This window comes from Ambystoma mexicanum, chromosome 8 (genome assembly GCF_040938575.1).
Source record: "Ambystoma mexicanum isolate Mex_15411 chromosome 8, UKY_AmexF1_1, whole genome shotgun sequence".
Taxonomy (NCBI): Eukaryota; Metazoa; Chordata; class Amphibia; order Caudata; family Ambystomatidae; genus Ambystoma; species Ambystoma mexicanum.
In genome coordinates this window covers 469,445,255-469,733,612 of record NC_090929.1, presented here as the reverse complement: position 1 = coordinate 469,733,612, position 288,358 = coordinate 469,445,255, and the positions used below count along the sequence as shown (strand labels likewise).

Below are 288,358 nucleotides of genomic sequence, written 5' to 3'. Positions count from 1 at the left end.
GTCCCTGGAAGCCGGGTGTGTGGCCCTCGTGTGCTTGCGGGCCTACCCCATGCCCAGAAATGGCTCTGCCTCTAAGCCCTCCCCTTCCATCACCTCCTCTAAGCTGGAGAAGATGTAAATCAAGCACTTTACCAGTGCCAGAGTAAGGGATACGTGGGCAGTGGTTTTCAATCTATGCCGTTGGTCGGATACTATGAGACCTGTCAGGGAGTTAATGAAGGGAGTGAAAGTAACAAGTCTCTCCTTCAATACCTTGGGGCAATGCATCCCCAGATGTTGCAGCAATTCCAGTTCCTCACCTCACAGTCTGCAGAGTCTGAGCTCCAGTGGAATCCCCAATTTAGGGCCTACCACATCGAGGGTCGGTAGACAATCTTGTCTAAATTTGAAGTACCACTCTTGAAGCTTGGCTGAGGGAAATGTTTGTATGTACAGTCTGAGCACTCTTGGGGGCAAATACCAGGCTACCTCCCGAGCATATCTTTTTACATGGCCCAGGTCTTGAAGATCTGTTATCCTGTCCCATTTCTTTACCCTAGATTTTAGTAGGTCATCAGAGACCGGTCCCTTTAGGTCCAGATGTTCCATGAAAGCCCATTAATCCTACATTTGCGTAGAAATGGATTGAGTCCCTTACCCATAGGGCTGTTCAAATAGTGGTCGATGTGTGGATGTTCCTGCTCTCGCCAATTTAAAGTACAACGAGAGATAGCTCTTCATCACTTGTGCCCACCATGACAACAGCCGCAGTTCCAGTCTGATTAGGCTCACTGGGGCATAGGTTGGTAGCCCCAAAATTCTCTTTAGGGTTCTCCCTTCCTGTATATCCAGGAACTTCCTGTTCATGCTCTGAGTCAACTCGGCTCCATACAAGATGATCGCTGAGATCTTGGCCTTATAGCACTCATTTAAGGGCACAGTCTGCTTTTCACTGCTTTCGCGAGGGACATGCTGGCTCCCACCTTTTCTTCCATTATGGCTTCTACCACAAATCGTCTATGTTTAAAAGAGACCTGGAAGCCAAGATATTGGAAGCACTCCACTTTCTTAATCAACAACTCATTGATTTTCGACCTGTATTTTGATTTGCTTCTTCCTCTTACTGTACATCATAATAACAGATTTTGCTGGGTTTACAGTGAGATGGTTCTTAAAAAGATACTTCTTCAGGCCAGTCAGGCAATGCTGTAGGCCTGCCAGCTTGTAGTCAATCAGGACTGCATCATCCGCACAGGCGATACATCCCACCACTTTGGGGCTAATCCACCCCAGGTCTTGGCTTCCTCCTAGAGATCTGATACGTACATATTGAAGAGTGTTGGTGCAATCACGCACCCTTGTTGCACTCCCTTTGTCACAGAGACGGCTCTGGCAAGATCTCCGCTGCTCTTTAACCTTACTTTGCACCTGTTGTGGGAGTATAACATCTGTATCATGGCCAAGAGGCCCGGCTCAATACCCAGACTAGCCAGCTTCTTCCACAAAGTAACATTTTATGCGTTTATATCCGTATAGACCTCAGGAGGGATCATTATCGCTTGGGATGATGACCCTCCCCAACATATGGCCCTAGGCAAACAGAGCTGTGTGTGGGTCTCTTCAATGAAATAGCAGGTGATGCTCTAGGCCTCAATTCAGCTACACTGACCGAGCTCTGTATGTGCCTCTGTAATCCAACAGGAGGGGATGCAGCCCAACCTCTTGAAAGGTGTCTACCTCCCCTCTGGCCTCTCTGCCATCACTGATGGGTGTGACATATTCCTGTACCCCCCTTTGGAATACCTTCAAAAGTGGCAACCAGCTCCACTTGGCTACCCTCAACTTGGCCTGCCATCAAACACTCCTCTGACATCTGCCACCTCCATGAAGATCTCGACCTCGGCATCCATGCTCTCACGGAGACGTGGTTCACTGCCAGCTCTGTCACTTCTTTTGACACACTCCTCCCAGAGGGCTACAAGATCCTCTCTAAGCCCAGGCATAACCGGTCTGGCGGCAGAGTAGCCCTCACCTTCCCTGAATGGGTCCCTGCTACTATCATACCACTCAGTCCTACTCCTCCTTAGAATGCCTCGTCTGCAGGCTTGGTGTCTCCCCTATCCTCTCGCTGACTCTGGCCACCATCTACAGGCCATCTTTCCCATTATCCCTCTTCCCCTCATTGTTCTGACCTCACCTCTTGTCTCCTGACCTCCACCTCCAAGCTTCTCCTCCTCAGAGATTCAATATTCACCTTGACGTCCCTGATGCGGCCTCTGGACTCTTCCGCAACCTCTGTGATACACTTTCCCTCTCCATTCTTCCCTCCAGTCCGTTGCACTCAGCCGGACACACCATAGATGCTCTCTTTTCTGCTGACATCCCCATATCCAACCCTCTCACCACTCCTATCCCGTAGTCTGATCATACTCTCCTGTCCTCTCACCTGGACCTTCTGGGTTCCCGGCTAAGCCCCTTCCTGCACTGCCAGTCTCCTTCTCCCCTGTTTGACCTAAGAAGCGAGTCTCAGTTGCTGCTTTTGCTGCCACCTTCACCCCAGACTCCTTCCTCTGACCCTCACTCTGTCACAGCCCTTACTAACCTTCAACTCTCCATCTCCAACACTCTCGACATCCTTGCCCCTGTCATGAGGATCTGCATGAAGCCTGCCTCCAAGTGCAACACCTGGTATGACTCTGACCTGGCCTCTCTGAAACACAAGTGCAGAGCGGCTGAGCGGAAGTGGCAGGATTTGAGCACATCCTCATGACAGGGGCCAACTAGCCTGCTGCCTGCTCCAAAGGCAATATAGACTCTGCATCTGCTCGAAGAAGAGGGCCTACATCCAAGCCTGCATCTATGGGGCCACTATCAACATGGCTGAACTTTTCAAAATCTACAAGGAACTCACCAATTCTACTGCAGTCGCCATTTATCCTCTGCCTTCCCTGGCCCTCTGCACTGCACTGACTTCACACTTCATCACTAAAATGACCTGCAACTCTCCTTCAAACTTCACTCCTCTGCCTCCTCCTCTTCCTCTCTCATTCCTGACTGCCTGCCTGTTATCCAGTCATGGTGCACTGCTAACGATCTCTGCCTTAATGCCAGTAAAACAGAGATCCTTCTCATACGAACCCCTGCTCTTTCCTTCCCTCCCACACTCTGTCTGCCCTCCAGCGGCCCCCTGCCCCACCCTCCTGTGAGGCAAAAAACTGTGGTGTCATCTTCGACTCCTCTCTCTCCTTCTCTCCTTACATCACATACCTTGCCAAGAAGGCCCACTATCAGCTGCACCTCCTCAGAGGCATTCTCCCTTTCCTCTCATTCCCCCAGAAACTCAATGTCTCCAAAGCTCTGGTCCTCTCCAGGATAGACTACTGCAACAGCCTCTCAATCTTCCTAACTCCTCCCTTCGCCTCCTTCAATTAATCAAGAATAGGACTGCAAGATGCATCCTTGGCCTCAAGACCAGGGACCACATCTCTCAGAACTAAAAACACTCCACTGGTTCCCGGTTGTTGCGAGGATCAAGTTCAAGACCCTCTGCATCATCCACAAGGCTTTTTGGGGCCTGGGACATCGCTTCATCCAACTCTCTCTCCCTAATGATCTTCCTGCTAGAGCCCTTCAGTCGTCTAGCTTCAACTGTCTGCAGATCAGAAGCATTTCAAAGCAGAGAATGGGGTTAGATCTCTCTCCTCCACGGGTGCCACCCTCTGAAAATGGCCTCCCTGCCCCTCTCAGGCTTGAGCCGGATCTCCTTAAATTCTGGAAGCTTCTCAAGACCTTCCTTTTCTCTTCCCCTCATCCCCTGCTAATGTCTCCATCTGCTGCTTTACTGGCTGCCTGGCTCCTTCAGATTCTTACAGGGCACCAGGCCCTCCTCATCCAGTCTACCCTTGCACTTGGTCTCCCCTGCCCCCCATCAACTTGCACTTGCCCTTCTGAACCCCCACCCCCTGAACTTGACTGGTTGTTCCTGCACCCCTTGATCCCTTCTAGCCCCCTACCTCGCACTTAGCACTTGGACCTTCCCTCCCCTGCACTCTCTGCATTCCCCTGGCTCTGTCCACCTGGCCTCCCCTGGCACCCCCTCACCCCCTGGGCCCTTCCACCCTGACCTGCACTTCCCCCCTCACCACTCTCCCGCACGTCTTGCTACTGCACTTGCACAATCTGAATGCCACTGGTAGGCCGGTAAGATAGCTCAGCGGGTTGAGCGCTCGCTGCTGCGATCTGAGCATGATCTGCAGGTTGCAGGTTTGAATCCCGGCAAGGACAACTCAGCCTTCATCCTTCCGAGGTCGATAAATGAGTACCAATTTCAGTTGGATGATATTGTATGTAAATATGTGCTCTGTAAAGCGCTTTGGATTAAGGCGCTATATAAATAACACATCATTATCACAAGGCCTAGTAGGACCATTTTTGTTTTTGTCATCCCTGTGCCCCCCCTTGTCTTGTTGTGCCTCAAAACACATTGTGTATAGGCACATTATCAATACCTAATAAATACATTCATTGAGAGTAGTAAGGAGTGCTATGGATCAGCAGTGCTGTGCCTTACCAGAGCTATATTCATCTGTCTCGCTATTGTCTCAGCAAAATATTTATTATTTCAGGATTGAGTTGTTTTGACAGATCTGCGTGTTGCTTCAAGCACAGGAAATCAGGATAGCTACAGTACTGGATTTGGAGCTGTGTGTGAACCACAATATTGAAAAAGCAAAGAGTGTGGTAGGTCGGGCTGAGGTGCTTTGATAGAGTGTTGCTGGTCATGCTTTATCAGTTTTCAAGTTTTATTGATTGAACCAGATTTAAATTATCTGTTTAAAGATCTTTTTTTAGGGTAAGAGACATTGAGCAAGCCCAATGTTTTGTACAGTAGAACAGGACAGTGGTTAATGCGGATTCTATTTTTGTATTTGTATTTTTATTGAACTTTTTATAGAGCCTTACGCCTAGGCACTTTATAAGAAAACATTTGCGGTACAATAAAAGGCACAATGGAACAAAATCAATCACGTTTATAGGAGAAGATGTTTCAAGCGAGATTTACAGAGAGACAGGGATGATATGGAACGTAGAGAAAGAGGGAGAATATTCCAGTGCTTAGGAGCCAGTAGAGAGAGAGAGAGAACGAAATTGAGAAGGAGCACATGGAGGATGAGGTACTGATAAGAGAAATAAAGATTCAGAATGGAGGACCTGAGGTGGAGGATAGAAGGAAATCAAAGAAGAAAGATAAGGGGGAGCTAAACCATGGAGGCACTTGAATACCAAACAAATAAAGTTAAAGAGCAAATGAGATTCAGAAGAAAACCAATGCAAAAAATGTAAGTGGCAGAAATGGAATCACATGTGGTTAGGTTACAGAGAGTACGAACCGAAGAATGATAAGTGAAACTGAGGGGAGCAGGTTCATAAGCACAGAGGCCAAGTAGAAAGGATGAACAATAAAAGAGAAGAGAGAACACTAAAGAGGAAAAAATAAGTCGGGCAGCCTCGAAGGTAAGAAAACAACGAGACTTACGAATATTAACAAGATGAAAATGACAGGAATGAGAAGTAGCCGAGATGTGAGAGGAAAAAGAAAGAGCCTAATAAAAGATTATAGCCAGGTTACGAGCTGAGTAGGAGATAGACATGGCAGAGGGCAAAAGAAATAGATAAGGGAGGAAGTGGAGGGGGATAGTAGAAGCTGGAAAGAAGAGACCTTCAGTCTTGGAGGGATTAAGGCGTAAGTAGTGATTCAACATCCAAGATTGAATGGAATGCAGAGACGCAGAAAGAGAAGAGTGAATAGAGTCGGAAAAAGAAGAAAATGAAAGAATTCAGGAATCATTGGCATATAGATGATAAGAAATACCAAAGAAAGAAATAATGGCAAAGAGAGGGGTAGTGTAGAGAGAGAGAGACGAGAGGAGGGCCCAAGACATAGCCTTGTGGGACACCATAAGAAAGAGGAGAGAGAGAACAATGACCAGCCTGTAGTGAATCCAGTCAAGAACTGAGTCGCAAAAGCTGAAATGATGTAAGGTAGATAGAAGAATCTCAGGGTCCACTGTATCAAATGCGGCTGACAAGTACAGAAGAACAAGAAGAGAGTTTAGAGTAAAGGCAGAAAGAAGAGAGACAGACAGCCAAAGAGGAGCTTCAGTGGAGTGATGTAAATGGAAACCAGATTGGAAAGGAGGAAGACATTAATTGATATTAACAAAAATACATTTGCCAATAGAAAATACGTTCCAATAGTTTAGAAAGCAAAAAAAGAAGAGAACTAGGTCAAAGGTTAGATGGCAAAGAAGGATCAAGGAAAGACTTTTTCAGAATGGAAAGTATGGAGGCATGTTTAAAGGAAAAAGACGAGTTGCAGAAGATAACAAGGAATTAAAAAGAACAGTAAGAAAGGGAAGGAGGGCAGGATAAACAGAGCAGATAAGAGGAGATTGAAGGGGTTCAGAAGGAGAAGCAGAAGGATGTGCCTTTGTAAAGAAGGATAAAACATCAGTCTCTGAAAGAGGATGAAAGGTAGACATTATAGATGCAGGTGAAACAGTCATAGCATGGGAAAATTGTGCATCGGAGGAAGCAATTAAGGAAAGAAGAAGTAAGATTTTAGAAGAAAAATAATCAGCAAAGTAAGAGTCTGAAAGGACAGAGAGTGAAGTAAAATCAGGAGAAGGGGATAGAGAATATGGTTTAGATTCTAGAATAGCCAACGTGGATGAGAGGAGAGGGAATCAAACAGAGTTAAAAAATAATGCTGTTTCGAAGAAAGGAGCAAGGAATCATACTCCAAGTGTAGAGAGGATAACCAGTCAAGATTAATGGTATATATACCAGTTAAAGCAGTACTCCTGAACATCTGTGCATTAGTATGCCATGCTACTGAGATAGCTGATTTCATTACTGAATCATAGGCAGACTTGATTGCCCTAACTGAAACCCGGTTACAGGATGCACATTTACATGCTGCCCAAATAGCCATTCTCTCCGTCATTTTCGGGCCTCAATGTGCAACAGGAAATCCCGATCATGGCGCAAACTCCTCCTTCTATAGCTGTGAGAAGGTCTATAACATGTTTTGGAGTGCCATTAACAGTACTGCTCAGAGCTCTCCTTTTAACGCATTGAAGCCATTCATGGTAGAGTTTATCGTCTGCATCAGCTCCCATGTGGTTATCTGCAACCATTTTGCATTTGTCTGGACAGCTGGAACTACTGATGCAAAAAACGAATTGGGGTTGTTTTACCTCGGTCGAAATGTCTGTGATGGAAATGACCGTATGAGAAATGTACGTTATACATACATATTTTGTACATTTCTTATTCGAACATCTGTGGTAAAACAACCCTAAATCCATACATTCACTAACCCCTGCCCACACCCCCACCCCCGCCCCCACCCCAACACACTCCTACCCCCCTACTTACCTTTCAATGTGATGCGCTGTGGACCTGCAACGCTGGTTCCCTTTCACTTCCGTGATCCGGAACCGGCGACGCAGGGTCGTATTTTTTTCTTTTTTTTTTTCTTCTTCTTTTGATCGGGTCAGCTGCGGGTGTGTCCCCTGCAACCCCCGCTCACTATACTGTATAGTATAGTGAGAGGGGTGTTGCAGGGAACACCCTGCAGCCTTTTTTTTGGTCAGGTCAGCTGCGGGGGTGTCCTTTGTTTTTCTTTTTTTTTACCTACCCCACCAAAAGACCTAATATACATACCACAGTCAAACTTTTGGTAATTCAAACCTTTTGTGGTATGTATATTAGGTCTTTTGGTGGGGTAGGTAAATTGGATTCGGTCATTTTGGCCAAATCCCAAAAAACATTGTACTGCTAAATAACCAATGTTCAGGTGGTACATCATCTAGTGATGCTTCTAATATTGATGAGCAATAGTTATCTCTCTTTGCTCTACTCACTTCCACAAACCGTTTCTTTCTTCCCTTTTCTTCTACTTCCATGAACCTATTCTTTCTTTTGTTATTATCCATCTTAGGAAAATCATCTATCTTCACGTCCTTCTGTGGCAATACCAGTGCTGGCATATTGATGTGTACCAATGAGCAAACCTTCTCCCCAGTTGGGTGGCAGCTTCTCCTATGCCTTGGATCCACACACCCAATAGTAGTCCCTTAACACTGCTGTGCCAACCTTCATTGCTGGATGCTTCTCTGTGTACCTACACTCTGTGTTATCTCCAACCTTTACTGCACCTTCATTCTGGTAACATAATGCTGGGTTCTTCAGTGGTATTATGGGCATTGGTCCAGCTTCATTGTCTACCCAGGTGAGCAACTTAGTTCTTACGTCACATTCCTTCAGGCACTTGTTGTTTTCTCCTTGCACTGTATTCACTGGTGCTTGTACTAGGGTGTGTGCTTTGCTTCCTACTACTCCCTCTTTCCATCCTTCTACTGTGTATACCTTGTCATACACAAGCATCTGTGGTGTTTCCCCAACATCCTGGTTCTCCTCTTATTTCCTTAACCCCCCTCTTAGGGCATGGTAATTTCTTCAGTGTTATTGTTTTCATCTCTCCTTTGTTTGGGACATCAGTTTTGACTGTATTGCTTGGTCTAACTGCCAGTAATTGTTCTTCATGCCAAGAGTCTTTATATAACTATCTTCATACAGGAATGTTGTCTGAGACATCCATCTCAGTGTTGCTGTTTTCCCTTAGAATCTTCCTCGGGTTGTAACCATGGATAGGTACATGTGGCATTGTGCTCTTGCCACTGATATTACAGTTACTATAAACGTTTTGGGGGCACTCATGGCATAGGGGATTAGTGAGCAGACATAGCAGCTCTCCCCAGTGGTTTCATTGCCTACTTTGGTAATGTGTTTGTACCACATATTGTTAGATGCTCGAGCAGTGTTCGTCCGATATATGTCCACCAGTCCCATGTCTGTGTCAGCATTGCACTTACCTCTCCTTACCGTGCTCCCCTGTCCACCTGACATGTTTGTTCCCCGTGCTGGAGTTGGGGTAATGTTAGTAGAGGATACAGTGGTTTCACTAGATACAAGAGATATTTGCCAAAAGAGAAATTCAAAAACACCACTTGGAAATAAGACACAAGATGAGCATGTTTTTAATAATCCCCTCCATTACCTGTGCTGCTTGGATCCTTGTGCAGCTTGAAGATATCTCTTGCCTGCCCAAAATGCGCAAAATTGAGCGTTAGTGTGTTGGTGTTGTAGTAGTTCAAGCCCTGTTGATCATATAATCTGTCATGGCAAAAATGAATAGTTGTTCCCACACAGTCCTAATTCTAGGATCTCTGAGGACTGTTAGGACAGATGGGTTTTCTTGTTCGAGTTGTGGGTAAGCTTGGTTCAAATATGCTAGGAAAACGTGATAATACACATTAGAAGGATGGGTTTGGAATCTGTTAAACCAATGAATTGGACAAATTGGCTTTGGAAGGTATCAGGGTGTGAATCAGTGGTCATGATAGAAGAAATGCAATAAAACAGTTGCCCTTTCATGATGAATATGTGCGGAAAGAAAAATAACAAACGGCCAGTGGACCATCACTCTGGATGTGTAGGAAGTCCTTGCCATAACTTTGCTGCCCGTGAGCGAGTAACCATTGGGTGTCCTCTGCTTACCAGTGCTCATTCTAAATTGTCTCTTTTCTCTCCTTGTTGGGATCACTGACCCTGTCAATATCATTGCCAGGTGAGGCCACAGCTTTGTAGGGCTTGATGTCGGCTATGTGATTCCAAAAATGTTTCCTGATTAGTTTTACTGCTCTCTCAGTCACCGTTTCCACAGTATGTGGACTTGTGAACCTGGGTGAGTCCCACCCTCTAGAGAACCTGGAGAGGAGAACTTGGTCTCTTGGGGATACAGGTGGCTGTTTAAGTAAGTCCTATCGCTTTCATTGCCGACTTCAGTTCCCTCCTGGTGTCGTTGTATCTGGCGAGAGATAAAAGAGGCACTAGCAATCAAGGAAGTCACATATTCATGCTTGTTCTGACCCAATACATTTACTGAACTTTCTGCGTCTTTTAATGCCCTAGTGGGTGGAGACAGGGGAAGTTCCACCTCGTGTGGGGTTAAATGGTGGTCAGACCCAGGCTTGTCGCGCAATGCGAACAGGGCTAAGGGTAGGCAATGCATCCAATATTTATTGAGACTCTTTTTAGTCTTGGCTATGGTATTTTTAAGCAGGCCATTGAGATGTTCACACATCCGTTCGCTTGCGGGTGATAAGCACAGGAGAATTTGTGTTGGATAGCCAGCAAGGTTGTAATGTGCTGGAACATCTCATTGGTGAAGTGAGGGTCATTGTCAGACTGCAGGACCTCACACATGCCCCATTGTGGGAGTACTTCCCGGACCAGGAATTTTGCTGCTCTAAGGGCATCAGGATGAGAATAAGGACCAGCCTCGATCCAACGGGTGAATGGACACAGAACCACTATCATGTAGCGGTAGTTCCCTTTCCTCCCTGGGTGCAGCTCACTGCAGCTCCATAATTTGTGTTGCTGGTAATATGTTGTATCCCTCTTTGAGTATCATAGTTCTTGCATAAGCTTCATTTCCCCTTGACATAGGATCATCCCCTTTTATGTACACCTGGCATTTCACAATTGCTAGTTGCTCTGGGAGATCTATGAACTCTACCAATTTGCCCAATCGCAGTGTGTGGTGCACCGGTGTCCCATCAGCACATCTGAAACCCCTCCTCATCCAACGTGACAGCCCAGAATGCATTGTGGATGTCACGCAAGCTGAATCTGAATAAATCATCACTTCTTTTCCCCTGCTGTGCTCCAATGCCATTATTAAAGCCACTAATTCTGATGCTTGTGCTGAGTAATGTGATGGCAGTTGTGCTCTTGTCACTACCTCACTTGTCCTGTCCTCCCTCAGTCTCACAACTGCTGTCCCAGTATGTCTTTCCCCACACGTCTGATCAATTGATGAAGACCCGTCAATGTAAAGCATGTCTCCCCTTCAAGTGCATCCTCCTGTACTTTGCGAGTGTCACTGGATTCTTCTAGGTTTGCTGTGCAGTCATGTGCGTAGTCACCCTCCTCTAAAACATCAGCGATAAATGTTAACCTGGTTGACAAGTCTGCATCTAACTATTTTGAGAGCTGGGTTGGATAGTAAGACCTCATACCCCGAGGCCCTCTGTGTTGTTAATGTGCTATTTGGTCTCTCCAGTATTGCCAAGAGAGCATGCTTCACGTAAAGAGTGGTGCTGCCTCCTATACACTGATTTCTCCACTGCAAATGCAGCTGCAGCCAGTGATCATTCACATGGATAGTGTCCTCTCATTACTGGGTCTAGGTTCCTGCTGTAATATGCTAGTGGCTTGTGCCCCAGACTAGTCTTCTGTGTCAGTACTGCAGTCATCACTACTCCATCAGAGTGTGAGAACAGGAAGAACTCCTTTTGTTAGTCTGGTATCCCTAACACTGGTGCTATGAATATTGCTTCCTTCAGCTCGTTGAATGCTTCAGTCATTTCTGTTGTCCATTGTATTATCTTATCCCCTTTCTGGGATTTCTTCAGTGCACTTAATAAGGGCCTATTGTATGTGCTGTAGTCAAATACCCATGCCCCGCAGTAATTACATAGTCCCAAGAACTGCTGCATCTCTCTAGCTGTTGTGGGCTTTGCTGTTTTGTGTATTGTCTCCACCCTTTCAGGTGTCACTCGTCAGCCATTTTGGCAGATCATCTGTCCAATGTATCACATTTCCGTCTGGCAATATTGTAGTTTGGCCTTGTGCACCTTGTATCCTGTGTCTGCTAACACTGTCAACACGTGCACTGAATCATTTCTGCACTGTACTTCTGTCTTGCTACAAATCAATATTTTGTCTATGTACTGTTTGACCATGCTCTCCATCTGCACGTTGCCTAGGTCCATCTGAAGGACCCCATTGAATATGGAAGGTCATTCACAATAGCCTTGAGGAAGTCTTGTATGTTTCCACTTCTTATTTATATATAGAAATGAAATCAAGTGTTGTGAGTCTGGGTGTAATGGTGTAGAGAGCCAAAGGTATTCTTCATATCTATGCCCGTGAAGTAAGCAGCTTCCGTAAGAATGATGCACAAAATTGTTGCTTGATTCAGAACTAAAGGATATTCTGCTTCGACAATATGATTAAGAGGGTGCAAGTCCTGTATAAACCACCACAACCACTCTGTCACCTTTTTGACAGGGTACACAGCCGTGTTGCATGGTGAATCTGATGGCACTAGGATGCCTTGCCTTGCTAGTGCTGCAATGGTTTCATAGATACCTTTGTCGGTCTCCCTTGAGAGTGGGTATTCTATAACTCATGGAAAAATTGCTCCTGGCTTCAGCTTTATCCTCACTGCTCCTATCCCCTTCAGAAGCCCCACATCATAGGGACTTGTAGTCCATAAAATGCTGGGTACCTTTGCCAAATCCTCCTTGAGAAATGTCGGCGCCGTTTTGAGCACCATCACCATTTTCTGCGGTACCTCTCTGTAATGTAGCTTCCCCTAGTATGTGATGCTCATTTCGAACACCATCTCATGATCTGATCTGTTGTCTTTGAATAATTCTTCATCTGGAATTGTATGAGGGTCAGACTCGGGTGTATACTGAACAGCTTTTGGGCGGTTTCAACCTTGAAGCAGAGGAAGAACAGATACAAATTCTTCATCTACCTGTATCCTTCAGCTATGGCTGTCACTGCTCGCCATGGTCGCCCTGTGTCATCTGTCCCATGCACTGCTATCCAATAATCTCCCATGATTACTGCCTCTAATACTAGTGGCACTATCATCCCTTCCTCTTCATCCTATGGTACTTCTTGTCTGAATAAGTACTCATTTGGAAGACACCACATCTTCCCCTGAATCTCTGGAAGCCATGCTATTACAATCTCAGTCCTATATTGGAACAGCTCCTCGTCCACTGGCAACCCCCCTATGTACCCTTTGTCCACAATAGGCTTGAATGATTTCCTTCACATTGCGAAGGTGTATCCCTGGTGTGGTGCACTCTATCCCCTTATCAGTGAATGAAATGGTCATGTTGAGTCTGCTCATAATGTCGCTCCAGACTATATTTACATGCATCTGTCGAGAGTAAAGTAGGGGCAAGGATAGGTCATGCTTCCCCATAGAAAGTGCAATATCGTCTGTAAAAGGAACCACTTCCGTCGCCCCAGAGAATCCTTTAGCATTCATGATATTGCCTGACAAACTATATTTCCCCTCCCAGATGAAAGATTGAGTCACCCCTGTGTCTACAAGAAAGGAAAAGGTTTTGTCACCTATCGTCACCCCTACACCCCTATGCATTTATCCTCTGCAGGGTTGGGTGTAATCGATAGGATGGAGCACATCAAGTCAGCCTGTGGGCTGTCCTATTACGGGTATAAGGACATCCCGTTCCCCAAGAATGGGCTGTTTCCCACCACAGTGACCCCCAGTTTCGTAATGGGAATCATCATGGAGTGCGTGCGTGCCATTGTCCCATTGTTTGGTGGTGTGCTGTACTGCATCTGTTGTATTTGCTCTGCTGTGTATGCGTGCTGTGTGTTACCGAGCATCTGTGGCATCTGTAGTGCCTGCGAATACTGCTGCATAAGTGCTTGCATTTGTGGTGCCTGTGCCAAGGGCTTGTGTGTCTGCGGGTATGCATTCGGTGTCTGTCTGACTGTGGTGTCTGGTCCTTTGTGTAATACTTGTCCTGTTCCCCTTGGTATGCTGGCTGGTGTTGCATTCCCTTGCTTCTGAACACTCTTGAGAAGTGTCCTATCTGTCAACACACCCAGTTTTGGGGAGGCTCTCTCCCCTGCCCTTGGAACCCCCCAGGAAATCCCCTGTGCCCTGCTGCATCTGTTGCCCATATCCTTGAAACTCCCTCAGAAATCCCCCTTAATTCTGCTGCATCTGTTGCCCATACCTGCATCCTCTAGGTGGGCCCCCCTCTTCCTTGGAACCCGTGCTGTGCATTCCCCCACCCCATGAATCCCCCTGCCATGGGCGCCGGTGAATAACGTAGACTATTGACTTAAGGGCACGGATGACAGAAGTTGTGTGAATATTGGATTGCATCTGTGGTTCCCCTTGTCCCCCCCATGCTTGTCAGTACTGCCCCTTCTATGGCATATTTATATAGCTTTCTCTGCACTAACTTTACCTCCTCTTGCTTTCTTTCCTCATTCTTTTTCCTCGCATTCTCTTGAATTAGCCTACAATAATGTACTATCATGAGCTGTATTTCTGACCAAGGCTTTGCCTCCATCCCCACCAGTTTCTTGAGTTGCTTCTGCACCTTCTCTGGCAACCCTTAGCATAATATGTGGTAGAATAATGCTACTGTTTTTGTCCCACGGTTCTCGCATTTCAAGGCACCAAAGCTCTTGAATCATCTATATGTAGTGTAAGGGGTCTTCGTCTTCCCCCATAATGCGTGCCATAATCTCACTAATGTCTGACATGTCTGGGTATTGTGTCCTTAGAGCTTGCCTTATGGCCACTCAGCAATTTGCGAACAGCGAACCATCATGTACCGTGCCCTGGGTGGTTACTCCTGGGTACCCCGCCCTTCTACATTTGTCATCAGTGTCTTCCCCGAGGATTCCCACTAGTAGCCCCTTTAAGTCCCCCACGGCTAATTTCTGACCCGCTGTCATCATTTACATTTCATATATCCAATACCCCGCACCGCAGTTAACGACGTTAGCCTACACCTCAAGTTTTCTTTGTCTATGTGTTTACATTGCATATATTGAGGTTGCCCCCCTCCCTTTTCTAGTAGGGGCAACTGTGTGAACCTGACCTCCCACCTCACTACTTGTGTCAGCCTGATCTGTCTGTCAGGTCTGAGGGCGTCTTTAATGTCAGTGCCTGCCTTTGCTGGCTCCCCCTTCTGTCACCCTGGAAGATCCCTAAGCGCTTGCATGTATGGAATCGGGTCGTCCAAACTGTGTAATGCGTCGCTGGACTGTTGTGACTGATCATCCTTGTCACCTCTATATCCCCCTGAGTCCTTTCCTACTTCCCATGTCACGCTCTTATCTGTGCTTTTCTCTGTCAACGCATGCTTGGGCCTGCCTCTACCCTCATCCTCACTCCTTTCTGCATCTCTGTCCGAGTCAGTGTCCATATCATGGCAAAATGCTGCCATGAAACTCAGCCTCCTAGAGGCTGTGTCTCCACTGGGCTTCTCTGCAAAGTCCATCAGGTCCTTGCTATCCCTCTCTTTGTCTGACCCATGTCTATCCTGTCCCATAAAGTGGCAGTCCTGTCCTGTGTGGTAGTGCTGTCTGGTTCCACTCGGCTACTTCCTTCCATTTTATCATCTCCCATGCCTATTCTCCATCTTGTCCTTATGTCTCTGATCGCATGCTCCTCCTCCTCCCTGCGTTTTTGCTCTCTTGCAAGTCGCTCTATTTCCCACTTTCTCTGCTCCCTCTTTACTAAAACTTGCTTTTACTTCTCATCTTCCCTTCATCTCTCTATCTCTGCGAGCTCCCCCCTCCTCCTCAATCCCTGCTCGAGCTGTTTCTCTTCATCTCTTCGCTTGTCCCTACGTACTATTTCATGTCTCTCCTCTTCTTCTTTCTCTCTACTTCTTCCATTATCTCCACCCGGTCTTGTGCTTTGCTGCTCCCCTTATAGTTCTCTATTTCCTTGATCATCCCGCTGCTTCTCCTTGTGTCTTCCCATCTAGCTTCAGAAGGATTTGCCCTCCTACCCATTCGATCGAGGGTATGCCCTCTAGCCCCTCCTTGGTGCTCGTCTGCACCCCACTGCGCCGCCCACTTTCCACTGTCCATCTGTCCATCTGTCCAACTCCTTTCTGCCCCTTTCTTTGGTATATGGCGGTGTATGAAATACTGGGTTTGTGTACCTCTCCGATGCCTTTAGCTCCCGTAGTAGGTAAATCCCTGCGTGTCTTCAGTATCCCCTTCTTTTTCGCTCGCAGGAGAAGGCGGGGGTGGAGGGAGGGGACGCTGGCCCCGGTGTCTCCTGTTGGCTCAGCGTCCATTGACGCCTCCCTACCCCCACTCATCCTCCTGGAACATCCCCCAGCGTTTAAATATCGCCATACAATTGGCTAACTTCCTCCCCTTAAACCTGTCCTGTAAGTCTGTCGGTAGTGGTTGCTGCACATTTTTGGAGAAACTTCTGCATTGTGGCCATGGCTTAGCCAATTTACCCTCTGTACTTTTCGTGCATTCTGTGCTATATTTACAAATCTTATCCTTATAGCGTGGAAGGGTCTTGCACAAGAGCTGTAGGGGCCGTCCCCCCTGCACTTTATGTGGTACATTGCTCTTATACTTACTTGACCTCAAGTCGAGGCTTTCGACACTATGCTATTACACAAGCACAATGAAATAGCCGTTTTTTACAATTATTCTCGAGTCTCTCTGGCCCCGAAACAACCTGCCAGGCGTGCTCCGTGAACACCCTTCTGCAATTCTCTGCCTCTTCAGGCACGGCCACCAACCTCGGGCATGCGCCTTCTGTGCATCGCCACTGGACAACCTCCTCAGTCAATTAAGTTTTTCAATACTGCTTCTACAACACCTCGTGCTCTCCAAGTCGTATGCACAGACCTAATGGGTGACTCACCAACTCACTAAACAAGGTAGTGCTAAAGATCACTTAAGTCACTTAAGTCACACATAATGCTAAAGTCTTTTATCAAAACCCAACATGAACCCACAGCTGTCTTCCTGCCTCGTAACAGGGGATACCAATATTCTTCATGTTCGAACTGTATCTACAGCGTCGTCTTGCAAACAAAACGTCTCCTCGAGACTTAACCAGATGAACACCTTCCGCAATCTAGGCCAGATCCCTTTGCTAAATCTTACATAGGGATACCATCATCTATGACCCGAGCTAAAATGCCCAACCCACAGGGAATCCAATATTCACACAACTCTGTCATCCGTGCCCTTAAGTCAATATTCTAGGTTATTCACCAGAACATTTTACCTCAAGACTGAATGTGCTCTAGCCACAAACATTACATCTACCTCCACTCCTTTCCCCACTATGCTGGACAATGCTCGACAGTACTAGACAATACTCAACACTACTTCACAGATACTTCACAATACTCAGTACCACCCTTGCACCCTGTTACTTTCCCACTCCCCTTAGTTGCCGTGTGGCTGAGTCAATACTTACACTCTGTGATCCACTGATGCTGCCGGGTCTCCCAAAGCTGCCACGTCACCCTTCTGGTCTGCTGGACTCCTCACGGATCATGGGCAAGATATTTCCAAGCTGGCTCCTGACGGTTGTTGCACAGGGTGCGCATTACCCGTCTTCTCGGGTCCCGCAAGGTGCCCTGCAGCAATCCAGGCACTGCGCCGGGAGAGGTGGATTTGTGCCGAACGGGCGTAGCGAGCCGTCCTCTGCTACCAACTTGTTGGAGGGGACACAGTATGTCAGAGGTCTGGGGGTTGCTACTCGCTCACCCGTTCAGCTCCCAAGTGCCCAACAACCCTTCCCCCAGAATAAACGGACGACTCAGTCAAGGGCAAGTGAGAACTGTCGTTTATTACAACACACGAAAGGGATCAGACAGGACAATGACAAATCTCCAGAATCTCCAGTTCCAAAACACATGTCTCCCCATTGGATGCAGAATTGCGTCAGCACCTGGGCCCTCCCAGTCTTGTTTGTTGGGTGCTTAGAGTGGTAGACCCTATGGATGGCCCATATACATCTTACTCTACAGGTCCTTCCATGTCAGGTGGTTGGCCTGCCCCATCCCAAGAAACTATCTGTTACATTGTCTCAGGGTCACAGGATTACCATTGGCCCTTGCCCGCGCCATCCACCCCTGGATTTTCTGTCCCCTAATTGGCTGGAACTAGTCTCCTCAGGCCTGGACCCAGTTTGGTTTTCAGCCCTCTGTGCACCTCTTCAAGGTTATGTGAAATAACTGTGTTCCCAATGTATTTGGTAGCAACATCACTTTTGCCTATGGGAGTGCTCTCCACGTTGCAAAATTGTTAACTTGTTCATGTTTCACTTCTCGTCTGGGTTGGTGAGAAATGTTTGTCTTCCCATCACAGATGAATACGCATTGGGCCTAATTACAAGTCCGGCGGTAGCCGTGCCGGTAAATTTAGTCAGGCTGCCGCTGGACTTGTGAATTTTGACAGTACCTAGTTTCATGGAAACATTGGGGGATTTCGACCCCGGTGTTACTGGAAGTCAGGCGCCGGAAAATCATTAATCCCCATTCCCATTGAGTCTGATAGGACTCAATGGGGATGACGGAAGCACCGGCAGCGTTTATAACTGTGCTAGATCTTCTGTGAAGTTCTGCGTGCGGGTTGCATCCCACAAACATGGAGTGGGCCAGTCCAGTTACCAGACCGGCACACTCGTAATGAGGCCAATTGTCTAGCTCGGCCGCATCACGTGGTTGTGGAGCACAAAATTGAGCTCTCTGGGTCTGCAATTATAAGGATTTGTGAAAAGAGAAAAATAATATGAGGCCGGGAAACCCAAAGGAAACACACTAAACACTGGTTAGAAAGGAACATACAAAGTACTTTATTTTAAGGTCAAGCAATGACAAAGTGAAATGACAGATCGGATAGCTATCGGCCCTCAGTACAACAGAACGAACTTCAACGGGGTTCGATGTATTCAGTGAGAGACTGTACATTGGGACATTCAGGCTTTTATACATTTCTCCAGCCTGTTGTCCAACCCCTTCCCGGGTTAACCATTCAATGAATGTATTACTGGTCTAGGGTCTCTGCCAAGTCAATCTTCTAATATATACATCAGTATGCGCATAGATCAGTTCCGTCGATACAGGTAATACATTTACACACAGGTCAACAGAAGGACAAGGTCTCAGTTCACGACCCTAACAAGTGGCCTGTAGGCAAGTTATACATTAGCTGTACGGAGGTCATGTCGACCAGATTCTGTTCGGAATGGCATCGTCCACCATTTTGATGTACAGGGTGACTTTTACACAGCAAGAGAACCTAAGATGGCGGTTTGATTCAAGATGGCGGTCTACATCAATTTCTAAGGTCAAGACCTTGCCGTAGAGAGTTATTCGCGTACAGTTTTAAGCAACTTGGCGTAGGCCAATATACATACAATCATTTACAATAGGAGGCATAATTTAATATCCAGTTTGACAAACCCTCCTTTTGGCCTATGCCAAGTGCTAAGACTACTTCTGATCTCCTTGCAAGTAACTCCATACGTCATCGTCCATACACCCTGAATCGCCGTCAGAGATATCTATGGCCATCAAGTCGTTCACTAAGATCTCTTTTAACACATACTCTTTGGAAGTTTTATCCGGGGCATATACTTTTTGTCCTATCGTACCTATCGCCTAAGCACAACATCCCCCTAGCATCGAGCATATACTAAGCAGACATTGGATACAACAACAAAGGAATAACAGAACTCCCAAAATGATCAACAAAACTGAAAGTACCTTCCAACCCCAAGATCGCAAGAAATCCCAAAACCAAGCACTAAGATTCCAGTTCCCCTCGGGAACATGCACTTCTGAGCTAAGGACGTGCAGATTCTGAATTGCTTTGAAAATGGTTGGGGAGGAGTCTGGTACGAAAACACAGCAATTTACATACTCCACCACATTCAGCCAGAATGACATCTAATGCCATCCGGTTCTGGAGTGCTACTAATCTTATCACTTTCTGTTCTAATGTCATATTATAGAGTATATCTGTGGTCCGGTTGATGGTTCTCTCCAGTACTCTCGCTAGTCTCCTGATGTCTTCGGAATTTGCTATCTGCCCCAAAATGGCACAACTGATTTTGCTATATCTGCCATAACTTGTGCGGGGGTATCACCATTCTCGTCCCGTCGTGGACGAGCCTTTGAAACTTCCAAAGTGCTTGCTATGAATACAAATAACAGGTTCCATGCCAATCCCTGGGCAACCATGGAAATGCTACATTACCGCAAACGAAATAGACAGCTTCGCCTAAATACAAAGGTCTGTTTTCCCCAGGCAAATTTGCAACGTTGGCACAGCCTTTAAAATCTCCCATTGGCCGGGTACCATTCCTCTGTATGCAGAAAGAAACTGAATCAGGGTTATGGTTAACAGAGTAAGAAGGAGGCACGGCATCCTTATTGCCTATCGGAGCCATTTTAAAGGAAACCAAAGATTGGAAAGGACGAGATAGTCTATCAGAAGGCCTAATTGAAGCAACGTTGAGTTTACTACTATTTGCGAAAAGCGAGCATCCCAGGGGAGTCAGAACACGTTTTTCAAAATTGTTCAAACTGGTTCCATCAAAATTCCCCGAGATGCTATCATTCCATCGGCCAAAGAACAGTACTCTAAGAGAGGCATAACAAGCAGTCGTCAAAGATAAGGGATGAATATACCAACGTAGCCCCTTATCCCTGTGTTGCGGTAAATGCGAGCAGACCCAACAATTGGTTTTGTTAAAAATGGCATGTGTTGAATTCATAATCAACATCATAGTATTATTGTGATACTTCTGTCTATGCTGAGAGTCCCTGGGTGACAGAGTATGCAAATGTACAAAAGGAGTAAAAACAGTAGGTACAATTTCAGTCGGCAAAAGAGGCTCTAGAGGATAAATCTCCTCGACGTACCAGAATCCTAAAGCAGTTACTATAAAAACCACAATTATTATCATCAAAACACAGCAATACGTTTTCGGGCCCAGGCACATTGTTCATTGTCCAAGTTGGTCACCCCCTTATTTACAAGTCCAATACGGGCAGTAGCGGTGGCAGGCATCGTACTCTTTGGATGGAATGTTCGTTGTTGGTGACCTAGCCAACAGAGCCCTCTTTCTCAAAATTTGGGCAAAAGCAAGCCCTTGATGATCCTTTCCTTCTTTTGAATGCACAGTCGAACCGTGCCGTAGGTTTATTTTCTCCGCTGGAGATTATATCTGGTGGTTCCCGGTACTGTTTGATCCGGAAATAAGGTAACGTCACTCCCTGAGGGAAGCAACGTATCAGAGGCAACAGAAGTTGCAGAATTCGGAGCAATGGTTTCCGGAAATGACTTTTCCAAAGAGTGTGGAGACAAAATGGACGGTGCCCCAAGCCCCACGGGCTCAGAGAGATTCTCTGACTCATTCACAGTGCTATTTGCTGCTTCAGGATCATTGATTGCAGTGGGGGTTCTGTTTCTTCTGTAGCGTGCAGCGTTGGGTGAGGAAGTTTCTTGACGTGCGTCGCATGTATCCAGTTCTTCTTTCCAGCCACCTGCACTGCCGTTTGGGTGACCAGCAAGACCTGGAATGGACCCCGCCAGCGAGGCGCGAGGCAAGAAGACCGCTTGTATGCTCTCACCAGGACCCAGCTTCCAGGCCGGATGTTGTGATCTGGGCCCTCATAGCATACAGGTAAAGCTGATCATACCTGATGATAAATGATTTTTAGTCAACTGGTTACAGTAGTCTGAAAGCAATACATTCTCAACACTTCTCAGTGCTTTAGGTTTCGGAAGACCCCAAATATTGGCAGGCCTCCCCATCACCACCTCAAATGGAGAGAGCCCAGTCTTAGTTTGAGGGGTAGTGCGCATGGCTAGTAACACGATCGGTAAGGAGTCCGGCCATTTTAGTTTGGTACCGGCACACATCTTAGCGAGTTTGTTCTTTAGGATACCGTTATATCTCTCTACTAACCCGGCACTTTGAGGATGTCTAGCCGAATGAAATCGCTTATCAATATGTAGTGCAGTACATATCTGTAAAATTACAGCAGCAACAAAATGTGGAGCATTGTCTGACCAAATGACTCTTGGCAACCCAAACCGCGGGAAGTACTCTTTTATCCTAATTTTCGCAGTGTTCATGGCTGTAGCATCTTTGACAGGGAAAGCCTCAACCCGTTTACTAAAGACACAAATGACCACAAGGACATATTTTAAGCTATTGCACCGCTCCATCTCAATAAAATCAAAATGAATCACTTCAAACGGGACAGAAGGAGGCCCAAAGCTACCCCTTGGAGGTACCGTCCCCTTCCCCACATTGTGCTGTAGGCAAATCATGCAATTTTGGACATAATGCTGAGCAATTTTCGAAATCTTATCATTTACCCCGACATTCTGTAACATTTTCGTAATCTGTTGAGCACACACATATGTGGGACTGTGTGCCATAGTGACCATCATGACTATGTAGGCATTAGGAAGTAACCATTTCCCTTCAACTGTGTCCACCCAACACCCGTCATCATCTAATTTCCCCAAGCCTTCAGCCCATTTCTTATATTCTTCCATTGTGGCATCAGCTTGGATATCCCGCAAAGACCCAATATCCTCGTCCATTACATAGACATCCCTAGTTTCTCTTAGAGCATACATTTCAGTGCGAAGATCTGTGGCAGTTTGTCTGGCTATCTGATCAGCGAAAGCATTCCCTTTTCCTACATCGTCTGTGATCTTTCGATGCGCTGTGCATTTCATGATCGCTAACTGACTAGGGAGCGCGAGCGCCGAGAGCAATTGTACTATCAGGGGGCCATGCTGAATCTTGGTCCCATGTGAAGTTAGAAACCCTCTCTCTGACCAAAGTCTCCCAAAGTTGCGAGCCACCCCAAAAGCATACTGACTGTCAGTATATATATTCACCGTTAGCCCTTCGGAAAGCTCACAAGCTCGGGTTAATGCTATAATCTCTGCGGCCTGCGCGGAGTTATGTGTAATTCGCTTGGTCTCTACAACCATGCTTAATGTAGTGACTGCATAAGCAGCTGTGGATGTACCATCCAGAAGTTTGAAACACGAGCCATCACAAAATAGCTCCCCTTGCGCATTATCCAAAGGAGTGTCCTTAAGATCAATTCTGCTCTTTGTTTCTTGTTCAGTAGTATACAGGCAGTCATGTGACTCATCATCACCGCAAACAGTATTTTACCGGAAAGGTAGGAGTTCAGCCGGATTAAGAACACAACACCTCCCAATTTGTATGTGGGGAGCAAACAAAATCAATTCATATCTCGTCAATCGTGCGGAAGTGAGGTGTTGCGTTTGAGTTTTGTTCAATAGAACATCTACAGAGTGAGGCACCAGCAGGGTTAGATCATGGCCTAGGACCATTCCCTCACTCTGTTTTACAGACGCGGCAGCAGCAGCGACAGCTCACAAATATCTTGGCAAAGCACATGCGACAGGATCAAGGGCGGAAGAGTAGTAACCGCACGGCCTATTCTTCCCTCCATGTTCCTGCGTTAATACAGCCAAAGCACATCCATCACATTCATGCACAAACAACACAAAGGCCTTGTTGTAATTTGGTGTACCCAAAACCGGTGCAGAGCATAATGCAGTCTTGAGAAGCTCAAATGATTGTTGATGTTCCAATTTCCATGGCAATGGCGAAGACATGCCCTTCTTTGTCAAAGCCAACTTCGGTTTTATCACTAGTGAAAAGTTCGGGATCCATAACCTACAGTAAGAAGCCATACCTATTAAGGCTCTGATTTCCTTCTGTGTATTTGGGACAGACATGCCAGAAATGTGTTTTATTCTTTCAGGTGTCAATCTTCTTCCCTCCTTTGACAGGAGGTATCCTAAATAGGCGACTTCCTGGCAACAATATTGAAACTTTTTAAGCGAAGCTTTGTGACCATGCTTAGCTAGATGGATGAGCAACAATACAGTGCCCTCTTTACAGGAGCTCTCAGAATCTGATGCTAAAAGCAAGTCGTCAACGTACTGAAGCAGCGTACAAGTAGGGGGTAATTCAACAGTATCAAGCTGTTCTTTCAAGGCCCTACTATAAATGCTAGGACTCTCGGTGTAACCTTGAGGTACACGAGTAAATGTGAACGAGCGCCCCCCTAAGGTGAACGCAAACAAATATCTACTGTCCTTGTGTATGGGAAGACTGAAGAAAGCATTCTTCTGGTCCACAACACTAAAGTAAGTAGCCCGAGCTGGAATCATACTTAATATCGTCATCACATCAAGCACGATTGGAAATTGTGGAGCGACAACTCTATTGATGGCACGCAAATCAATTATAAAACGAAACGGAATAGCATTAACGCCTTTTTGTACACGGGTAGGATCGGACTGTAGCACAAACTTCCTGTAATCTCCTCAATCACCCCACGATGCACAAAATCGGAAACAATGCTCTTCAAAGCTCGCTCACCTTCAACCGAGATCTTATACTGCGGAATACGTGGCAGCTTAATACCATGTTTCAAGACGATTCTAACAGGCTCAATCTGTAGAACACCGACATCATTGTCGTCAGCCGCCCACAAACACTCCGGGACATTACTGAATTCTGGTGGCAAAGGTCTAGTCAAAAATTGTGAAACAGAAAACTGCTGTGGTGAAATCGTCAAACGCACTCCATCAGATGAACAATGAATTACCGCATTTAATTCCTTCAACAGATTCAACCCCAACAAATTCTCTCCACAATTCGAAGTCAAAAGAAATGGACAATGGTCCATAAAGGGACCCAAAGAAATAGGTACCGGAGAAGAAACCGGACAAATGACTAGTGTGCCAGGAAACCCTACAGAGACATTGGTTTCCCCTGACAGTGGAATGTTTGGAACCCGAGAATGATCAATGGAGCACTTCTGTGCTCCAGTGTCTATCAAGAACTGATGTTTCCTATTTCCCACTACCATATCAATGTAGGGACCTTTCTGACTAACGGGAATAGGTATAGGTTCCAAAACCTGTTCCGGGCAATCCTAACAAAACAGAATATCATCAGAAGGAAGCTCCTCAGAGAGGTAAGCAGCAGAAGGGTGATCAAATATGTTTCTAGTATCCACACTCGAAGTCTGATTGTCCTGTGAAAAAGGTTGCTGAGGATCCTGCAAAAACTGACCTCTACAAGGGCCTCCCCACCCCGGGGCGACCTCTGGGTCGTCTACCCATACTCCCAAATGTGTTATTCGACCTCTGTCGAAGGACAGGGCATTGTGCACGCCAATGACCCTCCTGGCGACAATAGGCACACTGGTTAATGTTCACAGGACCCAAGGGCACATTCCCTTGTGGAACATACTGACCTCTAATCTGCGAACTACCCCCTCTGGGGCCTCTAACAATTTGTTGTAACAATACTTTAGTCTTTAAGTCTCATTTTCTCTTTTCTACTCTATCTTTTTCATTATTGACACGGTTCTCGTAGTACTGAGCCATGTGCAGTACTTCTGATTGGGATTTCGCCAGCCAAGCGCTCTCGGAAGACATAATCTATGACTGGATGTCAGGCAGCAATCCACGCACAAATTTCTCCACAAATAACCTTTTCCCAGATTCTGTGCCTAAATCCTGTCCACTGAAGTCCGAGAATACTTGTTCGAACCGATTAAAGAACTCGGTGGCACCCTCAGATTTTCCTTGGACACAGGCTGTAAGCTTGTCCCAGACAATCCTTTTTTCGGGAATTATAGTTTTTAATTTTGCAATGATTCTGTCAGGCAAAGTGAGTATCACCTGAGGCGGTCTCTCACCAGCTGTCCTTTCCCCGTCAAGCCTAGTTATATTAGCCCACGTATCTCCCAACCCAGGTGCATCATCTATTGTTCTAACCTGCTTCCACAAATCTACGGGCAGGAATACAGGGAATAACAAGTCAATATCGACTATGGCGAATACTGAGGACTGCAAGACGGACTCTATCTCTTTAAAGAATACTGTTGGATTTTTCCTAATGTTGGGAATAGATTGCCTAATAGTGTTCACTTCCTGTCGCGAAAACGGGACGTGAACAAACTGTGATACATAATGTGCAGGAATGTCCACAGCAGCTATACCTGCTGCAGCATTAGCGGCAATCTCAACTTTTGGGACAAATGTCGGAGGTACCTCTCTCATAGGCAACTGAGATATAGGCAACTCCGTACGCTTACTAAGCAACAGAGCTAAGTCGAGCGCTAAAGTAGTCGAAGAAGTGTCAAGTGAAAAAGCTCTCTTATAAATACCCAGTAACTCTGTGGGACAACTAACCTTCTTCCTCACACATTCATCCTGCAGGTACTCTACCATTACCTGAATCACCTTCCTCTGCATTTCTAGCGTATATTCACTATATGTGTCATATACCTCAACCGGAGTTATCGATAAATCCGAAATCCATCTAATCGCATCTCTTGTACAAATGTGTGCTTCCTCAGATGCCCATTTACGACACGGAAGAAATAGTTTCTGTACATACATACTCTCTTCTTCGTCATCCTCATTCCGTAACTTCTCCAAATCTCTTCTATACTCAAACAACCTCTCGACATGCTCATGTACTTTCTCCACAGTATCTCTTGATAGTGCTAAAGTATTCAGATCCCTCAGCCCTTGTGGGAGATCCACATTATTTAATGTACCCCACATTACGCATAAATGAATCCCTAAACCTTCAATAAAAACATTTTTCTCAGGAAAATTATCCATATTAGACAGTGTGGCAAAACCATCAGCTCGATAATCTCTCTCCATACATTGCTTAGCCCATGCAAACAAATCCTGCTTTTTATCTGTAGGGACAGTATTACGAGTAACAACCTTCGACCCCGCACCCCGATCAACTATAGTCAGTACAGAACCACTCGGGAGTGGAGGTGCAGGCAGATTCAATGGAGGTGTTATTACTGGTCCAATGGGAAGAGGTAGTTGTCACATCCCGGTTAAATTGGAGACTACCATGGCGTTTGTCCGAGCACTACCCGACACGCAGAACCCTTTGAGACTACAATTCCCACAACTCCCGCTACTTGTAGTCACGTGACACGTGCACTACGTTATTGTGTTTCCTTCATTGTGGACCGTATTTAAATGCCGGCTATTCGGAGATCGGGTGCTCCTAAACTGTTGTTAGTTACGAGCTTCTGTTCCCGGACTCCTGTTTAAATCCTTGACTACCCGGCGCTCGAATCAAGTTGTTGTCTCTGCCTTGTCCTTATCTGCCTCCCGACGCCTGCCTCCCTCGATTGTCCCCCTTGGATTATATGAACCCGGCTTACTCATTATTGACCTCCCATTTCTGAATCCTTACGTTTTGGTGACCTGATAACCCGAACATTTCCGTAAGGGAACTAGCATGAGGTGAACGCCCGCTTCCCTGGTCATTTAATTTCTTTTCCTTGTCCGCTTCTGTTATTTTGAACACTTTTGGAACACCTTGCTGCCTTAACACCGGATTGCTTTGAACACTTTTTGGGACGCTCTGCTGCTTTAACTCTGGATTGCTTTGAACACTTTTTGGGACGCTCTGCTGCTTTAACTCTGGATCGCTTTGAACACTTTTTGGAACGCTCTGCTGCTTTAATTCTGGATTGCTTTGAACACTTTTTGGGACGCTCCGCTGCTTTAACTCTGGATTGCTTTGAACACCTTTTGGACGCTTTGCTGCTTTCACCGTGGTGTTCCTAGGATACTGGCACACCTCCCCTTCACCAGACATCCTCCTTGGCTCTGCAATTCGATACTAGTAGGTTACTGGTATATTGTTCCTACGGAGCAGGTAAGAGTGGGTAATTGTGGGCGGTGTTGGCTGTTTGTTCTCCGGCACTACTTGGCTGCATTTCCTGAACAACTGTTTTGTTCTTTGTCCCTCTAGCTCTGACGATTCTGCTCCGGCCTTTTCACTCAAGCCCCCGGCCTGTCAGGTGTATTGATCCCTGTAGGCTGAGTTCTTGGGAGGGAAGTCTTTGGCACATCACCATAAAGATTTCATATTCCTTGAGTGAAGGTATTATCTGCAACAACCAGAAAACAATCCCTGAGTTGTGACAGTAGTAGAGCAGGCGGAGGAACAACAGCCAGAAGAATAGGAGCAACAGGTTGAGCAGGGAGAGCAGGAAGAGGCAAAGAAACAGGAAGAGGATCATACGGAGGTGGTGCAGAGGCACCAGGCCTTCGCTCGTTTAACAATTTTTCGAGAAACTCGTCAGAAACATGAAGGTCTTTAGAAGGATAGATTTTCTGAATACCGAGTGAGAAAGCCCTATCCACATTCCTAACTGACTCAGACTGTTTGTCCTGATCATATAACAAGGAAACACACCAAACACTGGTTACAAAGGAACATACAAAGTACTTTATTTTAAGGTCAAGCAATGACAAAGTCAAATGACAGATCGGATAGCTATCGGCCCTCAGTACAACACAACGAACTTACAACGGGGTTCGATGTATTCGGTGAGAAAATGTACATTGGGACATTCAGGCTTTTATACATTTCTCCAGCCTGTTGTCCAACCCCTTCGCGGGTTATCCCTTCCATGAATGTATTACTGGTCTAGGGTCTCTGCCAGGTCAATCTTCTAATATATACATCAGTATGTGCATAGATCAGTTCCGTCGATACAGGTAATACATTTACACACAGGTCAACAGAAGGACAAGGTCTCAGTTCACGACCCTAACAAGTGGCCTGTAGGCAAGTTATACATTAGCTGTACGGAGGTCATGTCGACCAGATTCTGTTCGGAATGGCATCGTCCACCATTTTGATGTACAGGGTGACTTTTACACAGCAAGAGAACCTAAGATGGCGGTTTGATTCAAGATGGCGGCCTACATCAATTTCTAAGGTCAAGACCTTGCCGTAGGGAGTTATTCGCGTACAGTTTTAAGCAACTTGGCGTAGGCCAATATACATACAATCGTTTACAATAGGAGCCATAATTTCATATCCAGTTTGACAGATTTATTCTGCTTTTCTGCAGCTGGCCCCTTGTTGTTTGAAGTTTGGAATGTGCTGTTTATCTCTGACCTTGACTGTGAGCACTCGCCTTCCCACTCTGTGCAGTCTGGCTCTGCTTCCCTCATCTTTTGTCCTATGGCTTGAGGCCTTCTGTGATTTTCATTAGACTTATACTACAATTTCTACAGACTTATATTGTGCTATATTGCGTAGAGGTTAGTCACACTTGGTCCTACCAGGCTCCTTATGTAATCCTGTAGTGCCATAGGGTTAGTTGCCATAAGTATCTGCAAGCTTGCTCTGCATCTCTTTGTTGCCTTGCGTTCAGCCTTTCTGCACTTGGCTAATGAGAAAATAATAAAAGCTTTGATGCTATTTATATGTATCTGTCCTCTATCCTTGTTAGCATGTTCTTCATGTATGCAAGTGTGTGTTTGTGTAAAGCAGTTTATGGTTGTGAGTGTACTGCATGAGTAACGTGACTGTGTCGTGGTGTCACTAATGCATCAGCACAGTGGTTTCTCTCCATTTAGTCAACGTTGTCCATCATGGCATTTGGATCCATGACCACTGTTGAAGCACCTGTATCCATAAAGACATTCACTTGATAAGGTTGGAATGGCTGCCTGAGAGAATATCTCTCTGCATACGTGTCAGTCACTGGTACTCCTGGGGGTTGTCCGAATAATGAGTGACTTTGTGCGTTCTTGACTCTTTTGGCCATCATGTTCATGGGGATGAAGGGGGGCATTCCTGGGATCCTCTCTTCAAAGTCACAAATTACAGCGGAACAGCAGGGGCAGAAATCACAATATGTTGTTAGTCAAGGACTGGAAAGATAGCTCAGGGGCAACACATTTGTCTTGGAAGCAAGGCAACACGGAGCAACCCCGGTTCGAATCCTGGTTTGCTGGGATTAAGCGCGTTATAATTGATTAATTAGTTAGGGTGGGGCACCAGGGGCAGAATTACTGCGAGACACCAGGTAGCCAACTGCCATGTGGTAAAGATTAAGGTGGGGCACCTGGGAGCAGAATCACTGTATAGAAAAAAGTACAAAGGGACACCAGGTACTGGATCACAGTAAAGTGCTAAGTATGGTGAGGATCCCTGGGCAGAATGACTGTGCAGCACCAAGGGAGCAAATCATCAGAATCACAGTAGGGCACAAATTACAGCGGGAAAGCAAGGGGTTAAAGTCAAACTATAGCACTGGGTATGGTGTGACACGAGGGGCAGGGGAAGAATTATTGTGAGACACCACAGAATAATGCACTGCATTGCACAGATTATGTTTTGGCAGGTTGGAGCACAATCCCAGTATAGGACATATTACAGAGGTAGACTTATGGTATATCGCAAATTACAGATGGACAAAAACATAATGTGTGCCACCTATTTTTTTTAGGGTAACATAAGTTTACTCAACTAAACATGCGATCAGTTTGCTATACACTTATTTAAGTTGCAATGAAGCAAACCGCGTAGTTGGCAATAATTCCCACTTCTATCCGAGTGAAGGGTGTAAGACATGTTTCGTTCCCCACGTGGGTATGGGACCTTCTTCAGGGGAAGAAGCTAGTGGTGGTCTGGGAAAAAAACAAATAGTATAACCACAAGAAGAGCGATCAGTAAAGAAAATGAAGGCCCCATATCTACCTCATCACGAGTGTTTGAAAACAAAAAGCACTCTTACCTCGGGAAAGAGAAATGTTGTTATTTCCGAGGTAAGTAGTTTCCTAATAAACCCAAATACATTGGAAAGAGGATCTGAGGAATAAATGCATCCTAATTACCACCTATGGATATCTCAAAATTAGTGAAAAACACAACACACCCGGTGGTGCCTCGCCTGCAGACCAGTATAAAGAAGTATGGATGGAAAGAGAAATGCTCTTCTTATTCACTCATGGACTGGTTGGTGGCCTACAGAAGGAATTCCATGTGCCTGCAGTTGCCACGTTAACAAGAACGCACGAAACGTGAGTGCAACCCCCTTAGAAGTCAAATGTGGGCTAAGGCAATTAGTAGATGGAAACTTTGAAAAGGGGCACTTGGTAAAATGTGTAAGAGAAGAGAACAGCCGAAATCCCATAAGCGAGAACAGACAAAACAAAATGGAACGCGGAAGGAGGCAGTTTCGTAGGTGAGTTATGCAATGCTGTGAAGGAAAATGAACCAAAAAGGTCTGATGCTTGAATAGTCAGTTGTATAAATGTGTGTTTGGTGAGTGCCTGGAGGGAACATTTGCGTAATAGCCTGATGCAGAGGTGGAAGTGTAATGTACATCACTAGCCCGTCTTACCGCTAGTTAATGTTTTAGTTTTGGTAATAGAGGGCACTAACAGTAATCTGAAACTATTGCATTGGAGCACAGGTAGGAGGGAGATGGTACTTGAGGAGGGGCACACAGTTTGCAGGTGTTGTTTGATTATTTACCCACCCATTGACGGCCCATGGCCATGCTAATCTCTATGCAGTTCCCAACCACTCCCTGCCCCTCCCCACCCAAAACCCCTTCTCCTGGGGTTTTGGATGGGGGCTATCTTTCTCAAGCAGTAACATCAAACTGTGTGCTGCCAGTGTCTGTCAGTGTTATTTTAAAGCAGTCTTCTGAGATGTAATGACTTAATTGGAGTTGTAAATGCGCTACTGGTAATTAAAAATGTCTTAACCAAGTGTGCCTTCAACCACTTGATTTATAAGCAGTATGCGTGCCCTTCACGGAAGTCTGTTATAAACCAGCATTGGCAAAGCCAACAGTTTTGCCTTGTGTGTAGGTATTTGTCAGCCACTGGTACTTGCACTTTTTTGTTACGACCATTAATGGGCAGTTAGCACTATTATGGCAGTGTCTTCCAAACACCCATCAAGCGACTCCATCTCTTGGACCTGCCCAGATCAGTTGCTGCGGGCTAGTAATCCTGCCTCCCCTTCCCGCCATTGGATGCTCCTCGCCACTTCCAGTACTTGACTCCTTGTCTTGGGGCGACAGCTAAGGGCCAACCTCCAGCCTCTTTGCCTATTTACCTTTGAGCTATTACTTTTGTGTCCTTCTACTTGCTTTTTCCTATTTCTTCTTCTCACATCTTCCCCCATCGCCTCTACTTCGCAGACTCAACATCAGTATGCTTCTACATCTGATCTCTTTATTTTACTCTTTGGAATGCACAATCTGTCTGTAACAAGACTTCCTTTTCCTCAGACTTCCTTCTTTTCCCATTCTCCCTCCCTGGAGCTTATTACTATCACAGAAACCTGGATTTCTCCTTCATACTCCACAACCCCTAACCCTGCCTTCTCCTCACTCACTTTCCCCACCCAACTGACATGGGTGGTGGTGTAGGACTATTTGCTTTTTCCATACTTCCTATGTCTCCTAATAGCCCCCTATCACCTGCTATTTCTCCTTTGAATACACTAGCTCCACAATCACCACTCCCTTTGGGCTTCACCTTATATCGCTCTATCAGCAACTTGCTCCCACTAGTCAATTTATATTATTAACCACCCCTCCCGACTGATTGACTCCCTTTCCCTCCACAATTACCACATTGTCACTGGTGACGTTAACCTCTCCTCTCTCGCCACTCCTCTATCCACTGACCTTAGCTATCTTCTACATAACGACTAGCTCTATTCTGTCAACTCTCTGCCCACCCAATCAAATCACAACTCCCTTGACCTATTTTCATCTCCGCTCAACTCACCGCCTCTAACATCTCCACTGCTCCTTCTCCCTCTGATCAATCCATCGTCTTTGCCTCAATCTCCACTCCTTCTTCCACCCCTCTCTCCATCTACAACTTCCATTACAAAGCACACGTTTTCCTCCTCCAAATTCCCTTTCTAGCTCTCTGACCTATACCACTGTGTCTCCTACAATGAAAAATGCACTGTTCCATCCACTGATAAAGCCTTCAATAACTTTAATACTGCTCTTAACACTCCCTTCTCCTCTCATTTCCACTACATTCACTCCTAAACACTCCCCTCCACGGCCTTAGATTAGACCTACCATCCGCACCCTGAAAACAACCATGAGGAAAAGCCTTTGGATTTGGCAAAGATCTAGACACTCCTTAGATCTCCAACTCTGCCTTACTGCTCTTCAAAACTACTCCTCTGCCTACGACTCTGCCAAACGTGACTTCTATCTTTCACTGATTTCTTCTCAACCAGGGTGCCTCCAAAAATCTATCAACTAAATTCTGTCACCTCCTAAACCCTCCTCCACCTCCTCTGCTGTTTCTGCTAATGATCTAGATCCTTACTTGGTTCAAACATTTCCAACATTCAAAATACCCTCGACAAGTACCTTATATCCCCCATCACCTGTTCACTTTTCCGCCCTTACCCTGCAATATTGTGCTTTGCCCCCACTAACCCTGATGAGATTCTTGAGCGTCACCTCAGGGCTAACCATCATGTGCCCCCATTGACACTCTATCCCCACACATGGTGTAACATATAGCTCCCAGTGTTGCTCCATATCTTACTTCCCTCTTCAACTCCTTTCTTGACAGTGCCACGTTTCCATCATCCTACAAGTTGGCTACGGTTATCCCTATCCTTAAGAAATCTAACCTAGACCCTAACTGTCCTACCAACTTTCATCCTGTCTCTCTCCTATCTCACTATTCCAAATCATAGAGCGTGTAGTTTTCAACTGACTCAGTGACTTCCTTGACACACAAAACCTCTGGGATCCGCTTCAATCTGGCTTCTGACCTCTGCACTTTACTGAGTCAGCACCCCCAATGTCAGCAACTACATCTCTTCTGCTTGTGATGCTAACCATTCATCTATTCTTATTCTTCTCAACCTCTCTGCTGCCTTTGATACCATCCCCCATTCTGGCCTTCTCTCAACACTATCTATCGTAGGCATCAGGTACAAGGCTCTCGCTTGGTTTGCTTCATATCTCAGCCCAGACCCTTCCAGGTGTCCTTGAACAGCCTTACCTCCCACTCACCCCCTTGCTGTTGGTGTTCCTCAAGGGTCAGTCCTGGGCTCACTTCTCTTCACTCTGTACCTCTGCTCTTGGCACCTTGATATCCTTCTATGGCTTCTCCAATCAACTCTTCGCTGATCACACTCAGGTCTTCTTCTCCTTTCCCTCTGTATCTGGCGAGCTACCGTCAAAGATTTCTAACTGTCTCTCTGCCATCAAATATTGGATGGCATCTCACTCGTTCATGCTCCACTTCACTAAAACGGAAGTTCTCTACTTCCCATCCAAACAGGTTATCTCTTCCTCTCTCTCTACTGTCCTTCTTTGCCTCCCTACTCATTTCTGCTTGCAATCTTGATGTCGTCTTGAACCCATCTCACAACTTCTCACTTTGCATCTGCAAATCTGCTACTCCGGCCAGACTTAATCTCCTCAATGTCAGAAAAATAAAACATCTTATTCCCTTCAACACTGCTAAGCACCTACTCTCTTCTTTAGTACTCTCATAGTCTTGCTACTGTGCCAGTCTACTCTATGGCCTTCCCAACTATGCTTTTTCACCCCTCAACAAAGCCTTAAACTTTGCTGCCTGTACAGTTTTCAACCATCCCTGCTTCACCTCCACCTCCCCAGCCTGTTGTTAGTTAGGCTAGTTATCTATGTGACAGAGGGCAAAGTATAAACTAGTTCTCATCATCTGCAAAACCTATACACGGACCTGCCCCACCATTTCCATTGGCCCGTCTCACTCCCTACTCTCCCCCTTGCTTCCTATGATCATCTTCGGCTCACCTCCTTGCCACCTCTCATGCCCCTTGTGCTCCCTCTCATTTCTACTCTCTTCCTCTCCTCGCTCCCTTAATCTGGAATGCTCTTCCTCTCCCTCTCCCTCTCTACACTATTCCCACTCTATCTCTATTTAAATTCAACCTCCAAGCTCTCCTCCTTTCTAAAGACTCACTTGCATAGTATTCTACGCCACCACATCTCCCAGTTCTCCTCTGCCCCATCTCTCTTTGACAATCCTGCAGCACTTATCCCTCAACCCTTCCTCCTAAAAGGTAGTACATCCTCCACTATCCCATTCCCATATTTTGCTCTGCTGTCCATGTCCCTGGTTTATGCTTCTTCGTCCCCTGCATCATCTGGCCTTATATCCACATCCTCTAACCCGATGTTAAGGACGCTGCTCCTCATCTCTGTAAATCAATGTTAAAGTGTTTTGCAAGCATTTTTGTGCCAAAATTGCATTGTTTTCTCTGTAATTTTCATTAAATACATAAATAAGTATGCATACACAAAAAAGTGCCTACATTGCCATTGCTTGCATTTTCAAGTGCATGCCTTTAGTTAAAAGGCTATGGGCCTCATTACACGGTATGCGGTAACCATGGCGCTATTGGGGCCATGGTTGCCGCCGGTATTTTACCGTGTCCGCCTTGGTGGATGGTGGAATTACCGCCCTACTCCAAGGTGAGCGGGGGCGGTAATTCCCCATTCACCAAGACACTTCCCCATTCCCATTTTTGCCCCCATAGGGCTCAATGGGAATGGGGAAGGAGCTAATTGCGGTACTGTAATTAGCACCAAGGTCCCTTTGCAGGCCCATTCCCTAACAGCTGGTAAAACCAGCCGTTGAGGTCGGGTCCCAAAAAAAGGGACCTCGTAGTAAGGCGGTAAGGGTTTACCGGTACCCTTACCGGTACCGGTAAACGCTTACCGCATTCCATGTAATGAGGCCCTAAGCATTTTATTTCTGCCAAACGAAGCTTAGAATCAGCTTGGATCATACCATCAAGCACTGCTTTCTCAAGTCACAGCCAAGCTGACACATTCCCTCTCTCTCTCTCCTCCATGATATCGACCAGCTTTACATGCATACAATAATAACACCAAGCCTTTTGCAAAGCTATCAAAACCAGGTTCTTTGTATGAATTGTCTCTCGCTTTACTATGAATCAGTATAAGTCATTTCTTACATCTGTGCTTGTTTCTGTGTAACCATGAGACCTCTGGTCACTTGTTTGTAAATCATAAATCCTTCATCTTCTGTAACAGCGCCTCGATGCCTTATGGGCTGCAAGCGCGCTATACAAATGCAAATAAATAAATAAATAAAGGTTTGCTAATAAAAAAGGTTTGCTTTTGTGACGATAGTGAAATATTCCTCTCTTGCATGTGAAAGAGCTGGACCTTTGTGACAAAGAAACTCCATGCTCGAGTTTAGTACACAACTTCTTTTACTGTGTTGTCTTAAAGTGCTGAAAACACAGTGGGTTAACAAGATTTTTCAGGCTTGCATTATTTTGCATTCTGAGAATTACAGTTTTCCATTCAGGGTGTGAATAATGGTGCTTACAATTTGTGTATAAATAATGTAATCTCACTCTGACCTAACTGCAAAAATGGGAGCATTTATAAGTGATTACATGATTGCTATTTAAAACAAAAAGACACTCTTACAATGGTGCAGGTTGAACGATTTTAGGGAAAACATAGTGTGCCCTCTCTCTCTTCTGTTAGTGGCCCGCCACAGTTGACACTTTGAATTGCATTATTGTGGCACTGGCCCCCCTCACTCCCCTATCACTTGATTTGACAGGCAGATATAGGGGGTCCTTACGAGTTTGGAGGCAGCCATGGTGCTATTAGCACCATGGCTGCCTCCAAACCCGTGTCCGGGTTCTCAGAATGGGGACTTACCGGGTCATTCCAACCTTGGAGGACCCGGTAAATCCCCATTCTGAAAACCATTCCCCATTCCCATTCGCGCCCCCATAGGGCTCAATGGGAATGGGTAAGGAGCTAATAACGGGCCCGCAAATAGCGGGCCCGTTATTAACTCCATGGTCCCTTAACGGCTCACAGCCGCCCTTAGAGGGATCCGCTAAGGGACCTCAGAATGCGGCGGGAGGGGGTTAATGGCACCGGCATCCTTACTTAGTTGGAGAGGGAAGGTGTGGAGGGTAGTTGAGGAGGGCATTTGGAGAGGAAATCATTTTACCACATACATTCCATGAAAACGTGAACAATGCCTGGACATTCCCTATTGTGTCGAAGTGTTTAATGTGACAAGTGACTATACACAGATATGCAAATGATCTCCTGTGAGCTGGTGTTCAGAAGAAGTTATCTATCACTTCCTGCCAACCCAGGAACCACTCACTGACCTTGTGCCCGCTCAGCCACTGTGTTGTCCTCCTATGGGGGTGGCATGTCATCATCTGTGTGCAGAGGAATGTTGCGCTGAACACTTACATTGTGCAACATGTAACATGCAAGGACTACCTGTCCCACCTTTTCCAGCCAGTACACCAGCGCACCTCCTGAGTGATGCAGGCAAACGAAGTGCGTCTCCAGGAGTCCAAAGGTGTGTTCCACACAAACCCTGCTGCGTACATGCGCCAGGTTATACACCACCTCCTGTGGCGTCTGGGGAATCCTGAGTGGTCTCATCAACCAGGGCAGTTGGGGTTATCCAGGGTCACTTGCAAGTGGAAATGACATAGGTGTGAACCACAGCGGCCAGCTGCTGTGTTGCAAGTAACAACAGCAAGTTAGTGAACAGTTTCAATGGGCACTTCATGTGTCAATTCACATGACATTAACTCATATTGAAGTCCTTGCGTGTATAGAGTATCATTCAGGTGGTGTGTACTGTTAGACTTGGTACTTTCTGATCACAGCTCACAGCCAAAACGAATGTCTTTTGGGGTCTGTGCCTGACAGGCCAAATAAGACATGGTGTTTGGTTAGGGCCTGTGCACTGCTCCCATGCATTGGCCTTGATGGGTGCCTGTAGTGTTACCGGTTGTCATGTGCAGGCCCCTATGTTTGGGCCAAGGGCCACAGTGGCTACCGAACATGCCATCTGTCAGTGTGCTGTCCCTTGGTAGCTTTTTGTCATCATGTCATGACATCCATGTCAGTGTTCTTTGGCGCTACACATTCCTGATGACCCAGGAGTCCCATCGGTATCAGGCAGGGGCTCTATACCCATTCTTTCGCCACCCCCCTCCTCATGCACCCGGGGCGTCTGGGGGTGAGCAGGCTTTTGAGAATTCCTGTGTGTTCATGGTGCTAATGGTCTCCTTTTTGCATTAATGTATGATGTGGTTCGATTTGGAATGGGCGTCAGCCTTGCTCATGTTGCCAACTGTCATCTTCGCTCTTTTTCCCTTGCACCTGGGGGCCCCTTAGACATGCTTTGGACACCACTGTGTGGCCTGCCTCCGTTTGCCCCTTTGCAGCCCATGCATGTTGTGGAATGTGTCGTGTTGCATTCTGGTACCTGTAGTTCAGTGTTTGAGGCCGGGTTGTTGGGGTTGCATAGCTTGGCCATTTCCTGCTGCTTCTCCATTTACCCCATCAGTGTGCTGTTTTGCAGGACCATGGCATTGTGTGTGGATCCTGGAAATCGGGCACAGTAGTGTGTGATGGTGAGGGTGGGAAAGGGAGAATACCATGTCTCACCCTTGAATATTCTCCAAATCCCTCAGGACCTGAGTGATCCTTCATTGCTTGTATACCTCCAGTTTCTGGATCCAACAGCGATTGCTGTACCCTGGCCACCTGAGCAGAGGATCCCTGGGGTGTAGGTGGGAAAATACTGTCAGGTTTCTCACAGGGTTCAAATTCTTCCTTCACTGCTTAACCAAAGTGTGTGATACTGGACCAATGAATTAATATCACTGTGATTATCTGCAAGAATTGCAGTCCCTAGAAGTGATTAGGTTCACACTTTTTAAAAACTCACTTAGTACGGGGGATAGATTTAATGATTCTAGGGACAGAATGGTGTCCTATTCTGTGCCTTTTGTCCTTATTAGTGCCCGCTGACACTGTCACCTGCAATAGTGATATTGTTGCACTGGATTTCCGCCCACCCCATAACACCTGATTTGACAGGAAGGGTTGTAGGTCAAAGGATAAAAAAAGGGTCGAATGACAAAAGGGTCGAGTCAATTAGACCGAAAAAAAGAATCGCATTCTTTTTTTTGGGGGGGGTCCCCCCATAAACCCCTGTTTTTGGGGTTAAAAAACCCTTTTAAAGCTACACTAGAGCAACAAAAAGAAATATATTTTGAAAAAAATTCGTTCCTTTGGTTTTCGGTCGAATGCACTCGACCCTTTTGCATTCTACCCTTTTGCTTTCGACCCTTTAACTGGACACCGACAGGAAGATATACAGACTCACTATCTAGTCATTGCATCAGCAATTTTTGTAAATCAGACTGACTTTTGCAGAACCTATGTTAATTTGCTCCCCTTTTGCTGCCAATCACAAAAGTGGATTGGGCCATCCGGAGTACTGCCCACGGGCAAATTAGTGAAACTCCTTGTAATTCCTATTATATTATGTTATTTTGTATTGTATCACACACCTTCTGCTCTTTTCACAGGTTCTTTGAACTTCATGATCTGGAAGAGTTGGTGAAGGGGACGATTGTAGAAGCGGGGGCAGGGCAAGTTTGTTTTGTTGCACTGTTGACATGTGCAGACCTGAAAAGATAGGGCTTTTTTGTGGTGTGTAAGTTTCAGATATTTTGCCAGTTGTGTGGAGCAGTGTTTAATCTATGCCTCAGGTTGCTAATGTAAATTGGTTGTGTATTTGTTAGTGGTGTTTGTCAGAGTGGTGTTTAAGAAGTGTGGAGAGTTGTGTTGGTCTATCTGTGGTGAGTGTGGTATATATGGAATTTTGGTCTAGACAACTGTCTTCGGGTGGTGTACTTTCCATCGTGCAGCCTGGTTTGTTTCAGTGCTGAAGTTGTGTGTCGAGGTCTGTTGCCTGTTAGGGTAGGAGATAGTGATTTTGACTTGGTTATTGTTACCATGTCTTTCCCAAGAAATCACCCAATAACTTGGGACAAACTTTTTCACTTTGGAAACATCCCTGTTGGTCACATTTATTTGTTTATATCCATGCAAAATATTCTTTCTCTAGCTTGTATACCTTATTATGCCATATGTTATGACGTTAGGCTAAGTGATGCTATGTCACATGACACTATACCAGAGGACTGCAACCTACAGCTCTCATGATGTTTTAGACTGTGATTCCCATGATCCTTCACCTTTAACTATACTGGCCAGGTATGATGGGAGTCGTAGTCTAAAACATCTGGATAACCAAAGGTTCTGGCCACCTGCACAATACCATTGAACAGAATTAGGGCCTGCGGTTTCTATTCAGTTGTCCGGGACCTCCCTTCTGACTGTCCACTGACACCTCAAAGACACTACAATTGTAGTTTCACTCAGTCTTACAATGGATTATGGTAAAATGCAAACGGACATGCACCAGGAACTAGCAATTAAACAAAGACACAATTTGAACTGCCAGTATATCCCCTTCCACCCGGACACTTGAATATTCGGTGTAGGAGACATTGCAAACAAAGCAGAGGTAGCCCTTTCCTCCCAAAACACAAAGCTCTCCTTAAGTGTTACAGATAACATTGATTTGCATATGGTGTGAACGTGATGCATACCTTTGCCATATCACGGTTTATTGTACAGAGCACACAAACCAAAGATCTCCTTCCCCTACAATGAATGTGGCGCACAATAAAAATGCTTTGTTTTTTATACTTTTGATTCTTTTTTAGAAGGCCTCCAACCCGTCTCGCACCCAACCTCCACAAACACCCTGTGTCACAATGGGCAAGGAACCAAGCCATTGTGTATCAATAAGATATTTATTAATGTATTATTTTATGTCAAATGAGAATAAACAGCTTAAATTAGGCAACAATGTTGTGGCAACACAAAAACAAAATATCCCTTTTGATGAAGCAGTACACTGCGATAACTCAAAATATACAGTGACAAGGATTTCATTGGACGTCTTTCACCACTACAATCAAAGAACAGTTCAAAACCCACTGAGAAAATGAATGCAAACAAACAGGAAAGTGCATGCGCACAAAATGACGCTTGAGTCCCAGCAACCCTCACCCCCCCAAACATCCATTAGGCTTGTCAGTTTTAGATGGAAGGCAGTGGCAAGGAGTGGGAACACAAGGGAAAAATCAGATTTGGGATATAGTTCACAGAAACAATATGGGTAGCAAGCAAAGATTGATAAAATTCATTTTTAGAGCACAATGGAAGAATGGGGATTTTAATTATTTATCACGACTGCTTACTGGAAAGAATAGAAAGACAGAAAATTTGTTGTATTATACATAGAACAGGCAGGGCTTTTAGAGAATACTAGTCAGCACACAAGGGGAAAATCGGTTTTAGGATATTCAATACCTGGGCAATGGGAAAGAAAAGGCAAATGGAAATTTGTTTTTACCTCACAATGGGGAAAGTGGAACAGAAGGGGAAATTAGGTTTTTGGGATGTTGAGCACAATTTCAATGGGAAAGAAAATGCAAAGGGAATTAGTTTTTACGGATGCTTAAAATGACAGGCAAGCTCTGTGTAAGGAGGTAGCTCACAAGAGGAAAATCGGTTTTTGGTTAGGATGACAGATGCAATGGGAAAATGCAGCTGCAGGTGGAAATTCGTTTAGCAGGGCAAACTTGAAACACAGGGACACATTTGTTTCTCAGATTAATTCTTTTGGGAAATACTTTATGACTATACCAGTTCACACTACACTGGGAAAAGATGGTTGGTTTTGAATTCCAACAATACAAATCCCGTGGAATGAATTGGGAAATTAATTGATTTGCTTAGAAAAGTACACTAAGGATTTACACAGGCAAATGGGGATTCTTCAACGGGGCAATGATTGAAATACAGGCAAATGTGGATTTTGAAAGGGGGGATTATCTAATGCAATGCTACAAAAATACTGGGCCTAGACTATGGTTTTTGGGGTTTAGTTCTACTTAGACGTCTGGACTGGACATCATGGAGCTTCTGAGTACTACTGCTGGGGCAGGCAATGGGGTCAGTCAAGGGTTTCCTCTTTCCTCCAAGGGGTCCCCAGTCCATTGCAAAATCTCCTTGCTCCTCTGCAAGATTAAGCCTCACTGCTAGTGCTGGGATGTTCCTCCAGACTTCGGCAGCAGCCCACCTCAGGGGTTAGTGGCAAGTCAAGTGTCCTGATCTGAGGCAGGGTTACTTAGTTATAGGGCAAATGACATCACTAATGGGTCATACTTCCCGCAGAAGGGATTGGTGGAGTGTAACTAGTCCGTACCCCATCTGTGTGCTGATAGGTCCAAAAAATGGGGAACTGCTTTGGGACACCAGGGGAGGAGACCACTCCATCATCTTAATTCGACAGACAGGCTTGGTGTGGTTCAGGGACATAAAAATCTCATTGCATGACAAGTGCCCTTAATATCCATGTTTTGACAAATATTAATGCATTTTTTAAACCTATATTTTGCTGTGACTCACATAAGCCTCGTCAGGTGTCTGTAGGTCACTCCTGTGTGTAGCTACAGTTTTTCCTCATTTACTCCAGAATTATATCAGTGAAAACCATAGTCCTTGGTGAGCAGCATATGAATCATATTTTGCATGTTTTAATCAACATTTCGTCTCTCTCACATTCACAAGGAGGGCCACATTACATTTTCCTAAATAACTTGTGTTGTGTAGGTCCCACAAAAAATAATTTTGGGATGGTGAGAAGCGGTTAACTTTCACCTTTTCAGAAATAATACCATGACTATTGTGCAACAAATATTACCAATTTTACACGATGAAAACCATTTCTCCTATTTTACACACTGGACAGTCAAACCCACTCTTTGACCCTGGAACCCACCTTCCTGGAGCACATGACATCGGCAGAGGTCTGTGTTTAGATTAGCCTGCACATTCCAAAGGCTAAGGACCAGCTAATGCATGTTTCATTGCGGCTTGTGAGATGTGGGTCATAAAGGCTGGGGAACAGACATCCCCTTATCTTGTCCACACCGTGAATTCAATCTCCAAGCCTCCTACTCTTTGTATATTTAAGTTACAGGCCTCTCTGGGTTTCCAGGACAACCAAGGAAGGAATTCATTTTCACATTTGAAGAAATCACAAGCTAGAAAAAACCCATGGCCTTCCCCCACTTAGCCAAAATTGCCTTTTAACTCACATTTCACTTTAAAATGAACTCTTGAAAAGCACACAATTTTAACATGTAGAAGTGTCACTGCAAAGTTGTTCCCTGCATAGAGGGGTTAAATGAGGGCATCATAATTACATTTTTAAAGGCTTTGGTACACATCTGGCTTTGCAGCTTGTCACTTTGGAGGCAAAATCGAAATGTCATTTTGGTTGAATTCAGCCGCGAAAGGCCTTCATATTACTACAGCAGTTTAAACCCAGTTCAGAATCCCAGTATGACAGAAACCAAGTTCATATTTTGAAAGTCTTGCAGACACTTTGATGAGCATTACTTTAGTTAAAGAGAAAACGAATATTTATACAATTGTTTCTATCAGAGTAAAAAGGCTTCATTTTGCTGTGAAGGCTTAAAACACAATCTCGACATTTTCATTTGATATTCCGGGCACTGCTGTTTCTGAGAATGTTACTTCAGCTCTCCAATAATTTGGCAAATCTTGCCACATGTCTTTCCCTTATGCCAGGAAGTTGGCATCTTTAAATATCTTTCCATTTTGAAGCCCAGTTTCACTCTTTTTCCCTTTGATTCCATAGCCTCATTTTCCACATTATTTCAGCACAGGCCTTTTACTTAGTGGCATGTCCCCCACTGACTCTGACCTTTTATTTATGGCATCCAGGGGCTATTTCACCCCACAGCCAAACAAGGACAACAAACCGAGGGTTTATAACAAAGGCTCTTCTGGGGTGCATGTCTCAAAATTATTAAGACATATTGGAAAGTTTAAGGAGAGCTCAAATTTCCCGGTGTCCGTTGTGAAATAATTACCCATTCCTGACTTTTAGGCTCACAACAAAGAAATAAAAGGTATGTTTAAAAATGTTTTGCATGAATGTATTTGTGTGGAAATGTGTGTTTGCTTATGTGTGGCAAAGGCGCAGTTTGTGGCAACTAAGAGTGACATGATGCAGTACAGGGGGCAGTGCAAGCACATGTTTAGACAGACTGCAGGATTTGATTTTGGCACTGGATGGATGAAAGGTGGGCAGTGCAGGCATATATTGTTGAGAGAAGCCTTTTTCGGCACTTACAGCATGAAGGTGTGTTTGCAGCCAGTGGCAATGCTGATGTGTATTGTTAAGACCAACCTTATTAATTTCTTTGGATACAAAAAGAATGACCGGGTGACAGACCTCATGATCCTCCCTTTTTGTCTTGAGCAGGACTTTCTTAAATTCCGGAAGATCCGCAAGACCTTCCTCTTTACCTCCTCCTTCCCTCCCTCTCTCCTCTGCTAATCTCACAGTTGCTTGTTTGGTGTCCAAGGCCCTTATGCATCCTTGGGGCCCTGACCTCGCACACCGAATCGCCCCCAGCTTCTGTCTATTCTCAGCACTTGCTTCGGCTCACCCTCCACCCCTGGAGTATCGCCCTTAACTTACATTGCACTTCACCTGCTGCTCACACCTGGGCACCCCAGCACCTATCCCATTCCCTCTCCCTTCTGCACTTGCATGTTCTGAATACTCACAAGGCATAGTAGGTTTCATCCTCCCACACTGTATTTAATATTTGGATGTATTTTAATAGTTTCTCTTCCCTTGTTCCCTCCATGTTTCCCTGTGGGTGCTTTGAAACAATATTTACTTCCTGTATAAGCGCCTAACAAGCAAACAATAAATAAATACATCTGGCTTCCACAGAACCTGCTTGAAAATGGGGCAATGCTGCATATATTTTTGAGTTGGCTCCTGTTTTTTTTCCTCGGGAACCGCCAGCATTAACACCTGTTGCAAAATGTTCCTATGTACTGTTGGTGACCCGGCATCTAATGGTGTGTTTAATGTGCTGCTCTGCAGAACGTAGGGTACATTCTAAATTGTTACCCACATTTTCTGAAATATCTGCTGTGAAATGTGCAATTCCAACCTCTATCACTTCAAATATTTTCTAAGAGGGTGCACTGGACAAAACCTTACTGCGTTAGTTTCGGTGCTCGCAATCAGGTCAGTTCAGGGAAATATTTTACACACTTCCATTTTACAAATTCACCAGCTGCAACTGCGCTCGTTCTCTTATCTGTGCGCAGCCTGCTGATGCAGGCTCAAATTTGCCAGTGCCAATTTCGCCTTTCATCCATCCAAGGTTGATAAATGGAGTACTATGATTAATATATGTCCTCTAGAAAACTATTAAAAACTTTTGATTGTAGTCCCCTGGCTACTTCTCCCTCTTGCATTCATGTATTAGAGCTGTGAAACCGGAAGCAGGTCGGTTTGCGCTTTATACATCTAAACTGCTATAGAAATTCATTCATGCATGCATTCAGCAGTACAAGAGAGAAATGAGAAAAGCATGCATACTGTCTGTATGTACTGTGTGATTCTGAACATGTCAGGAAACTAACGCAGATAGTAAGAGTATTTTCGATCTGGAGAGCTTGGGTAATGCATGCAGGGCCTTCTCCCTTTTTATTTGAAGGAGGCCACAAATCTCGGGGGGGGCGGGAGCAGCAACTGCCCCTATGTTGACAGTCAGCGGTCTTATGACACCACGGAAATATATTCCTTTCTAAATTACTTTAGTTCTGGGCAGTGCTGGAAATGGAAAATATTTACTGGGGGAACCCTCTCATCCTTGGAGGGGAAGGGTTCCGGGACGAGGCGGGCGGGGCTGATTGATGTGGCCCCAGGCTAGGTCACGCAATACAGTATCTCTTCCTAGAACCCAATGTCTAATCCCCCACACTAGCGTGAGATGGGGGTTTAGATTCTATAAAAGACAAGGAGGCGAGTATTATGCATTACAATCTTTACTCTGAACCACAGCAGCAAAGAATAAAAAACTTTGTAAACGAAATTTTTTCAATAAACATAACGTTATAACAATGCAATGGGAAACATCCCAGTCCAATATGGTGGGCAGGTCATGCCCTGGGGGTAGCCAATAGGGAGCGAGCCAGTCCCAATATAGGTCCATTCCTTTAGTAACTCCCCCTCTTTCTGACGCTGATCTGTCTCACACGACCACCGAACTTCTTCTCCACGTGGAACGAAGAACAAACTCCCATGGAGACGCCGGGGCTGAAACCTTCTGCAACCTGGAGCTCAATCTCCCACTTCCTCCTGCATCGAAGTCATCAACTGCCCTCTGAAACAACAACCGACACCAGTAAGGGTGGGTGGGTGGGATAATACTCGCCTCCTTGTCTTTTATAGAATCTAAAACCCCCATCTCACGCTAGTGTGGGGGATTAGACATTCTATGGCAAGACAGGAGGCTCATATTATGCAAGTTCAAAGCCCTTGCATTACATTCACCGCTACATGGGCAATGCGCTTATGGTAAAATGTCTTAAAAGTTGATTCCCTTGACCAGTCAGCTGCTTTTAGGATCTGTTCCAAACTACCCCCCAGAAAGGCTGCTTTAGAGGCCATAGCGCCTCGGACTGAGTGGGGACCAAAAGAGGAAGTGTCAACCCCCGCCTCCCGCATAACCCATTTGATCCATCTGGCCAAAGTAGAAGGGGAGACCGGCTTATGGGGTTTCCTGTAGGAAATCAGCAGCTGAGAGGTATTGGGAGGTCTAAAACCTTCAGTTATAATCTCAAAACATTTCAAACAGTTGACCACACATAGTTTACAATCTTCAGGAAAAGCTGGATAGGATATCGAAGAAGTCATGCATTTAGTCCTTCGTGAGATAAAGAAAGTAACCCCTTGAGGGGTGAACATCTTATTATCCACATCAAGAGCTCTGATATCAGAGACCCTTTTAATAGACACCAGACATAGTAACATAGCAAGTTTGGCAAATAACTGCTGCAGGGACAGTTCTTCATTAAGTGGCCAGAACCTGAAGAGCTGCAGCACCACATTAACATCCCAAAGAACCGAATATTTCGGTTGTGGCGGAACCTTAATACGGATAGATTTGAGGGCCCTTCGCACTAAAAAGTGTCTACCCACTGGTTCCCCTTTAACCAAAAGATGACCGGCTGAAATAGCCGAACGAAAACCATTAACAGTTCTGTAGGCTTTCCCTTCCTTAAACAATTCTACAAGAAAATTAACCACCTCTACAGGAGGGGCAGAAACGGGATTGAGGTGCCTAGCCACACACCAGCTAACCCATCTGTTCCATGCAGTGGAATACCCTGCCTTAGTAGAGGGCGCCCAGGAGTCCCTGATGACCGCCATAGAGTCTTGCGAAAGTCCTCTGAAGCACCAGGAAGAGCTGAAATCTTCCAAGCCATAAGGGCAAGGTGTCCCTGCAAGACCAACTCGTGAGGGAGACCCTCCGGATCCACTAGCAACTGGGGATCGCGAGGGAGAAGACGGGGAATATCTATTGCCAATTCTAGAAGGGCCGGGAACCAAACTTGAGAGGGCCAAAAGGGGGCAACTAGAACCAGAGACACCGCCTGAGTGCGAACCTGGACCAGAACCCGGGCTATCATAGCAAAGGGAGGAAAGGCATACCCCAACTGACCCGACCAATCCTGGAGGAAAGCGTCGGTGGCTAGAGCTAACGGATCTGGTCTCCAACTGTAAAACCTGGGAACTTGACAATTCAGTCTGGAGGCAAACAAGTCTATCATCAGAGGACCCCAGAGGGACTCTATGCGGGCGAAAAGAGACCTGTTCAGCATCCAATCGCTCCTGTCCTGCAGGTGCCTGGAGTTCCAATCTGCAACCTCATTGCTGACTCCTGGGAGGTATTCCGCTTTCAAGAGAATATCCCTGTCGAGGCAAAAATGCCAAAACTCTCTCGCCAAATCCGCCAAGACTTTGGACCTGGTACCCCCCAGGTGATTGATGTACCTCACCGCAGATATGTTGTCCATGCGGAGGAGAACACAACAATTCCCCTGATCCTTGAGGAGACTCCGAACAGCAAAAGACCCCGCTAACAACTCTAGGCAATTGATTTGGAGTAGTTTCTCTGACTCCGACCATTTCCCTCCTGTGGAGACCTGACCCATTCTGGCTCCCCAACCCGATCTGCTCGCATCTGACTCCAGAACGACATCCGGCGATGGGCCAAATATTGCCTTGCCATTCCAGGCCTCCATGTGCCTGAGCCACCACAGAAGTTCCAACCTGGCCTCTGGCGGCAATTCCACCATTTGGGAGTAAGAGAGACACTTGCGCAAATGCCTGGCCTTTAAGCGTTGCAGTGCTCTGTAATGTAGGGGAGCAGGGAAGATAGCCTGAATGGATGCCGACAACATCCCTACAACTCTGGCCAACTGCCTGAGGGAGATCCTCCCTCTCCTGAGGAGTAGACGAATTTCCTTCTTTATCTTGGACAGTCTGCTGTCTGGGAGAAGAAGGATGCAAAGCTTTGAATCTATATTGAAGCCCAGAAATTGGATACATTGCGTAGGCTTCAATATGGATTTTTTTACATTTATCACAAAACCTAGATCCTGTAAGAGGGTCACAGTAAATTTCAGATGAGAACACAGAGTTTGACAATTCTGGCCCAGGAGCAACATGTCGTCTAGATAAAGTATGATCCGAATCCCCCTGGACCTGAGAAGAGCCATCACAGGGCGCATGAGCTTGGTGAAAGACCATGGGGCCGAGGACAGGCCAAACGGAAGGGATGCAAACTGCCACACCCGACCCCCCCACTGAAACTGAAGATACTCCTGATGTGGGGGAAAGACGGGAACCACTAGGTAAGCGTCTTTGAGGTCCAATTTGACCATCCAGTCTGCAGGGAGAAGAGTATCCCTGAGTAAATGAATTCCCTCCATCTTGAAGTGGTGATAAACCACAAAAGAGTTGAGAGCTTTCAGGTTGATTACTGGACGAAACCCCTGGTCCGGTTTCGGAACTAGAAAAATGGTACTCTGGAACTGAGAGGCCCTGTAAGAGGCCGGGACTACCGCCCCTTTGGAGATGAGATCCCGTACCTCCCCATCTATAAGGGATTGTTTGACTTCGTCGAACACCAAAGGAAGGGGAATGGACAACTGGCAAGGAGGGGCATAGAACTCTATCTGATAACCCTGAATCGTTTGTAGCACCCAAGGATCCGAAGTGAGAGCCTCCCACTGTGGAAGGAACCTGGCTAGTCTGCCACCTAAACTTTTGAGGGAAAAAACTTTTAGCACCTCGGAAATTACCTGCTGGCCCTCTTGATCTTCCGGCTCCCCTGCCGGCACGTCCTCTCCAACTGGAGTTTTGTTGCGGATAGAACTGATTATGTGCTCCTCGAGCAGAGGAGGTATGGTATGCGCCACGGGGCGCAAACTGTCGGGGGCGGGAGGAGCCCTGGGAAAAACGGCCGGAGGAGCGGGCCCTACCTCGTCCAGCCTTGTTAAAAACCTTTGGGGCAAAAACCTTTTTTATATTAACCTGCGCTTTGTCCAGCGCTGTAAATGTGTGAACATAAGCTGACAAATCTTTCAGGAAAGAATCCCCAAACAAATTACCCTGAGCTGCAGGGCCACCTTCCCTCTCTGACATGTCTGCCAGTTTGGAATCCAACCTCATTAATAATGATTTCCTCCTCTCCCTACATATGGAGGCATTAGCATTGCCGAGCAGGCATACTGTACGTTGGATCCAACCCCTTAATGCGTCAACATCTATCGGGGTATTAGAGGACGCCGCCTCTTCTGCCATTTCAAAAATCTGCGTGACTGGACCCAGGGTGTCCAACAGTCTGTCTTGACAACTACGCCACGCTTTATCGACCCCCTTCTTGGGGTCCTTCCCTTTCTGGGAAAGAAAAGCCGCCATAGACTGGTCTATTTCTGGCGCTAGAGCTACCTTGTCGGCGAGCAACGGTCTAGGGCATTCCGCCCGTAACTTATTACGATCCTCTTTGGCCATAGGGCGCCGGATCCAGAACTGGAGGAAAGAGGAAACCTCCTCAGAGGGTTGCCACTCAGCAGACCTGGGGTGTTGTATCAGGGCAGGATCAAAGAAAGGAACACCACTACCATCCAGCAGGGGACCCCCTTGAGGGACTACCGAGGTCACCTTCCTTTTTTGCCTCTTAGGGGGCGAATCAGAATCATCTGCACTGTCAGAGGATGAGACATCAATAGGGGGCTCCACCGGCGCGAAAGGCGCGGGGGCCGGCCAGGGGGTGGAAGAGATAGGTCGAGATTCTTCCCACCCGCGCTTTAAATTACCCTTAGGGGAAGCAATAGGAGATATGGCCACTAGGGGACTGAGTTGTCCCTGGGTATGTTTAGTTTTAACCTTACATTTTCTGGGTGCCTGGGACTCCACAGATGGGACAGCGTCCTGGGAGGGATGAAAATCCGCAATGCGGGTAATTAATCTGTCAAAGGCTGACGCCAAAGTATTATTCAAATCAGATAAAGCGGAGTCCAAAGAGGACTGAATAGCTTGAACCACTAAAGGCTGGGAATGACAGGCTTGATCCCCAATGTTTTCAAGTACCTTCTCACTTTGTTTGGCAGTGCGCACTTGAGTGCTGGCATCTGCAGAGGAGGGAAGCACTCCTTTGTCCATGACAGCACCAATTTCTTTGGTAAAATAGATATATATTTAAACACAGCCGGGTCAAAGCTGCACTCACACAAGCCGAGCAGGCTGTAAGGACTCAAGTTAATAGTGTGCCACAAACCACAGGTAAGGGCCACCAAGGCAGAACATGGGCAGTGTCTGAATTCCCACAGACAAACACGCGAGCAGCGTGTGAGGGCAAAGAAGCAAAATTTTTAAACCTACAAACAACGGTAACACTATTACTAATTTATAAAAGAAAATGGAACATATTACGAAAAAATAAAAATATTTAAATTTTTCGTGGCGGAGAGCAGGAGAGCAGGCACGAACTGCTAAACCTGCCTTTCACAAGCAGCACGCTTACCGCGTGTGCCACAGAGCTCCCTAGGCTACAAAGCAACAACAATGCGAGCGAACTCCACGCTCGAATAAATCACCTCAGGCGAACGCGGGCGAGATAAACAAACGCTCCGCTTGCCTGAGGAAAGTCACAGCATATACAAAGTATCAAGTAAAAGAAACGCGTTCTCCCAAACGCTGCTCCCTGAAACCAAGTGATATAATTAACACTTCAAAGCACACAGTCTAAGAAAACCAGAGGTGTGACTTAGCTTGTGGGTCAGCAGCAAAGAAAGAGGGGGAGTTACTAAAGGAATGGACCTATATTGGGACTGGCTCGCTCCCTATTGGCTACCCCCAGGGCATGACCTGCCCACCATATTGGACTGGGATGTTTCCCATTGCATTGTTATAACGTTATGTTTATTGAAAAAATTTCGTTTACAAAGTTTTTTATTCTTTGCTGCTGTGGTTCAGAGTAAAGATTGTAATGCATAATATGAGCCTCCTGTCTTGCCATAGAATCCTGGCGATTTGCATAGAAACCCTTTTGAGCGAATAATGGAAATTGGGCACTGCAGTTTGGATTGGACACACTACTCGCCTTAAAAAATAAAGCCTGCACTTTGCAGGACATATATACCAGTCTGGACAGCTATCACAAGTATGTGAGGCTTTGGCTGTTTCTGTTTTCAGTTTCTATTTGTTGAAATGTGGGTTGATCCAGGTTCTCCTGTTCAGGCCCATTTCCTGCGCTGGTTCTGGGGCTTTAAATGTGTGCTTATCAGTTCTTTTGCTGGAGCTCTTCCTCCTGTCACTTCCTTTGGTGTACACAGAGGTGTTCTTATCATGGGCCTTTTTAACACATGCTTCTCCACACCAGCCCTTTGCTGACAAAGAAGGATGCATAGCTTTTCAGTGGGCATTTAGTGTTTGAGCTCCCTGCTGGCTGGGCTTCTGGCGGCTATTAACCCAGACTGTATTTCTTTGTCTCTATTATAATGTGTGCACCCCAAAGGGTCCTCAGACTATTGATTTCTGCTCTAAGCAAACAACCCCCTCCCCGCCCAGGCCCTCTCCGCCCCCCAACCCCACGCCAAACCGTGATGTTGAAATGGACACCCACCATCCGTGACACATCTTCAGCCGGGTATGAATGCATGTAGTAATTTGTTTTGTCCTAACTTATTCGTTTGGTGGGCTGAGTCATGCATATGGAGGAAAGGCGTGACACGTGGGCGTGGCCGCCACTTAAAGAGCGCTTCCTGCCTGAAAGTACCAAATCAGACTTCTGAAGCGCGCGCGCGAGACGTTGCAGCAGGTTACATCGGACGGATCCAGGAATGAGGGCACAGCGCGGATATTCCGGGGCTGCCCTTCTAGCCGTGACATGGCTGCAGGGCGCGTGGTACGCGGTGCTGGCTGTGCAGTGCTCCCCGAGCCAGTACCCGCTGCCCACCCCACAAGGCACGAAATGCTGCGAGCGGTGCCTCACAGGTGAGCGCGCCTTTCGCGTCCGGACCGTGGCATGCTATGCATAATACAGCGCTTGCTACAGGCGACACGTCGTTTCTAAGCGAGAATGGGACCGAGGCGTAGCGAGACACGGCTGTTTGCCAGGTCTTCTGGTCTGGACCTTCCCAAAGCTGGGAATAGGTAGCACCTTCCAAAGGCGGGGGTGGGCGGCGTTCGGAAAAAACAAACCTTGGAGCGCATCTCTAAAAACATATCTTTACAAACGAGCCCGTTTATGAATATTGCGAGAAAGTTTCTCATTAGTGTGTGCAGCCAGTGTGTATTCCCAGGATTGTATTTGGCTTCGAGGCGGAACAGTAGCCTCATTACTAGTGTCTGCAAAGGTGCATCGGCCTCAGGAATGCATGGAATCAGCACTATGCCGATTGCTTTAATAGCGCGCATGCAGTACGTACAGCACTTCAAAGCGCTGTGGTGCGATAGAAATGGGGAGGGGAGAATAGGAATCGGCTCAAGAATATAGGGAAAAGGCGACGAATTGTGCATGATGGTTATTGTGACCCCTTTTCTCAAAACCAAAAACCGGGACAATTTTGGAAAGTTAGTACAGTTGTCCTTTAACAAGAACATCAAGGTGTAAAAATATAACATTGCTAAGCCCACAGACTCAGAAGTTTATCAGAGTTATATATATTCAATGAAAAACCTTAGGTAAGGTGCAGTTAAGTGGCGCAGATTTAACTAAAAAAAAAGCCTTGAAATGAATCGGATTTGAGTCGTCATGAGCAGTTTAACTCGGCCCGCTCCGGTTGCTGTCCCCCATAATGCCATTTTGTATGTCTTTGTGCCTCCCTTCTTTATGTATGCCCTTATGGGCTTTGCAACAGGAACACGCTGAGATAATCGGGTCATGACTTCCCTATCCGTTGAATCTCAAGGGATGTGTTGCATTAAATCTGTGCAATTTAACTGCACCGTAACTAAGATTTTTTCAGTGAATTTCAAGGGTTTTGTTATACCATTGTTTTTTTTACGGCCCACTAGCCATGTCCCTCAGCTGTGGCAACTTTACATGTTGCCCCATTAGCTTTCTTCAGGTTCCACTAGCCATGGACGTCGGTCGTGGCCACTCTATGTGGGGCTCCAATAGGTTTCCTAAATGGGTCCACTAGCCATGGCCCTTGGCCTTCTGCCTTTGCCAGCCGTGGCCACGCCACTAGGTTTCTTTTGGGAACACTAGCCATTGCCTTCAGCCATGGCCCCTTGACATGTTAACCCAATAGGTTTCGTTAGGGCCCAATAGCCATGGCCACTTCCCATATTGCACCATTAGGTTCCATTAAGTAACGGACTAGCCATAGCCTTCGGCTATGACCATTATCCTGCACCTCACTGTAGCTGTAAAATTCCACCTGTTTTTGTATTCATCTCAATTTTGTAACTCTCTTTTTTTAAAAAAACGTTTCCCCATAACCGTGGTTAGTAATAGCAAACAGATAACCGCTCACAAAACCTGTGGTTTTCGGAAAAAAAAGCACAATTCAAAACTCTTCCCTACCCTCCCAGCCACTCAACAAGTGCTTCCCCACTCTTGCCATGTTCCCCACACCCCTCAGGTCCTTTTTCCCTCCCTAGCCCTCTCCCATTCCCCCCCAAACACACTCATCGATTCGTGAAACACACTTTCATTCCGATTGCGTCTTCTATTATAGCCGCAGCTATGCAAAAATGTTCGACCTTGTAACTTGGTCCCCAGCCCCCACCCAACAATCCAATTTCACATGGTGTCTTCTTTCTCCCTCCCCACCTCTAGCCTGATGCCATTTCATCCTTTTCCTTCTCCAAATGGATTTCTTTGCACTTTTTGTTTTAAGCTAACTGTGAAATAACTGCGGGTATCTCTCGCATCGACCAAAAATAAGTGTTTTATTTTCATTCCTGGAAAGCCTCTCTTATACATTGTGGGACACATATATAGCTATAATTTTAGGAGAAGGATGCACCCCCTTTCCCATCAAATATTTTAATAACCACTGGATGGAATAACCGTAGACCCCTTGCGGAAATCAAGTCAATGTTTCATGCCCAAGTTGTTATGTACAGGGTCCAATTCCGTCCAGCGGTGGTTGCTGTGCACTGCGCAGACATTTGGACTTCTCTACGGGAAAATGAACGGGAGTAGGCTAAAAACAGCGATTCTTTTGCTTTCTTAATAACTGTTTAATTTATTAACAAATATATGCCAAAATCTACAGGGCGAGGGAATTGAGGGGTGGCATGACAAACTTTGTATGCAAAATATCAGCCCCAACTGTCATGCGAGTAAAAAGTTATTAGCAATTCAATTTTCAGGTTTCCTATGGATCATGCACGCAACTTTACTATAATGCGGCCACCGCCGCACTATAATATATATATATATATACACACACACACATTGTTGGGCAGAATTGGTACTTTATCCAGGTGAAGTTCTCTGTGGGCCAACGGTCAATGTCCAATTCTTCTCTAGATTTTTGTGTGTATGTATGAGTTTGCCAATATATATATATACAATTTAGGGTTCTTTTAACTATTGCAGGAGCATTTTGAATGGTGTAATGCTTTTTGGGTGGGGGCATTAGTATTTTTTGTTTTGACTGTAAGTGCCACCGATAAGCCGAGACAAATGGATTGGGGTACAGCTAGGGAGAGATGGCATATGAGGCGGAACACAATGCTAGTAAGTGCTGTTTGGTTATTTATCCACCCATTGACTGCCCATGGCCATGCAAATTCCGATGGCCTTGCCCATCCACTGCCTGCCCCTGCCAGCCCCAAAACGCACCCACTTGGGATCTCTTTAGCTGGCTTTATCAAGCCTTAAAATAAAAACTGCACTCGAAATGTCTGCCAGTGTTTTTTTCAAAGCAGTCTTCTAAGAGTTAAAAGTTGAAATGGTACTGTAAAAGCGATACTGGTGTAATAAAAATGTCTTAAGCAGGTCTGTCTTCATCCACTAGATTTATAAGCAGTATGCATGTCCTTCAGTAAAGTCATGTTAAAAACAAGTATTGGCAAAGCCAACCGTTTTGGCTAGTGTATAGGTATTAGATAGGCATTTGCCAGGCAATGCTATCTTATGCCCACATACATGCACCACTTTCCAGCTGCTATCATGAATGGCCAGTTAGTACCATTACGGCAATGCCTGACAAATACCATTCCCATATCTACAGAAAAGCCAAAACTGTTGGCATTTCCAATGCTTGTTATTTTCTGCAGTGTACAGAGGCGCGCTGTTGTTAATGATGAGATATTCTGCTGGGAAGGGTCACTTTAGGGTTCTTTGAACTATGCCGGGAGCATTTTAAATGGTGTAATGCTTTTCTAGGGAGGGGGATATTAGTATTAGTATTTTCTGCAGAGTATTGAGGTGCACTGGTGCTAATGATGATACATTCTGATGGGAACATTGCTGCTAGGTTTTCCTCCCCTAGAGTCCATTATTTCATTGACCTGCTATTCCTCCCTTTCTCTATCAGATGCCGACTTGTTTGTTTAGTGGGCTTTTATAATGTGTGCCAATGCACTTAAGCTGTGTCATATAGTGATCCTCACTAATTCTCCACTGATTCACACCTCACAATGTCTTTCATCTTTTATTTCTCTAGAATGTTACTGCGATTTATTCCCGCCACCCTCTGCGCCAGATAAGATTTTTAAGTTGGAGTATTTTACTCCCTATTTTTTAAAGTTGTAAGCAAACACATTTTTTAGGGAGTAAAAAAGTTAATGCCATTCCTAATGGCAGTATTTTATAAGGGAGTAAAAAATGTTATATTTAAAACAAATGTTTTCATAACAAATACACAATGGGAGATACCAGAGTAAACAATTCGGATGGGTCACCCCGTGAACAATTTACACAAAAACACTGAACCCACTAGAAATTACCTTAGTCCAATAGTAAACATCATTGTATTTATACTCAGCCAGCATATCACTGCAAGGTTGCTTTCCATACAGACAAGTCTCTCTGCATCACCCAAGACAGTTTTTATTTCATGCACTCAACGTAAACAATAAATCAGAATTAAAAAAAATCGATAATACATTATAAAGTGCACTCTAGTCATCACAGTCACCCAACACAATCCTACCTAAAGTGCTTGAATCATCATTATACATAAAGTGTAACAGTGCTATACAATCAAAATATGTTTGTCAGAATTGAAATGTCACCCTCATATTATCACTGTTAACTGTAAAACAAATGTTTTCGGAATAAACACTTCCTTGCACCTAGTTATTCATGCACATTGAAAGATACATGTTTACCTCTTCAGATTAGGCAGTAAATATGGTAGTTGCCCCCTGTGGCACTACGCGACTACTTATCAAAACATATCCGTCGAGCTGTGTGGCTGAACGCAAGGGGGCAGGCACCTTATCTGCCTATATCCCATTTTTGTTGGGAGTAGTTTTTCTCCCTATTTTTATTTTTTGGGAGTAAAAGTAGCTGATACGCCTCTTATCTCTAGGGGTGCACCTGCCACTTCCATGGTCTCCAATGTAATTTTCGATTCTTTTTTGAGTCATCTCTTATATTGTCAGGTTTTCCCTGTAGCTGTTACCCGACCTGTTAAGACACCTTTATCCGAAAAGTGCTCAGATAACGATACAGCTGTACAGTCTTTTCTTAGAAGTGAGTAATTTTCAGTGTGTCTCAGCATAGATGGGCAAACCTTGAAAAACCGAGACGGACCGCCTACAATTAAGTCTAATGGTGATGTGTTATGTCGGTTGTTTGTGTGGCACCTACACCGCCCCTAAACAATTTCCAAGTGGTGCGGTGGGAAGAATATGGAAGGCGGACAGGGGCATGCGATGGAATTTCGGTGCAGGAAGGAGGGCATGTTATGCTAGATGCTTGCGATGAGGACTCTGCACATTCAGTTGTCTCTGAGCTCAACACGTCGACTTGGTGTGGATCCTAAAAGGAGTGTGCAGGTGGGCTTCGTGTAGACACCAAAAGGAGTTCAGGACGAGGGATACTGTAGGTATGCTAAAGTCAGAAAAAGGTGTGAAATTCGATTTTTATTGAATTATTTCACATGACTTCTTTCACGCTCCTCTCGCACCCTTATACACCAGACCCCACATTTTACTCCTGCTCTTCTGTACAAAAGTATTGAGTGATGCAGGCAGTGGCAATAGTGCTGATGTCTCCCAGGTATGTTTATCGAGGGCTTACTGAGATCTTTTGAAAGGGCTCAGCTGGATTTTTATCTAGATTAAAAGGAAATAGTGCACTATCTGCAAATCAGGCACTGGGTATTTCAGCCACCCAATAGGATGGCAGCGAGAAGGGAGCTGCCACTCTTTGAGAAATTTGTGACAACACGAGGGTCCTAAGAAACTAGGACCACCCTCGTGCAAGATCATTCAGAGGTCAGGAGCCGATATATGAGCAAATGGGAAACTTCTAGAGCAAGAGGTCTGAAACCTGTGGTTTTCCAGATGTTTTGGACTCTAACTCCCATGAACCCTCACAATTGACTATGCTGTTTAGAACTGATGGTGGTTGGTGTTAAAAACATCTCGAGTGCCAAAGGTTGTAGACCCCTGCTCTACAGTGACACTGAGGCGAGGGTGATTGGCAACGGCTTCGGAAAGACATCATTAAACCAAACTTCCCATACAGGCAAGCGAGGTGCGCTATAAAATATTTTATGATTGGAATCTAGTGGCCACTGAACTGCAAACAATGTTTACAGATACGTTAAACCTATGTTGGAGAGGGTGTAGGGAATTAGGGGATTCAAAAACAGACCACATGGTGGCCATGTCCTAAACTTGCTACTTGATTGAAAGAAAAATTAGCAGCGACAAAAGCAATTCAGGGCTGCCCTATAATGATTCAACCAGTAGCCACTTTCCTATTGGGAGTTAAATAAAAAAGATGGCAGATATTCTATCTAAAACCTAGCGGGTTTGTGATGATGACAGCCCCACAGCTGATTACAGCGTAAATGGGGAGAAAGAGGGAACCAATACTTATAGCATGTGGATTCAGAAGATAATGGGCACTTAAACCGTGGAACAGGTTAAGTTACCTGCCCTGTTCATTCAGTGGATTGAGAATTTCTTCAGGTGTTCAAGCTGATTTTGGACTTCCTGGCGAAAGACGATGTTGTTCTTGGTATCCAGTGATTTCAGCGAATAGAAAAAAGAATAAAATTACAACAAAACAAAAAACAACGGAAACATACTGAATTGTTTTAAAAATATATGTGGGGTGGGGTAAGGGGTTAAACCTGGTGGGGAGGGGGTTAGGGTGGGGTTTTAAACATGGGGAAACGGGGGGTTTGGGATAGCCCCACCAAAAAAGTGATATTTTTTCTGTTTAGTTTAAATGTAATTCTCTATTTTTTAATTTGTTATTATCACATAGATCTGTTGTTCTTAATTCTCATCAGAATGCGAGGCCAGGGTCAGATTGGAGCATAAAATGGTCTCAGGCACCAATGAAAATGTGGCCCATAATTGCAAATGGAAATTCATTCCTTTAGTGACAGACTGTTTGAATAGTACCCAAGGGGGAGTTTTTTGATAAAAAGTGATGAACATTTAGGAATTTAAAGAATATTTAATCAACATCACTGGTCAAAACCACTAGCCGCATAGTGAACTAACTCATCAAACTGGCCCACATTGGCCAAAAAAGTGGCCCACTTTGGCCAAAAGAACTGTCCCACACCAGCATTTTGCATTTTTGAGTCGGGCATTGCGCTGTAGGCCAGTCTGGGCCTGTGCGAGGCAATTGAACTTGCTTGGTTAGAGCATTGCACCGCTTTGGGGAACATTGTAAGGGGTATGTGGCAAGTGGGGTACCTCTTTTTCACTTCCCTCTGCGTTTATAAGGAATAAAAGGGAAAGGGCCAGGGATTTAGTTAATCCAGAATTAATTTGAATTGATTGCAGGTGCAGCTCATCAATGAACCAACAGGGAATGCATCTATGAGTAAAACACTTCTGGGTGCATTAGAAGTAGTAAAGGAGTGGAGTCAGAGGCGTTGCTAGGGGGGGCTAATGAGGCTCTAGCCCCTGATCTTTTGGTTGCAGCCCCGGATAGAATCTCAGGAGCTACAGCCAAAAGACTAGCTAGCCCCCAGTCCCAACAGTTCCGACATCAGCATAGCCCCGGCTCTTTTCCAGACCTAGCAACACCCCTGAGTGGAGTATTGCTGTTATGCCTCCGTTTAAGGCTCCAGCCCATGTTCAAGCCGTGACACGGCTGAGGAGTGGAGATCTCCGGCATGCATTCCTCCTCCATCTCCTTGGTGCCTGACATTGTACACCCTCATGCAGGCATGGAACTGACTCATTTCTATGGAAGCCTGCCTTGGTTTTACACCTGGACGTGCCCAGACAAATCCCACAGCAATACATTAGTAAACATCCGCGTGAAGCTTATTTGTCAGCGGCGTTGACTTTTTCGTGTGAGGAAAGGGAAAAGTTTCCACCTCCCCCCCCGCCTCGTCAATGTGTAACCTTCACGCATGCATGGGACCCCATAGCATGTACGTTCTAATGTAGGTGGTCCCCTGTGTGCAAACTCCACTTAGTATAAAATAAGCCTGTACATATCTTTGGCTTTACAGAGATTCCAGCGAGAGAGGGCTAAGGGTGGGGTTATTGTAGGGATTTCTTCTTCTTTTTCTCTACATCAATTTCTTGCACGGACGTGTAAATAGCAAAATTGAATCGAGTTACATAAAAACGGACGAATGGGAAGATAGGAGAACCCCAGAACCGCAAGGGTTGTCCACAGTGCACAGGGAACCAGTAATCCATCCTTCCTTTTACTCTCATCACTCACTGGCGCTAGGGTAGGGTGACCACATGCCCTGGTTTTGTGGGGGCTATTCCAGAACTCTGCCCTGCTGCCCCAGAGTTTTATTTACATTTTAACACCTAGTCCTGGTTTTGGGGGAAAGTGAGGGCGGCGGCTGCAGGAAACCTTCACAGCCCACACTTTCACCAATATAAACCAATGAACATTGCCGTAACCAGGCCACTTTACATTAGCAAGTAAGCCATTCAGGGCTGGGCTCAACCCCCTAACATTGCAGCCAAAGTTGCCAACTCCTCTGTAAGGAAAGTAGTTAAATTAAGTCATTGCCTAATTTGCATACTTGGCCATGTGCATGATGGTTGATTACCGAGGACATGGTTGTTATAGCCTCTCATTCCCTTTTTCGTGGAGCGATATCATGGAAGTGGTGACGGCGCCGCCATCACAGTAAAATATCACTATTATTCACTGTAATAGCATATGCACATGGACCAGTTCCTGACTCATCACTCTGTCCTTTTTTAGCTGGTTCTGCACCATTGCTTTACAGGGACGTCATTTCACCAAAATGCCAGGGGTAGCGGAAGTGACATCACATGACCCTTGACGCCCTGATGACATCACAGGAAGTGATGTCATTTGACCCCACCCCAAAGTGATATCGCGGGAAGCGATGGCACACAACCTTTCACCCATTGACAAAACAGGAAGTGACATCAGATAGCATTGTACACTACGGAAAAAATGGTTATGATATTACTATAATGTGATGTACATTTCATACAAGATTGGATCGCCATATGTATCGTTAAGATCAGTGTGTATAGGCCCATATTACCAAATTACTGTGAATGCAACCAGACATCCATGAGCAAATGATAATTGTGTTATTATATAGCACTTGTGCTTTATGTAGAAAAAATATACACCCATCATCACCCAACCTGTGTTGGTACTTGTTAAGATCAATTCTGAACTCTGACCTGGAGGGGCAGAGGTTCAGAAGGCCAGCCTAGTTTCTTGGAACAGGATAACCTCTGGACAAGCCAGACCAATCAGGGTAGCGATGGCGGCAGTCAAGACTAAGTCTCAAGAGGGGTGAGGGTGACGGAAAGACCTCAATGAGCACACAAAGCAAGGACACTTACAAATTACTCCAGACAGGTGTTATATTAAAAATATAGACACATTTATTACAAGGCCTTTGTAACATCGACCATAGCAAAGAATCACAATAATACGAAAGTAAACCAACACATCACAATCAATACAATATATATACAAGGTCTAAGGAGTTAGGAGCACGTAATATGTAGACCACCTAGATGGGAGGGAAACAGGCAGTGCAAGTAATCATTAGACCCAGTTTGACATTTGAAATACACCTAACTAGGAGGAAGTCCGCACTACGAAGAGAGGTGCCTTATGCTCAAAAGTACCTGCATGCGCTGGGGCCTATGGACAAAAGAGGGCCTCTTCAAGGATATCAGGCAGTTCAGGAAGGTGAATGAAGTGATGCAGAACAAGTCCCCCACTACTCAAGCAAGGCTTCCACTTGTGGGCATAGGCAGGGTGAGAGTGCTTGATAGAGATGCTATTTCGCAACAGCGGTAGAAAAGAAACGGGCTCCAGCGCGAGGGGCCACTGGTTGGGATATGGACTACTCATCGGTCCCTGACGCAGGCAGGCCCAGTCTTCTCCAGTTCAGTTCTCGTTGCTGGCAGGTTCAGCTGCGATCATCAGGATGTCTCGACACTGTGTAGATTCTGTGTAGTAGGATGCAGGGTCGAGGGTGTCCCAAATGCAGCGGACGTGCACAGGTTGTTACCGCAGCAGGGCAACACGGCAACCGCATTTACTCTGGTCCGGTTGCACTCGTCTCACTTCAGACCTGGGAATGCCAAGTGTACGAAATTCAGTGTGAGGGTGCCGTGGACACAGAGCAAGCAGTAGACCAAGTTTCGAGGGCTTCCCCGAAACGGCGGCGTTGACAGAGCAAAGCATCCTGCGTAAGCTGGTCAGCCCACTGGTTGGCCCAGGGACACTTCCGAAGAGGCTTAGTTGCAGGGTTTGATGAAGGTGCCGGGAATAGTTGATCCCACTATTCCAATGGGTCGAAGCGCCTTCGCAGACCTTCTAGGACGATCAGATGCAGAGGGGTCTCGCAGGACGACAGCGGCTCAGGGTGCCAAACCTTCAGCGGGTCACCAGCGGTTCCTCAACTCAGCAAATTGTTGCAGGATACTTGGCTCCTTATCCCTTGTTCGGTGTGAACTCAGGAGATCGACATGGTAGTGGTGTTTCAGCCTCCTCTTTTCCAAAGTTCCCTTCGCGCCAAAACGGAGAGGACCCAATGGGAGATCTGCTCACAAACACTCACACCATACGTGGACCTATCACGGACCATGGTGGTCCCAGGCATTCTGGACATTCTAGACTCTCTGGCACCCAGGATGTGTATTGGGAACAGACATCCCAGCCCACATCCTGGAGGCACACACAAGGCATGCAGAAGCCCGCAAAAGCTTTGGGGTTTCGCAGGAAAGTGCATGACCAAATGAGGACTGCCCTGGGTCGGCTCGACCTGGGGGAAGGTGAAGGGGCAAGATGGTCAGCGGACAGGACAAAGAACCTCGTGGCATGGCCATTTTGGGAGCCAGGCCACCTATTCGTGCCAAACGCGGTAAGCGCAGGTAACTTGGCAAAAAAGGGTCCAAAACACAAGAGAAACGATAACTGCCACCAGTCCTGTCCGTGACACATTTGCACAGTTCATAATAAGTCCAGCAAGAGTGGCTAGGGCCTTTGGAATGACTAGAGACCCAAGAGCACAGTAAAGTAAGTTACAGTGCACTCTTGTTTCATGTTGCACAAAAGCTGCAACATGAGGAAAGGACTAAGGGGAACAAAGTCTCCCAGTACTGACTGTCTTAAGGGCATGTCAGTTTCCCCATAAGAATTGAGTGAACGCCCAGAGGAGTGCGGCGGAAGGCTGCGATCCTCTGGCTAAGTCTAGATCAGGGTGTAAAACAACAGCAAAAAGTTTGGGGGTTGCCACATGGAGGGAAAATGACATTCAATTATGAAATCTTTCCTAACACTCGCCCCTCCCAGACTAAGGACAGGGGGAACTAATCCACCCCTGGATGAGTTTCTTGTTCAGGTTGGTTAAACATTCTGGACAACCCATCAGCATTGCTATGTTGGACACCTGGCCTATGCTCAATAGTGAAGTCAAAGCCTTGTAGACTTATGGACCACCTAAGCAACTTTGGATTCTCTCCCTTCATGTTCATTAGCCACTTTAAGGGCTTATGGTCAGTTTGCACAGTGAAGTGGGTCCCATAAAGGTAGGGCCTCAGCTTCCATAGGCCCCACACAACAGAGAAATATTCTTTCTCTACTGTGGACCATCTGAGCTCTCTGTCCTTAAACTGGCGACTAATGAAACCAATAGGGTGTTCCTTACCCTTCTCATCTACTTGTGATAGTACAGCTCCTATCCCAGTGTCAGAGGCATCTGTCTGCACAATAAAAGGTCTTTGGTAATCAGGGGCCCTGAGGACAGGGGCCTGGCACAAGGAGTCTTTTAAGCCATTGAAGGCCTTCTCACACTCTCCAGTCCAAGTTACCTTCTTGGGTTTCTTCGGAGTGGTGAGAACAGTCAGAGGGGTGGCTATGGTGTCTTAGTCTCCCATGAAATTTCTGTAATACCCTGTGAGTCCTAAGAAGGCTCTCACCTGGGTCTGTGTAGTGGGGGTAGGCCAGTCTTGTACTGCTTGTACTTTACTGGGTAGAGGCTGTATCCTCCCTCCACCTACTTCATGTCCAAGGTAAACCACTGAGCCTTGTCCAATCTGGCATTTACTGGCCTTTATGGTTAAGTGGGCTTTCTGAAGAGCCTGTAACACAATCCCAAGGTGTTTCACATGGTCTTCCCAGGTGGCACTGAAAACTGCTATATCATCCAGATATGCAAGACAGAATTCATCCAACCCATTCAACACATGATTCACAAGCCTCTGGAAAGTGGCAGGTGCATTCTTCAATCCAAAAAGGCATTACCCGGAACTGGTAAAGACCTTCCGGAGTTGAGAATGCTGTCTTCTCCTTGGCATGTTCTGCAAGGGCTATTTGCCAATAGCCTGCAGTGAGGTCAAACGTGCTGAGGTACTTGGAGGCACCCAAGGTATCCACCAGCTCATCTGTTCGAGGCAAGGGGTGGGCATCTGTCTTGGTGACAGCATTCAGAGCCCTGTAATCCACGCAGAACCTCAATTCAGAAGTACCTGCTTTTGGAACCAAAACCACAGGGCTGGCCTCCGTCTCATCCTGTATCCCCTACTTTTGGTAGGTACACTGTCTCCTGTGTCTATGTTATGTTTGTACCAAGGTGTCAAACCAGGGGACTGTGAAAACAGGGGGGAAAATTGCCTAAGCAAACTTTTTACCTCAGGCTGCTGATAAGAAGTCAGGTGAGAGGCCACTTGGACACCCTCAAAGGTTCTATCTGAAGGACTGCTTTGAAACAAATCAGGGAGAGATTCAGACTCCTCTTCCTCAACATCTGAAGCCAATAGCAGTGCTGCGATTTCAGCTCTTGGGATAAAAGCCTTCAGCCTATTTACATGGAACACTTTTGGTGCCTGTCCAGGCCTTCCAAGGTCCACTAAATAGTTGACCTCACCCAGGGGCTCCACCACTGTGTAAGGGCCTGACCACTTATCCTGTAAAGCTCTAGGCCTTATGGGATTCATGATCAGGACTTGCTGACCAGGTGTGAAGTTGATGAGGGAAGCTTTCTGGTCATACCAATGTTTCAGCAGGGCTTGTCCGGCCTTCAACTTATCACTAGCCAGACCCATCAGGAGTACCATCCTTTTTCTGAGTCCTAACACATAGGGCCTCATTACACGGTAGGCGGTGAGCCATGGCGCTATTAGCGCCATGGCTCATGCCGGTAAAATACCGGCACCGCCTTGGCGGAAAGGGGATTTACCGCCCCATCCCAAGGTTGGAGGGGCAGTAAATCCCCCTTCCGCCATTGCCCTTCCCCATTCCCATTTCTGCCCCATAGGGCTCAATGGGAATGGGGAAGGCGCTAATTACGGCACCGCAATTTAGCGGTGCCGTAATTAGCTCCGAGGTCCCTTAGCGGGTTGGTATTTAACGCCTGCAAAAAGCAGGCGTTAAAACTCCAACCCGCTAAGGGACCTCGTAGTAAGGCGGCAGGGATTTACCGGTACCGGTATTTTACCGGTACCGGTAAATCCCTACCGCCTACCGTGTAATGAGGCCCATAGTCTACCATGTTGGTAGTAATAGGGGGAGTGGGCATCTCCCATCCCTCCTTGACTATGGCTAAGGGACCCGCACAGGCTGACCAAACAGAATTTCGAAGGGGCTGAAGCCAACACCCTCCTGTGGTACCTCTCTGTAGGCAAACAGTAAGCATGGTAAAAGAAGATCCCATTTTCTATCTTTGAGTTTCTTCCAGAGCCCCAATCATACTTTTTAAGGTCCTGTTAAACCGTTCCACCAGACCATTGGTCTGGTGGTGGTATGCGGAAGAAAACTTGTAGGTGACCCCACATTCTTTCCACATAGCCTGCATATACTTCGACATAAAGTTGCTGCCTCTGTCAGACACAACTTCTTTAGGGAAGCCAACCTTAGTAAAGATGCCAATTAAAGCTTTTGCGACTGACTTGGCAGTCACAGTCTTCAATGGGATGGCCTCAGGATATCTGGTGGCATGGTCAACCAATACCAGGATAAACCTATTGCCTGAGGATGTTTGGGGGTCAAGGGGACCAACTATGTCGATCCCTACCCTCTCGAATTGTACTCCCACAACTGGTAGTGGTACCAATGGAGCTTGGATTGTTGAACCACTCTTACCAGATTATTGGCAGGAGCCACAACTCCTGCAGTGACTTTCTACTTGCACCCCCATCTTGGGCCAGTAGAAGTGCATGGATAACGTTTGCTTGGTCCCCTTAATGCCAAGGTGACCAGCAAGGGGCACTTCATGTGCCAGCTGCAGGAGGAAGGGTCTTACAGCAAGGGGAACGACCAACCTCCTATGGTCTCCTTCTGTAGATTCTGTGGGCTCACTATACAGGAGTCCACCTTCCCAATAAATCTGATGCTTCCCAGGAGGTTCACCCTCAAGCTGGGAGCAGGCCTGTCTCCTTAGGCCTTCCAGAGATGGGACTCACGTTGGCCTTTACTGAATTCTTCCCTGTCAGGACCACATTCTACTAACAAATCGTTTAGTTCAGGATGGTCATTGGGGTCAAATATTTCAGGCATCACCACCTCCTCGTCAGGTCCGGGTGATTGACCAACTACCTCCACCGCAGCGGTAGGCGAGTTAGGGGGAATATTCTCTTTCCCTCTTCTTGGCTTCTTGACTCCTTTAGCCTTGGGTTTCCCCTTTGGCTGGGGCAGAGCATTGGACTTGGCCAGTGCTGCCCTCATTTGAGACCTTGTGCAGGGTCTGTCAGCAGTATCTCCCACAAGCCCTAAAGCTCTGAGATCATTGCCCAACAAGACCTTTCCTGGGACACTCCTCTGAATGCTCACTGGAATCCTACCTGCTGTACCATTGATAGTAAGATTTACAGGTATTACTAGGAACATGAGAGGTGGGCCGTCAGCCAACTTAGTGGGCATCAGAGTAGCTCTGGCAACTTCCTCTGAGTCTACCAAGGTAGAATCCACTACAGTGTGACTGCACCCACTATCCCTAAGAGCTGGAGTATCTACTCCATTGATCAGCACACTGTCTTTAAAGTAGTGCTTGGTGTTATCTGGAATCCTTGCATAAGCCTCTGCGACTTTAGGCTCCCAGGAAACCAGGGAAACTAAAACTACCTCAGCTTCTATCCCACTGGGGAAGGAGTCTGAGGAGAAGGATGCTCCGGTAATCTCTTCTTCCTCGTAGGAGGAGAAGGCCAGATTAGCAGAGTGGACCCCCACGGTTTTGACCTTACATCTGGGATCCCCCTTCACGTGGTCAGTTGCTCCACAAGCAAAACAAGATCCATTTGGTCTGCTTACATAGGGAGGCTTATTATAACCAGAGTTCTGTTTTGGAGGCTGACCTCCACTACCCTGTGAGTTCTCTTGTGTCTTACCCTTATTTTTCTTTTTGTGACCCCTTTGGGAAGGAGATTTATCAGTTTCCCCACCCTCCTTATCTTTGGACTTTTTCCCTTCCTCCTGCTTACAAGGATGATTCTTGCCTTATGGGACACTCGATGGGACACCCATAAATCTGCTGCAATGGCAAGTTTCTTAGGATCTATCTCCTTTGAATCTGACAAATGCTGCTTAAGCTCAGGGGAAGAAGATGCAAAAATATGTTCCAGCATGACAAGACTTATCATACCTTCAAAGGTAGAAACCTTATAACCTTCGACCCAGCCAGTCAAGTTTTTTAAGGATTCAGTTACATAAGATACCCAAGTACCACATTCTTTTTTCTTATACTCTCTGAATCTTTTTAAGTATTGGGCAGGAATCTTTCCAAACTTTAAAATGAGAGTCTGCTTCAACATTGCAAAATCTGCTCTCTCAGCTTTCAACATTTCCATAATGGCACTGCAGCCAGAATGAGGCAGTCTGCTAAGTAACCAGGCAATTTTATCAGCACTGTCAACTTGTTGAACTTCACATGCAAACTCAAATGTATTCAGCCAGTCCATAATGTCAATCTTTTCCTCATATACACTGAGCAGATCTTTTGGACACCTTGGATGAGAGGAGGCCCCAGACCCATGTCCAGGATGCTTGGATCCATTGGCAACCTGAAGCTTGGCCAGTTCTAATTGGTGATCCCTGTCTTTCTCTTTTTTTGCCTGTTCGATTCTTAGTTTGGCCATATTGAAATCAAGCTCCTTCTGCCTAAACAGCAGTTCTTGCTTCTTGAATTCAAGTAGGGCCTCCCCATCAGCACTGGCAGAGGAAACATTGGACATTTCATCCTCCCCGTCCTCATGGTCGCTGTGGACCAGTGCAGCGGTAGACTGTCAGTCCTACCAGTGAGAGCAGCCCCACCTCCTTCCGCACTGTCCTCCGAAGCTATAGCGCTAAGCTGAGCTTCTTGCCACGCCATGTTTCGGATTTAGAAGCATTTAAAGTTAACAAGGTACTTGTTTCAATACTGTTTGATAGGACTATGGGCTTTAAAAAGTTATAATATGACAATTCACTATGTGTCCTGGTAGGAATAACTTGAAATGCCTTTGCTCGTGCGCAACACTGGATACCTTCAGTTGTATCCCACTGCTGCCACCAATTTGTTAAGATGGATTTCTGAACTCTGACCTAGAGGGGCAGAAGTTCAGAAGGCCAGTCTAGTTTCTTGGAGCAGGATAACCTCTGGACAAGCCAGACCAATCAGGGTAGCGATGGCGGCGGTCAAGACTAAGTCTCAAGAGGGGTGAGGGTGACGGAAAGACCTCAATGAGCACACAAAGCAAGGACACTTACAAATTACTCCAGACAGTTGTTATATTAAAAATATAGACACATTTATTACAAGGCCTTTGTAACATCGACCATAGCAAAGAATCACAATCAATACAATATATATACAAGACCGAGGGGTCTAAGGAGTTAGGAGCACGTAATATGTAGATCACCTAGATAGGGAGGGAAACAGGCAGTACAAGTAATCATTAGACGAAGTTTGACGTTTGAAATACACCTAACTAGGAGGAAGTCCGCCCTACGAAGAGAGGAGCCTTATGCTCAAAAGTACCTGCACACGCTGGGGCCTATGGACAAAAGAGGACCTCGTCAAGGATATCAGGCAGTTCAGGAAGGTGAATGAAGCGATGCAGAACAAGTCCCCCACTACTCAAGCAAGGCCTCCACTTGTGAGCAGAGGCAGGGTGAGAGGGCGGGATAGAGACACTATTTCGCAACAGCGGTAGAAAAGAAACTGGCTCCTGCGCGAGGGTCCACCGGTTGGGGTAAGGACTACTCACCGGTCCCCGATGCAGGCAGACCCAGACTTCTCCAGTTCACTTCTCGTTGCTGGCAGGTTCAGCTGCGATCATTAGGACATCTCGACACCGTGTAGATTCTGTGTAGTAGGATGCAGGGTCGAGGGTGTCCCAAATGAAGCGGATGTGCACAGGTTGTTACCGCAGCAGGGCAACATGGCAACCGCGTTCACTTTGGTCCAGGCGCACTCGTCTCACTTCAGACCTGGGAATGCCAAGTGTACGAAATTCGGTGTAAGGGTGCCATGGACGCAGAGCAAGCAGTAGACCAAGTTTCGAGGGCTTCCCCGAAACGGCGGCGGTGACAGAGCAAAGCGTCCTGTGTAAGATGGTCAGCCCACTGGTTGGCCCAGGGACACTTCCGAAAAGGCTTACTTGCAGGGTTTGATGAAAGTGCCGGGAACAGTTGATCCCACTATTCCAATGGGTCGAAGCGCCTTCGCAGACCTTCTAGGACTATCAGATGCAGAGGGGTCTCGCAGGACGACAGCGGCTCAGGGTGCCAAACCTTCAGCGGGTCACCAGCGGTGCAGGATACTTGGCTCCTTATCCCTTGTTTGGTGTGAACTCAGGAGATCGACATGGTAGTGGTTTTTTCAGCCTCCTCTTATCCAAAGTTCCCTTTGCGCCAAAACAGAGAGGACCCAATGGGAGATCTGCTCACAAACACTCACACCATACGTGGACCTATCACGGACCACGGTGGTCCCAGGCATTCCGGACATTCTAGACTCTCTGGCACCCAGGATGTGTATTGGGAACAGACATCCCAGCCCACATCCTGGAGGCACACACAAGGCTTGCAGAAGCCCTCGAAAGCTTTGGGGTTTTGCAGGAAAGTGCATGACCAAATGAGGACTGCCCCGGGTCGGCTCGACCTGGGGGAAGGTGAAGGGGCAAGACGGTCAGCGGACAGGACAAAGAACCTTGTGGCATGGCCATTTTGGGAGCCAGGCCACCTATTCGTGCCAAACGCATTAAGCGCGGATGACATGGCAAAAAAGGGTTCAAAACACAAGAGAAACGATAGCTGCCACCAGTCCTGTCCGTGAAACATTTGCACAGTTCATAATAAGTCCAGCGAGAGTGGCTAGGGCCTTTGGAATGACTAGAGACCCAAGAGCACGGTAAAGTAAGTTACAGTGCACTCTTGTTTCATGTTGCACAAAAGCTGCAACATGAGGAAAGGACTAAGGGAAACGAAGTCTCCCAGTACTGACTGACTTAAGGGCATGTCAGTTTCCCCATAAGAATTTAGCGAAAGCCCAGAGGAGTGCGGCGGAAGGCTGCGATCCTCTAGCAAAGTCTAGATGAGGGTGTAAAACAACAGCAAAAAGTTTGGGGGTTGCCACATGGAGGGAAAATTACATACAATTATGAAATCTTTCCTAACAGTACTCATTTATCGACCTCAGAAGGATGGAAGGCTGAGTTGAGGCGTTTAAGAACTGATTAAATCAGTGACTCACCCCCTGAAGTGTGCCTGAAATAAACCTTTAATGAGTTTAGTAATTATTGTATAGAATTCCAGAAAGACACAGTATTTGATATTCCTATTCTTTCTTATTTAGGGTCAGTGCCGAAAGTGTTAGACTTGTGGCACTCCTGTTCTTCTTTTTTTAAGGGGCCTGAACAAGCAAGCCCCCCCCCCCCTCCAGAAGTAAAGAGCCACATGGTGCTGGGAACAGCCCAGGAGCTTGCATTACAAAACAAATGTGAAAAAAGTATTCTTTTTTTTTTTTTAGAGGTCGCAAGGGAGACCTCGGAGGTCGCAGTTGCGACCTCTGGTGACCCCTAAATGATGTCCCTGTTGCTTTATGGGAACTCTCACAATCATACCCGCCCCAATATTACAGAATAAGCAACGCCCCTGAATGTGCATTAATAGTGAACTACAGCACAGTGTGTCAGTTTAGCATTTTGGCACACAGAGACCTCCACTATTGAACTTCATTGCTGGCCTGCAACACCCAGTGATAGCTCAATCCTGTGGGCCACAGAAGCAGCCATGCCAGTGCACATTAATCCTGACCGGAAGCTTTCTCTTCTGTTTCCATACTGGGACTCCCGTGCAGCTCTGCTAATGCACTTCGCCCCTGACACGAAGCAAAGCAAAAGTTCCAGTTGCACTGCTCTGCCAAAGCACCTCACTTAGCTACTTTCTGATCTGCAGAACCCTCTGCTACATCAGCGTCACGATTGGACTGGGGCAAAAGTGGACCACAGTTCCAAACGGCTCTTCATTCTTTTTGTGACAGACTTTTTGAATAGTACGCAAGCGGGAGTTTTTGATGAAATGTGATGCAAGTTGTGCAGTTTAGAGGATATTTATTCACAAACAATGGTCAAAACTGCTAGTCGCACGGCTAGCGAGAAATCCAGCCACTTTTTTCCAGTGGTTTGGCAACCAAGAGAAAAAAACTGTAAGTCTCCAAACCAATGGAAGAAAGTAGCTAGATTTTTCGCTAGTCGCTTTTGCAGTAGAACGTTGCTAAAGGGGCTTTGATTCCTCACTAAATATAGTGAGAAAGTCGCCAAGTTGGCCAAACCGGTTGCAGCTAACAGCCAGAAGCATTAACTGATTTAGCCACAGAGACTGCTTGGGGAGGGGCTTCTTAGCAATCAAAGCAGAAGTGCCTTTGTTTGAACATTCCTTGAGCCACAGCCAAATCCATAGTTTATATGCCTGTGAATGACCGAACCCACCCCTTGCCCACACCATTTACCCCTCTACAGTCGTGTTGTCATGGTAACCACTATCAAACTGAAGTCCTACTTTTATGTCTGTGACCTGTCCCATTTGTTTGTTTTATTTATCTGGTCACCCTACTGCAGTGGGCTCATTTTGCAGTTTTCCACTTTCACAAAAGAAAAGTGGCGAACAAAAGAGAAAAAACAGACGAAAATTCATCTCATCTTTCATTTTATTCTTTGTTCTATAAAAAAAATGTCAATACCACCTGCAAATAAACGCTTTGCAGACAGCATTTGCAGTGGATTCGTGTGGAATCAGTTTGCTTTTTGCCGGCGCTTAATGCAGACTGATTCAATAGGGATCTACGAGGGAGGCATTTTCTCTGAAGTGTAAAAAGGGATACATGCAAAATCGCCTTCACTCCTCACTTTTTACTCTCCGTCTTGTCAAAAAGTAAATACTGCCTGCAAATTATGCTTTACAGAATGCATTTACTAATGTATTCCTGCAAAGCCCGACTGCATTTAGCGATTGATAAGTGGAAGTCGATTTAAGATCAATCCATTTGTTTTGGGTATCCATGAAAATAACATGAAGGTGTAAAGTGAAGTTCACTTTCAAAACTGGTAATGCAGTTTTTGTGCCACCTCCTGTTGAAGCTACAGCAATTAACTCGGCGGAGGAGGCGTAAAACATGTGGCAAGAAACGGAAGCCAAACCTCTCTTAAACATGGGTAGCGTGGTCAGAGTGACAAGGCTTAACTCTCAGGTAGGGGAAGTAGGTAGACACAGGGGTGCAGTTAGTCCACACACATAAATCTAGGAAATACACCACATGACTATACTTAAAATGATCTACTTTATAAAGTCATACATATAAAACTAACTGTTCAAATAAGTATGTCAGTCAAAATACACAGCATTAAAAAGATATCAAGTATATTTAAAAACGGTAATGCCTCTACAAGGACTCTCCTAACCCCAAAAACAATATGTGGGTCATTTGCAAGGGCAGGTCCCAGCATACAATAACAGGGGTTGGGGGAGAACCAGGGTACCATACAACCCAACAAGTAGTTAAGTATCTAGTAGCCTGCACAACTAACTCCAGTACATGTGGAAGTCCCTAGACCCGATGGTCAGCACCTAACGCACATGGCAGGGCATAGATTCAAAAGTGAAACACAATTTTATCGTGAGAAAAAATAGATTTACAATCCCTAAGGCCTATGGGCTTAAAACAGTACTAGTGCTCAGTTGCCCCACATAATGTTTTAAAGCCACAAAGAAGATGCTCCCAAGAATCAGTAGATATTTCAGTAACAGTTACCTTCCTGGAACATTAAGTGGGAAAATATACACAGTGGCCCTCATTACGACCCTGGCGGAATTCGGAAAACGATCGCCGAAATGCAATACCGCCATCGAATAGCGCTCGGTGCGACTATGACCCGTCACCGCAAAGTACGAAGCCATTAGCGACACCGTAGTGAACGCCAACGCTAACTGCACCAAGCACGCGCGCGCGCGCCATGCCAAACCGTAAACACCACCATGGCGCAAGGGTACGCTAATTCCGACCCTAGCGGACATGTACCTAACGCCATCAAGCATGGCGGAATGAACCATTCCGCCATGGTGAGAAGTACGGCATCGCGAATCAACCGTAAACGGCCCCACTGAGTGCCTGTACACCGCTCCCTGCCCACAAAGTACAACTCCCCGTAGGTGCAATGAAGTCACAATGCAACCATTGAAATGCACAAGTCACCCATGCATGCCAACGAACAAATGAAACACAAGAGGGGCCAATGGGAGCTGCAGGGCACAGATGGCACGAATACAGAAGCCATCCCAATGGACATGACCACAGTCCCCCACCAAGAAACGCACGCAAACACAGGCACCTGTGACCAGCAATATTCCGAAAATCACATCATTCCACCAGTCCACCTGGCTGACCGGCATCTGTTACACAAAACCCAATCCCCCGCCCCTGAGCATGACAACATTCAAACAGTCATATTGGCAGCCCCCATCCCTGACCTCACGGGCTTCGTAGGCAAACGCGTCCAGTACAGTACCACGCAACTAAACTCCGAAGCTGGAACCCAATGCAGATCTCCTCACAATACATCGCTCCCCAAATAGGAATATGCCACATCACTTGCAAAGAAGAACGCTACACGGGCCAAATCAGAATAGAAATTTAATGCACAACAAAATCACCAAGCCCATACAGCCATCAGGCCATGAACTCCAAAACACATTTCACCATTGTGGGCTGCATCCGCAAGAAATGACCAGCCACTACTTGTGTGACGCCCTGTTCCATCATGGTACACAGAGCCACATTCACGTACGAAAAGGCAACATTGAAGCGCACAGAACCGCAGGGCCGTCCTAATGGGGAGGCACTAGTCCAGCTGAAAGGCCGAAATGTTGCTCCGAGCCACCAGTACTGCGTAAGGGCATGTGGCCCATTGGCGATCGTCCCATAAGATCGTAATGCTGCTCCACTGATTAACACGAAGCAGCAGGTGTCGGGAGTAAAACCCATCTGCAGGAGTGGCATACAGATGGCAGTGGCAAAAGGGGAGGAGATACCTGTCAACCAAAAGAAAAGAAAAAGAACAGAATGGCCATCAGAACTACATTCGAACAACTCACTTCAATGATCACACTAAATCCACAGCCATATGCATGCTAGCCCACTCCAAAGGTTCATCACCACCCAAAAACCACTTGCGACTCATAACTATCTATATCGAGGTGTAAACACCATCACAAACGAGTGTACCTGTGCATGCGTCTGTCAAAACAGAATCCATCAGATGGGATTGGTAACGTGCATGGACACAAGTGTCTGAGGGCGCGTCGAGACAGGGAGGGCTCAACAAGGCCAGATAGACGATGGTCCCACTATGGCAGCCCTGCATCACATAGCGCAGGGGAGGCGGATAGATTCCAAGAAGCCCTGTACATGGCAAACTCTGTATCAAATCACCTGCCCATGCATCCATTCATCATTCCCTCATCCCGGGATTAAAACGCCAGAATATTTACTCACATAACATTAGAAATATCCATTGAGTCTGTGCGTTATGCAGCCTGCAAAATCCACAGTGCCCCAGCCCGTAATGCCAGTGTTGTGAAGTAACATGTATTTGGGAACGTCCGGCCTCATCGCCCACGTCGCTATTGCGCATCCCAAACCATTCATATCAATCATTGCATCCTCGCCATGGCCCCTGTCCCAAGGACATTGAACAATAGTACGTTATATTTGCAGTCAGACCTGTGGGCATTTCCTCGCCGCTAGCTGATAACCGAAAGCGCCGCCCTTCGAATTCCTCATTTGCAACATCACGTCGAAGAAGCATCTGTGGCCGTTTGAAATCACTAATTAATCCATCTAGTGCGGCTTTGTGTGAAAATGGCAACTGCCTTCACCCACAAATGGGACGCCCCGCCCGTCGTTGCAACTCGGTACAGTGATGCATGAGGGCCCACCGTTACTCGAGTACTACGTACCACTGACCCTTCACAAGTCTGTTCGCGACTGCACAGATAGTATGTGAAACAATGGGACCATAGCAGAATGAACATATCAACCAATGTTACACGGCCATCGGGTACAAATACATGATTGCAATAGCAAGATGCCATTCCCCGAATTGCAGCGTTGTGTGCGGGACGTGCTCGGCCAAAGGGGAGAGCAGTTTGCACAGGTGGAATGAATCACCACAGGTGGAGGCCATACAGCCTGAAAACACATAAATTGCACAGCCAGTCTCCTCCCACAACCACACCGAAATGCTACCGGCAGGACTCGCGATGTTGGCCCTGGGGGACCTGATAGCACTGCAAGTACTCCAACTCCAGGAAGAAGACGAACACCAACTACAACCGGCCGCACGGAGGAGACGCAGGAGGAGGAGGAGGGCAAGGCAGGGCCAGCAAGGGCCGCCAGCACAGCCACTACCACCACGCAGGCAGCCCGCAATCCCACGCCTCCGAGCACATCCGTTCAACCTCACTGATGAGCAGATCCACACCCTCTACCGTCTGGACCGGGACACCATAGCCGCCATTGTGGACATGACACAGGCTGACCTTGTCAGCATGATAGATAGCCCAACCGCCATCCCACCCCTACTGAAGGTGGTGTCTGTACTCCACTTCCTGGCCACAGGCACCTACCAGCACACAGTCGGACAGTTGCATGGCATTTCTCAGCCACTGTTCTCACGGACACTATTGCAAGTGCTCGATGCCCTCCTGCAGCACGCAGACGACTACATCTCCCTACCACGCTCGGAGCAGGAAATTACCAACACAAAAGTGGGATTCCATGCACTTGCCGGCATACCGGGTTGCATTGGTGCCATCGACTGCACCCATGTGGAATTGGTCGTCCCACATGCCATGGAGGCCCAGTACCGCAACCGAAAACAATTTCATTCTCTGAATGTACAAATGGTGTGTGACTCCAACAGGATCATTACACATTGTTGTGCCAGATTCCCTGGATCAACCCATGATTCTATGGTCTTGAGGAACTCTACAATACCACGCTACATGGAGCGACACGCAGGGAACAGATCCTGGCTACTCGGTGAGTCTCATTACATGCATGATAATGTGGGGTATGTGATTCGGCAATGACCTGGCAGGAAGGGGGGGGTGTGTGCGTACGTAGCAATGGCATTCCACATCATACGTTTCTCGTCCACATACAGGTGATGCTGGATATCCACTGAAGAGATGGCTCCTCACACCAGTCCGGAACCCACGGGACCAGCATGAGGAGGACTACAACCATGCCCACTCACGTACCCGTGTAGTCATTGAACAGGCATTCGGCCTACTGAAGGGTCGTTTCCGCTGCCTCAGCAGGTCTGGCGGGGCACTCCTGTACCGCCATGAGAAGGTTGCAAAGATGGTGATGGCATGTGTCATGCTCCACAACATGTGCGTACGTAGAAATGTGCCCATGCCCCCTGACGCAGAACTGCAAGCACCTGATGATGGTCATGATGAGGGCGGGGATGTGGCAGCACCTCAAGGAGTCTGCGAGGCACCGGAGGGCCGTGACATTCGTCAGCATCTCATTGATGTATGCTTCTAGCACTCACGCCTGGTGGCTGATACATGGACACGGGACTCGTGGCACTGTGTGTGTCTGGGACATGCACAATATGGACTGTACGCCTATGATGGCCTAGTACACAAAGATCAATGTCCACACATCTCATTGGTTGATCGTGCACTGTTTATGGCATATGTGATATCATGTTGTACACCCTATCGACCCGCCACCCAAGTGAGCCCAACACACCCCCTCCACCCTCCTACCTCCCCCCCGAACACCAGTGTCCACAGATGCTCGTTGTCAGTGGGCAGTCGCTATTGCAAGCCCCCTCTGTGGGTATCAGGGGCACCCCTGCCTGTGGTGCGCAGGTTCCTCCCAGATCTACGTTGGGGGCTGCCCTGGACGGAACTTGCAACGGATGATGTCTCTGCCTGCTCACGTCCATGCATGTCCCTAAGGGTTTGCGAGAGCTCAGTGAGCACACGGCGCACTGCGGCAAGTTCGGCACATACGTCCTTGGACGTCGCATGCAGTTCCCCCCTCAGGCTCTCGGTGCTTCTCTCCATTTGGACTCTCAGGCTCTCGGTGCTACTCTCCATTTGTGCCCTTAGTGTCTCTGTACCTCTCTCCATTTCTGCCCTAAGTGTCTCAGTTGATGTTTCTATGTCTGCCTTAGTGCCCCCACATTCATCGGCATGGTCCTTGAGGAGCGTGGCCAGTTGCTGCTGTTGCACGATTAACTGGTCGAGGGACTGTTGCCTCTGCTGGGCCATGGCCATTTGCGGGGGTGTCACAGAGGGGCTGTTGACCTCATGTTGCCTTGCCACAGGGCTTGTGGGGGATGGCCAGTCGTCGTCTTGTGGGTGCCCCTGCGTGGTATCCTCATGTTGTACGGGATGGGACAGACAGGGGGATTGGGACAGGTCATGGATGGATCTGTCTTCGACATCCCCGTCTTCTGTGTCGGAGCATGCTGCCATCAATGGGGTGTCACCTATGGTGCTGCTGCCACCAGAGGCAGTGCCTTCTGTGGCATCCGTTGGGGGGACCTGTGGTGGTGGTGGTGTGGGCATGCTGGCTGCTGGGGTGCCTGTTGATGTTCCCTCCTCTGTGCTGCCACCTGATTTGTGCTGCTGCCGTGTCTTGATGCGTGCAGCTGAGGTGGAGGGTCTTTGGCCGTTGGTCTTGGCCCTCTTTGCAGGTGTGCTGGTAGGGGTGTCCTGAAGCTCGTCGTTTGGATCGGACCCTGTGGTGGAGTAAAGGAGGGCGAGGGTTATTGATGGGTCTGTGGGAATTGGAATGGCATTGTATCACATGCATTGGGGTGGTACCTGAGGGTGATTTGGGTCGGGGCCTTGGAGGTGCTTTCATTTGTGTGTGGAGTGAGGGTGCAGTTGTATGGCAGCCTGCAGTTAGGGTGTGCCTGCTGCACGTGTAGTGCGTGTTTTAGGGGTTTTTAATTATTTATGTATTTATTGTGGGTTTTAACGTGCGCTATCAGGCCGATGTGTGTGGACGTTCTCCTGGACATGTGTTTCTGTTGCACTATGTGGACACATGGTACTTCACATGGTTGGACTTTGTGGATTTGGCATTGTTTTATCTGGCCCACCTACCTGAATCTTCGGATGTCTGCACTCCTTTCTCCATCCCTCTGACTCCCTCTATGCTCTCCATTCCGATGGTGGAGGCACAGATTTCTTCCCAGGGGGTCAACTTGATGGGTGATTCAGGACCTCCCCCGGTGGCTGTGGCAATGTTGCGGTTGGCAGAGAGTATGCTGCGGACGCGTATCCGCAGGTCGTCCCATCGCTTTCGGCATTGCTGTGGGGTGCGGGGTGCGGTCCCCACCGCACTTACCCGCTGTGCCACCAGAGCCCATATGGCCTTCTTGTTTGCAAGTGCCGTCCTGGTCATTTGCGTGGAGAAGACGACGGCAGCATTCTCCTGGAGGGTCTCTGTTAGCACGGTGAGTTCCTCACGGGAGAAGTGGACCTGCCGCTTGCGGTCGCACGCTTTCTTCGCTACTTTTCCCATTTTTCTTGGTTTCGCTAGGGTGGATGACGGGTTGGGGTGTGTCTCAGGGTAGTGTTTTTAGTGGTTGTGTGGTTTTAGTGGTTTTATAGGTGTACGGCGGGATGTTTCCCGTTCCGGGCCCATGTTTTAACTTCCGTTTCCGTATATTTCCGGTCACCGTACTTTCCGGTAGGCGCACACTGCGGTGTCCGCTGTGATGGGTGGCGGTATTGCACCTAGGGCGCCGTACGGCGGCGGTGTGGGCCGTTTTGGGGTCATTTCCGCCATCGCGGACTTTGCACTTCCGCCATGCCGTGGTGCTCGTGCCCGATGGGTCGGAATGGGCCGCACTTTGCTCCTTCGTGCAATGGCGGAAACGCTATTTACGCTGTGGCGGTCCGGTCAGTCACTTTCCGCCAGGGTCGTAATGAGGGCCAGTGTTACCAGTTCGAGTATTTCAAGTACATTTACCATTGCAGAAATGAAAGTGACGGCTTTAAAAATTGATAGGAAATAGCAGCTAAGTACATAAATGGTGAATCCTAGTCCAGAGCTCACTGGGCCCTGAGGCGATTCAGGAAAAATGCCCAGAGGCAGGTAACTACCCAGAGTCACTTTAAAGAGAGTTCTGTTGTCAGTTCACAGTTCTAAAGAACATAATGGGAAGTGTTAAAGGCCCACCTACACTACTGGAGTTAAGTCTGGCCTACCCCACAGGTGCAGATGCTGAGACGATCAACCCCAGGGAAGGCCACAGGAGACCCCAGGGATTAGTTCCGGGGGCCAGAAGATGGACACCAGAAGATGTTAAGGAACTGGAGGATCACCAATGAAAGTTTAGGGGAACGTTTGATTATGACTCATCTCCCAGGAATCTCTACCAAAAACCAGGGGGACACCCAGGAGGGTATCATGAATTCTCACCATACCTGTGACCTCAAGATACATACATAAGTTGTTGGATTGGCAAAAACGGCTCCAATGACCCGAAACAACATGACACGTGAACAGCTCTTCTCCACAGGTACGGTTTGCTGGATTTGATTCCCAGGTCTTTGCACCCTCAACCAACGATGATCCCAGGCACACAGGAGAAAGACAAAGGCTCTTCCTAGGACATCTACCTCCAGTCCAGGGGTGAAAGATCCCGTGAAGAAGATTCCAGAAAGATGGGATAACCCAAACAGATGGCTTCCGGCAGAATGGTGAACAGAAGAAGGCTACCCATGGCTAAAAACGATCCCAGAATGGAGACAAAGTTTGATGGCACCCTTAAACATCCCAAACTGAATATCTGACAGCAGAGTGAAGAACTCTCAGCACCCACATGAAATCCTGCAGCAACCGATAGCCAACTAGAAGATACTGGCCCTCATTACGACCCTGGCGGAAAGGGGTTTACGCCAGCGTAAAGCATGGCGTACCTTTCCGCCAGATTACGAGTTCCCGTAGCGCCATGGTGATTTTTACGCCTGCTTTTTGCAGGCGGAAAAATCCATGGCGCTACGGGACTTGTTGTTAATTACGCCACCGTAATTTACTGTGGCGTAATTAACGCCTTCCCCACTCCCATTATACCCTATGGGGCAAAAATGGGAATGGGGAAGGGTAAATGGGGATTGGGGACTTACCGCCCCGCCAAGGTCGGAATGGGGCGGTAAGTCCGCCAACCCCCATGGCGGAGTTGGCAGCTTAGCGCCATGGACCATGGTGCAAATTGCACCATGGTCCTCCGCAAGGGTCGTAATGAGGGCCACTGTCAGTAAACAGCAAGGCACAGTGGAAAAATGGCCCAACATTTCCAAAGTGGAGGGCCCAACCTAGCAAATGTTGGGATTCACCTGCAGTATTCAATAAATCCAAAATGGACTTCGAGCAGTAAAATAAAATGTGCTAAATCCAAAACACTGTAGCTATCCAGTATACACAGGTGAATGGCAAAAAAGGCAAAATTAGCAAGAATGGCAGCAAAAATGTCCTTCAGCAGCTCAGTAGACCTGCCACCACCAAGTTACAGGAACCAGAAAGCAAGAGAGCGAGTTATGAAGCAGGGTAGCACCCAAATACCGCAGTGAAAGGGGCTTGGCCACGGTCCAACCAGCCAATCACAAAAAAGACACTGGGGTAGAGGGTCAGATGACCAACCATGTTGGTTGGTCATTAGGACAGCCACTCATCCAAAGCTACCCCCCCCACCCTCCAGGAATTGAGAGGGATAGTCCACTGACCTATACTAGCCTAAACAAGTTAGGTCCATTATGGAGGCTCCCATGATGGGCTCAGAAGGAGTCCACATGGTCGAACAGCCATTTTTTGCCTACCACGTGGTCACCTAGACAAAGGGTAGCCCTAGAACACGAAATGCCTGAGAGCAGGATTTTGAAAAAATGTTGGTACACCAATGGCTATCAAAAAGGTGCAGTGGGCTACCAATGAGTTCAAATGGCTTCCACCTTTGGTAAAGCCAAAATTACCAATTTATAGTGACACAATCACACTAGGGCAGAGATGGGATGCATGAAAGGGAGGCCTGGGATAGGGCATCTTAGTGGGTGACCCAATGCCCTATACTTTATATAAGGTATAAAGGGATGTAATGGCAGGGGGCCTTGAAGAGAATGCCCTATGGACACCAAAGCACAATCAAGTCACAAAAAAAGACAGAGGAGGAAAAGCAAAAAGACGAGCGACCCCAAAAAGTAGCCATAGACTCTCCAAATTAGTCATTCTTGCTCAACAAAGATGGAGGAGTAAAGCGCAGCAGAGCTCTCGGCCCTGCTTCGACCCTTGGATATGTACAGAGCAGGAACTGAAGGAGCCGCTCCTTCATTTCCTGCTCTGCACACTGGGTCTACATGATATCTCTACAGAACCAGGGTGATGTATCCGCTGATTGATACTAAGATCCGGAGAAATTAAGCAGTCGCTCCTTCATTTCACACTCCTCCTCATGCCAAATGATCATGAGAGAATTTGAGGTACTTGGGGTTTTTAGCTCAAAATACAAGAGTGGGTGCTTTGTCTGGACAGACCCATATCCATCAAGGCTGGTGAGGTGAGCTACATTTATTGAATAGAAAGTGACCGAGAAATTGTGTTAAGTGGCATAAAGTAACCGATAAACTGTTATCAATGCATCTCGCAGAAAAGTAAATTCATGTAACATGGTGGTTCACAAGGAATGTAATGGAGGAGATGGGGGTATGGGCAGTAGGTGAGGCGTGAAACAGAAAAGTGCCGAGAAGAAGACAGACTATGCCATATGCTCTTTTGCTGAGTACATCACGACAAAGGACTCTATCTAGTATACCTTGTGCTGTCTGCCTAGATTTTATTTTCAGTTGCTATGAGCTATCACCCAGAGTGAAAGAACATGCTTTAATCGTTTTGTTTTCTGATCAAAGAAAGTATTATTTAAGCTCTACAGGTTTCCCTGACATACTTGTATACCTGTTTTGGAAAAAGAATACAAATAAGACATGATTGTTTATGAAGTAATGCCCTTGGCAGGAATACTGTTGGCTACATACACTTTATTATATATCATTGAATATCGTGGTGTGGTCAATAGGTGGAATATGGGTACACCTTTAGGGCTGCCAGGGCTTTGGGTGGGCTAGAGTGGGGCCCTGCTGTCTCCAGGCACCCTTCTTGAGGCAGGGCTCCCTCAGTCTCTGCTGGGGGCACTGGATGTCATGGACGAAATGTATGCAGGAAAGCTGCCTCGTTGATAAAAGCAGGAGAGCCAGTACCTGACTCCCAGAGTACTATAGATTGCTGTCACTTGGTATAGTGTTATCATAACTCACATTGGCCTTTCTGCTTATTTCCGGTTTGTGCATAGAAGGGTGTCAGGCTTGAATCACTGGCACAGATATCTCATATATAAACACGTTGGCTCATTCTACTGTTCCCAAGTTCTCTTTGATTATATGCAAAGCAGCAAGTAGTTTGCTTGGTGTTGTTTTCCTTTTCCCCTTTCACATGGATGCTCCTCTGGGTGATTTCAGGGCCAGCTGTCGATGCCGGGCGTAAGTTAACACGCTGGCTGAGGTCGGTCTTTGGCCAGCAAAAGAACATTGAAAGTCCAATAGTTTGAGAAGACTGGCGCCTCCCTGGGAATGTGTGTATAGTATCAGCCCTTCCTTGCAGCGGGCCAATAGCTACGGAATATCCCCGGGCAGGCAGGCAGGCAGGCGGGCAGCAGGGCAGCTGAACCCCAAAGGAGCAGCACACTGGGCCTAGATGATACCTCTACAGAACGAGGGAGATGTATCCGCTGATTGACTTACTTAGATCCAGAAAAGCATATACTGACAGGCAGCAGTTTATTTGGCAACTGAACCAGAGGAGGTTTTATTTACAGTATGGAGACTGGCTCCAACCAAGATCACCTGACACCATGCTAGGTGGCCCAAGTACATGAGTGCAGGGCCTCATGAGGCATTGTTTGTTTGGGGCAGGTCGACCTTGCCTGTCACACAGCCCTCCTTGCGCAGCACAATTTGGACACGCCCCCTCGATTTCGTAGCCTACTTAAAGCACCAGGACTACCTGTTTTAAGTCAAGAGACACCCCCACCACAGGCAGGGAGTTTGATAAGGAGTGACAGGAGGGCGCTCTATTCACACCATCACTGGAACCCCAAAAGGAAACTGGAAGAATAGCAGTGCACTTGGCTGGCAACTGCCTAGCTGGAGGCTAACACCACTTGAATAACTTGCGGGGCTAACAGCTCCCCTGTCTATGGAGCTGGGTGTGATGGGGTGAATGAGGCCTGCAATTCCTCTCAGCGGTATAGGGCCCCAGCGCACTATCCACGACCCAGTGAGATGCACTCTCTGCACAGCAGCTGTGTGAAGCTCAGAGGCGTTGCTGGGGTGGGGGGGCTGAGGGGTCTATAGCCCCAGGTCTTTTGGTTGTAGCCCCGGATAGAAGCTCAGGGTTTACAACCATAAATCTATAGCTAGCCCCGAATCCCGCCAGTCCCGACATTAATGTGGCCCCAGATCTTTTGCAGACCTATGAACACGTGCTGCATACTGTAGTGCCAAAGCGCCCACAAGCAAGCAAAAGGCTGCATGTTAGCGCTGTATAAAACAACACAACAATCAAACGGGTCCATTTTTCGATTGGCTTTCACGAAAAAAATGATAACTGTGGAAACCTGGTTTGGGCTGCCATCCTAGTAGCGCACAGGATAGGGTTGACAGCATATCCTACCCGCCTGATCTTCTTCTAGGCCCAGCAGTAGCTTCAATGCACATAGTACATTGAATTATTTAATAAACCACAATGAATTGCTTGCGTAAGTCATGTGAACCTCTTTAATTACCTTCCCATTGAAAGGTGCTTATGTCTTTGCATTGCAAACTGGGCATCCTCTAACACTCAGACATCCTTGTACTGGGACCAGCTGACAAGCTACTCCTGTTCTAAAACTGTGTGAGGCTCCCAGTTTTGGGGAGGAAAAAATACTATCTACAGAAATGAAGTGATAGATGTTGTAGCCTTTTTATCCTCACAGAAAAGAACCATGAGGTTGTCCAAATGTGTATATATGGTTAATGGTTATAAGCAATTTAGTGTTAGGGTTGTGAAAAATGTAATGGGCACCAAGAATGATGTACTTGGGGAGTCAAGCATACAACCCTTTTATAATAGACATTTCTAAAACAAAGCTCTATTGTCATCTGTATGTTCCTGAAGTGGTCTTTTTTGTTATATGCAAAGTAACCCACAACCCTCATTGGTGCTGTTTGCTCCATTCCCTTATTCCATTTTTGTCATAGGAGTATTTCAAAAGAGTCCAAAAGAAGTGTTCCAGGCTGTCCATCTTGGAATTATTTCTTTTTATGCCAACTAAAAATGTATGTGGCTATTCTTGTTTTGGTTAATGTGCTTTGCTCAGTAAGAACATTTTAATAATCTTATTATAAATACTGGAAATGCCCTTTATAAATCAACACTGTGCAATTTTAAAACGATCCAGTTTAAAATGTTAATATCATTTAAAAAAACTTTTTAATTGCTTCTCATGAAGATAATATGCACCATTTCGTCTCACAAAATGCCGTTCCTTCTAGGAAAGTGTTGTGTTCAGATTAAACCAATGACTTCTTCATGATGTGAGCAGCAAGACGTTCAATCTTGCATACTGGTCACGGATTGTGTAGTTTTGCTGCTGAATCTTCGTACTGGTTATAGTATTCACCAATGTTAATAGTTAAAAAATAAAATAAAATAACGAACACAGTTGCAGCTTCTGCAGCCTGGTCCTCTGATCTGTTAGGACTGTCAGAACCTCAGCAAAGCCTAGCCACATGATCCTCGTGACCCCCAAACAGACAATGCGCCCTCGGTGTGATGGCGACATTCCTGAAGGCACACACACTTGTGTGTGACCAGATCTCAGGCCGGTCTCCGGCTAGGGGCGTGGCTCTGCTCCTGCTGCTCTCATTCTATAAACATTAAACAACACAACACCCCTTTATTTCACTTTCCTTCTGAGATGTCTGGTTTTTTTTCTTCCTGATAGCACTCACGATACTGTCAGAAACAGTTGGCGTGGATCCAACAAACACGTGCGTGATGCACCTGGTAACACGGCATGACATTTGCCGAGAGAGAGAGAAAATAAATATCTACTTTATTATTATTACAACAGACAGTTCTAGCACACTACAAAATACAACCCACCCTGTAAAGCAGGGCTGTTCAACTCCAGGCCTTGAGGGCTGGGAACATGTCGGATTTTCAGGATACCTCTCATTAATATTCATGAAATAAATTTGCATACAATGATACTAAATGTATGCACATTTATTCTCATTAATATTAATGAGGGATATCCTGAAAACCTGTAAGGATTCTGGCCCCCGAGGCCTGGAGTTGGACAACCCTGCTGTAAAGGAACTAAGAGGACAGATCTTTTTACGAAGGAAAGGCAATCCCTCTGGATACTGACCGGAGGGTAGTCGGTAAAGCAATCAGTCTTAACTGTTCACGGTTATTTGGTTTCAGCACCAAGGGAGCAAGGGGTTATAAATGTCACTAAAGGCCTTCAGAGAAGGACCACGGTGACAGAACCACAATGTACCTGGTGCTTGAAATGATATTGATGCTCGACAGCGTTGAATCGGTTCCACAACGCTTTGCAGCTCCTGCAACAGAGTTCAAGACAGGATACAGCTGCGGGTATCAGGCGGCAGGCAGTGCGGCAAGCGTGGCTGGAAGGAGGGCTGCAGGATGGCCTACACGCTGACTTGGGGTCAAGAATCGTTGTCTCTGTGCTGGCCGGCGGATCTGGAATGCTGGTCGAGGGATCTCGGACAGCTTTAGTGACTGCAGCGTGACAACAGACAGTGGTACAGCGGGTCGCGGTTCGAGAGCTCAACTGTCTCGAAAATGTCCTTAAAAGATGGACGCTGGTTGATGCTTGTTGTGGCACTTCTCCTAGTTTCTTCACAGAGCTTGTGTCATCGTTTAAAGTGGACTGCCGAAAGTTGAGGAGAGTTTTTGCAGGCCACAGCCTTGTCCTTTGTTCAGAGACTCTGGCACTTACCACCTAGGAAGCTCGCTGGCAAAACCTAGCAGGGCATGCTGTGTGCTGGCTGGGTACTGGTTCTGGAGCTGTTGAATGGGTCCTCTCAGTCTGGTATCTCCCTCTGTTCCCTGGGAGATGTTTAGGGGAGGGATCTTGCTTCCCTCTTGGAAATCCTGGCCTTCCTTCACTGGTGGAAGCTGTAAGGCAGACTGTACCTTCAGCCAGGGTCCAAATGAGTCCTTCTTATTCCTTTCAAAGTCGTCGGATGATCTACTAAGTGAGGGACTCAGCCGTCGTTTAAAGCCAAATGGGTCCCAGTGATTGGTGTAGGCAAGAAACCAATCCTGAGTCCAAACGAACAATCTTCTGTTATGCGTGAGGTCATAACCAGAGTGCTTTGCAACAGGAAAGGTAAGGGGTGACAACATGTACTAGTAAGTCCCACCTATCTTCCTGTCTGTTGTGGATCAAAGTGTCTCTGTGGTTAATTGAGCTCTCTGTGACTCTTGATCAAAGCACAGGTCTCCCTTGAAGTTGGTGGTGCGAACAGACTTCTGTCTCCATCAATTCACATGCTTCTTCCCTCTGAAAGGGGGTCTCCCTGCAGGGGTTGCCTACTGTAAACAGTTGTTGCAGACATGCCATTCACTGTCCTTCATACAGAGGGGTGGGAGCTATCTTTAAGTTGACACATTGCATATCAAAGAGGTGTTGGGTTTCCGGTCCCCTTTTGTCAGTTCTGCGAAGAAGCCTCTTCACAGGCCTGCTTCAATTGACTTTCATCAATATGCGCTGCCACCAGCAGAACTTAGACAATAGAGAGGGCAGACCCATGGAGCCTTTGATTTTTTAATTAGGCTGGCATTGGCTGGAGAAAGGCGTTGCCTTCCCCTTCCTGTGATGCTTTGATGTACCCTTGGCCGTCACAATCCAGATAAATGTGACAGGGTGGTCTGCACCTGTAGTTTGTCCCCCAGGGTACACATGACTATGTGTTTGTTGTGCAGTGAGCAGAGGAAAATGTGTGTGGGTTAGCCCCACAAATTTTTTTAGAGCTTGATCTCCCATCATTTTCATTTCAATACTTCAAAAAAGCCCAGGCGAGCACACACTCCCCGTGCAGAAGGTAGAATTCCTCACATGGGTGTACCTAGGCTAACATTTCATGGGGGCTAACCCTTCAAATGTTGGGAGAGGGGTTAACTTCAGAGACTGTGGGGGAGGGGCAAACTCACTTGCGTGGGGGCATCTAACTTATTTACTCATTCTAATGAGTCTATCATAATGTTACAAGCAGTTAACTTTCCTTCACATCTGAAACCACACACTTAAGGACTGCTGTGATAATGAGCCTGTGCCCCAGTCACTCCCCTGACATGCAAGTACTAACCTCACATCACGATTTCAATTGGCTAAAAATGTATGCATACGAATGCAGGGGCTTACAATGAAACGTTTTACAAGTAATTGCCCGGCATTTGTTTACTGTGCAGCCTTAGGGACTGATTATTGTTTGTCACCTTTCCAGCTAAGTCACAGTAGGTCAGCCAATTCAGGTCAACATAGCCCAAAATGCCTGGGAAAGGGAGGGGGCCTAAAGCCCGATCTGCCCAATGGTCATGGTGCCACTGTTAGAGGTCTGTGGACTTTTTCCAGCCTCGCTTTGAAGTGTTGGCTTGTGAGCGTATAGCGGATTTTTTTCCATGAACACGTGGGTGTTCGTAGAGCGGGCTTTGGTCGCACGAGTCATACCGGAAGGAGGGTTGGTGGCGGGGGGGCTGTCATGTGGGCTTCCTGCCGCATAGAAGTTATTTCCGTTGTCATGTTCGTCTCGTCGCTGCTCAGTCATATGGTAGCTCTGCCGCACCTCAACAGCACGTTTCAATCTGGTTTCAATTTACATCTACGCACGACAATGTACAATGTGCACTCCGCCCCGCTAGCCCACGTCCATGCTCTGTTCTCCTGGCCTATGACGTGTCGCCGTCTCCATGTTATTTACGCCATGCTATTGTATGTTACTTCATAAAGCACACTGGTACCAAAGTAAGTCTAAGGCTACGGAGTGCTGGACTGCGGGTATGGATGCGATGTTTATTGAATAGAAAGGCAGGGTTGATGTCTCTTACAGAAGGGAATGTGAAGTGTAGTGGTTTGGGTTGGAGTTAGAGAGGGAAGACTGCTCCATGTCCCATTCTGTTTTGTTTAAAGAATGGTATTACTACAGCATTGGTGGTCCTGCACATTGGGCTCCTATGAGGAATATTAGGAGCTAGATGTGAAAACTGCCGAGGGTCACACACACCGACAAGAATCTGATGCGCTTCTCCATTGGCAGCTGAAGTCGTGATCAGGGGTAGAGGAGATGTGACCCCCCAGCCTCCGCTCCCCCCGACCACCTGGTATCCTTGTAAACAGGCGGCCGCACCTTGTAGCCTCTAGCATTTACCAGAAAGTTCCCAGGTAATCTCAATTTGCATTCCAGAGAGAAGATGGCCAGGGCGATTACCACGTCGCCGCCTCCATGTGGGAATGCTGACTAAGGGAAAACGCCTCTTTAGCTCATGAAAGGAGAGCTGCTCATTCTTATGCCCTAGCTAACGTTATGCTCCATGGCTGAGACTGCGTCGAGGTAAATGCCCACATTTCCCCAAAAGGGCAGGCCCCCGAGCCCGGCTGAAAATTACGATGGCCATTTAACAAGGTCACGATTGTCAGCTTACTAAATGAATGTAGAAGTAATATAGCCCCCACCCCCTATAACACAATGGCAATTATCTCATAGGGAGTTAACATGCAAGCTTCTCAGTTCATTTGCATACCCATGGTGCAATGCTCTTATGTGAGGTGAACTTCCTGTGGTGTTTACTAGGTGGTGGTGTGCGTGTGTGTCTTGTTCAATGAAACGCCCTATTCTACTCTCACATTATAGGTAGAAGGATTTTTCCTTGCATGTTAGTACCCACCGTAATATTGATGCTGATTGGTTAACAGGATTTAATGACTGGGGTCTATGTTACCCATCTTTGCCATCTGAAGTGCAAACAGACTCGCAGATGGGTTTCATTCTGCACCAGTCGCCCTTGTGTGAGCTCTTGCTTCTGAAAGACTTATTCAGATTCGCTCTTGCCCTCCAGCTCCCTGGATTCCGTGGATCCAAAGAACTAGGCTTCTGTACTGAGCAATCAGTCAAGATGGCTAAACAATCCTACCATTGCAAGCCTAAAATACTGAGCTGTGTGAATACAAACAAATCATAGTGAAGAATAAAGCCATATTTTTCAAATCAAAGATCCAAGCTTCTACAAATCACTGTGTGAGCTTTGATCATTGGTTCACTAACCCAATTTTGCAGTACAAACTGACTTTGCACAGACTTTGCATCAGAAAAAATACACTTTGCACAGTTCCATGAATCAGGGTTTGTATTGGCAGCGCAAAGTCACTTTTCAGCAGTGCAAGGTCACTTTGAACCGTGCAAAATATTCCATGAATCGGGCCCTTCATGTTCCAGAATTAGTAATCAATGCACATGTGACCTTTAAACCTGCCCTTTGCCACTGCAGGTTTGATGCTGGGAGTGCCTGGAGGCTGGCTCAGCAAGGGCACATATGTGCACTCTCATTTTGGCACGGTGCATTTATGAAAGGGGGTTTGATTAGCAGACCTCCTTTTCAGAAACCGAGTTACCTGCATCCTTTTATTGAGTTAACATCTATAACGATAACATCGCAATAATGAATAGTACTGCTAGGGGTCTACAGAGGCAGCTGCAACTATTAAGCAAGTACGCTAATACGAATGGTTTTACAATCAACTATTCAGACCCAGCCGTACCAATAAGGAAAATAACTATTCTTGGTTTATAAATAAATAAAGAATTGAGTTTGTACAGGTTTACACATATCTTGGCATTATGTGGATCACAAGCTAAAAAGGCGCAGGCAGTTCTGTAGCACACAGATAAAAGCAGCCCAGTAAATCAGAGCAATTAATGCCTTTTCACATAGACACAGGGGCTACTCCATCAAAGCTATTCCTAACATGTAGCCAAGGCTAGCTATCTATCTATCTATCTATCTATCTATCTATCTATCTATCTATCTATCTATCTATCTATCTATCTATCTATCTATCTATCTATCTATCTATCTATCTATCTATCATTTATATAGCACTACACACCCGAAGGCCTCAGAGCACTATACGCTTGAACGCAAAACACTACCACTATATATCGAGTCTTACTTGGGAAATTGCTCTGTGTGGGATTACATTAGAACAAAATGTAACATCACTACTACATTAGAAGTCACCAGAGTACGAGAAAACATTCCCAAGTCTGATAGAGTGTGCAGACTCTGTGGAGACCAATGCGTAGAAAGTAATACACATCTTTCACTAGGATCTAGTTCCTTGAAGAATATTTGGAAAACCGACCCAATGGCTTTGGGCCTGGGGCAAGTGGACCCTATGGACTCAGAAGCACTGTGGCAGACCTTTATGTTGGTAATGACAATGGTCTCAGTTACCATGTCTCAAGGCTTTGGTTCTGCATTCAAACCATATGAAAGGACTTAAACACATAATTATGTGGTTGAGATGTGACCAAGAGATGTGACTTGTTAATTTACTTTACTATGACTGGATCGATGGGTAATGGTTTGTAATGTATTTACGTAAGGGAACTGACTGACATTTCTAAATACCTAATCTCATTTCCTTTAATCGATTCTGCTCTATTAATTCAATAATGACACCAGTGTTCACATTCTGTGGTGTACTTACCTGTGCCCCCTCTTTTGTGTTTGAACCCCTGTGTGCCTCCCTCCTGTTGGCTCCTACCGTGTGACCTGCCTCCATCACCCACCTATTTGGGTCCCCCCCACCCTTTACTCTCCACCCGCACCCGCTATGGTGCTCTCTGTGTCACCTATCTTCTGTAACTGCTATTCTATCGACTATCCTATCCCTCTCACCAAGTCTGGCAGGAAGAAGCTCAAAAGGGATATCCTGGTCTCCAACCCAGGCCCCCCTATCGCTGATACCTACACCAGTGCTTCCTCCAGACAGACCCTCACTGACATCCTCTTTGTCTCCAGGCCTATGGACCCCCATATGGACTTTGTTCGCTCTCCTTTTTCCTCCTCCTTCATTAATGGTGACGACCGCTACGAGGCCCGCCAGGTCCCCTTTCACTTCTGCAAGACCATTATTAAGGTCTGCTTAAATGGCACTGTCTTGGTCCAGGGCCCTCAGGCCAATCTCCTTCTTTTCGATAGATGCTTCACGCATCTTATCTACTTTATTCTTTCTGCTATTCCTACTTACCCATCTCTGGCTCCTCTGCCACCTCCTTCCTACGCCACCTCTCTGGCACCCTCCGCTGCTTCTTTGGCCGCTCTGTCTTCTCCTTCCTCTGCCACCTCTCCGCCACCCTCCTCTTCCTCTCTGACTACCCTGCCATCTCCTCCTTCCTCCTCTGCCCACTCTCGGGCACCTCTAACACTTCCGCAGGGCATATCTCATGCTTGTACCCCTCCATGGAAGTCTTGCAAAGGTGGAAATCTGCTCTACATCGCTACTCTTAACTCTCGCTCCGCTGTCAAACACTCCTCGGACATCTGCCATCTCGTTGAAGAGCTTGATTTGGATGTACTCGGTCTGACCGTGACTTGGTTCACGGCCAGCTCCATCACAAGTTTTGACACTCTCCTTCCTGATGGCTACATGATCCCCTCCGAACCCACAACCAACCGTCCTGGAGGGGGAGTAGCCTTGAACTTCCCAGAGTGGATCCCTGCTTCTGTCATTCCTATGCAGGCCTTCTCCTTCTTTGAATGCCTTGTTTGCAGGCTCTCTATGTCTTCTGGCCTCTCTCTCACTGTCACCCTCTTCCTCTCTGAGTGGGCTGACCTCTCCCCCACCCTCCTTGACTTTATCTCTCAACTTCTCTTCCTCTGAGACCTCAACATCCACTTGGAGGCTTCTAGCCCCTCTTCAGGGCTCTTTCGCAACCTCTGTGACTCTCTCTCTCTATTCTTCCCTCTTGCCCAACTCACTCTGCAGGGCACACCCTGGATGTTCTGATCTCATCAGACCTGCCCCTCTCCAACCCTCTCACCACTTCTCTCTCTTGTACTGACCACTTTCTCCTCTCCTCTCACCTGTCGCTCTCTGCCCCTCAGGTTAAGCCGACCCCAGCACTGCCACCCACCTTCTTCGTCATCAGGCACATGAAGCGTGTGTCAATGGAGACTTTTGCTGCTACTTTCTCTCCTCCTCCTACACCTCCGGCTGACTCACACTCTGATACAACCCTTTCCAACCTTCATCTCTAAATCTCTGATACTCTGGATAACCTTGCCCCTGTCATGGGCATCTGTTTGAAGCCCGGATCCAAGTGCAACTTTTGGTACGATCCGACCTCACCACCCTTAAGCGCAAGTGTAGAGTGGCTGAGAGGAAGTCGAGGGCATCAGGCTCATCCTCTGACAAACTGGCCTGCCGCCTGCTCCAAAGACAATACAGACTCTGCCCTTTCTAAGAAGAGAGCCTACATCCAAGCCCGCGTCTCTGTGGCCTCTAACAACTCAGTCAACATTTTCAAAATCTGGAAGGAGCTGGCCAAACCTGCTGCAGTCTACCTCCCCTGTTCACTCCCATGCCCTTTGCAAGGCACTGGCATCTCATTTCACCACTAAAACACAGGACATCCTGTCCACTCTCTCCTCTTCCTCTCCCTCTACCATTCCAAGTCCCTCTCTGGCCGTATGTCCTTTACCTTTCTCCTCCTTCTGTCTATTCACTGTCGACAATGTTTCTAGACAAGTCAGATCTATGAAAGTCTTGTCAAAGCAGATGGTCCCCTGCTCCTCCAGAACCATTAAAGACCACATTGACACGCTTGCTTCAGCCGTGGCCAATTTCTGCAATCACTCTTTTGCCACTGGAACCTTCCCCTTAAGCACTCCCCTGTGCATCCCCTCCTTAAGAAGCCCTCTGCCAATCCCTCCTCTCCAGCAAACTACTGCCTGATCTCCATCGCTCCTTTCCTGGCCAAACTTCTGGAAAAGCTGGCAATCTCCCAGCTTAATCTACATACTGTTGGTTGTCTGTGTGATCACCAGACTGGCTTCAGAGCAGCCAGAAGCACAGAAACTGCTCTCCTGAACACCCGTGAAGAATTGCTCTCTAATCTAGACTCCAAATGTCCTTCTGTCCTCATTCTCCTTGATCTATCCTTTGCTTTTGACACGGTCAACCATGCCATCTTGCTCAATTGTCTCTATGACAACCTGGATATCTCTAGTCAGGCCGTAGCCGGGTTGACCTCCTTTCACTCAGATCGACCCTCCCAGGTCCAACTGGGGTCTTTCCTCTCTTCTGTCTCTCTCTCTCCATGGGGTGTCCCCAGGAGTCTAACCCTCCCCCTGACTCTTTAACCACTACCTGGCACCTCTGGCCCACCACATCACTACCTTCTGTTCTAACATTCAGTGTTTTGTGGATGACACCCAGCTCTCCTTCAGGGTCCCATCAGCTTCTTCTGCTCCTTCTCTCATACCTGACTGTCTGCACGCAATTCAGGAATGTTGTGCTTCCAACGATCTCTGCCTTAATGCCAGTAAGACATAGATCCTCCTCATTGGGACACCTGCTCCCGCCTTCCCTCTTTAACTCTAATTCTGAGACTTCTATCCGCATCTTCCTATGAGGCTAAGAACATTGGTGTCATCTTCGACTACACCCTCTCCTTCTCTCCTCACATCTCTGACGTCGCTAAGAAGTCACACTATCAACTGCACCTCTTCAGAGGTATTCTTCCTTTTCTCACTTTTCCCCAGAATCTCACTGTTTCCAGAGCCCTGGTCCTGTCTAGGCTGAACTACCTCCACAGCCTCTTTCTTAATATGCCTGCCTCTACTTTTCACCCCCTACAACTAATCCAGAACAGGACTGCAAGACTTGTCCTTGGCCTCAAGCCCAGGGATTGTATCTCTCCAGCCCTGGCATCTCTCCACTGGCTCCTTGTGGCTGCAAAGATCATGTTCCAGACCCTCTGCATCGTCCACAAGGCATCCTGGGGCCGAGGACCACACTACATCCAACTTTCTCTTCCTAAGCATTTTCCACCTCAAGCCCTCTTCTCATCCACTCCAACTATCTGAGGGTCCGACGCTTCTCCAGGCAGAGAGTGGGGTAGATATATGTCTTCGGCTGGGGCCTCCCTCTGGAACAGCCTCCCTGCCTCTCTCAAACTTGAGCAGGACCACCTTAGGTTCCGGGAGGTGGGAGCAACTCAAGAGCTTCCTTTTCGCTTCCACTTTCTCTCTCCCTCTCCCTTGCTGATGCCCCTGTTCTGCTGTACATACTGGTTGCCAGGCCACCCACTGAACCTACGGGGCCAGGCTCCTGCACGATCAGTTGCCCTTTCACTGCCCCAGGCCTCCCAACCACTTAGGGACTGTGTCTGCAAACCTACAGTCCCCTGACTCTCAGCACTTATGAGCCACCTCCCTGTTATGTTATGTTAGCAGTACTTCTAAAGCGCACGGTCACCAAAGGGTATCTTAGCACTACGGGAGGGTGGCTGTAGCCGGGCTCAATGCAGCTCAACCTAAAATAAGTATGTTTTAACAGCCTTTCTAAAGGCTAAATAATTAGATGTTTTCTTAATGAATAGCAAGAGGTCGTTCCATAGAACTGCAGCGGCTACGGAAAAAAACGCCTGGCCACCCACCTGTGCCCGTTTGTACATCGGAACCACCAGTCGATCAACTGAAGCAGAATGTAAGTTACGGCTAGGATGGTAGCGGGTAAACTTAGCTTGGAGGTATTCAGCACCCTGATCATGGAGAGCGAGATTAACTATACACAGTGCTTTAAAATTGACCCGCTGGGTCACCGGGAACCAATGGAGGGCTCGAAGCACTGGAGAAATATGTGCTCCAAAAGGTGTGCCAGTTGCTACACATGCGGCTAGATTCTGCAATCGTTGCAACCACTGAATCAGGCCCTTCAGTTGTGCCAGATACAGGGAGTTGCAGTAATCTAGCCACAATATTACCATGGTTGCCACCACTGACTGATACATACTAATAAAAAACTTCTTTATCACTGTAAAGTTTCCAGATTGAGCTATGGGTGACCATTTCCTACCTTAAGCCTGTCACTGGCTTCACAAATCAAGGCAAGTGCTTTGAAAATTGCACAGCAGAGGAACATCAAAATTACCTACAATATTGTTCAACACGATCAATGAGGTTTTCTCCCTGGCTACGGCACTGAGACAGCTGTCCTCCAGGTGCCTGGTGGTGCTAGGGGCATGCTGGAGTGCAGGGGTGCCTTTGGGTCACTCTCAGAACTTTGAAACGGTCGACCCTGGGCTGCTGGTTTCCATCTTAGCCAAGAGGATGGGTCTTGGAGGGTGAGTGATCTCAATTTTGTCCAGATAGCCGTTGCCAGGTTGCCCTTCCCAAATTCCTGTACCATTCAGACGTTCTCTGTGTTCGATCCTGTCTCCCTTGTTACTTAATCGACGTAGAACTACTGGGATATAAGGTGAGGGGGCGGGCACCTCCATTCACCAGTATGCAGATAACCCTCTACTGCCTCTTAGCATGACCTTTATGGTGGATGTCGAGCGCCTGCAAGATTGTCCCATTGTCATAGGAAATTGGGTGTTATATCACTTTCCAAAACTAAACCTCTTAACAAATTAACATTGTTTTACATTCTTGCTGGCTGTAAACACTTTCATTTCAATCTTCGTTGTGTTCACTTGCCCCTACGTTGTTATTTCCTACCTTGATTTCCTATGCCTATGCTTTTGGGTTCGCGATTGAGTCTTCTTCGAGTTTCCATCCTCACATCAACAAGCTGACGCAGACGTTCCATTGCCAAGAGGTCCTTCTGAGAAAGGTAAATCCCCTACTGGCAATAATGGTTTTAGAACAAAGGTCCAGCCACTAGTAATACCTTACTTGAATGGCAGCAGTGCCATTTTGAAGCTTTGCCTGCATCAACCATGTCACCATAAAAACATGTTTTCGTGCTGCACCTGTTTGACGCTGGGAGCTTTGGTGTTTGACCACTTGACCTAGTTGCTTCCTCTAAATTTCTTTGAACTGTTTAAACTCTACAGCATTACTTTCAAAGCTCTTGTCCTGTAGTAACCACTTATCTTGGCTGCTCTTTCTCGTAAAACTCAATGGGCATCATCACGAGTTGGGTGGTATCCTGGCGGTATTACCTCTGGGATACCAGCGGGGCTAATAGCGTTACCGCCAAACCCCCCGGTGCTATTAGCGCCAGATCACAGGTTGGGCAGAACGGTAATTCCCCATTCCCCATTGGGCCCAATGGGGAATTTATGGCACAACTACCGTCAGCTGTATTACCGCACAGTAATTGCGCTGAAAATCGGCATATTCCCAGCGGATTTACGCCCAGCTCAGAGCTGGGGGTAAATGCTGCCAAACCTGTGATTTGGCAGACCCTTAAATGCAGCAGTAATAGCTTTACCGCCACATTTAAGGGTTACCGCCAAACTTGTGATGAGGCTGAATGTCTTTTTGACTAAATTTAGGATAAATGTAGTACCCATGAATGTGATAAGAGCAATGTGGGAAGACCGTGAACCAGAGAGGACATTTTGCAGGTGGATATTAAACATGGTAGATAATCTGTTACATTTGATGCTCTTCTCCCTAATTACGCTGCTCTTTGTCAACATGTGGCTGCCTGTAGCAAAGAAATACGGTCTTGTCGGCCCACACTAACTTTTCTTTTATCATTGAATTAGCTTTTAGTGTGCTATGCTGTCGAAAGATTGATAGTAGGCGCCTTGAGAATCCATTCTAATTTCAGATTCTTGCATGGTATATTATTGTGTTATTGTCTACGGGGAGTTTTTAATGTACCTTGATGGACATCTGTAGGATTCTGAAATAAAGTAAAAACTCAACTGAGCAATTTACCTTTCTTTGTTATTTGTTTAAGATGCAAAATATTATTTTATACTACTGTTCATATTTTTCTTTTTCTTTTTTTAAGCAGGCAATTTTTGTTAATACCAGTTTACATTTAAAAAATCAATTTTTCTACACTACCAATGGTTGGGAAGTGCATGCAATCATCTACAACTTAAACCAAGGGGACAACATCACTGGCTTGGCAGTAATTGCTGAAGAACTCGAAGAATTATCCCTATACCTGGAGGCCATTACCGTACTGGTAACCGGGCTGCAAGCGTCTGATTAACATGTTGCAGAATGTGGGTGTTGATGCCCATTCTTGTGTAGTAGTTGTACTCGTGTCAGGGACGTCATTTCACCAAAATGCCAGGGGTAGCAGAAGTGACATCACACGACCCTTCACCACCTAATGACATCACAGGAAGTGATGTCATTTGACCCCACCCCGAAGTGATATCGCGGGAAGCGATGGAACACGACCTTTCACCCGTTGACAAAACAGGAAGTGGCATCACATAGCATTGTACACTATGAAAAATATGGTTATGATATCACTATAATGTGATGTATACATTTCATACAGGAATGTATCGCCATATGTATCATTAAGATCAGTGTATATAGGCCAATATTACCAAATTACTGTGAATGCAAGCAGACGTCCATGACCAAATGATAATGATGTGTTATTATATAGCACTTACGCTTAAACGCTTTATACAGAAAAAATAAACACCCAATGTCACCCAACCTGTGTTGGTACTCATTTATCAACCTCAAAAGGATGAAAGGCTGAGTTGAGGCGTTTAAGAACAGACTAAATCAGTGACTCACCCCCTGAAGTGTGCCTGAAATAAACCTTTAATGAGTCTAGCAATTATTGTATAGAATTCCAGAAAGACACATTATTTGGTATTCCTATTCTTTCTTATTTAGGGTCAGTGCTGAAAGTGTTAGACTTGTGGCACTCCTGTTCTTCTTTTTCTTTTTTTTGAGGTCAGAGGTCGCAAGGGAGACCTCAGAGGTCGCAGCTGGGACCTCTGGCGACCCCTAAATGACGTCCCTAACTCGCGTTAGTGCCTCCATTCTTTGGAGGTAAAGTGGAGGAGCTACCTGCAGTCAAACATGGATGTATCTCAAACACCTTATATCCAAACTTGGAATTTGGCGTTGCAAGTGGCGCAAATAGAATTGCCCCCATGTTAGCTCCACTTTTTCCTGCACCGCCAGGCCCAACATGGTATGTCAGTGTGCGTGGTTGGCATCTTTGGATCGCATTCAGTCCTTAGGCTGCCAGACAGTGCATATAGTGGCCTGTCGGCTAAAAGCTTACGCATGGGCTATGTGGATTCTGTGTAGCGCTGCATCGTGTAGTGAGTGGAGAATTGGAGTTTGTTTTTTTGGTGTATCTGTGATGGCGGAAAAAATTAAATAAATGTATTAGAGGCAGATTGTCGAGTTGCAGTATAAGGTACTGCAGGAAAGGGTACATTGAATGCTGCCCAATATTAAATATGTTAATAGCAAGTATTGTATATTGTGTGTTTGACGGAAAATGTCACTGCTGCTTCTTAAGGAGGTCATAACTAATGCACAGAATGATGTTTGCATGTGTGTGTGTGCGCGTGTGTTTATGTACGTGCAGGGAAAGCTTGCATTTCTGACCATGCTTGACTTGTTTTGTAAGTGAGGGAGAAGCTGCTATTGCTGATGTCAGAGCCCTAATATTATTGAGTGGAAAAGAGGACCTGCTGTAGCCTAAGCCACACGGAAGCTTATAATGCTGATGCCTGGGCGGACTGCTCACTGATGCCTTGCTGTAATTGCACGTGACACAGGGCGCTGTTTACCCCAATGGGGTACCCTTCTAGAAACGTTGCCCTATACACCGTAGCCCTCATACGGGGGTGCTTTGCAAGTTACTGTTTCCAAGATAAACACCTTCAATTTTCAGTCTTAAAATGCATTTCTTTCTCTTAGGGCTTATATTATATTTTCCAATTGGGGAGGGGCGAGAGGAATGACGGGGAAAGGGAGGGAAGGGAAGAAAGGGAAGGCAGGGAAGAAAGGGCGGGAGGACTTTCTATTGCGGTACCGGCCCAACTCACAGCGGCTGTTTCCTGCATTTTTATTTGAGGTGCAGGGTTGGGGTATATGTTTCTAATATTTGAGGGTAGGATAAATGGTTGGCCGTAGAAGGCAGATATGGGGGGTTTCCCCCCATGAAAATGTGCTTAAACAGCAGAGGTGAGTTGGCCGCCCCATGAGCTGTGCCAGATCCATCTATTGCTTCATCCCTGCTTGCTGTTAATGGTCCCACTGAGCTGCAGGGAATGTCTCCCGCGGTTTTGGAGTATTGCTTATTGTCCCCCGCCTAAACCTGGCACCTTCCCAGCGTGAGCAGAAAGGGCTTTGGTAAATTGGTTACTTATTCGGATAATTGGAAACAGGCAGACAAAGTTGTGAAAGTTCCATTTATGCCCAGATTCATGGAATTATCTGCGTGGAAAATCGGGGCTTTGCGTGACAAACTGCATACAAAATTGAGCTTGTCGATTCATGGAATCGACTGCGCTGCACTTTTTTGTACTTTGCAGGGACTTTGCGCAGGCTCGCCACGTCACTGCGAAAGGGCGAGTGCTTTGCGTGAGACACCAAGCAGAGCGTGGACGTGGCTTTGCATCGGGCAGGGTAAGAGGGCGAAACACGGAAAATGAGGAAGAACAAGGCAAAAAGTGGGTGTTGCGTGGAACGATATGCATTCATGATCCAAACGTGCGCCTCTCGGTGGGGAAATGGCCACGAAAAGCCCTCATACTATCCACCACCCGAAGGCAGGCATCCAGACACTTGTGCATAGGGTTCACCACGCAGAGATAAGATTGGGTGTCAGATTTATGGGTGCGTGTATGCAGCCATTGTTCCGATATGACACAGGGGTGCCTGTACACAGTGTAGTGAGGTGCAGAGACGGTTTACGGGGGTTCCCACGCAGATTTTCGGAGTATTACTCGAGGTACGATAAATTGTACGCATGTTGTTGTGGTGCCGGTAACAGTTACGGGGAACCCCGCGCATAGTCCCCGAGATGCAGGCCTGATTGCGGGAGACCCCACACATTGATTGAAGGGTGCGTGTATTCGTGCCCGGGGTAGCACAGAAAGGTAGCTCTTCTGGCTGGTTTTGCTTTGCATGGGGGCATGTCAGGGGCGTTCTGGCCGTGACTTGCATATACGGTTACTTTGCGCAGGCAAGTCATACGCAGAGCACGCAGAATAAATTCTGAGTGCAGGCTCGCACATTGTCGTTCAGGGCACGCAGCCTTTGCAGGATTAATGCGCACTTTTAAAAAAATTGGGCCCTGGTGTCTAAATGGACTGCAAATCCTAACCAGTCGCTGCTTAATCCAGGCTGCTTCTTATTAGGTTGGGAATAGGGTCTAGATATGGAATCCCTACGGCTGCTAAATTCAGCTTTGTCTCCTTGTCTGAATGTTTATTATTTTGCTGTGTATGGCTTCCATTCAAAGCCATTAGCAGCTATTTCTCTTTCTAAATTCTATGTGATCCTTCTGTGACATCATGGCAGAGGACTATGGAATTCATAATCAGCTGTTTTGGCATCACATAGCAGCAATCCAGCATGTTCTCTGCCAGGTATTAGTCTTCCTCTTTTTGGAATTTATGTGGGGTGGGGTGAGAGGGAACCGGGAAGGACCCAGGGGGTGCATGTCCTGCACAATGTAAAATTATAGATGTGTAAGGGGTGTTATTCCACCTCGCAGTTTCAATTGACATCATGGACATCGCCAGCTTCACACTTGTTGTTTATGAGATGTCGGTCGGAACCCCTAGACCAGGTTGTAAAATGTGCGATCTCCACGAGCCATTGACTGGTGATAATGGACCCTTTTGTGTCTGGCTGAGAAATTGCCATTTGAAATGGTTCCTCCTGCCCTAGATGCAATGTATCCTGTAGTTAATAGCTACCAACCTACATTATAAATAGGGGTCAGTTTCACAAAAAGGCGTAGAGGCTTCTTCGATAGGCAGGCATTGTAACTGTTGTGGGAACAGGTTCATCCTGGCTGATAGTACCATGCCCCTCTTCTTTCGGATGCAGGAAACTCAGAGCCGTTTTAACACATCAAGCACCCGTCAGTCTTTTCTTAAAACAGTCCAGATGTGCACTGGCCTGGGCCCTCTCCTCTCTTTCACCTGTCACCATACTTAAAGTAATGTATTCTGCAGGATGTAAACTAAACATAGTTGTTCATGCCTTGAAGACCAGATCTGTATGCAGGTAGCTGTCTTCTCTGTTACCCAGAATTCCCTACCAAGAGGTGCTTTTAGTTGAATGCCACTTTTATGCATGCTCTTTTCACATTGATCTTTTTGTGCGACTAAAACCACAGCCCAGGTAATGGTAATCTCTCACATCAAAAGGGGGTTGGCGGGGGGGGACGCTCTCCTCGGCAGCGTTGCAGCTATACACCTGTCCCACTGAGGACCACTCTGCACGCTGCGCCACGGCTCATAACAGGAAGCAAGAAATTCAACCACATTTCTCCCATCCTCCTCATATGTTACCCTCAATGACACGCACAGCGCACCACTGCTTCCTAGCTAGGTTCACGTTATATAAAACCACAAGTACAAATATAAATGGATGCTGCATTTGTTCTACTTGTTCTGTGTAGGGGGGCTTGCTCTGCTACAGCTTCTGGTTTACTCATCCTTTGTGCGAGCACATTTTGGATTACTGCTACCTGAGCTATATCTGTCATGTATATAAAGGACACAGCAGTGCTGCAGTTAATGTGTACAGCTCCTGATCTATCGACCAGGAGGATAGCTCAGGGGCAACACGCTCACCTTGGAAGCAAGACAACACAGAGCAACACAGGTTCTATCACCGTCTCCGTGCTTAGAAACCTCTGGGTATTAAGTGTGTTATAAATAACCAATTACAATTATATGTTAGGTAAGGTTGCTCTGATGACTGCTTGTGCTGTATTTTCCTGGGGAATGTCATATGGTAGGAGGATCATTCGCTTGCACCACAGTAAGGATATGAATCTATTTATTATGGTGCTTTACACAACGAAGGAGGTGGTAGGTGAAAGGGATGTACAAAAGATGGCATGCGTTGGCAGGGCCCATCACTTTTATCTTAGGATCAGTCTGACTTCTCTGGCTTTCCTATGTCTATTTCCTGCCTCCTCATAACCTGAGTCATGGGGTGAGAGTAGATGTGATAAACTTCTGCAAGGCTTAGGTAGATGCCTTAACCAAAAGGTAGACTCTTGGATAACTGCCTGAGGATGGAGGGTACATCAATACAAGAAAGGGTGCATATTAAAAGTTCCTACTGTGATTAGTCCAGTGTCTAATCCCAATTCTGATTTTCACAGTTTTGAGCGAGGGGCACAACCATAAAAGCATTCTTTCATGCAAGACCAGACCATTCAGCATACCCCCCCCTATCCTTGTGTTCTTACACGGGCAAGGCCTTGTACTGTCTTCTCGTGTTCTAAGGATCTTCTCAATCTGTCAATGAGGCAATACTTTCCCCCTCTTGTCCTAGGGGTTCACTTGGGTAGGATTTCCGCTGCCACTGCCCCCATCACTTTTGCCCATTCCAGATTATAATCTGTAAAAAAAGAGGCGTCCACCTGGTGCTTGAAGTACTGGCTATTAACTGCTTATCAGTATTGAAAACGTTTCTTTCAGCTCTTTTTGCTTAGCAACTGCTACCCGGATCAGGGCTAGGTCCACCAGACTTTTATTCTCTCAAGCCTTCTCACTGGGAGATCTAGCCATTCCCAGCTTCTAGGTGGGCTAAGGCACCAACAATCTTCTTGCCCTGGCCTGTCCTCTAAGCATTAGCTCAATTAATTAATTGGTTAATGTTTTATAATGCGCTTAATACCAGAGACCACTCTCTAAGCGCGAGATCCGATTTTAACCTGTGTTGCTCTGTGTTGTTTCGCTTCCAAGCAAAATGCTTTGCCCCCGAGCTATCCTCCCTGCACTTTTAGAGTGTAGCCTTTGTGGCTTCGCCCCTCCCGGTTCATAAATCTCGCACAATGTGGCCTACTTGGCTTGACAACCTCTTGTTCTTTCGCTGTCGGCCTTCTGCTCTACTCATTGCCACCACACCAACTCTCTGGAATGCCATCCTAACTCCAACCCAGTCTCTGGATGTCTGTTCTCTTTTATATGTTGTCTTGGGTACTAATTGTTGTAACGATTGATGGGATTCGTGGGTCCATTTTCCCATTTGTCTGAGCCTGTGTGATTGATTTGGGCTAATTTGGTCTACCTCCTCCCCACGTGCGTGTGTGTGTGTGTTTGCTTTTCCTCATCCTATTATCAAATATTCGGCCTCTTTAAATAAAGCAATTCGGCTCAATCCCTGGTTCCAGGGTCCTAGGACTAAACTACACTGTCTGCCATCTTGGAGTCAGGGTCAAGAATCATGGCAATTGCTTCTGCTTTTGGTCTCGAGCCTGAGCACCAAAGGTGCCATCACTGCTGAATCCCAATCTTGCCGGGTGAGTATGGAGTAAGCGGCTGAAGCCCTACGCAAAACTTACTCGATATAATCTTTCATTCAGGTAATTTATTCTCGGTTTCTTACCCCTTATAGTTCTCTGGTCTAAACATGGAACTACAGGGCTCATCTCTCCCTTTGCTGGACTTCTAAGGATACTTTCTGGGGTGGTGACTGTACAATGTGTGGTGTAGTCTGTTCCTCCTCGTGCCCCCAGAAATTCCCAGTACCCACTTAACATTTCTCCAGTGATGACTGACACAAGCAGCCTGCACTGCTGTGCGTTTTGCTGAACCTATTCCCTGTGTATACGCTGAACATGTATTGGCCTAGTTTATGAAAAAGATTTCCCCATTTGATGTGTATGACACACACTTCTCTTCTCACAGTTATGTTAATGTTAAAGGATATTTGTACCGCACACCATCAGTACCACAGTGATCCCCTGGTGCTCTGAAAAATGAAGGGGGAGGGGGTTGTGAGTTAGTGGGAATAAGCTGGAAAAGTGCAAGAGAGCAGTGATGTGCTGTTGGCGGCTTCAACCCGGAATTCTGTTGATAGTCGTTGTGTGCTGTTGTGCGAGGCTATGTGTGGTTTGTTTTTTGTTGTTGCAGTGTAGTGAAGTTTGTGCGGATTGTTGTGTTATAGGTTTGTGGTTGTGTTTGGTTAGAGTTTGAGAGGTATATGCAGAGGGGTGAAATTGTTAGTGGATTGGTTAATTGAGCAAAAGCTAACAATCACAATTCTATCTATGTGTGGCCCATGCTGACATTTTTAAACCTATCTAGATGCGACGCCAGCTAGTGTTTATGATTACATCTAGATGCAACGCGGGCTAATGTTCATGATTACGTCTAGGTGTGGCACATGCTAACATTCACAGATCCATCTAAGTGTGGCGTGTGCTAATAATCACAATTCCATCCAAGTGTGGCATATGCTAATAATCACAATTCCATCTGAGTCTGGCACATGTTGACCTTCACAATCCCATCTGGCCAATGTTCACAATTTCATCTAGGTGTGGCACATGCTAGCATTCACAATTCCATCCAAGTGTGGCGTGTGCTAATAATCATAATTCTTTCCCATCCCCTCTCTCCAGCACCAACTCATGGCAGATGGAAACAGTGATCCTGTGTGTATTGGAGTTAGTTGTGATAGCTTCTGTGGTGTAGTGATTTCCAGTTATGTGAGTGCAGGGGCAATCAAACTACCTTTTGATATTATTCTGGACAAAGGGACATCATTTCACCAAGATGTGAGGGGAAGCGAAAGTGAAATCACATGAACCTTGACAGCTGATGACACCACAGGAAGTGATGTCATTAGACCCCGCCCCAAGTGACATCACCGGAAGTGATGGCACATGACCTTTCACCCATTGGCAAAACAGGAAGTGGCATCAAATTAGCATTGTTCCTCAGTACACTAAAAAAATATGGTTATGATATTACTGTAATATGATTTTCATTTCGTACAAGAATGGATCACTGTGTGGAATGTTAATATCAGTGTGTAAAGACCGATATCACTAAATAACTGTGAATGTAAGCAGACCTCCAACACAACAATCTGGACAATTGTACATAACTCGGGCTAAACTGTAAATAGCGCATCTCGAAGAGGCCTAAACCCCAAAGCTCAGACTTCTAGGCCTGCCAACTGTCTTGCCACAGACTGGAGACAGCAACTGATCAACACAAGTCCAACCAGAAAAACAATGGTCTGGAGGGTTGCCCAGAGCTGTCCCAGTCGTTTTAAAATCTTACAACCACCACCTTTCTGTTTTACTTATTTGGCAAGTTACCCACCGTTTTCTTTGTTAGATGGGAGATAGAGGGGAAAGATGTGTTGCAGGTCACAATAATTGCTGTTTTTTAAAATTTTAAAATGTAAACAGCAGCAGCAGCTACATGACATCACCCCTAGAAAAAGGCCCCTATTATTATTTTCTTCGGTCCTTTATTTCTTGCTTAATGCCAACCTCCTCCAGCTTCTAAGCACTGGAACAGGAACTGAACCCATGTTGCACTGCATCCTCTTGTTCTCAAAGCAATTGCGTTGCCCCTGAGCTATCCTTCCAAATATATATTTTTTTCCTTTCAATTAATAGCCTCTTGATAGATGAGTGCACTGTAAAGATCTGAGTGGCCTTTAAGTATATGGCTTTTGGACGAATGCCCTTTTAAAAGGTAAGTAATCTGTACAATGTGAGTGGCCTTTGAATACACTCTCTGCTCGTAAATGAAGTGGTCTATAGGTGAACGACCGTTTAATAGATCAGTGAGCTATAAATAGTTCAGATATCTGGACCCGTATGAATGTCCTTTGACTAAGTGAGTGGCGCTTGAATTAATTGTTAGTAGGCATTGTGGCAATTTCTACTACATGGCCACTGAAGAAATGTAGGAAAAATCAAATTATTCTGGAACCTATCAGCTTGCATTAGTAAAGCCCTTGTAGTTGAAGGGAAACATGTATTACTGCAGAGCAAGATCATTAAATCAGCCGGCTCGCTAAGCATGGCTCACACCCTAAAATCCAATAATAAAGCCTTATAAAGCAATGGGCCTAGTAGCCAGCCACCGCTGCAACACTCTGAGTATGACTCACATGCATATTCAAGACTCTAGCCATCACTCACTAACGCCTTTTACTCACAGCCCCCTCCTACCTCTCAGAAAAAATAGTTCAAGCCAGCTCACTACACCAACCAGCTAAACATCCCCACCTTCAAAAGTGCCAAAGCAGGCGGCAGCAGTTTCCCAATCCTAGCTCCAAAACATTGGAATGCCCTCCCTACTGACCTAAGGAATGAGATCTCATGCATGTCCTTCTGAAGAGCTCTCAAAACAAGGCTCTTTAACTAATCCACACCAGTACCAAACCCAAAGGCCTTTTTTCAGAATGTTTTGAGTTACTTCCGGTTCCCCTGTAACCATTAAATCGTAGAGCCCCTCAACCTGTATAACATTGTTAGGAGTAACTACCACCTGTCTGGTATTAGGTTCACTGTAACTACGAACCACAGACATGCTGTCTTGCCCTGCTGTTTTATCCTTCTGTTTTTTTCTAAGTAAGTAAGTCCTGCTTATAACAGCACCACGATGCCTCAGGGCCGCATGTGCGCTTTATAAATGTAAAAAATAAATAAAAAAGATTGTCTATGCTTGCGTTAGTGGATGGGCACCTGCGTATGGAGGAAACAGCAACATTGTACAGGAGCATTGATTCACAGAAGTGAACCTGTGTACACATGCCTTTGTGCAAGTGGATCCACAACTGTGAACCAGTGCAATGAGCCGCTTAAGCCGGGTGGTGGTCGTGGTGCTGGGCGATCCCTGGCCGGATCATACCTGCTCCAGCACCAGACCCCTTCTCCCACTCCTGCCGAGTTGGAAAAACACCGGTCTGTGCCAGCCATGCCTGCCACTTCACCCCTGCATCCTTGGGAGCCGGCAAAGTTATAGCCGGGCAGGTGGCAGCTTACACTGGCAGCGGCTCGCTTGGCCACCATCTTCCGCTCCCTCCCAGTCAGGGAGCTGAGCATATGCCATCTTGCAGAACACAGAGCGGTCATGATGAGCACTCAGCCCATCTCCACGGTCCCTGCTAGTGAAGAGCTGTTGGGAGCACTCAGCGATTCTGTACAATCCAGGCTGTTTATGGACACTTGGTTCATGCAAGATTTGAAAACTTGGCTCTCCACAGCCCCTGCGTCTATATGAAAGTGTTGCCATTCTCAGCCACTGCACTTACAAGGTCTGTAACAGGGTATCCGGTAATAAAATCACAGCAAAAATGTCGCAGTAAAAAAAATCGTGGCAAAAATGCTGTGGTTTGACCCGGTAAAGGTATACCCCATTATACCATTTAAGGGGAGAGGGGGTTGCGGGAGTGTCCCCTTTTCTCCTTAAATGGTATAATGGGTCTGGGGGTTGCAGAGGTGTCCCCCGCATCCTTTGAATGGATTGCGGTGCAAAAACCACGTAATTTTTGCACCAATATTTTGTAACCACAGCAATTTTTGCTGCGATTTAATCACATGGAACCCTGTAACGGGAACACTCTCAGCCCTTCACCACAGCCAGTGCCATTCCAAGACAGATACGTCATATGGATATTTAATACATTTTAATATTAATAGTCTTGCGCTGTTTAGTTTTAGATACGCAATAGGTGTTTAGATGAAGTAAATAATTCCTACCGTAAGGGGCAAGTGGGCACAGTGACACAGTCAGTCCTTCGGCGTGATCAGATCAGCTTCACAGGCTATTTCAAAATTGCACTGGAACTGGAAGTGAGGTTAATTTATGACATCGGACGTCAGTCTATTGCACAGTATGCCTTATCCAGCCTTCTGACTTGTCACATATGCACGCGGGTCCACCATCTTGGAATGGTGTGCGCCACCATAGTTTCAATAATGTACTGTGGAAAGAGAGCAAGTGAAAAGCCTCAAATGTAGATCAGGGGAGACCGGCTCTTAGATCGACACAGGCCTCAGCCCTGAGGTTATGTTAAAAAAAATAAAAAGTCAAACAAATGTACAATTTCTTTTTTGTTGGTACATTTTAATATAGGGGTTACATAGGAGTTTGCAGGGATCGCTGCTGCGACGACAGGGGTCGCAGCTGTGACCCCTGGCAACATCAAAATGACGTCACTGCTGGACACTTATTTCAATGAAAAAACCAAAATCCATAAATGAACAACCTCTCACAGGGTAATTGCTGTTCCTTCTAGAAAGTGTGACCATTCTTTAATAATCTGATTTGATGTTAACAGGTTAAATAAACCACCTTGTCTGCTTCATTTGAAGCAAATGAATTACTTTGTCCAACGTGTTCTTCCTTGTTGTTTACAGACTGACATCTGCCTCATAGCAAGTGTCTGGTTATTCCCAATCGGCCTCCTGCAGTCAGAAGTCAGATGGCTTTGCCTATCATAGATGGCGATGAATCTCTGGCTGCTCGGGTAGGGTCAGAGGTCAAAGTAAGCAGGAAACTCTGGGGATGGAGACTCGCCACTTTTATGTTTTTTTGTTAACAGTTCCACTACTTTTAAGTTAAGTGCTGCTTTCTAGCTCTTGTTTGGATGGGATGAAGTTTCAAGAAAAGCTTACTCTGCTCTAAAAGGCACTTTCATTAACTGTGCTGTATAGGTGGAGAAGCTCACATTCATCCCAAAATCATATATTTTGTTCTTCCTAAATGCCCTGGAGTAATTTGATGGCAAATACATGTCACCTACTTCTTGGATATCCTTATCCTTTTGGGATTAATGTTTGGCACCCCTTAAATTGATGCTTATCCAAAAATGTTTACAGTTCTATTCAGGCAAACACAAATAGTCCTGGACCACTTTAGAGTCATTGTCAGTATTTCCAAAAGTAATCCCAGAGTCTGTAAACAGAAAAGAGGCAGATTTGACAACTTTTTTGTGCTACATCAAAAAGCCAGGACTTTCCCACATAACCTTCAAAATATTATTAAGGACAAATTAGAAGTCCCCGTTTCACTATTTTTCTTTACAGGTCTCTCCTTTGTGAAACAATATAAAATATTACATCAGAGCTGACACCAAAGGAAATCTCTGCCCTCTTTTAGTTTGGGTTATTAGGTGAGCCTGAAGCGCAACCTATAAGCCAAATCTATTGCGTTGGAGTACAGCCAGGAGGAAGATGCAAGTTGGTGAGGGACACACAGCTTGTGGGTGTTGTTTGTTTATTATCCACCTGTTGCCTGCCCGTGGCCATGCTTATCCCTATGGCTGTTCCCACCCACTACCCGCCTCTTGGAATCTCTTTGAGATACCTCTCTCAAGCAATAACATCAAACCTTGGCTGCCAGTGGTATTCTAAGCCGTCGGCTCAGATCGAATGGCTTAATTGCAGATTTAAACACACTACTGATGAAATAAAAATGTCTCACCTACATATGTCAGCCCCTGGATTTATATATGCTCCTTGCACTGATGGCCTGTTAAAAAGAAACATTGACAATGCCAACGGTTTTGACTTGTGTATAGGTATTTGGTAGGCGGTTTCCAGGCTCCTGTTGTTTGGGTGTAACATATAGGTTTTTCATTCAATTTGAGGTGCCTGCAGTTGTTTAGGTGCTCTATTTTCCAGAAATGTCTGGTTACCAGACTGTCATGGGCTGCCTGCAACCTCTTCCAGACGCCTGCACGGGCCACCCTGACCTAATTACTGAAAGGACCCCCACCCACTTCAAAGCACAAGAGTTACTGGCAACCACGTGGCACCTCCCCCACAGTGTATCCACCATTGAAGTCGGAGAGACAACAGTACTGGAGTTAACACATACATTTTGTCCTGCTGGCTCACCCCAACCCATGACCATGCATGGCCCAAACGGGGCACATGTCAAGCTGGAAAAGCCCAAACTACCACATACCACAATCTAGGTGCTGCCTACAGGCTCACAGCTGCCAGAAGCATAGGTGCAACTGCCCTTAGAGCAAGGACAGCACACGTGCCGCTACCCAAGAGGAGACCCAGGCACGACGGCATACTCGAACCTCAACTGACACACTTGCCACAATGAATAACCCTACGCCACCAAACCCCCCCACCAGGTCAACAGCAACCACATGGCGCATGCTACCCCTGTTCACCATGACCCCACCGGCTGACAAGGGCATGAGGTGGGTTGAATGGCTAGACGACTTCAACAACTTCATAAAGGCGGCAGGCGAGGAAAAGTCTCCAAACCTACAGAGCATGTTCATCAACACCATCGGGGGTGAAGTCAAAACGTTCATCAGGACCATTCCCCAAGAAGAACAGCCAGACTTTGATTCACTGATAACAGCCCTCAACAGGAAACTTGTGATTGAACCCAATCGCGACTATGAGCGCTACATGTTGAACCAGTGCTCGCAATGGGGAGAAGAAATATTCGATGAGTTTGTCAACCACCTGAGAGTCAAAGGCGCACATTGCCAATTCCCCGCCTTTTCACTTGACGAAACAGTACGGCTGAGAGTGATTGAAGGGTGTTTGTCCCAAACCCTGAAAAAACAACTGGTGAAAAAGACAATCTCCATCGACAAAGTGAGTGAGCCGGCAAGGATTTTCGAGAGTGTGGATGCGCAAGCAGCATCCATGTCAGGTAATGCAGGAGCAAAACAGGACAAGACTAAACTCATCGCAGCAGTTCACCTGGCCAGCCAACACCCAGGGGACAGGGGAGCCGTAGGAGGCAACCAAACTGCCCCCAGACCACAAAGACAGTGCTATCGCTGTGGGATGGCATTCCCCCACTCGGGTACGTGCCCCGCACTCTCTCAGAGGTGTGGCAATTGCAGCAGAGAAGGACACTCTCAGTCTGTCTGCAGGGAAGGCAGACCATTCCCGACTCTGCGACTGTCAACCCAACCTCAACACAGAATGTATAGCCGAACTGCGCAGAACACAGCATACCAAATGAGACCCTACCAACAAGGGCCCAGACGCTACATCAGAGCAGTCGAAGAGCAGTACCCCGAGGACTATTGCCAAGACCATGAACCCTACAACCAAGGCACACACCTCACAGATGAATATGATGGACCATCTCAACCATATCATGGCCAATACCCGCCGCAATTACCTGGACCCCCCTACAGAGGAGACGACTACGACCAATACTTTCAGGACGAGTATGTAAACCTCATCCTCGATGAAAAAGACGCGAGGGAAGCGCCCAAGATCGCCGTCAACATTGGTAAAAGACATTTCTCTTTTCTGATTGACTCTGGTGCCACTGTCAACATTATGGGGGAACAAGAGTTTCTGCTAATTCCTGAAAGACCACCGCTAGCCAAGACGATGTTGAAAATCTTCCAGTGGGGCGCAAACCTCCCCCTTCACTCCATTGGCCATTTCAAGAGCCAGCTCCTACACAACAGACGTTCCACAGCCACAGTCATCCACGTAATCCAAAGCCCAACTAAAGGGCGATGTTTGTTGAGTTTCCACACCACGTCTTGTTTAGGACTTATCGGCATACACTTCAATGAAGGGGACGTGATACAGACAGTCGCGCCCCCAGACAAAACGAAAGAGAACATCTACACGATTGTGGGCAGCTCCATGCCGAAAACCCTCATTACAAAGGAAATGATCCAAGAGAGATTCCCACTCGTCTGCAGAAGGTTAGGAAAATTGAAAGGACCCCCTGTCAAATTACACATCGACAACATGGTCCGGCCCGTCCCCCAGCATCTCATGAGGGTAGGGTTCCACCTACAAGCAGCAGTCTCACAGGAACTCAATCAGCTGCTCAACAATGGCATTATTGAACCCGTAATGGGGCCAACCCCATGGGTTTCGCCCCCAGTCATTGTTCCCAAGGAGGGTGGACATCTGAGACTATGTGTAGATATGAGAATGGCCAACAACGCCATCCAGAGGGAACACCACCCGGGGCCCCGAATTGAGGACATGATCATCCAGCTGAACAGGTCCATTCTATTCTCCAAACTAGACCTCAATCAGGGTTACCATCAGCTGGAACCACATCCTGAATTGAGAGGCATCGCCACCTTTGCCACCCATGATGGCCTATTTCGCTACCGACGCCTCAACTTTGGCATCTCATCGGCTGCAGACATTTTTCAAGAGACATTATGGGGCCCTGAACTATAGCGACGACATTCTTGTCTTTGGGAAAACGAGAGAAGAACATGATGCTGCACTAATAGCGACATACACCGCCGTCCAAGAGGCGGGATTGACCCTCATGATACAGAAGTGCCGGTTCAGCAAGACCAAGTTAAAATTCTTTGGACACATCTTCTCCGCTGACGGCATGATGCCAAACCCAGACAAAGTCAACACAATCTCCAACCTCCGTGAACCAACGCAAGTTGCAGACATTCGTTCATTTCTGGGGATGGCAGGCTACTGCGCCCACTACATCCCCCACTATGCATCCATCACAAGACCATTACGGCGTCTGCTACAGAAAAGCACCATGTTCGCCTGGTCGGATCAATGTCAAGAGGCTTTTGACACCATTAAAACAGCCCTAGCGGAGGCCCACAGACTGGCGTACTTTGACCCTGACTGGCACATGGAAATCATCGTGGACGCGAGCCCAGTAGGGTTGGGTGCGATTCTCGCCCAGACATGCGGGACTGATGCCCACCCTAGGCACGAGCTCTAGCCCCGCCTGAGTCCGCCTACTCCCAAGCTGAAAAAGAGAGCCTGGTGGCAGTATGGGCCTGTGAACATTTTCAAAACTGCGTCATTGAAAAACAATTTATGCTCATTACAGACCATCAAGCTCTGCTATCTCTATTTGGAAATCCCCGTACCAAGATGACCCCCCGGATAGAACGCTGGGGCATCAGACTTCAAGAATATGATTTTGAGCACAACCCGGCAGACTGCCTGTCACGGCATCCAGTTGAAAACCCATCGCCAGAGTCTGTGACACGGAATACATAAACTATGTGGCTTCCAATGCACTCCCACTAGCCATTTCCCTACAGATGGTTGCAGCTGCGTACACTGCAGATCCCTGTATGGCACTGGTGATTAGCCTAACCAAAAACAACAAGTGGAGGGATTATCGACGTGCTGTTCTGAGCCACCCGGGGGTGTGCAGGGATGAAATGGCCAGACTTGCCAAGGTACACACTGAACTAGCTGCGAAAGACAATTCAACGCTGCTGAGAGGCTGCCGGTTGGTCATTCCTGCGTTGCTAAGAGCTGAAGCAATCAAGACAGCACACGAGGGACATAGAGGCGCCAACAACACAAAGAAGCAGCTCCAGTGTCACCTGTGGTTCCCTTCCTAGACTCCATGGTTGATAGATGGGTGAAGAATTACCTAGCATGCCAATGCACAGCCAGAGCAGAGGCGCCAGTCCCAATCCAACCGACACACATCCCAGAGCACCCATGGGAAAGAGTGGCGGTTGACTTCTATGGACCCATGGAATCGGGAGAGTACCTCCTACTATTCATAGATGAACACTCAAGATTCCCATTCGTCAAGAGAGTAGCGACCACTGCATTTGCTCATGTAGCAGCAGTATTTGACGACGTACTGAGCGAATGGGGAATCCCTAGTACGCTCAAATACGACAATGGGCCCCCATTCAGTAGCCATGAGTTCACAGCCTTCGCAAACCACATGTGGTTCGCTCATCAGATTACCCCCAGATGGCTGAAAGCCAATGGGATGGCCAAGCGATTCATGGCCTCCATCAAGGAAACGATGCAGAGGGCTTGCATCGAAAATGCTGACCTTCACCATGTGTTGTGCCGGCTACCCCGAGATTACTGGAACACCCCCCACGAATCCACAAACAGAACACCTGCCGAACTAATGATGCAATACGAGGTTCGCACCCGCATCGTGAGACACCCAACAACCCAGCAGGAAGCAGATCCTGAGGTTATAGAGAGAGACGCCGGGAAGAAAGAGAAGGCTTGCATGGAGACAGATGCTAGAAGAGTGGCAAGGCCCAAAGAGTTCCAAGTAGGTGACGAAGTTTTGGTACAGCAAGCAACCTCCAAGGAGACAGATGCTCGGTTTGCAACGAAGCCACTCAACATGACAGCTATCAAGGGCACCATGGTGACGGCAGGCATCGCTGACAAAGAGGTCATAAGGAACAGTTCCCAATTTAAACATTTAGTCAAGAGAGAGGACAAAAGACCTCCACTCCTGATCCTGACTCTGAACCACGAGAAACCATGGACGACCTGTGGAGTCCTCCAGAGGGATCCCAGCTCTGAGCAACAGAGTCAAGAGAAGCAACAAGACCACCCCTCAGTGATGAAAGGAGTGAGAGACCTCAACGGACCACCAGAAGACCACTTCGCCTAGTAGAAGAATGCTAGGTAGACGTCAGGACATTTGTCCGGGGGTGATGTTACAAGGCTCTGTCCCTTTAAGAAGGAGGCAGAGACCACAAGGGGATGACGTGGGAGCAGGGAGGAGAGAAGGGAGAAAGTACTACGCATTAAGTTTCCAATTAAAGAAGGTGTTCCATGAATCTCTGGTGTCGCTTCCTTCTTGTACTGGTCCATCCGGCCCAACACCATTGTTGGAGCTGTGTGAACGCAGCTCACCTGACCCGGCTGGGTGCCTCCCAGCAGTTGCGTGCCCAGCCCCGGGTCTGCCGTGCTGGACACCACATCCACCACAACTTTCTCTTAAGGAAAAAACACTGAAATGCAAGCACAAGTGGCAAAACTATTGTGTTACGCCTTCCACACACAGGAGAATGTTAGCACAGCCGAAAGGCCCAGATAGTCATTACTACAGGACACAAGCCATGCAAAGTGGCATTGGCACAAAAAATGTACCAACCTCCCAACATTGCTTTGGATTAGTGGTCAAAATGTATGAAAAGTAGTAGTGGAACTATGTTCACTGTTGGCCTTCCCCCATTCCCCCCAAAACATGCCTCCTCCCACGCACAATCCAAACCCACAAACACACCTGCTGTTTAAAAGAATGTTCAGTGCAGTGCCCTGAAGTGCACGTTTTAACTGCTTCCTACACTTTTATTTGAAAACTAAACCATTCCGGAGCGGGTTCTTTTTAAAATAAAAAATAAAAGTATTAGGAACAGTAACAGTTTTTTTAAAAAGTAGAGGAGCACTGCTCCCAACAGCTTCCGCCCACTTCGACTACTGCTTTGGAAGCTATGTAGCGCTGTACTGTCTTTTTCTTCAAAAGACAACCTCAGACCCGTACTCCAGGGGTCTGCAACCTGGGCTCTCCAGATGTTTTGAACTACGACTTCCATGATCCCTCACCATTGACTGTGATGTTTAAGCATGATGTGAGTTGTTGTCCAACACCTCTGGAGAGCTAAAGGTTGCTGACCGCTGCTATAAGCTATGGTAGAAAAATCCTTTTGACTCTACTCACCAGAACATGAGAGTGTATGAACAAAAACATATTGGATTACAAATCTCTAGAAAATGGGGAGGGTTGCTTCTAATTATGCAGCTCTTGCATCCAAATTAATGTGTGGGCTATTCTGCTGACAGCTCTGAATGAGAGGCTAGAAGCTATAAAAATTGACATTCTCTGAATCCTCTACGTGTTTTGGTGCCCTGTGGTGTCCCACATCAGGAAAGACATGGCTACATTGGAGAGTGAAGATAGGTGCCAGGACGACGCTGCTCTGATAGACAAGGCACAGAAGCAGCACTGAGGTGTCAGCTGAGACGCTGACATCGGGGAGGATCAATGCAACAAGGGACGCATAGATGCCCAGAGTGAGCAGCAAGAAGGGTGCATACAATGCAACTGAGCCTACAAGGAAAAAAGAAGTCCTTGCTGGGGGCTCGAGTATGAGGGCCGACCCCAAAGAGGAGGATGCTGCTGAGGGTTTCGCTGACATGCAACCAAGGAGCATCCAAGGTTTGCAGAGCGGTTGTGGAACGCAGATGGTGAATAGCCCCTCCCAGATTAACAAGTTCTGCAACAGCGATTGAACCACTGATGCCACCACTGTTCAGTCCGAGAAAACACAACATATTGGTAAGGTAACTTTGGGTATTAGCCTATCTGACCGTGGCAAACTGACCGAATGACCAATTTATGGGTTATTTGGCCTTCGGGCCAATTTGGTCGCATATATTGCTACATATCAACCCTAGAGAGCAGGGGTTGCGGGGGTGTCCCGCGCTATGCAGGGTTGGTATTTAGCAATATTGGGGGTGCCACGGTGTCCCCTGCTTCCTTAAAATTGGAGGCGGGGGACAAAACCCCCCCCAAAAAACACACATGCGTTTAAATTGGACATCGACCGAATTGATTTACGGTCAGTTTGCCACGACCAAATAGAATTTGGTCAGACATACCCAAACCTAAATCTGCGCTTTAATATCTGATGCACTCCTAGCATATAGCTTCTTTGTATCTACAGACTGTTTGAATCTGTACCAATACATCTATTTGGATCCTGATATCAATGCCGGAAGTCCTCAGTACACAGGTAGATTTAATAATTATGCTAGTCACTCATCTTTACAGTTAATTACACTGCAGCCCACTTATCTGGCGCATTATCTGTTCTGACTCACTGGGTTTGTCTGCATACCTAACACATAGCCACATAGACTCGTTTGTTTGTATGTGCACACCACAACTGTCTAGCTTGTGATATCTGTCCCTGAACCACCAGCTAGCACTGAGGTATATTGGAGCATTGTGTTAGCTTGTTGCACAGCTGGCCCCAAAACACGTAACTGGATTGACTCTTTGTTTTGCCGGACATTCCAGCTACAAATCCTGATGGACTTATTGTGCTATATTGGCAATTATCTAGACTGATGCTTTGTGTTAACATTCCCTTCATCAGTATATCTAACTATATTGATGCCTTCATACTGGTGCATTCCGGTGTAACCGGGACTGTCCCGGACTAGGGTGATCTGCCCACTGGTGACAAGAGTGTTTTTCTTTTGAAAACCTCATCCCTGGTTTTCGAGAGGGTCTTCAGTAGCTGCCAGCCACCAGGAAGGCACGATTTTTCAATGCACTTACATACCAAGATAGCAACTTGTGATACAATACATTAAATGGTATAATTCATTATAATATAACACTTAAAGCTTGGCCATCCAAGGGTGCCCTCGAACCACCAACCTTTTACTAAACAGCTGTAGCACTAACGGATTATGCCACAGAGACTGCTTGTGAAATGCTTTTACAGAGAGCTCTGCAATATCAATTAGAGCAAACGCCTCTTCGTGTTTAGTAGGCTTAGAGTCGCAGGCATCCTGCTACTTGTGTTCCGGGGCAATGTCTGATACACTCCCCAAACACCCTCTCCTCCCGCCCCCTGCTACTGAAGGGTAGTGTCCTGGCAGCCACTGTCAAAAGGCAGTACTGCTTCTATTTTAGTGGCCCTGTCCTGCCATTTTATTTTGAAAATCTGGTCACCCTACGTCACCCTACGTCTTAGACATTGATACATTAGCAGCAATGTTTGAATGCTTATGCTATGCCAGGATTTTCTATCAATCCAGGTGCATAAAACTGGAAAGAGATGGTTTACTTGTGTCAAAAGTGGTAGTTAATGGAATTACCGCTATTTTTGCCAGCACTACATATCTCATAATGAAGACCTGTGTGTGGTATACCTTGTTCTCCTGTCTTGTTGAGACCCATTGAGGTGCAGGCTTAAGCGACGCCCCTGTGGCAGGCTTATCAGAATGGCCTGGGGCAGAGAGGAAGATTTGGCAGGAAAAGAATCACAAGAATGTCCACTACCCATCAGACCCCGACCACCCCAGGTGAGATCACATGCTGTCTTCGTCATTTCCAGGATTTCGGCTGGACAAAAGCATCCATTATGGCTAAAACAGAATATTTGCTACAGAAATGCAGAACTTCTTCAGGTGCTCACATACAACAGAGCAGATATGGCGACAGGGTTGTCTTGGCGATGCCTACCTTTGTCTATAAGAGCCTTGAAAGGCCATCTGTGATTTAGGAATCAGCTTAGCACCTGGCTGGTACACTGCTGATACTTTGTTAGTATTAATCAGCGAAATTGACAAATTTCTCTCTGTGGTAAAAAATTGCATATTGTAGTCAAAATTCACCTATTTCACGCCTGCAATGCGAAATTGCCTATTTTGCCCGTTTTCCTGTGCAAACGTTTTTTCTTGAGTTGCTTCTCTTCTCGCGTGGAAACATTTCAGCCAATTAGGGAGCTGTGAAACTTTTCAAGCCTCTAATTGGCTGGCATATTCACTTTCTCAAAGCAAACCCTGACAATAAAAGCAATTTGATCAAAAGTGGCGAAGTGATGAAAAATCTGCTCTTCTGGAACCGAAAGTAGAGTTCAACTTCAAGGGCAGTAATTTCTCCTGTTAGTGGAGTGCTGGATTATTATAGCACCCGCACTAGTCAACTCTCAACTGTAGAAACAGGAATTGCACCGACCCCTTCAATTCCAACAGAGTCCACCTGATCGTTAGCCAGCCTACAAGCAGGATCCCACAAACCTCCAACTACCCAATCCTGCGATCCACAAACGTCATACGCACCACAAAAAAGAGAATACCTAACACATTCATTAAATTGATGTCATGGCAGAGCAGTTATAGTTGCATACGTGGTCTATCACAGAATGCAGCTGTGCAGGTATTAAACCGAATAGGGAGAGAATTCTGCATTCTTTGAGTCATCCAAAATGTTTGCATCCATTTCATGGAGCCCTCAGGACTGAATTTGTGTTAGGTAGATAGCAAGGCAGTGATCACAATGCCCTTGTGTTTGTGGCGATTATGGCATCTTCTTACCCCTCAACCCATCATTCTGTGTACCCTTCAGACACATGCTCGCACATTGTTACCCACTCCAAGAGTAGGGCAGGTTTCAGTCAGGAATTGGTCCCGCCATCTTGTTGAGAGATGGGCAGGGCGCCAGTGAGTTCCTAAAGCTCGACCCCCATTTGCAAATAACAAGCGGTGAGTTGAACTCGGGCATCTAGGTTAGGGGAGGTGTCAGGCTTTTTTTGAAGGTGCCTGGGGTCGACGTGGCCCACCGTCAAGAGACTGAGAACTGTGTCTGAATCGGCCTTAGCAGGATTCTGAAGATTCCTTCCATCACCTGAGGTAGAGGTGTGTAAGGGTTCCAGGTCCAGCTTTTAGGAGGGTGTGTGCGGCATCAACAAATAGAGCACGGTTGTTATTAAAGACAAACTAAGAACATTGTTTATATACAAAACTAGTGATTTATTCATACAAATAATGCCTCCAAAAGTATTAAGTATGAAATAAGGTTGTCCAAAGAGTGCTCTGAAGTGTAATACAAAGGTAGAACCTCACGTTGTGGCATTCCACAATGCTCTGTATTCCTTGAGGGTAGGAACACTGGCCATTGCAGTTGTTGGTGTGTCAGCCTAGGGCAGGAGGCCCGTTGTCCGAGTCAGAATTGTCAGGTGAGGAAGGATATTTTGCCCAGTTGTGGAAAGTTCCGCAAACAACATAGCATATGGATTGTTGCCTATGGAAGTAGGTGACTCCATCACTCCTGAAGTGGCCTTGGTTCAAGGCCCTCAGAACCAGGTGGTCACACTGGGAAGTGGAAGGAGGGCGCGGACAGAGACCAGTGTCCACCCCTGCAATTGGATGTCCCCTGGAACAGAGCACACAAGGTACCAGGGCTGGACTTGCTGGGTTCTGGATCAGTTCAAAAGTTCAAGATTATGTTATTGGCAATGGGAGCAGAGGCCACCACAGTAAGAATGTTCATCCATTGCACATCCTGATTTGGTATGAGCTGCTCCTGGTCTCTGTCTCAGTCAGTGTTAGAGGCTCAGTTCTCAGAAGGCCATCTCCTTTTGCAACATGGTCTATTCTTCCACCAGCTGACATGCAGTCTTAGGGTCAAAGGCTGATCTCTTCTCCTCCCTCCTGGCCTCAACCACTCAACTTCTTCTCCTTGGTGACCTCAACATCCATCTTGATTCTACTTGTCCCCCATCCACACTCGTTTGTCACCCATGTGATTCACTCTCCCTCTCTATCCTCTTACTTGATCGCTCCTCTGCGTTCGACACGGTCAACCATACCACCCTGCTTAATCGTCTCTGTGACAACCTGGGTATCACTGATCAGGCTCTGGCCTGGCTGACCTCTTTTCTCTTTGATGAACCCTCCCAGGTACAACTTGGGTCCTTTTTATCTTCTATCTCCCTCTCCACTTGCGGTGTCCTCCAGTGGTCTAACCTCTCGTCCTGGCTTTTCAACCAATACCTGGCAACTCTCACCTATTGCATCTCCATTTTCTGCTCAACCTTCCAGTGTTATGCTGATGACACCCAACTCATTTTCAGGCTTCCTTCCACCTCCTCCTCACCTTCCCTCATCTCCGATTGCCTAAGCGCCATTCAAAATTGGTGTGCCGCCAATGATCTATGTCTAAATGCCAACAAGACCGAGATCCTCCTGATTGGTGCACCATCTCTATCGTTTGCTCTCACTCTCTGGCCTCCCTTGGTCCTCCTCCTATCCCCACTTTTAAGGCAAAGAACCTTGGGGTTATCTTTGACTCTACACTCTCCTTCTCCTCACACATCTCTGACGTCTCCAAAAATTCTAACTTTTTATTGCACCTCCTTAAAGGTACTCTGCTTTTTCTCTCCTTCCTTCAAAAGCTCACTGTCTCCCAAGCTCTGGTTCCCTCCAGACTGGACTTTACCAGCCTCTTCCTAAATCTTCCTGCCTCCACCCTCCGCCTTTTGCAACTAACCCAGAACAGGACTGCAAGACATGTGCTTGGCCACAAGCCATGGGATTGTATCTCTCCAGCCCTGAAATCCCTTCATTGGCTCCCAGTAGATGCAAGGATTAAATTTAAAACCCTCTGCATTGTCCACAAGACTTTCTGGGGCCTGGGTCCAAAATACCTTCAACGCTCCCTCTGTAAATACCTCACCTCTCAAGCCCTTCGCTCCTCTACTTCTAACTTCCTCAGGGTTAGTAGTTTTGCAAAGAAATGAGCTGGGGGTAGATCTCTATCTTCTGCTGGTGCCTCCCTTTGGAACAGCCTCCCGGCCACCCTGCAACTTGAGGATAACCATCTCTGGTTCCGGAAACATCTCAAGACCTTCCTCTTTGCCTCTGCCTTTATCCCCTTATCCCCTGTTGATCTGTTTCCTCTCTTGGCATTGTGCTCCTGGCCACCGTCTGCCATTCGGACCCAGGTACCTGCTCACCCTGCCACCCTCCTGCACTGCCTCCAGGCCACCCACCGCACAAGGGTACTTTAACTGTACCCATACAGTCCCCCTGCCACTTTTCTTCTGCACTTATCATATATACCTATCTGACCAACTTTCACCAGCCCTTTGTTGGCTGCACTTTATTTATTTATTTATGTATTTATTTATTTATTTAATCTGATTATTTATTCTGTTTTTCACTCCTCTGCCCCGCACTTTCCACTTCCCCTCCCCCTACATGCACTTTCCCCTTTGTTTACCTTTTCCACGCACTTGCGCTATCTTAGATGTCACTGGGTCTAGTAAGATCGCTGTTTTATTTTTTGTTCTTTCTTGTTCCCCTCCCTTTTGCCAGGTAGCGCTCTGAAACACTTGTGTACGAGCGCGATATAAATAAAATATCATATCATATCAAAGGTTTTTGGAAATCCCTGCTAAGGAGTTAGTTACCCATACTGCTGGTGGCTGAATCATGAAAGGAGGCCTGTAAAAGTCCCCAAGTTACCTCAGTGCTTCACCAGAATCCTCTGTGGTTTCTTCTTCAATTTCTTCACCCGCAATTGGCCTCATCAGCATTTCGTTTCCATGTATTCTTATTCACATAACTTTCTCCCAAGGTATCCATTTGGTGTCGGCTGAGGCAGTATGTCAAGTCATAGGTTTGCATTCTTTTTCGAACACACAGTATAGCTGCTAACCTGAGTCCAGCATCATCATTCAAAACTTGCAGCCTTTGTCTTCAGGGTGGGTTACAGATTTAAGAGTTATATGGGTTTCAACAAGAACATTGGACAAGTGGTGGCCGCCCAGTCAATTATGAGGTTCACAACTGGAGGATTAGCAGATGGTAATCGAAGAAGATGATTCGGAGAAGTTCATTACAAATTCTGAAATAATTTCTGGCACCTGCTACATGCTGATGATCAAACTAATAGTTTGATGACCAATACGGAGTTGATACATCGGATCAATGTGAAAATCAGCAAATCTTTGTTGCAACAGGGAACGTAATTAAATAAATTGCTGCCTTGAAAATGGCCCATGGTCGAAACACGTGTCGGCTATCCACTATACAAGAAATTAAAGAGCCTTTGACCCATTGGAACTTTTTGGAGTTATTATTTAGGCGCCTTAAACGCCATTATTTGGCATCAACCCCTTTTTTCTGTTTGACCAATATTGTCTGACTTTGGTGGTTGTAACAATTATAATACTTTGAAATTAACACTGCACCCTGCTTTGCATTGTGATCCCTCTGTTTTTTTAAATATGGTGTGTGACCTCCATGCCTTGGCAAGGAAGTATAATTACCATCACCTACATGAAACTCAGGCGTACATTACCAGCGTTTGCACGGTATATTGCCTGATGGGCTATGCTTCACATTTCACCATAGCCAGACATGAAACCCACATCTCTGTTGAAACCTCAGTTCTTTAGGCCAAACGTCTTCCAAACCTTGAGTTCCCATGTACGTCCGTGTCTTGTATTTGGGAGATCTCTTTTCAGAACCAAAATCAACCGGTCCTGCTGTGTGTGTCAATCTTCTGTGAACTGGGGGCCCAACAGTGATTATGTTTTATGGTTTGAGATGGCACATCGGTGTAGATTCAGTCTTACCCTGGCAGTTTTCGCCTGCTGGATTTCCTTGCTGGGATTTCTTGCATTGGACGAGGTACCCAATGTTGCATAATGTGCAGTTATAAGTCTCTTGATTCGGTATTGCTTGGTTCTGTGGAGTTATTGTAGCAGAGTCAGTGCAAATATGTTGGCAGGTTTTGCAGCTCCTCATATTCGATAGGTGCATTCCATGTCTCATTTATTTTTGATCCATTGTGAATACGCTTCTTGTGAATGTTGGTTGTAGCTCCTTCACGGGTCAGCATGGGATGAAGTGGTCTCTGTGTGCAGTGGTAACCTCTAAATAAGACTTTGCTGGGTCTCCCTCATCCCACGGCTTGTGTGATTATTTTTCTTTTTTCGTCAGTCCAGCAGTGAGCTCCATGAAAGCTATTCCTGCATGATTTTTGACATTGTATGTTTTCCCCAGGGTGCTCCATTAATCTCTTTGCCTTCAAAGCTTGCGTTATAGTAAGGCCTGCAGGGAATTCCTGATCATCCAATATACATATTAGCCAGGGGAGTATCCAGCATTGCAAGAGTGGGTGGTCGAGGGGGCGAGCCAATTAAAAAGTACTGCTACTTTTCGCCACAAATGCACCTTGGGAAATTGATACTAAACTGTCACACAATGGTTCTTGGCCTCATTATGATAACCTGACTCTACTCTTTCCCTGCATCATTCAGACAAGAGTGCATGGAGCTGTGTAATCCTGCCCTGAATCTGGCTCTGGCCCTTATTGGGCCTGCAGTGCATTCAACGGCATGGAGTGGGATACAGAGCGTGCTCAGACTATGCCCCCCATTTTGCATGGGGGGTGCAGAGCAGGAGCATGCAACCACACTGCTGTCCTTGTCCTGCTACATACCTCTGTTCGACAGGCAGCCAGGTGAGCAGAATCACACAGCAACACTGCTGTCCTGGACTGGATGCCCAAATAAAAGGAATGCCACAGTAAGAAAGGAATAGACTGGCTGCCCCCAAATGCCAGTCTAGCCAAGTAAATAATAACACATACCATACATGCAAACATCTTAATTTGCATATGGGTTGCACCATCAGAAGTGACTTCACAGAAAAGGACATTGCAGGGACCATCAACAGTCGTTGATACTTGGAGGCACCATGGACATGACTTTAGAATACGTTGCCATATATAAGCCAAGTGGCAAATAATTCTGTGTGGAAATTACCTAAATTACAACTCTATAGTCATTAGGCTTTTTTATAATAGCATGATATATTAACATAACATAGATAAGACACAGTGTGATCAAATGATCTGCCCAGGATCACACACTTTGGTTAAGTGGTGAAACTGGGATGTGGACCATTTAAGCAACTGAAAGCATCTTCCCAGGTTTAGTTGATATAGATATTTATTAAGGTTCTGCTTTGCATTTCATGTGCTTATAAATAATACTGTATTTATAGCAATGCCTTGGAAGCAAACCACATTACATAATAAACTAGCCTTTCATAATAAACTGACTTTACACTATATACATCATCATCTAAATATGTTGAGCAATAAGAGTATGGCTTCAGTTGTATTCCCCCCATCCTGCATACAAAGTCACAACAGCATCATGTAGATGAATGCCTAACAAATTCCCCTTGGGTTTTAAAGCCACAGCCATTATGTCATAAAACATGCAGCATTATGCAGACTTCTCCCTTCTGATAAACCCATGCACATTTCTTAAGGGGCAAAGGTCCCTGCTAATAGTCCCCGCTCCCATTCATCAGTGCCTAATGGCTGTCTTTGTAATGCTTTGTTGACACAGAGCAAAGTGTCTGTTCCATGGGAGAGCCGCTCTGCTGCCAGGTGTTCGAACTTTCACACGAAAGTGTGAGCCCTGGAAATGCTGAATCTACACGGTGGGTCCCACGTCCTGCAGATCCCCTCACAGGCAGCCTGAAGCAAAAGCAGGACTTTTGCCGTCCCGCTTAGCGGGGTCTGCAGATCGCAGGATCGACCTGTCATTTCGGGACATTGTCCTGGCAGAGGGACATCTCTGAAAGGTGTCCTGCTGCCAGAACATTGAGGGTGCTCAGCAGGAACACTGTGCCCCTGCTCCGCACCCTCGTTGTCCTGGCCGTGCTCTTAAGAGCCAGTGAGAGGCCAAGCTATCCCACCTTCCCTTAATCACCCCCTTCGGCTCGGGACACCACAATATCAGGTAATATTATCCCCACAAAAAATATTGCCGTATATATGGTCGTTGGGAACGGCCATAATCGATATTTTTAGTCCCCATTTTACAACCCACTGCTCCCTTTGTGCTGAAACCAAGTATCCTTGAACTGTTGCGATTAATTACTTTACCGACTATCCTCCTGTCAGTATACAGAGTGCCTCCCTTTTCCTTCTTGAAACTGTCCTCTGCATTCCTTTACAGGCTGGGTTGTATTTGTAGTGTGCTAGAACTGTCTGTTTTGATAATAATAAAGTAAATATTTGTATACAACCTTGATGGACAGTCCCTTTTTTCATTGGGTAATAATTGCATTTTCGCTGTGTTGCAACTAACCAACGATCCATGACCTTGCAGTGATAAGCCTGACGTTCCGTCCACGTTACCACAATTGGACAAGGAGGTTTATAATTTGCTTGTGTTTCCAATCTTTTCGGATCCCTTCTGGTGCACTAGAGGTGTGTGGCTGATGGATGGTTTAGGAACCGATATTCATCACTGGACCACTGGTGCCCCAGAAGTTGATTCGTCACAATATCTGTGTGAGTTGTGCTATTGAATGTTTTGCTGCACTTTCCAACAACTCCTATGCATGCTTGATTTGTGCTAGTGTAACCTCTTAGGAGAGTTTACTCACAGCCCTTACGCCAGTATGACCTGTGCAAGCTGTGCAGGGGGCGCTGTCTCACTCCATTGCCTATATTATTTACATCTGCTGTGCAGAGAGCTCCCTCTCATCTCTTTGCCTGTATGACCTGTGTAAAATGTGAAGGGAACTCCCTCTCATCTCTTCGCTTGCATGGCTTTTGTAAGCTCTGCAGAAAGCTCCCTCTCACCTCTTTGCCTGTATAGCTTCTGTAAGCTATGCAGGGTGCTCCTACTAACTCATTTGCCTGTATGACTTGCATTAGCTGTACAGGGAGCTCCCTCTCATGTGACTGCTTGACTGTTTACCCTGTGGTGCAAGCTCTTGAGGGCAGTGTGATTCCTCTAACGCCTTTATACAGTAACTAGTGGATGGGGCTCCCTCTCACTGCTCCTGTTAAACTCCCTACCAACGGCATCTATAATAACCTTCTCTCCTTTTTCTTTCCCAGTGGTCCCAGCAGAAAGGCCCTGCCCCGGGTTCACCGACAGCGACTGCAAATGTACCACAGGCTATAAATGCAAGGACCCAGAATGTTCTTCCTGTATTCCTGTGCCATCCTGCAAGAAAGGGGAGGAGCTTTTAAAATCCGGTAATGCAGCATTAACCATTTCTCTTGCTATCTATTGAGAGCAAACAGCGCACAAGCGACACCCACTTCATTATTGTCAATCAAAGCCTGCCTTCAGTTGGGGTTATCCTAAATTTACTAATTCTGCATCATCTACCTCAGTGCCTTGCAAATGTAAACATGCCCTAATCAGCATGGCAGCTCATTCTGTTTCGATATTATCAGACTGTTTCCCCTTAGAACAGTAATAGCCGTCACCCATGAGAAGTTGATAAAAGTGAGCAATTCGGGTGCTGCCGTGCCCTTTATTTCTTTATTTTTAAAGCACTCACACAGCCCCGGGGCATCGAGGCGCTGTTATAGGAATATGACTTAGTTGCATATTTATAACACGCTTAGTACCCCGAGGTTTCTAAGTGCAGACCCGGGGATCGAACCAGTGTTGCTGCTTGTCGTCTTGTTTGCAAGGCGAGCACATTGCTGCTGAGCTACCTCCCAGGACAACTTCACAAATAAGGTGCCCAGATTGCCTATCAGTGGGGGCAGAACCAGCTGAAACATTTGGGGAGGGGGAGAGGACAGTTTTAAATAGCGCACCTTGAGTATGGCCATCAGTGAACACCCAACGCTCAACGCCCCTCCATTTACCTCCATGCACCTCCATGCCTACTGTCAACTGTGCCTTTTTGGACCACAGTGGCTTCAGCCCACCTCATACATTAGTTGTCCCTCTGCCCCAAATGTCCTGAAGAACATAGAAAAAAGTGAAGCGTGGGATTAGTATTGATAGGTTACTTGTGTGGGCTAACAAAATGGGCACCTTCTCGAGTCAAACATGTATCAGCATTTGACCAAAAACTGCATCTAGCTGCAGTTGTTGCATTAACCCATTGCGCTGTTGCCCCTCTCCCTCTTCTTCTGAGACCACGAGGCTGAATATCTATCATGCATGCCGCTGGTCCATTAGATTAATCTTTCACCCCAATTCAGAGGATATTTAGTTTCACAAAGAGATGCTAATCATCGGGAGGTACCGGACATCTAAATGCTGAGCTGAGCAGTTAAGTATCTGACTTGGTCACGGGGGTATATAGCAATGGCCAGGGCAGGCTTCTGTCCTCTGCCACGCTTGTTTCTCTTGACTGTTAATGTTAAAGGTATTTGTACTGCGCACTGTCACCACCGGAGTGGTCTCCAGGTGCTCTGGCGGATCTGAAAAGGAGGTTGTGGAAAAACAAAAGGACAGAGGGTTGGGAGGGGGGTCCCCAGGTGCTCTGGCAGATCAGAAAAGGAGGTTGTAGAAAGACAAAAGGAGGAGGGTCTGGGGGGGTTAGTAGGGTGTAGTGGGAAAAGGAAAGTGAGAGTTGTGATTTCCATGTTAGCAGTTTCAGTTCGGTTTGCATCGTTCGCTGAGCTTCAGTGCAGTGTTTGGGTCAGTGCGACTTCCCATGTGCTGTTGTGAGGGATTATGTGTTGTTAGTCTGTTGTTGCAGAGTGGTGAAGTATGTGCGTGTTGCTGTGCAGAGATGTGCTTGTGAGAGTTTCTGTATGGGAACCGTATGCAGAAAGTTGAGGTTTTAGTGTTGGGTTAGTGGGTTTTCCTTACCTCTTTGTCTTTGCCTTTCTGTGATTTACCATCCAAGATTATTCTGTGTCTTTGGTATTGAAGCGTGTCTGCATGGTTGGGGTTGGCGGTTTGGGGATCAGCTGTTTTCCTCTGTGTTACCATAGTGGTAGGTCTACCTGGCTGATTTTGGGGTCTTCCCTGCCCTGGATTTGTAATGCTTGGGATTGAGGGTGCTGATCACTCCCTGCCCGACCTTTGGGGTCCTTGCCTACCTATGTTTCCTAAGTGGGCAAGAGTTCTTTGGGTGTCCTCCCCCTGCCTCCAGTTAGGGGAGATTAACTTATGGTCATGGAATGCTCCTTACAGTTCTCGTTTCTCGTTGGGTGCATGCTTCCTAGTCGGTTCCTTCTGGTTCTGGAGCGAGGAGCCAAGTTTTGAGTAGTTTCCTAAATTCCAAATGATCCCAACACTCCCTCCCCGACCTTTGGGGTCCTTGCCTACCTATGTTTCCTATGTGGGCAAGTGTTGTTTGGGTGTCCTCCCCCTCCCCTGCGGTTAGGCGAGATTAATTTATGGCCATGGGTTGCTCCTTAAGGTTCTTGTTTCTCGTTCAGTGCATGCTTCCTAGTCGGTTCCTTCTGGTTCAGGAGCGAGTTTGGAGTAGTTTCCTGAATTCCAAATGATCCCTTGTGTTGCATCTGTTTTTTGATAGGTCATTCCAGATTATTGCTGCCAGGTGAGAGAAAGATGATCCTCCAAATTTCTTTTTATTGTATGGTTTTGTTTCTAAGCGAATGTCATTGCTTTATCGGAGTGGTCTTGCCGGACGGTAGACAGTTATTTTCTTTTTTAGGAACTTTTCTCCTTGGCTGTGTATTGTTCTATGCGTTTTGCACCTTTTTTGTACTGTATTCACAGTTTTATTGGTAACCCGTTAGCATTTTCAGTGCTGGGGTAATGTATTCTCTTCGTGGCAATTTCAGCAGGAATCTGGCCGGTGCATTTTGGATGCTTTGAAGTTTCTTTAATAGTCGTTTTGGCATTCCTAGTCATAGACTGTTGGCTTAGTCTGCTGTAGACATGATGAGGGCAATGATGGTGAGTGTTTTGTGGGTGAAGGAAAGAAATGGTAGAATCCTTTTTAATGTGTGTTGTAGGAAGAAACATTTCTTGATTATGGCATTTACTTGTGTCTCAAGAGTTAGTTCATTGTCCATTAAGACTCTCCCGTTTTTTACTATCATCAATGGAGTCAGTGCTGTTCCAAGTTTCGTCGCCCATGGGATGTAGTGGTTGTTTTCTCCACTTTTGGATATGATCAATATTTCTGTGTTGCCCAGGTTGAGTTTGAGGCTGTTGGTGTTCATCCAGCCATGGAGTTCTTGTAGGCAGTCTACCAGTATTGTGTTTTCTTCCTGTGTATCTTGTATTTTGTAGACAATCTGTGTATCATCGGAGTATTTGTAGCATTTAAGGCCGTGATTTTAATGAGCTTGATTATTGGTGCCAGGTATATGTTGAAAAACAATGGGGATAAGGAGGATCCTTGTGGTACTCCGCAGGTGGATTCTCTTAGTGTTGAATTGAAAGGTTTGATCCATACAGTTTCTGAGCTGTTTGTTAGGAAGGATTTTATCCATCGTGAGGCTAGGTCAGTGATTCCTATTTCTTCCAACCTCCCAATTACGATGTAATGGTTGACTGTGTCAAATGCTGCAGAGAGTCCAGGAGTATTAGAGTTGGGCTTTTGTCTGAGTCTTCATTCGTTTTTAGGTTGTCCGAGATTGAGAGAAGTGCTGTTTCCATTCCTCTCATTGGTCTGAAGCCTACTTGTGCTTGATCCAGCAGTAAGTGTTCTTCCGTGAATTCTTGTGTTATTCTGTAGACGTATGTTTCGAGTAGTTTCACTGGTTATGAGATGTTTGAGATGGGTCTGTGGTTGGAGAGGTCCTCCACGTTTCCTGCTGTGTCCTTGAGGAGCAGCTTGATGTATGCCGATTTGAATAATCTGTGTACTTTCCCTGTTGAGAGTGATTGGTTGAAGAGGTTTCTGTAGTATTCCATGGGTGTTCCTTGTGTGAGTATTGATTTGTGTATATCTGGGGGACGGGGAACTTGAAAAAGTGCTTCCTTCCGCCTTCAACTCCGCCAATTGGGAGGGCTCTGCCACTGCCTATCAGCTTCAGGAAGCATAGCCATTCAGGGGTGATGTGCATACTTCCAGTCCCAATAGCCCGTGGAAGAAGAGGCAACCACACTCCCCATCACGGCCCACTTTGATGAAAACTGGGTGTGACAGCAGACACCTACCTCTGTGGTTGGTAAAGGGTCACATTTGCTGGAGGAATCCTTAAGCTTACTACACTTTCCTAGCAGGGGCCCCCACAAGCACCGTGTCCTGGAGGGAACCCGGGCAGTCCAGCTTCAGAAAGAAATCATTTCTTTAGTATTTCTTTCTGAGGTCAGAGTGTGCATCACTGCAAAAGTCAGGAATCAGGCTTCCTGGTTTCTTTCTGGTTTAGTGGAGCCTGGGAATCCCTCAGAGTTGGGCAGCTGGTAAGAAAAATGTATATTTTTTAAGTGTGCATGTGCATTCATGCATGGGTGTTGGATGCTTATGATGTATGTTTGTATGTATGCAAGGGTGTGTTATGTATTGTGTGAGAGTGAAATTAGTAACTCTATGCTGTATCTATGGTGGGTGGGACTACCTGTGAATGGTGTAAGTAAATGAGTTAATGAATGTGTGTACATGAGTGTTTGTGCTGGGCTGGCTACCAAGGAGCTGATTTTGGTGGGGGGAGCAATGGGGGGTGGCCAGGGGCAGTTAGCGGGGAGGGGGATGTTCTCTCTCCTACTACAGCAAGTCTAGCCATTTCTTACTGTGGCATGACATTTTTAATGTGTCTCCAAACATGATAAAGCAAGCATGAGAGGTGTTATTACATGGCAAACATGCATTTTGGTGCAGCCAATCTAGTAATTTCTTATTGTGGCAGGACATTTATAATGGCCATCTATGATAAAGCAAGCATGATATGTTTTATTATGTGACTAGAATTACATTTTAATTGAGCCAGTCTAGCTATTTCTTGGAGTCACATGGCATGTTCTTCTGGGCATCTGTGGTAAAGCTAGCATTATAAGTGTTATTATGTGGCTAGACTCGAATTTTCGTGCAGCAAGTTTATACATGTTTTCTTATTGTGACACGTCCTTTTTAATGGAAAAGCTAATAGGTGTGTGTACTTCCGTGTGGATACCTCCATATATATTTTGGCAGAGCCAGCCTGGACATGTTTTCTTATAGTATCATTATTGGCATTATGGACAAAGCAAACATGAGTATGTTCTTCGATGGACATACTGGCATATATTGGTGCAGCCATCATGGACATGTTTGGCACAGCCAGATTGAAAATGTTTTTATACTGACATATATTGTGGGCAAAGCCATCATGGACATGAGTTGGGAAATGCTCCTGTACACTGTTGGTGAATTGCATCTATTAGGCTTTTGGATTGCAGTTAGACTACAAAACCAATTGCAAACTGTCCAGATTTTCACCCAATTGTTTACAGAAGGTGTGCTGTATAATGCACCATGTTAACCTATTATTCACATATTGGTTCTCTGGGGGTGGGGAATCTCTCCATAATCCCCTTCAGGTGGTTACTGCTCCCTTGCCACGCTCAGTTGTTCTGGCATATTTGTGGAAAAGGTTTATGCCCCTCCAATTAAAAATGCCTCCTGCCGCTGGTGGGTGAATGGCTGGTGGGTGAATATTTATGAATGTGTGCGTGAAAAGCTAGAACCCAAGCATGGGGCATTTGAGCATGGTAATTTTCTTACATGTTTTACTGTTTTTTTTTTGGGCAAAGCCAACTTGATGGATGTTATTACATGGAGGAGAGTTTGGGGTTGGGAGGTTTATGGTACAATGGGGCCAGAACACTGGACATTTTTTTTTCTGTAGCATGACATTTTTTACCTGGCTAAACTGCCATTTTAATGTAACCAGTCTAGTTATTACTCACTTTGGCGTGACATTTTGTTCTGGAAATGTATGGTAAAGCAAACATGGTTGCATGTTTTACTGGTGTTAAGGGCAAAGTCAACATGATTAGTGCTCTTAGATGTTGGGTCGTGGGCAGAGTGATTTCTGCAGCTAGATAATAAAATGGTTTCTGACTGTAGCATTGCATGTTTTACTGGCGTAGAGGGCAAAGTCAACATGAAGAGTATTCTTACATGGTGGTGCAGGGGCGGGGGCAATCATTTGTGCAGCAGCACTAACGTGTTTTCTTCCTCTGGAAGTAGATTTTTACTGGCATTAAGGGCAAAGCAAATAAGAGAATGTTCGTACTTGGGGATACTGGCAGAGCCGGCATGAACATGTTTTCTGATTGTATCCCTACTGTCCGTAATATTGCCGGGCATGCACAAAGTTGGCTGGATCATTGGGGTGTCAGGACTCAGGAGCCAGGTACCCCCCGTGTTTCTGCGCTATATGAAAAATGTAAGGGTTAATTAATACACATACTTAGATCTTTCACCTAGTTCAGTGTGTGGCATACCCCTGCAGCAGCATTATCATGCTCATTGAGCATGCGTGGGGGTCCAGGCCGGCATGGAGTGTGGCGCAGCCCATGCATTCTTGTCAATCCTGGGTGAGGGGCCCTTAGCACGGCTCAGAGGGGGATTCATGCATGTTGAGTTATGCAATTGGCTTACCAATGCCACATTAATCGCACATTCTGACCCTCCTAATTCTCAAAACCTAAGGGATACCTTTGGCATACTGGTACTCTTGTCTTCATGATCAATAAAATTATTGGTGCTGTGTCTTTTGGTCAACCGCAACTGCTCCTTGGTGGAAGGGCCCAGTATTAAGTGGCGAACATTCTAGTGTGATAGATCCATTAAAAATGTTGACCTCTTCAACTGTTTGACCACTTAGTGATGCACAGGGACCTAAACATTTAAGTTTTGGCGAGGTTAGGATAAGGGATTCATTTTTGGTAAGGGACAAGCAGTTGCATGTGTCAACCAGCTCGGGTCGACTAATATGCAGCTGCTCATAGGCAATAAAATGGGGAGGGGGGGTTGGGTTAAGCAGAAGACAAGTCAACCACTTTGTGGTTGATAAGAAAACACACATTATTCAATAAACTACCTTCTGGTCATGACAATTCATGAATGAGTCTTAATTCCTCTTTCACCTTTTGATACAATATCTAAGGAGGAAATATTGGCTTCCTGAAAACAGATCTTGATATTCTCCCTTCTTCTATCCCCTTTTTAGATTGCCCTGATGAACACAGGCTTTTCTTTAATTACAACAACATGTTATGTTCATTGACCTTCATCAGGACCTTTGTGTGGTGTCTGGAACCCAAATGAAATCTGCCCCACCACATTGTTTCCCATCTGGGTGATATGGTAATAACCCTCTTATTCATTCTTTAACTGGTGTAACAGTCTTTTCACTTAGGAACTTTGTCCTTGCTCATCTCCTCGACTGTATTCTAATTTCTACATTTCACACTTTTTCCCTTGCCCATAATTTAAAAACTGGGTGTTCTGTGTATTTGTAGCATCTGGGACAGAACTCAGATGTAGGGCCATTTTGGACTGGGATAAAGCTGAGATTTCAAAGGCATTCATCCTCAACCTTAATTTAATCCTCGGCAGTACAAGCCCTAAGAAAAGTAGAAATATACAAATGTGGCAACCCCGCGTAGGCTTACCATCTTTGCTTGCAGATCCCAGTGTAATGGCCACATAAATACTCTTAAATATTTTTTAATACAGTTAACGCAAACAATTGACAACTGTATAATTCATCATATATTCTGCACACTGGCCTAACCCCAGAGACCACTTCAACCCAACTACAACCAAAAACCCTAGGATTATCATGAATCTCAACAGCACCCTATGAAAATATGTGTAAATGCGCATAACAATTATAAAGCAAATTGTGAAAACAATCTGAAAATGTGGCACATTATAGTTGATGGCATAAACATGACGAAAACATTTAGGTAATTGAAACAACCTCAATTTGTGGTATCAAATGTTCAAATATGTCTCGTAACGGTCAAGTGCACTTTAGAAAGTTTGCAATTGACAAGCTTGTTTAGTCCAATGACATTGGTAATAGTAACTTGACAGCTTCCAAACAAAAATGGACTGGCATGGACTTTGATTGAAATTTCTCAACATCTGCAAGGCTCGTTGTGTAACGGCGAGATGCACACAAATGTGTTGTATCTTTCCTTCATAGTTGAGCCCCTAGGCACTTATTCCAATGGATATCAGCCTGATAAAGCTGAGATTAATGGTAATATGCCAAGACAGAGTTTGGTCATGAAATTCAGATAAATACTTTCAAAACCCAGTGACCTGCATAAGCTGTGAACACGCCTGACCCATGTGAGCGAGCCGGCCCCTAGTGAGTTGTTATCATCAATCAGACTCTTTGTGTATTTTACTAAACTCTGTGTGCAACATATTTTCAACTCAAAGAGAAGTGACCTTAAACTTGCAACCAGGGGACTGCCGTTACAATCCAGCTCAAGTCACAAAGGTGCATTTGGGCCACTTTTAAGTATGTTCAGAAGTTGCTTCAAAAAAGCCATTCTCCTTCTTTTTTTAATCTTGATGTATCACTAACACTCTAAAATTCTGCTCCATGAATTAACAAACCTAGAATCTGAGGCCGGGACCAATTGCCCTGTTACCAAAGTGTCTTGAGAATTTAAGAATTCTCCTACAACTTTGAGTGACAAATAATTTGATTTCATCCCCCAGGTTTTCCCATTAACCAAAGCGGAAACCATGGTAGTCAAAGTGGGGTACCTTTTCAGACACTGTATCACCTAAAAAAAGATATAATTTGCGGGATCTTCTGGGGAGGGTGCGGGGATATTCTACATACATTTAATTCCGCCCGCACTCATTTCGGGCACCTTACTTGTACAGATTGCCTGGAATCTATCCAGCTGTAAATAGAGGCTAGATCAGAGTCTTGGATATAAGGGCTGCACCACCTACAAATAGCAGAATGCCAAGATCTTCTCCACCAGGCTCTGGAGGGTTAATCCTCATAGCCACGATCTCAACTGCCATATCATTTATGCCAAAACGCACCCCTAGCCACTGGGGAGGCCTTGGTCGTCTTTCCACGTCGTCCGTACCTTACTACGGAAGAATTCGTGTTATGCAGACCCTGTCTTGCACCTAGTATATCTCGTGGAACTTGCACTTGACATGGAACGGTGTCAAGTGCTATTTTAAGATCGACAAAACAATCTTAATTTTATAATAGCACACATGTGCTGGTCACTAGGAATAGGCTGAAGGTCTGATCAACTGTGCAGCCCCTGCCATGAATCCTGCTTGGCAACCTGACAGCAAATCCTTCTCTGAAATCCGCAGTTGGAGCCTGTTCAAAATTATTTTGCTATCGATATGTGTCAAGATGCCAAAGAGTGTTGTCAGTCTGTAATTGCCTGAGTTTTCCCGGTGTCCTTTTTTTTAGAAGCAGGATTTTTGTTTGGGTATTTATATAGCGCTACAAACCCTCAGGTATCTGAGCGCTGCTTATTTCCCACAGTGTGTGGTGCTCATTTATCGACCTCGGAAGGATGAAAGGCTGAGTTGGCCCTGCTGGGATTCGAACCTGCGTCAGCAGGCTCTGTACGATGTCAAAGCGAGCACTGTACTCGCTGTGCTATCTGACCAGCTGTATTGAAAGATGGAAAAACCTGATTCTTTTTTTTACATATTTCATAAATCCCGGTTATGAAGGGCATGCAAATACACGGTTCCTCTTTAAAAAAAAGATCACCCTGAATTCTACCTGGTCATTGGGCCTTAGCGGAGGATTGTGAGCCAATAGCTGCTTTGACCTCGCAAGCAGCAAATGTCATAGGGTTTATGTCAAGCTTGTGGATTAGGCAATCACCATGTGTGGCCCAGGAGTGCACTAATTAAGCCTTATAGACCTAGCCCTTGGGCCGCACCTGGAATTATGGTCCCTAAAAACCAAGTGAAAGCCCCATAACTTCACAGATTTGACAGACATGCCTTTAACGCCGAGGGCCTAATGAAAGAACAACACTTGTCCTAATTGGTGCATCTAAAAATAAGGGCACCTTCTTTGCAAGGAGAATGAACTTACCTGACATATGCTGCCGATGAACAAGACACAAGATTTGTGTTTCAAGTATAGAGGGAAACACAGCTTTCCCAAGTATAGCAGAGAAAAATACTAGGTCCCTTATGAATTAATAGAGACCCTGGAGAAGTCTGGGGTGTTAAAAAAAGAGACTTCTTGAGTCAAAACATATTTGTATTGTTTTTGTTAAAGTACATATGTACAAAAAACATCAGTTTATGTTGAAGTGGTTGAAGTAAGGTGGCTCTGTACACTTTAGCTGGATAAACACATAGGCTTTATTAAGCTTCATCTTCAATTACATCAGGATGTTACACGAGGAATACCACTAGGTCCCATCACCCAGACAGACCCAGCATCAACTGACCCACTACTGAACCTTAACATGCATTCACAGACCAACACTCCACATCAACACTGAAACATTCTCTCATCTCATGCTTTCTCTAACAAGCACTATACAACAGAGGTGTTTTTGTTGTTGTCTTTGGATAAATGTATAACATTGTAATGTTGCGACCTAACATCTGACTTGGCCTCGCCCTTTGTCTTTGTTTGGCTTATTTTTAAATTAAAAAAACACTTTCAAAATTGAAATAATGTAATTGTACTAACACTGTAAAGTGTCTCTTTTTCAAAATGTACAATCATTAGTTGCAAGGATCAGTACACCTTGTAGTTGTAATAAGAATGTTACACTTGACTTACTGAGTTGCACACATTATGAAAACCTAGACTACCCATATACATTATTTTCTGATAGTAGGTTATATCATTCCAAGATGGACAGTCTGGTGCACTCCTATTGTGTGCCCGTGAATTACCCCTGTGAGAAAGGTGAAGAGTACACATACCATCAGTGTGTGTTCCAGCTTGACTTGCATACATCAAAATCCATGTCGGGAGCAGAACAATGACCAATGTCTATATGTTGGCTGTTTACCACTCTTCTCTTTCTTTTTCTGTTTCTCTACCTCATAACTGTACCTTACTTTCGGTTTTTTATTCACCTACGTATGTGACTTATGAAACTTTTCTTCTCTTAGTCTGTCTCTGCCTCCCTCTCCATTTTAGTTTGTCTCTTAACTCATTCCGTCCCTCTCTGCAACTTCTCTCGGTTGTTTTGCCTAGGCCGCATTCTCTTGTTTCCTACATCTCTGCGTCTCTTAGCTTCTCTCTCTCTCTCTCTCTCTCTCTCTCTCTCTCTCTCTCTCTCTCTCGCTCTCTCTCTCGCTCTCTCTTTCTCTGTGAGTGAGAGTGATAGCAAAGTGAGAGAGTGTGAAAGTGTGTGAGAGAGCCTGTGAGAGTGTCTGTGAGAATGTGTGAGAGATAATTCACTTATTCTTCAGTAGTGATGTGCACAGCACTACCTTTCGGCAGTGGGTCAGTTAAGCCAAATGCATCCAAAACTATTAAAGCCAGGAAGCCAATGACCTGGATAGATTGCGCATTGTTTAAAATATGACGGCCAGTTCTGGAACCTTCGAAGCATTCTCAGTGCTTTAAGTGAAGTAGGAAATTTAAGGGTGGCCCTAGTCAGTTATGAGACACAGGTTAGTGAGAAGAGCCTTAAACAAATGTCTGGCGAGGCCACAGAGTCCCAAGAAGCCAAGAACAGTTTTAAAAATGTGGGGTCCATGAAATCAAAAGAATGGCCTTACAGACTGGGTTGAGATTTCACACTTAGAATGAAAGAGAGCCACGTCTATTTTAAAAGGTATGTTGATATAATTAATGTGCAGTCAAAAAACAAGTAAAGATTCCAAGATGGCGGCTGGTGACGGAGGATGTGCGTGAGCGTCTCACCCCACCAGGCCGCAACGGAAGCTGACAGTGAAGCTACGTGAGAGATAAAGATGACACCAACTTCTCTCCGTAATTGAAACATGGAAACGGACGACATATAAGTCCATACCACTGAGCGATCTGTAGGCAAGCAACGGGAGCGAAATCAGGGAAAATCATCCCGCCGCACGCGAGGAGGAGCTGGAGCACCAGCCCTACGCGAGTAGCAGCCGGAGCACTCTACAACCAAGATCACACTCATGCGAGATATGCTGGCGAGGAGGAAGCAGAGACATCCCGGAACCAAACGGAGGTGAGAAACGACCCCTGGGTGCCAGCAAGCAACCGTGGAATAAACCCGAAACCAGAGGGCAACGCATAGCGGACACCGGCACCAGAGCGGGAGGACCAGAGAAGGAGTGCCCCAGTAACAAGCACACACAGGGAGAGGGAAGAGAGGCTGTGGGGTGAAGCCATAACAACAAGGCCCGTGCACAGGAACAGCAGGAGAACAGGGAGAAACATATTGATATCCCGCTGTATTACAAAGGGACCCGGCAAGAAGGGCAAACCCTTAAAACTGGCAGTAAGGGAGATCAAAGAGAACAGAAGCACAGGACAAAAGACTGGGGAAGACCAGGCAAGGGTGACAAAGACGGAGACGCCACCCCCAAAGAACCGAATGAAAACCTGGGAAACAGAAATTAGAGTACCCATGAGGGGCCAAGGGCTGAAACAGACGGGGGCTTTGAACCAACCATAACTAAGACCCCTGGAAAAGGAAAGAAACAAGAGAAGTACAACCGGGGGAAGCCACAGAGCGAGCCCACCAACACAACCACAGAAGCTGGGCATTACACTATAAAGCAGAGATACAGCGAAAGGGACCGTAAGAGTGCCCACATGTCCAAGACAAGGGGGAAAACCACACCAGCACCCCAACAGGCACCCCAGGCAAAGCAGGAAACAAGCATTAAACAATTGTGGAGCTCGGGGAACACAACGCACCCTAGGAGAGGAGAAAGCAATCAGAGCCCATCCACGCCGGCGGTCAGACAAGAGGGAAGAATGGCATGTAATGAATACATGCAGAGCTGGTTCAAAGAGTTTCAAAACCAATTCATGAACTCCTTCCAGACCCTGAAAGTGAAATGAGCAATCACTACAAGAAGTGAGAATCGACATAATAAAGCTAGAAGAAAGAACAGACACACTTGAAAGAGCAGTAAAAATATATGAGGACATGCAAAAAAATGATGAAACATTGGAACATCTTGCACGTTTGTCACATAATCTCGAGATCCAATGTGAGGACCTTGAAAATCGCTCAAGGCGATCGACTATACAGATAAAAAACCTCTCAGGAACGGTGGAGTACAAGGATCTGAAAGGTACAACCCAGCAGCTCTTCGCACCGACAAGGAAGAAATAAACCAGGTGGATAGAATACATTGAGTGGGCCACCGAAGAGCAGGAGAGCCGGGCACACCACCAGGGGATGTCTTGGTGGCAATAACATCGCACAGCCAGAAGGAACAGATCTTACGGAAGGCCAGATTAGCAGGGACACTGCAAATAAATGGAGAAGAGGTGCAATTATACCAAGACCTTGCACAATCCACGCTTCAAAAACAGGCAGATGGGCCCAGTGGTGACACTGCTGGTGACGAAACAAATAAGATATAAATGGACGTTTCCCTTCGGTCTACTCTTCACATGGGATGGATGACAGCATAGGATCACGACACGTGAGGAAGGAGAACAGATTTTAAAACTACAAGGAGAACTTGAAGAGAGTAATGAGGAACAAAGGAGACAAGATGAAGGACGCATGAAAGCATGGGAATGGAAAACAGTGACTAAAAAGGGCAAAGGTGGAACCAAGCCCTGAAAGAGAAAAAAGCAAAGAAAGACCGAGAATATTGGAAGTGAGGTGGACTATAACAGGAGGAGAAGTGGACATAAGACGCACCCCGGTGAAAGGGGTAAGACTGTGACACGTAACATACGTTTGCGGCCCAAGGGTTCTGGGAAGGGAGGGCACAACTTGTAATCCTTAGTGGGGCTTAGTACTCCCCACAAGGATTTCTCTGGGATGGTATGGAGGCCAGGCGCGGTGGACACTACTTCCGAGCGATCATAGGAACCTGGGCCCTCCTCAGGGAAAGGGAGGGGTGGTTCTAAAGTTGGGAGTTATTGTTGATAGTTGGGGGCAGGGGCACAGAAAGGGGTGGGAAGGGAGGAAGCCAGAAGTGGGGAAATCAGGGGGTAAGAAACTGAGAGTTAAGGGGAAAGGGAAAGATGGGCACCTAGATGAAGTATCTTAAGGTATTAACGCACAATGTAAGAGGACTTAATACCCCAGTAAAAAGGAAAAAAGTGGAACAATTCCTGCAGGAAGAAAAAGTAGACATCCTCATGTATTAAGAAACACACATACGTTAACTAGACAATTGGAAACTTAGAATTAAAGGATACGCACAAATATACCATTCAAATGCGGGGGAGAGGAAGGCAGGGGTGCTAATTGCACTACATGATGGGTTGGGAGCACAATTAAAAGACTCCATATCGGATAAGGAGGGAAGGTACACGTTTCTAAATGTAGCCATCATAGGCCAAATGGTCACACTGGTGTCGACATACGCTCCAAATGTGGGACACGACAGCTTCCTGAGGGAAGCCCTGACAAAATTATAGAACTTTGCAAAAGGGGAAATTATCCTAGCGGGATATTTCAACATGGCGTGGATTCCAGACAGGATAGGTGCAGGAACACAGTACAAGGAGCACATGCCTCATCCACGGCATTACGGCGGAAGATGGCCACATTGGCTCTCCAAAACATCTGGAGGGCAATAAGAGGGGAAGATCAGGGATTCACCGACTACTCGCATGTACACTCCTCCGTGTCACGGATAGATTACATTTAGACCTCTACAGGGCTCTTGGAGAACGTAAGAAACATAGAACTAAGCTCCACTACCCAATCAGACCATGCCCGGATAGGGATGAACATCACAGTGGGAAACAACAAGGGAGGGCTATGGAAATGGAAGTTCCCCACAGACCTCCTTCATGACCCGGTAAAGGCTGAATGTGTCGGGGAAAAGATGGAGAAATATTTTAGAGACAATGAAACAGGGGACACTCCCCAAGAAATGATATGGGACGCTTTCAAGGCAGTAATAAGGGGGCATCTCATAGCGCTAAAGGCAGGGAGGGATAAACGGAGACGGCAGTGGGGGGTGGAACTGGAGGGCACACTAAGAGACATACAGGGGGGAAACATTCAAAAATCCAAATTATAAGCTGAAGGGGGCAATGAGACACATCCAGGCACAACTAGAGACCCTTAGAATGAAGAGGGCAGAGACAGTGCTACTATACAATGCAATGGTACTATGTGAAAGCCAACAAAGCAGATAGACAACTAGCCAGAAAATTAAAAGAAAAAAAGGGGATCCAGACAATCATGAAAGTCTGAAATAGCCAGGGGCAGGACATGACCATAAACGAGGAAATGGGGAAAATATTTAGAGAATACCATCAGTCGCTGTATACAACAGATAACCCATTGGAAATTAAACAATTAGAATATTTAGCGAGACTTCATATGCCGCAAATATCAGAAGAAGAACAGGCATGTCTAGATGAGGAAATAAGGGAACAAGAGGTACAGAAGGCCTTCAAAGATTTACCAAAAAACAAGGTCCTGGGGCCAGATGAGTTCTCGGCAAGCTTTTATAAAAAGTTTAGGGATATACTGACCCCTATCCTCATGAAACTATTCAACACATTTAAAACAAAGGGGGCAATTACGCCCTGAATGAATGATGCAAAATGTATAATTTTTCACAAACAAGGCAAGGACCCAACACTGCAAATATCTTAACGTCCAATAGAGATAATAAACCTGGATGCAAAACTATATACCAAAATATTGGCAAATAGGCTAACTCATCTATTACTGAAATGAATCGGGCAAGACCAATCGGGCTTCATACCGTCAGGGCAAACATTTGACAATGCCTGCAGAATCTGCCATCTAATAGAAACACAAATTCCTACAATTCTAGTATCATTGGAATCAGAAAAAGCATTTGACAGAGTCGAATGGTCCCTGCTATTCCACACATTAAATCATATGGGATTCGGTACGAAATTTCTACAGATGGTGCAGGCTAACTATAATACACCAACAATACGTATCTCCCTCACCGGAGTAGTCTCAGGAAAAGTAACACTAGGACGGGGAACTAAGCAAGGCCACTTCCCCGCTGCTATATGCTATATACTTAGAATCCCCAATGATTAGGATTTGTGAACTAGAGCAACTGATGGGAATAGAAATGGTGGGAATAGCATTTGCTGATGACATGTTAGTAGCTCTATCGGATCCGGAACGCTCGTTACCGATATTAATGAAGAATTGGAAACATTTGGGGCAATATCAGGGCTAAAAATCAATAGACAAAAATCAGGAATCTTAAACCAATCTGTGGCCTCCGAAGTGATGAATAGGCTGGGGGTGGGAACGCAATTTAAACAAGCAGAAAAGGGGGTAACTTATCTAGGCATAACCCTAACAAAGAAAACAGAGCAAATGTACGAAAAAAATTACCCTCACTCGCTAGACAAGATAAAAGCGGATCTCACGAAATGGAATCCTCTAACAATTACATGGTGAGGGAGAATGACAACGGTAAGAATGATGGTATTACTGAAACTCTTATATTACTTCCAGGCACTACCCATTAGGATCCCCAAAACTTAATAAAGCCATCTGATCATACAGCTGGAAAAAAGTCCCCCCAGGGTAGCAATTACAGCCCCGAAGAAAAGCAGAGGCCTTGCTTTCCCTCACTTCTATAGATGCTACGAAGTATGGTGGAAGTATGGGACTCAGCAATCGAACGGGGGACACTAACGGTGAAGCCATCTCCATCCTATCCAATGTTTGGGAACCCGAAATTTCAACAAGGGATGGAAAGGAGGGCTTTCAGAAAGTGGGAAAAGATGGGCTGGCAAACAATACGAGACATGCACCAAGGGCAGAGTATTAGATAATTTGAGGAATGTGTCCAGGACATATGCCTGACGGAGATTGACCAATTTAAATATAACCAACTGAAACACTGATTAAATACCCCAATCATTAGGGAGGTGGCCACGACACAACTGACACCATCCGAACAATATATAACCACACATACAGGCTCAAAAAAGTCTGGTCTCGAAGCTCTATAGACTCTTGAACGATCAAGAAGAGCATGTACAATGGAACTACATGAGGAAATGGGGGAAAACACTGGGGGAGAATATCTCAACAAGACAGTTGGAATATCTATATGGAGCAATTCCAAAACTAACATGCTCCATTCAGGTAAGGTAGGTGTAGACCAAAGTACTTCTACAATGGCATTATACACCTAAAAAAAATCCACACAATGTTCCCCCAGGAATCAGATCAGTGTTGGAGGGGATGCAAGGCGGTGGGAGATTGGCTACATATCTGGGGAAAATGCCCTGTGCTATGACCATTCTGGGTTGAGGTAAAGAGCCAAATGAAAGAAATGTACCAGCGAGTGAAACAAATGGGGGACAATATCTGGATGTGTGAGATGTGGGACCTGGGTTCGAAAACACCTACAAAGACACAGAAACAAGGATTGATGATCCTGCTGATAGCAGCATGGCCAGTGATAGCACAAAAGTGGAAGCAACGAACAGCACCAACGATCCAGGACTAGCTGCAAAAAGTCTGGAATTTTGTAGCACTAGAATGGGTAGCATGTAAAATCCAGGGAAATCAGGATGCATTCAAACAGGAATGGTGTCTAGTAATGACCTACTTACAAAGTGACTATATGACAAAATGGTGCCACATAAGATCGGAATGTTGGCCATAATGTGAACTTAACAATACCTGAAGTAAGGAAAGATAAATCTCACTCTGGCCGGGGGGGGGGGGGAGGAGGGGATGGGAGGAGTTGAAGTTGGGATGTTCGAATGGTTCTTGTACTATCCTCTATGTAAGACGCAATAATGAAATTAATACAAATAAATATTAAAAAAATTAAACAAAATAAGTAAAATTAACATTTTCAACATCAAAATAGGTCAATGCTTTTGAAGGAAGTCGATGATTCTTATGTATTAATTTTATTAAATTGCTCTAATGACACAGCCTTAATATAATATCTTGCAAAAACTTAAGCATCAGAATATTTTGACGTCTGAAAAATGGAATGACTTCCATATATGTAAGGTTGTAATTTCATGACTTCACACCCAAATTGTTAAACCAAGCACTGCTTTCGAGTATAACTAGCCCAATCTACACAACTGGACCCCAATATTCCTGCAGACCCCAAAAAAAAGTATCAGCAAGTCCTTCCAATTCAGAGTCCTAGAAACTCTACCAAAAGGCATAATATGTACCCTGTTAGTAGTAGAATAGCACCTCGTACCAGAGTACAAGTATTTGAAAAACAAGAAAAATCCAGACTCACGCTTCTGAATCTGCTGCCAAAATCAGAAAAGCCAAAATACACAACTCACTGGGGATCCAGGACAAAAGCCCACTTAAAATGGAGTAATTCAGGTCGCTGGGCATGGCCTCCACCTAACGGATGACTCATACTGAAAAAGAAGCACAGAGAACTGACAGCCAAGTTCAGGTTCAGAGGCAACAGGATGGAGATCAAAAGAGACTAGACCAGACAGACCTTCATCCACGACAATACGCATCTGTCAACAATGCAACATTGGCCTCATAGGACACACAATCCACACATTCATGCTCTACCGCAAATATGAGGGAAAAAAGAACTACTGCTTGTGAGAATTCTCAAAGAGGAACTATAACTTGGCAAGGCTTGAAGAAGAACAGAAGGGTCGTGCTGCGCTGGGAGTAAACCCAGTACACTTGCCAGCGTGTGCCCCTGTACAGCTTTTGGCAACGGTTGTAAACACAAATCATGGCTATAGGGCACTAATGGAGTGAATGGAAGAGAGGCAGAGCGAAGAATGCAAAGAGTGGAATTAAGGAAAAAGAGGAGAAAACGCATCACAAGGTGGAGACCTGTGGCACAGGGAGACAGCAGGCCTCGTAAGTGTATCGGAGTCAATAATCTCGCTTAGAGGGTTAATACACGCCCTGCTGATTTTCTGTACATATCCTTCAGGCAAAAGCTTTAGTATACTAATAAAATCTTTCTTCACTCTAAAATCATGTAAGAAAGTGCTAGAGAGTTTGTTAATGGAAATGAAGACTGTTGATAGGAGAATAGCTCAGGAGTCTTGGGAGGATAGCTCACTGGCAGCAAGACGACACTGAGCAACACAGGTTTGATCCCCGGGTCCAAGGTTAGAAACCTTGGTGTATTAAGCGTGTTAAAAATAACCTATCACATCATGTTATTTTTAGTGCCTTGAACCCACACGTTTCTGGAAGCAATGCTACATGCTATGTAATGAAGTAATGCTGCAATGTAATGTGATGATGCGGATAGTCTGTATCCTTTATAATACATTGCCATCCTCTGTCTGCCTGTTTTCAAAACTGTGTCATGCTCTCTTCGATTCAACATATTATGTGGGTACCTGATGCAGGACAAATGTAGATTCATATGTTTGCACTCCATGTTTATGTTCACTGAGAACATGCTATCTGAGGTTTCTCTGTGGTCAACTACAGACAGAATTCAAGGAAGGCCATGGCTTGTCTATGGTACTGTTAAGACAAAAAAAAAACAAGGGAACCCCGCAAGGTACTGGTTGCACCCTTAAAGAACAAGTTCTAGTCTTCAACATAAAAATACTTTCTCTTAAGTGAGAAAAACATTCTTTAATCATGTTTTGTCATAATTATACACATTATTGTATTGATGGCTTCACATCCCTTCACTTATTAGCGAGGTATCATAGCACTATTTGTGAGGTTTTCTGTTACTGACATTAGTATTTGATGTTATTGGTATCCTAGGAGGTCATGTTTTAACTGTGTATGTTATAAGTATTACAGTTTGATGCCCTGAAGATGGACGATATGTCCGAAATGCATTGGCCAAGCACTGTCAGCCTCGCTAATAATTGGAGGGATGTGAAGTCATCAATAACATAATTTTTATACTTACGACAAAGAAGGGTTAAAGAATGTTTTTTTCACTTCAGAGAAAGTATATTTATGTTGAAGAGTAGAACTAGTTCTAGAAGGGCGCAACCAGAACCTTGGATTTTTCTTGGCTTAATGTTTCCGCTTATGCGTGTGATGGATCTGGGGTGTGCCAAATATTATTAATGTAGATTGTTAAATAGACAAGTAATGAGCAAGAATTAGGGTGGTGCCCACCTTTGTCCAATTCAGTTTTGTCTATGGTATTGATCATTGATTTCCATGGAAAATCACACAGATTTTAAATAGCCCATAGCAAGTGTAGAGAAAACTGTGGTCTTAAGGTATCCATCGTATGATGATCATGCAAAGTTGACCTTGACAGCATGGCGACCTGGGGAACCTTATAGACCAGACGTTAAACACGTTTTGTATCCAATTACATTGTAGAATAAGCCAACTCTGCATTGACCCATCCGACATTTGGGATTACTTGATTGAAAACCCCTTTGCGACAGATTGTATCATGCCATATGTGTCTATCTACCCTTACAGATTATAGTCAACCTGTTGCACCTGAACGACATGAATCACCATTGATATCTAAGAGTGTTCTTATGGTACGCCATCTTTGTTTATCTTCAGATTCAGTCTGCCAGGAGAATCCAAAATGGATGTAATGGAGGAACAATGGATGACAGTATATCAGAACCATGCACCAAGTCTTTGTGTTTGTATTTATTAAAAAGTATAGAGTGTTTTCGCCAAAACACTTTACAGAATCAGTTACATAGTACAGCATAATGATAAAATGAACCATATATGAATGTGATGGAAGGAAGGAAATTAGGCGTCAGAGCAGAAAGCAAATGGAGGAGGAATAGCGGAAACAGGAGGAAACACATGGAGGTTTGAGGACTGAATCGAGGAAAGGGGTGTGGGAACATACAGAATGAGGGGGATTAGAAAGAGATGAGAAAAGATGGTAGGACAGGGCAAGACCATGCAGATATTTAAAGACAATATAGAGCAAGTGGAAGAGGAGACGCAAGTCAAAAGGTAGCATGGCGGCAGAACAAAAAGTACAGGAGTGAGGATTTAGAAGAAAGTAGACAGATGGCAGAGTTATAGGTGGGTCGGAGAGTAGTAAGATAAGAGGCAGGGAGACCAACTAGAAGTGCAGAACAGTAGTCAAGGTGAGAAAAAATAAGAGGTATACGAATTGTGATAGTATGGAAAGAAAGCGTGATAAAGATTTCACAGATAGAATTGACAGATGCGGGCAAGGTTGGCAATGTGACGTGAACATGACTCTGAGATTGTGGGCAGAGTGGGAGAAGGAGAGTGCAGTGGGGGACATACGTGGGCGTGGGAGTGGAAGGGGGAAGAACAGAATTTAAGTTTTCAAAGGGCACAAGTGGAGGAAATGAGAAGACATCCAAGATTGGATAGCAAGAAGGCAAGAGGACATAGTAGAGTGAAGAGGGTCAGATAAGAAAAAGGAGAGGAAAATCTGTGAATCATTGGCATAGAAGTAACAGGGGAGATTGAATGATTTGACCAGGTTATACAGCGGTATCATTTAAAGAGAGAAAAGTAGTGGACCAAGAACAGAACCATGGGGGACACCGTAGAGTAGGGGCAGAGCTAGTGGAGAGAGGTTGCCCACCCAGGAGACAAAGTAGAGGTGGTCAGAGAGGTAGGAATGGAACCAATTCAAAACAGAGCAAGAGCAGCCAAGGGACGATAGAGAAGAGAGAACGGTAGGATATTTGACAGTATCAAAGACAGCTGAATGATCAAGGAGAATGAGTATGGACAAAACCTTGTTGTGTCGGGCAGTGAGGAAAAAATTGCTGACATGTAGTAATGCTGTTTTGGTCGAGTGAGCAGGATGGAAACCAAATTGCAGCATGGAGAGAAAGGAGCGCAGATGTGAAAAAGAAGAGATTTGAGGATAGACATTCTTTCGAGAAGTTTAGTTAAGAATGGAAGTGGAAGAAGAGAGATGGGGCAAAAGTTGGAGGGATCAAGATATTTCTTTATAAAATAAATAATGCAATGTTTATAAAGGAAGATGAAAATATGGAAGAGATAGAGAGAGAGAGAGCTTGAAGAGCCAAGTAATGTACAAGAGCAAGGTGGGTAAACCGAGGGTATGAGATAGGAAGGAATAGGGTCAAGAGGAGAGGTGGTAGGATAAGTATGTGAAAAAAAGTGGGCAGGGTCAGAATCCATGAGGGGGATGAAAGAAGAAAAAGAAGGTGAAGGGGGGAAGCAGGTGGAGAGGAGGGGTGAACAGAGTAATGGTGGCTGGGAGGTGAATGCCAAGCGCAGATTGCAACCTTTGGTAGTAAATTAGTCTGCAAATTTGGTAGTGGGGAGGGGTGAAGAGAGGGAAAGGTTGGGAGAACTAGGTGAGAGAAAGCTATTGAGTAGTTAAAAAAGAAAGACGACAATGATGATTTGAGTAAAGATATGGTCCCGGTTTTTGTAACTGCCCATTTCCAGAGAGTCTGATAGGACTCTGTGGGGAGACAGAAGCACTGCCACTTTTGCTAACAGTGCCTGCGCTTCCATGAAGAAACTGCCTACCGGGGCCACTGCGCCCAGCGGGGTCAGACCTGTTAGGTGTAGGAGCCCTGGCAGGCAGACTCGTAGTGTGGCGGTCTGAAAACAAGGGTTCCGGTAAGTTTACAAGCACCATTCTTTCCGGACCGCCACACTTGTAATGAGGCCCATAGTGTTCTTTTGGCATTAGGAAGAAGAGAATAAAAACAAGAGTGAAGGGTAAAAAGTATTATGAGTTCAGTAGGGAGTTGTGATTTTTGCCAATCCAGTTCAGCATTGTGAAGGGACAAGCAGATACATTTAAGAGAAGGAGTTAGCCAGGGTTATGGTGGTTTGCAGGGGAAGTGGGACTGGGAAGGGGGCAGTGAGTCATGAGTGGATAGGACAGAGGAGTGGAGAATAGAGGCAGCAAGTAGTAAAGTAGTAAAAGGGTGCAATAGGGGGTAGGGAAGAAGAGAGCAAAGAGATGAAAGAACGTGTTGAAGAAACGTAGATCATGTCGTAGGAAGGATGCAGTAGCACGGAGAAGAGTTCGGGACAGAAGAAAGTGTAGGAGAGAATGAAAGGAGGAAATGATCAGGTGAGTAGGTGGGATGGGTGAGAACATAAGGATCAGTAGGAAAGATGAGAAAATTAGATTTTGGGAGAAAGCAGGAACGTGGGAGGGTGGGCAGGTAAGATGGTGTAAGTGGAAGACGTCTGTGAGTGATTGGAAGGAAGAGGAATAGTGAGTAAGTAGCAAGATGAAGATTGGAGTTACCAAAAAGAAAACATGGAGAGAGGGCTGGGAGGAGAAAAGAAAGGAGAGAGTCAAGGTCACCAATCAAAGATTGTAGGGGGCCAGCAGGTCGCTAGATGGTAAGCAATGAAAGTGAGAGAGGAGAAGAGAAAGTTGAAAGTTGATGGAAGGTTGGCAGGGCAGGGTCAAGAGTCCAAGAAGAATGACATAGAATGCCTAGGCTTCCACATTTTCCAGTAAGGCTTGCAGATGGAGGGGGTGCTATGGGCAAAGTTAAGAGAATAGGAACTGCGAACGGCACGAGTGATAGAATTAGAAGGAGTAATCCAGGTTTCTGTAACACATAGAAAATGAAGATTAAGAGGATAGAAAAGATCAAGAGTGGAGGGGTATTTGTTGCAAACTGAAATGTCATTCCAGGGTCTGATGGAAGCCAGGGGAGGAGGAGAGGGAGCAATAGGGGGTAGATAAGGTTAGAAGAGTTGCGAGAAGTTACAGAGGAGGATGATCTACTAGAGAAATGCGCTGGAATAGGAAGAGTCATGGTGAAAGAAAGAAGTATGAGGAGAAGGGAGACGTATAGGGCTGAGGGTAGGAAATGGTGAGAATGAATAGTAAGGATTCCATGATACAGTCAAGGTAAATTAGGGGCGGACTGGATATGGAAAATATAGAGCGGATATGACGATAGACGGGGTGCACACAGGGACAAGTCTGTGCCCTTTGAAACGAACACCCAGGACGAGGACGCCCAAATGCAGCAGAAGATAAGGCTGTAGGCCGAGGTCACATGGGAAATGCCAGCGAGCGCCGGCATGGGTGGTAGTGCAGGCTCGTCTGCTGAAGGGCCAGCTCTGGCAGGCACTTCGAGCAGCAGCGGATGTCTGAAGGGCGCGCATCCGGTAGGAGGAGTACTTCATGGCTGTACCCAACGAAAACACTCGCGTTTGCCATAGGCTTCTCTTTAACTAGACCAAGTTTGACATAAAAGTAGACTCGTTGAATTAACAGACCTTCTATGCATGGGCGTTGCTAGGGGGGTGCTCAGGGGGCTATAGCCCCTGATCTTTTGGTTGTAGCCCCGGATAGAATCTCAGGAGCTACAGCCAAAAGACTAGCTAGCCCCCAGTCCCAACAGTACCGACATCAGCGTAGCCCCGGGTCTTTTCCAGACCTAGCAACTCCCCTGCTTCTATGACAGGCCTTTCATGGTTTGTGCACCTAAAAATTAGCCCATGTATATCACTGTGGCTTCAATAAAGTGGTCAGGTAATGAGAAATCAGTTAGATGGAAAAAATATGCATGTGTCTACTTTGGAATTTTGTAGTTTTGTATTGCTTCATGTTGGAATGAAATGTGCAAAGCATTGTGGGTATGCAGGTGGCTCCTGTTAGGAGCAGAAACGAGCATTCCGTTCTTTATCCTTTTATGGGAGGCCACTGCACAGCCTGCATTACACAGGGGTGCACTGCAGCCTGCTCGGGCCCTCCTCAAGTGACTGAATGCAGTGGGTGGAAATAAAATAGATTGAATTTAACAGTTTGAACTTCAATGTATTCCAATGAAATACTTCAGAAGAGCATGGAGGAACTGAGCTAAAACAATTTCCTGACACATAATTATAATTGGTTATTTATACCCAGAGGTTTCTAAGCACGGACCCGGGGATTGTGTGTTGCTCCGCGTCGTCTTGCTTCCAAGGCGAGCGCGTTGCCTCTGAGCTATCCTACCGGGACGTTGTCGCTATAATGGATAATTTCCACAGACAACAAATTAATGTGCACACAAAAGATTATCTCCATTGCTCCAAAGCCAGGTCTTCTTCGTCACGGTCCTTACTCAGGGAGCTGAGTACTCTTAGAGTAAGGACAGTAACGAGGAAGACAGACAAGGTGGTAATAAGTTAAGGAGCCATGAAACGTGAAGTAAAAAAGCATGCCACAGATGAGGCTCAGTTATCACATACTGGCTGCCTGAGGCCCAGCACTCTCCACAAAACACACTCTCTGGACAGAAAGAATATTCCCAGAAAAATAACGTATCTGACAACATATGTTTATCCTATGGTAGGAAACAATGTACATTTTAAATATAAAATTAGATTGGAATGTATTCAATTAAAATGAGAAAAATGTTTTTTTAGTTTTTTTAATCAGCCATGGTAAATCCCCTTCCAAATGAAATACCCCCTTCCTATCACATGTTCTACTAAAATGTGTATGGGGGTGGAGGGGCTTTACCTCTCCAATCGAAACCATTATTGGCAATTACCAATATTTTCTAGCAAATTAAAACTGAAAGATTTTCCGAATTTCTATTTTTTCTACTTATTTTCAGACGGAAATATTTAAAACTATACATTTTTCCCAGTTCGGTGTTCACCCCAATGCTCATAATCCATACTGATTGGACTCAAACAAAATAATTCCCAAAAAATTCATTTCAATCAGTCAAGCTTTATTTGGCAAACTTGCTTTAGCACACACAACCGAATACAAGAAAGAGGAACAAAAAGAATAAGTAGACAATTCATGTTAGGTCATAAAAAGCAATGTGCCAATAAAACCTAATCCATAAAAACCCTGTGGAATTAATCAAATAGTTAAAAATGACGTCCTATGAAGCCAAGCTCAGTGGATAAATGTAGCTGCCAAATACTCATCATTCACTCTAGCGGTGGATTTGCAAAGGTCAGTAGCTTCTACAGTGATATTCACACAAGCTTTTCTAAACAGTGGCATCAAATATTACAGATCACTGTCACACATGCAGGGTAGCAGGAAATGAGTAACAGACTCACGATTCTAGCCACACATTGGGCAGATTTCGGAATTGCCACCCCTCCAACCACCTGTAAAGGTCGCACCCTGCAATGCACCAGCGACGTCATTTCCCCAAAATACAAGGGGTAGCGGAAGTGACACCACATGACCCTTGACCTCTGATTACATCACAGGACGTGATGTCATTTAACCACATTTGAAGTGGTATCACAAGCAGCAATGGAACACAACCTTTCAGCCCTTTGACAAAACAGGAAGTGGCATCACATAGCATTGTTCCTAAGTACACTATGAAAAATATGGTTATGATATCACTGTAATGTGATATACATTTCATTAAAGAATGGATCACCATATGTATCGTTAATATCAGTGTGTATAGGCCCATATTGCCGAATAACTGTGAATGCAAGCAGGCGTCCAAGGCCAAATAATGATGTGTTATTATATAGCACTTACGCTTAAGCACTTTATATCGAACAAATATACATACATTACCCAACCTGAGTTGGTACTCCTTTATCGACCACGGACGGACCAAAGGCTGAATTGGCCTTGCTGCGATTCAAACCTACAGATCACAAAACCATTGCAGCAGCGAGCGCTCAACCCACAGAGCTTTTTTACCGGCTATAGCTATCTTACTGGCTATAAAAAAATGAGCAATTACATGTTCTCAAAGCAAGAAAGCAAATTGCACTCTGTAGTGGATACCATTAAACTGAGATTTAACAGCGGGCCAGTTCATCTGCAGGTCTGGTGCAAAGCTGGCCACACGTCAAACCTTCTTGGATCTACTTTTCAGGATTCAGAGGTTGGCAAAATACATCCCATTGGGAGCGTTCATAACACTGTATTAAAGAATTTAGATTAGTGTGTCGAATGCAGCGAACTCACACGGCATCACGTACTCTGGGCACTCTTTGCCTGATACATGCAAACAAACATCGCGATGCCAGGATGATAGGAAAGAGACACATTACAACAAAGCATTAATTGCACAATGAAATCAAGGGACACTTTATGTGCTATGGTCAAACATTTCTACACTGTACACAAGATTTTAGACACAAGGATTTTTTTCAAGTGACTGTGGACACTGAGACTGAATGTCTTGTGATGACTGTAACAGAGACAACGGCAGAAAAAAAACATGCTATAACTGCAACTTTCGAAAAGCAAAATACATAGTCCGAAATGGATACTTATTTTACTGTAAAGGCTTTTTGGAAGTTTTTGTATGCATTGTAAATATGAGGTGTTTAAGAACACACTAAATCAGTGACCTTGAAGTGTGCCTGAAACAAACCTTTAATGAGTCCAGCAATTATTGTATAGAATTCCAGTAAGAGAAATTATTTGTTATTCCTATTATTTCTGATTTGGGGTCACTGCTCAAAGTGTTACACTTGTGGAACCCCCTGTTTTTTAAGCGCCCTGAACAAGAAAGACAGCCACTTCAGAAACAAAGAACCACAAGGCACTAACCACAGCAAAGGAACTTCCATTAGTAAAAGAAAAAGAAGAAAAAAGTTTTTGTTTTAGGGGTAGCAAGCGAGACCACAGGGTTAGCAAGGGAGACCTCCAAATGGGTGTCCCCCAAATGATGTCACTGTAATTTACCAATCCTGAACTCCAGGAATAAGTAACACGCGGTCCTGGGTTAATAGATCCAAATACCTCTCTCTGCCTAATGATATTTTCAGAGATAGATATACCAATCCCACTTCCAGTTTTAAGCATGATATTAGAAGGCGTTTTTGCGTATCACATTTAGCAAACAACTTAACATCACTTGTTAGGCTACACAGCATGTTGTGTGGATTCTGCCATAGTTCATCCAGACCAGCCGATTTAAGTTGATGTTTAACATGGACCAACCATTGAAGGCAACGTCCACCGTGGTGGTTCATCAGATCAAAAAGTGCTTCTTGATACCTTTCCAGCTCAGGCGACCCCCAGAGCCGAATACAAAAGAAAACAGGTCTCTAGACCAACTGGTCAATAATAGGGACAAGCCCACATTGCATTAAGAGTGGGGCACTTGGAAAGCTGCACAGTAGTCTAAGTAACTTTGTCAAGAATGTATTCTCAGCTACTCCCAGATTCAAGCAATTGGTGTGGCCGCAGATCTCAGCTCCATAGTGTGCCTCTGGTATTGCCTGAATGGTATAGATATCTAGAGCAGGGGGCACAGATTGCTCTCCATGTGAGACAAAGAATTTCTTGAGGCCTCCACTATTCCTTTCCATGATGGTCTGTGGCCTAGTTGACCGTGCTACCCAAGAACCAGTTTCTTTTTTTTATTTTTTATTTTAAACCAATTTATTAAATATTAACAGAAGAAATCAGTGTAACAAAGAGATACAATAGACAATTATCCATACAATAATAATGAAAAATATATTGAGAAAAAAAAATGTATAGTAAAATGCATAAAAGAAAATATATATATATTTAAAAAAATAATAATAATAAAAATAATAATAATAAATAAATAAAAGGGGGCAGAAAAGGTGTGATGCAAAAGTCAAAAAGCAATAGCAATTCATAACATTGACCTGAAAACAACCTTCTAGAAAACTTTGGCATAGCAACAAACCAAGAAGCAAAAGACATGAACATTATAATGAGTACATTGAAACATGCATGTCTACTTATCTGGATACAGGTAAACTCGACACAGGAAGCTCCAACGACTGACTAACCCTTATCCAAAAAGGCCTTCCATATTTTATCAAAAATACATCCTTTCCCATTCACAGAATATATCACATTTTCAATATTGCTTGTGCGATACATCTCCTCCATCCACATGTTCAACGTCGGGTTAACATCTGATTTCCAATTTCTCAGGATCAGTTTTTTCCCCATCATAGCCCCACGTAAAATCCATCTAATCTGATGTTTCCCTAAGTCGTCCAGCATGGTGGATTCCCCCAGTATTAGAGTTTCAAAGTCAAATTCCAAATCTGCATTGACAACCTTGTTCATCATACTTGTCACATCCGACCAGAAATTCCTCACCCTGTGACACTCCCATAGCATGTGTTCCATAGTGCCACGAAAGTGACCACATCCCCAACAGCTGTCTGACTCTGTTAAATTTCGTTCCTTAAGTCTTACTGGTGTCCAGAAAACTCTATTCAAGAGCATTAGTTGTCTGGATCTCTCTCCAACATTCAGGGACATTCTTTTAATATTCCTACATAAGTCACTCCACCTCTCTGCAGTCATCTCTTCTCTCAGATAGCAAGACCATTTGTCCTGGAGCTTCGCATTAGCATTAGTGAAACCACTCAACATTTTATACATTTTAGATGCTGAATGATCACTTCTGCCAATCTGTTGAATAGTTAGAGCCAAATCAGAGATAACCAAAGATCGAATGTTCACTGCTCTCCTTAACTTTCTGTATTCACCATAAGTACCTGTAGGTAAATCAAACTCTAGTTTCAAAATCCGAAATGTTTTCCAAGCGGTCCCATCGAAAAGATCTTCGACTTTAACAATCCCTGCTGCAAACCACTCTGGCCAGAACAAGGTCTTATTGTTCAGTTTGATATCCGGGTTCAACCAGATTGATGACATACCCGTCTTACCAGGAATAAACCCGGCAGACTGTTCATATCATCTCCATGTGGTTCTAAGGAAACTTGTTAGAACAGAAACGTTTTCCCGATCTGTCGTGGCAGTGGAAAGGAGAGCCCGAGGGTGCTAGGGGCCAGCACCCTTTGCCTCAGCCACGGCCCATTCATCTTCCATATCTTCCAAAAAGGGCAGGACATGCCTCAATGAAAATGCTTGATGATATCGTTCGAAATTTGGGACATTCAATCCCCCTCTGTCCTCTTGCAGCTGCAACTTCCATATTTTTAATCTCAGTGTTTTCTTACTCCATAAAAAGTTCTGCAGAATACTTGAAATCATTTTCCAATTCCGTTTACAGACAGGAAGGGGGATCATATTTAGAATGTAATTTAACTTTGGAGCTAAAATCATCTTAATAGCATTAATTTTCCCGCCAATGGATAGGCCAAGCTCACTCCAATGGTCCAATTCCAATCTTAATTTTGCAGAAGTATATCCAAATTCAGGCCCATCATGGTCCTCAGGTTCCCGGAGATCCAAATTCCCAAGTACTTCATTTGTGTCGGACACCATCTGAAACCTACGTCCACAAGTTCTCTACAATTAGTCAAGTGTGAACCTGGTAGAGCCTCCGATGTGGTCCAGTTGACTTTATAATTTGACAACAGGCCGAAATCTTCAATCAAGACCATCACTTCTGGAAGAGAAGAAGCCAGTTCCTGGACGACCAACAGTAAATCATCGGCATACAGCCATAGTTTCTGGCATACTCCATTGTAATTGACTCCCACTATCTTGTCACTATATCTAATTGCCTCTGCCAAAGGTTCAATGGATATTATAAACAGTAGAGGAGATAAAGGACATCCTTGCCTAGTCCCCCGTTGCAGTTCAAAACTATCCGATATAATCCCATTTGTGTTGACCTCCGCAGTCGAATTTGTATACAACAACTGAATCCAGTTTAAAAACTCAGGACCAAAATTCATCCTCTCCATGGTATTCATCATAAAACTCCATTTCACACTGTCGAATGCCTTCTCGCTTCCAGAGACAAGGCAACAGCCTCCAACTCGTTCTTTTGACATACTTCCAGGGTAAGCAGCAGCTTTCTCATCCTGGCTAGGATGAATTATTCTAGGAAGCATTGTCTCCAACCTGCTCTCCAGGATCTTTGACAGGATTTTAGAATCGCAATTCAACAGGCTGATCGGCCTATAACTACTAGCATCCAGCTCAGGACGACCATGTTTATGCAAAAGTGATATTGTGGCATGTCTCAAAGTTGCTGGTAGCAAACCCTTCAGTTTACTATCTTTAAACATCCCCCTCATCAAGTCCAATACCTCCTCCGGCATCCCTCAATAGAATTCGATTGGGAATCTGTCCGGGCCAGGACTCTTCCCCAAACTGAGCCTCCAAACAGCCTTTTTCACTTCGTCAAGAGAGATCTCTGATTCCAGAATATTTTTCTCTGTATCCGACAAGTGTCTTAACTCCACAGACTCAAAAAATTGCTTCATCCGGTCAGAATCTATTCGAGATTGTTCACTATACAAGTCTTTATAGAAGTTCCTGAATATGACACTAATTTCAAGTGGGTCTCTGGTCACACCTTGCCTGCCGTTAATAGCTTTAATTGTTCTATTCGCCTCCCTCTGTTTCAGTCTATGGGCCAGAAGCGTGCCACACTTTTCACCTCCCTCATAATACCTGCATTTGGTTCTAAAAATCATGCACTCTGCTTTTTCACTCAAAATCTTATTCAAATCATATTTCATTTTTAGTAACTTGGTTGAACTCACTGCATCAAATCTACACATTAGCCCCTTCTCCAGAACTTTAATTGAATTTTTCAACTTCTCAGTTTCCTCAACATTTTTCCTCTTACAAATTCCAGACAATTTCATTGCCACACCACGCATCACACATTTGAACGCCTCCCACGCCGTGTTGATTCCCACCTCACCATTCATGTTAGTTCTAATATACTCCTCAGCTTCTTTCACCAACATTTCCCTCAAACCTTCCTATTTCATAATCGTAGTGTTGAACCTCCAAACCCTGGATCTAATAGAGGCATAATTAAGAGACATATCTAACATGATAGGCGCGTGGTCAGAAATCACGATAGAGTCAATCACACAATTCTCCATGTTCTGAGTCACCACACCACTCGTCAACACGAAGTCTAAACGAGAATAATATCATGTGCACTGGAGTGAAATGTGTATTCCCTCCCACACGGTTTCTTCAACCTCCAAACATCAGACAATCCAAAATCATCCATAAACAAGTGTAGGGAATCCCTGTCTCTTTTCCTACCATCCCTGCCCATTTTGCAACTCCTATCTAGAGCTAGGTCAACCACCAGGTTAAAATCACCACAAATCAACAAATCTCTCGTATTTCCCATAGACAACAGTTCACGACCTAAGCCATGAGAGAAAACATCACTGTTCATATTCGGGGCATATATATTACAAACCGTGAATACCAGATCTTGTATTTCTAACGTGAATAGCAACCAACGACCCTCCTTGTCTGACTTGGAACTAACAATTTTACCTTGAAAATTCTTTTTAAACAGAGCAGTTACCCCTCTTGAACTGGAATTATAAGTCGCATGGAGCATGTGTCCACCCCAGCAATTCCCAAACTTTACTGCCTCAACATTAGACAAATGGGTCTCTTGCAGTAGGATTACATCAGCCTTTAGACACTTCAATTGGGTAAGGACCTTTTTTCTTTTAACTGGATTGCCCAATCCATTAACGTTCCAGGACACCACCCATAAAGAATCTTTTGACAAATTAGTCTGAACTGCCATGCTAGACTCACGAAATCCGTACCCCCTTAAAGCACAAAGAAAAATAAGACTAAAAAACTCAACCAAAAAAAACATTTAAAAGAAAAAACCAACAAAACCCTAAAACTAATAAAACCTAACCTAAAAAACATGCCACAAGATGGAGTTGAACTGAGAATAGAACAAGTAACTAAACCATGTTCTCACCAACTAAGAGCTCAACTCCCTATAATCCTTAAGCCAATAATGAAACTTCAATAATGTTCCCTTTCGCGTGCAAACTGGTTTACAGAACCAGTTTCTGTAAACCTCACTCCCAGGTAATCATAATATGTAACCTGTTCCAAGAGAGTGGCATCAGTCTCCAGATGAAGGACCACAGGCTTGGATCTCCTTGGTCTGAATACTAACTCATTGGTCTGGTCTTGCCCCTATTTAGTGTCAGACCCAGCTATGAACACTTATAAATAAAGTGCTCGAGACCACGCCTAATTCCCATGGGAGATGTAGCCAACAGAACGTCAGCAAAGAATAAAGGCAGATAAAAATCCGTACCAATTTTAGGGGTGGGGGTCCAGCCCTCCCCCAGGGCATTCTGCCACCAGTTCCAGGATAATTTTGTTGATGAAGAGACAAAAGAGGAGCGGGACAAGGACACAGCCTTGCCGCATGCCTCTACCAACTGGGAACTGCTTGGTAGATTTTCCTCCCGGACCCACCTCACAACCTCTGTGTTGTTTGAATAAAGTTCAACTATTACAGACACCAACTGCACCGGCAACCCCAGTCTCAAAAGGACCTGTCAGAGCTGGGTCCTGAGTACACTGTCAAAGGCAGTTTGTACATCAATTGACACAGCGTAGACCTGCATAGGTTTTAATACAGTATATTTCTGGAGGATGGTAGACAAGCGGAAACACTGGTCCAGTGTGGTCAGCCCTTGCTGAAACCCAGCCTGTAAATGGTAAATAAGTCCATTACTGTTCACCCAAAACTGCAATTGTTGGGAGAGGACCTTGGCAAAAAGTTTCCCCATGGCATCTAGCAATGAAATAGGCTTGTAATTGGCCGGATTTTCTCTCCCCCTTTTTAAATATGGGGATAATCTCTGCGTGATGCCATGATTCCCCGATATGATCACAGTTGACCACTGCTTGGAACAGCCTGGATAGTAATGCCATCCAAATGTCAGGGCCTGGGGTCTTTTGCCCCATAGCATTAGATAGAGCTGTTCTTACAGCCGCCATGGTGATGGTGATAGTAATAGGCAACCTGGTGTGGTCGAGAAACATCTGTCCTACCTCCAATGATTCTGTTACAAAGGAGCCTTCAGGGCAAACCTCAGTTTTATATAGGCCAGAAAAGTGGGAAAACCATTCTGTTTTGGTAGTCATGCAGTGCAGCTTGTTGTCATTGGAATCCTTCAGTTCGGCTACAAGAGACCAAAAGGCCTTACTATCCTTATTAAGCGAAGCTTCCCTAAGAGCCTCCCATTTAGATTTGAGGGATTCAGATTTCCTAGACTTTGTTATATTTTTATAATTGCTCCTCTTAATGCGCAATACCTCCTTATTCACCTTTCAATCTGATAGAGCATAAGGTCCTCCTTAGCTTGGCTACAAAGATGATCAAACCACAAGGGATTCTGCTCAGGTCTCTAAATTGGGTAGGTCACTACGCTAGAGAACCAGGGACCAAGCTCATACATCAAATGATCCTAATCAACCAATACCTCAGCATCCTCCCTGCTAGGATCACAGATGCTCAATTGCGGGGAGGATTGAGAAGTAAATGGAATTCTTTATCCCTGCCGTCAAGATATTGTTCCACCCGTCGGGTGCTCCCAGATATCACGATCGGAACAGAAGCCACAATGCCAATATCCCCCTTATCCTGTCACCTTTGTTTTATGGGGAGAGCTTTATGGTCACAGTCCCTACAGTCAGAAATGAGAAACTCTTCCACTACAGCCCAGTCACCTGTCATAACCGAAATAAAATCAATCCTGGAAGAACAGTCAGAACTGGTGTCTTTCCCTAGCCTATCTGCAATGCACCTTCCATTATATGCCCTTAAATTAAGGCCATATAAGATCCTTGCTGTCTCCAGGGCATATTTATGTGTCTGAATGGGGAAGCTCTCCTCTAGGGGCGAAATCTCCCAGGCCCCAATTACATCCTGCCAGAGCCATTCCAGTTCATGAAGGGGCTCAAACTGAAGGTTAAATATCTCCACCAACAATAATATGACACGGATCAAGCATCTTTATCTCACAACTAGTTCAATGTCCCCAGTGGGTTAATGCCATAGGGCCTGTTGTACACATAAAAAATGAGTAGTGTCAGACCCTCAGTATTTGTAGCGACAACCAGCTGCAAGTCTGGGGTGCTTTCTCCACCCATTTTTGTTTCCCATCCTGACCCTACTGCCACCAGCGTCAGCAACCCCCCTCCCCCATGGTCTACCTCTGGGGCCCTTAATTGCTGTTATGTTAAAAGCCTTAAATCCCTGTATCTCAACAAGTAATACAGCCCAGGTTTCCTGATACATGTAATCTCATTTGAAAATACAAAGGCTAGCCAGTCAGGATCCATTATATGTCTAGCAATCCCAGCAACATTACAGAAAAGCACCTCCGTACCTCCCGGCCCAGCAGGGCTTGAAGGCAGGGGTAAGAGATGTCAGCCCACCTCATCTAAGCATACACCCCTTTCAGGGAGAACCCGATCAGCATTCATTGGTGGTAGGTCTGGTGGACAATTATGCCGTGCATTAGGTGGAGAGGGTCTCAGAGAGATTGATGACCCCGGGGGACAGGTTCTTGACTCTATTACCAGTAGCCCCTCTACCAGTTTAGGGTCCCTCAGTTCCAGCTCTATATAATCACCATGCTCGCAGGGTCATACTCCCTCTGCCAGCCCATAGGATATCTTCTGTAATGAAAGAGGTACAGCCCCTCAAATGGCAAATCCAGTGGATACTCTTATTACTAAGGGTGTCCTCGTTTCCACAGACACCGGGTCTTAGTTTGGGACCATTGAGCAGGGAGATTGAATTACCCTTTTGTACTCTCAGAGGCTTCCGGTTGATTGGTAAACAAGCTCTGTCCCTGGGAGTTTGGGGAGAAATGTTCCGACCTCGGTATTTTGACCGCGGTGGATGACTCGCCACATGCTTACTGATGATATCAGTTAAAGGTTTAACCCACTGTAGGTCAATGGTCGAAGTTGGCGGGAGCGGTGGGTAGCGGTGCTCCTCTACTTTTTTTAATTACGTTTTATTGTTCCTATACTTTTATTTTAAAAAGAAACCATTCCGGAATGGTTTTGTTTTCAAATAAAAGTGTAGGAAGCATTTGAAAATTGCACTTTAATGCACTGCACTAAATATTCCCTTATACAGCAGGCACATTTGTTTGGGATTTAGTATTGTGCATGTGAGGGGGCGTGGCAATGGGATTTTAGGGGCACCAGGGCAGGCCAGTAGGGAACATAGTTCAACTACTTCTTTTCATTCACTTCGACCACTGCTGTGGGTCCTTCATGAATCTAATATTTGGGGATGCCACCCGTTCATTAGAACATCCATCCACAGTCTATCGCTGTCTCTTCAGAGCCCCTCTACCTCCATTTGTAAGAATAGTTATGCATCAGTCATTCTGCTGATTTCACGGGACAGGCGAAGATCCTATCTGGGCTTGTAAAAGCAAATCCCCCTGTTTTATAAAAGTTTTAACTAGGCTGACAACCAGTTCTTTAAGGTTACCCACCTCCATTAATAATTCGCCAAAAGCACTTGAGCCGTCGCATTTGCACTTGCACGAGGGTTTAGACAATAGTATTGAATTGGTGGCTCTACCGGCACTCTTGTGCATGTTTGGAGGAGCCAGACTGTACTTAGTCTGCCCCTCCAATTGGTTCGGCCTATTTCTCTCCTCCAGAACATGGGGAGGGAGGCCCCCTTCCATTACAGCCAATTCTCCATTTATGTTCTCAGACTCCTGCGAAGATGGAACACGCCAGGGCTGCGAATCTATTATGGAGAATAACTCCTGGGGCAATCATTGTCATGCTGGTGCGGTCCACTTCTGTCCAGCCCTTGTTTGAATGCTTGTTAGATATATTCAGTACCTCTAAATTATGTGACGGGCAATCACACCCGATTCTAAGTTCCGATCCAGGTTGTCCAGCAGTTTATCAGAGCTTTTGGGGGAAGCTACGAGAGAGTGCACTTCAATTATGCTACTCGTTTTGCATCCTTCTCGACCCGATGGATTGGGGCACTGGGAGGAGATAACCTTTCCCTCCTTTCTTGTCTATGCCATTATTCATTATAAACGTTTCCAGTGGGTCCACTTTAGCTTGTCTCCTTAGGCCCCCTAGGTTTATTTATTCCCTTTGGACAACCAGCCCCACTCTCAACCCATGGCTCTCTTGCACCCGTAACCTTACAATCCTCATCTTGGATTGCACAGTTAGAGTTAGGCTTTAACTGCGCCGGAGATTCCACGCCCCACTCCCCACTACCTCCCCACCCCCCGTCCAGGTCATATAAAAAGCCTTTCATTTCAGAGATCAAGACAATAACTTCTTGAATGGGCTCAAAGAGAGTATAAACCCTTTTGGGGTCCACCCCTGGTGAAATTGATTAATTTGCCTTGCGCTTTACCACCCTTCTCCCTAAGGAGTCACAAAGAGTAGCAAAAGTCTGTGGACCACAATCAGGATAAAGCCAAGGCACATGAATACATATAAACTACGCAACACTAAAAAGGGTAAAAATAAAATTCAAAAAACGAATATGTAAAGTGTGCATAATAGTAAAAACTGGCAAAAATAAAGTGCAAACAATACCGGATGAAGCAAAACCGTCCAATTTTAAGAGAAAATAAAAATTGTTTAAGAAACGTTTAAAATCGATAAAAGTTGTCAAAGCTTTCAAGTGCAAGCAACAATGACCATTTTAAATACCCTAGTGCACCAGTCAAATCAAATGGGCCCTGCAGACTTTATGGGGCCAGGAAGGAAAACTGCAGGCTAGAAATAGAAGACAGAAAAGGTTATACTATCCCTGAAGCCCTCTAACTGCCAGGGCGATAGCTGCCCAGCACAAATAATTAGGGGTGCAGCTAGAGATCTAGCACCCTTTATCTCCAAGCTAATTAACGCTTCCTTTAAGTTGAGCACTGTCCCTATCAACCTCAAAGAATCTTGGGTACTACCACTCCTTAAGAAACAGACCCTAGATACGGCCATCCCCACTAATTATAGACCCATTACAACGGTCACATTCCTCCTCAAAATTATTGATAGAGTAGCCTACCTCCAAATCCAAAGCTATCTTGAGGCTAACCATCTACTTGGATAGCGCCAATCCGGATTCAGACCACAACACTGCACTGCACTGCACTCAACACCTAATGATTTAAAGACACAAATCGACGAGTTGAAGGGCAAAGGCAAAACAGCTATGCTACTCCTCCTCGACTTGTCAGCAGCCTTTGACCTGGTGGATCATGCAGTGTTATGCGAACACCTAGTGTCAGCCGCCCATTTCTCGAGTGACGCTATAGCCTGGGTACAATCCTTCCTAGCTAACCGTACAATGAGCGTGTTCTCCCACTCAGCTTCAGCAGACCCAATCCAAATTACCTGTGGTGTTCCACAAGGTTCATGTGTCTCACCGACAATGTATAACATCTTTACCAAGCCACTCTTCGACAAACTTGAAAGGCTGAGTGTCACATACACTAACTATGCTGATGACACCAAGATCCTCATACAAAGACACGGCTCTGGTAAATAGGATATACCTCCTCATTCAGGCATGGATGGCCTCACATGGCCTTTGCCTGAATGACGACAAAACTGCACTGGCTTCGAACCAAGGACATCTAACAAGTCACCTACCCACTCTACCTACTTGTGCCTTTGACCCTGGATGATTCTCTTGATTCTATATGTATCATACTATCAACCCTACTACTGTATTTATCTTGAATATTGTACCCCCTGTATTGTATTGTATGCATTATAATGACCTTCATGTTGTAACTAAGCTTAAAATATTCTCGTAGCTGCTGCGCCCGGCTACCTGAGGGTTTGGTGCGCATTACCAAATAAATAAACAATCAAATCACAATTAAGAGTCGCTGTTAGGGAAGGCCCAGAGACATGAATTATATATCAAACGAAAGTCAACTGGTAGACAGTAAACTTCGAAACAGACTGGGCACGCCTTTAAGGGCAGGATGCCTTTCCAGCTTCCCACTTCCAGCAGGCCTCAGCGAGATTTAAAAAGTTCACAAAAGTAAGAAGTAAGGTTGCCAGTGCGAGCAGGGCACGCCCGAATGGCTAAGGAGGCTGCCAAAGTATGTTCAATCAACAAACAGCAGTCTGTAGTGCGTAGGTTTCCTTGCTCTGAACCTGGAGCATGTACAGATGTTAAATTGACCACTGTAAGCAGATGAAAACCAAATCCAGGTCATTACATCATTAAGAATAGTACAAGCAATAAAGGACAAGCCTTCATCATGGGTAGTGTTAACTTTAAGCGTTAGAAGGGCCTCCCTGCTCAGGTCGAACACCTGCGGAGTCGAACACTGCTCGCCCTTCCACGCTAAGGCTTCACCGCTGCGGGTGCCTGCCGGTGGTTACGTTAGAAAGGGGGCGTGCCTTCAAACACAGCTCAGCTTCCGGTACCGCTCACAAGACACTGCTCGACTTACACGCTGGGGTTTCACCGCTGTGGGTGCCTAGCAGTGGTTAAGTTGGAAAGGAGGCATGGCCTCCAAACACAGCCAAGCTCCCGGTCCCGCTCACAAGACATTGTCTACCCTTCCACACACAGGCTTCAACGCTGCAGATGCCTGGCGGTGGTTAAGTTGGAAAGGGGACGTGGCCTCCTAACACAGCCAAGCTCCCGGTCCCGCTCACAAGACATTGTCTACCCTTCCACACACAGGCTTCAACGCTGCAGATGCCTGGCGGTGGTTAAGTTGGAAAGGGGACGTGGCCTCCTAACACAGCTAAGCTCCCAATCCCGCTCACAAGACAGTGCTCACCCTTCCACGCTCGGGCTTCACTGCTGCGGGTGCCTAGCGGTGGTTAATTTGGAATGGGTGCGTGGCCTCCAAACACATCTGAGTTCCCAGTCCCGCTCACAAGACAAGGTTTGCCCTGCCACGCTCAGGCTTCAGGGCTGCGGGTGCCTGACAGTGGCTAAGTTGGATTGGGGACGTGGCCTCCAAACACATCTGAGTTCCCGGTCCCACTCACAAGACAAGGTTTGCCCTTCCACGCTCGGGCTTCACGGCTGCGGGTGGCTAGCGGTGGTTAATTTGGAATGGGTGCGTGGCCTCCCAGCACATCTGAGTTCCCGGTCCCGCTCACAAGACAAGGTTTGCTCTTCCACGCTCGGGCTTCACTGCTGCGGGTGCCTGGTGTGGTTAAGTTGGAAAGGGGGCGTGGCCTCCAAACACAGCTGAGCTCCCGGGCCCGCTCACAAGACACTGCTCTCCCTTGCACGGTTGGGCTTCACTCGATTTCAAGGAGTGCATCCATCTAATGTACATTTTTTAGACTTAAGGCATAATGCTTCATTCCGCAGGCATCACCAGGTGGTAACGCCCTTTGGTACAAGTTAAAGGCCTGAGCAAAGAAGAGTTTTTAACCAGGGCCAGGGGATGTCACCATGTGGTACTGGCCCAAATAGGGGGAATTGTTGCTTTTAGGACATTCCACCCAATTTAGGTAAAAGGGTCTGTTTAAAACTATGGAATTTGGGAAAAAGCACTGATAGGAGTGATTATTGCCGTCTGTGAGTGCATCGTCTGCAATGTATATGCCAACATTACACGTTTCTAATGCCCCATCTAGCACTTAGGTCTACTGCCCATTGATTAGAGAAATTAGCCAAAATCCGGCTCAGAAGGTTTGCAAGGCAATGCAAGAAAGGCGGGCCCAACTGGATAGTTTGAGACAAACTGGGCAGTTTGATGAGATGGTCTATTGAATAGTGTGTAGTTCTGACCAATGATATAGTGCATTCAAATGCACTGTTTGCCAAAAATGTTACAATAAATGTCACCCGGTACTAGTCACACAGTTATTTGCAAGAGGTAACCCTTGCAGTAGGTGTAGATGCAAAAAGATATACATTCAGTAGATGTAAAGACATGGCACCGGAAGGAGCACCAAGCCTAGTGTGATGTATGCACTGGGCGCCAGAAGCTTTCACCCTTTCATCAAATACATATTTATCAAACAATGATCTGCGGCCATTATTCTGCTCCCAAGATGCCCTTTGATTGTACGCAAAGAAGGCAGGAAAGTGTATGCTATGTTAAATAATAAAGCGCACCATGGCAGCTTGCATGGGGCCCAAGCATTCGGGGCTGCTATGATAGGAAATCGTTGGTGAGAATTGTCCATGTTGGGATAACCTTCTTTGCTCGGTAAGACAAGTGTAACGCTCCTAATATGGCTACAATATAAACTGGAAATGATCTTTAAAAATGTAAAAAGAGACAATAAAATAATTTCCTTTTTTATTGTTGCCAAGAATGCCCAGCTTTTTTCCCTTCCACCTTAGAAAGCGTAGCGCTTAGATTAAAACCTATGTTATCTTTTTTCTGTGGGCACCAAGGCAATGGTTAATCGAGAGACACAAAGCGGGAGTACTGTGGGAGTGGGGCAGATAGTGATAGAGAGAGAGAGTCAGAGAGAGGGAGACACACACACAGCAGCACACAGGACATAGAGACACACAAACAGATAAGGGAGGAGGTGAGGGGTAAAGAAAAAGAGAGAGGCACACACAGAGGAAGAGATGCAAATAATGACAGAGGGAGAGGGAATGAGAGCGAGCTAAAGTGAAAGAAGGGGAGGGAACGAATCAGCGAGAGAGAGACAGGCGAGGGGGATAGAGAGAGCGACATTCGGACCATAATTACAGAGTTGTGTGTGTACCAAGCTGCACTAACACAGAGAACAGACTCCACAGTACCAGAGGAAGTGCTAAAAAGAGAGGGAGGGAGAGACATGGCAAGGCGGCGCTGAGACAGCGAAAGAGAGAGAAACAGACTGCACTGACAGAGGGATAGTGAGCGCAGACTAGACCACACTGACAGAGAAAGAGTGAATAGAGGGAGGGAGCTCACCTGGCAATTCAACTGTCCCCCACAGAGAAAGAGTCAGAGAGAGAGAGAGTGAGAGAGAGAGAGCGTGGGGGTGTGAGAGAGAGAGTGTGTATGGGGATGTGTGTGAGAGACAGAGAGAGCGTGTGTGTGAGAGAGAGAGAGAAAGAGAGACGGAGAGAGAGAGAGAGAGAGAGAGAGAGAGACACACAGAGACACAGAGAGAACTAGGGAACGAGAGAGACAGATTGGCAGCTGATACGTTGCGTGCAACTAGTATTTATTTTGTGTTTATTTTATTTGACATATTTTTGAAAAGGAACAAAGCACTTCGATAAGAAACACTTCAAAGAAGGACATATGTCAGCCAGAGCAGTCCCGATGCTGGGTGCTTAACAACCACAGCGCTGGGCATTGAGGAAGTGACAGGAACCTTGTGGTGAAGGCAGGAAGTTGGTCACATAAACAGGGGGCAGCATGGCCCCATGCTGCAAACCAACATGGAAAACTTGAGTAGCAGCGTGTGACCTATTTATTGGAGACAAATTGGGCCCCATTACGGGTCGGGCTGTCTGGAAATAACAGTTGCGGTAAACCCGCCGCCACTCTTAATTCCGGACCGCCCGATCTCGAGTCCAGCAGGCGGGAGGTGGCGTTCCTTCCAGGTCTGACCTGGCGGGTTTAACACCGCCAGCCTGCAGGCGGACGTGGAAACACCAGCACCATCACGAGATGGTGCCGCTGTTTCCACTACCCCATTCCCATTGGCACTGGGGATTTACCGAAGTCCGCCTCCGGAATTCCCGGGACACCAGGGTCGTAATGCCTAGTAATTCCGGGAGTCACGGAGACGGAATGGTAATACAAGTCCAGCGGTAACCGAGCCGGAAAAACCGGCTAGTTGCCACCAGACTCGTAATGAGGCCCAATGAGTTCAGCAATGGACAATGCAGCGGCCAAGAAAAAAGGAAAATCTTTGAATAAAGTCATAGCGGCAGCCATAGTCTTAGTCTTAGTTTAATGTCAGCGCCGCCAGATAGAACATTTACGCTAATTTGGTCATCGCCCTTGCAGCTTTTCTCTCCTTTATTGGATCCAGCACTTTAAATCTGCAGGTCTGCACCGGTTCTGAGTACCCGCACTTATCTTATTCGAAAAACCTAATAACGGCACTTCTCATCTGGAAGCCAATACTTTGAATGGAAAAGTACTGGCACTTCTCAACAGTAAGCAGTTATTCAAAGACAGTGAGCACTTGTACTTCTGTTTTCCCATTTCAAGCACTGATTGGAACTTCTGTCGCCCCAGTCTTCTTAGCTCATTGGACTGTGGCAACCGCCTATACCTTGGTTTACAAAGGTGGTGAAGAAAAAGTGAGGGGGAGAGCTCTGGGGCAACGCATTTGTCTTGGAAGCAAGACAACGCAGCGCAACACAGGCTTGAATCCCGATCTCGCACCTAGAAAGGAATCTCTGGTATTAAGCACGTTATGAAAGAACAATTATAATTATAAAAAAGGTTCCAATATAGGTTAGAGACGGAAGCTCTTCTGGCACTGACATTTAGCTGGACACATCCATGTAATTCCAATAGTGGCCCATCGAGAAGTGGTTCGATTGGCCGGTTATGGTCAACACCCTTGCTTCTTGGTCTATGGCGACGCGATACTTGAGCGGTAGCTCGTTTCTCGTTCCAGCCACCGTCCTATGGAATGCCCATTGCCTCTCCGGGACATGCAGACCTAGATTACTTCAGGAAAGTAGTGGCTAATCCCCACTATGGGTAGGGCTTGCTTGATTGGTTATACAAGTGCCTAGAGCCCTCTTCACAGCCTTGTAAAGACTGAAAACCATCCTAAAACACAATCCTAAGTGTCACCACGCATCACACATTCTTGCACTGCTTCTTCTCTAAAATACGGTCTGTGTAATTGGGAGTCTGCTATCAATTTTACACACGACCGACTGTGACCTGTGTCAGCTACCATGTTACATGTGATTGATCAAGGATAGCTCAGGGGCAACACTCTGGTCTTGCAAAGATGGCTACTCTGAGCAGCACAGGTTTGGTACCTAGTGCCGGTACTGTGCTTAGAGGCTAGAGCCTTGCATGCTGTAGTCCCCAGCCCTTGTGCAGAGTTGAGGGGGGTGGCAGACTGTGTTTACATATATGCACCATTTGTCATGTGTCCCCAAGTAACATTGTATTATAACGTATGGTGTAAAGCTGCTTGCTATTGTTTCTAAAAGGCTGGTCTTAGCACAAGCCACCACTTCCGCTCAGTCTTTCTTCTCCTTTTATGTTTCTCTCTGAGCACGTGAGCATCTAGTGGTGACGTGTGAAGAAGAATGTGCATGTTCGTCTTGGGAGTGCTTCCCATGTTTCCAACCAATGCCATTCTCCTGTGACCTCCTTGAATCACGATGGTGTCCATTCACATGCAACCATGTTCTCTTATTTCATTATTGTTTCCACAAAATGATATGTATGTTTGCTATTGACCCACTATTATACATAACAAACAGTATATGCTGTCAGTGCTGCTTTGGCTGACAAAACTGCCCAGCCCTTGTGTGGGTTTTATTGGCTTGACGTGCAGAGCTTTCGGCTAATTGTTTCCCTTTTCTATTTCTGTTTTGTCCTTTTAAGGTGGTGACAGCATTGCTGCTGTCCCCGTATGCGTTCACAGCTACTCTTTCTTTCCCTCATGGGAGTGGAAATCGAGTAGGTGGATCTCACACCTCATCACACTGATTGATCCTATGTCCCATGGTGCCTAGGGGTGCATCCACAGGCAGCTGGTGAATGTTCTCACTGGAGTGCTATACATATGTCCCACTAACGAGTGCAAGCGACCACGCCCAAACCCCCCAAAGGGGACTCATGGGACTTCTCCCTCAGAAAACCTTTTCAGATAATGAGCTGAAATGGTGTGTTTTCCAGCACAGGTTTTGTGGAGAATTGGATATAAAGCCCTGCAATTTACAATTGGTTCTGTAGGGTAGCATATTACAAAATCCAATGAATGCAAGTTCACCGACCGCAAACAGGAACTTTTTACACCACATTTTCATCATCTGTTCGCCCAGAATATATGCCAGCGTTGTCACTGTGAAACACACTTCGCAATGCCTGTGCTCACAATATATGCCAGTATTTTGCTACTTTTGGAAGATATTTTAATGCTCTCGTCAAATAAATACCTTTATAGCCAGACTAAGGACACACTCATGTTGCCCAATAATGCCTGTAGTTTCACTGTACGAACACTCATGTTGTGTGCATCAGTTTAACTAAGTATTGCCACTTTAAAAACACACTCGTGTTGGCTGTGCCTTATAATGTCAGAAGACAATTTCATGCTGGCTGCCCCACAGTATGCCAGTTTTTCTCTTTGAAAAACACATTTATGTTGGCCATGCTCAATAATGCCAGTATTGATATTTTATGGATGTTCTCCTGTTGGCTGTGCCCATTACTGCCAGTATTGCCTTACAAAAAGCATTTGCATGGCTTGCGGCAGAACTCCCTCCCCGCCGAGCACATGTGGAGAGAGAGGGACCTGGCGCTCACCATGCAAACCTTACACACAAGAACACTCATGCACTAACACACTCATTCCAACTCTCTAACACATACATAACACTCACTAAAACACACACCCATCCCAGCAACCTCTCTCACACACATACATACACACAAACATTCAGGCACACATGCACATACATATTTTTTAAACACTTGCCTAAGCTCGTTTTTTCACAGATCCTTATTTGGCGCCGGCATCAACATACAGCAGGCAGGGGATTAGGGGCCTCCCTTCACCCCTAACTTTCCCTGCTCCCGAATCTGGTCATGCACAGCGTCAGCATTCTGATCCCCCAGCGTGAGATAGGTGAGAGGTGGCGGGGTGAAGAGGACGTCATTGTGCTGAACAGGCAGGGGTTTCCATTGTTCACTGAGCACAGTGAAGGCTGTGACGTCACAGCAGGTCTCCCCAACATCTTCACATGGCTCTGCATGAGTCAGGGCCTGAGAGGCTGACGTCACAGGCCCTTTCCAATGCATAACAATGTTCAGGGCAATAGAGGGACAAGACTTTGAATTTGCAAATAATCTGAAGCCACTTTCTCCAAAATGCAAATTAAATTAACAAAGTAACGTAGACATTTGTTTTTCTTTTTTTCCAAGTAACATTGCAGGAGCTTTCGTGTCCCGAAACATTGTGGGGTGGCACCCGAGTACCCCATTTTATTCAGTCACTTCTTGATACATGCTGTGTCTTTTCAGCTTGAACTGAACACGCATGGTTTCACTAATGCCACATTGCTCCCCGTGATCTTTGGGGGTTATTTATTTATTTATTTGGCTTATGTGGGATTTTTCAGTGCAATATTTCGGGTTATCAAATGTAAGTCTATTGGATTGTGCACAATGGGAGGATTTAGGGTTGTCACAAATAGAATATGCCAGGGTGAGTTAGTCTTGGAAAACAAAATTGGGAATGTCAAACTGGGAATGAGCTGGGATTTTGCAAACTAGGATCAAACTGAGCTTTGTGTATATTGCGATAATGTACACAGTGTGAACATATTCAGATTGTAAAATGTGGAATGAACTAGCAGCGTGCTAAGAGTGAACATACTGCAGCTGTCAAAATGAAAGAATAATGGAATGTTACCAACTGTGCGTATCCTGGGATTTCCAAACCTGTGTTATTCTGTGACTCAGATTTTGCCAATTTCAAATATACTAGAATGGTGCAACAGTAAGGTGTATGCTAGAATGGTACAATGTCATCCATGCCGAATTATGCACGCTCAAGATATAGTGACATTGTGCAAACTGCGAATACACCAGGATTACACAAATTGAAGTACATTCGACTCTGAGTATACAACACTGAAAACTAAAAATATGCTTGCATTATGCAAATTGGAAATGTACTGGGATTGTATAACTGGAAGTAAACTTGGATTGTGCAAACTGGAAATTTCAAGTTGTAAGCACGCTTGCATTTTGAATACTGCGACTATGTTGGAATTGTCAACCAGGGCATGCACTGGAATCAGGCAAAGCGGGAATATGCTGTGTTAGGTGAAACAGAATATTTAAAGAGATCTCCAAACTAGGAACAAACTGGGAATGTGAAAACTGGGGTAGACCGAGATTGTCAAAGTGCAACTATACCAACGTCGGACAAACTGAGAATATTATGGCATGACCCTAGGGAACATGTTGACATTGTGCTATTTGGAACTGTTCACCTAGAAGTATACTGGGATTGCCAACCTGGGTGTCTAATACATTGTGTGACTGAATATATACTGTAATTGTGTAATGGTGTACTGGATTTCTGAAAACGGTATTGTCAAACAGTGCATATACTCGATTTTCAAAGAAACGAGCTGGGGGCAGATCTCTGTCTTCGGCTGGGGCCTCCCTCTGGAACAGCCTCCCGACCACCTTGAAACTTGAGGAGAACCATCTCTGGTTCCGGAAGCACCTTGAGACCTTCCTCTTCGCCTCTGCCTTTGCCCCCCTTTTCCCCTGCTGATCTGCTTTCTCGCAGCACCGTGCACCTGGCCACCCTCTGTCTTTCGGGCCCAGGTACCTGCTCACCCTGCCTCCCTCCTGCACTGCCTCCGGGCCACCCCTGGCACTGGGAAAGAAATCTGTACCCACTCAATCCCCAACTCTTCTTCTGCACTTATCAGTTATACCCTATCTGACTAATCATGCACTTGCCACTTGCGGGCTGCACTACCTTTTCATTGCATTTATTTATTTATTTCACTTATTATTTGTTCTTTTCTCTCCTCTGTTCCGCACTTTCAATTTCTCCCCCTTCCCATGCACTTGCGCGTTCTTAATGTCACTGAGCCTAGTAAGATCGCTATTTTTGTTCTCCCCTGTTCTGCTTCCTTTGCTTGGTGGTGCTCTGAAATACTTGTGTATGAGCGTGATATAAATAAAATATCATATCATATACTGGAATTGTGCTAACTGGAAATATACCGGGATAGTGCAAACTGTGAATATAAATGCACACACTGGAGTATACCTCTGAGAGAATAAGAACCACGGCGCCATGAGGCACTCTTCAGCTGTTAGAGAGCTCCCCTTCCCGTGGTCTTTATGGTGTGGGGCCTGTCCCCTGGCACTTTTAGCCTGGTTGTTCTTCCATGTAAATCATTACCTCCAGCCCGATGATCTGTTTCCTGCCTGGCCTCTTAGAGCCATGCTATCTATTGCCTTCTCCATCACTTGGAATCTCTGCGTGTTTTGACCACTCTTTCACTCCCCCCTTTCACCTCTTTCCCCTGGACCACTGTGCCCAAGCTGTTGGTTTTGCCATTCCTCAGCTCCTCCTTCGTCCTGAGACCCTTCTGTTTACCCATACTCGCTTAACTTAACCTGCGCATACTCAGCACCAGTCTCTATTCCTTGGGTTCATGCATGTCCCCAACACTTACACTTCTTCCTTAAACTTGCACTTATGCTACAGATATAGAGTCCCTTATGCTTGCGCTTGTTGTTGTCTTCCATTGTTGTGTCTGTGCATACTTCGGAACATGTCTGTTTGTAGATTGGGTTCCTGTGTTTACCCGGCACGTACCCCACCTTCCTGAATCCCTGCACCTGCCTGGTCAGAATGTTACAAGGCTTTGAAGATCAGCTACTCCCTCTCTCCTTTTCCACTTGTGGTGCCTCGAAGTGACAGCGTTTCACAGAAGGCGCCTTCCAAATAAACAATAAATAAATAAATACTTTGGTTGTCAAATTAGGATTTTACAGACTTCCAAACTGGGAGTCTAATTTCATCGTGAATTTGGAAATATGCTGAAATTGTGAAAACTTTTTTGTAAACCTGGGTTTGTCAAGGTGTGAGGGGACTGGATTGCCATAATGGTAGTGTACATGCATGGTCAATCTTGGACTGTACTGGAATTGTCTAAACTGGGAATATATGGAGTTGTTACACAGAAGATGTTCGAATTTTCAAATGAGGAGTAGTGTATACTGGGATTGTCCAACGGGGATTTGCTAACTGTTTGAATGGTGGGATTGCCAAACAGGAAATGTGTTGTGCTTGCTCCAACTGGGAGCATGTTAATGTTGTTAAATGTGGGGTATACTACGGTTGTAAAATTGGGTACATAATGTGGTGATCTAGTTGGGAATATAAAACGTCAATGTCATACTGTGAGTAAACTTGGATTGTCAGTGTAGGAGCAAACTGTTATTGTGCAGACTAAACATATACCATAAGTGTGCAAAGTGGGATACTCATTTAATTGGGATTGTCAAACTTGGCGAATATTCGGATTGCAAAATTAAATATATTGTGCTTGGTCATAGTGGGTATATACTGAGACGGTTAAAATATGAATATATTTTTAAAAGGTTTAGACGTAACCTTTGGCCCTGCAAGGACATGTTGGCAAGACGTGGCTTGATTGTAAAAAATGACAATTACTGCAGATTTTGCAAAATAATCAGCCAGTGAGCCTACGTCACTTATTTACAGAATTTCTACAGCTCAGTAATATGCGCATTTTGCACTTGAAATGTTGTTTCAGTGAACTGGAAATTCTTGAGTCTTCCAAGCTTTGACAATGAATCTTTACAACTGAACGTATTATTGTTAGATTAGCCATTGTTAGATTCCTAGAAAATCTGAACGTAGGCAATATTGAATACTAGCGCCTATTGTATCTTTGAAATGATCAATAATTTCTATTACTTAAAACGCAACATTACATAAATATTCTTGTAAATGGTCCTTGTGCAACAATTATGATGTATAGATATTTGTACTGAAAAATGTATGTTTTATTAATTGAAACACTCTACTTTCGGTTATGTTATTTTCAGTTTTATGCCTTGTCTAAGTGTAATCATTGAATAACTGTAAAATCCGCTTTCAACTAAGTAGTTGTGTTATTTTATAATTACACATCGATAAATAATGGATCGGTTGTGTAATTTAAAACAAAAAAAATCTTTTACTACTTTCTATTAGAAATGTGTTAAATCGATTTTCTTTATTTACTTTTATGTTGTTTTAAGGATTCCATTTGTAATATATTTTTTCTAGGTATGTATTAAAAATTGAAAGCTTGATTAATGAAACCGTATCAATAATAATAAAAGAAAAAAAAGAAATATATTGTAATCGTACAATTCATTTTATTTTGCTAAAACCTTTACAAGAAATATCAATTTCGATTAGGTGTCCTTAAATTCAAGTAGATAAAATAAAACATGTTCGTCTTCAATATTTTCGTGGTCTGAACTATATAACAATATCCTCATTTGGGTTCCCTAAAGAAAGATTCTGAAACCCATTTCACATATCATAACCACAGACATTTAATTAAACTCCTCGAATACTGGAATATATTGAGATTATGCAAACCTGAAATATACTGATATTGTGAATACTGGAACTTTACTTGATGTCTGCACAATGTGATAGTGAGCAAAATTTGAAAATGCTGTATTGTTAAACTAGAAATATGTGAAGATTTGACAAATTGAAAATAAACTCTAGTAGTAAAACTAAGTGCATACTGGGGGTAGAATAGGATTGCTAGCCTAGAAATATACTATTGTCGTAAACATTGGGTCTGACCAACTAAAAATAAGATAGGATTGTACAAACTGGGAGAGTACCGTAATTGTGCAAACTAGGAATATATTGAACCTGTCAAACCGGAAGCATACTGGGTTAGTTAAACAGAAAATAATTTGCCATTGCAAATGCTAGGAATGTCAAACTGAGAATTCTGTGATTGTGAATCTGACATAAACTGGACTTGTCCTGCAGTGTCAAACTAAATATACTGGACATGTTCTAACTGGAAATCTCTTTGGGGTTTCAAATAGAGAGAATTATTTGGTTGTCCAATGGAATGTACTGGGGGTTTTCAAATTGTAAATATACAGAGATTGGAACTTGCCGGCTGGAATTATAGTTTGCTGTTCTGACTTGAAATATACTGGAGTGCCAACCAGGAAGAACACGGGTACTGCCAAACTGGAAATTTACTGGAATTGTCCACCTAGGATTTTCCAAACGGGATGTAAAACTGGAACATAAAAGGATGGAACAAACTGGAACTCCACTTGGCCTGTCGATCTGGAAGTATAATGGGTTGGACAAATGAGGAATATACTGCCACTGTCAAAACTAGGAGTATACTAAGATTATCTATATAGGGTGAGTCTGTGATTGTGCAGACTGAGCATATACTGGAATGTTAAAAACTGGAAAGGTGCTCTAATTGTGCACAGGTAACTGGATAATTTCCTACAACTGATAATCAGTAAACTGGATTAAAAATTGGATTGTGTTCATTCACTCAGATCAAACGGGTTTTGTGATGGGAAGACAAGCTTTCGATAATATAAGGAAAGTTCTACACCTAAGGGACCTGACAATGATTTTAGCGCTTGACATGGAGAAAGCTTTTGACAGGGTCTACTGGGGCTTTCTGAAAGGAGTACTGGAAGTGTCAGGGTTTGAGGAAAATGTTATCGGATGGGTGAGGTCTATTTATGAAGAACCCACGGCAAGGGTTAGAGGTTAGGGTAAATGGTATACCATTGCAGACATTCCGACTGGGTAGGGGAACCCTGGTAGGACAAGGCTGCAGTGTTGTGTGATGCAGGTGCAGAGGAAATGCTGCCTGTCAGTACGTAATAAGTTGTGCCCACAGCCACACATCTAAACATTTAAAAACCGAGGATTGGACCCTCTTAGGTAAAGCACTCGCAGGACAAGGCTGCGGCATTGTGCGATGCAGGTGCGCTGGAGACGTCGGCACGTAATATGTTGCACCTACGTCCAAGCATCTAAACCTTTCAAAACCGAGGATCAAACCCTCTGCGGCAAAGCACTCTTAGGACACGGCAGCAGTGTTGTGCGACACAGGTGCATCAGAGACTCTGCTCGTCGATAATAATTTGCACCTATGTCCATGTCCACATATCTAAATCTTTAAAAACCGAGGATCGGACCCTGTGCGGCAAAGCCCTCACCCTCTGTGGCAAAGCCCCCCTTGTTTCCGACTCCCCTCCTGGTGCACCATGTGTGGCGTAGCTCTGTGCAGTGCTTTCCTTTCTCTTCTCCTCCTCTCTCTCGCCTCTCCTTCGCCTCCCTCTATCAAACCCACTATGGTGCTCTCAATTTCCCCCATCTTCTCTAACTGCTTTTCTTTCTCCTATCCTTCTCTTCTCACTAAGTCTGGAAGGAAGAAGCTAAAGACGGACACCCTGGTCTCAAACCCAGGCCTGCCCATTGCTGACACCTATGTCAGTGTCTCTTCCAGACAAACTCTCACCGTCATCCTCTTTGTCGTTCCTTTGCCCGACCTTTGGACCCTTCATATGGTTGCACCTCTCTCTCCTTCCTCCTTCTATCCCATTAATGGTGGCACCCAGTGGGAGATCCTCATGGCCCCATTCCAGTCTTCCAGAGTTATTATTAATGTATATCTAAATGGCACCGTCAGGGCCCTGGGCCCTCAGCCCAATATCCTTCTATACGATAGGCGCCTCCCCTGCCTGATCAACTTCCTTCCTTCTCCTGCTATTCTTTCTTCCACTTCTCTAGCTACTCTGCCTCCTCCTCCTACTACCGCTCTGGCTCCCTTGCCATCCACTACATCTCTGGCTACTTTGCTGTCTCCTCCTTTCACCTCTCTGGTTCCTCTGCAACCCATGTCCACCACCTCTCTGGTCCCTTGCCATCCATTACCTCTCTGGCTCCTTTGTCGCCTCCTCCATCCACCTCCCTGGCTCCTATGCCACTTTCAATGGGAACCCTTCTCCCCTGCACCCCCTACCCCCAGAAGTCTTTCAAAAGTAGCTAACTGCTCCACGTGGCTACTCTCAACTCTCGCTCTGCTGTCAAACACTCCTCTGACATCTGCCACCAGCTTGATCTTCTGGACCTGGATATTCTCGCTCTTACCGAGACATGGTTCAAGGCCAGCTCTGTCCCAAGTTTTGACACTCTCCTCTCTGAGGGCTACAAGATCCTCTCTGAGCCCAGGCCAAAGAAGCCCAGAGGCGGAGTGGCTCTGATCTATCCTGCGTGGATTCCTGCTCCCATCATCCCCACTCAGACCTACTCCCACTTTGAATGCCTGGTCTGCAGACTCTCTATCTCTCCGACCTTGGTCACCATCTCCAGGCCACCTGGCCTGGTCACCCTCTTCCTCTCTGAATGGGCTGATTTCTCCTCTTCTCTCATATCCTCCTCCCAGCTTCTCCTCCTTGGGGATCTCAACATCCACCTGGACTCCCCAGACTCCTCTGTGCTCTTTTGCAACCTATACAACTCTCTTTCCCTCTCTCTCCATTCTACCCTCTGGCCCGACGCATGCTGCTGGCTACACCTTGGATGCTCTTATCTCTTCAGCCGCCCCCCTCTCTAATCCTCTCACTTCTCCTCTCTCCTGGACGGACCACTTTCTTCTCTCTTCTCACTTGAAACTTCCCGCCTGTTTGGCATTCGACCTATGAAGTGAGTGTCAGTGGCCAACTTTGCCTCCACCTTCTCCCCTCCACCTACTCTTGCAGCTGACACAGCCCTTTCCAACTTTCACCTCTCCATCGCTAACACTCTGGTTATGCTTGGCCCTGTTATGAGGATCCGCCTAAAGCCTGCCACAAAGTGCAACTCTCAGTGCGACCTTGATTTGGCTGCTCTGAAACACAAATGAAGAAGTGAGGAGCTTCGAGTGCACCTTCTGACAAACTGGCCTGTCGCCTGCTCCAAAGGCAACACAGACTCTCCATCTTCTCCAAGAAGAGGGTCCACATTCAAGCCTGCATCTCTGCGGCCTCTAACATGGGTGAATTTTTCAAAATCTGCAAGGAGCCGGCCAATCCTATTGCAGTATCCTCCTCCTCTACACCCACCCAGGCCCTCTGCACGGCTCTAGCTTCTCATTTCACCACTAAAACCCAGGACATCCTGTCCGCACTCTCCACCACTTCCCCCCCCACCACTCCCAGGCCTGCCTTCACTGCCCCCCTCCGCTCCTTCTCCCCTCCCTGTAACACCTGAAGATGTTTCCAGACAAGTCTGGTCAATGAAAATCCCATCTAAACAGGAGAGCCCCTACTCCTCCAGTAACATCAAGGACAACATTGGTTCTCTCGCTCCATCCTTGGCTGATTTCTGTAATCACACCTTTGCCACTTTCCCCTCTCTTATCAAACACTCCCTTGTATACCCCTACTAAAAAGCCTTCTGCTGACCCCTCTGTTCTGGTGAACTATCGCCCAATCTCTATCACTCCATTCATGGGCAAACTCCTGCAGAAGTTGGCTATCTCCCAGCTAACCCTCCATGCTGAGTTTGTCGGTTGTCTCCATAACCATCAGTCTGGCTTCAGAGCAGCCAGAGGCATGGAAACTGCACTCCTGAGCAAGTGTGAAGATCTGCTCTGAAATCTCGACTCTAGCTCTCCCTCTGTCCTCATTCTCCTTGACCTTTCCTGTGTGTCTGACATGGCCAATCACAACATCCTGATTACTCGCCTCCATGAGACCCTTGGCATCACAGATCAGGCTCTGGCATGGCTGACCTAATTCCTCCTTTACCGACCCACCCAGGACCAGCTTGGTTCCTATCTCTCTGCCACCTCTCTCTCTACATGTGGTGTTCCATAGGGCTCTATACTCTCCCCCTGGCTTTTCAACATCTATTTGACCCCTTTGGCCCTCCTAATCTCCACCTTCACCTCTAACCTTCAGTGTTATGCAGATGGCATGCAGCTCTCCTTCAGGCTACCTTCGCCCCCCCCCCTCCTCCTCCTCACTCATCCCTGACTATCTATCTGCTATTCAGTCATGGTGTACCTCTAACAATCTCGGCCTCAATACCAGCAAGACTGCGATCCTTCTCATTGAGACCCCTGCTCCCGCTTTCGCTCTCTCACTCTGGCCACCCTCCTTGGGCCCTCTGCCCTCATCCTCTGGTGAGGCAAAAAATCTTGGAGTGATCTTCAAATCTACACTCTCGTTCTATCCTCACATAACAGACCTTGCCAAGAAGGTCCACTTCCAGCTGTACATCCTCAAAGGTATTCTTCCTTTTCTCACCTTCCCCCAGAAGCTCACCCTCTCCAGAGCTTTGGTTCTCTCTAGGCTGGACTACTCTAACAACCCCTTTCTTAATCTGCCTACCTCTTCTCTTCGCCCTCCTCAACTCATCCAGAACAGGACCACAAGACTTATCCTTGGCCTCAAGCCCAGGGACTGTATCTCTCTGGCCCCTAAATCCCTCCACTGGCTCCCAGTGGCTGCAAGGATCAAGTTCAAGACCCTCTGCATCGTCCAAAAGGCTTTTTTGGGGCAGTGGTCATTACTACCTACAAATCTCAATTCCTAAGTAGCTTTCTCTTAGAGCCATTTGCTCGTCTACCTCTAAGTCTCTGCGGGCGAGTGACTTCTCCAAGAAGAGATTGGGGGTAGATCTCTCTCCTCTGCAATTGCTTCCCTCTGGAATGGCCTGCCTACTTCTCTCTGTCTTGAGCCAGACCCCCTTATGTTTCTGGAAACTCCTCAAGATCTACCTTTTCTCCTCTTCTGTCTCGTCCCCTCTTCCCTGATAACCTTCCATTGCTCCTGCTCCGTCTGCCCACTGGCTGCCTGGGTATCCCCTGAGTCTTATAGGACACCAGGCCACCCCCCTAACCAGTCCCCCAGCACTTGCCATCTGACCTTACTTGCACTGCCTCCTGGCTAACTTTGCACTTCTGGGCTGGGATTGCCCCTTGTAGTCCCAGCCTCCCAACACTTAACTCCGGTCTCTGCTGCTCTGGGTGCACTTCTCCCTATACCCTCTCCCCTGCACTTCTTGTTTGCGCACTTGCACAATCTCAATGCTAAGATCGTTTGTCTTGTCCTCCCTCCCTTGCTTTGTTGCGCCATGAAACACTTGTGAATAGGCGCATAATAAATAACAAATCAATCAACCAGACCAGGCTAGGAGAAATTGGGTGAATCCGGATGTTCAAGGCATTATGTTTGGACAGAATGAATATAAAATAGTATTATTTGGAGTGTTGCTGTCATTAAGGGACTCAGAGTCCACCCTGTTACATGTTCAAAGATTCCAAGAGAGTTGGAGGAGTATGAGAGAGCCTCTGGTTTCAAAGTTGACTTAAATAAATCGGAGGAGCTGAATTTAACCCACCCCCGTCCCCAGAGCAGAAGACACTTTGACAAAAAGCATATCCATTAAAATGGACAGGAGGGCATATTAAGGCCCTGATTCATGGAATTATTTGCGTGTAAAACAGGGATTTGCATGCCATTCTGCACGCAAATCCCAGTTTTACACGCAAATTATTCCATGAACCAGGGCCCAAGTATTTAGGGGTTAACCTGGCAGCGGACAATGGGAAATTATACTGCTTTAACTATAGAGGCCTGTTAGCCAAGATCAGGGAGGACTTGACAAGGTGAGAAAAATGAGACGACATCCTTGATAGGGAGACTCAACACTGTCAAAATGCACATACTACAATGCCTACTCTACTTTTTATAGGTACTACCCATACGGGTTCACATGAAAGATTTAGGGCCTAATTACAAGATTGTCGGTCTGGAAATAGCGGTGCCGGTCGCACTGTACCGGCACCCTATTCCGTACTCAAACACTACGAGTTGCAATGCCGCAAACACCGTCACGCAAGTGACACCCACAGCTACCAGCACTATGAACGTAAACAGCGTATTGGCCCGCAGGCCGTGCCTGAAACACCGGCACGGCAGTAGCATGGGCTCATTCCAAGTTCTGACTTCATGGAAACACCGCCATAAAAAGGGCAGTGGCACTGTGATGACCACGCTGGAAACACCAGCAACGTGGACCAGGCGTTAAACAGTGTCAGGTGTGCAGCAACAGTTCACAGGTGGCCAACATCAGCCCAGCTACACACCATGAGCACTGTTAATGTACAAAAGGACCACTCCCACACCCAACACCCCTTCCAACACAACCATACCGGTAGCTGCAGTAGCAAACATGAAGCTGCAATCCCTGCATGCACAGATACAACAAGTGAATGAGCTGGAAGAGCATGTGAATGAGCTGGAAGAGGCAGAGAGGTAGAGGAGGCGGCGAAGGCACAGGGGGAGAACGAGGAACATGATGGCCATGCACAACAACAATGGTCAGCAGGTAGCACCACATAGGCAGCCACCCATACCCCGCTTAAGAGCCACACCCTGGAAACTCACCCAGACACAGATCCACAACCTCTACCGGCTGGACAGGGAGACCATTACATCCATAGTCAACCTGATCCACGACGACATGGTCAGCCCCATTAACATCCAGACAGCCATACCCCCCTTGCTCAAGGTAGTGTCAGTGCCGCATTTCTTGGCTACCAGCACCTACTAACACACTATGGGAGAGCTGCCTGGGTTATCCCAACCCTCTTTTTCCAACGTTCTATTTCAGGTCCTGGATGCCCTCCTGCGGCACGTGTCAGACCACATTGCCCTACCCAGAACTCTTGCCCAGGTGAATACCACCAAAGTTGCGTTCCATACACTGGCAAGCATGTCCAATGTGATTGGTGCGTTGGACTGCACGTATGTGGAGCTGGTGGCCAGACATGCCATTGAGGCAGTCTCCAGGAACAGGAAACTGTATCACTAACTCAATTTGCAGATGGTGCTTGATGCACACCACCTCATCACCCACTGCTGTGCAAGATTTCCGTGGGTCGACACATGATTCCATGGTGCTGAGGAACTCCACGCTGCCAGGGTACATGGCACATCACAGCGGAGAGTGGACCTGGCTGTTGGGTGAGTTAATTCACCATTGCATGTGCACTGTTGAATGGGGGCGGGGGTTAATACACTGTCACCAGTGAATGTGCATAATGCATACACTCAAATTTCATGACTGAGTGGAAGGGCATGACTTGCATGTGGTACATGGGCAGACGAAGCACACCCCATCTCAAATAGTGCACAGCTGCACAGGCACAACACATGCACTATAGGTACCAGAATGCATCTCACCAATGCCTCATACCCCTGCAATACCACACTGAACACAAACCCCACCGCCTGCATCACAGCCAAGTCCGACCAATGCAACCCACCTTCCCAACAGCAGTGTTACCCACAGCATGTAGCCAATTCACCTGCCTGTCAGAAGTGCACATACCCATATGCATGTGACATGAATGCAAAGAAATATGTAGCACACATGAATGAATGGGTGAGATGCCCATTGTACGACATGCAAACGGAACCAGAATTGGCACATGCAAAGGGCAAAGTAGAAGATGGCGTAAGTATAGGAGTAATAGGCAAGTTGGGTGTGGATATGGCATGGAAAAGTGCTTGCAAACCACCCACCGACCTTGCATAGCAAACAAGGCTATTGCTTGCATGCCATTAAGTTACCTGCCATTTCCTTCTCAATTAAACCAAATTCAAGATTTTTCCTTTACTGTGTATCCATCCACATAAATCAGTTTCACTGAATCAAAGATGACTTGCAACAATTTTTATGCTGCATTTCCCAAAATCAAAAATGTATGTATCCCTGCATGCATGCAGCCATTTCATAATTAAATGTTAGCTAAAATGTGGGTAAGTCAACAAACGAGTGCTCCTGTGATTGCTGCTGCCCTAAGAAACACATCAGCAATCACAAGTACTTGAATGCCATTCCTATGCAAATATGAGGCCGCATTATGAGGCCTGGCGATAACCCACAGGTTTCGACCGGTGGCCCGGGTAGTTAGTTTTAAGGCTTCCAGTACCTGGCTTCCCGGTGACACCGGGACATTACAAGTCCCGGCGGCCTGGCTAGTCAGGCGCCGGAAAGTGTAAGTCCCCATTCCCATAGAGTCCTATAGGACTCTTTGGGAATGGGGACTCGGAAGCACTGGCACTGTTGCTGATGGTGCTGGTGCTCCCATGGGGACGCGGTGCCTGAAGGGTCAGACCTGTCGGGCGCTGCAGCTCCGGCAGGCAGACTCATAGTTTGCTGGTCCCAAAACAAGGGTGCCGGTAAGCTTACCGCCACCCTTGTTTCCAGTCTGACAAACTTGGAATGAGGCCCAAATGTGTACATCTCCGTAGGAATCGGTGACTGCAATTCCCATTGACAATGCACCAGGTATTAGGGTCATCTCCGCCATTAGCTACGCCTTGTGCCAATCCCATGGGACACTGGCCAACATAGTCTTTGCTTACATGACACTGCCAACAGCATGCATTTGCTCTCCTTCTGTCCCTCCCATGCAGGTGATGCCGGATACCTCTTGATGCCATGGCTGATGACCCGATCAGACAACCACAGGACCAGCACGAGCAAAACTACAACCGTGCTCACATCAGGACATGGTGCACAACAGAACAGACATTTGGGTTGTTGAAGGCAAGCTTCCACTGCCTCAGCAGATCAGGGGGTGCACTCATGTACAGCCCTGTGAAGGTGGGCAAGATACTCCTGGGCAGAGGTGACGGAAGAGAGTGACGGTGAGGATGAACTGCCATTGCCACATCGCCGGGATGCAATGGATGGGCGTGATGCACGCTATGCATTAATCAACCACTACTTCTGAGCACATCACAAATGCACATGGCCTAGGCCATCAACCACAATCTGCACTGTACATGGAACAAATCTCACTCTCACACTAAAAATGAATGTCCAGTCATTATTCTATGCAACACCAAGTGTAATGAAAAGAATGAAATGCAATAACCGATGTACCAACACCCCCTCCCCAACGATCCCTCCCCTCCCAACTATCCCTCCCCACTCTCCCTCCCCAACTATCCCTCCCCACTCACCCTCCCCAACTTGTGTTACGCTGTCCATGTACTCTCAGCCCAAGACACAGCTATTGCACATGTTGGCCCTTGGCCTATTTACGGTCCCGCTTGCCACCTGGCCTGCCACCGTGTAGTGTGGCTGACACTTGCATCGACCTCCGCCTTGGGTTGCCAAGGATGGAACTGGTGGGCATGGAGATCGTGGATGCCCTGTGTGTCGGGTCACTGGCCCGTCTATCCAGGGCCGCCTGGAGGGACTTTGCCTTGGACTCTGCCATGGAGGACATAATGCTGTTCCCCTCGCAGACCCTCCTGACATCAGTACAATGGCGGATGTAGCATGTCCAAGGGCACGTGAAGTGGGACACCCAGTGGCCTGAACACTTTCCCTCATCATTTGGGCCTCAGTGCATAGAAGGCCAGCCTCCCCACGCATAAGGTGGTCCTCTTCAAGGTGCTGTGGCACCGGGGAAGTTAATGTCTCCTGCCATTCCTCCATGCTGTGCAGACGGCCGTCCATGTCCCTGATGCTGGGGAAGGACGAGCGTTGTGGGCTGGTGAGTTTCATCTGGCTGCTCATAGCTGGTGTGGTCAGTGGTGTCCACCGTGGAGTCTCCAGTATTGTCGGCATCCTCCTCTGTACTTGATTCATGCCCATGTGCATGTGGCTGCTGTGATGGGGGTAGTGTCCTTCCTCCTGCTGCTTGTCTTGCAGGCAATTGCAGCACTACAGGTCATGCAGCCTGGGTTGGGGGGCAGCGGTAGTTGCTACTGCAGGTGCTTCAGCCTGGTTTGGGGGCTGCAGTAGTTACCACTCCAGGTGCTGCATCCTGGGCTGGGGGGTTGTGGTAGTTACCACTGCAGGTGGTCTAGCCTGGGTTGGGGGGCAGTAATAGTTACCACTGCAGGTGGTGCTTCCTGGTTTGGGGGCAGTTGTGGCAGTGGCCGCTGCACTGTCCTGAGTGGGGGTGGTGGTCCATGCAGCATGTCGCTGCCGTCGTCTGGTGCCCCTTGAGGTGCCTGGTTGGCCTCCATCACTGTCAGATGATGTGCCTGGAGCTGGTAGAGAGGCATGGTGTTAGGGACCAGTGTTCATTCAAGATCCACTGATACATGCAATATGTTGGTTGTGAGTGTGCTGTGGTGGGGACATGGCGTGGTAGGAGAGACGGGGGACTGTCGGACTGTGGGGTGTTGGGATGGGCAATGGGGGGGTTGGGTGGGGCAAGGCTGGGCATGATGGCTGACCCAGTTGCAGGTCCAGTATTTGCATTTGGGGTCTTTGGTAGGCCTGGCATGGACGTGGGGGACACATGTCATTGCCATTGCATGGGATGGTGGTCAGGTGTGGGTCGAGCTGAGGGTCAGCATTGCTGGGTTCTGGTGGCAGTGGCAGCATGGCAGCCACACATGCAGTACGCAGTGGCAGAGTGATGTGTGTCTGTGTGGGGGCAAATGATTGTACACTTGGCAGTACAGGGTGCTGGTGCAGTTTTCAACATGCATTTGTGGCATGGGTCATAGTTAGGGGGCCAGGCTGTATGTCCACAACTGCGACCTGGGTGTTGGTTCAGGTGGGGGTGGGGGTTCCCTGCTGGGTGCTTTGTGGGGGATGTGGATGGTGGAATTCCCATTTCTGTGATGTGTTGATGCAGTGGTGGGAGCAGGGTGGCAATGGCTGATGTTCATTACATTGGGGTTATGTGTACTCACCAGCCTCTTCGGGTGTCCCGGCCCCGGCCTCCGCAGCGCCAATCCCTTAAATCGACTCCATGTGCAGCACACTGCTGCACTTATCCTTCGAGGGCATTAGACTTATTGGCGAGGAGGGACCAGCACCTGTGCCCATGCTCTGTCTCTGGTGTGCTGAGAGGAGGTTCCGTACCCTCAGGCGGAGGATGGCCCAGCGCCTGTGGCAATCTCGGACCGTATGTGGTGTTGTCCCCACTGCCGACATCTTCTGTGTCAGTTCTTCCCAAATTGTTTGTTTGGCGCAGATGGGTTTGCCGGCCCGGTCATTGAAGAACAAGTGCCCTGCATGCAGGAAAATGGTGTCCGCAAGTATATGCAGCTCTGTCTCCGAGAAGCACGGCTTGCGCTGCCGGGTCTCATGGACGCGAGATGTCATGGTCCTTGAAGAGTTTTTGGTGTCAGGAAGGGTGGATGTCAACTGGGAGTTGCAGATTGCAATGTTTTTATAATGGCCACCGGCCTGTTTCCTGTTCCGGCGATCACTTTGCTTCTGGTCACGGTATTTGCGGCACCGCTGTTTCTGGTGCCGCTGGGTCTGGCATCACAATATCGGATCTGGTGGCACCGGCACCAAGGGCAACGGTGTTGGCAGTTTTGGGCACTTTACACAGTGTTTTTGTGATGCCGGTGCCACCGTTTCTGGCATGACGGAATGCGCGCGCCCAGCAACCCGTAATGTTCTATTGTTTCCGGAACCAAGGGTTGTCAGAAACGGTGGGACCGGCATCACAGAAACTACGGATTCTTACTGCCAAACTCATAGTAAGGCCCTTAGTCACTCTGCATAGAGATGTTATGCTTTTTTTCTGGCAGGGTGGGAAAAGGAGTATTTCCAAGCACACATTGGCCACTCTTTGGCATAGGGGAGGCTTGTAGTGCCCAAATCTCCAAGTGCACTATAACGCAGCGTAACTGGGGTTCTTACATGAATGGCGTCAAATAGACTCTAATAAGCAATGGTGGACGATGGACACCACGGTGGAAGGCATTCCACTATGGAGAGCACTGTGGCTCCCCAAAGGGGTTATGCCAAGAGCACTATACATTAATCCGGTGGCAAGAACAATGCTTGCTAAGTGAGACACAGTTAGTAAAGCATACTGTTTGACCTCATTCCCCTCGCCATTAACCCCTATACATGGCAACCCGGGCTTCTCCCCGGCAGTCACCTCAGTATCCTTTAGTAAGTGGAGGGAGCGTAGGGGCTGGTGTATTGCTGTTTAAGAACAAGGAGATAAAAACCCTTCAAGAGTGTAAGACTAACTTCCAGTTGAGTGAACGGGAGCACATCCAATATTATCAGATCAGACATTGGGTGAAGCAAAAACCATTCACAGAACCGACTACAAGAGCTTTAACACCATTCTTAGTAATTTCTGGGTCGACAAAAGGTTTGACAACTAATATAGATCGAATCCTCAGGGCCTCCGGGAAACCGGTGGAGTGGTTCTACATGAAGGTATGGGAAATGGAATTGGGGGGAGAAATTCCCGAGGATGATTGGAAGGCAGTGTGGCAACGTAATAAGACAGCTTCGCATTTGGTGCAACTCAAAGAAGTGGGATATAAGTTAAGGTTTAGATGGTACCTAACATCAGTGCGCCTAAACAGGGCTAACCCCAAGGCATCAGAAGGATCTTGGCGGGATTGTGGAATGAAAGGAACATTCATGCACATATGGTGGGAAAGTCAGGTGATTAAGCCTTTTTGAGAGAAGGTAATTGACCAGGATTTTCCTTTTGACCCAGGGGTCGTTTTATTAGGTATAACAGTAAAAGATGTTTTTTTTTCTCTGGCCATGGGAGGGGGTGGGGAGAATTGCCACTACAATGCTCCTAGCAGCCAAGCTAGTAATTGCCTCTCAATGGAGGAAGAAGGATGGCCCCGATATACAACTGTGGTGGACTAGGCTGTGGAATATATTAGCTACAGATCTGCTAGAAAAAAGTTACATATTTTTAAAGAAATGGGGGTATTATAAAGTGCCTGGCCACTGACTATAGGGTCTTCACGTGTCCTCAATCTGTTTGATATACATGGCGAAATTCTGCTTTAAAAATACTCACTATATACTCTGAGAGCAGTAGAGTCTGGATATAGCACGTGTCGAACCACTTTCAACCTTTACATTTTTGGTTATGTGGGGCTATGGAGGGTGGATGAGGTAAGGGAGAGGGGTGAGGGTGAGGTAGTGGAGCGTAGTTATGTCAGTTTAATTTGTTGATGTACTCTGGATGGTCTCCCAATGTCCATGTTAGCAAATATAAAAAAGCAATAAATGTTTTCACAAAAATAAATTGGATTGTGTAGTGCACAGCGAGAATGTTCCAATATTGTGGAACTGTAAAATGGCATGCATTGATTGTGCAAACTAAGTATACACTGGTTAAGGATGTACTACAGGTATACTGTAGTCCCAGGAGGATAGCTCAGCGGCAACGTGCTCACCTTGGAAACAAGACGACACAGAGCAACACAGGTTTGATCTCCCGGGTCTGCGCTTTAAAAAAAACTATGGGTATTAAGTGCGTTGTAAATACGCAACTAAGACATATTCCTGTAACAGCGCCTCAATGCCCCTGGGCTGTGTGAGCGCTTTAAGCATTCAAAAAAATAAATACTGGCTATATGTATACAGGCAGGTTGTGCATGATGGGAAAATGCTGGGACTGTAAAACTAGAGCCCTGCTTCATGGAATTATTTACGTGTAAATCGGGGATTTGCGTGCCATGCTGCCCGCAAATCCCCATTCATCAAACCGAGATTTGCGGGCACAATGGCACACAAATCACCATTTTACACGCAAATAATTCCATGAATCAGGTTTGTAAAATGTGGGATTATTCAGCTCTGGCACATTCAGAATATACTGGGATGGCACAAACTGGACATTTTCTGGGCATCATTGAAAATGACAATATACCGGAGTTGTTAAACTAGGATTTTACTGGGATTGTTAAACTGAGGATATACTGGGTTTGTCAAACTGAGACTAATTACGACCCTGCCGGTCCAGAAAGAATGGTGGTGGTAAATCCGCTGCCACCGTTCTTTCCGGAACGGCTGATTAAGAGTCCTGCAGGCGGGACGTGTCACTCCCGCCAGGTCTGACCTGGCGGGTTTAACACCACCCGCCTGCAGGTGGACATGGAAACACCAGCTCTGTCATAGACGGAGCCGGTGTTTCCATGGTCCCCATCCCCATGGAGTCCTATGCGGATGGGGACTGGGGATTTACAGAATTCCGGCTCCGGAATCCCCGGTCACCGGGGTCGTAAGGCCCCAGTAATTCCGGGAATCATGGAGGCGGAATGGTAATACCAGTCCGCAGTAACCTGCCGGTTTTTCCGGCTAGGTTTACTGCCGGATATCCACACTGTGTGAATTGGGAATATACTCGGTTTGTCAAACAATAATATATCTGGGTTGTTGAACTGTGAACATATTGGGCATGTCAAACTAAGAATGAACTGTGATTGTCAGACTGGGAATGTATTGGGTTTTGTGCAGATTGGCAATATATTGTTATGGCACCACATGAGTATGGTGATCTTGTCAAAGTGGGATAATGTTGTGGCTGGACACACTGAAATCACATGCCAAAATGATCTAGCTGGACATTTACTGCAACTGTGCAAATTGGGAATATACAGGAATTGTGCAAATTAGAGTTGTGCAGGCTGTGAAAATACTGCAATTTTCCAAACAGGATTTTAGCACAATTGTTCAACGGGGACATGGGAGTTTAATGGCATTGTGTGTGCAACAGAGTGAGTACACCAACAATTGTGTAATTGTAGACTAGGAGCGTATTAGAAATGCTGAAATCAGGTACATACTGGTATTGTGAAACAATAAGAGTATACTGGCAGTGTTCCTGCTGGACTATTGTGCCTAACAGAAAAAATAATATTATAAACTGGTCATAGATGGTGATTCTGCAAAATAGTAATTACCAGGTTTGTAAAATTAGAATTATTCTGGGACAGCACAAACTGGGAATATACTTGGGTTGTCGTACAAGGTCTAGCCTTAGACTTTACACCCTGGAATTATGATGCATTTGCACCCGGGACAGGTGCTGCAGCCAATCAGCTTTCTCGGATTGCGAGTTGAATCCCAGAAACCAAGCCCGCGTTCCGAGAAAGCTGAGAACTGCGAGCATCCGCCCACCGGCATCTTGCTTCCAACTCCCCATCCCTCCAGTCCCTGCTCCTTCACCACCACCCCTTCTCCTCTTCCCACCCCACTTACCTGATTCCTTGTCGGTGCCACCACTCCAGCATCCAAGGCCCCATGGAAATGGAAGAGGGTCTTCTCATGGAGCCCCGCCTTCCACTGCCATGGTGGCCATCTTAGGTAAGTATTTGTTAGAAAGAACGGGACGCCACAAGCATGCGTCCCATTCATTCAAACCAATTGATTGCTATCTGCACCCTGGATTAAAAACCTGTCATGCTACTAGCAATAACACATTAAGCAGTGGGCCGGATCTGGTGGTAGGCACCAGGGCCCATTGTTAAGGCCCTCACAAACTAGGGCCCCGGGCTATTACCATCTGATCCTGCCCACCGGTTCTGACGTTATTGCTTAAGTAGTAAATATCAGAATATACTACATTTGTCAAATTGAGAGTATACTTGGATGGTGAAAGTAGACAAATACCGAGATCGTGCAAACTAAGAATATACTGGGATCAAACATCTGGGAATTAACTAGGATTGCGTAAAATGGAATGTCAAACCTGGATTACACTGGAATGTTGCAAACTGGCAGTATACTATAAAACATAATGAGGTAGTCAAACCAGAATTGGGTACAAACTCAATTTTTCAAATTCGGTGCATACTGGATTGACAATCTGAGATACACGGGTATTGTACACACTGGAATTTACTGGGGTTGTCAGAGGGCTGTGAATAGTTTTATGGTAGGATAAACTACTGACTGTAGAGCCAGTGCAGTGACTAACATTACACTGTGTTTAGATGGTGGGAAAACAAGTGTTGGGGATGGTGCAATGCTGACACTTATGCTGGAATTAGTTCTAGTGCTTTCACTGGTGCAAATTATGCAATTGAACCTGGAGAAAAAGCAGAAAGATTTGGCCCTTGTGCTTGAGCTGCAACTAGAAATGCAGGTGTTTTTACAGTGCTGGTGCGAAGACAGGAGTTGTGGGTGTTCAGGCCAACTCAATTACCATCTTTGGGCGTTTGTTGGCAACAGCGCAAACACCAGTGCATATGTGGTCATTGTGCTTCCACCAATGCAAATCCTAAACCCGACAAAATGTAGCCATTTCACAAGCACTAGAACCAACACAAATCCAGTCATTGCTTTGGCACCAAGACCAGTCCAAGGTGGGGCATTGCCCAGCGATATGCCAAGTAATTAACAAGTGCCATGATTAGGTTACCGTAGAGAAGAGATGCATTTGTATTTCATTTGTATTTTATTTGCATTTATTGAGCACTTTCTCCAAAGTGCTTTACAATATAATAAGAAAACGGTAGAAAAAATAAAGGTCATGACAGTTTAGTCAGAAACAAGCGACAGCAAGTGATGGGCCTTAAGACGGGAACAGGAGATATGGAGGGAGAGAGAGGCACGGATGTCAGGAGAGAGATTGTTCCATAATTCAGGAGCCAGAAGTGAAAATGAACGAAACCACAAAGGACCACAAGGAGGCTTGAGAGAGGTGAGAAGGTGAAGATGCTGTGAACCAGAGGCATTGCTAGGGGGGCTGAGGGGGCTATAGCTCCGGGTCTGTTGGTGTAGCCCCGTATAGAAACTCAGTGGCTACCACCAAAAGGATAGCTAGTCCCAAGTCCTGACAGTCCCGACATTAGTGTAGCCCCAGATCTTTTCCAAACCTAGCAACACACCTGCGTGAGAACAGAGACCGTGCCAGAGTATAAGGCGAAATAAGGGAGGAAAGATAAGAAGAAGGGATAAGGCCTTGATAGCATTTGAAGACTAGGCAAAGGAAATGAAAAAGAGGTCGGGGGTCAAAGGTTATATAAATACAATACAATACAATGAAAAGGGAAGAAGGGAGACTGAAAAAAGAGATTATTGAAGAAAGGAGCAAAGAAGCAGCTTAAAGAGAAGACGAACTGCAAAATTCAAGATAGAACAAATAGGGTGACATTAGAGGAAGGAAGGCCCACAAGTAGGACTGGGCAATAGTCAAGTCGAGAAAAGATAGAGGACAACATTGTGAGCTTGGTGGTGTGAAAGGAGGACAAAAAGGGAGAATATTGCATAGGTTAAAGTGATGAAAACAACATATGCAAGGAGTAAAATAGATGTGTTATGAGAAAGAGAGCACAGAATCAAAAATTACACCTACATTACAGACAGTGGGAGATGGTGAAATAAAGGATGGGGGGACAAAAATAAAAGGAGTGGAGATTGGACAAGAAAGGGATAGTGGGGGAAAGTAGAGAATTTCAGTTTTAGAAGGATTAAGAGAAAGGTAACGAGGAGACCTCCAGGACTGGATAGCTTGGAGACTGGAAGAGAAATGCGAGTGAATAGAGTTAGAGAAAGAGGGAAAAGAGAAGAAAATGTGGGAGTGTCTGCATAGAAATGGCAGGAAAGATTGAAGGATTAAATAAGAGATACAAGAAGAATTGTATAGATAGAGAAAAGGAGGGCACCCAGGGCAGAACTTTGGGGGACACCATAGAGGAGAGAGCTAGGAGAAGAGCTACTACCGAACGAGGAGACGGAAAAGGTCAGAGCAGAAAGATGGGAGTTAAACCATTGTAGAGCAAAACCAGAAAAACCAAGAAAAGAGAGTGCAAAAAGAAGAGCAGGGAGATCGACGGTATCAAAGCAGCAGAAAGATCCAGAAGAATAAGAATAGAACAGTGCTTATTGTGTCGATTAAAAATAATTGTATTGGACACATGAAGAAGAGCCGTTCCTGTGGATAGATTGAGTGGAAGATAGAAGAGCATGTTGGGTAAAACAAGAAGAGATTTGGGAGTAGGCACCACTTTCCAGGAGGTTAGAGAAAAGAGAACAAGAGAGATGGGACGAAAATTAAAGGTCTTAAATATAGGGATAACAGTGGCATGCTTAAAAGATGCCAAAGAACAACCGACCCTCCCTTCCCAAGACCTGTCTCCTTGCTGGCTAGCTTACTTGACTGGGTCCAGCAGTCCCTCCCACTCAGCCCAGTCTGCAAGCCAAATGTAGGCACCTCTGGAATTCATCACTGCAGTGTTCAACAATGGCTTTGCCTTGCTGACCTTTGGTGCCGTAGACCACTGGGCAATACAGGGTAAAACTCATACATTCTGGGCAAGGCAAAAAGCATTTACCTAATCTACCAAATTCATAGAAATACTCCACTGTGTCCTAGCACAGTCACCCACATGCTGTTGGGCTGTGTTAGCTGAGTTTTCATGGAAGCAATGACAACATGTTGGCACCACCTATGTTTACATTCCATCATCAGGAAACAGTCACCCCCAACAGCACAACATCTCACCCACAACTGTTCAAAGCTTCACTCGAGCTGCAGAAAGCCTCACAACCACTAGCTCAAAGCCTCCAACAAGACAAGAAGCACACTGCTTCAACCCCAAATATGACTTTGTCTAACTACCCAGTGCGAAATTCCTCACCTTTTCTTCTCTGTCCAAGAGACAAACACTGCCGACGTCACATTCAACCACACTCCATCTGGAGAACACACCATCTACATGACAACAGCATACAGCCTCACGAAGTGCAGGATAGAGCATCATGTTCAATGGCACGTGGCGTCACCCACCCCAGTAAGGCTCCTGGCCTAAATGGGTGACCCAGTCTATTCATGTATTCTTGATGTGACATGTCATTATTTACATGAAATCGGTAAAGCAAAATTTATAAGAGTTATTATGTGGCTAAACTGGCCTATGTGGGTGGTGCAAGTCTGGATATATGTTATTAATGTGGAATAGCATATTGTTGTTGTGCCCCAGCAGTAAAGCAAACATGTCTGTTATTACGTAGCTAGACTGGCCTATATTGGTAGTGCTAGTTTGGCTATATTTTCTTACTGGAGCATGGCATCTTTTACTGAAAAAGCCAACAGGAGTATGTCCTTACATGGAAATACTGGCAAATATTGGCAGAGCCAACATCGACATGTTTTATTATAGTATAATTACAGGCATGTGCAAAGCAAACATGCATATGTTGTTACATGGGAATATTGGCATGTATTGATGCAGCCAGCATATGGGCACATCCAGGAAGAAAATATTGTTATACTGGCATATATTGTTAATATTAATGGGATTTATACCGCACACTCTGGTGGATCTGAAAAGAAAAGAGGAAGAAGTGGATTTGTAAGTGGGAGGAGAAGGAGAGAGCACAAGTGCTTTTGCTGTTGTGTTTGGCAGTTTCAATTCGGAAAACATTGACAATGTTTATGGGATTGTTTCTATGTGGTATGGGCACCCCACTCTTTATGAGAGACCGTGTGTGCCCATGGCATAGGGGTATGTTGACTGTGTTGCCGTTGTGAGAGTTATTTAAGGTGGTGTGGGGTTTTGCTGTTTAGCGTATTGTGAGTGTGGGGTGTTATAGTTGCCATGTGTGGGTTAGGTTGCTAGTTAGACTCTGGTGTGGGTGCAGGAGTATGGAGAGTTGTATTAGGGTAAGTGGGTGAGAAGAGGGTGATCCTAATGGCAAGAGGTTAAATTATCTTCGCACAGGTAGTTTGTTCAGTAAACTAAAACCCACTGCACGGTGGTTAATGATGTTCAGTCTCTCTTTGACCAAGGGCTATGGTTTGGTGAATTAGTTTGGCATGTGAAAGAGCCATGTTTTCGTGCTGTCCTGAAGGTCAGGTGTTCCTCTATTGTGAGTATTCCCTTGGGAAGAGAGTTCCAGAGTTTCACTGACATTGTTTAAAATCGATGATCCGCCAAATTGTATTTTTGACAATTGGTTGGGTTCAAGACTTATATCATTGCTAGGACTGAGTATTATTTTCAGTCTGTAAATGGTGATATGTCTTGTTGGAATTCTGCTCCTTAGCCATCAATTTATCTCTGAAGGATGCAACGTGTTTTGAAATTGATCATTTCTTGACTGGTAGCCAGTGTAGGCATCTTAGTGTTGGTATGTTGTGTTCTCTCTTGCTGAGTTTTAGGAGGACTCTTACTGCTACACTCTGGATCCTTTGTGGTTTTTTGGTGAGGCAGTCAGGCATTTACAAGTAAATGCTGTTGTCATTGTCTATTCTTGACATGAAAACGTAGATGATAGAGAGGCTTCTTTGTGGGAAGATGAAATACAGTAACATCTATGTGATGGAACATAGGTGGAAGAAGCATTTCTTCATTATTGGTTTACTTCGGGTTCCGTGTTAGGCCATTGTGCATCAAAGTTCTGAAATTGTTGAGCATTTTGGAAGCTTCTGGTCTGGTTCCCATTTCAGTAGGCCAGGGTAAATGCCATTCTATAAAGAGGTTGTTGGACACAACCATGATTTCAGTTTTGTCCAGGTTGAGTTTAAGATTGTTGTTGCTAATTCATGCGTTCACTTGCAAGAGGCAGTTGTGGGAAAAGGCATCATGAAAATTCATTGGAAAATGTTTCTGTGCACTGTTGGATTTTTCAGGTGTTATCCTAAGAACCGATCTTAAACTCTTCAGCTTTTTATCCAACTTTTCACAGAAACTGTCCTAAAATGCTCCATTTTAAGCAAGGACCCCTGACCGCCCTTTGCTTTGTTCAGGGTCTCTCGCTCTGCTCGGTCACCTGCACATATTAGTGGGAAACATTTATGCCCCATCAATTAAAAAAATCACTAGCTGCTACTGCTTTCAGGGTGTTTTATTAACGCAATAGCTGTATCCCCTGCATATCATCTATGTCTCTCGCTCTCTCTCTCTCTCTCTGCCTCTCTCTTTCTCTCTCTCTGACTCTCTCTCTCTCCCTGTCTCTCTCTCTGTCTATCTATCTGTCTCTCTCACTCTCTCCCTGTCTCTCTCTCTTTCTCTCTCTCTGTCTCTGCCTCTCTCTCTCTCTCTCTCGCTCTCTATCTGTCTCTTTCTCTCTCTCTCTCTTTCTCTCTCTCTGTCTCTGCCTCTCTCTCTCTCTTCCTGTCTCTCTCTCTATGTCTATCTGTCTCTCTCTCTCACTCTCTCCTTGTCTCTTTCTATGTCAGTGAGTTACATAGTCAGGTGCAGTTTGCTACAGTCATCCCGGATGTTGTTGACAACTGCACAGACAGAGGAAAACTACAGGTGCCTTGAAAGGTAGAGAGATGTGTATTAAGAAAAGGAAATATATGTATACTAACATTCTAAGATGTCTTTTTAAATGTACAATGTGTATTTCTAGTTATCACTTCCAATAAGAATGTTGAAGCTGTATTACTGAACAAATCACATTATCAAAGCCTAGAATAGCTATATAAATTATTTTATGATAAAGATGCACAGTGCGATATTCTCCTATTGTAATCATTCAAAGTACCCCTATCAGAAAGGGGAGAGGGAAAAATAACACCAGTGTGGCTCCAAGCATGCTTTGCATAACATTGAAGAGGAGTTTGTTGACATGAGGATGGCCACAAATCCTTGAATTTGCCAAATTTGGTCTGTGTGAAAAAACAGGGTGTATGCTTGAATCACTAAGTAAATAATGCACCATCGGATTGATGCTCATACATGTTCACAACACATACCCTAACATTAAAGTGTTTGTAAAATTGAAGCATACATTCTGAGTTGGGCAGCCTATGGACCTGGATTTGAGGATAAAATGAATGCAACAGACCACGTCTCTGCCTTTTGGCTAAGATCAGGTATAGTATGTGTTCTTTTAAGAGCATGCTACATCTGTTTTTGGTCGAATGGTTAAATTGGGGCTGTCATCACTGCCTTTTTAAAACCCACTCTCTAGCCTGTACGCTGGGCTATGCAGTGAGCATAGATGTCAGACATATGAGGTGATCACATAACGAGGGGTGTGCTGTAGGCATGTGGCAAGGTCGAGTTTGGGATGAAAATATGTGGCTAGCACCTTGTGAACATGACTCGTGAGTGATTGTGAAGCCAGCAGAGTGTGGCTACATGAATGCCATTTCTAAGGGTCAATCATGCTATGAACGCTTAGTGCCGAGAGGGGGGAGACAGGCATGGAATGCCAGAAAGGTTCCAAGGGAAACACAAAGTAGCAGTGAATTTCTAATGCCCAGTAGGGCTAGGCAACGGGCCAAAAGCAATGGTACACCCTGCTGCGTGCTGGCAAAATGGCAGACCTAAGCTACCAAGTATGGATCGGAAATGGCTAACACATACATGGAAGGAACAGTGGACTAACACCTGGCCACAAAAGTGCCTAGTACCATCAGGGATGTGATAGACAGGGCAGGCAGAGAAAAAGTGCACATGTGCAAACCAAGTACATGCCTATAGTTCCCTGGCATAGAACTGTGCAAGGAACACTTAGTACAGACAGGAACTGAGTGACAACACACCTGTATGATCAAAGGGGCCACGCAGAAGTAACCCATGGGCGTGCCTCCCTGGGACAAACATGTATGAGGCACATGGTGCATGGCAGAGACAGCCAGGTGGAACCAAAGGCTGAGAAACCATGTGTGAAAACATCCTAGATGGTGCTGTAGACTAGTTAAGGATTGGTATGCAGACAAGCACATACAACGACCAGAGACCTGGGAGAACTCTCCCGTACCCAGGATCCATCTATGAGTAAACTTGTGGGAGGACCATGGAGCGACAAATAACGGCAAAAACCCTGGTTGGCATCAGAGACACACTTTGCGGGCCAGCAAGTGACATGACCCGGTCTGGAGACTGTTGGGGGCTTGTCCTGACCCCCAGCGATACCCGTAAGCCCCCCAGCGCGCACAGACCACACTCACAAGTCTGTGCTGCTCGGGCTTCCCGGTCACACTGCCGCGGCCGGGAACGCCCCTTTTATTTATACTGCACGCGGCGGCGTGCAACATCACGCCGCCGCGTGTGCGTCCCTTCAAGGGGCAGCCCCACACTCCTCCTTTTTCGGGAGGACAACAAGAAATAATTTACCAATACACACTGCAAATCAAAACTCTAATAACACAACACTTCAACAACAGTTTCCCCACACACCCCTTTATTAACATCTACCCGGGTCCCCTTACTCAACATTCCCTGAACTCAGGTCGATCAGACAAATGTCCCAGCACGTAATCGCTGAGGTTAGCGGGTTTCCCTCGCCCAGCCCTATGGGGGTACCTCCCTCTTACCTCTGGCACGGGTAGTCCATCCGCAGGCATTCCCCAGACAGAGGACTCAGGTGGGCCGGAGGGGCCTCCTCTGTCGTCAGGCACCTCCAGTAAATCCGGTTCCGTGGGGGTCAGTTCTCGGGTCTCGTAGCTTCTTGAAGACGCTCACATTCTGGGTGGTGATGGCAGACCTTCCGTCAGAGGCAGTCACCATGGACCCCTTGACGGCCACAACGTCCAGCGGCTCCGGCACGTATGGAAGGGAGAGCTTTCCATGGGGGTGTCTGTTGCGGATGAGGACCTCGGCACCTGGCTCCAGCCGCTGCGGGCGGAGCCCCCTTCTCATGTTTTCCTGCTCAATCCTCAATCACCTCTACCTGTTGGCTGTCAATCACCCTCGGCTCCTTCTCCCAGACCTCGGGCAGCAAACCCCGCGGGCAACGCTTGAATAGAGCCTCGACCGGGGCCACCCCCGTGGACGCATGCGGGGTGGTACGGTACACCCGCAGAAACTGATAGAGAGCTCTCTGGAGGGACTGTCCCTGGCCTTGGGCAAACCTGAAGGTCTTGTTCAGTGTCCTCATTAGCCTTTCGGCTTCTCCATTTGCCCTGGGCCACAAAGGGGTTATCTTCTGGTGCTGTACCCCACATCTCTCCATCCGTTCCGAGAACCGTTCGCTCTGGAATGGCGCCCCGTTGTCAGAGCACAAAGTGTGGGGGAACCCATGGGCCGCGAACACCTTCTCCACGGCCACCACCATGTGTTCGAAGGCCAGGGTCACGTCCCTCGAGGCATTGCCTCAATGGCAGGTTCTCGCTGCAGGGGAGATGCGGCCTGACACCAGACACAGGCCGCCACAAAGTCATCCACCTTCCGCTCTAGTTCAGGGAACCAAACCTTCAGCCGTAGCCTGGCCTTGGTCTTTGCAGCGCCCTGGTGTCCATGGTGGGCAAGGGTGATCACGTCCTTCACCTTGGACTGAGGGACCACTATCCAGTCACCTCTGAGCAGCAGGCCGGATGCCGAGAATGATAGTTCTTCCCTGACCTTCCACAGCTGCTCCAGTTCCATCCTGGCCTCCTAAGTACACCCCGCCAGGGATTCCAGCACCGACTTCCAGGAGCCCTGCTGCATGGAGTGTCTCAGGATTTGGAAGCACTCATCTCCGGCTGCAGCTGCTTCAAGCTCCCCCAGGGGCATTGCGTTGGGCGTGGCCGCCTCCACCACCATTCGGACGTGATCATCAGCCTCCTCAGCACATGTGTCATATTCTACTCCCCCATGTGCTCCCGGGTGCCGGGAGAGGTAGCCCGCTGCGTTGTTCGCCCCCGGCCGATACACCAATGTGACCCTGTATTCGTCGGTGGCTTGGATGATGACCCTACCAGAATGGGAAGCAGGGGTTTATGGTCCGTCACGGCCGTCACCGGGTGCTCCAGGACATAGAGCCTGAAATGCCTGCAGCACCAGAGCACTGCCAGCACCTCGCACTCAATCTGCGAATACCTCTGCTCTGTCTCAGACAGCGCCTTGCTGGCGTAGGCCACTGGGCGGACACCCCCGTCACGATCTATCTGAGTCAGCACGGTGCCCAGGCCAAATGGGCTGGCATCCACGATGACCTCTGATGGTAGGGCCGGGTCGAAAAACGCCATGGTATCCTCAGCCGCCAGCGCACCCTTGATGTCCTCGAACGCCGCCTGCTCAAGCGGGCCCCAGTGCCAGGTGGATTCTTTCTTCGGCAGGGCCCTTAGGGGTTCAGATCTGGAGGCGAGATTTTGAATAAACCGTCCACAGTAAGTGACCATGCTGAGGAAGCTCCTCACATCGGACACCGACTCGGGTGGCTGTGCCTTTTTGATGTCCTGGACCTTCTTGGGATACAGCGACACACCCCCCTCCTTGAAGACAAAGCCGAAGACATTTTTCCCTGTGAAGGGTGAGGTCAAGTGACTGCAGTCTCTCGAAGGTCTTTGCCAGCCTCTGCAGATGGTCCACCTCAGTCCTAGCCAACACCAAGATATCATCACTAATGTTCAGAACGCCCTCTAGGTCTGCGAGGGCGCCTCAGATGATATTTTGAAAGACCTCTGCTGCCGAGGACACTCCAAAACTAAGTCTTTTGTAGCGGTAGAGTCCCCGGTGGGTGGTGAACGTAGTGATGTACCTTGATTCTGGGTGGAGGACCACCTGATGGTAGCCCGCCCAGAGGTCCAGCTTGAAAAAGAAGCGAGCACCCTGCACCTCCGCAATGATGTCATCAATGGTTGCGGTAAAGTGCCTCTCCCTTTTGATGGCTTTGTTCGGCAGCCTCATATCAACACAAATGCGGACAGAGTCAGGTTGCTTGGGTTTCCTTGCCACGACAATCGGGGACACCCACAGGGTCGGGCCCTCCACCTTCTCGATTATGTTGAGGTTAACAAGGTTGTCGAGCTCCTTGTCCACCTGCTCACGAAGGTGAAATGGTACCCTGCGATGTTTTAGGGCAATGGGCTGCACGGATTCATCAATATGTAACCTCAAGGGGTCACTGGCCATCTGTCCAATTCCATTAAAAAGGGCGGCATACTTGTCAAGTAGGTCGTTAATGTCCTCCAGGTACACTGAGTAAGCAAAACTGACAATGCCGAGAGCCTCGGCTGAGGCACAGCTCAACAGAGTGTTCGTGCTTACTGGCGTTACGTAGAACCGGGCAGTGATCTGCGAGCCATCATGCTCCACCTTCGCCATGAAGGCACCATCCAGCGGGATCGGTTCCAGCCCCCCAAATGCAAAGATGCAAGCTTTCGGTGTGACTAGCTTGGGGGGCGCGTCCATGGCATCATAATGCCCACGGGCCATCACATTGACTGACGCACCCGTGTCTACCAGGACCGGGACTGGCGACTGATTGACCTCCACCACACACCTCGGCTGTCTCCTGCTCTTCCCTCTCAGGACTCCCACACTGGAGACGAAGAAAATGTTCTCTTCCTCCTCTTCGTCTGCCTCCTCCACCTGGGCATCCTCCTCGCTCTGGTCCACCTGGGCAACATTCGGTGGGCGGTTCTGGCGCAGGAACCCGGACCGGAGCAGGCCGGACCTCTAGGCACCATCACGGGCAGGGCTGCCTTGCACACCCGAGAAAAATGATCGGGCAGCCCACACCTACCACATGTCCTTCCCGCCGCCGGGCACTCATTCGGGTGGGGAAGATCACTTCTGGCAAGATTCGCCAGCTCTTCCAGCTCTGTCACGGTATCCTGTACCAGGTCTTCTGGTGCCTTTTCCACCTCGCCATGTGGCACACAACTCCTCAGTCTTGACTGAGGGGGACCCAGCCTCCATCCTAGCTGCCCGAGCCTCAGACACCTCATGGCACCGCCCCAGCTCAAGGATGCGGGGCAGTCTGGTGCCTGGCTCTCTTAGGACTTGTCTTCTGAGTTTGCCCGAGGAGCACGCCTGGATCAGCATAGTTCTTATCATGTCCTCTGCATCGCCCCACGCACATGCCAATGACAGGCGCCGAAGGCGTCCATAAAAGGTGTCCAACGTTTCATCCTCTTTTTGCCTTGCAGACAGCATTATGAATCTTTCATAGTCCGAGTTGGCAAGGGGCAAAAAATGAGCCTGGAGTGCAGTCTTTGCCACAGCATAGGAGCCATCCCCTGGTGTAAGCGACTCAAATATCTCCTGGACCAAAGGTCCTGCCGAATACAGCATGGTTGCCAGCCTGCTGTCATCATCCGTCACCTGTGCGGCCCTAACATATCGAGGCGGTCAACCCACCTCTTCCATCTGGGCCCAATGCTGGACGGCGGGCCCGATACGTCAAACTCAGGGATGGGCTGCAGGGCCGCATTGGCTTGTGCTTGGGCCATGACGGGAAGTCCTGGCTGGGCAACCGGCTGCACTACTGGCGACGCCTGAGGCAATGGAGCCTGACCTCCTACTACAACTTGAGGGGGTTGCTGTTGAGCTGCTGCTTGTGGCGGCGCCTGAGGCAATGGAGCCTGACCCCCCACTGGAGCTGGAGGGGGTTGCTGTCGAGCTGCTGCCTGTCCGTCGTCCTGCGGAGGCTGCTGAACTGCTGGCAGCCCACCGTCTTGATCACCAGCCCCACTCATGGGCTTGAGTGCACAGGCACCCCCAGCGTAGAACTTGGGGGCCGGAACTCAACTCCCACCACCACAGCACAGTTCTGGTGCACACCCAGGCAAAATGAATGGCCAACCTGGGGGCGAAGATGATGATGGCAAAGTGTCCTCCTGCCCATACTGCCTCATGCGCAGACACAGCAGCTGGACATGATGAAGAACAGGAAGATGAGAAAAATGGAAGGTCCACAGCTGCAGCAGTCTTCACTGATGATGAAGAGGATGAAGAAGACAAACTCTCCTGCCTGATGATGAAGGGGATGAAGAAGTAATCAAAACCCCAGCTGCAGCAGCACCTTGAGGGCACAGATGTTCCAAAAATTGAGTAAGGAAAGAGATTTGGGCTATGCAGGCCCAGCCATTGGAGCCCTCCTCCTTGCTGGCACTTGACGTAGGAGACCCAAAATTTAAAAATAAATCAAAAATCGGGCATGGGCATGCAGGTATGTCTGCTAGCAGTGTGTCTAAAAATTAGGCCTGGATGCCAATCACCGCCCAAACCGGAGCTCAGTGAAGTTCCACGGCCCGAAATTCAAAATGGCCGCCAGCCGCGTGGGTGATGCACGGCCTACGGCACAAAACGAAATGCCATCAAGATTCCGCTTCAGGGAAAAAAATTGAAGATTCCGTCACCACCGGGCCCAGGCATCATCCCCCACTCGTCGCCACTGTTGGGGTTTGTCCTGACCCCCAGCACGCACAGACCACACTCACACGTCTGTGCTGCTTGGGCTTCCCGGTCGCACTGCCGTGGCCGGGAACGCCCCTTTTAATTATACTGCACGCAGCAGCGTGCAACGTCATACAGCTACGTGCGCGTCCCTTCAAGGGGCAGCGCCACAGAGACCATGTGTATCTATGGACCACATGAGTTAGTACCACATGCATGGGTCAGGGGGCCATAGCATTTCTGGCTATCTTGATTGAAGTGGGTTTGTATTTATGGATGTAGTGTGAAAAGAAATCAGTCAGCCCGTTCGTCCACGAGTCATCCGGTGATAACGTTTCCTTTCCAGGCACATGCTCAGTTCACAATGCTCAGGCAACCTGAGAGCATTATATGAATTTTCAGCAATCCTGAATTTTTGGACACACAGATAACATAAACACTATTCAACAATTCATATTTCTAAAAAAAAAGTGTTCAGATAACGTGGAAGAAAAGGAAAAGGAAAAAAGGAAGAGGAAAGAAAAATAGATTTAAGAATTTTTATATATAAAGTGGAATGCATGTATGTGTGTATGTTTGTCCGGCTATACAAACCCACACTGTTGAACCCACTTCTACCAAATTTTGCATGGATTCCTCATTTGTCTGGGGCAAGATTGTAGTCTATGATGGGATGCAAAATATTCACTCCGTAGACACCCTCATTTACTGATGCTCACCCTTATTTATTGCACTAGATACTAGTAGGATGCAACATTTTGAAAAGTGTTTAAAGCAAAATGTTCGATATGTTGCTTATTCCTTTGAAATGTATTACTACTGTATACAGTTTGAAAGTGTTTATTAAAGCATTTTTAAAGTTAATAAAAAAATGTAAAATGTTTTTTATCGTGCCACTCCAAATATGGGAAATAGAAAGGTTACAGTTTACTTAAGTTCATTCACGAGAAGAGAGCACAATCAATCAATATTTCTTGGGCATTTTCTCAAATGTGCTGAAGCCACTGAGTGCCTGAAACATGCCGCACAAAAATCAAACATCACTTGGAAAAGGTCCATCTGATGCAAAGCGAAAATCAATATCAAGGGGTTCTGAAACACAACAAACAGCAGCACGACTTGCCGACCAGAGAACAAGAGCAACTTTCTCCGGGGCATATGAAATGCCAGAGCAAACTGAAGCAACACTTGCCAACAAGAGGACGAGAGCAACAACCTCCAGGGCACATGAGACACCACTCGATCAGGACGCGGCCAGCGCCGGGTATCCCAGCTAGTATGTTTTAAACAACACTTAATTATCCTATAGCAAGGGTCTGCAACCTCACCATGTATATTGTAGTACGATTCCCATGATTCCTCACTAGTGACTATGCTGGTTAAGGCAATGGGAGTTGGTGAGTGCATTTCTTTTGCCCTGGACCAATGTTTTCAGTTTGTTGTTTTCAATGTGTACCATTTGGATTTGAGGTCTCAAAGCCTTCTCCTGTGTGTTTTCTCTAGGCTTGTTGTGACATTCTCCAGTTTCTCTGGCTTTTGAGGCTAATTGTGTTTTTGCAGTGTTGTTCCTGTTTATAGGTGGGGTGTTTTGAATAACAGATTTGTTAACCTGCCCCTTTTCTGCTACAGGCCCTTTGCAGATGTGTGTATTTCTCCCCGCCACGCGCCTAGTGGTTGTCAGGGTTGTCTCTATAATCTGGTTTCTTTTCATCAATGATCTCCCAGACATCAAGCCTCTCACTTTTTTCTTGCTACATCTTGTGCCACCTTTTCAGGGAAAGGGATCAACAAAGAAAATGCACTGATCCCATGGCAATCGTAAAAATATCTAAAAAGGCTGAAGGTGGGGAAGGGAAGGTCGTGTTACCACTTTGCCATATCGCTTATGTTTTAATGATGGTCTATTGATATATTTAAAGCCATTATTTGTTTAGTTCAAAGAGCTAGACTTTGTTGACTAAAAATGTTTCCGCCTAGGCACAATTGTGTGTTTGGTGGTTTTCTTCAGGTTGACAGGCGCTTTAACTCTATGCAATGTCTTGTCATTCATTAAAATAGACCATGCATATCAAACTTCTCCATGGTGTTAATTTTTGCCCATTGAAAGCAGCACATGCCTTTGCCTAAGAACTACTTTATATTCTTAGATACCATGCAATTGTACAAAGCACACCAAGAACATTTCAGTAAAAACTCGTTTCTGAAACTCATCACTTATTTGCTTGATATCTAAATCTGTGTTGCTCTTTAGTCATTAAAGCAATATATATGTATTTTAAAGGTTGATGGCTTCTCCGACAATCACAACGTGGCTCTTTTTGCAGCAGCTCCCATTATGCTGTCCTCCTCACGCGCCTCTTGTTGGGAGGCTGGGCCTTCGGCTATGACATGTAATATAACAGGATCTTCAATGGCGTGACCTCTGCAATTTGGGTATCCTAGGTGTGCGGTTACATTCCCAAACTTCTCCAACTCTTCTAAACAGGAAGTTTCACCGTGTCAAAACAGGAAGTCCAAACTTACCACATAGAAAGTTCCGGAATATGTGCTGAGGGCTTCTCAGAGAGCATGTGTGTGTTTTACCCCTTGGTCAAAGGAAGCCCAAGGAGTGACGCTGATCATAATCAAAGGATTCGGAGTGAGATCCTCCTCTGAGCCTAGATCTTAGCTTGTTATGTCTTGAGTCCAGACCCACTGTTGCATGGTAGCACTCACCCTTTGTGTTTTCTCCTGACAGGCAGCATTGATTTCAGCTACAGATGTAAGCCCTGCTCCAACGGTACCTATTCCGACAAAGAGAACGGCTTCTGCCGCGTGTGGTCCAAGTAAGTGGATACTGCATTACCTCTAAATCTGTGGATGGGTGGGGGAGGGATGACAAGGAGAGTGTGCATTAAGGTTTCCACCCCATGCAGGAGCTAGTAGATAGAAGCTGGTCGGGTAACTGTTGGGGTAATTTATGTAAAAATAAGGGGAATTTCAAGGAGCTCTCTGATTGTGATATTTTGGAATTGGGTCATTATACCGAGGCAAGTTTACACAGAGAAATGTATGCGGGTAAAAAGCTGTAGGTTAGCGGATAGGCACAACCACAAAGCCAGAGACTTGGCGGGCGTAGGGTTCAGGGTGATGGGGTAGGAGGGAAGTGGAAGAGGTGTGTAGTGAGCCCCGCGACAAGGCATACAAAATGTGGGGAGAGCAGCAGGCAGTGGGAAAACAGTAGTGCTAGCATGTGACGTGAACAGAAAGGAGCTTGGGAACGCACTGAGCGGGGGCGAGGTGCATGCAGGGGACCAGGAAGTGGATTCTGGGCGGGGAAGGGCAGAGCAGTAAGGCAGAAGTCCTGGGAGCAGGAACATTGTTCGCAGTGTCAGGAATGGCAGAAGTCCTGGGAGTGGGTACAATGTTCGCAGTCAGTATCAGAAATAGAAGGAAGAAATTCCTCGAACCCTAATCCACACATACATTTGATGTTGATTGAATTGCAATTTCATGCTGATTGCTTGTGAATTCATGTTGGTTGTCTGGTAATTGCATGTGAGTTTCATGCCTATTGCCAAAGCTGTTCCATGATCTTACAGTGGATATTTACCGCTGGCTCTGTGAAAATTACTTTTTTATATATTCACTTGGATTCGAGGGCAGTCCTAACCTGGAAAACTAAGAGTCGAGTGCACATCATGGACCAACACTACTAAGAACGTGCAATTCCATTGTAGTCACCTGCTATCACTAAGTTTTTAATCATTGAGAGAGACGTATCAAATGTTCCAAATATTTAAGTGTCATTTCTTCACATTTTCTCGATGGTCTCCGATGGTTTTGTTACCCAGCTATAGGGGCCAGTTGCAGGCTTTAATTTGATGAATGTTCTCAGATCAAGGGCATATATAAAGTGCCCCTCCTCTGGAATGTCATGTTGGGCTAAGCTGTTATCTGGAATTCCCTATCGCGTGGTCTCCCACATGTTAGTTCAGCTTTTGGAATGCTTTTGGTCTCTAAAGTTCTCAACCTCTCTGACTCTGGCGCAGGGATGTCTCAATCTTTGACCATGCACCTGCCATCATTTTGTGCAGTCTCTTAGCTGGTGCTGCTCTCTCTTGGTGTCTGTTCTTATATCAGCTTTCCAGCGGGATCCCTTTTCTGATTGGCTTGCGGTCAGTTCGTCATATTTTCTGGACTGAGCCTTAGATTCTGCTACACACCTTTTCCAGAAAAGAGACACTACTTCACCCCTGCCAGTCAGATGTCTTTCCCTTCCACGAGACTGCAATCATTAGTTATATTTGTTAATTGATAGGTATATCTCTCAGATGTACACTATTACCATTAAAAAAAAACTGCAAACATTTCCATATGTCTGGATGGATAGCTCACGAGTTAAGCACTGGTCTCTGACATGATAGTCTGCACATCGCAAGTTTGAATCCTCTGGCAAGTTTGATTTAGCTTTCATCCTTCTTAGGTCGATAAATCAAGTAGGATTCAAATGGGACAATAATAATAGCTATTATTTAAGCATTTCAAAGCTGGAGGAGTCTGACATGAAGCACTATATCCTGTTTTTTATTAGATTTTACACACTTCACGGCCCTGTTAGAGGAGTGACGGAGCCCAACCGCTCGCACTCGATCACGGTACCTGAGTGCGGGCAGGCCGCCTCCCTGCTCCTCCTTACCTTACAACTGTGGCAGGGGGGCCAAGGAAGATTCCGATGCAACGAGTACGCCGGCTGACTTGAGGCGTGATGCCGGGAGGTTGCGGAACACCATAGAGGCCAGGCTGTGGCGGTGGGTGGGGCCCCACGACAGGTGACGGAGGAGGCGGTGGCAGAACAACACTGTTGGATGCGGCAGCCAGCATTACAGCGGCTGCCGCAGAGGAAGGGGAGCTGCTGGGTGCTTTGCAAGCCATCGTAGCAGCCTAGAGCAGGGCTCTAGCAGACAGCATCTGCTGGAGCCTGTGCACAACAACACCACCACTAAACCACCAGGAAAGTTTTATTAGTAAACAAAGACCTTCACTGTGGTCTTCCCCCACTAAACCACCAGGGAAATATTGTATAATGAAGGTCTACAAGAAGGCCTGGAACAGTATTTGCCTAAGGGTCCTACATGACCCCTGTAACATGCGGCAAAACATCCTGTAGAAGATGGTGGGGCTTAGAAGCCCATTCAAGCCTCCTAAAGCCCTCCCCTGTCACACACCCTGGAAGGCAGGTACGTCATTGGCTGGGTAAGTTAGCCAATCAGGGGAGAGGGTGGGATATTTAAGGGTAAGCTTGTGAAGGTCTAAGGTGGGTTAGTTGGGTGAGGACAGGAGGTGTGTAAGGCCGTTTCGAGAGACCAGAGGAGGCAAGAGGGAAAGGAGTGCAGAGGCTATTGGTGAGAGGTGGTCTAGGGAGTGTTTGTTTGTGAGAGAAAGGAGCGAGCGAACTTGAGGTAGGATAGGAGAAGAGAGAAGGCAGTGATAGTTGGGAGTGGGAGTAGTGGTATTGAGAGTAGGAGTTAGAGGGAGAGGTAGTAAGTAGTAGTATTGGTAGTAGCAGCTGTAAAGAGAAAGACTAGAGGGGGAAGAGTTAGTAGAGTCGTGTTGGTAGTAACCAAGCGGTAGTAGCAGTAGAGTTGGAGCAGTAGTAGCAATAGGTAATAGTAGTAGAAAGGCAAAAGTCGTGGAATAAGGAGGGGTGTTAAGAACGCAGATATGGTAGTAGCAGCGGCAGAAAAGTAGAGGCAAGGATGTAACATAGGAGGAAGGAGACAGGATAAGGTAACATCAGAGGTCGTAGGAGGCAGAGACAGTAGGGAGTGGAGGAATTGATAGGCAGGAAGAAACGTCATGTCGAAGGGTGGAGGTCGGAAGGTGGAGAGTCAGATCAAAGGGACAGTAGTACAGTAGGAGGAGAATGTCTTGGGTCCCAGTGTAGGGAAAGGTCAGATGAGACTGGCCCTCATTACGACCCTGGCGGAGATCGTGGTGCAATATGCACCATGGAGCACGGCGGAAAGCTGCCGATACCGCCATGGGGGTTGGCGGATTTACCGCCCCATGCCGACCTTGGCGGGGCGGTAAATCCCCATTCCCCATTTTACCCTTCCCCATTCCCATTTTTGCCCCATAGGGTATAATGGGAGTGGGGAAGGCGTTAATTACGCCACCGTAAAATACGGTGGCGTAATTAACAACAAGGTCCCGTAGCGCCATGGATTTCTCCGCCTGGAAAAACCAGGCGGAAAACGGCTCCATGGCGCTACGGGAACTCGTAGTAGGGCGGACGGGTCCGCCGCGAATACCGCTGGCGTAAACCCACTCCGCCAGGGTCGTAATGAGGGCCACTGTGTGTGCAAGGAGAGCAAGTGACGATGTGTGGAAGGAGGCACCATCCCTAACTCCCTAAGAACACTAAGCGGGCTAGGTCAGGGAAAACCTATAAGGCCCCTATGGAGCCAGGGGGCCATTGTATAAGGGGAAAGATGACCATTGGTCCCAGTCAGAATATCGGATAGACAGTTTGCACTGTTCAGTAGAACTAACATCCATTAGGGACGCCTGGGTTAGGGAGGCGGTGTTAAGGGCGGGGAAGTGGAGAGAGCGAGGAACGGCCCTAGAGCCAACCGTCCCAAGAGTCCAATAGACACTAAAGATCCCTTTTTGTGACCTAACCCTCACTCTGTTGTAAAATGGCAATAAACGTCCTTGGAATTTTACCTAGGAGTGATCATGGTTATTTGTGGTGGGCAGTCCATCACACATAAAATTCAGTCACCTGATCTTCTTGTTGGCAATTTAGGGAGTTATTCATGCTCTTTATTTGGCTTCAAATTATAACAAACCTGTTTTCCAGCTGTTTTGCCCAGAGCAAGTATATAGCTTGCCTCTCTCCTTGTGTGATGTGGTTGGAGGCTCTACCATGAAAACCAGAGTTGTGTAACATCCCATCCCATCTCAGGCCCCGAATGAGATGGTGTAATTGTATTGCACAGGGCCAGCGGTTGCTCAGGAAGCGCCCCAAGAGAAACAAAATGTGGCACCCTCCAGCAGAAAAACCCACACCCATGTGCACAACACTTTATGGCAACATGACAGTCATGATTCTTCCGGCTTTGCTTTGCAGTGCTGCATGTTCCACGGCAACCTTGTTAAACATCACAAGAGGCATTTGTAAAATTAATAACAAAACTGCCAAGGTTTTCTCAAAAGTAGTTTTCGGGGTCACTTTGTAAGACCCAGAATGTTAAAAGCAAACGGTAAAACCAAGCATACGCTATTAGGAAACCGCTTTGATTGCCCCTAGTTTTACAAAAGCATGAGATTTTCTTGCTGGTGTTAAACCAATGGATCCCTGTGTAATCCTCCTGCATTTAGCACCTGCGAAAAGCAGACAGATCCCATAGAAATCCATTGTAAATTATGTCTGCATATTGTCATGTGCAAAGGTTTATAAAATGGACAGTAAAATGACTTTGCCTCTTTTTTACTCTTTCATTGAGCACTCAGTTTTGTAAAAGATGAATATGTGCACTTTTTTCACAAAATCAGTAGCATAATAAACATTTTTTACAGTTATCTGCCGAGATTGTGTAGACACCAAGGCCTTTTCCAGAGATCAAACTTCCTAAATTGAAAAATAGTAAAGTTAAAAGGTTAGGGTTAACCAGTGCCCATCTTGACTACTGTAATAGTCAATTGTTGGGCATCCCTTCCAAACAACTTCAGCGACTTCAGAGAGCCCATAATGCGGCTGTCAAATTAATATTTGGATTAAATAAATCCACTCATGTATCTCCATACCATCGAGAGCTACACTGGCTTCCGATTGCCGACCGCATTAAATTCAAGACAGCCTGCATTATTTTTAAATGTATAAATGGTATTGCCCCTCTGTACCTAAGAGAGCTAATTCAGCCATATCACCCAATGAGACAACTACGCTCTAGCGACAGTCACCTCCTGATAATTCCTCATTTAGTTTATACATCACAAGGTGACAGAAGATTCTCTGTCTTTGGTCCCAGATTGTGGAACTCTCTACCTTTACAACTTAGTACCATGAGTTCTCTCCTGCAATTCCGCCGAGCACTGAAAACTTTTCTCTTCAGGTAGATAGCCCCGCTTTTGGTGGGGCCTCGTTTTGCGCTTCTGCCTTTGCTGCTGTCATTCGGCGCCAAAATACGATTAAGTTTGTCATGCGCGCGTTACAAATACAAAATAATCAAATAAAAATCCAATCAAATCAGGGCTCATCTCAAAAGGGAATGTTGCTGTTCCCTGCATAGGATGTATAGACAGATAACGTTGGTGTACTCCACAAATATGGTACATATATGGTTCTTTTTCCCTTATTCCATCTACAAATAAGTCGTTTCTCTCAAGCAATCACAGTTATAACATGAGGAAAATCTATACTATTCCGTCAAATGTTAGTTAATCTGTTTTATTCCCTTTAAAGTCACCACATGTAAGGCACTGAATAGCTTCTGCAGATTGTGTCATCATCAGCGAAGTGTGTCATCAAAAGCCTCAGTAATGCCTTCTAATGCCAGTTAAAACCTCGGGTGCCTCGTAGTCACAATAGAAAGCACAGCCTTACGCATCCTGGTGTTGCCCACATATGCCAAGTGATGTCTCCAATGCCAAGGTAACCCCTTTCAATGTCAGTGAATGCCTAATATGCATGCTATAATCACCATATCAGAAGTACAGTGTCACATGTCCAAATGCTGAGATATAATGCTTAAAGCAGGCAGCACTGCCTTAGACATGTCACCCAATGACATTAAATGCCTCAACTGCATTGTATAATCACCATATGCAGAGCACTGCTTGGCAAGTACAATTGTTGCTATCATAGGCCAAGTGCATTCTCAAATACCTCAGTAATGTCATCCAGAACCAGCTAATGCCTGTTTCATGGTATAGTCACCATATGTGCTGTGCTACGTCACAGGTTGTGGTGCTACCTCAACTACATACTCACACTTAACTTGAAGTGGAATGGGGCAACCCATTTGGACCCTTTCCAAATAAACGCAAGCACTGCGGTAAACATCTTGCTTCTGAACATAATAAAATCAAACATCAAGTCGGGCGCACCAAAAGTCTTCTTAGCTTTCGTCGACCTGTCACAGGCGTTCGACAAAGTAGACCGTTCAAAACTTTGGTCCAAACTAAAAACCTGGGACTGTCCTTCTTCAATCCTAGAGCCAGTCATAGCCTTACATACGAACACAAAGTTGTGTGTCCGCTTAAATTGACAAGGCTTATTGTCGGACGAAATATACTGTGAACGAGGAGTGAAACAAGGTTGCCCTCTAGCGCCAGCACTCTTTATCGCCTTCTTGAGAGATTATAAAAATTTCGAAGCTCAGATAAGATCTTTCCACCCAAAAATTGGTAAAACTTCCGTCTCGCGCATCTTGTACACTGACGACTTGATTTTATTACACCAAACCCAAATCGGTCTACAGCGTCAACTTACTAATCTTGCACGAAGACAACAATTTGAAAATCAACAAAACAAAAACCAAAATTTTGGTTCTGGAAAAGTCTCAGCAAAAAAAAAAAAGAACAACAAAGGTCACCTGAACTGGTCTTTGGACAACTTCAAAATCGAAGTTGTGACACACTTTAAATATCTGGGAGTGTTGATTGATGGATCCGCAAAGGAGATCAAAATGCAGAAGACCCTTTGGGAAAATGTGAGACATCCCACTGCGCAAACAAGAGTCATCGATAATAAATTTGGAAGATTTTCTCTGCTCCCAGCAATCCAGTTCTACAAGACCAAAGTTGTACCTTCCCTTATATACAGAATGGATGCTACGCTGAACATGCCCACCTCGTTATAGCTAAAATTCGGAAGGCTTCTTATGGAAAGTCAGTTTTGTGTGTGCTCAAGTCCACTTCGATGGCAGCAATCAGGCGTGAGCTGGGTCTCCTGTCTTTGGCAGAAACGGTGGAGCAGAGCACCATGCAGTTATTCAGGAAAACTCTGTTACCTGAAAGTCTGCCAGTCTTTCATTTGATCGCCGAAGAAATCAAAAGTGGTAAGTGCAAAGCGCTCAACGCATGGGTGGCGACACAAAAAAGCAAGTTGAGCGAGGTAGCGTGCACCGAAGAAGACCTGAAACTCAACCTGCAAAGAGTAAAATTTGACATGGAAAACCAAGACTGGATTGTTTACAAACGAGAAAGCAAAAGCCAACATATTGTTAAACCATCTCCCTTCAACTTTCAACAAAGTGAAAACCCCACTGAATTATTGTGTCAAATTTCCAGACAAATAATTGAGGAAAACCTTTATGAGGGCTCAGTTGAACTTGCTAATGACACACAAAATGTTGGCTATTAGATCCTCTATTGGCCTAAACAAATGTTGTTTGTGCAAGATCCCCGATGAACCTGAAACCTTAAGACACCTTGCGATGACGTGTCCGAAAATGAGACAAGAAAGAGTTGCATACTCACAGCTCTTTGCAGGTTTGTTCGTCATCGAAGAAGACGTATGGTGTAACCGCTTGATTGTGGGCGACCTTGCTGGAACTATGTGGCTAATGTTCTGTCTCCTGCATTTTCTCTCTCCTTCTTTTTCTGTTACATAGATTTGAATATTCTTTTTCCTTCTTTTTACGGTCCTTGTAAAAATATTACAAATAAATTAAAAAAAATAAATATATATATATATATATATATATATATATATATATATATGCATCATGTTATCATACCCTTGAGACTGCAGTCATATTTTATAACCTAAACATACATAATGTATCCAACAGTAACAAATACATGATGAAATCACTGGCTCAAATTTGGGAATGGCAATGTTCAGGATTAAACTACTATTCAACACTAAACAGAACACTAAACATTTATATAATTTCAACTTTCTATATTGTAAGTTTGCAGAAGTACAAGTCTTACACAATAGTGGCATGGTGATTGGCAAATACTTTTTTCAGGCAAAAATAAAGAGGAAACCTATCTTTGCCTAACTCTAAGAGGGCTTTGCCTGCCTCTAGTAAGGAACTAAGAGATCGGTCAGAATGTTCAAGTTAATAAAAAGAGTCCACCGTTGTGTAAAAATGCCTACTTCTATCCTCACACTTGCAACTAATAAGAAAGGCCACTGAATCTTCCTGGTCCAGAAGAATAACTCCCCTTCTTCTGCACAATGAGCCACAGTTCCAATCGTAGGGGGGATTTCGCCTGTGAGAATGACTCCCTTTTCCAGGTCTCACTTCCTTTCTGAGAAAATAAACAAAGTTCCAGTTTATGGTGCTGTAAGATTTCGGCTCCAATGCAAAAGAAAAAGTTCCAACTCAAACATCATTCCTTGTCTCTTCTCCAGGTATTTGGTACTCAATGTCCCAATGGTGCCATGGGAATGACTCCCACCCCCCACGCCCTGGGCCTTCTTCTGATTCGTTTCATGATACACAATCTTCGGGTAAGACACCAGGAGGTATTATTGCCTTCTCCTGAGGTCTCTTGGCTTTTCACTCCCCTGGGCTGAGAGGAATGACTCCCTTCCCCCAAGCCCTTCTCATAGTTCACAGTTCAACATTACCAGTGGGCACGTATTCCTGCGACCGCATGGCCATTCTGCTTGGCTTGCCTGGACGTTCGCTCTTCTGCTTCGCCGAATGGTCGTTCCACGTCGGACTAGGTTCTCCAGGCAGTGCCTCTCTCTCCTCCCTGGTTTCCCACTTCAGTTTTGAATGGGTCTTGTCCAATTAGCTTTTGGGAAAAACTAAACTATTCATTCAGATTCTCATGAGTGCTCTTAGCTGCTGCACTACTTTTTTTCGTCCCAGTTCTGATCTTTAGGTCTTCCAGTGAGTCAATGGGTCTCTCCTTGTCTCAGTCCTTACAGGATACATAGTAATTGAGGAGTCTACACTCTTCCTCATCCCAGTACTTCCTATATTGGTGGCTTGACAAAAGCATATGGGGAAAGTGTTGATGCAGGGAGGGTTGGAAGGTGTGTTAAGGTTAAGTGTGCTATGCGGATGCTATGTTCTCCCCAGGTCATCACTAATCCCATGGGGGGTTCCCTCCCCATGAGATCCACCCATTGAGTACCACCCCCAGGGGGCTGTGGGGTAGCAGCCTAGCCTCACATGCCTCATGGGAAGGGTCACCCCCTAGGGGAGAAGTGACAACATCGAGGGGAATCGTCACAATACACAGTAACCTTATATTTAAAAGCACAAATGTGTTTTCCCCACTGTCGAAAACATGTAAACAGAGTTATGGTTACTACCTTATAATAGTGAGTATATTGAGGTGAGCTCTCCCTCAGTCTCCTTCCTTACTTGATGCCTAATGCACGTGACACAGTCCGGTATTTGGCCCGACACTGTGGAGTTGTTCCATCCCAAATGTCTTTCACAGCCTTTGTGTGACTCCCATTAATTCAGGTGATATCCCATCCCAATTGTTTTTGTATTCCTTTTTTAGGCATAGCTGATGGCCAGCAAAAGACCCCAGAAATGGCTTGCATCTTCTCTGCATTTGACTTCTCCTACGCCCTTCCTGCTTCAGGGGAAAGAGCTTCTCTCATGGGGCTGTTTTTCTTTTTAGTTCTGTACGTGCCTAGGACGGATAAGGAAGCAGAGGCCAGGTTGGGCTCATCGAAATTCACTCCTCTTCCTGCGGGTTCTCTGCTCAGATGGGGAATGCCATCTACAAAGTTGGCGATGCAGAACATTTTCTTTCTCAAAGAGTTCCAGGAGAAGGTCACTGTGCGAGCCCCTGGAGGGTCTCACTGCTCCACCACTGTCACATTTCTTTTGGTCACACCAGCAGTGAGCAGGGAACCAGTGAGGAAACGTTCATCCTTGGTGGCACAGGGATGCCCTTGACTAATATTGGTCCATGGCATAAAAGCTTGCAAAATGGGCAACTGGCAGCCAGATCTCTATTGGTCTTCAATCTAGCATACACCCAGGTTTCCCACAGGTCCTTGTCCTTGCCTGCATGCCTGAGCCATCTGTGTGCATCTTCTTAGTCACTCCCTGCCAGGGAGCAGAGCTAGCAGTACATTTATTTTGTTGCCCAAGTGGCCCCAGTGAATTTTCGTTTGTTTTCCTATTGGTAAATGCAGGGCAGCGGCACTGTGTTGTACCATAGGGCTCCCTCTCATTCTAGTCTCCCCCAGCAAGGCTCACTGACTCAAGTTTCAGCTGCCATTTTGCTGTCCATCCAGTGTTCAAAGTACCCCTTATTTCAGATTGATCCAAATGTAGCCCTCTTTTGGTTCCTTCCAGTCACTTTAATGTAAAAGTGGCATCTGTCACAGAGTTCTACCTAAGACCACGAAGGACATCAGTACTGTACGTTATAGTTTAACATCTTTATTAGGAGGTTTGGCCACACAAATGGTAAACTCAAATACCAGTACAATCTTCCCCAAACGAAAGAAACATCAGAATGGTTCTCCTTAAATGGGACTGGCCTCTTTCCTTTTAGAAGCCATTCTCTTGTCAAATATATCTTTCCCAGGAAGTGTTGTCCTGGGCCTTCCCCACCTTTGCGGTAAAAGTACCAGTTCTCACTGTTAGAAGGGTGTTATCTAATCCCATCTGGCACTGGGGGCTCTAGGATAACCCAAACTCTTCTTCTTGGCCTGAACTCCAAGGTTGCTAACCCCATGTCTCACTCTGTTGTAAACTTTAATGAGCTAGTGGACTTATCCAAGGGGGTGAGTTTGAGAGGGGTCACTGGGGCCTGGCCTTGTGTGGGATTCCTCCTATTTTCTCTTCCTGCAACTATCTAGTCTCACAGAAACCTCCCTGAAACTGGTGTGCTCCTCCTCTCATCACCTGGTCCTGCCTGCTCTTACGTTGGTGCCGGTCCTTTTTTCCCACCTTTCTTCTTTCCTCACCATCTGATATTCTGGCATTGCTAGTCACCTCTATGGATTTCACCTCTAGTCTTTTCTGGTTTCACTATGTGCTGTGTTCAATTCTGATGCATCGTCTTGTTTGGGTGGTGCCTCCTTTATAGTGTTCTCTTCATAATCCCTTGATATCACACCACCGTACACCCTTATCTACCACATCTCCCTCATGGCATGCTTTCCTCCACCTCTGCATCATTCTATCCCTTTATTGTATCTCCTTTGTATCACTTCACCCTCTTATGCTATCACCTTCTCTTTCTCCTTGGGTATCACCACCTTTCTGACCATCTCCTCCCTCAACTCTCCTTTTGCTGATGTTACCCGCTTTTCTGACCCCCTTTTGTCATCACCCTTAGCTCTTAAAACCTCTGCTTTCCAACTATCACCCTCTGATTTTACCACCTCCTCCTTTACTGTCCCAACTCCCACCAATCCTTATGTTCACTTTCACCCTCTGTTACCAACCTCTCCTTAAGTCACGTAGCTCTCCCTAGCCCTATCTGCTCTCCACTGCTGCCACCTCTCCACTCTCCCCTTTCTCTTCAGCCTTTGCTTCTTCCACTGCTTTACAATCTCCAGCTGTCTCCTGCTCCTGAAACCTGCCTTGCCTGACTGGTCCTAGGTGATCTTATAGTGTCTTTCATCCTCCCCCTAGGTGGGTCTTTCAGTGAGGTCCAGCACCTTGGTCTTGTAAATGAGGCAGAGATTGGATTGGCTGTCATCCCTGAATGCACCCAAGTATGCACTGGGCTTGAGAGACTCAACCAAGCCTACAATTGGCACGTCCACCATTTTGATTCTTAATCCTATTCTCCTGAACCTCCCTTGTGCTCTTTGTGCTGCACAGAGCCTCTCAAAGTTTCCAGCATGTGATTTAAGAGCTGGAAACACATTCCTTGGAATACGTTTGTTCATGGGTCATTTGCGAAAAATAGCAACTTTGTATGCTCGGCATGTAAATCCTTTGGGGAACAATGCCTCTAAAATGTTTCTTGCCATGTTGAGCTCTCGGTATTCAGGAAGTAGCAAACTAGCAACTTTACATCCCTAGAACCACAGCATTCACCAAGGGTCCCACAAACCCCATGTGCCAATGGACTATTACTCTGCAAGAGTGGAGGGCTTAGTAGTGGTGTAAGCGCCTACAAAGCACCACACTACTAATAAACCAGCTGTGATCCTAATCATAAAGGTGAAACATTCACAGCCCGACATGTATACCGCCTTTGCCCTTTGCAGTAGGGCAAGCCAAGGGCAGGCTGTAGTCTTCAGGAGGGGTCTGAGCTACTACAGAAGCAAACCAAACAACGATAATACAGTGGTTCCAAAATGAACAACAGTCTAACCAAGGCTCTGTAAAAAGAGGATCTTAAATTAAAGCAACAGAAATACACATAACTAATACAAATACTACTGGCCCACCCCTGTAAGGGAAAACCATGCAGAGAAAGCAGACTTTGAAATAAAGGGGTACTCTGTGTTTGTAGATAGGGGTGTGCAACCAAAGGTTTCAGCAGCAAAATGCTAAAGTTCTTGAATATGGCTTTCAAAAGGTATAAAATGGGGTTTAAAAGTCAGTAGTGTCCTTTAAGATAGACAAGGAGAATAGAGCCACTTCAAATACCTTTAGTTCTTGTCTTTCAGGTTTTTCGGCATCGAAGCATGAGTCTGGGTGCTTTTGTTGATGAGCTTGTGTTGAGTCAAGAGCATCAGCAACAGGTTCCAATGATGTGATGATGTTTGGAAGGTCCATGTGTTAATATCCCCGCAAAAATATTGCTATACAAAAATATCACCACATTTTTGCTGCAATATTAAGGCATGGAACCTGCGGGGGACACCCCTGCAACCCATGCATTATTTTTAAAGGAGCGGGGTACACCCCCGCAACCCCCTCTCCCAAAAACCCCAAAATGTATCCCCCCCAAAAATATCACCTATGGCCGTTCCAGACGACCATACATACGGCAATATTTTTGGTGGGGATAATATGTAGTGATACCGTTTGGAATGTGGGTCTAATGTGCTGGAAATGGCAGGTGGTGCTGAGTCAGCAGTTTTGGAAGGCACCACAGCCTCCGATGTGTAGAAGCAGCGACTTGCCATTGTGGCAAGTGGGCTTGTCTGCCTCGACACGGCATTGTGGTATTTCAGCAGTGATGGCTTGGAGCTTGAAGAGGCTCAGAAGAAGGCAGGCGGTGTCAAGATGGGGATGCGACAAGAATCGGTGGGCCTTAGCTGCAGAGATGGCAGAGCGTCAGCGTTGGCGTTGGGTGAAACTCAGAGATGCAGGAGGCAGTCATAGTTCCAAAATGAAGATGCCTCAGCTAGTTCCCTAGCAGCAGCTTTGATGGCATTGAAGGTGCACAAACAGAAGTCGAGGAGGTTTTTAGATGCAGTGAGATGTAAGAGTTGATTTCTGGTTCTTTGACATCTGGGAGGCACAGTCCAGAGCCTCAGGGGCAGAGTGAACATTTTGTTATGCCCTTTCCAACCAAGAATGTTTGTAGAGAGTGTATACAGGGTTCTGTCAACTTCATGGAGGAGGGTCGTGGGTACCAGTGTCGCAATTGCCAGCTCGTCATTACAAATAGGCCATTTGGATAGTTAGATAGAAGAGATTTCTTCTTCCTTGGAGCTCCTGGTCTTCACCTCTGTGGCAGAACACTTTGGAGTAAACTGTACTCCCAATCAGGTTCCATTGAATCCTTTTACTAGCAATGCCCAAAGAGGAATTCCTAAATACATATACCAATCCTAAAGTTTGAAATTTTAAAATGATTTCATGTTTTAAAAAGAAATCGATCATTGCCTAATTTTCAGTAAAAATTATTTCTACAAATGTCATTACTGCAATACAAAGTTCATCTGATAGTTCTGATAGCACAGAGTACCAGATCCAATTTCAGGATGGAATACCAATTTTAACATGTATTTCCCAAAAATAGCTAAACAGAGATCTGAGAGGACCGTACATATTGTAAATAATTGTTTTAATGACTCATTGGGTGCCAAACAAAAATGGCATGTACGATTTTGCTTGTTAATCTTTAATCTTTTACCCAACACGTCATTGGTGGGGAAAAGATTGAGTTTTAGTCTAAGCAGAGTACCTTTTCTGGACACATGCTTCCTGAGGTATGATTGCAAGGTATTACAGGGTTTAATACCATATAAGAAATAGTCAGAGAACTTGTAATCCATCCACATTTGTCTGTTATGTATCCAGTAATTTTCAAAGATATTTTTTTCACTCTTAAAGGAGACTGTACTAATACTGACACGGATAAATCGCCATTTCTAAGAGCATTTAGACAGGACTCCATCCAATCAATTAAGATTTTACATGAGCGATTTGTCCATATTTCTTTTAAATTAGGAAATAAGGTATTTTCAGGTGGAATAAGAATAGTTCTTAATAGCTGCATTCTCTGCCGTCAAATTATCACATTTATGGAAATTAAACCCAAATCACGCCAAATTGCACTACTATGGTTGTGTCAGAACCCTTGTCCATACCCTGGATTCAAACTTAGACCATTCCATTCCCTCATCCCTCATCTCCGCACCATGGATTACTTTAGGTACAATCTGCTGATTTTACATTTTAATTACCGGGCTTAGTGAAAACGTCCATATTTTCTATCAAGAATACACAGCTGAGCTGCAGCTGTCAAGATGTCGGTTTTAAGTAAGACATTTAGATCACCTTTCGAGATTTTAGAATAAATAGAAACCACCAAATATCTAAAATTAGTCACTAATTTCAGTTTTTGATTAGTTATTTTCCAATTGTATGGTTTAGTTCACACTTTTGCCTTCGCATTATTCAAAATCAAGTTTTTTTACTCTGGGATATTCCAATCCAGATGTAGATTCTGAAAATAAGCGTTTACAGCCTTTAAAGATTGCTGCAGCCCAACTGACATTTAATCAAATAGGACAAAGTCGTCCACGTACAGCAGATAATGTATTACGACAGATCCCAATTTCAGAGGATGTGCCCCAACTCTTGTTAGACAATGACAGAAAAAAATTGTACATGTTAAAAAGAAACAGGGCCAAACCGTAACCCTGGCCTAGGCCCTGTTTACTGTAAATCCAGTCGGGGAATGAACCAGATTGATCTAACCTCACTTCAGCCCGGTATCTGTATGAAGAACCTGCAGCATCAGTGGTAAGGCCACTGCACTTCCCCAGACATGCATTTTACTCCACAGCCTAGATCTAATAGCAGAGTCAAATGCCTTACTAATTTCCAGGAATGGCAGGTAAAGATGCCTTTTAACCGCTGCTGCTTGTTTGGCCAAAAGCTGTATTATAAAACAATTGAGTGAAATGTTAGTGCTGTAATCTTAAAACCTTATTGCTACAAGTCAAGGGAGTCAGATTGTCTAGCCCAAACATTGAGTAATGATATGATATGGCATTTATAACACGCCTATACACAAGTGTTTCAAGGCGCGATGAGGCAAAGGAGGGGGAACAGAGGGAGGACAAAGACAATGATCTTACTAGGCCAGGTGACATTGGGATCGCGCAAATGCAGTGGAGGGGGAAGGGAAAAGTGCAGGGGGTATGGGAAGAAGGCAGTGCAATACATAGGATCAACAGTGAAGAATAAATAAAATAAATATAACAATAGGTAAAAGTGCAGCCAGTTTGTGGAAGGGCACGGGTAAGTGCAGACATCAAGTGTCAAGGGCTTGGGGGCTGTAGGGATACAGAAACAGCCCCCAAGTGCAGAGATTGCCCGGGAGGCAGTGCAGGTGTGCAGCTGGCAGAGGAGGGGACCTAGGCCCGAGATCAGAGGGTAGCCAGGTGATCAGTGCAGTTTCAGTCGGAAGTTCAGCAGGGGTGAGGAGGAGAGAAAGCAGAAGCAAAGAGGGAGGTCTTGAGGTGCTTCCGGAACCAGAGATGGTTCTCCTCAAATTTCAGGGAGGCAGGGAGGCTGTTCCAGAGGGAGGCCCCAGCAGAAGAAAGAGATCTGCCACCAACTTGTTGCTTGGAGAAGCGACTGACCCTGAGGGAGTTGGAGGTGGATGAGCGAAGAGCTTGAGAGAGAATATATTTAGGAATAGTAAGTTGGAGGTATTGAGGCCCCAGTCCCCAGATGGCCTTGTGGACAATGTAGAGGGTTTTGAACTTAATCCTTGTAGCCACTGGTAGCCAGTGCAGAGATTTCGGTCCCGGAGAAATACGATCCCTGGGCTTGAGGCCAAGGACAAGTCTTGCAGTCCTGTTCTGGATGAGTTGTAGAGGGTGGAGAGTAGAAGTAGGTAGATTTAGAAAGAGGCTGTTGCAGTAGTCCAGCCTAGAGAGAACCAGAACTCTGGAGACAGTGAGCATCTGGGGGAAGGAGAGGAAAGGAAGAATACCTCTGAGGAGGTGCAGCTGGTAGTGTATCTTCTTAGAGACTTCAGAGATGTGAGGAGAGAACGAGAGAGTGGAGTCGAAGATAACCACAAGGTTTTTAGCCTCAGAGGTGGAAGAAGGACGAGTGCCAAGAGAGACCTGCCAGAGAGTGACAGGAAAGGAGGGAGAAGGTGTGCCGATGAGGAGAATCTCAGTCTTACTGGCATTAAGGCAGTGACCATTGGCGGCACACCACTCCTGGATAGTGGACAGACAGTCAGAGATGAGAGAAGGAGAAGAGGTGGTGGAAGGGAGCCTGAAAATGAGCTGAGTGTCGTCCGCATAGCACTGATAATTGGGGCAGAGAGCGGCAATGCGGTGTGCAAGCAGTGCCAGGTATTGGTTGAACAGCCAGGGAGAGAAGTTAGACCCCTGGGGAACACCACAGGTAGAGATACGTCCATATCAAGATGGAAGGACCCAAGTTGGACCTGGGACGGTTGATGAGAGAAGAAAGAGGTCAGCCAAGCCAGGGCCTGATGATTGATGCCCAGGTTATCATGGAGACGGTTGAGCAGGATGGCATGGTTGACCGTGTGAAAGGCAGAAGTGAGATGAAGTAAGATGAAGACACAGGGGGTATTGGAGTCACGGATGTTCAAGAGAGCAGTTTCCGTGCTTCTGGCACCTCTGAAGCCAGACTGATGGTCATGGAGACAACCAACCAATTCAGAGTGAAGATTAAGCAGAGAGATGGCCTGTTTTTCCAGGAGTTTGCCCAGGAAAGGAATGATGAAGATTGGGCGGTAGTTAGCAGGGCAGGAGGGGTCGGCTGAAGTTTTTTTCAGAAGAGAGTGCACAAGGAAGTGCTTCAGGGGGGGAAGGGAAGACTCCAGTGGCGAAGGAGTGGTTGCAGAAGTCAGCCAAAGCAGGAGCCAGGGTGTCAATGTTGTGCTTGATGGTTTTCGAGGAACAGGGGAGAACCTGTTTTGACGAGACTTTCATAGATTGGACTACCTCGTCTGGGGAGAACAGGGGGAAAGGCACGGAAAGGGGAGAGAGGTGGCCACAGAAGGGCCAGAGGAGGAGAGGGGGATAGAGGGAGGAGGCGGAGAGGAAGAGAGAGTAGATAGGATGTCCTGAGTTTTAGTGCTAAAATGAGTGGCCAGGGCTGTGCAGAGAGCCTGGGAGGGGACAGGAGGTAGAGACTGCAGCAGGATTGGCCAGCTCCTTGCAGATTTTAAAGAGTTCGGCCAAGTTGTTGGATGTCACAGAGATGCGGGCTTGGATGAGGGCTCTTGTCTTGATGCGGACAGAGAGCCGGTATTGCCTTTGGAGCAGGCGGCAGGTCAGTTTGTCAGAGGATGTACAGGAAGCATTCCATTTCCTCTCGGCCTCCCTGCACTTGCGTTTTAAGGGTGACGAGGATTGAGTCGTACCAGGATTTGCACTTAGTTTTGGGATTCAAGCAGATCTTCATGACAGTGGCAAGAACATCAAGAGTATCAGATATAGCAGAGTGGAGCATAGAAAGGGCTGTTCAGGGTGTGAGTCAGCTGAAGGGGGGGGGAGGTGGGTGAGAAAGTGGCTGCGAAAGCCTCAACTGACACACGCTTCATGGGTCGGATAACCGAGAAAGTAGGTGGCAGTGCTGGAGTTGGCTTGGCCTGAGGGGTGGAGAGAGTGAGCTGGGAGGAAAGGAGAAAGTGATCACTCCAGGAGAGAGGAGTGGTGAGAAGGATCGAAAGGGAACGGTCTGTAGAGATCAGAACATCCAGAGTGTGCCCTGCAGAGTGAGTCAGGCCAGAGGGGAGGATAAAAGATGAAAACATTGTATAGGACACAACAAAAAGTGAAACGGGTCTGTAATTGAAAGGGTCCGCCCTATCACCCTTCTTAAAAATTGGATCCTTATGAAAGTGGGGTCTGATTAGCAGATCTTACTTTCAGAAACAGAATTAACTGCCCCGTTTTATTGTTAAAAATGAAAAAAGCTCAGGGTATTTCTTCCTCACAGAGGGCATTATGACACACCCCAAAAGATAAGGCCTTGAATTTACCGGGTGGCTGTAACTGTGTCCAAACACTCACCAGCATTGCCCTGCAGGGTCTCACTAGCAGTTTGCGCAGGAGCAAAGCTTTCATGGCTAACTTTTCCGACTGGGATAGTAACATGGTGTAACTCTAGGCCCCTACAACTGATCTTTGGTGCTGCACTGTGATTGTCCCCTGCCATGTAACGGGAACCAAGGTGGTGTGACTCTGGGATCCTCAGCATACCTCCCCAACTTCCACTGATTCGTGGTGGCACACATCCACTGGAGTCACCACCTTACCAGTCCCCCAGAACCAGACAGGAGTCTTCATCACACATCCTAATAAATACCTACATCTATCCTCACAACATGAGCAATTATAAAAATAGCACAAATGCTCATCACATCTGCACAATGTCTGTACACTCATGCAGAAAATATATACAGAATAAAATAAATGGTGTGAGTTTATGGTCCTTTTATAGATGGTGAATAGCAACTCCGGGAACTGTCGGACATAATTAAACCAGGGGTTACAGATTGACAGCAATGAATCGCCAATACATGGGCTGTAGTTTCCATATTCAGAGTGTAATGTAATCATTTGGTGTGTGGTACCTTTACACATGGTGTCGTGTCCTTACAAAGGGTTGGGTTACCGTAAGCAGGCAACAGGGTGCTTATACGGGGAACAGAGTCCTCACTCCTCACACAAGTACCTGGATTCCTACAAGTAATGCATCGGCATTACGCTGGAAGCCGCCTTGATATCATTAGGTGTGGAGCAATGAACGTAAGCGGGGCAGTGTCATAATGTGGGATCGCTGTGAAATGCCAAAACACATTCCTGCAGACGTGCATCTGTGTTTGTCTTGCTGCTTTCTTCCTCTGCAAACTGCACCTGATCTGGTGTAACGAGCCAGCTGGAATGTGTGCCTACTCATATGTCAATTCTTTGCTTTGATTGTGACATTATCTTGTTTTCTGTTTTCAGCTGTGAGAGCCAAGGTCTGAAGACAATAGCCCCTGGAAACAGGACTCACAATGTGAAGTGTGGTGTCTTCGAGGCGTTCAGGAGTGATGCAGGTACGCCGGACTCACTGCAGGGCACTAGGGATGGGGAAGCCCCTCTGCAGCGACCGCACCTGACACTTGGCAGGGGTATTGCATCTCTTCAGTCTGGGTTATGTCATCAGATTTGGAATAAGTGGCTAGAAATGACTGCACATGCAAACCCACTCGCTCTTTACTGCATGTTATCCACTGGTAATATGCTCTCTCCTTGCAGATGTCACCGCGCTTCCCTCTAGTAGAGCGTAGGACGATACGTAACTCCATAGGGATAGACGACGACCACTAAGCCCCTTCCACTGCCAACCCCAATGTCTGCTTTATTGCTGTGGACTCTACCTATTCGCCCATGATACTATAAATGTGTCCCCAAACCTGGGTACAACAGTGAGGATGAGACCTCAAATGATGAACACAATACTTTAGGTGAGGCCCCCGAGTTGAGAACAGTGCTCTTGATGTAGACTTCTCAACTGGGCACAATACTAGAGATGGGGGCTGCAGAACCTGATGAGGAAGATCAGATCCTTTAAAACTAGCTAGACCATAGCAGACGAGGGCTTATGAACGATGTACACAGTGGTAACACACTGTGAACCTTTCTGCTAGTTACGCATCTGCTTGTGCACCCAACACCCCCTTCAGGCTACCTACTGCCATTTAGCATGGTTCAAAAGCTGGGATGACATCAAGATCACTCATGTGTCATAGCCCCCTATTCTGTGTGATGACCTCCTATTCCCTTTCCTGTGTGACGCCCCCTATACACGCTAATATGTGTTGGCCTCTTATATGTACTCCTTTGTGGGGGCCTTCTCCTGTTTGATGAACTCGTTCAGTCCTCTGTGTGATGCCTACTGTATCCCCCCACCCCTGAGTGATAGCCTTCTATTCTCTGAGGCGGTGCCTATAAACATTTGCATGTGAGTGCCTCCCGTTCTACGATGGGCTCCTGTACACACTCCCTTATGGCGGCCTCCTACTCCCTCCTGTATGATGGCTTCTGATGCCCTCCTAGCATAATGACTTGCTATATCCTCACCTGTGTGAGGGCCTTGTGCACCCACTCCTGTACAATGGCTCCCAAGGCCTCCTCAATGTGATGAACCCCTATATCCTCTCCTGTGTTATGGTCGCCTATACCCACTCCGTGTGACGGCTTCCTATGACTTCATGTACTCTCTGCTATGTGATGGCCACCCATATCCTGTCAGTTTTGATGGCTTCCAAAGCCCTCTAAGTTTGATATGATATGATATGACATTCATAACACGCTTGTCCACAAGTGTTTCTAGGCCTCCTGTATCCCCTCCTGTGCCACAACATCCACTATCCTCTTTTCGGTGGGTTTGACTCAGTAAAACCATAAAGAATAGCACAGGTTTCTCTGACCTGCTGCATCTCTGTTTACAAGTTACTCCATCTTCCACCCAAGTAATTCAGGCAAAGCCTAAGAAGTGGGTGGTGGTGGAGGGTGTTCATAACCCCAGCAACATAAGCAGTAGGTCAGTGAGTCCCTTCGGTGGACTCGCTGGGCCTAGTTCGTTTGCCTGCCACGCAATTTCTTTTTAAACGAGGCCCCATTTTGATGCACATCTCCATTTACTTTGGCTACAAGTGTATAGGTTTTCGAGAACCGGCAGGATCCCAATTAACCTGGCTATTGTCCAGAGCAGTTTCAAGACAATATAGTGCCCAGGGCAACCCACTACATTGTATCCCCACACTGCACACCCTGCACTACAAACCTGTCCTAACCTTATTAAGTCATTGCAGCATAAAGGCAAGCTAGTTTGATGAACTTGTAATTGAAATTAAAGGTACTCACTTTCATCATCTCATGTACATGTCCAGTTCTGAAGTGCTCTTTCCTAGCTTGTGCAGCCGCAAAGCATTTATTTCTACTGTGTAATCTATTTTAGGATAGTTTTGCTCCCAACAGAGACATTTACTAGAACCAATAGCCTTTCTTCGCCCATTAAAGAACCTAAATATGTCTTTGTCAGATTGAATTTACGGAAACCCCTCTCAAAAATTGGCAACAGCGACTGTAGCCAAGATCCCCAGGCAACCCACACGTTTGTAAACAAATATTTATTTTTACAGTAAACGCGTTGCAACAGATTTCTTTTGCGGTAATCACAATCTATTACTGTTGGTGTCGTCCGTACTCCCCAATCGTCTAGTACACCAGAAGTGAGGCTTCTTTTAATAGCGTACACTGTGAACTAAATCACTTCTATGTACTCTCAATTTTGGCAGTTAAGGGGCGTGAGTATTATTTTCCCAGGTTCACACACTTTGGTTAAGTAGTCCAGAAGTCGGGATTTCAGTGCAGTCTCCAATTTAGGCATATGGCCACATATCTTTCTAGCTCTACTGGGTAGAAATATGTGTTAATGGACGGCTTTATGGTTGGCTTCCCAGGATGATTCTTGAAACCCAACTCCACAAAATATGATGAGTAAAAAGGGTATGAGTGAAGCCCCTCCCGCATTTTGAAAGAAAGACAACAAAAAACACAGATCACTGTTAAAATGCTCTAACCCCGAGCTGTCCTGTTTGAAATGCCAAGCAAAAAATACTAAGACAAACAGGAGCAGCTAGGAAGTTAGACTCTGAGCAATGGCTGGAAACAGATGATTCTGCGCCCTCAAGCACCTGTGCCCCTGGCAGCTGCCCACTTCGCCTGCCACATGAAAGAGCCCTGCTTATGGGTGCCAAGTATATGGGGACAAGCAGGCTAACTGCCCACGTTATTCTTGAGCATCAGAAGCAGGAACATCACTTTGCCCCTGTGGAGATCCTGAAAGATTGGATAAGGAATCCAGCACAGGTTTTGATTTGAAGAGTAACGGCCATTTTGAAGACCTGCATTCAAATTCTTTCCCAGCTGATACCTCTGCAAAACTCATCAAGAAGGCCCTGCAATTGTTTGAAAGTGGCCCAGCCTCACTTGCCATGGGCCTCCTGGGTGCCAAATCCTCCATTGGTCACAATGGGCCCCATTACATGTGTGGCAGTCTGGATTTATGGGTGCCGCATGCACCGTACCGGTACCCATTTCCGTAACGCCACACTCCGACTCTTCGGGTGGGGACCATTGCGCCCCGCAGATCTGACCTGCCGGGCATAACGGCCCCCGCCCACAGAGTTTTTATGGAAGCACCGGCACTGTTAGCAACGGTGCTGGTACTTCTGTGTCCCCATTCCCATGGAGTCCTATGGGGCTCCATGGGAATGGGGGATAACATTTTTCAGTACCTAACTTCCAATCCGCCGGGACTTGTAATGTCCTGGTGGCACCGGGAAGTCAGGCACCGAAAAAAAGTCTTACGAGTCTGGCGGCACCTAGCCAAAAGCACCGGCAGGGTTACCGCCAGACTTGTAACGAAGCCCACTGTCCTTGTTTCCACAAATGCACCCGTAATGGGCTGCAATTTAATTAATGGCTGCAGACGACACTCTGAAAAGCATAAGAGTGGCCTTTTCCTCTTAGAATATCAGTTCTGCTTAAGCGTTCATGTGATTTTGTTGATGTGCATCTGGTGTGTACATTATGCAAAACCACAAGATGCATGCCATTGTCAAACGATGACTACAAGTAGATCTGTTTATCAAGTCTGCTCTGCGGGTCTCTAAGAAATGTTATGTAATTTGTCATTTGTATAGCACCTTTTCCGATTGGTACGGTCTCAAAGCGCTGTAGGTGAACGCCCTCGCGGGACCGAAGTCCAAGGTGTAGGAAAATTGGTTAGATGTGTTTAGAACTTTCGTGTGCATTTTAGCCAACGCGTAGGTGGGTAGGGGTGGCCAAGTCCCTACTAGCTATCCATATCGAGCTGGCATGTGGATTCATGATTTGAAGTCGTCTGGAGAGTATGCAAGAGTAGGAGACTTATTATTTGACCAGCTAGACTGAATTTCTGCCATGAGGGTAGCTGCATTCTGGTGGCAGAGGTGTTGTGTGATGTGTCTTGAAAAATGGTGTATGATTGCAGATACATGGGTGGCCATGCCTTTGGAAATCTTCCATGAGCATGGCGTGTGATACGTACCCGTGTGTTCTGGCTGAGTTCTGTGTTTCATAGATATGGCATGGATTCTGTCCTATGGTCTGCTGGAAAGCTACATTTAAAACAGTGGCTAACTGAAATATCCAGCTAAATTCAAAACGGTAGCTATACTCTAATATGCAGCTAATTTCAAAACTGTGGCCAACTCAAATATCCAGCTAAATTCAAAGCAGTGGCTATAATCTCATATCCAGCTAAATTCAAAACAATGGCTATATTCTAACATGTAGCTACATTCAGAACAGTTGCTATACTCTAATATACAGCTAAATGCAAAGCAGATGCTACACTCGAAATGCAGCTAACTTCAATTCAATGGCAAAGTTCAAGCGCAACAAATTCTGCACAGTGGGAGTGTTCAAAGTGCAGCTAACTAAACGCTCATGCAGGTGGTGTTTTTTCTTGCATTTGCTCAGCTCAGACACAGCTAAATTGATCACAATGGCTATACGTAAGTGCATATAAGATTCAACAAAGTGGTGAAAGCAGAGAATGCAGTGAGAGTTTATAATGTGATACCACTATAGTTAATGTAGTTACAGGATAGGGTCAAGAAGGCACAAATATAGGACTGGCTATGTAACCAAATCTTCTCTTACCTTGAAGTCGTTGCAGACAGCATTACAGGCCTGGATGGGGCACCCAGGGTGAACAGGCAAACGGGCGAGGGAGGTGCGCAGGGAGGTGCCCTTTATCGTGGCCCTTAGCAGGCTGCCCGGGCAAGGTTTCTCTGGAACTCACTGCTAAGAATTCTTCCTGATAAAATAGGCTAATTAGGGAAGGGGTGTGTGGGGAAGTGATCCTGAGAAAGAATTGAGGGAAGGGGGGCAACAGAGCCCAGGTGGTGCTGTAAACAGCCAGAGCTAGCATGAAATGCATGTGGCTGCTTACCTGATGTGAAGTCCAGCCAGGTAGCTGGAAAGCAAGGCGTGTGGTTTCCCTCGAGAGCAGAGTCTTGAACTTAACAAGTCCTATAGGACAGTTCATGGAGATCTCACGTTTCCCAATGGCAAGTGTGAATAATCATCGATTCTTGACTTTTAGGCTCTTATTATGTAGCATTCTGGTACTTGTAGGAAAGCAATTCTAATGTGTACATGAATGCAAAATGTCATGTGCTAAAAATGTCAGGATTTCCAGAACATCCACATCTATTTTCTGTGTTCATTTAATGTGTGATTTTCAATGGTGACTCCTCCATAATAGGCGACTGGGAGCTGACCTGACACCCATTATGGAGGAACCACAAAGACCGAGCTAGCAAAAAAAGTGAAATGTAGCTTTCCTTCAAATTTTGCACTTCCCCAGCATACATACCCAATGGGCCATGCAAAGTCGGGGGCATTTTACTTCCCCAGCCTTGCCTTGCCCAATCGGCAAGCAGTCTGGGGAATGGCAGGCCCAAACGTGCACAGGTTCTGCTCTTGGTCATCCTCACATATTGAGGGTTCTGGGGTGGCTTTTTCTGGTGCTCCGGCTCCACCACACATGTCAGGAACTGGGCGGGGCCTCCACCTGATTCCTGTCTGCATGCTGCATGGGAGCCAGAGGGCATGGAAGAGAGCTTGGAGGTGACATCAGCTCTGCAGCTGAACAAGCAGGTAAGACACCATTTTGTTTTGGATGTGTCTGCATGCATGTGAGGGTGAATATGTGTGTATGTATGTATGTGTGCATTCAGGCGACGGTTTTTGTCTCAGTAAGTGGGCATGTGAAGGAGAGTGCAATGTGAGTGTTGTGTAAGGGCGTGAATGTGTGCACATGTGAATGAGAATACATGGCAAATGTTCTGTGGGGGTGTATGGGTAATTGAGAGAGAAGTGTGTTTGTTGTGGTATGTTACTGGTGTGAGAATGGCTATGAATGTGTGTGTATTGTGATGAATCGCAGGGATTTGTCCCTTCTCCCCTGGGGAGATTCCCCCTGTGAGGCTAGGGAGGTGGGCCCGCTCTGCAGGTCCCTCCCTAGGGGTCAACGCAAGTGGGAACTTAACAGGAGAGACTCCTCTTTGGAGACAAAGACTGTGAGGAACTCCCTAAGGCTACTACCATAGCCACAACTATGGGACTGTCTTCTATGAAGAATACTATGGCTACTTCATATTTGGCTGAAGGCAATGTAACAAGAATTCTATGTGGAGAAAAAATGGAAAATGGCTCTTTAAACAGAAACGTGTATTTAGGTGTGATGAGTCAGAGCAGAAGGAGAGAAGGAGCGTGCTATTTGCAGGGGAAACCCTCTGACTTCATCATGCTTTGTGGAGGGGGAGCCCAAGCAGATCACAGATCGGGTGAGTTTTGAAGCAGTCGAGTGTGAGACGCTGGAGCTACGGTGAGCAGGACCGCAAAGGAAGTGGTATGAACAGGAGAAGAAGGAAGAGGTCCCTGGTAGTGGCGGGTTACGCATTCAGAGTGGTAGGCAGAATGCCTGAAGAACAGCGCTCAGACTACTGCAATGGGAAGGCTGAATGCCTTTCCGAGCACCAGCGTCTTCAGACGTCCGATGAGCAACTGAGAACGGGAAACCAAAGATCAGTGAAAAGAGTGAGAAGAAGTGCCCAAGGGATGGCCAAGCCCTGCAACCATTCCCTGCATAACGAGAGGTACTGGGGGAACTTGGAACAATGGGAGGCTGCTGAGAAATCATTATCTTTGTGGAGTAACTCGTCCCAGTCCTAAGGACGAAAGAATAATCAAAAAGTTGAATGATTGGAATTGTAAAAATCGAAGAGAACGAATAACAAATAACCTGGTAGGGAATGATTGGGGCTTTATGAGGAGAGGAACTCATCTCAGTCCTGGGCACACAGTATGATTGAAGACTCCAGTTCACAAAGGAAGTGGACAAGATATAAGAGGGGGATTTAAACATGCCAGGTGGGGAGCCAACAAAGGCTGGGAAGAGAACCCCTGGGAGCAAGGGCAGTAACCCTATACATTCAAAGTGGAAGCCTGGAGAAAGTGTAACCCTGAAACATATAACGAGAATGAGGAGATAAGGCTCGCAATTGAACAGGATAAAAGAACAGTGAGCCTCAGAGAGAGTATCATTGGCAAAGAAAGCCTGAGAGGAAATACAAGTAAATATAATTTGGAAAAGGACAAGCAAATAGGGGGTCATTACGACCCAGGCGGTAAGTACACCGACTTTACCACCATGGTGTAAACTATGTTTACACCATGGTCGATGGCGGATTTACCGCCCCATTCCAAGGTGAGTGGGGCGGTAAATCCCCATTTCCCATTTACCCTTCCCCATTCCCATTTTTGCCCCATAGGGCATAATGGGAGTGGGGAAGGCGCTAATTACGGCACCGAAAATTACGGTTCCGTAATTAGCACCAAGGCGGTTTACCGCCATGGATTTTAACGGCTGCTAAAAGCAGCCGTTCAAATTGGAATCAGGCGTTAAGGATTAACGACGGCGTTAACCCTTAACGCCTGGGTTGTAATGAGGCCCATAGACTGTGATGAGCATGTGTGGTAATAAAAGTGAGGATCTATTGTAAGGAAAAGTACTACAAAGAGAGGACCATAGAAAGCACAAGATCCAAGAGTTATCTTAAGGAACTACAAGAGTTGATAAGAAAGATTATCAAAGAAGATTACGCTAAGAAGTATATGATCCAAAAGGAAAGCTGTATATAAAAGGACTATCCAGTACAAAGAGAAGCCCAAGGGAAGAAGAGACATTGGGCCTCATTACGACCCAGGCGGTAAGTTACCGCCTGGGCCGTGACTTTACCACCATGGCGTAAACTACGTTTACGCCATGGTGGTTGGCGGACTTACCGCCCCATTCCGACCTTGGCGGGGCGGTAAGTCCCCAATCCCCATTTACCCTTCCCCATTCCCATTTTTGCCCAATAGGGCATAATGGGAGTGGGGAAGGCGTTAATTACGCCACCGTAAATTACGGTGGCGTAATTAACTCCATGGTCCCTTAGCGCCATGGATTTTAACACCTGCTAAAAGCAGGTGTTAAAAGCACCATGGCGCTAGGGGACCTCGTAATTGGCGGTAAGGGGTCGGCGCAGCTAACGCTGGCGTAAACCCCTTACCGCCAGGGTCGTAATGAGGCCCATTATCTTTGCCTATTTACTTTAGTTATATTTAGTGGTAAGGTCAGATAGGGTTAGTTGGACAGAGGACATATTTTCCTGATTTCTCGACATCTGACAAGCACCTTTAGTTTCTTTAGATGGGTAGGGTGTTCCCTTTAGCCACAGGCAGAGATCAACTATATTCTTTAATTTTAATAAAGAGAGTACAGAATGTCCTCAGTGTCCAACTCCTTCTTCCGACCCACCACAGTATACATGTGCAGGCTGTGGAAGGAGACTGGGGGGTGGGCATTGGAGCAGCCAGTAGGCCTGTATTTTACAGTGGCAGGACATGCTTTTCTAGAACTGTGGGAAATTCCAACTTCAGTTTTCTTATGTGGGGTGGGGTCTGTTTTCTCGCAGTGGTATGGCATTTTCCCTCATTTTATGAGCCAACATGACTAATGTTCTGATGTGAAATTATGAGCTACATTAGTGCAGCCAGCATGGATGTTTACTTAAAGTGATATAGCATGTTTTAATGGCATCATGAGCAAAGCCAACATGATCAGCGTTTTTGTGGCCATACTGGCCTACATTGGTATAACCAGTATGGACATGTATTCTTACAGAGGCATAGCATTTTTTACGGGTATTATGGGCAAAACAAAAAGGAGTATGTTCATATAAGGGTGAGGATTAGTCGGAAGCAGCCCTTCTCGGGTGAGGCTTGACTAATTCCTGGTGTGATGCTTCCTGTTATTTGCAGTGAGTACTCAGAATGCTTCAGATGTTCCTAGGTCCCTTCCTCTAAAAGATCCCAACACACTACGTTTTGCTGGGGCCTCTTCTCCCCAATCTGCTGCGTTTTCGGCGCGGCAATGCTGCCTGAAGTGCAGTGACCTGTGTCAGCGTTACAGCTGGTGGGATCGTTTCTATGTGGAAATCCTGCTGTCTCTGGTATTTTCTCTCGAATCTTTGCAGTTTATGTGCTTGAGGCACTACAGTGCATTAATTGAGCTATACCTGAAAGGGTTTGAACTGAGTGTGGCCAGGAGCTGTACCTTGGCAGTTAATGCAAAGGCTATTGACTGCTGCCTAGATGTATATTTTGTACGGTTAGATGGCTTATTTATTCCTCCTGCTGCCTCTTTCACCTCCCTTACCCATAAGGTCTATGAAAACTCACTGTGGGTATTTGTGATTATACTCTGCCCGCCTCACTTACAAAAATGATGAAAACTAGACAGGGCAGCTCTATTACGCCCCACAGGAATCAAATATCTGAAGTGGAGGCTGCCAGCATTCGTAGGAAAAGACGTCTCCTGGAGAGAAAACGAAATACATCTGAGGATGAAAACGGTGGTCTAAGTACTGAAGACCTGGTTATCAAGGGAGACTTTGAACAATCATGGCATGAAGTCCCTAGAGGTCAAGCACATGAGTGAATCTGTAGCGCCTCTGGCATCCTTACCCCTACAGACTGATTTTGATAAAGGGGAGACAGCTGTTATTGTGCCAGGAAACTTGTCCAGGCTAAATAGTGAGCAATCCCTGTCGATGGATCTGTATAGTTCTAATCAATGGCTGCAAGTAAGGGAGGCAATTATTGGGGACCGTCTTCGATGCAGACATTTTTACGACTTCGGCTTATGGCTGGATTTAGCAGATAAAGTTGTGACAATGGTATGCCCTGTCATGGTAGACAATTTCTGTCAAATAGACCCTATTTTGGATACAGAGGCTGTGAGCGAGAGCCTTCAAAACTCTCAGAAGGCTTCGGATTTATCAGCCTCTAATAAATCTCTAATGGCTGATCCACCAAAGCATAGTTTAGGGTCAGAAGAGAAAGCCTGTCAGATCGAGCTGAACTCTGCTAATCTTCAGGAGCTGATGATTGTGATAATCTGACTTCAGAAGATCTCAGCAATTGGGATTCATCTGCACTTGGTGCTTCTGTAAGGCAACGCCATGTAGTGTCATTGATACCCAATGTTGAAGCGGGATCAGGTACTCTGGGTAATTCCATGAAAACAAATTCCATTCCGTTTAAGGTTTTACACCATAACAAATCACAGATGCCATAGATTTCAGACAATATATCACAAAAAAGTGTAGCCGCCAAACAAAGTTAGAGCATACTACTAATTCTGCATGCTGCTATTTAGAACAAGATACTTGTGGTGTTCAAAGAATCACGGTGGTCCGTCCTTGTGGTATAATCTAAGTATCCCTAAGGTGTGAGGACTAAAGGCACATTAATTTGTACATGTATACATAGTCTTATCAGACAAAGCTTTTTTTGGGTTGCGAATTTATTTCAAACAGCTTCTAGTACCGGATAAGCAAACGGTCAAGATAGAGCATCCTGGTACATCTATAAACGAGCAGACATAATTAGAGCATGTGCCTCAAGTGTGTTCTGCAACAAAGATATTTCAAAAACATAAAATACGACAACATATTATCCACATACATTTGAACGATATCTTAATAAAAAGAAAAATGTGAGGAAAAAACAAAAGAATTAGTCAATTTTCAACAACTAAAGAGAAAGGGAAGCAAAAGTAGACTGCAACTAAATACAGGCAAATCTGGTAGGCACTAATTAGTTATGTTGTTTTTTGTCTTTTTGTTTTGTTTTTGTGTGTATTGTTTTGTTTTGTTGCGCACTGAGGCCTTTGGGCATGTTGCGCATTTTGATAAATAAATAAAAATAATAATATATTGGACTGCTTGCACATATTGGCAGGGCTGGCATGGACATGTTTTCTTTCTTTCTTTCTTTTATTTTATTTATTGTGCATTTGTAAGGCGCTTATACATCAATTAAATTGTGTCTTAAAGTGCATACAACGCAACGGGGACGGAACATGGGAGGTAAAACAAATATAACAATAAAAGATAGAGGTGGACCTACTAGGCCTTGTGAGCATTCAGAATGTGCAAGTGCAGAGTGAGAGAAGGGATGAGAGAGTTGGTAAGTGCTAGGTGTATGAAGAGGGAAGTGCTAGCGAGTGAACTGCTGTAAGTGCTTAGGTGGAGTGGTCAGCTGCCAATAAATAGGTAAGTGCAGGCCCTTGGTGGCATAGGCCAGTTGGTGCCAAGGCAAAGTGCTAGGAGGGGTGGAGGCTGTAAGCGATTGGGTGTGGGGGGCCAGGACTCGGGAGGACACATAAAGGCCCTGGTTACCAATCTCAGAAACTGTGGGATTAAGCAGAGGAGGGAGGAAGCGAATGGGGAGGTGAAAAGGAAAATCTTGAGGAGCTTCTGGAATTTGAGGAGATCCGGCTCTAGACGAACAGTGGTGGGGCTGTTTCAAAGGAGGAAGCCTACTGAGGAAAGAGATCGGCCACAAGCTCCCTGTTTAGCGTATCATTATTGGCATTCTGGGAAAAGCAAACATAAATATGTTCTTATGTGGGAATGTGGGCATATATTTGTTCAGCATACATGGAAATATATGGGCTCATCTAGCATGATTTTTTTAACACTGCCAAAATGCTGCCAGATATTGTGAGCAAAGGTGTTGGAAAATGTTCCTTAGCACTGTTGGTGAGTTGGCATCAATTGGATTGTTTTTCATTTTTTAACTATGTGGCATTTTCCCCAATTTGTCATAGAAAGTGTGTTCTAAATGCACCACTCTAACCTGTTATTTAAACATGTTTCTGAGGAGAACCTCCTTAACCCTCTGTGACTAAATGCTGTCTGCAAGGGTGGAAAATCCAGACGTCAAGTAACATCCCTAAATCTTGGTTCCCGCCTCGATCCGCTTGTGAACTACGCCCACCCCGGCATTGCTTGCCAGTCCCAAGCTTCTTCATGACATGTTGCTGCTTGGACCGCCTCATTACACGGACGGCGGTAAGGGTTAACGGTCACCGTTAATGGCAACGGTGACCGTTAACCCTTACCGCCGTACTACGAGGTCCCTTTGCGGGTTGGAGGATTTAACGCCTGCTTCTTGCAGGCGTTAAAATCCAACCCGCTAAGGGACCTCGGAGCTAATTACGGCACCGCAAAATTGCGGTGCCGTAATTAGCGCCTTCCCCAGTCCCATAGAGCCCTATGGGGCAGAAATGGGAATGGGGAAGGGCAATGGCGGAAAGGGGATTTACCGCCCCTCCAACCTTGGAATGGGGCGGTAAATCCCCTTTCCGCCAAGGCGGTGCCGGTATTTTACCGGCATGAGCCATGGCGCTAATAGCGCCATGGCTCACCGCCTACCATGTAATGAGGGTTGGACCCGGGCACCTCAGAAAGCTCCTAAAAGCCTGCCTCAACACCTTTGAGGCCCAAAGACAAAACATAAATGCTATTTGTAGAGGCCCTGTTCCCCGGTCCACCTTAATAAGCCATAGTGACATTTAAGCCCCAATTCTTTGCCATTTACAGACATAACCTTAAACATTGACATTGCGGCTGAAAACCTTTGCCTGAACACCCCTGCTTATCAGCACCCAGTGCCCTTTCTTCTCAAAGTCTGCATTCTCTGTATTTCCTTTATTGGGTTGTCTCTTTAATGTTTTTAATTAGTTATGTGCATTGATTCTTTTTATTAAAGTCCCTATTGTTATAGAAGCTTGAACGCTCTATGCAGACACGGCAAGTCTGAGCGAACGGTTCTCACAGTTACACAGACGCGAAGCAGGAATGGAATGAAATCAACTCCGCCAATGCCACGAATATTAACACACGGTACCTGACAGTACTTGACGAACGTTGGACTTGTACGGCCTCACGTGCCTGCCACTTCTACTATTGAGGGGAAGCCAATATAACAACTCTGGGTCCTGTTCCCATGAAGGAACAGTTTTACCCACATCAGCATTACATTGAGGAAAATTAACTTTCCAGCATGAAGACCCGTGCCATTGACATCCACAATTAGCAGTAGGGAGTCCCTTAAGACTTGGGTCCTTCGAGAAATTGGAGGGAGATAGGGCTTCCACCTTGTAACATTCATAAGCTATTGAAGCTGCCTACTGCCTATCAGACATTTGGCATGCACACTACACGACCTACACCTGACGGGTTCACTGGTAAACCTTTGTCCTGATGAAGGCGAACACGAACATCAAGCTCGCCGAAACGTCTCCACACCCAACCCGATAGTGGGAGGGCATACCACATATGGATGGGCCCCAAGAGACGTCGACCCCCTGAGTGACTTTTGCCCAATATATTTCACGTATTAGACCAATTGCAAAATGACTGCATTCAGAAACATAAGAGTTACTTTGTGAACTGCATTTTATGGCTCATGGAAATAGTAAATGAGCCCTTATTGAGGACATCTATGTCCTATTTGTAAAAAAAATATACTGTCTGATGTCTGGCAAACAAGATTATTGTGAAACAAGCAGTTAATGTGACCAGCAGCTAATGTACATTAGGATTACTGAGAGTTTACCGCTTCAGAAATTATAGCAGTGTGTGTTTTGTTGATTTTTAGTTTTGTTTGTTTTTTATATACAGAATTTTTTGATTTACAAGTCACATGGGGAAACTATTGCTATATTATTCCTTTTAGCATCTTTTTCTCACTCTTCACCCCCATAGCCTCACATTAGGTTGTGAATATTATTTCAGTCTAATTTTATGAAACCTGAAAAGCAATATTTATACATATGTGTATGGTAAGCCATTTTTGGTATATATTTGGTTTGTGTCTCAGTGTTTAATCATTGAATGGGTTGAAAAGAAGTGAAGGAATTTTGATCCAGGTGATGTTTTTTGCAGTATGCAAACAAACAAAGGGCCTGTGTAGTAACAATATAGCACTCTATATGAGGCATTGAAAAATAATATGAAAATGAATACATTATATATTCTGTTGTTGGCACATCCTTGTTGTTTAATACTTCACATGTGCCCTAGCCAACGCCAGTAGGGGCAATCCCACCTGTAGCAAAATAGAAGATTGATTGGACATTCCTTTGTTTTGATACTACATACTGTATCAGCATACGCCCTCCTGGAGATAAAGCCTGCCCTCGGCCCGCGTTACCAAGAGGAAACGTAAAATATATACATCTCGGGCTGTGCTAGTTTCACCTTTATGACTGGGATCACTGCTGGATTAGTAGACGGTTTAGCTACTAGTCATCCCAGTACACGCACCGAACAGAAGTCATTGCATCACAACCTCCATGGTTGGTTCAGACTCTCTCGCTACTTTCTGTCATACCCACATATTCATAAGAAATGTCTATGCCGCGCCATTGAAGCAAATCACCAGTTGCCACTGGTTATTTTAGGTAATGAAAGTGTCAATGGTTTGCATACATTGCTAGCTTGGGTGGGCTTTAGAATTTGTATCTTGAGCAGATAATTTGCATTTAGATGGGTAGATTATTTTTGCGAGACTGATGTGAAAATCTTTACCTCCCCTAACCAAGCAGGTTCATCACATGGGGCCTAGGAAACATATATGTTGATATCCAGAGAGCACGTGCAGCCTGTTGAGTTCCATGTGAGTTCCATGTGATAATGTCCCCCAGTTAGGCAACTTCATTCCCTACACCCCTAAAAGCCTTTCCCCACATATTCTAGGGCAGGTACCATTTTCTATTCTAACTCCAGTCCTAGAATATTTGGGGAAAGTGCTTGATTTTCATGGGAGTGCAAATTTGGAAAAGTGTCAGTCCCTGGCGACCTTTTCCCAGGCGACATTATCACTGGAGACTCCTGTTTGTACATGTTAGAATTCGGGCAAAGCCGTCTCTGCTCTTTCGTGACAAAAACACCTATCGTGCTACAGAAAATGTACTTGTGTCCTCCTTTATACAGCTTAAAAACGAATCACGTGCTTTGACTAACTGGTTGAAGGTGTTTACAACATTTTTTTGCAAATGGTAATACTTTTATAGCATGAGGGTAAAGGATTCAGTATGGGCACAGTAAGAAAAAAATGCTCCCCCATAGCAACAATCAGCCCATGGCCCTACTATTGCCTCTCGCCCACCAGAGCTAGACTAGCTGGCCTATAGTGCAGTGTCTTCATCAAAATGTTATTGTTACCTGTAGTGGTGACGGATCTGTAAAGAAGATTTGGGGATGTCAATTAGACCAGTAACAGTGTTAAAAACTTGATGGATTCAATATAAATCAGGAGTGGCATCCCCGAAGGACATTGTTTGGAAAGTATGTTCATAGCAGTTCATTTTAAAACATATTGCGCCTGTGACATTGAGCAAAACTGTGGGCTCCCTTTTACAGAGAGCGTTTTTTTTTTTTAGAGGAGTTCAAAAAAGTAAATGTTTTTAGAGGTTTAGGGCTGTACTTTTCCTTTTAAATCATATCTGAAAAGTAGCCTGGTTGACAAGGAGGCAGAGTTGTGAAATCGCCTACAATGCATGATAAGAGCAGCTAATGTGACTTCCGTCCATTGCGCCTCTACATCCGGCCCTGCCGCTTTTCCAGGAAAGCATGTGGCCTATTTTCCGGAGAGTGTCAATTGCATGCACGGCTCCCAGGAATAGCGCTTTCATGTCGCCGGGTGCCCTGCAAAACGGAGTGCAAGGGGAATTAGTAAAACCGGTGCAGTCGCCAGTGCCATCGTTAGTTTCACTATCCTTATTGTAAAAGATGTACATTTATTCTCCATCTCATCTCCCATTCCATCTGCAACATTTTTCTAAAATGACCCTGAGTGATAAAATAGGTGTAAAGACTAGCATTAGGCACTTACGCCTGATTTCTACACCTATTTTACCACACAGTGGGCTAGAAAATGACCCCCATTTACAATTTCGGCTTTCGTATTTCTCCATCCAGCTATGTGTCATGTTATGCTGAAAGTATTTTTATAATGGTGCAGGCACCACGTGAGTGGTCTAACAGCTCTGGCTTGTCCGGAGAGTGTTGTGTTGGAATGATAAGTGCATCAGAGGAGAGGTAGGATGGAAGGGAGCAGAGTTAACCAAACATGAAAGATGTGTACAGGTAAGGAATTGCCATATGATATGGTAATTCCTTGGTATGAGCATTTACTGAGGATCTTACACGTAACAAGTGTGTAAATTGGTGGGCCTTTCATCCTCCTGAGTGCCACCGGGCTGGGTCAAATCAGCACTCGTTGGTAAAAGGATATTGGAGAATGCATTACATGTTACTGCAGTGTTTCCTTTCTGGCCAGCCCACCAAGCCCTGTTCTACCCTACCTGGTACCCAGCCCCCAAACCTACTGTGGCAAAATGTGGTGAGATGTCCCACTGGGGCGGGGCGGTGCGTTCAGTCGGCTGTCGCCAGATGGGCAGCTACCTATTCAAATGCTTGGAAAAAATTTAGTGTGTGATGTGTTCTATACAAGTAGCCCCATAGTGCAGGTTATGCAAGTAGCTCCATAGTGCAGGTTATGCAAGTAGGCCCATAGTGCAGGTTATGCAAGTAGACCCATAGGGCTGGTCATGCAAGTAGCCCCATAGGGCTGGTCATGCAAGTAGCCTCATAGTGCAGGTTATGCAAGTAGCCCTGTAGTGCAGGGTTATGCAAGTAGCCCCATAGTGCTGATCATGCAAGTAGCCCCACAGTGTTGGTTATGCAAGTAGGCCCATAGTGCAGGCTATACAAGTAGACCCATAGTGCTTGTTATTCAAGCAGGCCCATAGTGCAGGTTATGCAAGTAACCCCACAGTGCAGGTTATGCAATAGCCCCATAGTGCAGGTTATGCAAATAGCCTCATAGTGCTGGTTATGCAAATAGCTCCATAGCACAGGTTAAGCAAGTAGCCCCATGGTGCTGGTTATGCAAGTAGCCCCATCGTGCAGGTTATGCAAGTAGGCCCATAGTGCAGGTTATGCAAGTAGACCCATAGTGCTTGTTATGCAAGCAGGCCCATAGTGCAGGCTATGCAAGTAGACCCATAGTGCTTGTTATGCAAGCAGGCCCATAGTGCAGGTTATGCAAGTACCCCACCGTGCAGGTTATGCAATAGCCCCATAGTGCAGGTTATGCAAATAGCCTCATAGTGCTGGTTATGCAAATAGCCCCATAGCGCAGGTTAAGCAAGTAGCCCCATGGTGCTGGTTATGCAAGTAGCCCCATCATGCAGGTTATGCAAGTAGGCCCATAGTGCAGGTTATAAAAGTAGCCCCACAGTGTTGGTTATGCAAGTAGCCCCACAGTGCAGGTTATGCAAGTAGGCCCATAGTGCAGGCTATGCAAGTAGACCCATAGTGCTTGTTATGCAAGCAGGCCCATAGTGCAGGTTATGCAAGTAGCCCCATGGTGCTGGTTATGCAAGTAGCCCCATCGTGCAGGTTATGCAAGTAGCCCTATACTGCAGGTTATGCAAGCAGCCCCACAATGCAGGTTATGCAAGTAGCCCCATAGTGCTAGTTATGCAAGTAGCCCAATAGTGCAGGGTTATGCAAGAAGCCCCATAGTGCTTGTTATGCAAGTAGCCCCACAGTGCAGGTTATGCAAGTAGCCCCACAGTGCAGGTTATGCAAGTAGCCCCACAGCGCAGGTTATGCAAGAAGCCACATAGTGCAGGTTATGCAAGTAGACCCATAGTGCAGGTTATGCAAGTAGCCCCATAGTGCAGGTTATTCAAGTAGCCCCATAGTGCTGGTTATGCAAGTAGCCCCATAGTGCAGGTTAAGCAAGTAGCCCCATGGTGCTGGTTTTGCAAATAGCCCCACAGTGGTGGTTATGCAAGTAGGCCCATAGTGCAGGCTATACAAGTAGACCCATAGTGCTTGTTATTCAAGCAGGCCCATAGTGCAGGTTATGCAAGTAACCCCACAGTGCAGGTTATGCAATAGCCCCATAGTGCAGGTTATGCAAATAGCCTCATAGTGCTGGTTATGCAAATAGCTCCATAGCACAGGTTAAGCAAGTAGCCCCATGGTGCTGGTTATGCAAGTAGCCCCATCGTGCAGGTTATGCAAGTAGGCCCATAGTGCAGGTTATGCAAGTAGACCCATAGTGCTTGTTATGCAAGCAGGCCCATAGTGCAAGCTATGCAAGTAGACCCATAGTGCTTGTTATGCAAGCAGGCCCATAGTGCAGGTTATGCAAGTACCCCACAGTGCAGGTTATGCAATAGCCCCATAGTGCAGGTTATGCAAATAGCCTCATAGTGCTGGTTATGCAAATAGCCCCATAGCGCAGGTTAAGCAAGTAGCCCCATCGTGCAGGTTATGCAAGTAGGCCCATAGTGCAGGTTATAAAAGTAGCCCCACAGTGTTGGTTATGCAAGTAGCCCCACAGTGTAGGTTATGCAAGTAGGTCCATAGTGCAGGCTATGCAAGTAGACCCATAGTGCTTGTTATGCAAGCAGGCCCATAGTGCAGGTTATGCAAGTAGCCCTATACTGCAGGTTATGCAAGCAGCCCCACAATGCAGGTTATGCAAGTAGCCCCATAGTGCTAGTTATGCAAGTAGCCCAATAGTGCAGGGTTATGCAAGTAGCCCCATAGTGCTTGTTATGCAAGTAGCCCCACAGTGCAGGTTATGCAAGTAGCCCCACAGTGCAGGTTATGCAAGTAGCCCCACAGCGCAGGTTATGCAAGTAGCCACATAGTGCAGGTTATGCAAGTAGCCCCATAGTGCAGGTTATGCAAGTAGCCCCATAGTGCAGGTTAAGCAAGTAGCCCATGGTGCTGGTTTTGCAAGTAGTCCCATAGTGCAGGTTATGCAAGTAGCCCCACAATGCAGGTTATGCAATAGCCCCATAGTGCAGGTTATGCAAGTAGCCTCATAGTGCTGGTTATGCAAATAGCCCCACAGTGCAGGTTATGCAAGTAGCCACATAGTGCAGGTTATAGTGCAGGTTATGCAAGTAGCCCCATGGTGCTGGTTATGCAAGTAGCCCCATCGTGCAGGTTATGCAAGTGGGCCCATAGTGCAGGTTGTGCAAGTAGCCCCATAGTGTTGGCTATGCAAGTAGACCCATAGTGCAGGTTATGCAAGTAGCCCCACAGTGCAGGTTGTGCAAGTAGGCCCATAGTGCAGGTTATGCAAGTAGGCCCATAGTGCAGGTTATGCAAGTAGCCCCATAGTGCTGGCTATGCAAATAGCCCCATAGTGCAGGCTATTCAAATAGCCCCATAGCATGCTATGCAAGTAGACCCATAGTGCAGGTTATGCAAGTAGCCCCATAGTGCAGGGTTATGCAAGTAGCCCCATAGTGCAGGTTATGGGGTCCTGAATAGGCCGGGAGAATGTCACCTGTCACAGTGTCGCTGAGAAGCAATTGCTGATTCGGGATGTAGGCACATTAAAAAAAAAAACATCTCCATCAATTTGAAATTGTTAGGGTTTTGTTAAGTGCTTTGTGGAAAATATATGTTTTGCAATACTGTCCTGCTGCAAGTTGTTTAGCGGTTGACCGTGAGTGGCAAGAGTGAGTTAGCATAAAAGTACTCTTGGAGGGGCTTAGACCCACACGGACGCCGGATGCCTGCTTCTTGTCCATGTCTGTTGGCACTACACCATTGAGGAAATGGCGGGTTTTCATCTGTCTGGGCCAGAAATAGACCGACCAATACCGCATCCGACTGTTGGGCTATTCCAAAGCATGGGCAGTCTGCGGTGGAAACACCGGGAGTCATTGAATCCACTTCTCCCATTGTGGACCTGTTACTACTGCGCTCCGGACGTGCATGTGCCAGCGAAGCTTCATTGCAACCATCGCCTCACCCAGCTTTAGTTGACGCACAATACCTAAACTACTGCACAGATGTTATGTGCGGCAGACTCCCCATGCATCACAGCGTGCAGTACCACGACACACATGCATCGAATGCGCATGCGGCACAGCGGCTGTGGCAGGCCATGCATGAGCCCGGGAGTGGGCCTCATATTTATTCAGAGAGATTTTTGGCCAGATCGGAATTTTCAGGCAAATCATGAATGCATTTTGAACCTTGTCATTTTCATTTATTTGATGCACCAGAGCTGGGTAAAGGGGCATGAAAACGCCCCCGCTTCCCGCATAAACGCATCTCTGCTCGCCTTGTGTTTTCATGCAGGCACAGATCTTGGAATGGGTTTTTTGCCACTGAAAAAAAGTGTACATGGCAGGTGGAATTTCCAATTGCTTTTGTGAATTTGTGTAAAAAAGCATTGGAAACAGTGGACCGACCGGATTTCAGTGCTTAATTCCCACACATTCCTGTTTCCTGGTGAGAGGCTGTCTAGTGAGGAGCTGCAGCAATGGTGGTTTTGTGTGCTTACACCTTTAATTCCAAGCCCAACCTACTTATACGAACTCCCCGTGCAGAGCGCGGCGCGGAGTTCGAAGCAGAGTTCAGTCTGCTTCCTGTTTCCTGGTGAGAGGCTGTCTAGTGAGGAGCTGCAGCGACCGTGGTTTTGTGTGCTTACACCTTTAATTCCAAGCCCAACCTACTTATACGAACTCCCCGTGCAGAGCGCGGCGCGGAGTTCGAAGCAGAGTTCAGTCTGCTTCCTGTTTCCTGGTGAGAGGCTGTCTAGTGAGGAGCTGCAGCGACGGTGGTTTTGTGTGCTTACACCTTTAATTCCAAACCCAACCTACTTATACGAACTCCCCGCGCGGAGCGCAGCGCGGAGTTCGAAGCAGAGTTCAGTCTGCTTCAGTCCGCTACAGGAAGCGGTGTGAAGCTTGGCGAACATCTGCTACCAGCCACAATGAAACAGACGACGTCGACGTCGAGCGGTGGGCAAGGTCCCCAAACGCGGCATAAACTGTTGCAGCAGCGGAGACAACTTGAAAGACAGCTTGACCTGACCCTTGAGGTAAGCAATGTAATAACCAACATTGACATTGATTTTGATCCTGAAAAAGAAATGGCAATTCCAACTTGCACAGATTACCCGATTCCCTCACTTCGCTTTTTAGCGTCGCAGCTCTTATCCCAGCAACGTGAAATGCAAATGTCTTCTCCTAAGGTAATTGCAACTGAAAACTTAGAATTAAATGCCCCCAAAATTGAATTAGATAAAGCTGACAATGAGAAAAATCATGTCTTGTCTCATCCAAACACTAATGCTTTCCATGCACCCCCTCCTTCCTCAACTTACGTTTATGCATTGGAAACGCTGTTCGATTTTGATATTACCGACATAACAGATCTTGATCTGCTCGAACTGCACTTGCCCTCGGAGGCTGACCAGTTTCCAACAAGCATAGTACACGTGATAAATCAGAAACACAAAACGGATGTTCTGCTGATGAAATTCTTCCAGTTACTAACGCAGATGGCAATGTCACCACTAAAACAGCGGCAATAAATCAACTGTTATCAGCAGTCAACCACTCAACACCAATAATAAGTAAGTATGTCTGCTTACCAGGAGAAATTGCACCAAAAAATACAGACATTAACATGACAATTACAAGAGTTCAGACATCGGAGAGCCCTACAGACCCGGATGAGTCCATACCCCCTCACTTGCTTAATGAACCACGCAAACTCAACCGAAACGATGCGACGATCGGCTACGGAAATAACATCCAAAATGGCACCATGTCAAAAATAGGAGAAAAACTTGGCGAAGAGATCTCTATCTCAAAAAAAATCCAGCAAAAATTCCTACTACAAAAACAGGCTCCAATAAGTTTGATGCCGCCGCACGCGAGGCGCGTTTGACAGAACGATTAAAAGCGGATTACTTACAAATCCAAGAACGCTTAGAATTAAGCTATATGCAAAAATATGCAAACGCTCCAACAACAACAGAGAAATAATCTCATACAAGCAAATCAAGTGGCAAAGATAATACTGCCCAAAATCTGACTCAGGAACTTTCACCAAAACAACTGCCGCCATTTGCAAAACCTAGAATGCAAATCTGCAATCAACAAACGATTTCAGAAACCAGAAACAATCTAAAATCCAAGAAAGCACAACATGAGGCGACCAAGGTGATGAATGCGACCGAATGTACGCAAACATCATCATTATTCGGGCCTACTGAGAAAGAGACAAAGGAAAATTTGTCAATTGCAGCCAGTGTTCAGATACATAACAATGTCCTTGCGGCTACTTCAATTGCCTTGGTACCGTTTATGAAGCTTTATGAGACAATTAATGACACTATACAAGATCAAAGCTCACGATTAGCAACGATGTATAGCAAAATGCAGATTCTAGAAAAATTTGCAGAAAACCTTTCACAAAGACTAGATCATGAAACAGATACAGCGCGCAACTGGCAATCTCGCATAAATGATATAACAAAATGTGAAGTATGTGAAAAGGCAGAGCTAATCGATGCTGTTATTGAATGCACCAAGTGGATGCGACACAACATCTCTTCCCGACAAACCTGTAACCCTTACATGTGTCACGGCCAAGGCGATTTCCCAAAATCGAGAATGCCATCGAGTGAAATTCCTTTAGCGACTGAAAACAAGTTGAGCCCGGAGTCACACCAGCCGCCAATCCCTACAGCAATAACTGCAGTTGTACAGGCAACCGGAAATGATGACACCTCGAACTCACAATTATTACAAGAACGTTCCAGCCAAAAAAGCAGAAAGTCACAAGAATTAGAGAGAACGGGAATACCAGCACCGCAAAAGATCCAAGAACATGTCACCTCAAAAGCTGCGACTTTAATGGAAAAAGAGAATGATAAACTGAACATACCAACTAAAGGAAAAACGATTACAACAAACAAAGCTTCTTTTGGTATTTTTACGGGAGCTGCAGTATCAATATCTCAGCCAATAGACTCATCTGCCATGGCAAAACGGAAATCAAAAGGTGCCACCTCTAACTAAAATAACAGAAAACCACCGGCCAAAAGAGTTGGCCCAAATAATGCCAAAAAATGTATTCGAAATCTGACCACGCCTCCAAGACTCGGGATGTTCGAACGCAATGAGAAAACCGCAGACAATCTCAAACAACTGTCGATCTTGCCAATGGTGGCGAAAACAGGACCTCCACTAATTCCAAAATCAGATAAAAGACCACATTTAGAAATTGAAGATTCCTAGACCTCGGATAACGATATTTCAATTGACTTATGTGATCTTTCCACCTATTCCATCGACGATGAAGTGGAACTTGTAGTAGAACCTGAAAAATTGGCAAACACAAAACAAACAAATCAGGAAACAAGGCCAAAAATCGGTGCTAGCCAAAAAAGACCCTCCACTGGAACTCTCAAAGAAGATGACAAATTCTATGCAGAGAGAGTAAAGAGGAATTCAGGCAATACAATGCAAGAAGCCCAATCAGAAGGCCTGCAGAAATCAAAGAAACTCCACACACAAACAGGGTCAAGAACATCTTTAAACTTGAATCCTAGACAAACAAAAGGGCAATTGCTACAAGAAAAACAAGTAACATTTAAATTTGCAAAAAGTGGTCACTCTAAAAATGAAGTGTGGAAAATTGAGCTAGACAATATTCTGGAAGAAAAAAACAAAGTCAACTTAAACAGAAACAACATAATGAAGCTTTTGCACAGTATTCCAACACTCTGGACAATAAGATCCGACGATATTGCGATTGTGTAGTACAAATCAGAAAATCGTTCTGACTGGGTGATTCTGCATATGAGGTCAAAATTCGGAGCAAAATCCATAATAGAAGCAAAGGATGACTTGCTATTTTTTGGATTTGATGTGAAATCACACTATGACAAAGAAGATAATTTCGATGAAATTGATGAAATGCAAACAGCACATTGCTCACATGAACAACGTCAACGTGACCTAAGGAAACAATTTAAACCTTCATCACAACTAATCGTGGAAGAATCGCATAAGCCATCCCACTTACACTCTGGCAGACAAAACGGAAACTCAAAGAAAATAAAACTAGCTAAAAAAGACAGCGGAACATAGCGTACACCTGCTGACATCCTGGAATACTCGAGGCTTCGCCCACCTCTTTCAAGATTACACCTTGATAAATAACAATCACTTCATTATCTGCCTTCAAGAGACATGGCTGCGTACGATGCCAAGCCGTGATGGTTATTCAATTCATCAAAATGCTGCCGGAAAGAATCTATTTGGGCCACCATACTCAGGTTTAATCACAATGGTGAAACATAACAATAAATGGAAAGTGTTAAGTTCAAACAACCCAAATTTATTTACACAAGTTATGATTCTTGAATTAAATAACCTTGCAACAGCAAAGGTAAAACAGATGATTGTAATAAATTTATATTGGAACCCAGTCATGATATCACAGAATGAATTCATTGCTGCAGTAACCAAAGAAATTGACAACGGTTTATTAACTTTTGACGATCCATATTTCCTAATCTGTGGAGACCTAAATTATTCATGGTTCAATGAAGTAAACCAAGTGATTTCCGCAAATGATCATAACAAATCTGAAACTTGGACAAATCGTGGCCAACATTGGGCTGGAGAGATGGCGTTAAGACAATGTGTGATGCTAAATGGCTGCACAGAAGGAGACATTCCAGCTGCCAAAACATGGCATCGAGGTGCATCCAAAAAAACTATCGATTATATTTGGGCTTCAAGAAATTTAGTAAACCGAATCGATGAACTAACGATCGAACCTACGGAGAAAAGTGATCATTACCCGCTAATGCTCTTCTGGCGAATGCCCACAGAAGAAAGTCCTAACAGATACACCTTGGCTCTTGAAATAAATACCGGGAACAACAGACTACGCTTAAACGGGTCGCAAATAACAGACCTCACTTCGAATCTGGCACGTTGCAATCAAAACGAAATCGGAGTTAACTACGAACCGATGTTGCAAAAATTCAGACCAAGTCAAATGGGAAGAAAATTGATATAGCTGCCCCGAAACATCCTTACAGTCTCGCAGTTGGAGAAGCTAAAACAAACTTGCCAAAAGATCTCAGAAGCATAAGGAAAACAAATAGAAAAGATCAAGGAAGTCAGATACATAAACGACGTCAACGTTACCGAAACTGGCTTAAATCCTTTAACACAGTGCGAGACCAGGATCAGGCCGAGCAAATGCTAAAGCTAATAATGACAAAGGACAGCCGGCATATCTGGGAAATATTAAACACAGGCCAGCTCCAACAGTCATTTGCCATGTTAAATGGAATAAACGCTGAAAAGTGGGTAACACACTTCTCAACAGTCTTCAAGTCACAGAATCCCACGGAAACACCACCTGAAGTGGAGGAGATTCAACTTGGTTTGTGACAGAAATGCAGGAAGAAATTGAAAAAGCCATTCAAAAATTAAAAAACTCTCGAGCCCGATGGCATTTCAAATGTGGCTCTTAAACAAAATAAATCGGAATGGGCCCTTTTCATTAAGATCTTGTTTGAGAAGATGGAAAAGGCAAAAACTCTCCCTGATACGTGGTCGAAGACCGTGATTGTTCCAGTGTTCAAGAAGGGTGATCATAGTGACCCTGCAAATTATCGGCCCATTGCCCTTCTGCACACAACCGGCAAAGTGTTCGCTGCATTTCTACAAACGAAGCTAGCAAAGTGGGCTGAATCTGCAAAGATATACAATGAACGACAAACAGGCTTCACAAAAGGAGTAGGTGTAGAGTTAAACCTAACACTACTCAACATAACAAAACTAGAAGCCTTGAAGAATAACAAACAACTTTTTGCAGGTTTCATAGACCTTAAACAGGCATTCGATTGTATCAACAGAAAGATTTTATGGAGCAAATTAAAAGCCTGGGGATGCCCAGAAAATCTATTGCAACCAATAAAGGCGCTGTATTCAAACACCACAATCAGAGTGAGATTGAACAAGCAGGGATATCTAACGGAAGAAATTCAAACCAAAAGAGGATTCAAACAGGGCTGTCCACTGGCAGCACCCCCATTCAAATTATACATTGCCGACCTACCAAAGGCTCTAAAACAACCAAGAACGTTCCCGCCAAAGATCAACGGAAAACCGGTCAGTTGGATAATTTATGCTGATGACATTGTGCTCTTAGATCAGACACAAATAGGACTTCAAAGACTTCTCTCAGCCCTACAGCAATTTCTGATGGAAAATGATCTTGAAATAAATGTTGGAAAATCAAGAATTGTATCCCTAGGTCGGAAATTCCAATTATGCTCAAGAAAATTCAGCTGGAAGGTAAATGACAAACCAATTCAACAAACCGATAGAATTCGGTACTTAGGTATTATCTTCAATACATCAATCCAGGAATGGTGTTGGAAGCAAGATCTGCGATCAAGGATGTTGATGTTTGTTGTACAAGGCGCGAAATTGCACGCAAAGTTTGGCAAATTCACATTGTCTCCGGTACTCATTTTTTATCTACATAAAGTAGTTCCAGCGATTACCTTTGGCAGTGAGGCAGGCTGGAATATAAACGCTCAATTTTGGGATCAAATAGAAGCAATATTTTGGCGCAAAGTTTTGAAATTACCTCAAAATGTATCGGTTATTGCAATCCGACACAAACTAAGCATAGAAGCCCTACATTGTACGGTGGTGTGGAAATCAATAACAATGCTGCGCAAGATGCGTCTACAACCGTCAGCTAAACCATATGAGATCCTAAATAGAAGAGCAACACAACCTGCGAACGATTTGCTTAGAACCTGGGAAGACAAACTCTTAAAGATATTAAAAGAAGCGGACATAACTATGGAGCAAGTACTACAGATGCCTCAAATCGTAAAAAAGCGGATTTGTCGATGGAACTGGATCATCAACGAGGAAAAACGCTCAAATATGAAGACAACCTGCAACTTTGGTCTATCGACACATGAAATTGGCGTGCTCCCAAAATACCTACTCACATTTCCATCTCGATACCACAGAGACCAATTTATCAGATTGCGAAAGAACCTATATAAATCAAAAGAGATATTGACACTGAAACGAGATCTAAAAACATTGGACAATCAATGCCGATTTTGCAATAAAGATGTTGAATCGATAAAACACTCGATAACCATCTGCCCTGAAATTTCTGCAGAACGGACAATACATATAGGGAAATATGCGCCAAGGAACGATAACATGGAAGAATGGTGGAGCTACCTGATCTCTGGAACGAATTAGCGACTGACGTGTGGCGTAATAAACTTCATGGATAAAATCCTGCTCAATCAACCATGAAACTATAACTTCTACTCAACCACTTGTTCTTGCTCTAACTAATGTCTGCTACACGTGGTTGACACTAAAAAGCACACACAGTTGCTCATGTGCAATAACTATGAACAACGTTACATAGACAAAGAATTGACAAAGAATTGATGTTGTTGATGATTGAAAAAAAGTTTGTTTTTTTATTTCAAACTAAGTCAAATAAAAATAAAAAAATAAAAATAAATAAAAGTGGCAAGGAGAGGAAACCTGACATGAATGTGTAGGACTTTTCCGCAACATTTCTGGAAAAAGCCTTTGTGCCCATTTGACTCTAACAAAGTCATCAGAAATGGTGTTATCAGAAATAAAAGGTAAATAACTTTAGGGACAGAAGTGGCCTGTGTTACTAAACTGCTAAACGTTTTTGTATTTCCTGGACTATATTTTTGGAATAAACATCTATCAATGAGTGTTTGTAAGATAGCTCAGCAATGAAAGAGCTCACCTCAGCTGTGAGAGCTTCCTAGTTCCTGTCTGACATGCATATGGGAGCCGGAGGTGGAACGCCCCCTTGCCACGCTACTAGCCACTGCCAGAAGCAGTTGGCTCCGGCCCAGCCATAGCCCTGACTTTAGTTAGAGTGACAAAGGCGGTGGGACCCGCGCACTGCATGGGATACAGCAGCCCCTGCTATACAAGTTAACCAGGTGCTGCATTCTGTCTGCGGCTAGGACCACCAGCCCATTCCAGAATGCTTTTTGAATTCTCCTCACAGCAACCTTACCCGAAATGCACTACTACTAGGAAGTTGGCAGGGTCATACCGGATGGATCAGGGAAGAATTAAGCTCCTGGAAAATCTGTCTTTCTAAACCCTGTGGCAGTGCAGGCCCCGGGGCTGCCAGCGCTCTGTGCAAGATTTTTCAGTGCGCCGGGACCTCACTGAATCCTGCCTGAGACTCCTCTGCAGCTCAAAGGTGTGTTTGGTTGGCACCGAAACAAAGGTGCTGGCGATTACTTTTGTTAAACCCATCTCTGTCATCAGTAGCACATTTTTAAGAATGTACAGGCAATTAGAACTGCGATGGGACATTTACAAGTGAAAGCCCCACACAGCCACAGTTACCTCCCAAATATTTCCCTTCAATGCCTACCAAGAACAAGTATCAGCCGAACAACAGAAATGATCCCCCTGCTGTTCTTGTACAGTGTGTTTAAGGGCCGCACCTGACGGGGCGTGATTCTTTAATAGGCACTGGGCCAGACCGATACTTAAGTTCACATGACACTGAGCTGGAGGCCCTTTATTTGCTGCAGCGGGGGAGGCGCCCTTGTGCATCCGCACCCACTGAGCACATCTTGAGCCAGCGCTGCCCTGTGGGATAGGAGCCTCCAAGATCTGTTTGTGAGTGTGGGTTACCTCAACGGGGCCCCCTCTGTCATCCACTCAGAGTGCTTTAGGAGACACGCAGAGGAGAAGGACTGAGGTATATATTTACAAGCTCTGTGCAAAACAGTCCAAGCCCAACATCCGGAGATGATGACAGCTCAAATGACTATGGGCCTCATTATGAGTATGGAGGCAGCCATGCCCTTAATAAGGCTGCCTCCATACCGGGTTCCAGTACTGGTTTCCTCCAATGAGGACTTACCTGGCTATTCCAACTATGGAGGACCCGGTAGGTCCTCATTGGAAAAACCCATCCCCATTCCCATTTGAGCCCCCATAGGGCTCAATGGGAATGGAGAGGGAGCTAATAACGTGCCCGTTAATAACGGTCCCGTTATTAGCTCCCTGGTCCCCTCGTAGGACCCGCTAAGGATGCCTGGTTTTACCAGGCGTCCATACCGGGTCTCACAAGGGAACCGTACCGGCACCCTTCATTATGGGAGCGCCATGGCCGTAATGAGGCCCTATATGTCTATTACGATATACAGATATGTTTCTATTAAAGTGAGTGTTGTGACAAATGAAGCGAGCAAAGAGCCCAGTTTGCATTAATTGCTGAGAAGGACTGGTTTCATGCTTGAATCACTATCACAGACATATTTTAAGTATAAAGTTCTGAGGTTATTCTCATGTTCCTAAAACGCTCCTTGCTTTTTTGCAAATTGACAGGATTCAATGCCATGCAGGTGTCCAGGAACTGCACCTGATTCGGTTAATATGCTGCTCGAGTTGGGCTGGTGGACTGCCCCTCAGCCCCACCAACATCACTCTCTGCCCCTCCTCACCTTTTCCCCACCTCTAACGAATCACTTCCAGGACACCAGTGGTCCAGGGATGAATATCGGTTTCCAAACCATCAATCAGCCCCACACCACTAGTACACCAGAAGGGATCTGAACAGGTTGGAACACAAGTCAATTATAAACATCCTTGTCCAATTTTGGTAACGTAGACGGAACATCAGGCTTATCTTCTCAATGTCGTGGATCGTTGGTTAGTTGCAACACAGCGAAAATACAATTATTAGCCAATGATAAAAGGGACTGTCCAGTCAAGGTTGTATAAAAATATCTACTTTATTATTACTACAACAGACAGTTCTAGCACACTACAAAATACAACCCACTCTGTAAAGGAACACAGAGGACAGACAGTTTCACAAAGGAAAGGGACGCTCTCTGGAAACTGACAGGAGGGTAGTTGGTAAAGCAATCAGTCTTACTGTTCAAGGTTATTTGGTTTCAGCACCAAGGGGCAAAGGGCCGTAACTGTCCCTAGGGGCCTCCGGAGAAGGATATGGGGGGGCAAAACCACAATGTACCTGATGCTTAAGAGGTTCTTGATGCTCGACAGTGTTGAGGCGCTTTCAGGGCACTTTGCTGCTCCTAAGACAAAGTTTGAGATGGGAGACAGCTGCGGGTATCAAGCAGAAGACAGTTCAGCAAGCGAGGCTGGACGGACGACTGCAGGCTGGTCTACATGGCGGCTCAGGGTCAAGAGTTGTTGTCTCTGGGTTGGTTGGCAGATCTGGAACGCTGGTTGAGGCATCTCGGACGGCTCTTGTGACTGTGGCATGACAACAGTCAGCGGTGCAGCTGGTTGCTGTTCAAGGGCTCGACTGTCTTGAAAGTGTCCTTAAAAGATGGACGCTGGTTGATGCTTTTGTGGCAATCCTCCTAGCTTTTTGTGTTGTCCTTTCAAGGCAGACGGCCCAACGCTTAGGAGAGGGTTTGCAGGCAACGATCTTGTCCTTAGTTCAGATGCTCTCTGGCACTTCCCACCTAGGAAGCTTGCTGGCAGAACCTAACAGGGCACGCTGTGTGCTGGGGGGGTACCGGTTCTGGAGCTGCTGGACGGGTCCTCTGAGTCTGGTATCTCCCTCTGTTCCCTGGGAGATGTTTAGGGGAGGGATCTTGCTTCCCTCTTGGAACTCCTGGCCTTCCTTCACTGGTGGAAGATGTAAGGTAGACTGTACCTTCAGCCCGGGTCCAAATGAGTCCTTCTTCTTACTCCTTTTGAAGTCATTGGATGATCTCTAAGTGAGGGGTTCAGCCCTCTTTAAATGCCAAATGGGCCCCAGTGATTGGTTCAGGCTAAGCCTACTTCAATGAACCAATCCTTGGGTCCCACCAACAATCTTCTGTTATGCATGAGGTCAGGACCAGAGTGCTCTGCAACAGGAAAGTAAGAGTTGAAAACATATACCTAAGCCCCACCCATCTTCCTATCTGTTGTAGATTAAAGTGTGTTTCTGGTTAAATGTGCCATCTGTGACTCTTGATTAAAGCGCAGGTCTCTCTTGAAGTTTGTGATGAGAGCAGACATCCTGTCTCCCTCAAATCACATACTTCTCACCTCTGAAAGGGATCCGCTCTGCGGGGGTACCTATGGAAACATATGAGCTCAGACATGCCATTCACTGCCTTTCAAACTGAGGGGTGGGAACTAGCTTCAAGTTGACATATTGCATACAAACGGTGTGTTAGCCCCGCCTTCCTGTTGTCTGTTCGGCAACCAAGCCCCTCCAACAGGCTTGCCTCAATTATCTCTCATTAGTATGCACTGCCACCAGCCGAACTAAACAATAGGAAAGCAGATTCATGGAGCCTTTGATATTTTTATTGGGCTGCCCATGGCCGGACGAAGGTGTGCCTTCCCCCTTCTTGAGATGCTTTGATATACCCGTGACTGTCACATTCCAGCTGAACATGACAGGGGAGGACGACATCTGTAGGCTGTGTCCTCCCGGAATACACTTGGCTATGCGTTTGGTTCAGTGAGCAGAGACAATGTGTGCGGAATGGCCTCACACAGTTTCAGAGGTTGATCTCCCATCATTCATTTTCATTATCAAAAAATCAAAAAAGCCCAGGCGAGCGCACCATCCCTGTGTGGATGGTCGAATTCCTCACACCACCAAAGGGAGTTCCCAGAGTAAATTTTGTTCATGTCCAGCACTGGGATGGTTTCTCTGAAAGCCCCTCAAGGTCTCCACTGATTACTGCCTATGCTACACTCCAATTCACAGTACACATGAGAACTAAGTCACCCACTGCCAGGGTTTTACAGGGAAGGTTCTGCAAGAAAGGGAAGGTGGTGCATAGAGTTAGAGGATGTTTTGCTCATTTGTGAAATGTTTTGAATTAGTGTTTTAATGTGACCACAATTTTTTCCTTAAAGGAGTTCTTATCAGGAGACAGGGATTGTCCCATTTCAAAATGGTGGTGAGTTCCCTAGAAGCTGAGGGTGTTGGGCATAGAAAGGAAGCTTGGAATGTTTGTCAAGATGCTTAACTGGCTTTCGTTCAGAAGATGATCAGAGCAGATAACAGAAAACCTGGACACCAGAATAAGCAGAGAAAATAATTTTACAGAGAAATTCCAGAAGAAGAAATCTCTGTTAACAAGAATAGTCAATGAGCTAAGTGTAATTAGTTCCAGACTTTTCCCTTAAGGTTTCCAGTAGAAGTTTAAAACCGCAGCGAGAAAGTAATGTTTCATTCAGTTTGCCTTTGTAAATATTTCTAAAAAGTGTTTGACAGTGAGCGAGCGTAGTTTAGGGGCGAAGAGGCTGATTTTGGAAGATTAGAGGCGCGTGATCAACTTTCAGCTGTGAGAAGGCGGTGAATGGTGCTGAAGCGCAAGGCCAATGGATTAGAGAAAGGGACCATAACACGTGTGTGTGTGTGTGCATGGTGAAGTCCGCCCTATTTCCTAGGCAATGCGTAACTGCAGGAGCGGTTTGCGATCAAACCGAAAGGTTAAGGCAGCAGTATACTGTTGGGAGGCGTGGCGGTGCAACAAAACGCTATTAAGATAAAACATATTTGGCTCATCCCCGGACCTGGTCATCGACTCTGACACCAGCAAATGGGGCTGGGGAGCCCGATGCAGGAACCCGTCGACAGGCGGCAGGTGGTCGGATCAGGAGACGACACTCCATATCAACTGCCTGGAGTTGCTTGCAGTGTCCTTCGCAATAAAATGCTGGACTCAAGAGAGGGCACAATGTTGTGTCCTGCTAAAGATGGACAATGTCCCGGGAGTCAGGTACATAAACAGACTGGGTGGGACAAGATCCAGACTACTGGCAGAATTGGCAAATGATTTCTGGGAACTATGTCTTCAGAGAGAAGTGTCAGTGACGGCGGAGTACCTGCCGGTCCATCAAAATGAGGTGGCCGATTGGAACTCCAGATGCCTCTGGGATGCCAGTGATTGGAAGCTGGACGAGGAAGTGTATCAAAATCTAATTACTCGATGGGGACCATGCCAGGTTGACTTATTTGCATCGAGACTAAACAAACAGTTACCCCGGTTCTTCAGCTGGAGACCAGACCCAGAGGGAGAGGTGATAGATGCCTTCCTGCAGTCATGGGGACACCAGACAAACTATGCATTCTCTCCTTTCTCTGTGAGAGCGAGCATGCTAGCCCAGGTTAGGCATCAGAAAGCATCCCTAGTACTAGTTACGCCGGACTGGAGGGGTCAAGTGTGGTTCCCCAGTCTACTGGAATTATCACACCACAACCCAGTGGTGGTACCCAACGACAAATTTATTGTTCGAGACCCCTGGGATCTCAGCCATCCACTAGTGAGGTCAGGCAGACTCAATCTAATCGCATGGGCGATTTCAGGAGATCTTGGGTTAGGCCAGGACTATCGAATGAGGCTGAAAACATCATTAGCGAATCCTGGGCTCCAGGAACACACAGGGCTTATAAATCCGCATGGGCTAGATGGAGTAGTTGATGTTTGGAGAGGAATATTCATCCCGATGGAACGGACTTAGTACGCGTAGCCAATTTCTTGGCACAGTTGGCAGCCCAAGGGAAGGCATACAGAACTATCAACACGGCCAGGTCTGCGATATCGGCAGGACAACCTAGGATCGAAGGCATAGCGACAGGTGAACATCCCTTGATCTTTAGACTAGTAAAGGGAGTAAAAATGGCTAGATTTCCTAGTGAAAAATATTGTCAATTGTGGGATGTTGACACAGCTTTGAGATTATTTCTATCATGGCCAGATAATCAGGACCTATCCAGGAAGGCTATTTCAGGCAAGCTAGCCATGCTACTATGTCCATTGGCTTGTAAGAGATCATCATATGTTAGAGCACCAGAAATCAACAGGAAGAGTGTATCACCTAACGGAGTGACCTTTCTCATAAAGAGAAGGACCAAGACAGGTTTGAGATGCATATTTTACAAATCTTTTCCGGGACAACCAAAATTATGCCCGCTCAGATGCTTAGCAGCATATGAGGATATGACAAGGGAAGTAAGACCTCCAGGAGTATCTCAATTACTGATAGCAATTTGGAAACCCATTAGGGCCATACCACTGGCTACCATAGCCAGATGGCTTAGATGGGTAATGGAACAGGCAGGCATTGATTTAGTAAAATATAGCGCTCACTCAGCTAGAGGAGTGATGACTACCAAGGCATTCGACATAGGGGCCAGAGTAGAGGACATTATGAGGTTGGCAGATTGGTCGAATGAATCGACTTTTAAAACATTATATTTTAAACCAACGGAAAGTGTGGCATCGTTAGTGATGAGTAAGCTTTGAACAAGCATAATCCGAGCCTCCGGACTTGACATAGAATTCAGATTTTCAACACATCCATTCCAAAAAGTCATAATTCTGTTAAAGACACTGAGGTGAAGGATTATCCCACGCTAGCAATCGTAAAAATGTAATGGAATGTAAAGGTACTGGAATGTTTTACATGTTTCTGCAATTACTGAACGGGTGCATGATAAATACATTTGAGTGTTACAGTTTGTTAAATGCACAAACGGATAATATATATAAATTGTGGTTGGTTTTACGATTGCCCCACCCTCTTTCGATTTATAGTCACCAGTTACTTTATGCTTCTATAGGTACAGTAGCGGACAACAAACAATCCGGAAATTGAACTCTTATCGGCATGGAATGGACGGGATTGCAAAGTTCACTGGACGCATTCTCGACTGGGCAAAGAAAGAGGAAGAATAGTAGAAGGACAGGGTGATTTATGGACAAGGAATACTATGATTGGTTGAAGTTATCACGTAGTCTGTCTAAGGACCAATAAGAACAGAACTACAAAGACTTTAAAAAAATGGTTATTGTAGTTTATTGAGTTTTGTATTTTCATGTTTTATTGGTTTATACTTTGCTGCTGAACAGTAAAATGGAAGAGCAGCATAATCCAAGCCTCCGGTCTTGACATAGAATGCACGTGCGGCATTGCAGAAAGTTTGAAATGGCACAATTCAGTAAAGCAAGTAACTAATTTTGTTAACAAGACAAGTAGAAGTCTAAGCATAAAAGGGTTTTAATTACTACAGCAAGTAATTGTTGAGATTATACAGACAAAGACATAGGACCTAAGAAAGTTATAAAAAATAAATCTGAAAATAAATGAAAAGTGGTGGGAGCAGAAACTTCTGAATAATCCTGCAAATCTAAATAATATTTTTTCAATGAAGAAAACAAATGTAGAATAAGCACAGATATTTTCACAATCAGTTCAAACTTGCATGAATTTGCAAGACATCAGTGATTCCTTCTGGCAGAGTTAGACAAGGAACATCGTAAACAGTCCAGTCAAGAAGTTTAAAGGAGGAGTCAGAGGCTGCCTTCTAGCTCAGAGAGGTGGTAGACAGGTAAACAGAGAAAAAAGAGAAAGAAAAGCTATAGAGAGAACTGAAGTTGAGGAAACAAAGTTAATGCTATGTATTTGATTGTTCGGTCCGCAGCTCATGATTGGAAGATTTGAGGTAGAAGATCATAAGCGAAGTCCTGTCATTTGTTATTTCATCCACTTCCCCTTTCCCCTGAGGTTGTGGGCTCAGCAGTAATCACTAAAGCTTGGGGAGTCCACGGGGTTAGTGGGGTTAATCTTCAGCCTCCGCGGGATCAGAAGCTAGGACCTGACACCCACACATGGTAGCTGAGCACCCCTCCCAACAGACGCCCAGCATCAGAACGCTACACGTCTCCAACCCATGTATATTACAGTCTCGACCAACACATCCTCTCACTAGAGTAGGGTGACCACATATCCAAAATAAAAAAAGGGCAGGAGATAGACATAGAAGTAGGACTGCCGTTTTAGCGTATATAAACCCAAAAGATGGACTAAAACCCAAATAGGACTCGACTCCACTAAAACCGTAGTCCTACGTCTATGTTGGTGGCCTGTTCAAACGCAAAGTATGGGGTGTGTTGCGGGCACAGCACTCTCATTGGAGGAGAGAGGCCAGGGAGAAAGAGGGAGGAAATGGAATGTAAAAAGTGAGCCGAGAGAGCAGCTGGCCTGATTTTGGGATTTGCATATCGATTCCAGGCAAAAACCATGATGGTAGCCACCTGTCCCTCATATCCTGGAACTTGGTTTTAAAACAAAAAACCTCTCTGGACGCCGCGACAAATGCGAAAATACCAGGACACTCCCGCAAAACAGGGATGTCTCGTCACCCTTCACTACAGGCACAGATACCACAAGTGTTATCAGCGCTCACCACCTAGACACCGACCCACACACTGTATCTGGGCACTTCCAAACTGCTTGCATCAACCCAACACTAAAGCTACTGTGCATTTTCCTTCTTTCTCCACTAACCAAGCCCAGTCCCCATATCCGTCACATCAATAAGAGACTGTGCAAATGGCAGGAGAGTGCCGTAGGAAACCTAATAACCTAGCATCACGGAATGAGCCATCAGATTATTTTAATTCAGTTTACGGACCAAATCTGCCCATAGCGGACTGACTTTTTAGCATCCCCAACCAGTTTGAAAATTAATGTACATCCTAATAGTTAGCTGACCTATGCAAGATGCTCAAGTGCTTGAGTACCAGGAGACTCCATATGAACACCACCTGCAGATATCAGTAGGTGAGATGCAGGTCCAATTTTGGATACTGGCAGGGCCGGCTCAGCCTTTCATCCCTCAGCGGTCAAAACATTTGTGAATGACTTGGAAAAAGAACATTTTTGTATATGAACAACAAGTGAAAGGTGTTTTTTTGGAGGGGCCCCTTCCACTTTATAAATTTTAATCCCACTGTGCCATTACAGAAGGGGAAACACCATATGCAAATCGCTCCTGGTTCTGCCCCAAAAAGGGTAGTCCACACCAAATAGTCTAGAGTAATGTCATCGCCTGATGCGCTGTACCAGAAGGGAAGTCGCAGTATATCCGTTCCTGATGTGATCTCACAGTCTGGCATTATTATGGTGGAGTGAACTGTATGTTTGGTGAGGACAAGCTGAGCCGTCATTCACTATTACATGGCCACTGAGGCTTTGAAAGGGTGTTTGAGTGCTACACCCTATGACACCTGGGGCCTGTAATCTTTACCATTGCATTGTCTTTTTCCAGTTGTACCTGTAGTTGTACCTCCAGTTGGTGCTTTGAAGCAGCATTCCCGAGAGTGGGCACTCTGCAAAACTACCAAACAAAATCAAAAAAATAAACACATTTCAAGTCTTTTTTCACCATAGACACGTCCCATTTGTGTTAATTTTGTATGCCTTGTTCAGGGCCTTTTGTGTTTTCTTTCACCCTGGACATTTCTCATGTGTTTGTATGTTGCTGTGCTGAGGGTCTTTTCAGTTTTCTCTCACCCAAGACATGTCCCCTTTGTGTTTGCATAATGCTGGGCTGAGGAGCATTGAAGTCTTCTTTCGCAATGGGCACGTGCCCTGTGTGTATATTTGATGAATTGAGCATAGGCCTTTGAGTCTGTCATTACCCTAGGCATGTCCCATTTGCGTTCATGAAATACCAGGTGTAGGTGCTGGGTGGCGGGCCTTTCAAGTCTTTCTTCACCAAAGTCAAGTCCATTATGTGTTGGTTTAACACTGATTCCAGGGTTAGACATGCCCACTGTGTATTTAACGCTAGGCTGAGGACCACTGCAGCCTTCTCTCACCCTGCTGACCTACCTGCCTGCTGCGCTGACTGGTTGCTTGGCTATCCCCAGAGTCTCACTAGGTACCAGGCTCCTCCAGAATCGCTCTCCCCTGCACTGCCCGGGCCTACCGCACACTTAGGGGCTGTAACTGTAACCTCTAAGCCCCCTGCCTCGTTGCACTTACTCAGAGTAGCACTGCCCCGGCTGCACTCACTCAGAGAATTGCTGCCCTGATTGCACTTCGCCCTCTCCTTTCCCCCTGCACTTTTGTGCTGTCCCACTTGCACGATCTGAATGACACAAGGCCTAGTAAGATCGTTTGCCTTGTCCCCCGTCTGTATTCCCCCCTCCCTTGTCATGTCACGCCTAGAAACACTTGTGTACAGGCACGTTATAAATGACATATCATATCAGATCATTTAACCCTAGACTTGTTCCCTGTGTGACTTCTTTAATGTTGGGTTCAGGGTCTTTTGAGTCTTCCTTCACCCTAGACATGTCCCTTTGTGAGTTTATTTAACGCTAGACTGAGGACCACTCCAGTCTGCTATTTATTTATTTTTGCATTTAATACAGCGCACAAAACCCTCGGGTATCTAGGCGCTAGTTACATTGATGGAAATGAAGAAGGGGGTGGGGGGAATGCATTAGGTTGAATGAGTCTTTGGAGGAGGGGAGTTAGTTGCAAAGCCAGGTCTTTAGGTTTCTGCGGAATGTCCAATAGGCCGGTTCTTTTCTGAGTGCTGGAGGGAGAGTGTTCCAAAATTTGGCGGCCACAACCGGGAAGCTCTTACCCCCCCACCCACCGAGAAGCGATTGAAGTTGGGGATCTTGAAGAAATCAGAGTTTGCCGATCTAAGAGGTTGGGTGGGGGAGTATTTCTCCACGCAGCATGAAAGGTAGGTCGGGCTGTGTTGGATAGACATTGGTGGACCAAGGATAGAGTTTTGAATTTGATCCTTCCTTGGATCTGTCAGCTATGAATGATCTAATCCAATTGGTGGCCGATGAAGAGAATTTAGCTGTCGAGGCAAGTTGTGAGCAGAGGGTTTGGGGGTCTACCAAGCCGAATGCACCGGAGAGGTCGAGCATCATCAGGAGGGCAGGTTTGCCAGTGTCCTTGATGGCATTGAGCTGAATTTTCAGTTCAAGTAGGGCAGTTTTGGTTCAGTGCTTGGGGCGGAATCTTGATTGGCGAACGCCCAAGATATTATTCTCCTAGAGATACTGTTGAATCTGGATGTAGGGTAGGCGATCCGGTATCTTCAGGAGGTAAGGTAGCGTAGTAATGGGGCGATAGCTTGTAGGTGTGGAGGGGTTGAGGGAGGGTTTCTTGAGCAATGGTAGGACCCACACTTCCTTTAGGGAGGTTGGCACTGAGTTGGTGAAGAAGGAAGCATTAATTATGGCTGTGATGATAGGAGTAAGTGTCTCGGCACAGTCGTTGATGATTGGGGCTGGGCAGGTGTCACCTTTGCAATGCAAAGGTTTGAGACTCTTGATGATCTTGGTGACGTCCGTGACTGAGACAGGGTGGAAGTTGAACGGGGCTCAGGTGTGGGCCGATAGGGCGCTGGCTGCTGTGGGTGGGTGTGGTTTGGCTAGCATGGCAAGTTGTTTAGAGAGAATTTTTTCTTTGAGGGAGTTCACTTTTCCAGTGAGGGCATTCTGGATTTTGTTGCACCAAGTGCTGTCCACTGTCAGGTCTGGCTGGGATGTGGGGGAGTTTCTAGCTCCCATAGGATCGTGAATCATTTCTGGGAGTTGGATTTGGCATTACTGATTCAGGAGTTGTAGCTGCTGGCTTTGGCAGCGTAGATTTCCCTTCTGACAGGGGAGGTTTTTTTTCTATGCTAGCTCAGAGATGCGCTTTTTGGCACGGGCACCGAGAAGCTCAGGTGTGAACCAAGTGGTTATTTTTAGTGAGGGTTTGACTTTCTGAAGTGTGAGTGAGGCAAGTGTGTCGACTGCCTGAGCAATGGTTTGCTTGTAGATGTCAACCAGAGCTGCTCGATCCGTCACTATGGGTGGGGGGTGAGCAAGGATAACAAGCAGTGGGGGGAGGTTGGTGTTGTTGAGGTATGTTGTGCATCACTCCATACCATCAGGTTTAGCAGGGTGAGCAAGTCTGGGGCGTTCAGAAGGGGAGATATTGAGGGTAATCGTGTGGTGGTCAGATCATGGGTAAGGAGAGGTGATGGGATTGGAGATGTTAAAATTGAGGTTGCTGATCCAGTGAAAAGTGCAGCCTTGGTTGTGGGTGGACTCGAGGGATCATTGCGTGAAGCCAACTTAGTTGAGAGCAGTGGCTACGCTGGTGGCGAGTGAGTTTTCTGGATCATTGAGGCCTACGTTGAGGTCTCCAAGAATTACAATTTTTGAGTTGGGCTTAATGGAGGAGAAGATGCTTTGCAGTAAGTTATCCTTGAAGGCAGGACTGGGGCCAGGAGGCTATTATGATATGATATGAAATTATAAATTATTTATAATGCACTTAATACCCAGAGGTTTCTAAGCGCGGATCCTGGGATCAAACCTGTGGTGCTCCGTGTTGTCTGGCTTCCAAAGGGAGTATGTTGCCCCTGAGCTATCCTCCCGAAATAAGGAGGATGGTGATAGAATTGATAGGTGGCATAGAGAGCTTGGCGAGTATGGATTTGAGTTAGGAATGACAGTGGTGTGCATGGCACTGATGGTGAGGGTGTTTTTGAAAAGGAGGGTGATGCTGCCTCCTGTTGAAGAGGATGTGTCACATGTTAGGATGCCATAATCCAGAGGGATGGCGATGGAAAGGGCTAGGCCTCTAGCGGGGTGGAGCTAGGTTTCATTTATGGCAAGTAAGGCAAGGTTGTTGGAAGTTATGAGTTCATGGATTTCAGATGCGTGAGCCAGAACGGATCTTGCGTTGATTAGCACGCAGTTGATAGTCTTATGGATTGGTCTGGTGGGCGTGCACGTATGTATAGGGCGCAAAGGCTGGGGAGTGTAGAGAGGGAAGTGGGGGGTGAATCGTAAACTGTGTGCATAGCCTGAGAAACCTATTCCTCATAAGGATCGGATGGGGCATAGCGATAGAACCGGAGGTTTCAGGTTGCCTGGGTCATGGTCTGTGTATCTGCAATGGGTGGAATGGCTGAGGAGCATGGTGTGGGCCGCACGCAGTGAGCCGTGTACATAGCCTAAGGCACCTATTCCTTGGAAGGATCATGGGGGCGTAGCGATGACAGTGCCATAGGCGTCGGGCTGATAGGGGCATTGGCGGAGGTGACCTAGGTGTGCATTGAGGGAGCGGTGATGTGCCGGGAGGGTGGAAGCACCAAGTCGCTTTCCTGCAGTCCAAGAGTGGTTGCCGTCTTTGGAGGCTGGATGGACTTGCATGGAGGGTGCCTTGGGGGCTCTTGTCTTACGGACTGTTGCCTATCTCAGATCTGCCTGAGGTTGTTTCAAGACCACAGCGGCATGTTCAGGCAGAGAAAGCGAGGCAAGGTACGTGGTGGTCATGTTCAGCGGCACCACTGTGCGGTGCCTAACACCTGCAGTTCTCAACACTGCCCCCTTTAGCCTGTGCAGGCTTTGCACAGAAGGTTCGGCACACAGGTTTTAAAGGAGGCATAGTCGAATGTCAGTGCAATGCGTAGCACGCAGTGGACGTGGATCGAGCAGTGTGCCCAAGACTTGTTCTCTGTGTGACTGTTTAATGTTGGGTTCATGGCCATTTGAGTCATATGTTCCATGCCCCCCTGTGAGTTTGTTTAATGTTTGATTGACAGCCTTTCAAATCTTTTCTCAGAATTGACATGGCCCCCTGTGTGTCTGGGTAATGCTGAATGGGGGCGGGGGGACTTTCCAGTGTTCTTTCCCCCTGTACATGCGCGCAGTGGGAGCACCAGAGTGGAGATAATCCTTTATCCTCAGCAGGGGATATGGACCCTCCATGAGGAATCCCACGTTGAAAGATTTTGAACAAACCATGCTAGTGACTAAGAAAATCCTTCATCTTTCCCTGATGCTTCATATATTTCTTTTAATTGGGCACATTTTACCCTCGTGACGGAGACTTGCAGCTTCATAAAACTAGAAGCCCAGACATTTGAGTCATTGTCCACAAACCAAATAGCCGCCAAGGGTTGTAACAACATCACTGCTAGATCAATCAAATGTGCGATAAGACCAGTCACCCATATACATCTTGAACCGACCTTGATAAAGCACATCATAGTGCGAAACACGTGTTGGCTACAGTGTACAACTGATATAGGATTGCCAATGTATGGAACCTAACACAAAAGACGGAACAATGTGTGAGTGGACACGAACTGGAAAGAGCAAGTTTGATTATCCGAATGTGATAAATGACTCTGAACACAACACAAATAAAATGTTTATATGCAAAGATGAATGGAGACTTTTGTGTATAAAGGTTCTAAAGCTAGTGCAGCTATGTTTTCCCGAAACATAAATGGACCCGATTGCTAGCTTCAGAGTCGACAGTTTCCCACCATAAAGGAGACACGCACACTGAGCAGTGGTGCCATGCTATGGCTTGAAACTGCACACATGTGGACTAGCCATACACAGTGGACTGGCTCAGGCTCGGTGCATCTGCTCCTTACATACATGCAGTATTGCCATGTGTGTGTTTGTTGGATGCCAGGCTTAGGCGCGTTGAAGTCGTCTTTCACTCTTCACATGTCCCTTGTCTGCCTGTTTAATGTTAACTTTGGGGCCTTTCAAGTCTGCATTCGCCCTACACATGTGTCCTCTGCGTTTGTGTTATGCTTGGTTGTGGATGTGCCATGTCTTCCTTCACCATAGACCTGTCCCGCCTGGCTTTGTGTTCTTTAATTGATGCACTGTACGTATTCATCAACCTGTCAAGGCACCAGAGAGATGCTCATTGACTGTTGCCCTTTGCTCTCCTCTCTAGAATCAGCAGGCCTGAACACGGCCATCTTGGCCGTTCTGACAGCTGTGGCGATCTTCATCCTGATCCTGGGTACCATCTTCCTGCATCTGTACATCTGGAGGATGAAGAAGGAGAAGCTGTTTATTGCTGAAGGTGAGCCTTTGTGGGGGGGCATAACAGGCTCCACAATGTGCACGCCCAGCCCAGACATCAGTTAACGAACCTGACCTTCTCAGTGCCTGATATTAAACTGTGAGCATTTCGTGTGTCTGTCCTCAGACTATGACATCACTCCAGGAACCTGATTTCAGACTGTGCCACCATCCCAGGAAGTGAATGTCGGGCTGGGTGAGCAAGGGTTCTTCTTTATTCTTCTATAATTTTCAGATACAGTTATGATAGTAGCAAGGCGAAGCCTGCCAGCAGCATCTTCTCCCAAGCGTGTATCACTCTAACTGATCTTGTTCTATCCCCAACGCACTATTGCATTCCACTCATCTATCACACAATCAACATTCCATTTACATCATACAATACAAATACCACAGGAGTCCTCCAGGAACCTTTTCGACTGTAAAATCACTCGAGGTAACTAACCCGCTACTGTGACCATTCACCGGGAATCTGACATCAGACTGAGTGATCACTCTGAGAATCCCATGTCAGACTGCAAAATCCTTTTGGGACTTGACATTAGACTGGGGCATCATTCTAAGAATGGTTTGGCAGACTGTGATATCACTCCAGGAAGCTGACATCAGACTGTGACAGCTTACTAGGTACTTGACATTGAACTATGAAGATCATGCCACAATATTATTGTCAGACTGAGATCACATCAGGAACGGACATATTGTGACATCACCTGTGCCACACTGCATCAAAATAAGACATCACTCCAGAGACTTGCCATCAGACTATTTGGTCCTGTGTTCCCCTTTTGGAGTAATTTGCATATAGCAGTTATCTTTTGTAATGGTATCAATGATTAAAAAAAAGATGAAATCGAAGTTGACCAGTGGTTATAACGAATTCAAAGCTTTCGATCATTTGTTTTTTGGGGAGGTCCATCAAGAAACCTAAAGGTAGACTGTGACATCAATTAAGGGACACGCTATCCAACTGTGAGATCAGGAAATTCACGTCAGACGGTGGCATTACTCGAGGACCCAAATGTAAGACTTGAACATCATTTGAGGAACCTGATGTCAAATTGTGATATTGTTTCAGTACTCCTACGTCGCGTCCCCTTTCCACCATACCTTGAGGATGTCATCCCTTAAGGGAACAGACTGGAGGGCCCTGCCTGGCAGATTCAGAAGAAATCAGAGGGAACATGTTCAGGAATGACCAGATGTCTTCCCCTCTCCTCACATGCTCCTTGGCTTCCAAATGCCAGTACTTTTCACTGTATTAACCTAAACAAAATTGATATAAAACATTTGATCAAATTTATTTTTTTGACCTTTTTGTCGGTCAAATTGTATTAAATATATATATGGGGTGGGTAAGGGTATAGATTAGGTTGAGGGGAATTGGGGGGGTTTGCGGTGGGTCTCACCCCACATTTTAGACCGAAAAAAAGGTCAAATAAATTCGATCAAATGTGATTAGGTCAAATGTTTTAGGTCAAATAGACCCAAACCCTTTTCACCACGTGGTATGGTAAGGTGAACTTATTCATCTTGCGTGTCATTTTTGACACATGCAACTCCTTTTTCCTTCATAGATGCCTACTCTTGTGCTAGATTCTTTTTGCCGGTCCCCTCCCTGCATGCTAGGGTCACATGCGCTGCCTCTCTTTCTGCAGGGCTTCCTCGTTGGCAGATGCCCACCACTGGTTTCTGACATTTTTAGGGGCAGGCCATGAGGGATCCCTCTGCGGCCTTTATGACACACTTTCTTTAAGTTCACTCGCCTCAATACTTTTGCACTGCGAGGACCTCCTCCAACGTCCGCTCCCTCAGTGTTTACAGGACCTCATGAGGCATAGCACCTGCAACAGCTGGGTTCCCGACACGATTAAGGCTTTCCCCGCGGCCTTGCATGAGCGCTTGCTTCCTGATCCTACAGGGGGCCTCCCAGAGCTGTCACACACGTGGTCCACTATCAAAGCTGCGCTTGCTGTGTTAGACACTGGATAACCTCTGATGACCTAAAAAAGTCTAAGAAACCCAAGTCCAGACCCAAGGCATCCCTAAGGGTCAATGCCCTAGCCCTTACCTAAAGGGTGCTACCATTCTTGCGCAAATCCACATTTTCGTTGTAGCATGTAGAAGCCCCCATGGTGGGTGACTTCTCAGCACTGCCCCTACCCCTTACATATTCGGGTCTGTGGCCGGCCATCCAGAAACACTTGCTTCTTCGGAGGAGGTTTCTATCGCAAGTCTTTCCACAAAGAATATTTTGAGGAGAGGTTTGTCAGGATTCCCCTTTCCTGACAGACCGTGTTGGACTGCCTCATTGCAGTGGTCTTCCGTATAGTGGCTTTACCCCATCACTTCATCTTGGCTTCTCTGTAGGTTTCCTGTATTTGTTTGGGCGCACCCTACACCATCCCAGACTAATGGACCCATGGCTTCCTGCAGGCAGCATAAGTCTCCCCAGGCAAGGAGGGCTCATTTTACATCTAAGGTCATTCAAATTATGGCTGTGCCAACCATAAAGGAGTTCTTTTGAGGTATTGTAAAGGGTGTGATCCTTCAGATTTCCCTGGTGATACCAGTATCACCAATCCTAATGACGGCATTGCCATCTGTCACAGCACCAATGCAGGTTCCACCTGCTCGCCAAGCAGCACCAATGATACCCCTGGAAAGCCCAGGTTTCTTCCCAACATCCCACACCAGCTACAGAGTCAGTCCTTCCCAATCCAGGGATGCCAGGGTGATTGGCACTGCCCCATACAAGAAGAGTCGAAGAAAATTCATCAGTCATGGCCTTTCGTGAAAGGAACCAGGACTAGTGTCTGGTAGAGGGACTCCCAGGACCCCCCCTTGTTAATTTGCATATTTAAGTAACTTTGGGCCTCACCCTGAGTAACTAGGGGAATCCAGGCGTGGACCCCTTGCTCACTATTCTTAGAGAGGCACAGCTCCACCCTACTGATGAGGTCCAACCAGACCGAAACACGTGTCTGGGGTTGCTGTTGGTACTCTTGTTCAGAGGAGAATTGCCTAGCATTTCGGTACTGGACTGCCCCAGGGTAGGACAAAGACTGATATGTTTGGGATATTTCTTCTCTATGAAAGATAGTGAGCTAAAGACTCTGGGTAACTCTCTCATAACCAGGACTAATGCCTGGCAGAGGGACTCCCAGGACTCCCCTTGTTAACTTTCCTGAAAGGAGCCTGGGGTGATGGAGTCCCTAGGATTGCCAGTTCCAGCACCTGTGCCACTCATGGAGATCACCCTGGTCTCCATGTGTCGGGGAAAACCCCATGAACAGAAGTGCCCATCCAACAGGGTGTCACTCAGGAGACTAGAAGGGCGTGGAACAACCAATGAGCAACTGCACTCATGGCCAAATGCCTGGAAGACACACATCAACTTCTTGAAGAGGTGAAGCTATGCCTGGCCTCCCATTCCCATGCTCGGTCCATGGTGGTGGCTGTGGGGTTTTACACTTCAGCAGCATCCTCGTCAGCACTGCCAGGAAAGGACCCAATAGCCTTAGATGCCGTTGGCAAAAAGGTATATCCAAACTCATCCGTAAATCTCCATCAGTAAAATGCAGCTGCCATTCTGTCTGTGTGCAATGCCTGATTTTGGCGGGAAATTGCAGATTTAGCAGATCGGCTGCCAAAGGGCAAGTTGGGGCAATTCTCAGCAAGTGTTGCTGAGGCAAAAGGAGTTACAAAAGATTTGCTGGAAGCTGCGGTTTACCATATGGATACAACCTCTAGGGACATGCATGTTTTTTCTGGCATAAGGCGGCAGGCATGGCTGAAAAGTACTACGTCGTTTCCAGATGCACAGGATGACGTTCTCAGCCTATCTTTCCATGCGCTCCACCGTTTCCATTCTTCTGCCAACAAGGTTTTGAGCAAGGAAGAATAGATTCGCTTAAAGCCAAGTCCCTAACAGCCATTTCCAAGCAGCAGAATAGTCATCTTCCAGCTCTGATCAGACAATAGACCAAGGTAGGTTGTTTTAGTGATTTGGGGGCTTCCAGGAGCGTGCCCCAGAAACAAGCAAGCAGCAGTACTGTTCCTCTTCAGGACCTACTCTCAAGCCGCCTAGAATGAAGGGTTCCTTCCCCAATCCTCAGCCAACAGACCAAGCACAAACAATGCAATATTCATGGCAATGACTCACCTCAGGCCCATAGGGGCTGGGTAACTCTGCATCAGACTTAATGGAGGCAGATTACCCAGGATCCCAGTTTTCGTGAGAGGGCAATTGCTCCCCCTTCAATCTTTTTCCCCCTTTTCCCCCCTCTCCACTAACCTCTCCCTCTGTCTCTGGAGTCAGAGATCAGCAAACTACTGGATGTGGAGAGGGTCCGCATGTCAGAAGAAGGCCTATGGTTATATTCAAGCCTCTCCAGTACCGAGAAGAAGCACACCGCTGGATGCAGTCTGACCCTCGACCTGCCCTAATTCTCGGTTTTTCTTAGACAGTAAAATTCGAAGTGGTCCCCCCACAAAGATTGCCTCCTTCTGCAGATGGGGGCCTAGATCTGTACCTTGGACTTGCAGAACACGTGCATACTCATTTGTCACCCCATGGCTAGCTTTCAGGGATCTCCCTTGGAACCCTACTCCTTCAATACCAAGTACTCACATTCTGCCCCCACACAGCTCCTAGGAGTCTTTAAAAAGTAGTGGGGATAAAGACAGCCCCCCTCCAGAAGGAGGGCATTCATATACATCCTTAGTGAGACCATTGGTTGGTGAGCGCCTCCTCCACTCCTCAGGCCTCCCAAGCTATGAAGAGCGTTCCGTGGTAGCCTTCTCTCTGGGTTTTTCTATCAACTGGAGGAAGTAGGACTTTGACCCCTCTCAGTGCTTCTTGTTCATAGGCAATGTGTGAAACACCCAGACAATGCTTTCCCCCTGAAGACAGTGTGAACTCAATGTCCCAAGTGTGTGTCCATTTACGAATCTCCACCAATTTCCCAGCCCTGATGTTTCAGAGACAATTGGGCCTCATGTTGTCATGTGTGCTGGCCATCCCTGATGCCATAGTCCACATGAGACACACTCAGCTTCATCCAGCCCATCATCGGATGCAGAACACTCAACCCCAGTCCACTCTGGTACTGATATCCGTGGCGATGATGGAGGAGCTCGACTAGTGGTCGCAGATATCCAACCTTTCAGTAGAGGGTCCCCTTTCACTCCCAAGTTCCTGCTCTCTGTGTAACTGCAGATGCACCTCCCCCATGTTTATGTATTTATTTCTTTTTTATTTATATGCTGCGGCACAGCTCGAGGTCATTTGCGGATACGGGACCTGTGGTTTCCACAGGAAAAGAAATTGAATATAAACATGACTGCATTCAATATGGCTAGACTTGCAAGCACTTTTTCCATCTCTGCAAGTCCACCATGTACTGGGCTTGTCACACAATACGGTGGCCTTTCATTATTAGAACAAGCAGGGGGAATAAGACCCTCCCCCATCTGTGCATAGTGGAAATTCAATTATGGAATTGGGATTTGACACCTTTGATCTTCCTGCAGACCAGTCACCTGGCAGGATCCCTCAACATACAGGCAGATTTTCCCAGTGGGACGTCAACTGGGAATTCAGAATTCCCTATGTACTCTGTATACATTTTAGGGAGGCAGGTGACTCAATCCCCAGGTGATGTTTTTTTACTTCAGTGGACGGGTCGCTTTTTCTGAGCTTTTCCCTCCATTGCGCTCTTGACTAAAGCAATCCACAAGATCGGACAGCCACAGAATTGCACCATGCTCCCTGTCGCCCCGCACATGAGGTGCTGGTTTTAGGACCTGCTGCAACTGGCAGCGTGCCCCCTGCAAATGCCCCCGTTTCTACTGAACGTTCTCAGTCAGCAGAAGGGGCAGATTCTCCACCCATCCCCTCGATGACGTACTTACCTTAGATCTCTGGTTACTGAGGACTTAGTCTAAAGACACCTGGGTCTTCCCAGGGAGTTTATGTTCACTGTGCAAGCAGCACGCAAAGACTACAAGAAGGCAGTACGATGGCCTTTCATTATTAGAACAAGCAGGGGGAATAAGACCCTCCCCATCTGTGCATAGTGGAAATTCAATTATGGAATTGGGATTTGACACCTTTGATCTTCCTGCAGACCAGTCACCTGGCAGGATCCCTCAACATACAGGCAGATTTTCCCAGTGGGACGTCAACTGGGAATTCAGAATTCCCTATGTACTCTGTATACATCTTAGGGAGGCAGGTGACTCAATCCCCAGGTGATGTTTTTTTACTTCAGTGGACGGGTCGCTTTTTCTGAGCTTTTCCCTCCATTGCGCTCTTGACTAAAGCAATCCACAAGATCGGACAGCCACAGAATTGCACCATGCTCCCTGTCGCCCCGCACATGAGGTGCTGGTTTTAGGACCTGCTGCAACTGGCAGCGTGCCCCCTGCAAATGCCCCCGTTTCTACTGAACATTCTCAGTCAGCAGAAGGGGCAGATTCTCCACCCATCCCCTCGATGACGTACTTACCTTAGATCTCTGGTTACTGAGGACTTAGTCTAAAGACACCTGGGTCTTCCCAGGGAGTTTATGTTCACTGTGCAAGCAGCACGCAAAGACTACAAGAAGGCAGTGTTGTCATTGGTCACAGGAGAGAAGTTTCAGTCCACTCTCGGTTTCCTCAGAGGACGTCCTCTCCTTGGTCCCTAGCCTGGCTTCGTCAGGAATTAAATATTGCCTATGTCACACACTTATCTTTCAACTATGTTTTCCATCAAGAATCCGATCGGTGCAGGGCATTTCAATTATCTGACCAGTTTATTCCCACCAGCCCAAGGTCCAGTGCGAGTCCCACCTGGTTTCAACTTCTCATGTGTACAAGCCTTATGAGCCAATAGCATCCACCCGATTTGAGCTTTGTTTCCTGGAAGATAGCTTGCCCTGTGGCTCCTGCATCTGCCAGACCTATCACAGAGCTCCAAGTCCTCAGTTGCAAGGAGCCCTTCATTCCATTTCACATACAAAAGATGTGCTACACACTGAGCCTTGACTCCTCTCTCAGGCAGTGAATAAAGGTCATCTCCATCACACGATAACTCTCACAATCGTTTTCCTCGATCGTGCTAGCGAATCAGAAAAAGTTCTGGAGAATTTGGATGATGAAAGGGTTTCCAAGGTTTACCTCAAATGTATGGCACAGCTCCACTCTTCCCACAGGTGATTTGTCACTTACAGGCGCTCTTCCCCTGGAACTCAGGCAGCCATCGTCACTTCCGCTAGATGGGAGTTCTCATGCATTTTGGAAGCTTACAAGATACAGAATTGTCTGGCCATAAAATACCTTCATGCTCATTTGGTCGGGGCCAGGGTGACTTCTGTTGCATTTCTGAGGCATGCCCCCCCACCCAGTACATGTTGCTGACACTTGGTCTATATGACACACGTTTTGCAAGCCCCTCCCTCTAGAATCCAGCTCATGTGCCAATGCCATGTTGGACCAGGACATTCTGTGGAACCTTTTTGGTTTTCCAAAAGAGATTGTGATCTTTCAGTCTTCCATGGCAATCCTCCCTTCTTCAAGTTGCTTAGAGGTCTACCAAAGGTATGGAGGAAAGGAGACGGGGTGTAAGAGTATGTTTAAGTCACTCATCATAGTGAATCCTGCACTACTTGCCTATGGTCCCCTATCCTACATATGGGCCCTCCTCCTTCCCCACTAATGAGTCCCTCTGAAGTATATTTCCTACTGCGAAAGGGACTGACGATTGGGAGCTGAAGCTTGCGTGAGAGGAGGTGCCAGGTTTCCATGCATGCACACTCGGCTTTTTTTCCATTAACTGAACCTTTCATCAGACTAGGTTATCACTTCAGAAACCTGTCTTCAGACTCCATCAAAATCCTCTAGGATCCTGTCATAGGGGTGCACTGTAGATCCACGTCACTTCATCCTGATCAGACACCTACGGTCAGACTCCCTAAACCACTCACCCATCCAGCCGGCTAAATAGATTTGGTTCAGCAATCAAAATTCCATCACCTGGAACTCTCTTGCCTTCCACCTGAAACTTAAAAAGGAATTTCTGAAATATGACATAATACCCACGTGTATTCTGGAGCCCTAAGTCACCACTGTCATCTTTAGGCTAGCTGTAGTCTTACCTAACTTCCAGAAATCCCTTGACAATCAACAGCAACATATATGCTCCTACATGTCAGAACCGTGGGACTGGCCAAGCCTGCTTGCCTTTCAAGGTCTAGTGCAAATGGCTTTTGTTAACTAACACATTCCCATCAGCATATATCCAATGGCAGCTTGAAGAAGCTGAAGTCATCACCTGCCTGGTTCCCACCATAAGGAGGACCCAGCACTGCCTGCTTCGACCACCCCCCTTCTTTCCTCATCACGCCTACTAAATGCTCTTAAATGATAATGATTATTATGTGTTCATGTATATAGCACCTTAAACCAAAGCGCTTTACAGAGCACATATTTACATACAATATCACCCAACCGAAATTGGTACTCTTTTATCGACCTCGGAAGGATGAAAGGCTGAGTTGGCCTTGCCGGGATACAAACCTGCGACCTTCAGATCACGCTCCAATCGCAGCAGCAACCGCTCTACCCGCTGAGCTATCGGACCAGCAAATGCCCAAAAAACATTACATAGCTCTTTACAAAGTAAGCAAAAAACGTAGACAAAGTAAATCAAATGGATATATTTTCTAGATTTCGCTTTTCATGTTGGTACCACTAAATAGTGTGTGTTAAGTGTATGGGAGAGTCTCTCCACCCATCAAATGTCTTGGTGTGAAAAATTTAACAAAGAAACACAGATCTAATTCTCCTGCCATCACAGGCTGAATGAGATGAGTATGTTCTGTACAACACCTGGAGGCAGTGTACAAATTGGGGGCAGCACTCTGTTATGTGCTGTAAAAATGTAGGCTGGCATATTTAGCATAGGCGCAAAGACATGAATGAGAACAATTTGTATGTATCTGCTTTCCTTGGAGAGTGCATGCTGTTTTGGGATTATTCTGACATTCTGGCTAGACTTTACTGTTCACCCTCCCTAGTATTATTACAGATGCATGGGAAATAAGATTGGGACTTTGCCTTTCACGTTTTTCCTCTCTCATACACACACACATTTCTGATCCCTGCTGGCATGTAAACCCTGTTTAGGCTCTCCAAACTCATGCATGCCAACATGATCCATTCCGTTGGGGAGATGTAAGGCAGTCCTGGTTTTAACTTTGCATTATGAGACTTGTCGCCATGGACTACCCCATTATAAATCCAAGAATACAAGTCCTAGAATGCAACTTTAAAACCAGAACTGGTTTATTGTTTCCCGAATGGAATGGACATCCTTGGCTTGTACATGCTTCCAGGGTTCCAAGATGCCAATCACAGTGGACTGGCGTGATTTACATGGATTGTGTCTGGTTTTCACGAGCAAGCAGGAGCCAATGGAAATCTGTGTAAATGAATAGGCAAGGAGCCTGCGCCTTGTACCACATTCAAGCAGTGGATCCTTCATCCCGCACAGCCATTTGCTGAGATAAATCAGCATTGCAAGTAAGGATGAGTACAATTGGGCACTCCAGCGATAAAGTTCTTACCCGCCATTACTCCAGCTTCATGGGAGTGAGGCCGCCAGCATCAGTGGGTTGACAAGTCCTGGCCTAGACCTTGACATTTCAGAGGGTGTGATGACATAGGAACTAGAACATGCTTTTGCAAAGAAATTAAAAAGATGACATCGAACAGAGAAGAAATAGTGGCTTTAATTTAGGAATATTTCAGAGAATGCGGTGATTTACCATCACCGCATTCATAGTTGGGCGGTGATGGTAAAATCGGTGATATTCAGCAAATATCAACAATTCTGACGTCCTCCCAACTCAGGGTTTAGTCTAAAATCGCAGCCGGCTGCATTCTACAGGAATCCTACCGGCGGTCTTTTAGGCAGACTTCCATTTGAAAATCTGTCCATACGTTCCTCCTCCTCGGAGGGGGAGGCAAAAATAGCATATTGGCCCCAATAATAGTTTTACATGTTTTTATTGTACAGTGGGGGAAGCGCCGGCGCGTCCCTTCAATACAGTAAAAAAATACATACACAATGGGCCGTCGCAAGAGAGTGACCAGTTGGGCATCTCTGATGCCCCATTCTCGCCCCCTTATGCTATACATAAAAGGGCCAAACGTCACACTTTCACGCATATAACATGTACATTGGAAATGGCTGAAATGAAATGATGAATACAATACCTTTTTAGGTTTCAACTGGCAGACGTGGTATTTCTGGACTACCTCCAGAGGTAGTCCAGAAAGATCACCTCCGCTAGTGGTGCACTCTGAATTGGGTAGATTTTCTGAAATAGCATCAGCGGAGGTGACCATCTTTATGTGGATTCTTGGTGGGGAGGGGGGTTCCACCGCGGGCACGGGAACGGTGTAGCTCTGCTGATAATTGGCGATCATGTCCATAAACCAAACCCTTTTGCCTCACAGTCCTTCCTCTCTTTCTCCTTTCAGGTATTCCATGCACCAGTAGAAGTGGCCAGGTCTATCCCCATGAAGATATCTGCAGCTTCCAGTTTCCGGAAGAGGAACGTGGGGGAAAGTTAGCCACAGAAGATACTGCGGACCAAACATTGGCGAGCCTGAAGGAAACCAGTAGTCACATGAATCCTGAATGGTAGGGCTCCTCACAGGCCGCAAGCCTTTCCAGATCTGAAGTGATGGGGCATTGCCCTGGGAGAAAAGAGCTGTGGGTTCAAGGGTTCCTGCAATAGCAATCTGCCTGTATGGACTAAGGGCACGCAAGACCAACAACTCTGAGCACAAATAAGCCAATGAACCCACAGCAAGTCTGCACTTTATGACCTGGCCACAGGTTGGGCCGGGACCTGCGAGCCTTGTTAGACCAGACAATACTGTGCAGTCAATGTACAGAACAAGACACGGGCACCCCTAAATGGAAACCAACATCATTAAACCGCAACCTTGTGCAATGTCTGTTCAGTCCTGCACCGGGCACCCTTTCAAGCTTCGATCATATTCGGTCAGCTGCTGGAGATACGAAGTTAGCCACTGTAGAAGTTGTGTTCACTCATGACTGGAGGACCTGTGTAGGCCAAAGGTCGATGGATTCATGTTTGGGGCCCGGGAGAGAGTTTGATGTGTCCCATCTTCTGCTAGTCAGCGTTGGCCAACCCCTGCCTCATCTGTGCTCAGGAGCTGGAGATTCTCCTCTACATGTTTGGTGTCAAAAGACATAAGGAAACAGGCCTTTTCCTGCTATGCAGCCTCTCTCTTGACTAAGTTACCAACGCAGATCAGACTGGCCCGCTCCTTTATACACTTCAGGAAGGACCTGACGACCATACTCTTCAAAGGTCACCTTGCCAATCGCTCCACTCGATGCTACGTCTCCCCCTCTGGAGCTCCCCCTCGTCCCCTGCTCGCCAAGCCTCCCAGCAACCTCGCCTACCTGCACACCCTACCTGTAGCCCCGGTGCTGTGTGTCCAATCTTCATCGCCCAGTTATTTCCCAGCAGGGACTGTGCTTTCATAAACCCCATTAATACATGCCTTCTGAAATGAAAAGACAAATGTGGTGCAAATAGTCTTAGAAATGCTTACTGGCCGAGAACCTTTTTACAGAAAACGGCAGGACCTCGTCTCTGGTTGGGACTCCGGTTAAGAAGGTCCCCTTTTCTTTTTACTGCCTATAATTTGTTTTGGGGGTAGGTCCCATGCCAATAAGTGTTTGTAGATGTACAATGGCAAGAACTTAATCCTCATGGTTTATTGCCACAAATTCCCCTTTTCGTGGTTTTAGAGAAAGAGAGAGAAAGAGTGTGTGTGAGAGAGAGAGAAAGAGAGAGAAAGGGAGGGAGAGAGAGAGGGAGAAAGAGAGAGTCTGGGTTTATACTCTCTCCTCTAAATTAGAAAACATGCAAGGGGATTTCTGTGACTTTTTATATCTGAATTATTTCTACCAGGATGTGTACCTGTGATGTGGAGGGCGAATACAGATGTATTAACAAGCAATTAACTCACCCACTGAGCTGTCTGATCTGCAAATGAGCATTAGCTCTGCACTGAGTAGCCGAGTGGCTCCATGGCGCAGAGGCCTGTCACCAAGGATACGAGGAATAATACGACTTGACACAGGGTGAACTAATTCTTTGAAGGGAGCTTTATCGGGATGCAGCATACAGTAATAGGGCGAAAGGAAGCGTTTAGACTGCACACACAATGACACAGCCCAAATGAGACCACTTTGCCATGGTTGCTATGCACTACGTCTAGCATGCCATGGGTGTGGAGTCTCAGTTCTGGATCTATTTTCTATACAGTCAGTCTCTCGAGCCCTGATAGGAAATGATGCCTCATCTCCCAACGCCCTGGGCTGCATCCGAGTCCAATAGTCTGCCAAAGTGTATCCAAAACTAAAGAGGAGTCTCAGGGTGCCATCTGAATTGGTACCAAAAGCAGTCTGTGCTGAAGTCCCTTGGGGTGCTCAAAGTGCGTGCTTCCCGGGCCGCTCAAGTCTCATTGCCATGGTCTTTCTGTAGCTCCTCAGTGCCTCTCTTGCTGCTTGAGCACCAAGCGGAAGATCTGCTCCTCTCCCTCCTGCAGACTCTGTCCAGCACGGTCTCGTAGGTCCTGCTCATCCTGGCTTCCCAGCAAGCAAGAGCCGCCTTGGATTTTCCGGGGACTGTCTGGTTTGGGCTCTGACTTCCTCCCTGCCTTGGGGTCCAGCTTCCCACTAGTCCATCCTCTCTCTCCTCCTCAGCACTGCACCACCTGCGCGTTCTTAAGGGGACCTGCTCGCACCTTTGTTCTGTCTCCTCCTGCCACCTTGACCTCTCCCGCGCCTCCATACAGTGTTCACCTCTCTCTTCCCTACTGAATTTCCGGGCCTTACTTTACCCAATCTTCAACCACCTCTGTTCCCCTCCTTGATGGTCCTTCAACCTGCCTCTGCATTTTCTTCTGCCACCTCCGTGACGTCATGCTTCCTGTCTTCCTGATTGCTCCACGCCGCCTCCACCTCACTACAGATCTCTCTCCACCACTTTCTTCCACCTCCTCCTTGATGTGCCCCCCCTCCTTCGCGTGGGTGCACTGCCCAACCTCCTCTTTCTTTGCTCTTTTGCTCCTCTAATCCTCTTCTGCTCACCTCTTCCCAACCTGCTCGATTTCTGTTGTGATATTCCTCTGCGCCTCATTTAAGCTCCTCCTCAAACTACTTCTTCTCTGATATTCCTCCAATCGTTCTCTGCAATCCTTTACCCAACCTACTCCTTCTTCTCTCCTCCCCTCTCTGTGATTCCCCTCTTAACACCCCCGATCACTCTCCTGTTCTGACTCCAAACCTCTCTGTTGCCTCACCCACATCGGCTTTTACCCTTACACTGGGCCGGCCTTCTATTTAGGGTCTGCATGTGTGGCCAACGGAAGTGTGATACGTGTTGTATTTACAATTTATAATGTGCTTAATATCCAGAGGATTCTAAGGCGGACCCTGGGATCGAACCTGTGTTGCTACGTGTTGTCTTGCTTCCAAGGCTAGCACTTTACCGCTGAGCTCAAGCTTTCTTGTACAAATGTCAAATTGTGATCAAGCAGCACCTGCAAATCCTGCCTCTTGTGGTCCCTGCTCTGTGCATCTTCCCTTCATGATCTGCGCAAGTATTAACCCTTTGTACTGATCACCTGCTGTCCCACTGCTGCTAGCTATGAGGTTCGGGCTTTTACTGGCATATAGGGCAACAGGACAATGCCCGAATTGCCTGTCCTTGTTTATAGCGTGGGCCAGTTTTTGGGCCAGATTGGGCCCGTTTTTGGCCAAAGTGGGCCAGTTTCATGAATTACTGCACTACTTTTAACCAATGTTACTAAGCACATATACATCCAAATGCTTTATTTGCGACACCTTTTACCAAACACTCCCCCTTGGGTAGGGCTCAAACAGTCTGTTCTGAAAAGTAATGAATTGCAATTTGTGATCGTGGGCTACCTTTTAATTGGTGCCCGGGTCGATATTATGTCCCAGTCCGACCCTGATGGGGTTTGTGTTCACCCCCCTGTGCAGGAGAATGCATCTGATGGGAAACTGCCTCTTGCTGCATGCTTCGCTGCTCATCAAATCAGGCACAGCTGAGCGTCTCCTGTTATTATGTGTATATGTTGAGAACAAGTTATATGCCCCACCCCTCTGAATATTATTCCATTGTGTATTCCATTCATTGAGTTGGGTACATGTATATCATCTGGTGAGACAGCTCAGTGGATGAGGCACCTGCTGCTGAGATATCTCTACGCCATACATGTTGTACATTTGTAATACTGGCTGGCAGATATCATTCTTAGGGTGTTGAAGTGAATATGGGTGCTCGCAACGCTGAAATAACAGTGATGTGGAGAATGAAGACTGTGGTAATAAGCGCTTGATGTGCTGTTATTGTTTTGCATTGGCTGTTTAAAGGGAATAGCTGAAAAGTGATGCCAAGGAGCTGGTCTGTTCAAGTGCTTAGAAATCCAAAAAGTGAAAAATAGAAATATTGGAGCTAATACTTTTCTTAACCGCTGGCATACCTCTGGGCAGCCTTCCATTGTGCCAATTTCAGCTTGTCCATACGATTACAGAAGAGGGCCAACATTATGCAAATTAGGACTGGCCACACGCCAGAGCGAGCAGAGCAGCTGGAATTGCTCAGCCATAGCCATAGTCATCCTGTAAAGAACCCTGCAGAGAGGGCGTGGCCTTGCAGTTCGGGTTCACTGTTCACTTTGGAGTGCGGTCCAGCCTAATATACATAATAGTCTTTCTATAGAAAGCAGTGGAATCGGAATCGGAAGCTACCCAGAGGATGTTTCCAGAGTGAAAGAGAATACCCATCAATCACAGTTTGTTTTCCTGGGTTGTATTTCTGAGTTGAGTTAGGTTATGTGGCATTCGTAAAGGGCGGTCTTACCTCTGACAGGTAAGTTCTCACTTTTCTGACGACAGAGGATCAGTGCTCAAAAGGGAACTTAATCAAATATATATATAAAGTTAAGAGACTGATTACCCCTCTTTACGCCAAGAGCAATTGAAGTGGTGATGCTTACAAACTGGACATATGTAGTTTTAAAGATTCATTCTACAGACCAAATGTATGATTGGATCCCACAAAACTTTCATTAAAAAAGACTGATTTATTAATTATCAAAAGTAGATAAAAAAGAGAGGTGTATCATAACAAACATTTGAATTTCATTTTTTGTCATGATTGACACAAGTAATCTTTTCTCAAACAGTGTACGCGAATACATACAAAAACATAATACAGAATTCACAATTCAGAAACGGGGTGAACAAAACAGCACACATAATTAGTGACCACTTTGTGTCAAGAGAACCCAAACTTATTCTTGTGGGTGTCTCAGTTTGTCTGTGGACATGTTTCGGCCTTGTTAAACATTAGACACTATCCCTAGTGTCTTTTTTGCTCTAAATTTATGGGCCATCTTCAGGACAAAATTTCTTCAATATAGTCGGTAATTCATCTATACGCCAAGTTGATGTTCTTAGATAGTTTTCTAAAAAACACATAAAAACATATAAGACAGTCGTATAAATTAATGGTCCTTGTTTAACGGTGACTCAGTAGTTGAATCATCTTATATGTTTTTATGTGTTTTTATCTTAGACACCCACAAGAATAAGTTTGGGTTCTCTTGAACGAATCTTTAAAACTACATATTTCCAGTTTGTAAGCATCACCACTCCAATTGCTCTTGGCGTAAAGAGGGGTAACTAGTCTCCTATCTTTATATATATTCGTAAAGGGCTCCACTGCGACTGGTATGGCCTTAGAGCGCGAAGGAGAGCTGTTTTATTGTGCATTTTTAAAGCGCTCGCACAGCCCGCGGGCATCAAGGTGCTGTTACAGGAATTGTTTGTTTTTTAGTTGCATAATTGTTTTTTTTGTCTTAGTTGCGTATTTATAATCCACTTAAATACCAAGAGGTTTCTAAGTGCAGACCCAGGGATCGAACCTGTGTTGCTTCGTGTCATCTGCTCACAAGGCGAGCACATTACGCTGAGCTATAGCTGTGATTCCGGAGGAACATTTTCAGGCTTTTGAGCAGGTGATGAAGCAAGACATTGGAGGCTCATTATAAATTGGCCAGTGCAGAATTAATGTGCCATTATTAACGTATACCAGCACGTTTCCGCACCGGCCGACGACAAGTTTGCCGGTGAGCCGGCGGAATGACCTCCAGCTATAAGCTGGAGCTCATTCCACCATCTTACCAGCAAAAATCATTGGCATTACAGGCACCAGTAATACCTGCATCTGTAATACTGGCAAACTCCCCATAGGACTCACACTCGTAATCCGGTGGACATTGCGCCGGACTGATTGCCGGTAATACAGTTTGTCGGTATCCTGTCAGATTTACTGCCACGATAGCGGCAAACTTCTAATGACCCTTATTGACTGACAACCAGAGGCAATTGCATAAGCTGAGTATACTAGACGAGTTTCACTTTCACAATATGTATAAATGGGATAGGCTGCGTTATCTCTTTTCTGGTTATGGTGACCAAATGCATAAGGGGTCTCAAAGAAGCATAACGCACCCAGTTAAGTGACACTCACTCTGAAAAGTGATGTGTGCGAGGTGAGTTGTTATCACATCTAACTATCTCAGTGCAATTATATGCAGCTGTGTACGTGCATAGGTGGGAACATATTTCCATTCAGTGCATGCATGCATTTCACACCATAACTAGCAACACATCATGTTACCCAGTGTAGCATAAAAGTGTAGCATAGTAAAACATAACGTGACATCTTAGCACGTCTGAGCAAAACAAAGCATAACAATTCATTTTTATTTTATTTTGCAGTTTTATAGCGCGCGACCTCGCAGGATCAGAACGAGGTGCGGGAAAGACATTTTAATTACAAAATAGTTACATGTTTAATTATAAAGTAAACCACACTTATTTAGAAACGATAATGTTTTGAGTTATTTGCGAAAAAGTCGCGGTGAAGTAGTTAGGCAAGAAAACTAGATTGCGTTCTATAGCATAGCACAACACAGAGCATAACAGACCCAGACAGTGTATCAAGACAAGACTGCACAACATCGTTTCATCTTTTTGTCCAAAATAAAATAGCAACTGAGCAGAACATCGCTTGATAGCATAAGCGAGCCTTTCATCACAACAAGAACACACATCTCGTTTAACAGTGAGGAAATGCCACGCTGCAAAGGGCTGTATGTGTTCTAGAAATATAACTGCGAGAGAGAGGGAGAGAGAGAGAGTGTGCGTGTGTGTGTGTGTGAGAGAGAGAGAGAGCGGCCAGTGGGGTGTTCTACTATTGGTAGGTCCTGGTGCCTCACCCAGGGATGGAGTGGGCGCCTTTTTGTCAGGCCTGATATGAGCTGAAAGCTGTGCCTCGGTTCCTCCGCTTGCAAAAGCTAGCAGCGTTTCGACATATGACGTAAGTGGGAGTGAATTGTATTGTACTTTTTTCCACAACATGTTCAGTGTTATTGACATCCAAACCTGTTCTCTCCTACATTTTGACTCTCCATAAGGTGCTACTGCAATTTATTTCTTTGCGTACCTGCATTTCGTTTTCTTCTTAATTTTAAATGTACTGATTTTGCTTTGAGGACTTTTCTAAAGATCGTTGTGTTAATAAATTATTTTTTAAAATAAGCGTTCCCTATGTATATTCTTACAAGAATAATGCGGATTAGTTTCTGGATCATAAGTGAAACTTTAGAGTTTGGGTCTTCGGGTGGCCGTGTAGTTTGTTTGCACTAGTCTTGTAACCTACAGCACTGTAATGGGAATTTATACTGTGCCCGCTACCACCATAGTGGGCGCCTGGTACTCAGGCTTGTCCAAGTGGGTAGTGATTATTGGGCCCACGCCTGGGTTCCCAGCCCTTGGTGTGTGTTGAGAAGACGAATGGGTGAGTTGAGAGTGGAGTTGAAGAAATCATGTGACACACATCTCACAACCTCAAATTAAACCCGGCCGAAACTGAAATAATGATCTTGCCCCCAGAGGAGAACACAACTGACTCACAACTGGACTGGCCACCTGGCAAGGGAACCCAACCGGAGAAATCGAACGTCGTAAAGAAAAATGTTACTATTGTTTGAGATGGTACAATTTTAGAGCCTAATTCGTGCTACACCTCATGTCCACTTTAAATCACTCTCATGGCAATGGTGCCCCCTTCTATGTCATTGCCACTTAAATCACTCTAGTATCCCAATATCTGATAGGGTGTGGAGACAGCTGCAAATGCTGGGAGGCGGGCATGGGCGTAGTTGAGTCAGGCTTAAGGGTGGAAGCAGACTGAATTTGTTTTATTTTATTTGTTGAGCACCTAGGTGTACTTTCATGTAAACTCAGTAAAGAGACCCTCTCTGTCCCAAAATAACTTGTCAAATGGTGTTGCTCAGACTTACTTTATTGATCACAGACTACATTTTCAGTGTCCAACCTGTACATTTACGTAAGTTAGGAATGCTCCCCCTAGACGCTCACATCAGAAAAAATGCAACCCTCTAGTGAAAAAGACCCAATACACCTCTTGCCAGGATAACAAGGTTTGTTTCCACAAAAATAGATGAGCCAACAAAACACTCTGCTGCAGCGGAATGTTCTGCCAAATTCTGCGTGAGCAGAACCATATGAGTGTACAAGTCATCATCAGTGACGTCATTACATACAGTAAAAACCCACGTGGCCAGTTGGCGAGATCCTATAGATGGGTGGCCTGCTCCATAGGGCATGCCAGGCCATTGGTCCCAGCTCCGGCCGTCCATCTTCCATCATGTGGATGATGTTTCATCCACCATCAGGGTGAAGCTGAGTAATTGGCACATATTTGCAAACTAAACAATACATCTTTATCTATGTAACGAAGCACTTGGTATGAGCAGACAGGGGCCTAGGGGGAAAGCTGAGGTCACACTAACTCACACACATCACTCCCTCCCAGGCAGGCCAGCACCCCTCCAAGGTCTCCCACCCTTGCGTTGTGCT

The 288,358-nt window shown here is 46.1% G+C and overlaps 2 protein-coding genes across 2 annotated transcripts; one reads left to right on the top strand and one right to left on the bottom strand.

The window, feature by feature from the left end:
• Positions 1-45,444: 45,444 nt before the first annotated feature.
• Positions 45,445-50,404, bottom strand: LOC138472094 (uncharacterized). Its single transcript, XM_069610086.1, has 2 exons — positions 48,765-50,404; positions 45,445-45,778 (listed from the first exon to the last, which is right to left on the bottom strand). Exons 1-2 carry the CDS (start codon positions 50,125-50,127, stop codon positions 45,768-45,770), a joined length of 1,374 nt encoding a protein of 457 aa, XP_069466187.1. The 5' UTR covers positions 50,128-50,404; the 3' UTR covers positions 45,445-45,767.
• A 1,349-nt stretch (positions 50,405-51,753) lies between these two features.
• On the top strand, positions 51,754-287,014 carry TNFRSF18 (TNF receptor superfamily member 18). The gene is made up of 6 exons (XM_069610085.1): positions 51,754-51,960; positions 126,320-126,460; positions 207,115-207,202; positions 226,672-226,763; positions 269,153-269,284; positions 279,814-287,014. Exons 1-6 carry the CDS (start codon positions 51,807-51,809, stop codon positions 279,978-279,980), a joined length of 774 nt encoding a protein of 257 aa, XP_069466186.1. The 5' UTR covers positions 51,754-51,806; the 3' UTR covers positions 279,981-287,014.
• Positions 287,015-288,358: the final 1,344 nt, after the last annotated feature.

Coding starts and splice junctions, on each gene's coding strand:
- LOC138472094 (XM_069610086.1), bottom strand. CDS start 50,127: ATGGACAAAGGAGTGCTTCCCTCCTCTGCAGATGCCAGCACTCAAGTG.
- TNFRSF18 (XM_069610085.1), top strand. CDS start 51,807: ATGAGGGCACAGCGCGGATATTCCGGGGCTGCCCTTCTAGCCGTGACA. Junction 51,961..126,319: donor CTGCGAGCGGTGCCTCACAG/GTGAGCGCGCCT, acceptor TTTCTTTCCCAG/TGGTCCCAGCAGAAAGGCCC. Junction 207,203..226,671: donor TTCTGCCGCGTGTGGTCCAA/GTAAGTGGATAC, acceptor TTCTGTTTTCAG/CTGTGAGAGCCAAGGTCTGA.